Source organism: Cupressus sempervirens, chromosome 3 (assembly GCF_028749045.1).
Source record: "Cupressus sempervirens isolate cs-2001-9-10 chromosome 3, ASM2874904v1, whole genome shotgun sequence".
Taxonomy (NCBI): domain Eukaryota; kingdom Viridiplantae; phylum Streptophyta; class Pinopsida; order Cupressales; family Cupressaceae; genus Cupressus; species Cupressus sempervirens.
In genome coordinates, this window is record NC_143120.1 from 560,488,650 (window position 1) to 560,777,007 (window position 288,358).

General features: G+C 35.2%; 1 protein-coding gene and 2 pseudogenes across 2 annotated transcripts; 2 read left to right on the top strand and 1 right to left on the bottom strand.

The window, feature by feature from the left end:
- Positions 1-23,961: 23,961 nt before the first annotated feature.
- Positions 23,962-221,745, top strand: LOC149567653 (BRCA1-A complex subunit BRE-like protein). 2 transcript variants are annotated; one of them, XM_089820908.1, is made up of 13 exons: positions 23,962-24,098; positions 46,236-46,323; positions 46,487-46,676; positions 46,877-46,967; positions 111,111-111,146; positions 111,268-111,366; positions 149,377-149,507; positions 149,597-149,645; positions 163,786-163,875; positions 163,996-164,049; positions 164,844-164,909; positions 221,076-221,173; positions 221,272-221,745. In XM_089820908.1, the coding sequence occupies exons 1-13, from the start codon at positions 23,982-23,984 to the stop codon at positions 221,339-221,341; spliced, it is 1,179 nt and encodes a 392-aa protein (XP_089677034.1). In that variant the 5' UTR covers positions 23,962-23,981; the 3' UTR covers positions 221,342-221,745. The 2 variants fall into 2 exon arrangements, with proteins under 2 accessions (XP_089677034.1, XP_089677035.1); XM_089820909.1 differs by lacking the exons at positions 149,377-149,507; positions 149,597-149,645.
- A 28,526-nt stretch (positions 221,746-250,271) lies between these two features.
- LOC149567654 (putative anion transporter 3, chloroplastic) lies at positions 250,272-258,621 on the top strand (annotated as a pseudogene).
- A 2,064-nt stretch (positions 258,622-260,685) lies between these two features.
- LOC149567655 (septin and tuftelin-interacting protein 1 homolog 1 pseudogene) lies at positions 260,686-278,259 on the bottom strand (annotated as a pseudogene).
- Between the last annotated feature and the right edge of the window lie 10,099 nt (positions 278,260-288,358).

Here is a 288,358-nt window from a genome sequence, read left to right on the forward strand (position 1 = left end):
ATAGATGAATAGACTTTGAGAAATGGTGTCTACCTCAACAATTCATCAAATTATTATCCTCAAGGTAATGGTTTGGCTGAAAGCACCAATAAAAATTTGTTGAGGATAGTAAAAAGGACTTTAGAAGAGAATTAGCATGATTGGCAATTTAAGTTGAAATCAGTCATATGGCTTGAAAAAATTACTTTTAAAAAAATTCTTGGCAATTCACCTTATGCTATAGTATATGGAAAACAAGCCAAGCTACCTATTTCTATAGAGTTCCCTTCATTGGATCTAGCTGACAATTTAATGTTTTTTGAAGAGGATGATCCACTAAATCTGAGGTATGCTAAATTGCTAGAGCTCGAAGAAGAAAGGGGTAAGTCATTACAAAAAATGGAGTACCAATAGATTAAAACTAAGAAATTTTTTGATAAGAAGTGAGAGCTCAAAAAATTTAAGGAAATATAGTTCTAAAGTGGGATGTCTTGAAAAGCAGGCCAAGTCACCATAAAATGTTTGATCATATATGGGTTGAGCCATATCAAATTTTTGAATGTAAGGAGTAAAAATGCATTTTAGCTTGCTACTATTGAAAACATGAAAACCTAACCTTATACATACATACATACATACATATATACATGTATAAGTTTAGGTTTTCATGTTTTCAAAAGTATGTATGCCAACTAGTTTAGGTTTTTCCTAAGTGTCACCCAAGCACATGCATGTGTGTTTCCTTTCCTATCATATGATGTGACTACCAATATTTCTCTAAAACCCCAAGCTCTTCAGGGTCTCCACTAGGTCATTCACTTGACCAAATAGGGCTTCTACACACCCTATGAAGGTCTGAGGATCCTATCCAATAGATCCTACTCCTTCAATTGGTGCACATAAATTAGATAGTACAAGCTTACTCATTAACTCTCATCAACACACATAGCCACAATGCACGTTGGATCTTCCCATATGATAAAATGTACACCTAGGCATGCCTTAGGTCCCTCTCTAAGATTCCAAATCCAAAACAATGTCACAACCCTAATCAAGTTGCAATTCACAAGAGTAAATGCATTCAAATGCTTGGAAAAGGCTACTAGGATTAGCCATCCAAATGCACAAAAACCAAGATATCTTGCAAAACCCCTTAAAAAGCGCCCCAACAAACTACCATTTCCAATACCCTTTTTAATGATCTTGAAGATTTTGAAGGTCTTGGGTTCCCAATTTATCTGTACTATAAGAAATTAAGGTTTCAAGGGTTTACATGTTGTTTGTACAAAAACTTATTTTGCATTCCTTGGAGTACACACCAAAGATTCTCCTCGAGATTGGGTCTAGTCCACAGCACAAGAATCAACACATTCAATCCTCTCCATAACTCTTTCTCTGCTCTATGGTCACTAACCAAGTTGAAAAGACTTTCCTAGGGTATCACCTTAAAAAATAATGTTGTGCTTTCCATGGGCCCATATCTACTGTACATGGAGTACATGGAGCCTAGTTCTGAAACCCAAGAAATTGTACAATGCCAATGGTGGGAAATGGCCTAAGGACTCCATCTTGCACTCACACCTCTATTTAGACCAGCAAACTAGTGAATACCAAGATAATTATCCTAAGCACTCCAAACTCTATAAAATAACAAAAAAACTATGTATAGAACTACAAAACAATTACTACTAACACTTCCAACACAAAAGATACTGAATCTAATCCATACACATGCCAAGAACACTCAAAACCAAGATATTATTATTCATATCCTTATATCTAGGTTATACAATGTAATAACACAATTCTCCAACCCCATGCTTAGGTTGAGAATGACCTTATAAAGGCTTCCCATGAGAACTCCCAATTTCTTTAAGTAGTTGAAAAGTTGTTCGCATTGAAAGAAATTGTCAAAAAGTTGCCAATGACAACTTTTTTAAGTTTGAGCATTTTTTTCAATTTTGAGCCTTTGCTCCTCAAACTTGCTCCAATTGATACCAAACTATGAAAAAGGCATTATATGGTTACTAAACACCTAATAAGGTCCTTAAAAAACTTACTTGACCTTTTTAGCCACCAAAACCCAAAAATGCTCTATAAAACCAAATGAGCAATTTTTGAGCAACTAGGAGCAACATTACCATTTTGGGTTCTTCCAACCTATATCCACACATTAGGACCAATTTATTCCTCTTAGTGATCTAGTGATGGGGCTAGCATCACTACAAGCTAAAAACACCTAAGAATCCCTAGGTCTACCACTAGCCTACCTAGGTGCTCTTGCACTAGCATAGATTTCTTATTTTCCTTAGGTCTAGCTATTGTTTTAAGTGGTTGGTTCAAGTTGAACAAGTCTCATTCTCATAGCTATATACATAATCCATACATGTACCAATGAATTTGTTAACTAAATGCATGTAGTCATCACATCCATGCATACACATATAACTAGTTTTTGCAGCTGGTCAATGTCACATTTTAAAAGTTCATACTCATAAACATTAATGTCTACCCAACCCATACGCATACCCATGAGTCTACCAACCACACACATCCACCCAACGCATTCATTCATACATATATGACTGAGATACACAATTGTGAAAATTTTTCAACTCTCAAGGTTGTTACTTAAGTCTAATAATGCATGTCAATCAATCCAATAAGTTTTTAGGTCTCATTAGGCTAATTTTCATCCATTAAAAACCTAACCAACAACTTTAGGATTTGTGTCATGTTAGGTCTAGGTCCTAGAAGTGTAAAATTTTCAAACTTTGATGCCCAATGGATGTCAAAGACAACTAGTCAAATGTCTAGTAGGAAGATAGACATCATAGGTCACCAAAAATGTTACTTAATATTAAAAAATGTTAAAATTAAGTTCTAAAAAAGCTCAAATGGAAGTAAAGTACACATTTTTATTACTTTCAGCTCATGTCCAAATCGGCAAAATATTTTCATTCATATTGAAAGAATAGAATAAAATGCCCTTTATTTATTATGATAGATACAATTGGTATTTACAAAAAAAAACTAAATATTACGAAATATTGAAAGTAAAATCTCTCACACAACTGATCGTGAGAGTAGCCGCTAGTGTACTGATACATGTCTCTATTATATGAAAATAAATAACATGAAAGAAGATAATAGAGAAGGAAGGGTCATAGGGTGCCAGTTATTGCATGTAATGACTGGTTGCATTCCATTCATCCACTCCTTCTTGTTCACTGCCTCGTACCATGTTCCCTCCAAGTCTCTAGATCTTACATTTACAGAGGAAAAGTGTTGGATCCAGAAGATCTAAGCAATGACAATATTGCCTCACCTCACCTAAATATTCATACTTCTATCATGCTATGCATCTCCACACAATAGGAACATATACCAATAGTAAAAGAGGCAAACAATCATACCAAAGAATTTTGTATTACTAATGTGATTGTTTACTATGCAACGTCATGTAACTAATGAGTATGTGGATATAACCATAGGCTTCTACGAGGATTATTGAGTCTAACATACTTATTAGGGACAAGATTAATGGAGTTGATCATAATAATAAAAATGAAGAATAAAGAGGCATTCATTTATGAAACCTTTTACTGTTACATACAGATGTGCTTTAGCAAGCTAAATATTAGAAAAATAAAAATAAAAAAGGAACAAGATATTGTGATTTTAAACCTTTTGTTAAGCTATAGCAAGAGCTTCAAGGTCAAATGTGACTTTCAGAATCAATAAGTTAAAAAAACTACAATAAAAAATAGGAGATGCAAGTGTAAAGTAGCAATGAATACTATAGCCAAATGTATATCAATAAAAATTCAACAAAAAATAGTTCCTAGCATTCTAAAAGCCAAGTTCCAAGTGTAAGAGAAGTTGAAAATATTTTTGTGTAAAGGGATAGTTTTAAGCTAAATAGAGGAAAGAAAAACAAATAGTTACAACTTTACATCAGCAAAACAACGCAGGAGTTTCATTATAGCTAAAGCTTTAAGGAGAAATGTTCTCATCTAAAAACTACATTATTTGTCAGACAAAAGTTGTAGCTAATAAGAGGTAATCACAAAGTCCTATGTCATGAAAATTATTAAATGTTTATGAGGAAAATGTTGACTAGGGATTGAACTAGGAAAAAGGTATGTGGCCAATTAATCCATTACAGCCATTAGATTATCCTCACCATACATACAAGGAACTTCATGTTATCAAACTTATGATAGAGTTGGTGAAAGGAATAAATCCCTTTTATGGTTGTCAATAATGAAAGCAACTACGTAGAACCAGTGATAAGAAAATAAAGCAAAATAAGGATAGCTTGAAGAGAATATGAGAAGTAAGGGTTAAAACTTCATTAGTCACAAGCTCTAAAAATTAAGATTAACTAATGACAAATATTTATAAATTTGTCAATTTTTTTATAGGTGAATAGGAAAGTATATAGTTGTTCATCCCTTCAAAGTTCATTTGCCTGTTGTAGTCAAACACTAGATAATGCAAATGAACAAATGTCAAAATAAATGCATGGATATAGTAAAGGGAGATGTTGTAGCTATAATACAAATGCAAAAAATCTTTTATCAGGGCAAAGAGTCAAAAATTGACCATAATAAACTGAAAATGGAAAAGCCACATTTTGGTATACTCTAGTAGACATGGTAGTTCTTATTTCTCATGAAAACAAAATTGCACATTTTTAGCCATGAAATAGCAATAATTTTCAAAGAATTCCAAGTTAATTATTAACTTATAACAACAAACAACTCTAGCCATGGCACCCAAAAATCAAGTTCAAAATGTTTTAGGAAATCATAGAAAATAAACTCCAATGCATGAAGACCTTAGAATGGTGTGGAGTAATACTCAATATCAGACCCATCAAATGCATTCAACTAACTCCACATAGGGTCGATGCAATAGTGGATAGATGGAGTCATAAATGCTAGACCCTTGCTACAAATATAGGATACACCAATTAACCCCAATCATAGTGTTTGATGTAAGAAGACAAAGCCTTGTTTGCAATACTAATCACATAGTCTCGGCTTCAAGCTCCAAAAGTTGCAACATGCTAAATGCCCAAGATTCAGGTAATAAATACTTTATAAAAACTCCAGATGTCCTCCCATGGCAGCTAGGGTTTCTTCAAACCCTCATTTCTCTTCTTCTCCATTCAATGGCAAAGTGATCAATGAAAATAGTATGCTTGTCTTTATTTTGGCGATTGGTTATATGTTGGATTTTTGAAAGATTTCGGGTCTGCCTTTAGGGAAGGAAAATAAACAAAGATATTTTGTTAATTTAATAGTAGGTGACTTTACCTTTAATGACATACTATTTTATTAATAACAAAAATGTCTAGTGGTTTTTGGTTTTTTTTTTGTTTTTTTTTTATTTTATTTTATTTTATATTGTAATTATTATTTTCTAGTTGATGCTTTTGTAAGATTTAAAAATATGGTTGACTAGGGTTTAGAATAATGCAAATGAAAGAGCCCCTAAACCCATATTTAATACATACATTTGAATTCTAAGATGATGGAATGTATAATATGGAAATGCTAATAGTAAAATGAAGAAATGAAAGTACTTACCTCCAAAAAAGAACTTGCTAAAACCCCCCTTTATTTCTGACCTTGAGTTGCACTACTCCGATGGAAATTATGGTCATGGATCCTAAAAGTTCGGCGAAAAGGGTATCCAAATCTGCACTAATATTCATTGTCCCTCACCTGTATCTACAAAAAAAAAAAAGGTTTCATTGTTTGGATGAGGGACTTTCCTTGGTCGAACCCCGATTTCGAATCGACCTTAATAATTGAATTAAAATAAAGAATGCTAGCAAGTAGTAGAAGTAGATCTAACAACGAATCTATGATATTCAATAGATATGCAATTGTATTTGAAATGTAAACAAGTATATTGATATGAAATCTTGGACTCAATAATGTAAATCAAAACTATAAATGTAAATTAAAACCATAAATATAAATCAAAACCTCCATGATTGTATGCTTGAAATCCACCTTGAGGGAAGAATGAATAGATCTTGAAGATGAAAAAAGGATCTTGAAGGAAGATCAAACCACCATGATAGATAGATCTAGGATTTGAATGATGAATCTTGAATGCTTGAACCAAATCCCTTCAAAGGCTTAAATGCTTGAATCTTTAATCTTCAATGGAGAACTTGAATGCTTGAATGGGTGATTGCTTTCTCACTTGATTTTCTTAATTGAATTCAATGGAAGGCAGATCCTTGATCATGAAAAGTGGATGATCTCCTTAAGAAAAATGGATGTCAAAATTAGAAAGAAAGGTTTCCTTTTATACTAATCTAGGACACAAACTTCTAAAGTTGCTAACATAGGAGAATTAAATTCCAATTAAACCTTAACCCCTAGAAATAGACCTAGATTAAATGCAATTTAAGAGTTTACCATTTCGAAGCCCAAAACAATTGACCTAAAAGCAGGAAAACAAACTTTTGAACCTCTCCCCGCATCTGGAAAACTTTTTGATGAAAAGGGGGACTTGGGTCAAGGTTGAGGTTGACTTTGACTTAGGTAAGGGTCGAGGTCATCTTTGACCTAGGTTTGACCCAGGGGTTTAGGACCCCTAGAAAATGGGCCCTAAGTAGGCACAAAAGATGGGAAGGGGGTAAAATAGGGGACAACTTGATGAAGGCCCAAAAATCCCCCGAAGGAGGGCTAAACATTCTTAACATGGAAGTGATTCCATTTTAAGATAATACATGAAGCCCCCACTTTAGCGGGAGTATGGAAATCAAACATGCTCATAGTAAAGGAGAAGAAAGATCCAAGTGCATTCACAATGAGATAGAATAACACTCAGTTAAGGACACACGCCCCTAAGCCAAGGATCCTAACATAACATACACACACGAGAGTATGCAAACAAAGAAAAAACAAAAATAAAGATAAAGGACACAAAAAGAGGGGTTAGTACTAAAACAAACCCAAATCAACTAGTAAAGGAAATCTTACTAAGAAATGCTTCCTATACTAATATCATATCTGGCAAGCTATCATAAAAGCATAAATGATTACATTAGAAAGACAAGAGAAACACTATAAATAACATAGCTTCATGATCCAATCCTACTAGCATGAAAGTGAAGAGAGAGAGAGAGAGAGAGAGAGAGAGAGAGAGAGAGAGAGAGAGAGAGATTACCTCACCTAGTAAGATTCTCACCTTACCATGAATCAACACTCAGTTAAGGACACAAGCCCCCAATCCAAGGATCCTAACTCAACATACACTTACGAGGGTGAGAAAATAAAGAAAAAACAAAAAACAAAGCTAAAGGACACAAAAAGAGGGGTTAATACTAAAAAAAACCCAAATCAACTAGTGAAGGAAACCTTGCTAAGAAATGCTTCGAATACTAATATCATATTTGCCAAGCTATCATAAAAGCGTAAATGATTACATAAGAAACATAAGAGCAACACTATAAATGACATAGCTTCATGATCCAATAGAGAGTGATTACCTCGCTCAGTAAGATGCTCACCTTATAGTGAATCACCAAGGAGGAAGAGCCCAATAGGTAGCAAAACCCAATAGTTCAAACAAAAACTGTGCTTTGAAATTGTAATGCATCTTCTGAAAACTTTTGAAATACCCATAGATCCACCTTCTTGTATCACCATGGAATATAAAATGTGCATCCTTCAAGATTTAGCAACTTATGTTTGTTACCTTCTGTGGATTTAGCATATTGAAAAATTGAAAAATGGGTACCTCTTCAGGATTTAGCAACTTATGTGTGTTACCTTCAAAGGATTTAGCATATTGAAAATTGAAAAATGTGTCTCTTCAGGATTTAGCAACTTACATGTGTTACCTTCAGATGATTTAGCATAAAATAGAAAAACTATAGTATAAGGGAGACCCTATTATGCCCCCCTCCTTATTATGGTTATCTACTAGACATGATAAGGAAGAGAAAAAGGATACCTACTTCACAACATAAGGAGATATCTTGTTATCAACAATTTACACTATATTCTTAGCGAAGGGTATGGACCATTACATCGAAGAAAATAGATAATCATGAAAAGGATATGTCACTTATGGAAAGGATCCTCAAAGAGAAAGAGATCTTATCAACAAGACCCTCTCTGTAGAGTGCTTTAGATAAAATATCATATTTCAAAGAAAAATAGAAAAGGACTCGCGACTTAATCAACAAGCCTCCTGCAATCAAGAGGAAGTGGAATATTGGATAAATGGAATCAAACTCTAACCCTAAAACAAGGTAGGAGTTTATAAAGAACATAATTTGCAAAATAAAGAAGAGGCAATGACCTAGGACAACAACCTCTCATAGAAAAGGATAACCATAGTCAAAACACCAGTCATTATAATGAAATAATGTTGTAAGATAAACAAATGCTACTAAGCTAAGGAAAATAGATCCCTAGACAAAGAGAAAGAAGGAAGAACCTTTCCCCCTAGGTATGAAGACAAGGGATACCTTTCCAAAACAAATATTTTTAGAAAAGATATCTGGAATAATAAAAGAAAACTATGGATGATTATTAACATAATACAAAATCATAGGTATAAAATAAAAATAAGATAACCAATTAAGCTCAAAACAAAACATAATGGATCTTAGAGAACTGAAAGAAATACCTCTTGCCCCTCAGTGAAGAGACAAGAGGAGAAAATATCTATTTTATAGAAGAATAAGGGGTAAATTTATGAAGAAATCTCACGGGGGAAGTTTCTTTTCTCTCCCCTTTAATATCATTATGGATTAGATAAGAAGGGGAAGGTAATTTAAAGAATTCTTGCACATCTTCATCATAAACCATAGTTTGAGCCTCATCATAAGTGTGGGAAGAACAAGGAATAACAAATGGAGAATTGGGAATATGAATATTGGGAATGGGATTAGGAACTAGATTAGGAAGGATACAATTATGAAGAGTGTAGGAAGTAGTGAGAATGGAAGACACAACCAGAGGAACACTTAGAACCACAGTTGGAAGAGGGTTGGAATAGATGTAAGGAATACTATGGTAAGAAGGTTGTGAGGTAAGCAAAGGCACCGGTGGAACACTCACAAGAAGAGATAAAAAAAGATGCAACCACTATAGGAGGAGTGTAGGTAGGAATTCTAGGTAAAGGAATAGAAGGTTCCACGCTGGTGATAGGAGGAGTGAATCTTAAATCTTTGAACTTATTGAATTAAAGGTTTGACACCACAAAGGAGATTAACACCTTGATCACTATCACAAAGAACTTTCTTAAATACCTGTATAGGTTGAATAGAATTTTAAGGATATAACATTCTAGGTGCATCCATGTTGTAAATAGTGGAACATGAAGGTAACCATGCACACACCTTATGGTAAAGATCAATTGAAGAGATTGTAGAGGAAGATGAAATAGGAATAGTATTAATGGAGATCTCATTTGAATAGTTTTCATCCTCACTTCCATGTACATCATTAAGGGATCTATCTTTGTTTGTAATAAAAGCCTCATTAAAGTATTCAAAACAAAAATCATACATGTTGAACACAAAGTAACACTAAAAACATGAAAAATGTAAATATTTTTGTATTTTGAAAGAAATTTGGCAATAATTTTTTTTTGTATTTTTGAAACAAATCTAATTTTATAAATATGCAAGATCTAATAGAAGATGCAAATCTAACATCAAAAAGAAGAGTTGTCATAAATGGGATCATCAAAATGTAAGATATAAAAATATGGTTGACTGGGGTTTAGAGTAATGCAAATGAAACAAACCGTAAACCTATATTTTATACATACATTTGAATTGTAAGAGGATGGAATGTAAATCTGGAAATGCTAATATTTAATTGAAGAAATGAAAGTACTTACCTCTGAATAAGAACCTACTAAAAACCCCCCTTTATTTATGACCTTGACCTGCACTACTCCAACGAAAATTCTGTTCGCAGATCCTAAAAGTTTGGCTAAAAGGTTATCCAAATCTTCATGGATATTCATTTTCCCTCACCTATATCTACAAAAAAAAAAGTTTTTGTTGTTTGGATGAAGGGTTTGCCTTGGTTAAACCTCAATTTGGAATCAACCTTAATAATGGAGTTAAAATAAAGAATGTTAGCAAGTAGTAGAAGTAGATCTAACAACGAATCTATGATATTCAATAGACATGCAATTGTATTTGAAATGTAAACACATATATTGATGTGAAAGATTAGACTCAATAATGTAAATCAAAACCTCCATGATTGTATTCTTGAAATCCACCTTGAGGAAAAAATGAATAGATCTTGAAGATGAATAGAGGATCTTGAAGGAAGATCACACCGCCATGATGCATAGATCTAGGGTTTGAATGATGAATCTTAAATGCTTGAACCAAATCCCTTCAAAGGCTTGAATGCTTGAATCCTTGATCTTCAATGGAAAACTTGAATTCTTGAATGGGTGGTTGCTTGCTCAATTGATTTGCTTGCTTGAATTCAATGGAAAGCGGATGCTTGATCATGAAAAGTGGATGATCTTCTCATGAAAAATGGATGTGAAATGAGAGAGAAATGCTTCCTTTTATACTAATCTAGGACACAAACTTCTAGAGAGGCCAACATAGGAGAATTAAATTCCAATTAAGCATTAACCCCTAGAAATGGACCTAGATTAAATACAATTTAAGAGTTTACCATTCCAAAGCCTGAAACAGTCGACCCGAAAGCGGGAAAATAAACTTTTGAACCTCTCCCCACATTTGGAAAACTTTCCAATGAAAAGGTGGACCTGGGTCAAGGTCAATTTTGATATTGACCTAGGTCAGTGTCGAGGTTGTCTTTGACCTAGGTCTAGGTCAAGGTTGACCTTGACCTAAGGGTTTAGGACCCCTGGAAAATGAGCCAGAAGGGAAAAACAGTGCCCGTGAAGGCCCAAATAGAGCCCTAAACATGCATAAAAGATGGGAAGGGGGAAGAAAATAGGGGACAACTTGATGAAGGTCCAAAACACCCCTAAGGAGGGCTAAATGTTCTTAACATGGAAGTGCTTCCATTTTAAGGCAATACAACTTTATAAATCAACTAATTATATTTTATAATTTCTTTAAATGTACAAATATCTTATTAAGAGGGAGATAACTGAGTCATGAGTTGACTAAAGGTGTCAAATGGAGTTTTAATAATAAGTCTTTGTTATGATTAAGTCACTAGGTGTAGCAGTGTCGACCAATTATTGCCAAGTGTCAAGATTGATTTTTAGACTTTTAGTTGTAGTTTGAGTTTTAGTGATGACTATTGAGTCCTTTTGGGGGGTCTAAGAGTCAATTTTTACTAGTCATCATGGAGATATTATGAAGAGTTAGTTTGATATTGATGACACACTATTTGAAGTAGTTTGAGCACCTTTTTTTAGGGGATTTTGTTTCTACTCAACCCAAGATGGTTCCACGTCCTTAGGTAACATTTATTGAGAAGTTGAGGAGGAATTTTATATATTTTATCACTTGTACTTGACATTTATCTTGTAACAGAGAGAGACCTTTGTACTTATCATTTTGTTTTCAGTTTTGTTTCAAATTTAAAGGATGTATTTTCAAGACCTAGGAGAAATATATTGAGCGTTTTAAAATCCATCTCTGGTGTCATGTTTTGTATGAAGATTGGTGATCTATATTCTTCCTTGTGTTTCTTTTTGAAACCCGTTAGGATTTATCTCATTAAGCATCTTTCATGATTATTATTGTTTAATACAAGCCATGAGTTGTACTAACTTTTGCAAGTGTTAAATGTGATTAATTTCCTTTTAATACCTTCGATTGTTGGGTCTTCTTTGATAAATTCATGTGTAGATCAATGTATCAGTCCAAAAATTGCTAAAATTTTAACTTGTGTTTAAGGATATTATCTTCACCCAAACCATTTTGGCGTAGCACCATTTTTGTCTATGCACTTCTTAATTATTAGTCATTCTCATACCTTTTGTTCACAAGTTCTGTTGATACTTCTCTATTATTAAGTGATCCACCATATAAAAACTAATAGGAATTGACCTAAAATCTGGAGGTTTAGTCAAGTTATAGGTCACCCACACCTTTGATTGATCCCATGTTCTTCAAAAATTTTGAGTATATAGATACTTGAGATAGGGTGTAATTTTTGGAGTTAACGGTGCTTTCACTTGTATAGGATAGAAATATTATTGTAGTGAAAGCTACTCTCATGGATTTGTGTGGGAGAACATTTATATTCAACTTGTTCATTCCATTTCATTAGTCAAAAATATCAATTGTACATATCATTAAATGATTAATACAAAGGACATTTTGATATTACACTTTTCACATAACGAAACATGGTTTGTAGAAAATGTGAACTAAATATAGATATGAAATAGATATGCAGTTTGTGTGAGACCTTTGCGATGTTTAGGACTAAATTTAAGTGTGTATATAAATTTAGTAAAAGAAATAACAAGACCTTCAAAATATTTTGCAAGGGATGCAATGACTGTAGAAAATACAAATATCGATCGAACAAAAACCCCTAACACTCATACTTTCAAGGTAGATCTTTATGAATTTTTTAATATTTTATTTATCTTGTCATCAATTTTGTTTGTAGAATTTTTCTATTTTTGAAAATCTATTAAAGTAGAATTTTTTTTGTTTTGTTTATAGGATTAAAGAAAGAGGAGTTCAAAATAGAAGAGGAAGAAGGGTGTATTCTTCAGATAAGTGGAGAACATAGCAAGGAGGAGGAGGAAAAAAAAGGGTAATATCACTATATTGAATGCTCATGACATAAATTCCTAATACATTTTAAGATCACTATAAAACAAAGGTGAAAGAGGTGAAGGCGTCAATGGAAAATAGAGTGTTAACTATGACAATGTCAAACAACCTCAACTTCATGCTTGAACTCAAATCTGCTGAAACCTCTGGTTCAATAGAGAAAGGTACAAGAAATTTTTATTGAGATCTATTATGACTTGTGACAAATGTTTCTTTGACTGGTGTTTTGTGATTTTGTGTGAAGGTTTTAAAGGTTTCATTTTAGAAGATTGGGTCAATATGTCCTCTATTACTATTGAAAGTTTCACTCTCTTTAAGAGCTTAAGGGAATGAAATAAATTAATGTAATAATTCACATAATATATTAAAATAAAAAACTATTGGAAATATTCATGTATATTTTTGTTTTTATAATAATATTTTCAGATGAGCACTATAAACTTCATATCAATTTAGTATTTCTGCTTCTCAAAAGTTTCATATCAATCTTACAAAATATAAGGTGGAAATATTTGTGGAGTTCCTATCTTGAAAGAACATAATCAAAGAAAATGACTAGAACTTTATCCATTTATTCTTATTTTTAGACTAATTTTACAGATTGATAGTCAAAAGTCTTAACCTAACTTTTAATAATTATTTTTTTAAAAATAGCTAACTTATTCTTGAGTCTTACAAATAAAGTGATATGAATTTATTCTTTAAACTTACAAGCATAGGTAGACTTTGATCTCTAAACTATATCATTTTTTAATGGAGGGCCTCCATAAAATATTTGTAGCTACTCGATATGAGAGCACGAGCCTTACAACCAAGATCCAAGGACTAAGGCGTATCCATTCCACCAAATGCACTTGGGACATGACCCCTACCTCATCCTTTTTCAATTTCAGAGTTGCACACTAAGCGATACTTGATCCCTTGTGAGCTCTTTGAGAACCTTTCAACTTCACTGGTAGACCAACGACCCATTGACAAAATTGTATTGTTTTCACAAAATATTCAAATTTATATTAAAAAGTGATTGTGTTGTTAGAAATTTAATTTGGAGTATGTAATGATTAAATCCAACCAGTTTCTAGAAACCCTATACAAGCATTTCCTTTATAATTGTTTTTGTCTGAAATATTCTAGTGAAACAATAATTTAGGTCATATGAGGCTTTCAATGTGCATAATATAGGATTTGTTTTGCTTTTGATAAGTATAGATCAATAATTTTGATATGATATTCGTGTTAATGTCATAAAAGAAACCTTAAGTTCTTATACTAAAGGTTTCAAAAATTTGTGCTTTCTAAAATATACAATATTTTGATACATTATGCATTGTGTTCTAAGGCAGAATGCATCATTAGAGAATAATTTGTTGACATATAATAGCTATCCTACCTATTAATTGCTTTTGAATTTTTAATCTTAAAAGCACAAAAGGTCCCAACTTCCAATATTGAATTTCTACATAGCTTTATGTTGTATATGGACAATTATTCATCCACTTTGTAAAGTATTTGTGGCTTGTAAAGTATATGGACAATTATTCATCCACTTCAATTCTTATAGTTTCCTACCAATTAGATTTTAACAAATTATATTTAACTTTGATGCTTTGGGTCCTTGTTTCAAAGCGTCATTCATGATTTTAACTTCTTGTTTAAGCATAGGCATATTCTGACTAGTAATTTCCAAGCTCCAATCTAATATCTCCTTCTTCAATATCTAGGGGATCACTTGAATGACTATACCACACAAACCCTTTCATTCTTGATTCATCACTTTGGGTTGTGGAGATGATCTATATATAAATTTCTTATTCCCCCTTCTATCACAATTTTTCCATTTCTACATCCATTGATTCTTCATATTGTTTAGGATTAACTCATCCACCCATATTAGGGCTAGTTTCATCAACCATATCTTTCTTTCCAATACTATCCTCAAAATATTTTATTTTCCCTACCTCTCCAATCTCAATTTTGCAGGTCAAAATATCATATTTATTCAAAGAATCTTTCATATTGAATGTTGTCCATAACCCTAGAGCATCCTTCTCTCATACAATTTCTCAAATATATTTCTTCTCTCTTTGAGTCTTATTAATGAGTGTCTTTTGGTTCCACTTTCCATTTCCATAAATATTTTCCACATCCATAATATCTTTACTAATTGAAGGAATTTATGCAAGAATTTTGGTTTTACATTATCCACATAATTAATGAAAAAATCTTCTACCCCAATGAATCTTCCAAGGATTCACTAACCAATGCCAAAATATCACAATTCTAGTATTCTATTGGAAGTTTTAGTCAAACTCATTCACCAATGTTTAATGAGTAGTGGTTTGTTTATAAGAACCCATCTCTAATGATAATGAATGAAACAATTTAGGTGGTGCTTAGAGTGGTGCACCATGGGGACTAATTGAGAGGTCACCCATCCTAGGAATACTCCAACTCAAGTGTGCTTAACCACAAAGTTTCCTCTAAGGTTAAACCCACTTCTCTTGTAATCCCATTTGCAAAAGCGTCAACAAGTATTATGCCTCATGAACCATTCCTTATAAATCCCCTTAAACTTGACAATTGATATGTAGTAGATATTTTCCACCATAAGCCAAATTGTGATATTTCTACCAGGACTCAACTATGCATTTTTTGAGTTAAATTTAGTGACCTATGTTTCATGAGTAGGGGAAAGGACCTAATACTTAGACACATTCTAATGGATGCAATATCAATTATTGATTTAATTGTTGGTCCACAATCTAATAATTATACTAGGGGGGTGAGAAAATATTATGGTAATAACTTGAAACTTTTTCACTTAACTTGTCTTCTTATATGCATGCAACTGATATTCAACACAAAAGGTAGCATCACACAACACAAATTTATCTTATGAAAACCTGATTGGGGTGAAAATGTGATTGTAAGGTGATGTTTATTAAGCTTGCACCATTCCAAAGAGTGTCTGGTCAAGAGCTTATCCATGTCAAAATATTACAAAGACACTATTAAGTACCACCTAGTTAAGGGATTTATAGGAGACATGTTAGAGTCTTTACCCGGTTAAATGTAGCCTATTGAAATGAGGGCACAACAAAATGTGCCACCCTATAAAGGGATTTAGTGAAAAATATTTGTTAAAATCCACTCTCTTTGGGATTTACTGTTGTAAATGTACGTGAACAAAAAAATGGTTGATCTATGATAAATATTTTCTTAACTTACCTTGAGTTAGATCACCTATTTTATCATAGACCCATCTACAACTTTCTCTACACTTTCTCGACTCCACAACATAGACATTGTAGCTTTTGTTCTTTTCTCCTCTTAGATTTAGCACTTTGTGTGCTTGTCTAACTGACTTTTACATGTTAAAAAACTCTCACACTCTATCTTCACCTTTTCTTCTTTTCTTTTCAATGCACTTAATGTAGCTTAATGGAGTTCCAACTTTTTCTATACACAATCAACACTTATTCATACTAAAAAAGAATGCACTTTGCTTATTTTTTGTCATCCTCAAACTGTAACTTGCAAATTCAAAATTTGAATTCAACTACCTATGTCATGGTTTACTCCCCTCCATCCTACACCATTTTCATAGGTAATCTGTGGTAGGTGTACTTTCAATTTATGGAGAGTCATGAGTTATTTGTAACTCTAATCTTCTCACTATAAAATAATTCAAATTTGAATTCTCCCACTCATCTTCCCAGTGGGAATCAATGTGACATCTTCTCCACCATTCTTTGAGGTTAAACAACATCTTTACCTACTCAGTAACATGTCTAGCTATGGGTTTTATGCCCTTGTGTTTGACCTTGATGACTTCTCTTCACTCTGTTTGTGAGATTACTAGTTTCATCATCATGTCTTCTTGTCTTGCCTTCTTTATTACTACCAACTCTTACTTAGCTCATTTTATCTAAGTGTAATTGTGAAGATCACTTGTCTTCATCAATATTTCTTATGTTATACACTAGTTTGTTCTCCTGCAACTAGGATGAACTCATTTCCTTTCCTAGTTTTACCAGTTATTTTTCATACACCAGTTGACACTTTGATTCTATATTAACATCAATGACAACACTTTCTCTTACCTATCTCACTGGCAAGTTCCATCAATCTCATAACTTGACTTATTTTAACAGTTATGCCAACAATCTCATGCTTTGGCATTGATAACAACCCTAGATGACTTCAACCATAATTTTACTAACCATTTCATACATAGCGAATGAAACTTGTTATTACATTGTTTTCCTTCTTGGGAATCTCCCCCTAAGATAGGTGAATACTTGGGTTCTCTAGTACTGGTCTTCTTTGATCTCATTGTCATCTATTTCCTTTGTTTTGTGTAGCTCTGCTCACTTCTTCTTTTTCTTGTTGCGTCTTACTTCTCCTCTTAATATTCTTTGTTTTCTCCTTACTTTCTATAGGATCTCTTCTCTACTAGTCATTTCCTCCTTTTATTACTTCACTCTCCCCCTTTTATTACTTTTTTCTTTTTTAGTATTTCTCCCCCCTTTGACAACAATAACAAGGTGCATTTCTGACATTATGTCTTTGTGATTGCTCTCCCTATGGAGTAGCCCCATTTTAGCCATCAATTTAGTGTAAGTATAACCATTGAAGATATTGGATTGGTGCTTGCCATGGTTTCTCTATTCCAGGCATGATAGGGTTATAACCCCTAACCTTCCTGAGGTACATACTCCAACCTTACCTCCTTTTCTTGCACTTTCTCTCTAAGTAAATTATACTTGATTGCTATGTGCTTTGGTTTTTAGTGCATAACCATATTCTTTGACATGTTCATAGCTTATAACCACCAGTTCTTCCACCTTTTCCTAAATTCCTTCCAGTAGCTATTTGATCCAAACAATCTGACTGTAGTTTACCATTGTAGCTCTATACTAAGCCTCTGATGTTGATTGAGAGATAAAAAAATTCTTCTTACTAGTCCAGGCTATCAATATACCTGCAAGAAAGAATGCTCCTCTTGTTCTTTTTTGGTAATCTATGTTTCTTTCCCATTAAACATCAACAAAGACACTGAGTTCAAAAGTACTTTTGTAAGGATATCATAAACCATATTCCTTAGTACCCTTCATTTATCTAAAGATTCTCTTCGCAACAACTAGGTGTGCTTCCTTCTTATTGGTAGAAAATCTGGCCACAATTCTCATTGCATGTGTAATGTTAGGTATGTTGTGCACTGCATATTATAGTTTACCCATCATGGAGCAATAAAGGGTTTTGTTGACTTCTAGACTCTCATCATCTTTTGATAGCTTACAATTGTTCACACTTGGGGTTCCCAATGGTTTAGACTCCTCCAATCCAAAGGTTTTCAATTTCTTTCACATACTTATTCGACTAATGAAGATTCCTCCTTTTAGTTGAGAAATATGTAGTCCAATGGAAAACTCTATTTCACTAATCATGGACATCTTGAAAACTTTCTTCATCTCTTCTGCAAATTCTTTGCTCATTTTATCATCACCTCCAAAGATGATATTATCCACAAGTATTTTTGCATTCAATAACCCAAATCCAATTTCTTTCTTTATGTAAATGTTGTTGTTGTTTCTTGTTCTCACAAACCCAATTTTAATCAAGTATGAGTGAAGTCTTCCATACCATGCACAAGGGTGCCTATTTTAGTTCATACATAACTTTCTTCAACTTGCACAGTTTGTCCTTTCTATCTTCGGATTCAAACCCCTCAAGTTGTTTTATGTACATTGCGTCCTTTAGGACTCTATTTAGGAATGAAAACTTTACATCCATTTGATATATTTTAAATCTCTTGTATGCTACAAAGGATAGAAGTAATATGACTCCTTCCAATCTAGCCATAAGTGCAAAGGTCTCCTCATAGTCTATTCCCTCTTCCTATTGATATCCTTTGAAAACAAGTGTGATCTTGTTTCTTATTACTTCTCCATCTTCATTCATCTTATTTCCAAATACTCATTTTGTGCTAATGACATTCTTTTCCTTTGGTTGGGTAACTAAGGTCCATGTCTCATTATTTTTTCTTTGTTCGACTTCTTCCTTCATGGCCTTTATGCAGTCTCCATCTTTTAAGGCTTGTCCAAGCTCAACATGCGAGAGCAGACAAGTTATCTCTCTCAGATTTCTCTTCATCATTACTCCAACATCCTTATCTCCAATAATCTTATCTGTTGAGTAGTGCTTTCTTACATAATTAGCTAGCACCAATTCCTCTCCTAGTGAATCAGTTGTTAGTGCCTTGGGCTAAAAAACTTCTACCTATGCTTGTCCTTATGCAATCTCTACAAGTTCTACCTCTATTGGTGTAGTAAGTGGGGTATACACAAAGTACTTTTAATCATTCGGTTCTCTACTACTTTCTTCATCACTTTGTTATGAGAAATCATCAACCCTTACACTAGCAAACTCAACTATCTTATTTGTTTTGGTGTCCAAACACTGATAAGCCTTGCTTTTTGTGGAGTGTCCCAAGAAGACATCCTCATCACTTTTAGGCTTGATCTTCCCTTGGAACTCATCCCTCTTTACGTAGAATTTTCTTCCAAATGCTTTAAAGTAAATTATTGATAGTGAATAACCAAACCACAACTCATAGGGAATCTTATGTGTACCTTTTCTCCACATGCATTCTATTCAAGATATACATGTTATTCTCGTAGCTTCTCTCCAATAGATATGTGCAATGCTTTTTAGAATCATTAGAATCCTTCCATAATATATTATGGTTTTGTTCCTTCTCCTAGCAACACCATTGCACCAAGGTATCTTGCAGCTTTACATCTGCCTTTTTGATTCATGTTCTTTATAGTAGCTCACAAACTCTTATGAGGTAAACTCATCTCCCATGTCTGATCTTAAGAACTTTACCACTTTACTTGTCTCTCTCTCCACTCTGGATTTGAAAACTTTGAACATGTGAAAAACCTCTGATTTTTCCTTTAGATTAAAAAATACACATCATCCTAGAAAGATCGTCTATGAACAACATAAAGTTTCTATCACTTGATATACTCTTAGTCCTCATAGAGCCACAAAGATTAGAGTGCATCACTTCTAATACTTGTTTAGAACAAAATGATTTGCTAGAAAAACTAAAATTGGCTAACTTACCTAGTTGACAATCCTTACACAGGGCATTGTCCGATTTTGTGATTGGAGGCAAGCCTCTCACACATTTCTTTCTTCCCATCTTAAATTTTTTGTCAAAGTTTACATAGCATAGCCCTTTATGCCAAAGCCAACTATTTTTAGACTTATCTACAAAGAAACTATTCATGGTAGACTTGAGATAAAATATATTACCTTTGCTTTGCTCTCTTGTAGCCAACAATTCACTTGTCTTATCTAGAATCTTACGAGACCCTTTGTCAAAACTCAAACCTAGAACCCTTAGTGCTTAGTTGAGTTATGCTCAATAGGTTATAATTCAATTCTTCCACTAAATATACATCCTCACATTATGTGGAATCATTTAGGGGTATGGAACCCTTATCTATTACTTTTGTTGTAGTGATGCTTGATATTAGAGCTCTCTCCACTCATTCTTCTTTATTGGCACAAAAGCTATTTCCTCCTCCTCCTCATCAAAATAGGTTGACTCCCAATCAATCACACCTTCATTTGCAAGGTAGCAGTGCTTCTTGCCTTTGCTTTTGGAATTTGACCACTTCTTGTTGTTTTTCACATTTGTCTAGTTCATAACATCTTGTAGACATGTGTCCTACTCTGTTGTAGTTAAAACATTTGAAAGGGAATTTACCTTTATACTTACCTTTTCCTCAAGTTAGTCTTCTTGCTAGTAGAGCCTCCAACTCATCTTGTTCGACTTCTTCAACAAATATACTCTCAAGGTCTCTACTGGATCTGGAGGTGCTCTCCACCTCTTTTTGTCTTCTGGGTGCAAGAGAAGCTTTTAATGCAACCTCTCCCTTTTAAAGAACATTATTAAAATTACTCACCTCAAAAGCAGTTAATTTTTCTATCAGGGCATCTAGAGAAACTTCACCTTTCTCTAATGATCTTAGCTCATGAATGACTAAGACCCTTATAGCATATTGAGGTTGTAGCATCCTCAATATATTTCTCACTACATCATCCTCATCCAATCTCCCTCAACTCCTCTCATGTCAATCACTACATTTCTCCTTTTGCTATATTGTATAATATTTTCTCCTTCCTGCATCCTCATGTCTTCATATTTCCCTCTGAAGCTATCAACCTTTTCCTTTTGAACATGCTTGTCTCCTCCATAGGCATATTTTGTTTTTCACATATTTCTTATGTTGTTTCAAGGTCTTCTATATCAACATGCTCAACATTTGATAAACTACTTACCAATGCATAGGCTGAACATATTTGGTTTCAATGTGCTTCTAGTATGCATCTCCCACAGTTCTAAGATGTAGTTTCATCTTTCTACAACATAGGACATAATATTCCTTTGAGAAGTTCGATGCTTCCCTCTCCATCACTCTAACCTTTTCTTTGAGTTGTCAAACTCCTATCTTCAAAGGACCCCGGATTTGCTACCAATTGTTGGTCCACAATCTAATGATCATACTGAGAGCATCGGGGTGGGTGGGAGGGATAAGTATAATGCTCATAACTTGAAACTTTTTCACTTAACTTGTCTGCTAATATGTATGTCACTGACTCAATTGGTTAGCAAATGAACAACAAAATATTCAACACAAAAGATGCATCACATAACATAAATTTATCTTGTTGAAACTCGATTAGGGTGAAAATCACAGTTGTGAGGCGATGCTTACTAAGCTTACACCCTTTTAGAGTGTGCTTGGTCAAGACCTTATCCATATTAAAAGATTACAAAGAGATTGTCAAGTACCACCCGGTTAAGGAATTTACAAGAGACTTGTTAGAGTCTTTACACAACTAAATGCATCTCATTGAAAGGACATAGGGTGCAAATGAATGTGTCACCCTGTTAGGGGATTTAGTACAAAAGACTTGTTAAAATCCACCCTTGACAAGATTTACTGTTGTAAATGTAAGTGAACAACATAATGGTTGATCTATGATATATAGCTACTTAACTTAGCATGAGTTAGATCACTAGTTTTCTCATAGACTTATCTGCAGCTTGCTCTACACTTCCTCAGCTCTACAACTCAGACATTGTCACTTTTATGCATAACTCCTCTTGGCTTTAGCACTTTGTGTGTTTGCCTCATTGGCTTTCACAACTCTCGTACTCTATCTTCACCTTTTCTTCATTCCTTTTCATTGGTGATTGCACTTAGCCTAGCTCAATGGTGTTCTAATTTTCAATGCACAATCAACACTTGTTCATACTGAAAATGAATGACTATATGCTTTACTTACTTTTCTCATCCTCAAACCTTGAGTTGCAAACTCAATAGCCTCTATCATGCACTTATTCCCCTCTATTCTGTGTCATTTTCATAGGTAATGTGTGTCAGGTGTACTTTTCATTTATGGAGAGTCATAGATTATTTGTGAATCTAATATGCTCATTAGAAAAAATTCAAATTCAAATTCTCCCACCCATCTTCCCATTAAGAATGTGACTTCTTCTCCACCATTCTTCAAGGTGTCATAACATCTTTACCTACTCAGTGATGTGTCCAGTCATGGGTTTCATGCCTCTATGTTCGACCTTGATGATTTCCCTTCATTCTATTTGTGAGATTCCCAATCTCATCACTGTGCCTTTTTTGTCTTGTTTTCTTGCTTATTGCCAACTCTTACTTTGCTCAATTTGTTTAAGTACGATTGTGAAGACCACTTGTCTTCATCAGTCTTTCTTATGTTATACATCAATAGTCCTCCTATGATTGGGATGAACTCGTTTCCTTTCCTAGTTTCACCAGTTATCTTTCATACAACGGTTGACACTTTGATTCTGCATTGACATCAATGATAACACTTTCTCTTACTTGTTTGAGTGGTAAGTTCCACCAGTCTCATAACTTTACTCCTTTTAACAGTTATTTCAACATTACTATCTACATTTGCTGATATAATACCTACACTAGTTGGTTTACTATCATTTTTTAGACAACATGACACCAACAATTGGGACTTCAAAGTTATTACTGCGATGATGACTACTCATAATTGAATGAAATGTACCTCTAATTGTAAAAATCAACCAATTGTGTGGTGCCACGTCTGTTACAGAAGTATGAACATCCTTTTTGTCATGATCATTGGTCTCACATTTTTTGGGGGCTTTTTTGGACACTCTAGCAAAAACCATGTTGATGGGATATCATATTTGATGATGTGCTCTTGAAACCTAGTTATAAGTACCTAGGTGACTAAAAATTGAGAGTGATCTGAAATTTCCATGTGAGATTTTGAAAAGCTTGAAGCCAAAATTGCAAAGTTAGGGTGGTGAAGAGCCTATCTCTCAAAAAATAATATAACACTTTTAGGCTGGGGTCCCATGGGCACCTATTTGCTAAAAAATAGAGCGGGTGCCGCTGAGCTTTTTTAGGAACATTTAAAGGGGAGCGATCTTGTGAATTTTAGATATAAACCTGCTTAAAAAAATTAGCTCCTAAATTCAAGGAAGCAGGTGGTCCCATGAATTTGAAAATGAAATCAACTTGAACTTTTAAATTTATGATAATATAAATTGTTCTTTTTATATTTTTTGGCTAGATTATTTCACTTTGGAGGGAAAATGAAGGGTAGGTTCTTGCCAAGTGGCATAAATCTTCCCTAAGCCTATGAGGCTATTTCTAGCCCCACCCCATTTTCATTTGCTCAACTAAAAAGTAGGGGCTCCTAGTTAATAGGAAAAGATTCAAAATTAAGCTTTAGCCCTCCCAAAAAAAAAACATGGGACCTCCAACTCCTTAATTATAAAGCCCAAGCCCCCTCCATGGGCCCTGCTCCTTAGCACTCTTGCACCACCAAGGTTTAATATAATTTTGATAAATTTTTTATACTATGAAAAAACATTTAAAAAAATAGCGAGAAATGAATTTATATGGATATTTCTTTTCACGGAGCATCCAGTAGCCCAGTTACCCAAAATTACAGAAAACAGTAAAAGTACAAGACGGACGCCTTCGCACCCGTAGACTGTACATGTAGCTAGAAATGACTTATGCCTTTCGGCCAATTTCAAATCTAGACTAGGATTGCTAATAAACACAATTGAGGAAAAGGAGGGTAAATAAGATTGATCGAGGAAATGGCGAGCTTGAGTGTGGAGAGAGAGCCGGAAATGGGAAAGATTAAGGATCTTTTCCCTCCTCTTATTGCCGCTCAGATTGACTACCTCCTCCGCCATTCTCAATTGCCTATCAAGGTATTTTCAATTTCGCTCTTATCCTTCCAAACTATATGCAGTACTTTTCAGTTACGGCCAGACTTATTGTCAGATTTAGGTTGCTAAAAGTTTACTGTTTCTACCTTTGTAAGTTGAATGTGACCTGCAAACAGGGTGGATACTGGCCAGTATGAATTGATTAGATAAGTTGCTCTCCTACCTGCCGAATTGTTGGGAAAAAAGTCCCCGTAATAACAAATTTAGTAATTTAATTATGTTTAGTAATGTGAGAAAGTATGCAACAACAAGAGAGTACAAATATAAGAGATACTGGCAATATAACCTGGAGAAATCCATACTGGGTGAAAACTACAGAAATATGAGAATTGAACTCCTACAAATGCTCTACTGCCTTTGAAGGCCTTCATAAATACTCTTTCCCAACAGCAGTATTGTTCAACACCATACGACTCTAGAATTATCTTTGAAGCCCCCTGATCACACTAAACCTTCACCAAATTTATAATTCGAAACAATAATAGCTTATATCATCCAATTTTGCAAGAACATTAAGGAAAATCACTTTGCGTTGAGACGAAATAACCTGTCTCGGGGGCATAGATAGATAAACAGATAAATGAAATTTTGACGTGCACGAGGCTAAGCATCCCCTATGGGACAGGCTTCCCACTAATAAAAAAAAAGAAACAAGACGACGTCAATTCAAGTATAAAGGACACTTATAACTAAAACCAAGGAATTTGGATAATTTGAGCTTCCCAAAAACTACGGATTCTGTCTTTTTGTGGCACCTGGGATGAGTTCCACAGCAGTTGAAACTGTCTCTTTCAACTGCTTAGGCACAGGATGAGTTATATTTTGTTGATTCTGTTGAACAAGTTTGTATAAAGATACAATCTTTCCAGTCCATTATAGTGCATAGAAAAGCTTCTGGATAAAAAATCATAGGTGCTTATTCACATCAATGTTTCAAATCAACAATATGATACCATCAGGTTGAAGATAGCCAAAATTCCAAAATACTGGTGAAAATAAATTCCTACGCAGCTTTATTCCAGAATTTAAATGAGTTAATTTGCAGTTAAATTTCTTACCTGTGCACAGTTTTTGTCTGAATTCAACAACTTGAGTGTCTGGATCACTGTTTGTGCATTTGTTTCTGTTTTGTCCCGACACTATGATTTCTGCAACTCTGTTTCAGATAGTCTCTTGTTTAAATGTGTCATCGGAAGAGATAAAGTAAAAGAACAGTATGTGACTAAGCAAGCTGATTACACTAACTTTACTGACAAATTTTCAGATCAGTAAGGAATTTGTAGATATGCATAACAGATTACAAGATTGGACTCTTTATTCTGACCTAGAGAGACGTTATTGGTCAAGTTTGTATTGGATAACTTGTACCATTTGTAAGCTTAGAGGAGGAAAGTCCCCAGTGCCAGCTTAACAAAGTCAATTCATAAGGAGAAATGAGAACTGACCCTTGGAATGATGTTTCCAGGATGAAACAGCTAGAATCTTATATTGCTGTTCTTGTCCCAGTCCTTAGACCATTTAATTCAATTCTAGTGACTAGAATAGATACCAAGTGTGTTATTGTTCTCTCCTATAAGAAAAATCAAAATGTTAACGAGAAAATATCAGTGTGAAATCTTAATGTAACTATTTGGAATATGAACCGTGATGCAGTCTATAACAAAGTAGTAAAGGGATACAATTTTTCCAATAGAAGAAAGAGTATTTAACTTCCAATGGTAAAAAATAAAATTCTCACCACTTGAAATAGTGGAAAGCTCTCTTTAGTATCTTGATTCTTGACACATTTTCTGTAGTTTACATACGAGTGTTTTGTGAAGATAACACTAGAATCAATGCCTATTGGACAAAGACTCAAAGAGTATATTCAAAACTAACTCATGGTCAGATAGAAATAGCTGAATTTAAGTCAGCTGGCTTAGATTGTTGGATTTACGGGATCTTAGTCCATGTGCTTGCACACATTCGATACGATGCCACATATTGTTTCAATGGCATTTGTCAATATGAAACTTGACATTAACACTTCAAGGATGCCTTCTGGGCAGTTTTTAGGCACAAACTGTCAAATTCACACAATTTATTGCTGGATGAATTTTTTTTTCAGATCTAACAACCAGGGATGAAAGGGATTCAGTCTTGTTAAGAAGTGTGCTATCTATGGAGGAGAAGCAAATCTGTTGCTAACACCTGCCACTATTTCAAGTTGCAAGCTCCCTGGCAAAAAGAGGAATCGCAGCACCTGTAAACTTATTCACTCAATCTAGTACAGCAGGGTGGGATTGAAGAGGAAGAACATCTAGTCTTCATGTTGTGTCTTGCAAGGGAAGATAATTCTGCTCTTTGAGATCTTGATAGCTATGTGCATTTGTGTAGGTCATTTTGAAATTTGACAAGTAAAGCCTTACAAATGAAGGTATTTTTGAGCATTATTCAACAAATGTTGATAAAAATTAATAAATGAATGTAAATTTTGTTAACTTTCTATTTATTGTAATGTTTTAATTTCTTGGTATTTGTTTTGTTGAATAAAAGAAGGTTTTAATAGGGATCGCACACCCCTCCAGAGAACTACAATCCAATCAAATTACAAGGAACAACTCTATATAAACTAAAAAAGTAGTACAAGTTTTTCTCTTTCACATCACCAATTAAGTTCTATAGATTGCATAAACATCCAACTCTACATAGTGTGTCATGTCCCCACAAAATTTAGAAATCATTTAATTTAAGGGAAATCATCATTAAAATTAAATAAAGAAAGTACTTTAAGATACCAGTCTCTTAGAACAAAAGATAATTAACTTGTAATTAAGGGTCAAGAGTTGTGACTCTTCTAAAAGGGTAAAATAATGAAAGACATGACTCCTCCATCATATGGGAAGATATAAAAGGGATAAAGAATCATTTGAACTGAGAATTGAAAAAGGATTTAGGAAATAAAAAAGGAAATATGTGTTTGTTTTGTAATCAGAAAAGGAGGAATCACAAGTACCGATCTGATAAGAAGTGCAGATCTGATTGTGAAAGGTTGTGTCCCTTTCAAAGGGTGCTAAAGGTGAGAAGCCGTGTCTCTTGCCAAAGGGCACTTACGATGAAAAGCTGTGTCCTCTCCCTCACATTGGGAGATATAAACAGAAGGATCAATATGGAATGAAATGGGAAACTTATCTCTTCTATTAATCCATAAGGATCAATATTTAAGAAGAGAGAATAAGACATTAAATCAATCAGATTATGAGATAGATATCTGAATATAAGAAGCAGATCAGACTTCTATATAGCAAATAATAGACTTATATATTAATATGATGAATAATGATTTGGCTGACTACGATTGGTCTCTCATCTTTTAGGAAGTAGAATATTATATTTTTGAACTGATATATATATAATTGGCAGTTTCCAAGTAGGGAACATTACAGAGACTAAGTAAATTGCCCTTTACAAGTGAAATGAAAACCCTAATTGGGAATTTTAAGGTAAATTTAAATAAAGTCCCAATAAGTGACATTACAATATAGTGCCATCTAGTTTGATGAATCCTTTAAATCAACAAAATAGAACAAGTTAGAGCACCTGCATCTCACCCAGGTTGATTGAGTTACAGGTATCAAACATGATTAGCTTGTTGCCCCTACCCAACCAATAACCTGGTGCAAGACACATCCAAAAAATATGAAGCAACAAACAACACATGATTGGGCCAGGTCAAACCCCCAGACCCAATAACTATCTCATTATGCTTCTCATGCTAGTTTAGTATGGAACACTTTTTCATTAGTGGCTGCAGCTTCAGTTGGAGATTGAGTTCTGTCATATGTTAAGGAAATAGGATCAGTTGTAATACTTTTACTTCAATTTAATATACTCTTTGAATTTATTATGATGATCATGTTTCTATACATAAATCAAATCTCTGCAATATTGATTTAATACTGAATTATTATTTATGATTTAGACTGCTGCAACTTGAATATCACTGCTTGTAATTTATGTGTTATTCAAGTGCAGCAGTTGTCCAAGTATATATATATATATATATATAAATATGATAGTAGGGATGTGTCTGATGATATGAGCCATGTAAGGACATGTCCTTATTACCAATGCACTGATTCATAACTAATATTGTATGATGAAGGGCCACACCACCCGACCAACTCATAACCAAGAATACAACAATATGGAGACAAAGAGATGACAAAATGCTTCCCAAGCAATTTTATTATACTTGAAAATCTTTACAACATCCACAAGAGGATATCATAGATATGACTTCTTCAAAAAGAAGTTTGCAAATTCTTCAACGTGTGAGAACTCCCAAATAAGAGTCATCACACCAAGAGCTTCACCAAGAAGAACTTCCCAACTAAGAGCCTTCACCTCCAAAGCTTCCACCCAAGAACTTCTACTTTATCCAAGATCCAAGTGTAAACTGCCTCACATTCGGCGCTCTGTCCACAGACTCAGGAAAACTTACTCCTCACTTTCTCCTTCTCTCCAAGCTTCTACTAAGAAGAGATCACACCTTGAAGCCTTCACACCTTCCAGCTTTCCACCTTGAAGCTTGACCTTCCAAAGCTTTCACACCTTGAAGCCTTCACACCTTCCAACTTTCACACCTTGAAGCTTTACCTTCCCAAGCTTGATTAGAAATGCTCATATGCCTTGCTTATATAGGCACTTACCACCCAATGTATGATTTATTCACAACTTTTTAGAATTCCACCTACACAATATCCACAACCTTCTAAGATTCCACCTACACAATATCCATAACCTTCTAGAATTCCACCTACACACCTCGATAAATGGAATGACAACCATTTTTATTTTATTTTTCTATTTATGCCACCTATGCACCTCGAAAATAGAAATTCCTCATTTATTCTACTTTTCTCCCTTTTCCTTTATTTTATTTTTAAATTATTTTTCCTTCTATTTTCGTCACTTTCTCTCTCCTCCACATTTAAAAAAATAAAATAAAAATAAATTTTCCCATGCAAGATGCTTCTGCATCATTGTAAATGCTGTTTCATGCAATGTGCGATCAGTTTGATGATTGCCAATCACAATGCATATCACATAATAGTAATTGGGGTTTATATGTAACTTGATCTACATCATTAATTTGGTAATTGCTGTGATATAATTAATAACTATTTTTACACAGATTTACGACTCAATCATATTAATTATAACTCTCTTGATTAGTAATAACTTACTAATTATAAGATTGTATTAATAACTACATAACTCTGTGTGTGTGTGTGTGTGTAATAACCCCAACTGGCTATATCCTTAACAATTATCAATTTTCCTTTGCTAATCAATAGTCTAACATTTCGTCAAACATTTGGCAGTTTTTACTGTTATTGTTACAAATTTGATTAATCTGATTTTCGAAATTACACTAGAGAATGCAATTGGGCACTTACAATTTCAGATCAATTTAATACTAAGAAGTTTGTATGAATGCCAAAACTAATTCATAATTCTGCTGTACAAAATGTGCAATTATATAATTATGAAAGACAAAAGATTTGCTCTAGCTTTAATTCATTACCAACAATGTTTCAAACAAACAACAGCAGCAATAATATATTAAAATGCCAAGAACTTTGAAATATAGATTGGCTTTGACTTTTAATTTGAAGTTCAATAGCAGCCCCAATAATATATATCTCCGGCCATATAAATTGAATGCAGCTCTTGAAAATTGTAACACAACCCCTCAAAAATGCCACACAAACCCTCCTTAGGTGAACATGATCCTGTAATTGATAAACTGCTGCCCTATAGTGAAATGACAGCCCTCTAACACTTGGATTGATCTCTCCCAGCCATAGAAGCATAAAATCAATAATTCAACCTTCACTTCGTTCTTCAGAATCCAGTCTTCAGCACTTGTTCAACCAATTTCTCAATAATAGTAGATATAGTAGAGAAGCAATTACAATTTCTTTACCTTAGCAGCAAATTGCAAGATAAACTCAAAGTCTAACCCTTATACTTCAGCAAGAGCACAAAACCACAGACTCAGAATTGTCACAAAGACAACAAGCAAAGAGATAAACAAATAATCGGATGCTTTTCTCATCAAATGTTCTCATATTTATAATCTCCAAATCGCACAAAGTTTCTCAAATGAACTCCACTTAAGAAGCTTCCCACACACAACATTAAAATTTAATAAAGTGCCATTATAATCTAATTTGTTAATTGCTTTTGGCTCTGAAAATGACCTTTTCACTATAACTTAATATTCTGACATGTAAGGCCATTGTTTCTTGTTCCCATGATTTAAAACTTTTCTTCCCGGTTACAATGAGCTATGATATTGAGGTGTTCAACAAACAACAACAAAAATAACAACCTTAGTGAATTTAGATGAATAATAATAATAATTTGCTTGTCTTGCGAAAACAACTGAAAAGCATCAAAATCAAAATTCGATAACACCAAAGTGATCCTAATGATGAATGAACTTGATAGGGTGACCCACTCTCCCTCCGAGATTCTTGGAGCTCAAACCGGAAGCCCGAAATAAAAAATGAGAGCATCACCCAACTCCTCTAACTCAACTGAGCTCATTGGAACCAACAAATTGACTTACTATAAATAGTAAGTCCCTCAAATGGAGCCAAAACACACCATAGACTCCTGGGAAGCCTATAACCACACAATTGAGACCCTCAAATTCCACTGTCAACTCACGAGGGTCATAATGGTGAACTGACTTGGCCTATTGTAGGAACTTGCTAAAAATGGGGAAATTACAGTATATATGTGTTTGTGTATATGTATGTATATATGTGTATGGATGTATGCATGTTAATTCAAATTGTCTAATAATTATTAGTCAAGAGCAACAATGATTAACTAGTTGTCAAGGTCACTAATTAAACATAGTTGATCTCTGATCAAATCAATCCGACTAAAGCTACAACACTAACAACACCCTCCTGATAGCTAGTTCTTCTTTTCAGCCTTAAATAAGTGCAACTGCAAGATCATAGCCACCTCCTCCTTCTCCAGCCAATACCTCGTTGCCAGTTTTTCCTTTGTCAACATTGAACACTGTATCTATCCACCAACACTTGCATCTCGGGAACATCTTTCTTCAACATCCCAACTTGTTTGCCATTTTTGATCCCCTTTTATTATTGCATGCTTATTTATTTTGCATAGTCTCAAAATGGGTAGAGACATGTATGTCAATAATTTAGGGTGCTTGCTATCAATTAGAATGTCTTTTAAATTTTGATGGTGCCAAATCATTGACAACCTTTGATTGAAACTGTGTTCTTTTTTATCTTTTCAAAATCCTTTATCACCTTTTGACCTTTAGCCATGATTGACAACACAACAAAATCAGTTCCCATTTCACCATGACCGCCCACGTGCATAGTTTGTGCTAGTATGTCTTTAAAACAGATTAAAAAAGCATTTATCCAATGCTAGATGTCTTTATTTGTATCCAATATGACCACATTATTTCTTTTTAGTGCTTTACTCATGTAACATTTCCTATGTTTGTTAGTATCCTAAAGGAATTCATAACTTAATACTAATTCTATCTATATGAATTTTTTAGTTTCAACCTCCAACAGTGGGAGAGAAATAAACCACACATAGACCACCTTTTTTGCACGTGCGAGAGTTTGAGGGATTAGCCTATTTCCTGACCCTCGAAGGGTAATCAGTTGGTAAGGTCTCAATGGTATAGCCAGAGATGGTATTTTTACTCCGATGGGGGCATCGACAAAGATTATAGTTAGGGATTTACTATTTATAGTAAGTCAGTTGTAGATAGTTGATCTCATTGTTGGAGGCTTGTTGCTTTTGTAGTGTTACCTTGTTTAGGGGTTCGGCATCTATATTCAATATTTGCATAATATTGGAGCACTTACTATTTATAGTTAGTCTATTACTGGTCGGATGCTATTTGTGGCAGGGTGGTTTGATGATGTGCTTGCTTGGACATTTGGTGTTGGCTTGGTTATTTTATGGTTGAGATATTAACGGCTTAATGATAATTAAGTCTAACATAATTAATTATAAAGTTGGAACTTTATATTATAGCCAAGTCACTATGCACATTAAATAGTTTATTACATGGTCCCTACTTAAGGAAGGGAGAATATAATATTTTATGTCATTTCAATTGTTTGAAAAAGGCCTATGTTATGCAATGCCAAGCTAATTATTTTTAGTGTTCGTGTGAAGCTTCCCATTATTTATATGACGTGTGAAGCTGAAGCTTCACATTGTATGGGGTTTGAGCATATAAGCTCTCTTTGTGAAAAATGCAGGATCATTGTGAAGACATTACTTACCCCTTTTTCTATTGAATGCTAGGTAGGCATTTGGGGTTTCTAAGATCTTTCACACTCGGATTTGTGAATTCTGCAGTGTATTCAAGCACTTGGACTTGGTGGTTATCCTGTGATTTGTGCATAGAAGATTGACATTAATTAGACGTCATCACTGGTATTACACGTAACAAATACATGAATTCTACCTTGTGTGACTGGATGCTATTAGGTGCGTGGGTCACAATCTCTACCTTGCAAGTAGCAATAATCATTTTGGCTGCCATGTCTTCTTTAGAGGGTCTGATAATAATAAAAAATAGCTGGGATTACATAGGCTTGGATGACGTCCAAAAGCAAGGGCACATTTTGGCTACATTGCGCCTTCATGATCATTTCCCGAATCTGACATTGGAGTCCACTTATCATTTCAGAAGTTGCGATTCATACACAAATAAATCAGTAGATCGTGTGGGTGCGACTTCTGATTCCAAGTGCATTGCTCATTTTAATAAATGATATTGCATGTCCCGCATCGTAAATATTTCAAGTATAGGTTGAAGGTGATTTTTTGCATTGAAAGTTGTTTAATTTCCAAGCATTGTCTTTCATTTCCAATACTTGTTGATGATCCAAAAAATAAGCATATATCGTGATTCACATAATATTGCAAAAATTTCCTAAAAATATTCAATTACAAACAAACTTTTGCAGACACATCCAAAAAATCAGAATTCAGACATTTCATGCAAAGTGTTTGACAAAATGACAAACACCCAATATTGAAAACCTAAATCAAATTTGAGACAATATCCTAGTGTGGGATATTACAGTGGTATTAGAGCTTGCATTCAAAGTGCTTGACAAAATTTCAAAGATCCAAAATTGTGTTATAACCCTTGGGATCATTGTCTAATTACAGTTTTGAAGTTGTGGTAAAAAAACTGTTGGTGGTACTTTTATAAATCTACTGTGACCACAACTTTCAAAACCATGGATAGTTTGCAATTGACATTTTTTAAGGATCAATTGCAGAACAATAGTCCAACCACAACATGTGAGACAATCTCTCCTTTTTTAGAGAAGGCTTCCCCCCTCTTATTGGTACTGGAATAAAAAACTTAACTACTTATTTACACTAAGATGGATTAGGGTTGGACACTTATCCTACTCTGTTATCTTATAATAGAGGTTACTGTTACCATACAATCTTAAAGCAATAGTGTATTTCACTTACAAAGCATCTCTTGGAGCAATAATTCTGATAAACAAAAGATTAGACATAAGAATAACCTTTAGTGAACTAGCATTTTACGGAATCAAGAATCTCATGAGAGCTCAAAGTCTGTCCATGACTCCCTATAAGATTTGAGAGCAAGAATGAAACACATGAGGCAGGAAAGGTAACATGATAAAACCATACAAGGGAAGGGATGAGCAATGAAATGATTGTAGGCATAGAACACTTTCAAGACATATACATGAAGATAAAACTATGACATAGAATGAGCCAAAATGTAGGTTCTTGTTTTAGTTCAAGACTTTTCCACCAAACGTGAACACTCAGTCATGGAGCATCCTGTAGCATTATGAAGATTGACAAAGGATGGTGTAATGGAAGTCATGTCTTGTCAGAGATGTTTATTTTTCATCATTCATTTTGTAATTTTGTTATTGACAAATGACATGTGGCAGGGTAACAAGTTGTAATTGCATCTGATAATGTCACCTGCAAAACTATAACATGTAATCATATTGCAAGACATTAGGACTTGCAATGTTGAATAAGTCAAGTTAGGTTTTTGAATATTCAAAGTTTGTTCAGTTTCTCCCACCTCTCTCGCTTAGTCCCTCACCTATATAGGAGAGAGCCTCATTGCAACTTTCATATTTTGGCAATACAAGGAAACTTTTCTAAGTTGTATATGCACTCTAAGACTTTGTGCTTGGATGTAGATAAAATAGCTTTCAATAAAATAAGCAGGTTATTTTGGGACTTTGTGCCAATCCAAACTATGATGTGACAACATTTCTTGTATTGACTGTGAGTTTATGCTTTGTTCAAGAGATATTTGAATTCAATCTTTTAGACTTTGAGTTGCATATTGCTGGAATATCCCGAATGGATAATTTTCCCAATTTTTTTCTCAAATATAACAGACATTTAACGAAGAATTTGTGCAATAATAACCAGCAACATTAACCAATTAATAACCAGAAAAACACTCATTAAGGTACTCTAGAATTCATTATTGCATTACAAACTAGTAATTCAATAACATTAATAATATCAATCCAATCTTAAACGCAGTGCCAACATTTAGATTGGAAAGAAACTATAAAATGCACCTATAATCTCAGATGTGAATTCACTGCAGATGATGAATCAAGGCTATGTCCAATCCACCTAATAAGAACTTGAGGGTTTTCCGTCCTGAGATGTCGAATCCTGAATAGAAGCTGAAGCTTCCCTATTCTCACCAAGAGATATCTAAAGTCAAGTTCCAAAATCAAGCATGCCTAAATGAAACCATCTCTTCTTTTTCTTGTCTAATGCCATGACTCTTCGGTTTTCCCTCTCTTGTCTCCTTGTCTTCTTGCCATTTTGTCTCTTATTAATGCCCTAATATCAAATTGACCTTTTTATTAATTTGCATTAAGCTTTAATAAGCCAATTTAGATATTTCATACATTTAACTTTAATTTTTCTAATGTTCTAAAAAGGGGACATTACAATTCTCCCACCTTGAGATTGCTTGTCCTCAAACAATCATGATTTTTGTAATTATCCCAGGATCCCATATAAATTTGCTAGAAGCTCTACGACCCAATCTAAAAATAGTGAGATAACATTATTATAGAAGTAATTGGAAAATATTTGCTTGTTATTAACAGAGATCGAGAGGTCTATATATACAAAAGAAGAAAATGATGTTTCCTTAGGAAATAATCGTAAAAAACAGAAACATTCTATTCTAGCTAAAAGAAAGATAAAAAAGCTAACAGAGAACTACAACTAACTAAATATTAGAAACATTCTAATATTTACAATAGATTACCATTAACTAATAATAGATGTTTATCTATTATCGTAATACCCTCTTTTAATGGTTAATCTATCCACAACTCCAAGTTGTCCTTTGAATTTGACAAACTTATCAAGACTAAGAGGCTTGGTGAGATGTTTGCAGTTTGATCTGTGGTAGGGACATACTGCAAATCTATTATCTTGTCTTCAACCAATCGTCCTATGTAGTAACAGTGAACATCTACATGCTTGGTTCGTTCACGGAAGATTGGATTTGGGGCTAACTTGATAATGCCTTTTTTATCAACAAACAAAGTAGTCGGTCTTGCTAGTGACATCTGCATGTCTCCGAGCATCCAACGAAGTCAAACAACTTCACATCCTGCCTTAACAATCCCTCTGTATTCGGCCTCTATAGAGGAGAGAGAAACTGTCTATTGCTTCTTACTAGTCCATGTGACGACATCGTATCCCAAACTGAACACATATCTAGAAGTTGACTTTTTATCGTCAACAGGCCCAATTTGAATCTATGAACTCATTAAGTCTAGGATTAGAACTTCAAGAGTAAAGAAGTCCATAATCTGAAGTGCCCTTCACATAATGAAGCACACACTGTGCGGCCATCTAATGATCAGCCTTGGGAGCTGTCATAAAGCGTGAGATTGAGCTGATTGCGAAGTTGATGTCAGGCCTAGTAGCAGAGAGGTAGATGAGGCTGCCTACTAGTTGCCTATATGTAGTATCATTAACGGGAGGAGAATCAGACTTGGCTTATAACTTGAGGCCTTTCTCCATAGGTGTAGATGCAGGCTTGCAATATTGCATTCAAAATTTCTCTAATAGAGCCCTAGCATATTTGGACTGAGAGATGAATATACCAGAAGACTATTGCCAAATTTCAACACGTAGGCAATAATGCATGAGCCCAAGGTCAATCATATCAAAAGACTAGCATACATTCGGTTTGACTCCCTGAATCAAAGATTCCGACTGCTAGTGATGTTCAAATCATCTACGTAAATAGCTAGAAGGATAATGTCACTGTTAGTAGTCTTGATGTACAAATTTGAGTCTAAAGAACTCCTCTTGAAGCCTTGATCACTAAGGTACTTATCAATATTTATGTACCATGCTCGAGGGGCTTGCTTCAAGCGATAGAGAGCTTTCACAAATATGAGAACTTGATGGTCTCTACTAGCAACCTTGAAACCATGAGGTTGCATCATGTAGACCTCCTAATGGAGATCACCATTTAGGAAAGCACTCTTGACGTCCATTTGATGAACCTTCTAGCCAAATTGTGCTGCCATGGCTAGGACTAATCTGCTGGTGCTCATCTTTGCAGTAGAGGCAAAGTTCTCCTCAAAATCAATGCCCTAATAATGAGAAAAGCCCTACACAACTAAACAAGCTTTTTACTTATCCAAAGTACTATCAGATTTGTATTTGATTTTGTAAACCCATTTGCAGCCATTGGGTTTTTACCCTGGTGGAAGATCAAAAAGGACTCAAGTGTTATTCTTCAGCAGGTTCTGGTGTTCACTGTTTAGATGTCACGGCTTGTTCCCACTCTAGAATACTTTTAGCCTCGAAGAATGTTTGAGGTTTAAACACACTATGATTGTTGGCCATGAGAGTGAAGTTAACAGACTCTGTAGGTTTTCTCTTTTCCTGAGCAATTCTCCCATCAATGAGCTCATCATCACGAAGATCAACAAGTGTCTTGGCCCACCACTTAGGCCAGAGAGGAGAATGACCAACATTAGTATTAGGAGATGCTTGGTGATCATGTTCCTCATCAGAAAAATCTAGATCAAACTCAAGTGAAGCATCTATAAATCAAGGTGATCTTGTAAGAGAAGCTAGAGGTGTCTGTGCAAGGATCACTGGTTTAACTGGAGCTGTAGGAGCTACTGAAGCCCTCCTATAGGTGGACCCAATGGAAGCCTAACTCCCAAATCATGAAACTTCATAGGCTGGTCTATTGGATCAGGAACAAGAGAAATAAGCATGAATGGTCCTCGCTGCTCATCAAAGATTACATCACGACTGTACATGAGACGAGATGTCTCAATGTTGATCAAGCAGTAAGCTTTGTGAAGACTACTATATCCAACAAGCATGAGTTTTTGACTCTTGGCATCCAACTTGGTGCATGACGCATCAGGGTTCCAACAAAAGCAAGGGAGTCAAAACCGTTCAAGTGACTGGTTTTGGGATTGCAAGTTGACAAGGCCTCTTTTAAAGTTTTACCTTTGATTGCCACCTTGGGTGATCAGTTCAAAAGATAAATTGCAATGTTGACTGCTTCTACCCAAAACTTCTTCGGAATATGTCAATGTTCGAGCATGGATTGAGCCATCTCGGTGATTGTTTTGTTTTGATGTTCAACTACACTATTTTATTGTGCTATGTGGGGTGTGGTTAATTGGCGTTTAATGCTATGAGTATCCAAGAAGCTAGAGAATTCATTAGAACAAAATTCCCCCCATTGTCTGATCTAAGAGTAATAATATATTTCCTAGACTCTTTTTCACCTAAAGGTTTAAACTTTTGAAATACAAGAAATGCATTTGGTTTTTTGTTAAGAAAATACACCCATATTTTTCTGCTGAAATCATCAACAAACAATAGAAAATACTTGGATCCAAGAACAAAAGGAATGACCATAGTGCCGCAGGTATCGGCATGAACAAGCTGCAGTACCTGTGAAGCTCGCCATGAATCACCATGGTGAAAGGTGTGCGATGTTGCTTCCTAGCTTGACATGCATCACAAACTCCAAGCCATTGAGTCTGAATCTCTGGCAATCCAAGGACAAGCTCTTCCCGAGCAAGCTGAGAGAGATAATGCACATTAAAGTGCCCATATCACTAATGCCAAAGTGTGCTAACAGAAGACCGCAGAGCAGCCATAGCGAAGTCCCGAGAATCACCGGAATCATAATCCTCAAGACCCATTGCATCAGTAGACTAATTCGTCTGATCAATAATGGTATACTGATGTGAACTGAAGGTGACAACCCAGTGTGGAGAATGTCGCAATAGCTGACTGACTGAGAGTAGATTTAGTTCCATCCTTGGAATGTAGTACACATCGAGGAAAATGAGATTCCTCCCAACAGATTGAATCTGAATGTTGCCTTTGCCGACAATGGTGTACTCTTCTTCGCTTCCAAAAATAATAGAATTTGAATAAGGCTAGTAGTTAGTAAACCAATCTTTGCGGTGGGTGAAATGACGAGAGGCATTTGAATCAATGTACTAGGTAGACGACTTTACATGAGCTGTTGGTCTTTTAGCCATGAAGGCGTAAAAGGCAAATTTTGTCTTCTCTGTGTGTGCTCTGCACTGTTTGCTTTGGGCTGCAAACCTGATTGCTTAGATTGGGCAGCTAAGCGTTTCTGACATTCAACCTTCAAGTGACTAATCTTGTAGTAATAGTTGTATTGAATGTTCTTCCGGGAGCCTTCTCAAGCTGGAGCAGTGGACTTCTGCTGAGACTTGCCTATATCCTTTTGAAAGGATTTAGCAACAAAGGCTTTCTCTATGGGGTTGGAGCTGGAGCTGCTACCGAACTGTTGTTTCCATCGATCTTGCTGAAGCAGAAGTCTGTAGAGATCAGTGAACTTCAAATCAACACCAGAACACGTAATGTTGAGAGTCTCGATAAAATGCTTGTAGGACTTTGGTACACTGTGAAGAGTGATAACTGCAATGTCCTCTTCCTTCATCTTGCGACCGATGACAAGCAACTGATCACGAATTTCCTAAATTCTATTTAGATGAGCCTAGAGCAAGGTTTGCTCATCCATGATAATAAAAAACAAAGTGCTCGGCAATTGTCTTACAGGATGGAATCTGAGAGTAGATCATCAACCACAAATAATTTGAGAAGCATCACCGCTTCTCGATTATTCAGACCCCATGTATCCTGATCAGTACCAAGGGCAGTCAGACACTTCGTAACACCCAAAACAATTTGATCGGTATTCCAATATTCAATAATTGCTATGATTCGTTGCTTCTAAGTGCCATAATTTCGACCATTGAATTTTGAGTTGTTTTTGAGAAGAATGTTTGTCAGAGATGCCATGGTATGTTTTTAGAAAAAAAGTGAAAATTTGAAAAGGCACGTACTTCGAGGCAAAAAGGCGGATGACTCAAAAAATTTGAAGAGAAACCCAGAAGAGAGCTCATAAAACCCAGAAGGAATATGTTGTCGTTTTTTGGATCCGCTAGCTTGGAAAGCAAGACACGAAAAAAGAGGCACCCAAAAAAATGAACGACAACCAAGTTGAGCTCTCAAAAAACCCACCAAGAATCTAAGATCAGAAAAAACTTATGAACCCAAAAATTAGGATTTTCAAACAAAACCCTAGGCTAAGGCCACGGAGGCAAAGAAACTCGAAAGAAATGATGATTTTGATGGAAATTGAGGTGTCACAGGTTTTGCATAGACCTCAAGAAAACAACACCAAAAATGCTCAAGAAATTGCATAAAAAATCGCGAGTTGCAGGCCAAAATAATGTATTTTTTCAGACGTGATTTGCAAAGAAAATCGCGAGCAAACTTGTTGAGTAACAAATTCCAAATGCGATTGCTGAGGATGTGATTTGCAGGATTGTTCCAGTCCCTAGTTGAGGAATAAACACGATTTCATACCATAACCTCAGATCACGTGCTAAAAAGGAAAAAAGGGAGTTGCAGATCGAGATCGACTAGACAAGGCTTGATTTGCTGCTATGATTTGATGCCCTTGATACCGCGATTTGTAGTCTCTGATCTACAAAAAACCTAGCCACAACCAAGGTTTGAACAAAGGAATTTCTCTAAAAATAGAAACCCTAGATGGGTTTTGGAGAAAAAACCTTAGAAATAATTTTGGAAAAGCTTAACAAATAATTTCAAAAGAAATTATAAATTTCTCAAAGCAATTTGAAGTATTGGCTTTGATACCATATTACGGAAGTAATTGAAAAATGTTTGCTTATTATTAATAGAGTCTGAGAGGTCTATATATACAAAAGAATAAAACGGTGTTTCCTTAGGAAACGATAGTAAAGAATAGAAACATTCCACTCTAGCTAAAATAAAGCTAATAGATAATTACATCTAATTAAATATTAGAAACATTCTAATATTTACAATAGATTACAGATAGATTACCATTAACTAATAATAGACGTTTATCTATTATTGTAATACCTCACACTGTGAAGCAAAGGGTACAAGTGCAACTCAACTATCCATAGGATACATGGAGTCCATGTCAACCTAAAAATTAGTGCTACACCCATATGTTGCGCTACTCTAATTAAAACTGCTCCAGACTTAAAATTGTGTAGCAGTTCGTTATAAACCTCAAAACTAAAGCACTCATCCTATAAACTCTTGGATCCCAGACTGGTCCATCCATCCTGTTGGTTCCCAAAATTGCAGATTGGAATCCTGCGAGCCTTGCCTGCTCGATGCTGGGATATCCAACCGGTTAAGGCCAACTTGACGGGATTGATCAATGTGATTCAAATCCCCTGTGCTTCCGGCTCTGCAAAACTGAGGCGGGTGTACCTGATCCTAGACAACAACCTTAAATCCAAGATGCTTATAGCAAATAAACTAAAACACGAATGCAACAAAAGCTTTCAAAATGACAAGAATAATTGAAAACTTCAAACTTTGCTATTTGTGAATAAATGATTGTATAAATGTGATAATGTTTCAAATAAAGAATGAATGCAACAAATGAATATATTAATTCCTCAATGGAAAAAAATGAAATAGTTGCTAGCATATGGATCATGAATCAAGAGTAAAAGCAGTGCTTAATTTAACATGCAATCAAAGTCATTATTATAAGTCGAAGCGTACAACTTTTTAAAATTTAATATATTTAAACTATAAACAATTTTAATAATTCTGACGCGACGGATCAATTATATAAATGCAATTTAAACTAGTCTAAAATGCACTGTAACTCTTGTAGAGACAAATTAGACATAAATACGAAAATAATTAAATATTTCACAATATTTATGTTTATCTAACTTAAAATGCAATAATGACCTAGTCCACTTATCCGAATATTAAAATATTTATAGAAAATAATAAAAATCATTTATAAAGGACACAACTTAATAATCATTTAAAGCTGTATATAATTTGCCAAATAAATGCTTGATTTCTTGATGTATATTGGCAACCAATATGAATCTCCAGGTCTTCTTTAGATATATGTTCTAATCCTTAAAACCCTAGATAAAGTCTTCCACCTGTTAACACAAATTGGACTCCTGTTTGAAGCCCACAATCAGACAACAATTTGGTTGGTCTTTCACAACCTCAAAATTGCAAACCATTGAAGATTTTCCCTTCTGCAATCAGGATAATGGCTGAAACCTGCAACTCAAGCTCCAAACCCCATTTTCACCATAAACAAAGTCAACTTCATCCAAACATAATGAATCGATCCTTCTCATGGCTTTTTATAATTTCTTCAATAGGTTTGATAATGAAGCTTCTCAATCACATTTCACATAACTATAAACATATTTTCTTTTGTCTCTTTGGGAGTTGACTTGAGAAAACATTTAATGAGCCACTTAATAATATATTCGTTCAATGCACTTTATAATCATTGAATTTTATTTTATACTAAAGTCAAATAAAGTCATTAAATGCTCACTTTATAATTTGATTTTATAATATTAAATCCCCTTTAATTATAGTCACATGAAGTTAATATAATATTCCCTTAAAAATAATCAATTAATATCAACACATTATTTTACATTAATAACCATTATTTAATGTTTCTAGCTTCATCATTGGGTAACCCACTACTCCCACTATCAACCTAAACGCCTTGTTAAAAATGCTAAGGGTCCCTCTCTAACATTCATTGACATACTATAAATGGTAAGTCCCTCAAACCGGGACTATAAACCTCAAAATATCAATGCCTTGGAATAAATAAAAGATCTGTTGAGACAAACACTCACAATGACCACTTGCAGAGCTCCAAATTTTTTTCAAACTAGACCCTATAACCCACCATACTAGCTTACAAGGGTCAAAAAAATAGGCTAAGTTCTGAACTTTGGCCCTCATGAAAATGAGGACATTACATTTTGAGTCAATCGGTCATTTTAGTAACTTTCTGTTCTTTAAGTTCGTTAGTTTGTTTAGTATCTTTCTATTTGTCTTTAGTTCTTGATTGTTTCATTATGGAAAGATCTTCTTATATTTTCTTGAATAAGGAGTTTCCCTTTCCTTTATTTAATATTGAATATCAATTGATTATCATTTCATGGTATCAGAGTAGATGTTTGTTTTTGAGGAACTTTTCTAATAAAATTTGTAGTTTAATCACCCAATTTTTTTGTTTTTTAAATCATGGCCTTTTTTGGTGGATTTTTTGATAGATTAGAATTCGCAGTTTTTCTTGAACACTTCATGAGGAAATTTTGCTTGACTTCTTTTTTTTTAAATTTGAGGTTTTTATATTTTTCGGCAATTTTTGCAGATTTCTTTTGGTATATGCAAGGTTTTTTTGCAAATTTTTCATCTAAAAATCATGGGTCTTGTTTCAGGTGTGAAGGAAGGTTCTTTTGTTCATGCAATGGGTTTTTGCAGTGCTGTAGCACGGCGCAACAATGGTTTTTGTGACCAGTGGAGGGCTTTGCACGTTTTTTCCCCAAAATCCGTGATTTTTCTAATCATTTGACTTTTTTCCCACAAGTCATGGTTTTCTTTATCATCGCTTTGCATTGTTACTGATGCCTTTCTGAAAATTGTGGGCATTTACCATTTTTTCCTTTAAAACAGACATTTTGGATGATTTTTTCACAAAATGGTGGTTTCTTGCTGAGTGTTTTGGTTTGCATCTAGGGTTTCTAGGGTCAGCAGTGTTTCTACAAACGTACTAGAGTTTTTGATATTTTTTTCACTATATCGTGTGTGATAGGACATTACATAGAAGGTTTGATGATTTTTCCACAAAATCATAAAGCTGTTTTATAGCAACTTCTTTTGATGATTTTTTGGTAAAGCATGGTTTCAGAGTTTGAGAAGCTGATCTTGGCCTTTGGATAAGAGGAGGGATGACTTGGTTACCCGAAATCAGGTCAGAAGGCACTCAACTTGTTCTTGTTGTTGGTCATATCATGAAGTTTTGTAGAAATTGGTTGGCTGATCATAAGTCAAACTGGGGGTGGGGGTGGGGGGGGGGGAGTCTTAGTAGTAGGATCATGTCGCAAAGCAATTTGAAGAGGAGTCAAACTTCTATGCATATGTGGCCAAATGACTTGCATATTAGTCTTGTCTTCTGTATGGTAGATACTATTAGTAGAATGACCATTAAAGGTTGGTATTAAAGTAATATTGTAATATGTTAGTATAATGGTCATTTAAGTAACTTTCTTGTAAGTTTGTTTTTAGTAACTTTGTGTTCCTTCAGTTGTTTGGTTAGGTCAGTAACTTTTCTATTCTATATTAGTTCTAAATGGCTTTCGTCATAAAAAATCTTGTATTTCCTTATGTAAGGAGCACTCCTTTCCTTTGTTTAATATCTAAGTTACCAGATTCTCTCCTGGAGCTAGGAATTCCTGGTTCAATTCTTTCAAAAGTCTGGTCCTTGCCAGATTCTGTCAAAAGTCTGCTGTAGAGACCGAATTTTGCTAGAAATTCTCTAAGAGGAACCCTGGCAGAATTCATACGAATTTTGCTAGGAATTCTCTAAGAGGAACCCTGGCAGAATTCATACGACTTTGGTTTCCAGCAGAGGAACCCAGACAAAATTTCAGACTTTTGAGAGAATTTGGGCAAAAAGCACCCTTTTGTTTACTTTTTCAAAAGGTATTTTTTACCAAATTAGACTTGATTGCATGATCAGATTCAAATTACTAATCATATTTAATTTGAATTAAATGCTACTTGAGAAGAGGAATCCAGATGTAAAAAAGTGACATGCATCTATTATGGAATGTATGAAATACACCATATATCATGCATATAGCCTAACAGGTATAGCAAACTATGGATTGAACAAAATGTAAAGAGATCTTTAATGTGGATAATTCTGGATCCAAAGGCTGCTTTCTTGGCTTCATCTAGTCTGATCCAAAGCTGCTTTGTTTGAATCAGCCAGTATAATAGTTAATGTGTGAAGCTTACAATACGGCAATAGTCTCAACCTGTTAATGTTTAGCGTCAGAAGAAGCAAAACATGAATTAAATGTTATTCTGAAACCACTGCTGATTCCATAATGACAGAGATATAAGCATACATATATGTATATATATCAATGTACGTATACACATACATATGCTTACATCCCTGTAATAGTTCTTGGATTAACAGCAGAACTGAGATCATGTTATTGATTAATTGGCAGACTTCACAATGATCAGGCACTTATATTTATCATGCCTTGCATCGGGTATCGATACATATCGTGCTCTGTTATTATCGGGTGTTTATTCTTATCATGCCTTGATTTATTATCGGGTGTTTATCGTGCCTTGATTTGTTATTGGGCAAGTTTGGTTATTATAACTAACATGCCTCCAAAGAGGCATGTCTCTACGTGGCCCTTGGGCCACATAGACACATGACTCTTCGGAGTCATATCTTTCACCATTATATATGAGTGTAAACTGCCGCAGGGAAGGAATCGTTAACACGGCATTCAAGTACCCACAGTCTGCATCAAACATTGGAAACGTTACTGTCAGCTATCACAATAAATTTGTTACACAGCAATCCAGTATTATGATTACTGCTGAAAGGAGAAAGACAATCAAATACATTACTGAGATCGCTGCCAAAGATAAGTAAATATATTCTGCATCATTCAAGTAAGATATTCTCTGCAAGCATTCATTTGTAATTGTTTTTTCTATCAGAGATCCACTATTATTAACACAACCTTGGTCTTATACAGGGCTATAGTGTTACTTTTTGTGCGTCTACTTTGCAACAATAGAATCATGATGATTTATTTCATGGTTTTCGATGATATTTGGTCAATGGCGGCTGATTATTAATGTTGACATTATTTTTTTTGAACTGAAACATTTACGTGGTGGCATTTTTTGCTATGTTGCTTTAATATTAGCGTAGTGGTGTATGAGCTTTTTTTCTGCTGCATCTATGTACATATATATACGTATATTTAAAGACATATAGTCTTTTATGGACAAACCCAAAACAAATCCGAACCCAACCCAAAAAAAATTGAACAAGTTTCAAACCCGAATCCAAACTGGCAACTTAGTTTAATATTGAATATAGATCAGTTATCATTTCGAAACATATACCGAATAAAATAATGGTTTGATGAATGGTAGTGCTGAGATTATATATTGTAAGAGATGATTTGAAAAGAGAACCTTTTTGAAAGATAGCATTACTATCAAGTATTAGCAACCAAGTGTGTGTCCAGTGTGCATCTTATTGTTGAAGTACATTATGGCTTAAATTTCTTGATGAGTTTAAATTGGATGGGAATTTGGAGTATAAGTTTACAACAATTAAATGAACCTACATATGAAAACTTTTAATTTATCTTGTGAAAGCATACTGAGGTGGGTCTGGTGTTAAAGCATGGGAAAATATGATTTCGGACAAAGTGGTAGAATTGGTTCATGGTTTTTTCAGATAATAGGAGAGACACTCTTGTATTTGCATTGTTTTGTCTATTTTCAAAATTTCAGTTCAAATTCTATATATAAGTAACATGATTATTTGAGAGGAATGGGGAAATGCAGGTTGATCAAATTTACACTGGTACCAAAAATTCACGTTATGCAGATCGCTTCTCATTGCTTATACCATGTTGTCTTGATTATGTAAAATGTAAGTATAGAAAACTAACTTTGTTCGAATGCTTTTTTATGTGATAGTTGAGGTTCTGTATAAAATTTTACGACGATGCGGAGTTAATACTATAATTGCATCAGATTATAAACTCTATCTCTTTCTAAGCATCAACTTTGATGGTGCATTGGGAATGTTCCAGGGGATGTTGTCTATAACTGCCAGTACCCTATGGCTGCACCAGACATCATATTTGGACCTGATGATGAGCATTTTCAACCTCTTTTAGCTATAGCTGAAGGGCAGGAAACATCTCAGTCAATTTGCAGAATTTTTTGTGACTGGAAAATAAGAGATGCTTCAGGGCTTTTGCAGCTTCTCCTTGAATTAAGGTTAGCGTGCTGAATGAGATATATGCATTGGCATGATTATTACAAAAAGACACTTATGCGCTAGAAGCAACTTTTAATTGCTATATAATAAGACATTGTTCATATATCATCTAACTTCTGAGGTTTGCAACCCAGATAATATTTGTAAACCTTTTCTGGTCAAAAGCACACAACGCTATTGAATGCTGATATTCTTTCAGGCATTTATACATGGGTTATCAGAGGAAGCGTGTGGAGGATCTAGATGACCCAAGATTGAAATTTGAAATTAGCACCATCATCCCCAGGGAGGTAAGAGGTATCTTTCAGGACATTTTGTTGTTAAATACTGTACTGGGAAAAGGAATAAAAGTGGCAACATGCCAGCTCTTTTTTTAATCTGTCTGCTGCAACTCTATGCACTATTATTTTTATAGAATTTTCAAACAACAAAGTTTTTTCAAAATTAAATATTTGAGAACGTGCGTTTCCCTTCTAGCAACCTTAAGAGCTGTCTTTGCATTATCCTGAGTAGACAGTTTTGGCAAGTTAGAGATTTAAAATTTGATACTGTTACGTAATGCAGAAGGCAACATGGATGGTTATCAATTTGCTACCATGAACTAGAACAGATTCGTAAAATCTCAATATTGAATATTGAGCAAAAAGAGTATGAGGGTCGCTACATTGGATGATTAGCTTCTGTGAAATATGGTTTAAAAAGATATTGATGTGGCTTGCATTCCATAGTTGAAGGTGTTTTGACTAATATAGGCAATTGCATGACATAATTTTATCCTAAATGAAGATGGTTGGGCTAATAATATATATAACTATTACCTTATGATGACTAGCTTGCATTATTAATTGGATCGTGCATTTTCCTGGATGATTGAAAGCATGACAATGATTTTAATTGTAATTTCAGGTTGATTCTTCCAGTATTTTTCTTTTTAATACCATTAGCTTTGATATTTTGAATGATTTGTTGACCGATTTCTGTCATACAAAGTATTCACCTCTTGAGTGAGTATACACGGGCATACTTTGGGGAAGTGAAGAGCAAGATAATTGCTCTACTGTGTTGTTCAATGTGAGATTGGTGCATGCGCTTAAGACTTATAGAGTTATCTTTAGAAGTCTTTATTATTTCCAATGTCCGATTTATGGTTGACATAACAGCACAGAAGTGTGTGTTCTTGTCAGCTGACTCTGACAGATTAATTACTGTGAAAAAGTTCAAATTATTGAAATCAGATGAAAATTAGTCACTAAAAAATGTTAAAAACATGAACCAGAATATTATAGACATAAAATTGTCACACATCACACAACAAGGTACCCTGGGAAAACCCTCTAGAAGGAGGGAAAAACCCAGCCACTCAAAATTGATCCTCCTTTATCAAATTTTCCTCTCTGAGTACAAATTATAGACGAGATGCAGACTTGATTGAAAATGACCAATTAAACTTGGAACTTGGACTTATAAAGCACAGCAAATGTTTCTTGAAATCGAGTTCATACTAAGCTGTAATGTTCCCTTTTTGGAACATTAGAAATATTGAAGTCTTATTTTATACAATGTTAAATTGACTCTGAGACTTAGGCTCAAAATATTAAAAGGGTCAATTTAATGTTATATAAAGTACAAAGAGGTAGGAGGAGCAGGATGAAATGCCTTCAGGAAGTTGAAGAGCCATAGGGGAATAAGATGAATACCAGAGAGGAGCCGAAGAGTCTTGGTTTGTGTCTTAAAAGGGGAAAGAGGTTCTTTGTTGGGTATGCTTGATTTTATTATTCAGTTCAGTTTCCTCTCTTGTGAGATGTCTCCGAAAGCTTCAGCTTTGAGCTAGTTGGAGGACATAGGCTCTCGTGCTAGCAGATAGTGGATGCAAACCCATTGTCCAGGGAAACATCACTTCAGGTGTTTCATTCGTGCCTACAGGTTCTTATCGTATCCTTTTAATCTGACTTTTAAATCTGTATTTAGGATTGGTTTATGTGCACTGGTATTGTATTGTTGTTGTATAATACAATAATGTTTTAGTTGCTGGTTTTTAGTTTGTAATTCATGATTTTATGTTTTCCTTCTTGGCTGCTATTGTGAAATAACGAGTTATATTCAGCCTAAGAATCTTCTAGTCTTAGTATAGCATTGTGTTCCATTTTGCTTACATCCGTATTTGAATGTTGTATCTAAGAAAAGTGATTTAATTGGAATTTCTACTGTTTTTCGAATGTGCTGGAAATTATTTGCAAAGTTTATTTCTGAGTGTATTGTTTAAAGGAAAAATCAGCAAATATCTTGTTTGGGATCGTTACAGTGGTATCAAAGCTGGTTTTCCTGCTAGCCTGTGAAGTTTAATTCAGATACCATTTGAATGTAGAAGAATGACGTATTCCTCAAAGTCAAAAGCAACCAGACCTTTTGTGTCTACTAGAAGCTGGTATTGAATCATTCTCATGATTGGAAAGCATCTCTTGAATATTGTTGGTAACGAGAGAGGATACAATTCATGCTTATTACACCAAGGCTTCTCATAACCATTTTTTGGGCAAAATTTTAAATAGTGTTTTCTGTAGATAAGAGTTGCATCTGGAAATATTAGGGTAACAAGAGACCAACTTAATTTTTCTTTGAAAGGTTCCTTATTGATAGTTAGCGAAACTCTGCTCAAGCAACAAAATGTATACAAGCTTCTCTACGTGCCCACTTTTTTATTTTTTAGAAGCAACAATAGAAAAACTGACGGCATATGCATAGCATAACGGAGGTTGGTATACAGGAAATTTCCGCGGCATCAAAGACTCAAAGGACATTGCACCATCATTGTGATCAAAAGCTAAAGACAACAATTGCTTGTACTTAGTGAAAGTTTCGTGGTTGGAAGAATCGAAAGGAGTTCTCGTTCGGCGTCCGCATGTAGTGAAGATTCAGGCTCATATTCGTAGCTGAGAAATAAATCGTGAAATTAGTCTCTCATTATCAAGCCGTCACTATTTATTATGGAATAGAGTTAAGCACTTTCCAAAAATTATATTAACAGAAAGATTGATAGGGAATCATCATAACCGTATGTCTCATAGCAAGAAGACTTAATGAAGACGGAAGTAGTTGTGCAGGCCGTGAATGATTATGAATGCATGCGTTCAAATCCTCATCGGGTTCGAAATTTGATCTTCTAAGGAGCCAACCATTATTTAGGGTTGTCGGGAATAACATTCATTTGAACTCTTATGGGCCTTAATGATTTAATGGCGATCTTTCGTGTCACCTGAACAAGTTTTTCGCATTGATCCCAAGTTTTTGTTTGTTGCTACAGAGTGGGAAATTGCATATAGGTTCAATGCCAAACGACTGTAACTGACGAACTGCAGAAGAAAAAATAATAATAATAATACATCGTGTATGATAAATTCCAAATTAGCAAGATTTATCAATTGAAGTGTGTGCGTTACAGGGGAAGAAGAAAAACGTTACATTCCCCAGTTTAATTGCTCAGATGCGTTTTTCAAAACACCCAATCTATGAAGAAAACCTTTCCAGGAAGCCGTGAATTCCAATTAATTGTAGAAAGATCTATTATTTAGCTGGAAACTGACGATTCTAAAAGTCAATGTTAGTCACGATATTGTGGAATCGTTGTTTAAAACTCGGTGGGAACATTATTGAGCTGAAAGCTCAAAAGGGACAAGTGGCTATCTGTTACACTTGTGGGGAATCTAAGCAGAATTCAAAATTGTGAGCTGCTGAGTGTATTTCAGGAATTGGGATAAAGGTGAGACGTGTACATTCAAAGGGAGGTGCCGAAGTGAAACACGTCCTGCAGTATGGGACCTGATGATCATCGTGCATGGTTGAGCAGAGGTTGCAGAATACGATAGTGCTAACTCCTATTGGGGAGATGTAATAGTCACCTTACCCAATCACATTGCAGTAGTGGGATGGTTCTTGTGGCCCATGCACAGTCAGCAAGTGTGCCTGTTGTGGCGGCAACAACAAATGTGACAAGGCAACCACAGGCCCCTATAAGAAATAAATAAATAAATACGAATGCAATTCTACTTTGAGGGATTGACATAATTCCAGAAAGGAATAGCATAGGATGATCTTACTAGTGTAGGATGTTCTTACTGAGAGAGTTTTGTTTTACTGTCACCACAGTGATTAAGGACTTTAGTATTTTTTCTTTTTGATGCCGTGTGAGCTAACTGTGTACGAAGTAAGTCTATACTACACACATTCAGGGGTGTTTCATATTCATATGTGGGATGGGTATTAGGCTTGAACTAAACTTAAATCTCGATTATTTAATAGTATGATTGTTGAGCGGAATGGGATGGATGTCAAATTGCTATTTGTTTTTGGCCATGCTACTTTGCTATGGGAATATCTGAAGTCAGGCTTTAGAGATAGTAGCACAAATCTGGGAGTTAAATCCTTCATCATCTGTGTTGTCAGGCGAGACTTGGCTGGAAATTCATAGCTTGACCATTGGAAATCACTTGGTTTGTTCATACATGTGAAGAAGAACTATCAACTGCTGTTGCAGATATACACGCAGTAAGATTATATACTCCATAAGGTATCAACACTGCACGGAGACTAACTCTTCTGTCCATATCCAAAACTTAAGTAATGCAGTACTGAGCAAACAATAGTTTAAGGGTGAAGACTCAATTGAAATAGCAACATGACAAGGAAATAAGTTATGACAACCCTTGACATTGGCCATATAGAATAAAAGATCATACAACATGTTCAGAAGATTGGACAAAATTAAGCATCAAAGGCATACTGTTATTTTCAGTTTGGTATAGTAGTAGAATAACTCCACCTCAGTTGAAGTAACTCTCAAAATTGCAACTCGAAGATTGATACATTTGGAGCTTCTAGGAAGTAGAAGCTAAACGAAAGGAGGAAGAATAGAAGGCTGAAGTTGTTTCATCAGCAAGTATAGTCCCCCTATAGCAGGAAGTTATAATTGCAAGCTAGTAGTTTTACGAGTACACTCTATGAAAGGGAAAAATTAGATAAAATAACCAGTTAAGTTTTATTGAATTGTGTTAAATAGTAGAGGATTGTTATCAAAGACGCTAGTGAACAGACAGTGTATGAGATTGGATATTGCTGGCAGATGTGGGAGCCAAGATTACACAGCTTGCAAGTTACAAAGTTTCCACACCAAATTTGACAATCCCTCTAACATAATAAATTTGAGAATCTCGTGATTTAGTAGTAGTATTTGCTAAGCATAGAGTTCAGATAAAACCAAGGAAGGTACTATGAAGCTACAAGTATAGATAGGCCAGAATTCTGACTCAGACATAAGAGCAGAAATAGTCAGCATTTATGGAGAGTACAAAGGATTTCCTACCCAAATCCAGAATGATTTATCATTCAATGACTACTTGGATTCTTAGCTAGGGTAGCTAAATATGACTGATATGGAAAAATGAAAGTATTTGGAGTTGGCCCAGGATCTTTTTGCAAATGAACAACACACAGGAGTGTGCGAAGAAATTTAGATAGATCAGAATTATCTTTTGGATGATCTTGAAATAGAGGAGCAGACAACTTCCAGAGGTGGGCAACCTTCTCACGATCACATAGTAGATGTTACACAAGGTGCAGTTTTCTTTGTTGGTGACTTGGAGGTAGGCCTTGTCAAGCAGAATAATGAAGCAGATCGCACTCAAGGTAATAGCAGTTGGGCACGTTGGCATCATGAACCCTATATTCATGATACTCAGAATGTGAATTTAGAGGAACAATCGAGGATGACACTGCAAGACAATGAACAGTTTCAGCAAGGAGATAATGAAATACATGCCTTATAGAATCAATTAAAGGTTAGTGAAGACATGGTTGTGGCATCCTTGGTGCAGTATGACAGTACCCACGAGTTGGTTGAGGAGCTCTACAGGAAGGTTCCAAAGGAAGGGGAAGGTAACTGGCATGTGGCCGATTTACAGAAGGTCAAAACAACCCTCAAGACCATGAAATCAAATTACTTATATCTGTTGTCTGATAGGGATTATATTCTGAAGGTTGCTGAGATTTATGTAGCACAATCAAATAGGGAAAAGGATGAGATTGAGGATCTCAATAGGACATTTAAGAATGTTTGGGAAACACCGAGTGAAACTCAATTATCACTACAGGGAGCAAAAAATCAAATCAAGCTCATGGAACACTCCCTTGAACATGAGAATAGAATGAGGTAGGAGTTCTTCCAAGGAGTCATTGACGAACTTGAGAGCATTTAGTAGATGTATGACTTGGATAGCTATCCCAAGCGGTTAAGTAGCAAAACACAACCCTTTGTTTGAAGTTGTTGCTGATTGGACGTTTGACAGACCTCTTTTTGTGTTAAATGAAGAATCATCTCTTGTTTGCCATGAAGAGGAAGAGTTTGAATTCAAACCTTGGGATCCTGGCTCAAATTCTAGCAATGAATTCGGATCTCAGTAGGGGAATGATGAATCAACTTCTGTTGTTTATCATTTGATCAGTCCCAACATATTTTCTAATTTCATTTCATTCAGGAGTTGGGTGAATTTTCTTCATCAGCCTTTGAACAATTCTCGGTGGAGTAACTTTTTGAGGTTAGTGGGTAGATTTTCAGCATCTTTCATACTCATGGTACCCATGTGTTTGAGGGTTCTCCAAGTTTATGCCAACATTATGAACTTTGATGTCCATGGAATGATAGTTTCAGCTTTTGAGCAGTTCATTTCTTATATCATCCACTTAGGTTAGATCTTCACATTCTATTGGATTATACATGGGCCCTGGATATATTTCCATCTCATCATAGAAGCGAGGCAGCGTAACAGAGTTTGGGATCCAGGTGTTGACAGATTCTATCTATGGTTGGACAAGGATTTTATTGTGGTCATGATGTTGATCAATGTTGAACAGTATACATGTGCAGGTACTAAGTTTTTTAGAGAGTTATATGGGATCCAGGGATCTAGTTGCGAGATTCATTGCAGAGAGACATTTGGCTTTGCAGTATGACTGAAATTGTTTTTAGTTTGGAATACAGCGCTGCTTGTAGACTCGTATGGGATCTTGGTACTAATTGCTTGAGGACAAGCAATTTTAAGGAGGGGAGACTTGTAATGTTCCCTTTTTGGAACATTATAAATATTGAAGTCTTATTTTATACAATATTAAATTGACTCTGAGACTTACGCCCAAAATATTAAAAAGGTCGATTTAATGTTATATAAAGGACAAAGAGGTAGGAGGAACAGGACGAAATGCCTTCAGGAAGTTGAAGAGCCACAGGGGAATAAGACGAATACCAGAGAGGAGCTGAAGAGTCTTGGTTTGCGTCTTAAAAGGGGAAAGAGGTTCTTTGTTGGGTATGCTTGATTTGATTATTCAGTTCAGTTTCCTCTCTTCTGAGTCTTCGAAAGCTTCAACTTTTAACTAGTTGGAGGACGTAGCCCCTCGTGCTAGCAGACAGTGGACACAAACCCATTGTCCAGGGAAACATCACTTCAGGTGTTTCATTCGCACCTATAGGTTCTTATCCTATCATTCCAATCCAACTATTAAATTTGTATTTAGGATTGGTTTATGTGCACTGGTTATTGTATTGTTGTTGTATAATACAATAACGTTTTAGTTGCTGGTTTTTAGTTTTTAATTCATGATTTTATGTTCACCTTCTTGGATGCTATTGTGAAATAACAAGTTATATTCAGTGTAAGAATCTTCTAGTCCTCGTATAGCATTGTGTTCCATTTTGCTTACATCCGTATTTGAATGTTGTATCTAAGAAAAGTGATTTAATTGGAATTTCGACTGTTTTTTGAATGTGCTGGAAATGATCAGCAAGGTTTATTTCTGAGTGTATTGTTTAAAGGAAAAATCAGCAAATATCTTGTTTTGGATCATTCCATATGGATAACCTGATATATATATAGGGAAAAAACACAAAGAATAAGAAATAGAAAGGCCATAAGCCATTTTTCATCTAAGGTGCTCTTCCTGTGATTCTTTTTCATATAGCATAAAAATGAACCATTTTATACAGCTCTTCGTATGGAATTATACATTTCTGTAATTGCTGAACCTGCTCAAGCTTCCTCCACTTCATTTCAAAATTTAAGACTATCAAATAGTCTTTCTAATTGAAGGCAGAAGGTAAGTTGTCTAGCTTGAACTGACACCCTGCGTGGTGGATAATTGTTCAGCTTGGAGGTGAATCAGCTTCTTGAGCCACTATGACTTGAAGTGACACCCATACAACTCCTGCAACGAAAGGCACACGTTGTTACACCAGTGGTGTGGCAATAGATGGTCCATATCATCAACAGTGGGTCCAAGATGTGAGTTGGACTTTCATGTCACCCATAGAAGCTGAAGTTCGAATACCACAATTATTTTGTGTGACCATTCTTCAGCTGGACATAACATGTTAGACAAACAAACAATATAGAATTCATACTTACCTGATTAATTTAATTTAAATCAATATACTATATGATGAATAAAATTAACCGATAGAAAACGAAGACTCATAATTTCATATGCAGCTGTAATTTTAACACTCAGAAAATATGAAATTCCCTTAGTTTACCAGTCATTGAATCTTTCAGCATGATAGCAAGAAATGACTTATTCAATTATAAATTAAAAGAACGTTATGCAGAAAAATATCATGAAATCACTTAGCATGATGTTCATCACAGTTGTACCCATCAAGGAACTAAAACCAACTTATATCACAAACTCTCTCAACGTGATGTCATGGAATCTCTCAACACGACATCCGACTCTTTTCATAGAATCTCTCAACGTGATGTCATCGTGGAATCTCTCTACATGGCATTCACTATGGCTGTCCCATAAGTGCAAGAGTTAACAAGGCTGTCACAACAACTTATTTATCACACATGAATAAAAGAAATCACAAATAGGAAGAGAAATATGACAGCTGACACTCATTCCCGGCAAGAACCTCATTGTCAACAATATCCAAAGAACTTCACTTTGGGAAGTGGCTTGGTGAGTATGTCATCTGTGTAATGTCCCCTTCTCTGCGCTAGACCTAATGGCGCCTTGTTGGTCTATCTTTCCATCCGGATAGGCTAATGGCATTTATTTTGAGGATGCCAGCCAGTCATAGGAGTCTATTTGGTTTCATTGGGGGAGATATTTAAGTGGGAACTCCTAAGGTTAAGTCACTTTACTTTATTAAGTTGACTTATAAAGTATTTTATCATTTAAAGTCACTTTATGACAAAAACGACTTAAGTGACTAAAAGACAAAATAGGCTTTTATCCCACATTGCCTAGTTGTTCACATCTCCCCTCACATCGAGGTTATAAAAGAAAGTATTCGCATTGGGATTTATACCATGAGATATAATACGGATAAAATATAACAAGTTGCTTAAAGGTGACTGGTTAAATTTCGAGGACGAAACCCCTTGGGATAGTGGAGACATTGGATGCAGCCCCAGTAACTCCTGTACGTATGCAATCAGCTTCAAGTACGAAAAATCGGAGTATTGTTGGTTCAGTCCCTACTTCAGCAATTAGCCGTGGAGTATTATTGAGGTTTAGTGGTATTAGCTAAGATGGGAAAAGTGGGATCAGTGGTTCACATAATTGGAGAAAGAAGGAAAAAGAAGTGAGAGAAATTGGGCTTAGGCAGATTACAGACATAGGTCCGAATAAGGAGAACAACACATACAGGGTGTAGTGTGGGAATTGGAGTGTAGTTACACTGGAATCACGTCCTTACAGGTCAAAGCTAGTCGGGTCTGTCATTTAGCCTTTAACGTGGGAGTACCATCTTTGTTGTAAGAGTCTACGAGGGATGCTAGACAGTCTGTCCATAGTCATACATTTGCACTTATTCGAGAGTGGTGATGTTGGTGCTGCAAGGAGACTAGCGGAAGCCACCTATACATTTTACTCAATGCGGGTTATACTAGCATATCGAATGTGAGTATTATGGTGGAACTCAGATTGGAGTCAACAACAAGCCTGTGTATTGGAGGGTAAGACAAAGGGACCCGTATAGACAACATTACTAGCTGCAAACACATTCCAAGTCAAGGTTCTTGCTGCCTTTCATTCATGAATTGTATTCATGTACTCAATAAGACGATGGTTAAGACTTTCATATGAATGTATAGTTTTAAATTCTCTAATAGACAGACATGGGCTTGGTCTAGCTTGTTTAGAGAATGATACGACTCTAAATTACTCCCTTTCAAGTTGTCATATATATATATATATATATATTGGATTTCTTTCATGCTGTTGTATTATTGGAGCTTGGAATATTTCAGTGGTATCAGAGCTATAGTACCTACCAACTTGTGGGAAAAAAATATTACGTTGCAGGCTGGATTTAAAAGGAATAATGTCAGACAGGCACAAATGGGAAACCATATAGGTTTAGTCACATCTGTCCGGAACAGGGTGAACAAGTTGAACAAGTTCAACAGGGTGAACAAATACATGACACTCAAATGGCTCATAATGAGAATGAACAAGAACAGGAAGTGAGGGAAACCTTGAGGGTTATTAGAGATGGGCAAAATAATATCGCTACTGCACTTCAACAACTTACAAGTGCTATGTAACAGTTAGCTTTGCCTCACAAGATAGCACCGAGTCATCATAATGGAGGTGGTAGTGTGGCAAGATCACCCTGAGCTGCTAGGGCCCCACACAAAACACTGACATGCCTTTGATGCCTGTTTTTAATGCAGAGGAAGAGGTAGCACCACCCGCGGCACCAGGCTTACTGTTGGATAACGTTGTGGCTATGTACGATGAATGGGATTTGTTCCCTAATCAGTTTAAACAAAATATGACTTTTGTTCAATACATGAACTAGACAAGGGAGATAAAGAAACCACAGCAAGACAGGAGACCAAGAGCACAGAACAAGGACTTGAAGCATGCCATGAACAAACTATCTCTCCCCATTTTTGATGGTAGAAGTAAGACATCCGTGAGAGCTTGAATTCACAAGCTAGACACCTACCTAACACTTAAGACCTTGTCAGAGACAAAATCCATTAGATTCGCCACAATGCATTTAGAGGGAGCAACATATGATTGGTGGCATCACGGGCTGGTCACGTAGGATCATGGTCTCATTACGTCTTATGAGACTTTCAACTCTAAGCTGATCACCTGCTTTGATAGGAAAGACATTGAGGTCTATTACAAAGATTTGGTGTAGTTGTGATAGGGTGGATCTCTAGATGACTTCATTGACGAGTTTTAGTGGATTTCGGTTATGGTCTTGGATATGTCAGAACAATGTAAGGTAATGCTGTTTACTAAGGGTTTATAGGACAAATATAGAGGTTTGGTTAAGGTCCTTAAACCAAACACTTTGGATGATGCTATTAAGATTGCAAATGATTTAGACTCTACTTCATTCCAAAAGAACAAGAACCAACATAAGGTTACCCCTCCTGGGTTGGATTTTGAGGCACAAAATGAACTCAGGAGGAAGAAGCTATGCTTCACTTGTAGGAAGCCATGCACATCGAATCATAGATGTCTTGGCAAAGGCAAAATACATTATGTCGAGGTACTCTCAGAGGAAGATGAGTAGCAAGAAGGCGGCAATGTTGATTGCAACAGTGATGAAGAAAGTGGGGAGCGACCACCTAGAGAGAGAAAGAAGGAATCCACTCAGGGACAATCTCCTATTATAGCTTCCCTTTCCAACGATCCCATAGGACATCCCTTTCATTTGAAGGGAGGAGTTAGAGGACAATGTATTGTGTGTCTTTTAGATACAGGTGCATCACATAATTTCATAAGCACGCGCTGGGTTACAAAGAGAAAGTTACAGATTGATGACATACCTGAGTTTGAGGTTAAGAGTGGTAGGAGGTGAGAGATCGAGGTGCACAGGGAAAGTGTCACGACTTCCGATTCACTTTGATGACTTTCTTCTTGAAGCAGATTTTTATGTGGTCGATTTGGATGGATTGAATGCCATGTTGGGAAGATAGTGGTTGTAGACTATTGGTAGGTACACAGTTAATCATGATAAGTTGCAGCTGGAATTCTTACAAGATGGCCAAAAAGTAATCCTCAAGGCTATGCTAGATGGTGAACCTAGGTTGTTTTTAGCCCACAGGATGTAGGTTATAATGAGGCATGATGACATGGAGGGGGCTACACAATGTTTCATTTCCTCTAAGGCTACCTTAGACTCAGGGCAATAGTTTCATATTGACATTCAACCGGTGCTTGATAAGCACAAGAGGGTTTTTGAGGACATACTTGCGGGCATTCCCCTAGATAGAGGGTTTGAGCATATCATTGGGTTAGAGGGTGCCAAGCCCATCATCACTACACCTTATTGTCATCCTAGACACAATAAAGAGGAAATGGAAAGGACAATTAAGGAACTCTTAGACATGGGACGCATCAGACCTAGTGGAGTCCCTTTGCTTCGTCAGTTGTTTTGGTGAAGAAGGATGGCACTCTTCGCATGTGTATTGATTACTATGCTCTCAACAAGAGGACCATCAAGAACAGGTACCCTATTCATGGATGTTTTTGAGGGACTTGGAAACTTTTCAAAGTTGGGAGTATGGTGCAAGAGCACCAAGAAAATACATAAAATTACTCTATAGTATTCATAATTAAATTAAATTATGTTTCATTTGTAATGACATGAATCGTAAAGGTTAAAAAAGCCTATTGTAATGAGTTGTCCTAATATGGTCTTGAATTGGTTATTTGATAAAATTTGTATAAAATAACCATGAAGTAGTAAAATGGTGATAAAAGACATTATTATTCCATTCTAATATGTTTGGAATGTCCTTGTAAGTTATAAGGTCATTTGAGTCAAATATTGTAGAAGTTGTGAAATGCAACTTTTCAAGAGTTGTGAAAACACAAAATGCGAAGTTGGATGGTCATAAGAGGAAGTTGAGTAGTTATAACTTCCACATGAAGTTGTAAAGGCTATTAAAACCTTGTAATGGTCATTCATAGGCATGTTGTAAAGTTGAAGAAGGATTGGAAAGCATTGGAAGCATTTTGGTATCAAATCTTCATTGTTTCAATCTATTGTTTTGTTGTCTTGAAAGTTTTTCCTCTTGTTTTCAGGTTTTGTATGGCCATGTACGGCCTAAAAAAAAGTGTATTTATATTATGGTAGTTTCGTACATTGAATAAGCTTTCCATTGCTTTTGGTTTGTGATGATTCCATGCACTATTGAGGAAGTTATCAAAGTTATGGTCAAAACTGTTTGTAACTGCCCAATACTCTACTTTACGGTGACCAGTTTTGGCAACACAATCATAGCTTTTTATTGCATTGTTGGATCTTGCTATAAATTGGAGAAATGATATATAATTACCCATTCTACAATATGAACGGTGCAATTTGCCTGATTTTCAATATTTGAAGAGTTATTGATGTTTTTTTATGACTATATTTTCATGACCAGAATAGAGTTTATTTCACATGTGTTAATGCCTCTATCATGTCGAAGAAATTGTGTTGATCATTGAACTCTATGGTTGATTTGGGGGTTCTTTGTTGGATTTCCATGATGCTTTGCATCAGTTATAGAAAGCTCCATGAGATCTGCAAATGAGCTCAAGGATGTGCATGACTTGGTGCAAAAGGTCATTGAAAAATTGTTTTGATATTTGAAGATTGTGCACACAGAGTACTTTGTGCCCACTAATGGAAAGCTTGTGGACATTGAGATAATGAAATCAAAGTTCTTGGCATTTGTCAGTGAAGCCGTTGACCTGCTCAACTTCCAGGTGTCCAAGATCTAGGAGCTCTCAACAGTGGATGCGATCATAAGGAGAGAAGTGGAGAAATTCCAGTCAAAGGTGGCCATAATAGATGAGTTGACGGAGATGCATAACTACTGGATGGTCCGAGCCGACAATATCATCATTCCAGATGTCGAAGAGTTAGACAAAGTAACTGAATCCATTAAGCTTACAAAGCCAAATCAATGACTTCTAAAAAGGCATGATGATTTTGATGCTTTTCCAGACACCTACCATTCTCCTTCTCTTTCCTAATTTTAGCCATTCTTGGCATTTTGCCTGTCTTTGGAATGGACAATGATTCAAGCTTGTCCTATTTTTAGTCTTTCTGTTCAAAGATGCTCTACAAAGCAAATCATCCATGTAATCGGCCATTTTGAGAAGGCCTATAAATGTAACCTTTTATGAAGTCAATAAGATCGACAAAATTTACTTTGGGCAAACCCCTGTAGTTGGGACTACTGTGTGCGACTCTGAGTCCATTTTAAGCAATGCTGTTCAATTAGTTTAAAGTAGAGTATATGGAATGAATCCATTAATGTTGAAAGTTGAATGAATGTGAATGAACTTGATTTTGTTTGCTTTGTTCGATAAATTGTATGTCTTACATTCTTCAACATAAGCATGTCTTCTGTTTTCTCAGTTGTATGCCATAGTTCGTGTGTTTAGAGTAGTTAGTTGCATTAGGAAGCCAAAAATTGGTGTGCGGAGAAGTTGAGAGATGAACAATCTGGGTATTGTCAAAACATTAGCTAATTGTGTAGTCTGGGAATTACCTTTTTGGCCATCTTTTCCTTTCTTCTTGCTGTTGTAGCTGGTTTTGCATGTTTCTATTCATTGCATTGTACATCTAAATAGATTGCGTAGTGTGAGTTAGTCCCCTTGCATTTGCCTAGGTTGTTTGAAGTGTTTAACAACTTAGTTTTCGCCTCTTCTGCTCTCTGGTTAAGTGCATACCCCTAGAATCCAAAAGACAAAATTCATTGCATATCTTGCATTCATAAGGGAGATTTTACCTTTTGATTTAGAGGTCTTTGATAGATTACTACATTGACCCATTCTGTTGTTAACTTGTTCTTTTTTTTCCATAAACAATTGGGTAGTCTAAGAGTCAAGGTAAAAACCAAAATATCAAGGAAGACATATTGTTAACCAACACTTCTTTGACTTGAGAAGCAGATTTTTTGAAGGAGATTCTTAATGACTGGGATGAGATTGCAAAATTTGATCTAGATGCCTTGGTCTCATGTGATATTCTTCCATCATGTGGAATGTTCTTTAGATTTCAAGGTCTCATTGGCTACAAAGAGGAAACGTTGAGGAAGCTGATTTCAAAGTTGTAGGCAGCCCTTGGAGATTGTCAAGTAGTAGAAACAGGAGTCACTTGTGATTTGGAAGAAATGGGATGTTAGGTTCTTGCTGAATGTGGTAATCTCATTGTAGTTGAAAGAACAAGTTCAAAATATACAATTAGGATCAACGCTGATGTGGATTTTGAAGACTTTGGTTCTCACACGATGAACAAGTTTGTCTTGTATAAATCCTCGGCAAAGCACTTGTTAGATTCTCTGGCAACAAATTCCAAGGTTGTACAATCAGCATATGCAGACACAGTAAGGATAGAAGGCATATCAAAGACAATGGAGATTGCTGATCTTCTTATAGTGCATGATGTCATCATTAAGTTCAAGGCACTGAGAAACAATCTTTAAGATTGTTATTTTTTGTTTTTTATTTTTGTTGTAGGTCTAAGAGGATGCATTGCATAAAAGATGTAATTACATGTAATGTGAGTTACATGTGCATGAAAAGATGTAATGCGATTTGCATGTAACCTTATAATTTCGCTTTTAGTTAGACTAGGTCAAAGATAGTTGAGTTGCTCGTACTTTTTCCTCCATCTTTTTCTCAACTCCTTTGCCTATATAAAGGGGTGTCCCCCTTATTGTAAAATCATCTTTTATCATATATTGTATGCAAGAGTGCTTTGGAGAAATTGTGCCAGTAGAACTTTGTTTGTGTAGCACTATTTTGAGAGAAAAAGTGAATACAAAGGAGCTTTTGAGACTAGACTTTGATTAAGTGAGATTGTTACTTGTGTGAATTATAGGCTTTGTCTATAATTCGTTTAAGTTATCTTTCATTCATGTTATCTTGTGTTCTTGGTAATTGAATATAAAAGAGTTAAGAAACAATTGGAGCCAGAGCTTTGACTAGGAGCAATTGTGGAAATATATAGATAGAAGCTTTGTCTATAGTGATGGAGCCTAAAAATTTAAGTCTCCATTTGTGGAATGATATTTAAAATTGATGATATCAAAGGATTTATAAGCATGAACAAGATTGGTAAGGTAAGCATTACCAATATTAAAAGTACGAGGAGCCAAACTCACTGTTTGAATGAAGTGGAAATTACCTTCAATTTGCCCAACTTGTTGAAATACTATGAATATAAATTGAAATAATACTATTGGCAACGATGAGTGAAGCATCTGCAGCTTGCATAATGTTTACATAGAAATAGTGATGCATGGATACACTCAAAAAATGGAAAAATATTCTACAACATATAAAGGTCAGCATATTGGAGATATGGTTTACTTAGTCAATGAAATTTATGTTCTCTTCAAGGAAATATCTTGTCCTAAGGACTTCTGACCAAGTCCTAATCTAATGCTTGTTAGGACTCGATAAACATGGCATTTGCATTTTTATGATTGATAAGAAACTGGAACCTTTTACAATAAAAATTGATTATTAAAAGTAGTGTTGATCCTGTGAATAATGCATTACATTTGAGCTACAACTGACCTTGAATCCAATACGTTGTGAAGATAGCGATCTAGACGTTTTCTTAAGATAGTCATTCTATTAGTTCCAATTTCATCATGCACTTCCTAATCTCCAGAAATGTATAAAAGATCGGGAGGAAGAAAGAAACTCTATTGTGATTGAGGAAAAAGATAGATTAAAAGATTATTACTCTCTTCTGGAGCAGTTCAGGAAGAAACAGGGGCATCATATCTTAATCAATTTGTTGAGAGGTTTGTATAGTTTGAGACTAGAGTAAGAGACAAAAATCATTGTTGCTGAAGATTATTGTCCTAAGGACTGCAGACTAAGTATAATTAGACATTTCATTGTCTCTAGTTTTACCAATCCTAGGACGCCAGCTAGGAATGGGAATTGCTCTAGGAACATTTGTGGATAGGCAATTTCATATGCTTGGCATTTACATACAACAATCTATTGTGATACTTTCAGCAACTGTAGTTCTCTTGTTTATACCAAGCATTTTTCCAGAGCTTATATTCAAATTGTTGGGAGACTTCACCATCAATATAGCCATGACATTGCATACCTAGCCCGACACCTTGATAATTGCGATCAATTTAGTGTCTATACATGCACAAAAAAACATGGGTGAATCAGCATGTGCTTTGCAAAATGCCCGATAACGTTAAAAGGATTGGAGACATAGAATCCAAGTTGTCTTGGAGAAGGATGTGTTAGCAAGGAAAAACTGATGGATGTAGGGGCTCAGTAAATACAAAAACAAAAGTTTAGAGTTAATGGATAAAAACTAAGATGCCGTCATACCCTTTCAATTTTCGATACCATGAACTGGTCGAATTATAGTGTTTATTATCAATCTTTTTTTTCACCTGACGATGGTTAGTGTTTTATACAGGTTTGTAACGTGTCAGAGAGGAGTGGCTCGAGCATTATTTAGATGGTTGACCACCATGCTCGACAACGCAAGCATGGGCATTCAAAAGTACAACCTACAGAACCCTATTGAGCCTCTGCATGCATCCGCCAAAAAATTGGGAATGTGGCGGATTATTCTGGAACAATTTTAGTCACCCAATACCTTGAATGTAGATCTTGATCGACGTCTATGCATTTGAAAATTGGAGAGATTCGAAGGCCACGTAAATCATTGCCCGTGATTTTATTGCTGTTTGGAGTATATGAGGATAGTCGAGAAGTGTTGGTTTTAATCCCTTACAATAATACCAAATTATAAATTAGAAGCTCATGCTATGTAAACAAGTATTTAGTATTTGTTTTGAAGCGGTGTGTCATTTGGAAATAACCATATGACCCATTGGTCTCTATAAATAGGAGATTGAAAGCAAATGGACATTACAATTCATATTTATTCTAAAAATTTTACATATTATGATACACCTATGATGTAATATATTCTCCGATTAGCGAAGAAATGAATTATTGAACAAAGCCCATGGATTGAATTACCAAGCAAATTTATATAAGATCCGGATAAATTCGCAATAGATTGATCATCTATAAGGAGTGCCTTTATTGTGATTTTATTTCTGGCATTTTTATTTATTTAAAATTTTGGAGTTTTAAATTATTATTAAGTTGTGTCCTTTATAAATATTTTTATTTATTTTCTATAAATATTTTAAAATTCCGATAAGTGGACTGGGTCATTTTTGCATTTTAAACTTGATAAACATAGATATTGTGAAATATTTAATTGTTTCCGTATTTATGTCTAGTTTGTCTCCATATCGTAGGAGTTAAAGTGCATCCTAGACTAGTTTAAAATTGCATTCATATAATTGATCCATTACGTCTGAATTGTTAAAATTATTTATAGTTTAATACATTGAATTTTATAAAGTTGTACGTTTCAACTAATAATGTTGACTTTGATTGCCCATTTAATTAAGCACTGGTCTTTATATTGCTCTTGATTCATCATCCATATGCTAGCAATTGTTTTATTTCTTTCCTTTGAGGAATTAATATATTCATTTGTTGCATTAATCTATAATTATTCTTTATTTAAAACATTATCACATTTATACAATCATTCACTTTTATTCTTAACTCGTAATTTGCAAATTCGAAGTCTTCTATAATTCTTTTTGCTAGGAAAATTTTCAATATATTCACTTTCTAATCAATCTGCTGTAAGCGTCTTAGATTTAAGGTTATTGTCTAGGATCAGGTATACCCGCCTTGGTTTTGTAGAGCCAGAAGTGTAGGGAACTTGGACTGCATTGTTCAGTTCCATCAAGTTGGCCTTAACTGGTTGGATATCCCAGCATTGAGTAGGCATGGCTCGTAAGATTCCAATTTGTGGTTTTGGGAACCAACATGTAGCTTATATCTCTTTCTTAATTTGCAAAATAGTTAAGATATTTTTACTTTTGGAAGTCTTTGTGCCTTATTAGTAAAGCCTTTTCATATAGAAGTACGGACAGACTTATAGCCAAACCAACAAACTTTCAACTAGCCTTTGAGCTAGTATTGGTTTGTTGGTATCACCATTTCTAGCTTTAGATAGAAGTGTAGTTAGAGATTTCACCCTGCCCATTACTCACTCCACGAGTAAGTGGATTCTTTCTTGAAAGATAAGAAGAAAGAATATTGGTAATACCCCTTTTACAAAAATCTCTCGAATTCTTCCTTAGCTTGAGTTGATCCAAGGAACATTGAAAAGGGGGAGCCTTCCCTTTAAGGTAGGAGAGACTGTCTCAGACACTATGGTTGGTCATCCTATTTTGTGATTGAATTTTTACCCAAAACTGTCAGTTGCAAAATATCTACCCAACATGACTAAAAGACAAAATAGGCTTTATCCCACATTGCCTAGTTGTTTGCATCTCCCCTCACATCGAGGTTATAACAACAATTATCTGCATTGGGATTTATACCATGAGATATAATACGGATAAAATATAACAAGTTGCTTAAAGGTGACTGGTTAAATCTTGAGGATGAAACCCCTTGGGATAGTGGAGACGTTAGACGTAGCCCCAGTAACTCCTGTACGTATGCAATCAACTTCAGGTACAAAAATCAAAGTATTGTTTGTTCAATCCCTACTTCAACAATTAGCCGTGGAGTATTATTGAGGTTTAGTGGTATTAGCTAAGGTGGGAAAAGTGGGATCAGTGGTTCATGTTATTGGAGAAAGAAGGAAAAATGGGTGACAGAAATCGGGCTCAGGCAGATTACAGAGTGTTGCCATGATTTCAGTGCCCTATATTTTTCAAACTTCTAGGGTTAGGATTAAGTTAATGTGTTTTGTGTCTGTGTCTGTGTCTGGTCTAGGTTTCCATTAGGGTTTCCTCTCATCTTTATCTTTGAGTTGCCTAGGTGGGAATACAAGAATAATGTAATAGATTCAATCAGGTTAGGTGACTAGGATTTGGGAGGGTAAGTTTCTGCATACCCTAGATGTGTGAGAGAGAATCGGTTCTATTCATAAGAAACCCTAACTCTATGATCAAGTGTTCCATTAAAGGCATAATATAGGTAGAATGGAGAGATCACAGGCATATTTAGAGAAAAAGACGACAATGAACATCGAGGACTGAGGCTTAAAGACAATATGCAGATCGTAAGAATGAGCTACAAGAAGAATCATTTGAATTAGAATGCAAGAGAAGCAAATAAAGATGCAAAAATGGTGAAAAAAACCCGTCAAAGGTGGTCTAACGCTTGTTATAATGAAAATCGACGGCTTATATTTAATCTACACGTCTACGTGCAAAGTTGACAAGTCAAACGGCTAGGAGACTAAATCCAGATCATCGGATGAAGACCAAATCGATGGATGATGTTTTAAAGATTGAATTAAAAGTAGTTAATGATGAATCTCCTTAGTCGTCAGATCTTTAAAAATCCGCGCTTCTTGTTATGTCGCCGTGGAGAGTTGCACAAAGAATAACTAAAGCAACATAACGATGATTGGACATGTGGAACAAAGGGACCCACATTGCAAAGGAAATCAGCGAGTTAAGATCTTTAAATTATAGCCATGAAATCAAAAGAATATCCACGGTTGTCGCTATATCATTATAAAAAGTTGCTCTATCAATAATCATGGTGACATAGCGATGAGTTGACACTTGTCCGCGGGACCCAACTGAGGGTAAGATCGCCAGAAGAATCATCACCATAGATTAGACTTGAAATCAACGCTTGTTGTTATATCGCTATGGAAAGTTGCTCGACTTTTAATTTATGTGACATAACGACAAAATAATGCATGTTCCTGTGGGCCATTTCCTCTTGCAGCCGGTATGGTGTCAGACGAGGTGACAAGTGTCTTTGTTTGATTGGTTCTATACGAGACAGAGCCAGGGTTATGAAGAGATTCTTTTCACCATTGATCTTCGAATCAATCAATGGTCATCACTATATCGTTATAAAAAGTTTCTCAATTGTTAATCATGGTGACGTAGTGACAAAGCAACACATGTCTAGATGGGCCCATCGCATTCCATGAGGTACAGTCGAAACCTAACCCCGAAGTAAAACTAGGTCAATGTGAGATCCTCCAAGCAATGAAATTGTGCCACCTGTTTTCCATGTGGTACATAGCTAGAAAGTGAACCCACGAAGCAAAGTAAACAAAGGGTTAATGTCTTTTATTGCCACTATTAGATCAAAAGGAGATCAATGCCCATCGTTATGTCGCTATAAAAAGTTGCAAGGAATATAATCTTAGCGACATAATGACGTTTCAACACATATACCTAGGTGGACCCACGGAGAAAGTTATAAAGGGAAATGGTTGGGTTTTAATCATGATCGTTGGTTTAAGCTCAATGGCCAAAATACAAAATCTTTGTGACTGTTGAGATACAAATTATATGGATTTGGCGCCAATAGTAGAATATGAAGGAAATGATGAGTTTAACAGGGTTTTCTGAAGTCGCATGAAGATGAACAATTTCAAAGTGTTCTTAGAGGTGCCATGGGATCAGGTCATCAAAGGGAATGATGTCACGTGTCTATACCATGTTGAAGAGTAGATATTTTTCATGTATTAGTCATATTTTCTTTCTATTTTATGACTGTTGCTCTACCAGAACTGGGGGATGACAAAATACTATAAAATGTAATTTCTTTTGATAATACAAAGGTCAACAAACTTGATGGTGAATTGGTCTGTAATTCCATTTACCCTATTTGCTTGTCATGTTTTGTGGCCCATGCATAGAGTAGTTTTGCATTGATAGATAGTCATGTATGATTCTGTGAATAATCAGGTGAATTCCATTTCACTTTGATGTTTGCAATATAGTGCTTCCATTTACTTTCTTCATATATGGTTCTGTTTCTTCTCTTGTTAGTTTCATATCATATTAGATAGTTTCATTGGGAATGAAAGATAAATGTTTCTGAATCTATTAGTCATTGGTTGGATACCATTTCATTCAAGGCTAATAGTGAAAGTAATTCCATTTTCCCTCATGTGCATATCTTCTTCATTCCTCTTCTGCATTTAGATGGTTTAATCTGCATTTGGAATAGAAGTAAGATATAGAAATATCAAGATAATCTACTACAGTCATTCCATTGAGTGTGATATGTTATTCAAATCCATCTTGCCTAAATTATTTGTGCCTACAAACAATTTGGTTATCCTTTACTGCTCTCAGGTTAAAAGCTTATAAAAATAGATTCATTGCATATCATTGCAAATCATAGGAAGTTGTACCTAATAATTCAGAGGGCAGTGATAGAATACGTACACTGACCCATTTGTTGGTAAACATCCTTTTGTCTCTCCAAACATTGGGTATCAAAGAGTTAGATTATAAAATTTAATATGAGGACAAACTGTTAACCAACAATTTTTGGCGACTCTACTGGGGATTGGAATTGAAGCCTAGTGTTTGGTTTCTTATTCAAGATGAAGATTGGCGACTTTGTATGAAGGACCTGTTCCCTTTGGTCTAAGAAGGTCCAGTGTTACTCAATGGCCATGCCAAATTCAAAGAATGGGAAAAGGCCAAGGCCTAAGCCCACTCTCCAAGAACTTAATGAGATTAATGACAAGCTGCTGCAAGAGCTTCTACTTCTATATAAAGAAAGCATCTCCCATGCTGTCGAAAAGAATATTAGCATTAAAGATGATCATGTTTCTACATCCTTGTGGAAAAGTGTGTGCTCCAGATTCTACAAGCTGAAAGACATGCAAGGAGAGGAGCTGAGGTTGAGCCAAGCAAGGCTGAAGCTCATTCCTACTCTTGAAGAACTTCACACCACAATTGACAAGGTGCTTTGTGAACTTATTGAACAGTATAGAGAAAGCATCTCCTATGCTTCCCGAGAAAACATCAGCATACATGTGATTCGTTATCATGAACCACCTATCCTTCTGGCTGCTCAATGAAAACCTCCTCTTCAATAACACCATTTAGAAAGGTTGTTTCGACATCCGTTTGATGTAGCTTCCATCTTTTGACAGCAACAATAGTAATAATGGTTCTAATAGAAGTGTAATTGACAATAGGAGCAAAGGTCTCCTCATAATCTATACTTTCTTTCTGAGAAAATCCCCTTGCAACATATTTGGCCTTATACTTTTCAACACTTCCTTTTGTAGCATGTTTAATGTTAAATAGTCATTTTGAGGAGATAATGATTAACCTTTGCGACGAGGGATAATATCCCAAAGATTATTCTTTAAAATAGATTAATATTCTTCCAATATTGGATCCCTCCACACTTGCTGTCCTACAGCTGCATGGAAACATGAAGGTTCAGATTCAATAAAATGACACATCAAGGCAACATAACCGACAAACTTTTGAGGCCTTTTACTTTCTTGGAAGGTATCGTAGGGAGTTGAACCTCTTGCATAGTATGCCTTGCCAACAAAGTTCTCTTCTTTTCATTCAATCCATTACTCAAAGCAGCAAGAGAGACAATTTGATTGTTAGGAGAATCAGAATATTCTAAGGAGACTCCCTCTGAATGTCAAATCATGAGTTTGGAACTTCAAGATTCAAAGCTTGATAAAGGAGGTTCATGAATTTTGTCACAAATAACATTTTCTTCAAAAAACACATCCCTGATTTAATTCAGTCAGCTTTTGCCCTGGAATATAGATTCTATAAGCCTTAGAAGATTCACTATATCGAACAAAAATGTCCCTCTTCCCCGATGGACCAAGTTTAGATCTCTTATCTTTAGGAATGTGAATGTAAACTGTGCGACCAAAAGCTTTTAAATCACTTACATTGGGTTTAGTACCGGTGAAGGCTTCTTCTTGTGTCATTATTCAGAATCTAATGAGGGCATTGATTTTTAACATTTACTGCTGTCCTACATGATTTAACCCAAAGAAAAATCTGCAACCCTTGATCATGAATCATTGCTTTTGCAGCCTCAAACTATAGTCCTGGTTTTCCTTTGTGCAAAACCATTCTATTAAGGATTGTAGGGAACACAAAACTCCCTCTTAATCCTTGCTTCAACATAAAAGGATTGAAAATCACTAGAGGTATATTCAACTCCATTATCAGATCTAAGTATCTTAATTTTCTTATCTATAAGATTTTTAACTAAAGGCTTGAATTCCTTAAACCTAGATAATGCCTCATTAGATTCCTCGGATTTAAGAAAGTAGATCCAAGTCTTATGGGCGTAGTCATCAATGAAAGTTACATAGTACCAATAGCCACCTAAGGAGGTAGCAAACATAGGCCCACATAAATTAGAATGAGGCAGTTCTAGAATGTAGTTAGCCCTACTTTCACTAGCATGAAAAGCACTTTTAATATTTTTGCCTTAAGCACAACCTTTGCAAATACCTTCATGAACAAAACTAAGTTTAGGAAGACCTTCAACTACTTAATTTATGGTGAATAGAGATATGAAATTCAGATGAGCAAACCTTTTATGCCATAATTCATTATTGTTTGATGTATTGATGTAGGAGCATCACGGGTGTAAGGGCAATCCTGCATCACCCAAAAATATTTCTATTTCTAGTTTTCCAATTTTTGTGTTTTTAATAAGGGCTATTTTTGTATAGAATTGCTCTTTGTAGGAGCTTGCTAATTTTTGTAAGTTGGTATTATGTGCTCAGATTGTTCTAATATCATATATGGTGGTTCATCTTTGACATAACCACCTGTTGGATGAGTTTTATTGTTATATCATATGTATTGGTGTAGTTCTTGTAGATGTTTGGTATGAGTTTTGGCTATCCAAACTTCAAGCTCAGCGATGAAGGCCTAAATGGCTCCGAAACGAGGCGAAACCTCAACTCATGGAATATTGCACAATCATCTGCTATAGAGTGCTAGCCGAGGATTCCGAAATGGGGTTATAATAGCCCATCGGGTCAATGGTTTGCTAGTTATGGTCTCCATAAGTGGGCCCCTTGGAAAATGCAATTTGTATATTGTCTTGAGTTGATCTTATGTAATAAAGTGTAAGGTAATGATATAATATGAGGTTAGTCAACCTCAAGGGTTAGGGCTTAGTGTTTAGAACCTTCTCAGGCGGTTGAAATTGCTTATGTAAGGCCCATAGGTTGGTTATCTAGGGCACCTCTGGGTGATAGTCGTAGCTGTGTCTTGTAGAATGTTGTAAGGAAGGTGCCCATGTGGGTTTGCATATTGTAATTTTGTAATTCCCCATTTGTGGCAATAATAAGAAGCCCATATTTTGTTCTCTCAATTCGTGCTGTTCTCTTTTTCTGTTGTTTGTTGTGTTATTAAGGGGAGCACCCTTCATTAAGTGGTATTAGAGCGAGAGTTTATGAGTGTGTAAACAGATCACCGATTGGGAGGTAGTTTGCACGAGGACCGCGGTTTGGGCTAGGTGTATGGACAGATTGTTGATTGTGTGGCAGTTTGCAGTAGGGTTTCAGAGGCATAAAAAAAATGCCTCGACAAAGAGAGCGCGGTGGAAGAGTCGTAGGTGTTATGCTTGAGAGTTTTAGAGCCCTCCAAAGACGCTTGCAAGCACTGTAAGAGCAAATGTGTAGAGGAATAAATCTTGTCGTAAGAGGTGAAAGTGAGGAATCAGGATGAAGAAGGAAATGTTGAAGAACAGTTTTGAACTTAGAAGAAGAGAGGCTTTTTAGAGCCATTTCCAAGATTGGGAAAAGACTTAAGTTTGAGGTACCCACGTTTTCAGGAAATCTTAACCCTGAGGGGTTGATTGATTGGATCAATGAATTGGAGGACTACTTTGAGTATGAAGATATTGAAGATTCAGATAGGGGGTTAAATTTGAAAAGGCCAAATTGAAGGGTTATACGGAGATCTAGTGGCAGGAGACCCAATTGGAGCGAAATAAAAGAGGAAAGGAAATCACAAGATGGGACCAAATGATAGTCAAATTGAAATGACAATTCATTCCTGTGGATTATGAGCTTGATCTATTGAAGAAAATGCAAGGTTTGAAGCAAGCGAGAAGATTTGTTCAAGAGTATACTAAGGAGTTCTACCAGGTTTTCATTTTAATAGGCCATGCAGAAGGTGACAAGGAGAAAGTTGCCCATTATCTTAATGTGTTAAGGCCAATATTCAAGAGGAATTGAGTCTAGTCCAAATGAACAATATTCAAGAAGCATACCAGTTTGTCCTAAGAGTTGAGGAAAAGTTGAACAAAAAATTTGATAATAAATATAGTAGAAGAGGTCGCGGTGGAAGATCTGGTGCTTATGGAGGCCTAAATGACAATCAAAAGAACAAGGATGAGACCATTAGTAGCAGTTAGAACCAGAGGGGAAACAATTCCAATTGTTTCTGTGATCAAAATAATAGAGAATAGAGAGGAAGAGGAAGAGGACAAGTATCTGTTTTAGGAGGCTTTTGTGGAAAATGTTTTTGTTGTAGAGAAGGAGGGCATAGAGCATTTGAGTGTTCCTAGTGCCAAGGATCGATAGAAGAACTGAAGGCCAGGCCAGAGTAGCACATATTGATGAAGATGCCAAATAATCACATTCTAAAGATGTTGAAAGAGAAGTCCTAGTCAACATAAGAGTCTTACTGAATGGTGAGAATGAACCTAATCAAAGGAGGAGTTTGTTTTGCACTAGGTGCAAATGTGAAGAAGTGTTGTGATGTGATCATTGATGGTGGAAGTACTAACAACTTGGTGTCAGGAAAGATGGGCACAAAGTTAAAACTGAAGAGGCAGAAACACCCGTGTCCATATGTATTGCCTGGGTGCAAGTTGACCACAAGGTCATGGTCAATGAACAATGCTTAGGGAATTTCAAGACTAGGAGCTACTAGGATGAGGTGCTATGTGATATCATACCTATGGACATATGTCATATGTTGCTTGGTATGTGATAGCAGGTCGACAAGCATCCTATACATGATGGGCATGCAAATACCTACACTTTGACAAAGGATGGAGTGAAACATAATCTAAAACCATTGAAGGAGAAAGAAGAAAAGGTATGTAGTACTGCTAGGATATGTTTTGTTGATGGAAATGAGTTTCTCAAGGGTATGAAGCTTGAGCATATGTGTTTTGCTATAATCCCAAAAGATGAACTAAATAAGTTGAGGAGGTACGCGTAGAAGTTGTAGTCTTGTTATGAGAGTTTCTTGATATTGTGTAAGATAATGAAACTGATGGATTACCCCTAGTGCGGAAGATCAATCACCAGATGAACTTGATTCCAAGAGCCAAATTGCCAAAAAAGCCAGCACACAGAATGACACCGACAGAAAGTGAGGAGTTGAATAGACAAGTGCATGAGTTATTGCAGAAGGGGTTGATTCAGGAGAGCCTGAGTCCATGTGTTGTACCAACAGTATTAGCACCAAAGAAGAATGGAGAATGGAGGAGTGCATAGATTTGCGGGCTATCAACAATATCACAATCAAGTACAAATTTCCATTGGCAAGGATGGATGATATTATGGACTGTTTGAGTGGAGCTGTGTATTTCACAAAGATAGATCTGAGGAGTGGGTACCATCACATTTGCATTAGAGAAGGAGATTAGTGGAAGATTGCTATCAAGGAAAGGGGAAGATGCCTTTTGGGCTAATTAATGCACCAAGCAACTTCATGAGGCTCATGAATGAGGTACTGAAGGAGTTTCTGGGTAAGCTTGTTTTTATTTACCTAGATGATATTTTGATCTTTAGCAAGACGTTGCAGAAGCATTTGATGAACATTCGTAAGGTGTTTGATAAGTTGAGAGAGGAAACGTTCCTGACAAATTTGAAGAAGTGTAGTTTTGTGAAGAAGTTGGTGTACTTGGGATTTGTGGTATCAGTAGAAGGTTTGAAAATGGAGCTTGAGAAAAAGTGAAGGCTATCCTTGAATGACCTACTCCAAGTAGCGCAATAGAGGTAAGATCTTTTCATGGACTGACTAGTTTTTACGAAATGTTTATTGAAAGTTTTAGTATTATTTGTGAACCTTTGATTGAAACAATGAGTGGAGATAGGAAAGAATTTAAGTGGACTATAGGATCAGATAAGAGTTTTAATTTGTTGAAACAGAAAGTTACAGAGCAGCCTGTTTTAGCACTTCCAGATATTAATAAGGTATTTAAAGCAGGTTGTGATGCTACTAGTAGTGTTGCAATAGGAGCTGTTTTGAGCCAAGAAGGTAGACCTATTTCTTATTTCAGCGAGAAACTAAATGATGCCAAAAGAAAGTATTCTATTTGTGATCAAGAACTTTATGCTTTAGTTCAGGCATTGAAGAAGTGGAGACACTATCTTCTTCCTAAGGAGTTTGTTTTGTATACTGATCATCAAGCTTTGCAATATTTAAATAGTTGAGGAAAATTAAATCAAAGGCATTTGAAATGGGATGAGTTTTTGCAAAGTTATACATTTGTTTTGAAGCACAGGAGTGAGAAGTCTAATAGAGTTGCAAATGCTCTTAGTAGAAGACAAGTTTTGCTGAGAGAAATGCAGATTGAGGTGGTTAGGTTCAAAGAACTCAAGGATTTGTACCCGAAGGATCATGATTTTAGGGAAGCTCGGAAAGCTTGTATAAAACCTGTTACACTTAACAAGATGAAGTGGTTGAATTTCATAATCCAAGATAGTATGTTGTTCAAGGGAAGTCAGTTGTGCATTCTAGAAGTTCCATGAGAGAGAATCTCATTAAGAAGAAGCATAGTGGAGGATTGGCTGGACACTTTGGTAGAGATACCCATTGTTTTGGTTGCTAAGAATTATTATTAGCCACAATTACAACAAGATGTGAAAAAGTTTGTGTAGTGTTGCAGAGTATGTCATATGGCGAAAGGAGTAAAGAAAAATAAGGGGTTGTATCAACCATTACTTGTACCTGAGAAGCCATGGGAAGATGTCAGCATGGATTTTGTTCTTGGTTTACCAAGGACATACTGTGGGCATGATTCAAAATTTGTGATGGTTGACAGATTTTAAAAAATGACACATTTCATTCCTCGCAAGAAGACTAGTGATGTTCATGTGGCGGAGTTGTTTTTCAAATAAGTGGTGCGGCTACATGATTTGCCAAAGGGTAGTTTCTGATCGAGATACGGAGTTTGGTGGGTATTTTTGGCATACATTATGGAAGATATTGAAGACATATTTGAATTTTAGTTCATCCCATCATCCACAAACTAATGGACAAACATAAGTTGTGAAGCAAAGTTTGGGGAATTTTCTTAGATGCATGGTTGGAGATAAGCCAAAAGGTTGGGAACTGATTTTACCACATGTAGAATTTGCGTACAATAATTCTGTCAATAGGAGTATTAGTAAATCACCGTTCTGGATTGTATATGAGAGCAGTCCTATACATGGTTCTGAATTGAGGCAGTTGGATAAGGTGAAATGTGTAGTGCTGAAGCAAAAGATTTTGCTGCACATTTGAAGATTATGCATGAGGAGGTAAGGAAGTACATTACAAAGATGAATACACAGTATAAGGCTATGGTAGATGTGAAAAGGAGGTATGGTATAAGGAATTTTAGATTGGTGATGAAGTCATGGTTCATTTGAGGAAGGAGAGATTTCTAGTGGGTACATATAATAAGATGTAAATGAAGAAGTTTGGACCATGCAAGATAGTGAAAAAACATGAATTAGGAAGTGGTTATGAAATAAAGTTGCCTGTTGAACTGAATATTTCACCAGTATTCAACATTTCAGATTTGACAGAATATAATGAGGGAGGTGATGGAGATGAAGTTGTAGAAGCTCTGTGGCATATTCCAACATATACTTCAACTACACAAGAGATTGAGGAGATATTGGATAGTCATGAGGGAAGAAGCACAAGGAACAAAACATATGAAGAATATTTGGTCAAATGGAAAGGGAGGCCAGTGGAGGATTCACCATGGCCAACGCATGAGGAGGTTGATCATCTTGGTTTTCCTCTGACTACCTCAAACATGACAAGGTCACTTGTCAAATTACCCAGGGTGTTTGATTCAAGAGCATCCTAGGTGTAAGGGCAATCTTGCATCACCCAAAAATATTTCTATTTCAAATTTTTGTTTTTTTAATAAGGGCCATTCCTGTACAGAGTTGCTCTTTGTGGGAGCTTGCAAATTTTAGTAAGTTGGTATTATGTTCTCAGATTGTTCTAATCTCATATATGGAGGTTCATCTTTGACATATTAGATTGCTAGATGAGTTTTGTTGTTATATCGTATGTATTGGTGCAGTTATTGTAGATTTTTGGTATGAATTTTGACTATCCTAATTTCAGGTCCAGTGATGAAGGCCAAAATGGCTTTGAAACGAGGAGAAACCGTGGCTAATGGATGCTTGTGCAATATGTCATTGTAGATCACTAGTCGAGGATTGTAGAATGGGGTTATAATAGCCCATTGGGTCAACGGTTTACTAGTTATGGTCTCCAAACGTGGACCCATCCAAAAATGTAATTTGTAAATTGTCTTGAGTTGATCTTATGTAATAAAGTGTATTATAATAATATATCATGAGGTTGGTCAGCCTCAAGGGTTAGGGCTTAGTGTCTAGAACCTTCTTGGTCAGTAAAAGTGCCTATATAAGGAATGCCCGTAGGTTATCTAAGGTAATTCCTGGGTGATAGTTGCATCTTTGTCATGTAGACTATTGTAAGGAAGGTGCCCATGTGGGTTTGCATATTGTAATTCTATAGTTCTGCATTTAAAGTGATAATAAGAATCCCATATTTTGTTCTCTCAATTCATGTTCTCCGTTCCTCTTATTTGTTGTGGTATTAAGGGGAGCACCCTTCATGTATCATGAGCTAAAACAAGAACTTGATTTACGGAAAGTTTGTATAAAGTTTCATGATGAACTCCAATGACCTTGGCTGAATTAAAACTAGAATCTTTCTTCCATGCAAGCACTTTCCCTTTAACAAAGTGTCATGTCCCCACTCTAGCTCAGTCTAACAGAGACATGTGAGTCAGCTTATTATGGGGTCTTGTAGGCTGACAGGGTTGGATAGAGACCCAGTATGGTTATTCAGTGCTGGGGACTTGGTTTTTTGGTGGGTATTGATCAGTTGGGTGACGTTCCTTGTTTTTAGGAGGCAGTTCGTACATTTATGGGGTTCATTCCTACTTTTTAGGAGGTATGATCATGCCCAGGGCTGGGTTTCCATGAGATGACCCTTTGGGTTCAGTTTCAGAGGGATAGGGCTTGTTTCCTAAATTTTAGGAGCATCCCTAGATTTTAGGGATGAGACTGCCAGTGGATCCTTGATTTCCGACTTCAGTCACCGACAGGTGACAAGATGATTTTATGGTTTGTGATGTCAGTTGGGCAGTTTATGGCTATTTGGGTTATATTTTTAATATTTCCTAAGTTAGCGTTTAATATTTAAATAAGGCTAAGTTAATAGCCATTTTGGAGTAATAAGGGAATTTTGGCCTCATCTGGATGCATATCCCATGTTATGATAGCTCGTTGGAAAGGTCTTGAAATTCTCTAAATCTTCCTCTTTGGTCTCAGGGCAATTCGGTGAGCGGATTTATTACTATGGTGGAAAAGGTCATTTTCCAGTGACATGGTCACTTTAAAATAAGATTTAATTCATTTTTATAGCCAACGCCAATTGGGGGTCACTTTAGGGTTCGAATTGCTTTGCAAGGGGTTATAAGGAGATGGGCGCCATTTCTCAAGATTATGCATATTTTTCAAACACTTCTTTTCAGATTTGCTCTGCTTGAGCGATTTGCATTCTGGGACGCAAACCCCAGGGTAATTGCTGGCTGGGACGTAACCCTCAGCAGCATTGGGGATTGGTTTGTCAGTAGTTTCAACAATATTCAGGAGGAAGGTAGACGCCACTTCAGCTTGGGCCTACAGTTTGTTTTGTTGGGCATGTTCTTTGGCGTATGGGAGGTGAATTCTAGCAGCCGTACACTGCCATTTCTTGCAGCCATACTCTGTCATTGGCAGCACTTGGATACATAGAAAAATTGGTTACTCAGCAGCAGAATCTTGCATCTTATCAACCCGTTTTCATCAGCCAGTTGTGGCGTCATTGTTAGAGAAAATGCACTGGATCTTTTATTTGGCTCTTTAATTCAAAGATTTGCCTGGTATGATTTGTATCAACTCTGACTTTACTGCATATTGTTATTTATTTTCAGACTCTTTTCTTGCCATTTGTTACTTCTAATTTCTATGTGGAATAATCATCAAAAACACAAAAACAAACAAACTCTTCTGCATTTCCGTCTAGTTCTACAAGAAAACATTAATAAACAGGAAAAAACAAAAATAAAATAAATCTACAGCAGATTTGTAGTAGAGATCCATCAGGGATCTTCCACAAAGGTAACATTATGACCATTATCCTCTATATTTGAAATAGAGATTAAGCTTCTTTTGATACTTGGAACAAACAAAACATTACTGAGATTCAAAGGAATACCAAAGCTCAATGTTTTTGATGTTTTGTAGCTTAAGTCATATAAATCCCATGAGACGAAACATACGATATCTATATATATACATACATACATACATAGATATACATATATATGTGTGTATATATATATATATATATATTTATATATATGTATATATATAATTTATATATATTTATGCAATTACATAACCAATAATCATTATATTAATTACATAACAATGAATAGACATGTCCCTTCATGGGAAATGTCTCTCCTTGCCTCGTCCTTATATAAATGCAAGAGAGATCGTTGCCTTTGGAAAACACAAAATTATAAGCAGTACCACTACATTTGCACCGATCCTTCTTCCTTAACATGATATCGAGCCAGGCTACAAATGTAGGACGTGTTTTGGTATTACTATCGACGAGGAATTAAGAGAACATCAAATACACACATTATTGACAATTATGATGCGCCAAATACTGGATTGGACTTAATTATTTCCGAATATATTTCAATTAAATGTGCACTTGGAAGAGGTTGTTCGCACCCACATCCAATCATCCTTATTGAATATATTCATATTACAGTAGCATGGATCAATTCCCCTTTAACGTTATGGCCTAGAGATGTTATTTGTAGACACTAGGTTATCAAAATGTGCCCTCCTTACCCAACTGCAGTCCCCAAACTTGCTAACATAGTCATAAGAAATGGTTGCATGGCTTACCACTGCTAACAATAAACCATACAAATTATTGGCTAGCAAGGAAAAATTTGCAGATACATCGCAGCCCTTGCAAAGAAGTCTAATCAATAGAATCAGAGTACAACATATACGCCACATGAGATTAAGGCAGAATAAGAGACGAATAAGAGGGAGGAATTACAAAGCATTCGAACCAAAACTGGAAAGAGATCGCAGTAAATGCTGAAGATAGAACGTATTTATATAAGAGATCTTAGTTTATAATGAAGCGTGCAAGTAATATGATCGGAAAATATATAATAGGAGAGGAATGGTGTCCTTTGAAGGAGAATGGAATGACGTGGAGGAGATAATAAGACCAGTTATATAGGACAAAAGTCATGTAAGAGGAAGTCATTGGGCACACACATTATTGAACGCACACTGCCATTTGTAAATATAAAAAAAGAAAATATTCCTGAAGCGCGATCCGTGGATCTAAAAATGAAATGCGAAGGGAATGCAGAAACCGAGAAACAATTATAAAGAATCCCACCACCAATGAATAGAACAAATGAAAATATAGGGAGCCCTCGAAAGCAATAAAAGGCATTGGAAGACATAAAATGAAGATTGAAAAAGGAATAAGGGCTATAGCGATATCGTGGGAAATTTAATAGAATAGCAAATAACATCCGAAGAAATAAGACCTCGACAATGAATAAAATAAAATATAAGTAGTGTAAGGGAGGACGTGAGATAGAAGAAGGTAGCTAATAACCTTAAAGATTGTAGATTAAGTGCCGCCAACCTAAAGTGTGGGAAAAGATTGGGTTAAACCGAGCTTTAGCGGTTATAGGAGCAATAAATAAATAAATTTTTAAGGAACTAATATGAGAATAAAGAGATTAATTTTTGAAAACTTAACAATTATTTGATAGAAGATAAAAATATATCAAGCACATCTATTTATAGTTTTGTAATCTAGTATGTGAAGTAGAGTCTTGATGAGGAGTAGCTCTCTTACACTTGAGCTTAAAAGAAAATCAGTCCCAAACCCTAAGGGGATTCATCATTCTGGCAGCATCCTTTGACTACAAGACATGAGTAATTCCAGATTATTATATCTTGAGAACTATCTTTATTTATATTTTTTGTAGTTAATCTCTTATTTGTATCCATGTATATATTATAAGAGCTATTTGTTTTGATATTTTCCTTTCCTGTTGGGGATGTTCTTGTAGGAGAAAGAAGATTGATATCAGATTTAGAGGGAGTCTGACACTTCATCTTAGGTAACTTTGAATGAGGAGCTGAGAAGATTGATATGAGATTTAGAGTGAGTGTGATAGTTTATCATAAGCAATCTTGGATGAGAAGATCAACAAATTGATATTTGCTAATGAGTTCTTTGTGAGAGAAGTTCAAGGTGAAATCCCTTGTTCAACCCTCTATGAGCAAGTATGGTGGATCTACCCTTTGCGTTGTGGCATTGTGGAAAAACATCCTTCCCCAAGAGAAGTTTGAGGTGAAAGCCCTTGGTTCCACCCTTTATGTTGAGGCATGGTGGGTGTCATGCAAGTTACTACATGACTTTGTGGTTAATATAGCAAGGTGATGATCTTACAATTGTCTAACCTTCTATTATGATGGATATCTTATGATGTCTAAGTAGATCATGATAGATTATATCTTTCATGGCTGATTAATTTCCTTAAACAGACCATGAATATAATGTTCCTATGATAAGTATCATTGAGGATAGGTGTGCACATACCTTATGGACATATTGAGTATTTGGTGAATATCATGTGACTTGATATTCTGAGGCCATTACTCATGATATCATGAGATGATATCTAATTGTGAATATCTTCAGATCAAGGATATTCCTAAGCATGCTATTCTTGATATTATGCTAAGCTAATACCATATCCCGTGTATTTTCCCTAGCTAAGAGGAGTGTTGATTTTTTGTAGCTTTAGTCAGATAAATTCCCCCCCCCCCCCCCCCACACACACACACACACATAGTCACATAATCAATTTTCATTATATTAATCACATAATAATGAATAGACATATCCCACGAGGGGACATGTCTCTTCTTGCCTCATCCTCAATATAATTGCAAGAGAGTTAACTGCTATCGTTGAAGAGCTTTCTCTTTAATGCTTGACAAATTGGATAGGGAGTGATTGGGGCCTTGACTTTAGCAATAGGGTTTATATCCATCTAGCACTATTACTAGTTTTTTTCTTGCTCCATTCAATGCCACCTATAGATTAGTAGGGCCACTCAATGTCAGTCTGCATAGTGAGAAGACAACAAAAAGGTGGGACTCGCCTCCCCCTACCCTCCCTTGGAAATTTTTAGGACTATAGATAGTCAATTAATCCGATTTGGAAAACACAGAGTTACAGGCAATGCTTTCACATTTGCAGTGATCCTTCTTCCTTAACAAATTTGAAAGAAGTGTTACAAACATCTTTGACAAAGTAGGAAGCATTATCTTCAATGACGACTTGCAAATGAGTTTCCATTTCAACTAAATCTGAGAGATGTTCTCTATACCTTGAGATGTAGTGAGAGGCTCCATTGTCAATTAACTAGGTATTACTATCAGCTGCTGGATAAATGGTGATTTAAACTAGAATCCTTTAGAAGGGCCACCAGAATCTCTATTGAGAGAAGAATTATTGACATTTGAAACAACTACTTTGTCCTTTAACTTGGTAGTGCAGTCCCTTGCAAAATGTCCATACTTTTCACACATGAAGCATTTCACTCTAGAGAGGTCACTTTCCCTTTTAGAATCAAGAATTCATTCTAAATTCCTATCATTAAATTTCTTAAAATTTGTTTTCGTCCTTCTACTATAAGTATGAGCAACAAGAACTCTTCTTCATTGTGATATTTTTCTTATACTTCCTTTTGCTTCCAATCTACACTCCTCTTGGATGCAGTCATCCCTTAACCTATCGAATTTGGGTAGCTCATCTTTACCACTAATTCCTTGAATAAATTATTCCCTCAAGTGTCAAAGACCATTAATGAAAAGCATAACAAGTTCTTTATCATCAACGGAATCCCTAATGACACTAAGCCGATCTTTCAACTTAGAGATCTTTAACAAGAAAGATATAATGGATTCTCCTCTAATCATCTTAATGTGAAGAAGTTGATGCCTGAAAGCCAAAGCCCTGTTGGTGTTGTTGAACTCATACATGCTCTGAAGACAATCAAAGTTTTCCTTTGCAGAATTCAAGTTAGAGATAATTGGTACTAAGTGATCCTTGACTGAATCTATGAGAATCTTTTTTACCATAGCATTAACCTTTCACAATAGTCTTCACATAGTAGGCTCTTTCACAATAGTCTTCACATAGTTGAGAATATCATTTTCTTTAAAGCCCATCAAAACTCTAGACTTCTAGGATGTGAAATTGGATGCTCCATCCAATCTATCTTCACCCTTCAGACCAATCACCATTGGAGAAACTTGAAGAAGATAAGAAAAGGAAACACACTAGTGTAAAGCTAAGGCTGCAACAATTTGGTTGAAAATCTCTGCTTCAAACTTGGCTTTGATACCATGTTAAAAATATGAACCATAATATCCTAGACATAAAATTGACACACGTCACACAACAAGGTACCTTGGGAAAACCCTCTAGGAGGGAAAAACCCAACCACTCAAAATTGATCCTCTTTTATTAATTTTTTTTCTGAGTGCAGATCATAGACGGGATGCAGACCCAGAGAATTAGAAATATAAACACCATAAGCTGTTTTTCATCTAAGGTGCTTTCCCTGTGATTCTTTTCATATAGCTTAAAAGTGAACCATTTCATACAACTCTTTGAATAGAATATACATCTCTGTAATTGCTGAAGCTGTTTAAGATTTCCCCAGTTCAAATCAAAATTATTCATTGAATGTTTCTAAGACTATCAAATACTCTTAATTGAAGGCAAAAGGTAAATTGTCCAGCTTGAACTGACACACCATGTGACGGAGAATCATTTAGCTTAGAGTTGAATGGGCTCCTTGATCTGTTATGACTCAAATTAACACCCATAGAGCTCCTATAATGAAAGGCACAAGTCGTTACACCAGTTATATGGCAATAGGTGGTCCACATTGATGGAAATTTCAAGTCCCTAATACCATGCCAAAGCGAGAATCTTCATGTATGACGTCTAAATCCTCATTTTCAAACATGTTCTTGTCATGGTGAATCCTAAAAGCCAATTTGATTTAAGCACTTGGTAGTCAATTTTTGGATCTTACCCACTTCTTTTGTTGAAACAATATATATGCTTCCAAAACACTAAGGAAGTTGCTAGTACTAAATAGATCAATATATACAACAATTATATTCATCGTGAAAAAACACACAACACAATGATATGTTTTTCAGAACACATTTAGAAAAAAGATTATTCAGATTGTTAGAATGATTAGAATAGCTGGGGGGGGGGGGGTTGAATCAATTATCCTTAGGTCTAGATGTACCAATTGAACTCTTACTATCTTCAACCAACTTAATCAAACTTATAAATCTACTTGGCCAATATAGCAAAACATCAGTAATCCAACTTATTTATAACAACACTTAGCTCTTTGTTTTAGTGTTAGCCAAATTGCAGAAATATATAATAGTAAATAGCATGAAACATCAAAACATCATTGACACAAGTATGACACTAGGATTTAACGTGGAAATCCATTTTGGGAAAAACCACCAAGTTACATGCTACCACTTCTTCACACTTTTGAAGTGAGCTCGATTAAGAGCCAACCCTGTTAAAGGTTACAAAACACATTGTTAGTGGTGACCTTGTTAAAAAATTTAATGACCCTGTTAGGAGTGGTCTTGTTAGAGGTCTTTATAATGCCCCATCAGAATGTTAGCTAGACTAAAGGATTTACTACATGATTGTTAGGTCAACCTTGATTAAAGCATTTTTCTGCTACAATGGTTAGAAAGTAACAGCTAGGTTAATTTGATAAATTACAACTCACTTTGCATGTTCAGATCTCCATTTAGCTCATTTCTGGTTCATTGACTGGTGTTCATCACATTCTCCATCTCTGATTTGCTTGGCAATACCTCAAGCAATCTCGCTTTCACCAACTTCTCACTTTTCCTTTGCAACTCTTGTTCTTCACTTGTCTTCACAAATTTGCCAGCCAACTTTGTAAAGCATCTCCTATGCCTCCTAAAATAGACAAGTTTAATCTTTTATAGCTTAAACATAACTGTAGATCTTAAGGTTTCATTAGATTCATCAAAACTTTGCCGTAGATTGCTTAACAAACTTAATTCATGTATTACATATATCAGCTCATTAGTCCTCATCTTTAACACATTTTGATTGTTCTGTAAATTCAACTGTGTTGGCCTCAAATCTTGATTTTTTCTCAAATTGTTAATTTGTTGACACTCAGTCATCTTTATGTTCTTCACCTTGGTCATCACCGGGTAACTCGGTCACTACTGATTTGTCTCACTCAACTTATACTGGCTTGCTCAGACATTACTGTGCTTGGTCACTACATTTTTCAATTCATCTTGCTCAGTCATTAACCATCACTTCGCTAATACTTAAGCTCCTTAGTCTTCTGCTCGGTAATGCTTAACATCTTCATTGACCTAGTAACTTGTTGCTCGGTCAAACAACTGTTTTACTTAACTTTTTGACTTCTATCAATCATCTCTTCTACATTTCAACTTGTCTTTCTTCTTCACTTAATACTATGATCAAACAACATTTTATCTTGTCAAATACTAACTGATCAAGTGCCCTTTGTAGTTCCATCATACTTATTCCCATTTACTCAACTATTTTATTGGTTCATCTTGTTATATCTCTTTTCAAATCGTCTTCATTAATCAAATAATATAGCACTCTACACTATTAGTAAATGTCTTACTAGTAAGGTTTGATATCAATGACAACATAAGAATTGTTCCAATTGTAGTTCCAACAAGCTCCCTCTTTGACATTGATGACAAGACCTTTAGTTACCATGCAATGACAAAAGTGTTCACTTGACTTCCACTTTCAACTCACTCCTCTTTCTGTATCAAATCTTCATTAATATCCTTAGTTTCATTCAGATTCTCATCCATGTAGATCTCTAATATGCTCCCTCTTTGCACTTCTCCCTCTATAATACCAATTGAGATTCTTCATTGTAACTAGACAGACATCTCCCTCACACATCTTTAGATATTTGATTGTAACTTCACACACATCTCCCTCACACATATTTAGATATTTGATGGTAACTTGACACACATCTCCCTCTTTGACAACAATGCCAAAGACGTCATGCCAAAGGCAACCATGCCCCATAAGCAAATCCTTTTTCGCCATGGCAGGAAAGCAAGAACATCTATGATCTAGTACACCCATTCACTACATGTACGAACATGTTCCTGTGACATGTCCTAGCGCTACATGCGCAACATATTACGAGAAATATACACTTTCATAAATCAGATCGCTACATGTGTGGGCATGCAACATACTAGATGTAATTGAGGGTCAACTCAAACTTGCACAAAACAACCACAATCTTGCCAGTCATTCTATTGCATGAGCTGGCTTGCACTCTTGACAAGACCAAACACTTCATGGTGTCAAGCGAGGAAGTCAATGATCAAGTAAGTCTAATCACTACATGTGTTGGCATGTCTCAAACAAGATTCTATCACTACATGAGTGGGCTTACTAAAGTTTTTCACAACTTTGCAAATTCCAATTTCCACATGGGAGGGCATGTCTCAATACAAGATTTTATCACTCGATGGTGGGCTTACAAGACCTCAACCACCCTCAATACATTCCCAAACCCATTAGGCTTCCAAACTCGATTGTTACAATACAAGGTATGTTCCCATGTTGAAAACAATACAAGAAATCACAATATCACTAAGTTAGCATAATGCCATTCAAACAACTTATTGAAATTTGCATAAAGATCATGTAGCTTTTGATCACGTTTCATCATAACAAATTCTAATTAGCGAGTTACATAATGCACAGATTGGCATCCACACAAAATAATTATTTTTACAATTAAAGTAACTTTAACCAAAGAAATGGAATTCATCCTCATCATTTGGTATTCACATCATCGATTACTTTTAGTTTGGACATATAAGCATTTCAATCTAACTTTATCCCAACTTACAATAATCACATATATGATACACTCTCTGCAGTGTTCTCCCTTGCACATACTACTAGAGGTTCATAGAAGACATGATAGAAATGACACTAAACACATAAACATGGCCAACTATTTCAGACATTTGGAATAATCACTTTAAAATGGAAAAGAGAAAATCGAAGTGGGGGAAATTATCAAGCTCAACACTAACTTATAAAAATGTGCACAATTTCAATATTAAAGCAAGAGTTACAAGTGTCACAAATAGACAAATAAAAGAGTCTCGGTGACCAATCCAACATAAGAAAATCCAAAAATTCATTGTTTCCCACAACACATGGGAAAGTCCATCGAATAGCAGAAACAAGCCACCATTAAGAACAGTTTTACATCATAGTGTGACTAGCAATAGTCACATTTAGGGGAGCAATCATTATATGACACTGGGGTATTCAACATCCCAACAATGTTAGAGAGCATACCCTTACAGATAGAACAACGATTCAGTTACAATACATTCATTTTCCCAATTTGATCATTGATGCAATTATACACTTATTTTAGTTCATAAGCATTTATAGTTCTCATGTAATGCAATTTATTCCATAGTCCAAGGTATACTCATAGGACAAAATCCTAGCACATCTACAAGATCACCATATAATGCACAACTCCAAACCATAAGAGACTCGTATTTACCTAGTACAAGGCACTCTCCCCCACTTTCACAAGTGTATTTTATTCACTTAATTGATAAAGGTCAATTGGCTTGGTGGCTCTTGCACGAGATCCACATAGGGCACACAACAAAATGCAAACTTGGGGACATATGTCATGAACCCAAGTGATGTTACTATGATGAATTCACCACCAACTTATGAACAGCATGCCTTAACAATTCTTATGCAATTATAACATTGTCAACGTATAAAACCAACATAAGTTACTTGTAGTAATATCATCCTTGGTGCAATACTCACATAGTACAATGCATAATGCCCCATCTGGAACCAAATCAATAGACACCCAAGAAAAAGAAAGATATCCATCCATCACCTTGTCTCGAATGAAACACCAACATTTGGGTCACTCAAGGATCACGTTGAATACGAGATAAGAAAGGGTTAGGGTCGAGGAACTCTTCTCACCAGGGGATCTCCTTTGAACACTAGAGGGTGTCATAAGCACCAAGATGTCTACTAACTCACAATGCAAGCATAATGAGCACATAAACACCAAAGTTTCTAGTGTATGAACATGTGCTTTGACACTAGATGTAATGCCTTTCCAAGAAACCCTAAAAAGCAAAGGATTCAGTAAGCACAACAATTTTTTTTTTATACTCGACTATAACATAATGAACATAAGTGCATCCATAACCATAATGCACGGGCAAAGATATAGACATAAATGAAAGTAAAGCACAATCTTTACATGATTGTACACAAGCAGAAGACATAAAGAACTTCCGAGGGTTCCATGGAAAGCCTTTAAAAAAGAATATATAATCCTTGTTTGAGTCACAATGCAAGAACTTGGACAATGTGCACAAACCTCATAGTATAGGACTAGAATGACATCCACGGTCATGAATCAAAGAGACAAGTCGATCCTAAGCAAGATCCAAAGCTATGTTCATTTTAAGCCCAAATCAAAAAGTGAACTGAAACATATCAAACCGAATTATGAAGCGTAATGTCGATATACAAAAACGATCTTGAAAATGCAAGGAATCTAACTATCAAGTTCATTTTTACATGTAATGGTTGGTATACAAAAATGATCTCGAAAATACAAGGAATTTAACTATCAAGTTCATTTTTACACAAACCTAAGGGAACACCCCTTTGTTACAAATACATAGAATCATAATAATGTAAATGTGTAGGACCTCCAAGTTATTTGGGCAGAACTTGGAGACAAATGGGCAAAATTAGGGCTGTATTACATGGGCATAAGAATAATGCATGGATGCACAAGAATCTGTAGAATGCATAATTATGGAAATAAACTACTACAGACTCCAATGCGGCCTAATTATGAACTCCACACTGAGGAGAATTGGATACAATAATTCGAGATCGTACACACTTGATAGAATCAATAACAACATAATGCAGCTAATCTATCAAACATAACATGATATAATCGTAAATTACTGAAATTGAAGAGCAAAGGGAAAGGTGTCGTCCACATCACACTAAGCCTCCCAATAAAATCCATCACCTGTATGCTGGTCCCCAAACAATGGCTGGTCTCACCACTCAACCATGTGGGACCTTCAACCCACCCCACAGTGCCCGCAAAGGTAGTCACACAACCCAAACATGGACTCAAGCAATCAAATGCAAGTGCACACTCAACAATTAGTGCAATCAAATGCAGGTAATCAATATCACATGGAGAACACTCTATATGCGGACCAATGTCCGAAATGCAACACCAATGCAACACAACCACAAAATATCAGGGTACTACTCACTGCTACTAGGCCTAGGCATGAGATTACAAAGCATAGAATATCCATAGTTACAAGCCAATAAGTAACATCCAGGGACTCAAGTGCATCTACCACTCACACAGGTCACTCATGACATCCGAAGATTTAATGGTTTCCACTACCCAATTAATGGTTTCCACTCCTAAACATCTAACTTTGCAATGAAAGAGATGGAAACAATAATGGTTTGTTTATTCGGTCTACATCGAGGACAAGCATATCAAGCTTGTTGTAATGTCCCTTGTTATTTATCCTAGGAAAATATTAACTTTCTCCCTCAACCAAAAAATCATAATATTTGATCTTACTCATGGGCTTCTACTATCGGTAGGGATACTGTCCTTATGGCTTTGCAATTGAACACTCAATTCAGTTTAATATCAATGGCTATTACTGTTATCCAATATGATGTTTAATACACTAGTGGTGTTGTCTTTATAACAGCTTGTTATGTGTGAAGTAAACTTGGTGCTAGTGGTTAGTAGTTCTGATATTCTTAATCTCACACCAATTTGGATGCACGATACGCTTTCCCTCTTATAGCTTATGAGCAGAGATGGTTGTTGGAGAACTGTTCGATTAGTATATTGATCAATAAAATAATCTCCTGCCTCTCTTCTGATTGTTGCCCACATGAATGATCAATATTTATTCCTCTCAGCTCTTTGTCCGTATGTGATTCTTTATGTTAATATATACTCCATTCAGTTCTCTTTGTTACCCGTATTATGTCCGGTACTGTCTGTCTATCTAGCCTTAAATTTCTGAATCAACGTGACATATGGTATTCAGTTTGTTGACAGTCTGTGCAGGTCTCCATAGTGTTAGATATCGACCAATCTATTTTCCTCCTTCCTGATTCTATATTCTCCATTTACACGTTATCATACACAAGGATCTGAGATTCTTGTAGAATCTGATGGGTTGCCTATTCACCCATATGAATTAGATAAGATATTGATCCAATAATGTACGCGAATCATTATTCTATGCTGACTCTGTATATTTTATTCACTGACATCTTCCACCATGGGAATAATACGATCAGTATGTTTATTTCCCACCATATCTTTGTTGACCATCAAAAACTCTTTTTTTCCTCCTGATGTGTATAACTTACTATTGCCCAATTTTTCTCTACCAATATGAGTTTGTTCGCTGCAGGAGGAATGTGCTTTCATCTTCTTTATGATAAGTTAGGCGTATATTCATATAATATCATACATGCTGAATCAGCCTTACATTTGATGATTGACATCCCTTCAGAATATTCATTATGCTTCCTTATATATGTGTATGGATCAAAGGTCGTGACCATCCATATATTGGTTTGATTTATATTACAATATTTGATTAATATAATTTTAGTGAAAATATGTAATTAAGATAGTTACTAAATGCACCTAATCATGATTTATATGAATCATATTAATTATATATCTTTACAATTAAAATATATTTGTAATAATAATAATAGGTTTATTATTATATATACATATTTATTCAAGAATTCATCTATATTGTATTCAATGGATATAAGCTTATATTATATCAATTTGATAAAAAAGAGAGATAATATTATAATAATTATTTATTATTATTATTACTTATTATATTCAACATTAGAAATAGATATTATTATTAGATTTAACTTTGTCGAATGCAATTATAATTATATTATATTATATTAATTTATTTATTCCTTATATTAACTGGTATTGTTAAAATTGATCTTGGAAATGGGGATATTACACTTGTCCACTTACTCTACACCAAGGACATGGGTTTAAGTTGAAACCAACTCGCATTCTTTGTCTACACCAAGGACATAGGTATATGCACTCATCTACTTGGTCTACAGTAAGAATGCGGATAATATGATTTGTCTACTTGGCCTACACCAAGAATGTAGATGATAAACCAACATCAAGCAATCAAAGCAATAACAAGAAAACAATTCAATATTCAAATAAAATCTTCTAGGCACACAAATTGAGCAAATGCAATACAAGTACTAAGTATCATTGCAGCTTGATTGACCACTTGCTGAGAGCATGGATGGCAATGTGATCCAAGAACCATCTAGCTAGCGACACAAGGACAGCTATATAAGCCCAAAATACACAAAAGGCCCTCTATTCATTTCGTCTGCACAATTCTACCACAATCAAAAGATACTGTAACATACAAAAGTAAAAACATGCCAAACACAACAAAAATCTGGATATCACAGAAATCGAGGCACTCGCAAAATTCCCAAAATCAAACTCAAAATTTCATGAAGAAAATAAAACCTCTTGGTTCTTAGGGTCCTACTAGCCCAAAAATGCAATAAAATATGAAATTTTGACTTCATGGAAGAAAACGAACAGCATAATGAAGGTAATTTTCCATTTCAGAAAATATAAGAAACATACAAGCCCAATCAGGCATCAAATTCAATCAGAAAATCGATTCAAGGTGGCGATTTTTGACCCAATTTCATGTGTATGATGTTTTAAAAACTCATCTTCATCTATCCCAAGTCAAGGTGGTGGATTTGAACCCAACTGCATAAGTTTTTAAAAATATATGTTAATGACTTTTAAAAACGCATTCTCCACTAAGTTTTTAATCCAATAGACTAAGTGGTGATTTTAGATGGTATCACATATGTATTAAATACATGTCTTTTCCTCTAAATAGTTCATTTTCCTTCAAAGGGCATGAATGGAAACTTTCCTTGCCATTTCATGTAGTTACTCTCCAAAAAACATTTGAAGGGAGTATTTGAACTGGTTTTCATATGGTGGGGATTTTTGGTGGGTTTTCATGTTTTGAAATAGATGTGTTTACCCTTAAAAAATGTGTAATTTTCATTAAAGCTACAAGTGGCGATTTTCCTTGCCAATACATGCATTTTGTATATGCGTTTCCACTAAAGAATTGCGTTTTAAACTTTCAGTGCGTTTTTGAGGAAGTTTCTGGAATATTTTTACATGCGTTTGCTCTCCAAAGGTGTGTTTTAGTATCCATAACATTTTGGCATATGCATTTGCTCAAAAAAGACCCATTTTGATCTAATACAAGACATTTTTGGAGGTTTTTGATAAGTGGCAATTTTTGGAGAAAAAGCATGTTCTTAATACGTGTTTGGTAGAAAACAACCCATCTAGGGCACATTTTTGGTCAAAAACTTCACATTTCTTCATAGATCATCATTTCCAATCACTTCATGAAGCATTCTAGGGTAAGTATTTTGATTTCCAGCTTGTTCTTCATCATTTTGCAAGCTAATCTCTTACCCTAGGCGCTGTTTTTACATGCTCTTGCATATGTATTTGCTAGGTCAAAGTTTGTTCCACATTTTGGGCATTGTATCTCTCTAATTATCTCCACATGTCCGAATTTGAACCATGATGTTTGGAATTCAAAATCTATTTAAGTCTTTGGCATTGGACAAATCTAAAATCCTAAATCTCTTGGATTTATTTCAGATTTGCTCAAGATTTGGATAGACCTGGTTTTTCATTTTTGGTGGAGTTGAGGTAAAATTTCTTTATTATTTTCCTTAAGGCATTTATTTATATACTTGCTTTGTTTGTTCTTGCAATTCTTTGACATTTCCATTTTCAAATTTGCATCTCTTCTTATGTACATGAAGTTGTTCCTTCTATCATCTATCTCCTTCTTCAAGTTGCATGTGCAAGGTTTTCATATTACTTGCATATGCACTTGGGTGTAAATTTCCGTTCACAAAGGAAAGGCAAGTACATTTCTTCCCCACATGCGAATGCAAGTTAAAACCCCATCATCACGCACTCCATGTACCTCAATATGCCTGCCCTATGTTTGAAGTTTCTCCCACATTCTTGCCAGATAGAGTATCACTTTTTGCACTTATTAAACCGTGCTATGCTCAAAGTGTTACTCATTTTTTCCCCTTGTTCACTTAATTCCAAGCTTTCTAGTCGTATATGCAATTCATTTGAAAAAAACCCATTTTTGTCTGTTTTAGTCATGTTTGAGACATTTTGAGCTTGACCCATTTGTTCATGCTTCGTCCTTAACCATTCTATTCATTTTCTTTATCCATACTAATCCTAATCTCGTGTTTTTACATCAAAAAGTTATCATGGATTCCTCGCATGAAGATGTTCCCACATTATGGAATCTTCATGTGAGAGTGGTGCAGGCATACCATTTGTAATGTCAAGAGAACCTACTCCAACAAAGGGCAAAGTTGAAAAGAAAATACAGTATCAGAATGGTCACTGTCATGACTCTATTCAACTGACATATCTCGTATGAACACTGAAGATTTCTTTGCAAGAGTTGATGCTGAAGCTACCAAGAATATGATATGGATCTAGCAAAGTCATATTCATCTGTTGTCCACTTTCCCCTTGGAAGTTCATTAGTTAGAATTCATTCTTGCACGTGCAAGACACTTTGATGCATCCCCTAGAACGATTAGAGATCAAGATGGTTGTAACATACCATTTTTACTAAGCTGAAACTAGAGAACATATTCTAATATTATGACCAAATGACATAAAGTAGTTGAAATCCATTACATCATATAGAAAGGAAAACTATCAATTGAATTCATTATACAAAGATAAGTAATCAGAATTTAAGCAACGTCTATATACATTCCATATGGAAGATAACTAATATGACTTCCATAACCAACTTCTACAGTTACAATTTGGAAGAAACTAATAATTTAATTATATTTACAATCATGCACTTCAAAGTGATATAAAAGGTATGTACAAGTAAAAGATTTAGAATTCATACATGTAACCTAATAACTGTCGATGTGTTGTGCAAGCCTTGACATCTAGCGAAGAGGAGAAGCATTGATATAGGCTTAACCTCCCAACCATGGACCTTAACATATTCCCACACAATCTCTTATGAGAAAGATGCTCCCTACCTAGGATTTAGGCTTGGGGGCACCATAGTCCTACCATTCGAGCATTTCGGTGTTAATAGTGTCGGCTAAGCAGCAGATAAGGTTGAGGAACTCCTCCAACAATCTCCGCTCTGTCAGCTAGCACTCTGACCTCTAGTGATCAATTGTGGCAAGCACGCCTGTAATCTGCCTTGGCCAAGGATTTAGATGGGCAAATAAATAGCCCGATCACGACCGGTCGATTTGACAACTAGATATACTTTGGACAATTATGAGCTGACTTGGACTAAACATTTCTTTTTGAATGTTCCTGCACTTTAGTTACTGATTTACAGTTTGTTCTTGCAGGGCTACTTCTCCTCTACACCCATTTATACTTGATTTTGCTGGTCTAGGGTGCATCCTAGGGGATTGTTGGTAATTATGTGCTCTTATGAGTCAAAATTTATGTATACCAATTTGATTCTTATCTCAACTGATATAGGGTTAATACCAGTGTACACGTTAGATATATACTTTGTGAAAATTGAAGGAACCATCCTTATGCAAAACGTACAATATTATGCATTATACAATATTTGTTCAACATTCCTAATGGGACCTTTTCGGATCAAACTCTATAGTTTTGTACTAGCACTTGATATGCATGGATAAAAGAACTATTGTGTAGAAAGGAGAATAGTACTGATGTTGTTAGAATTCTTATTACATTTTGAGCCTTGGTTATGGCCAAGATACATAGCCAAGTTCGTGGTTACACATTATCATAATGTTCCTTCATTCTGTAGTGGAATTCAAAAAGAAAAGATGCATTTAAAAGGCATAGCATATGAAATATGAAATAAGACTTGCGAAAATGATTTCATGACCTGAAATGCAACTCAGAATCTGTTGACTTGATTTTATAACGCAACTCCATGCGGAATCATTGTTGCAAGTGTGGGTTATACTGTAGTTGAGGTATGGTAATATGATCCCAAAATGCTGCTCGAAGGAATTATAGAGAAAGAGAAGAGCTTTGGCTCAGAGCAATCACATGTGGAGAAGAAAATGAATTATCGTTTTTGGTCCTCAGCCGCGGGGAGAGTAAAATAAGGCCTTCCGTGGCTTCTTCGGTTACAAGAAAGCTCGATCAAGGCCAATAACCATGATGGAGTGTAAAATTTCTAGTCTCCATTTTTTGACATTTTTCCATCCTTTACACCATTTATGTCATGTCTATTAATCATTTACATTTCTATAGTTTTAGGGGTCCCTAAGTATCACAAGTGGCTGAATTTGTGCAAGCAAGAACATGTTGATAGTAGGTTCAAATGATGCTGATAACTTGCCAGATTGTGCTGACTCAACATGAAAGTTTAACGCTTTCAAATTAATCCATTAGTAGCCCGTGCACTCAATACCTTGGCATCATAAAAGGACTTCTTCGTCATAGTTTCACTAGAAGCTAATACCAACTATCTAAGCAGAAAACTCAAAACCCTTTTAAGAAAATGCACATATTTGATTTTTCTTGTTGTCATTTGTATTTTTGCCATTGGTCTTGAAATCTAGACAATAAGGTACTCAGGCTTGACATTTGCCAACTGGATCATAACCATATGTACTAGCCTTCTTGTTGGTTGTGTGACATGCATTTCATATTTCTACAATCGCAGAGACAGTGGCATATGTTCGTCAGAGGTAGCATATGAGGAATAGCTACATTTATACGTATTTCCCTAAACGAAGAGTGCGACAGTGGTAGATATAAAAAATGAGAACAAAAGTATATACATTTTGAAGCACAATACCATCATGAATACAATCATACCAATTCACCGGGATGTCACATTTGTATGGAGACATGCAATTATTAGGAAGGTGCTTCTGTGAATGATTTTACTATACCATCTTTTCCCTATGCTGTCGAGACATATACGTCACGACGAACTAAGGAGGATAAGTGACAATATTTTACCAGAATATATAGATGGCTGCTACAGTATACATAGACAATAGAAAAATAAATTCAATATAGGTTTAGGATTGAACATTGGGCAACTTCTTTTTCTTCATCCTATTTAATATGAAATGTCTTCTTCACCAGTATGCATCTACGGAAGGAATATTGGAGTGAGCTCGAATGAAATGATAGAGACAAGGATTGGATGTTTACAGTATGCAAGTGGGGCATTTTCTCATCCACGACAATGACCAATTAACTTGTTTTTGACACTACAAAGGAGTCACTGGAATCCACGTCACATTGTTGAAGAATATATTGTGATGATGTGAGAACACGAGTACAAAGTGATTGGAAGAATATTAGGGATTCTGAAATGAAGTTACAAGAGGTCAAATCATGCCCATGATCATGTCTCTGCCATCTATATGGTGCAACGATAACTTGGAGATAAAAGAAAACACACCTGTGGATTTTATCACCCTTCAAAATGATTATTCATAGACACAAAGGCATGAATATATTATGGGAAGAAGGATAACAGGCTACGAACTGAACCATATTACGTCCATGTATCAACCGCAGAGGAGCCACCGTTAAAGAACAAAAACTTTCAAAAAAGAGATAGGTATTGGGGAAACTTTTAAAGCATGTGAAGAATTGCCCTCATCATCTACTCCAGGTGTAATGTAAAAAATAATCAGAATAGGCACGTGATTTGATTTAACATGAATCGATGAAGAAAAGAAACCTCATCGCAGGAGTCAAAAGATTATTAGAAATAATTTCCAAAGAGAAAGTTAACAATCCTTATTTTTTAAGAAAAGAGGTAATAGAAAATTAATAAAATAGAAATGGTGCCATTATTATTTTAAAGAGGTATGACTTTTCATACTCTCTAAAGTAAGCAAGAAGCTTACGTTATGTAACAATAATTGGTTATATGTTATGAAGCAACATGTTTCTTAGAGGAAACCTTACACCTTTTCCAAGACATATTCAACATTCACATATTCTCAACAAAAAGCATTTTATATTTATTTGTATGGAGGAATAAGGGCTTAAATATGACTTGTAATATAGACTCAATTATTTTATTTTAATGATAAAATAAAGTCTTTTGTTTATCTCTATTTGACATGGAGATTTAAATTGCAGATGAATCGTCCTTTGTAATTTTTTTTTGGAATTTTGTATATAATTTAAATATCAGGTAAGTGGATACGGTCATTAGGCATCTTAAATGTGATCATCATAGATATAGTGAAATATATAATTGTTTCTGTATCTGTGTCTAGTTTGTCTCCCTACGAGGAGTTAAAATTCAATCTGGACTAATTTAAGCTTGCATAATATTTGGTTTGTCGCATCTTGATTATTAAATTGTTGACAGTTCAAGTGCATAAGAACTTTATAAAATTGCATGTGAAAATTCATTGAAGTTGACTCTATTGCCTGAATGAGCAGAGGCACTGGTCTTTCTATTATCGAAGTCAGAAAACCTATATATTCCTTCTACAAGCATCAGGTCCATTATTAAAACCTTATACAATTAATTCAATTCAAACACTTGGCATCTATTTTCATTTTAAATCGAGTTCAATGACCTTGCTAGTTGGAGAACTCCAAAGCTTGAATTCGTTTTAGAAAAGCTCTGAACCAAGTGATCAGATTCAATGAGAAGGTCTGCTTGTCTAGGTGTAGCGGAGCTTGAAGTGCAGGAGAATCAATGTGATTCTCGTTCGTTGGCCAGAACTGATTGCATAATCCTATCGAAGAAGTGGCAGGGTCTTGGGTTTCCAATTTGCAGTTTTGGGAACCAACACACCGGTTACAAGAACTTCTCATAATTTTCAAAAATTTATACGAAGCCATAATTTGGTTTATGTCAAATATATATATATATAAAGATTATTTTAAATTCTGCCTATAGTTGTACATACGCATATACATATTTATATGCGTGTGTAATTTTGGGAGAACGTATACTTCTTTTTATCATTAAATTGCCTGTGCACACATGCATATATGTATATATATACATGTAGGTGCAACTTATAGATGTTAGCAAATAACATGGTGTCATATATATATAAAGTTACAATTGTTGACCATTCAACTGTCTCAAATAGAAAAAAGGCAATAGTTTCTCTCAAGATATTAAATGTTTAATATTTCCTTTGTTTTTAAGAATTGATCAAGTAGCTCATGGCTCTCCAAGGTATACTCTGTTGCCTAGCTATTAAATCTTTCACCAAAGTAGTTAGAACCCATACTTGATGGTCTGATGATGGACTAAATTGGTGTCCGATTCCTTAAATCTTGTTTAGCAATGCTTCCCCCTTTCATTTGCTCCTACAACCATAAATGCATATTTCTTCAATAATATGTTCCTCTATTCAAATTGAAATATCAAGATAACACATTAACTAATAACTATCACAACAACTAACCACCACTAACATTTATCCTAAAATATAAGCGTTCATTTTTAGTCGAAATGACAATAATCAACTAACAAGTCATTTTCACATGAATCAATTTGATTAATCATAACTTTCATTTCACAAGATCATGATATCCGAGAGCTTTTAAGTAACCATTACAATGACTATAAGATTATTTTAAAAGATAAAAAAAATTGGGATGTATCAATGGTAATATTATTATTAGTCTTGATCTTGAGACTATTGATCATATTTTCCATGTTTGTCACAGTCTAGTTCTCTCAAATATCACAAGGCAAAACACTTTGGAGCGGTGGAACAAGCATACCTCCTATAGCACCAAGTTCGTCAATGTAACTGGTTGATTTCTAAGAGGCCAAATCTTTTTAGATGGCCAATAAAAGACGTGCGCCATTGTCATATCAAAGAAGATATTAATGACCATATCACATTGCTCAATCGCTTAACAGGGATCAAGGATTCAAACACCTTTGAACACTGGATGTATAAGTACATCTCTGTCATTGTCAGTTCAAAAAAGAATGTATTTTGGGCTAAACTAGTGAGTGATGCTATCTGTGAATAGGTGGTGAATGTGTTGTCTACAAGTGTGTTCAACATGAATTCCTACATGGTATATATATCTGCTGCCCTAGGTACTTTTTCACGTTTGTCAACTAAAAATGATAGGTCTATAGGGCACGTATGGGAGTACAATGATCAACTACCTCTGAAGCAAAGCTGCATACATTTCCGAAGGATTTAGAATGCCTTTTCTTGGGCATGACATGTGCTTGTTTGACAAAGAACTCCCAAACAAACGAGTTTCTAATGAGGCGTGGAACAAAGTAAATGAGTATGGTTGTATGTTTTAATAGTTTCTCGACTTCACAGATTTGTAAGTTGGATGTTTTAAGGGAGAGTCATACACTTCGCCAAGGTACCTATAGACAAAATTATACTCATGGAATTGGTAAGATAACTCATGGAGGTACAACTTATGAATCCAATTTGCACTGGCTAGGAGTAGAGATTTCATCACGCAACCCCTTGAAGATTGGTGGGTACTCATTGTATACCTTGCCAAAAGCAAAAAACATGGAGTTTAAACTTCAATGAATCACACTGAAGAGGTTCGCAGCTAGAAGTTGCTTTGACTGGAGAGGAGTGCATGAAAAGATGAAGAAGCAATTCCTACACATACATCGTCTAGAAGATCTTTGAATTGATGTATGCACTGAAGTGGATAAATGACACATGGACTAAACTCTGTTGACTGTAAAACAAATTGTGTATTTGAGCTGAGCAGCAATCCCTCCTAGATTTGAAGATGATCAAATTTTGGATCCTGACTATGTTCAACATAATGTGGAGAAATTGCCCATTCTTCCTCCTACATGGTCCTGCAAAGAAAGCACCACAATTTGTGATTGGTTTCAATCCATTCTTGCTAATACCAACACTTGGATGAAAAGACGGTCTCTCAAGTGTATCAAGATAAAGCTTGGTAAAGACTATGATACCGCTGGACCAATTGGGTTGAGATTTGAGATAAAAGGTAAAGGTAAAGATGGGACATCATCATCGACATTTGACTTCTTGTACAAAGTTTCCCCAAGTTTTGTCAAAGGAAGGAAGGACTCAAGAGTACTTGAGGTGGAGGGGATTGAAACTCAATCAATCCAAATTGAATTGAAACTCAATCAATCCAAATTGACTTAGGTGATGATGATACTAGGAAATCAAAGGAGCCCTCACCATTGGTTCCGTGTCCTCTTGAGGCTCTTGTAGCAACCTCTCTTCGAAATTCAGCAATGGCCTAAGATGAATCCCATGATTCACCATTGAGCTTGGCTATGGATGCATTCTCCACCGAGCATCCATCTCTTGAGGATCTTGTGACAAATACTTGAGCATTGCATGTGTCCTCGACTGGACTTGCATTGGAAACAATTGGAGAGCAGTATGACTACAAGAGTGTGTTTGATACATATTCCTTGTCAATTCCTTCTTCTACTACTCGGTCTATGACGTTTCTTGATATGACTTCAGCTTAGTTTGAGTGATTCATGATTGAAGTTACACATTCAAATTGAGGGCATTTTCTATAGTCACTATTGTCATGCAGGAAAATCCAGAGTTAACTATGGTGAATACTAATTTAGTCGAGACATCTTCGTTCAACCATCCTCCATAATTGAGCACCATCTCTTAAAAAAGAAAGAAAGAAGAAATCCTACCTGAGGAGCTTGACAGGGAAGTGTCCAGGCCAAGGTTTTCAAAAAATATAAAAGGTAAGACAGTTTCTAATGTTGTGGTTGATGAAAATCACTTCAAGTATTTTGAAGCAGTTGAACCAATTGTGGAGAAATCTATTGAAGACATGCAACCTCCTAATTATAAAATCACAATAGTTGAACTTGGTAAACAAACCATGCTGAGTTATGAATAGGATGCACATGAGGCAATCAACATCCTAGCTTGGGAGAATGATAAATTGTAGGATAAGAAGAGCAAACTCAAGGAAGAGAATGCACGTCTATTAGGAATTGTTGAAGAAATGAAGTCCTCAGGTAGTGAACCTATTTCAGATACATGTATGGAAATAACAAAGCGAAAGGCACATACCATTGATAAATGGGGCAGCACTATTGAAGAAGGGGGAATCTGAGTAGTTTGAGAAATGTACTGTAAGTTTAGGAAAGGAAGAGAGACCGATGCTAGATTAGATGATGTGTTAAAGTCACTCAATCATCAACGTAAGTTGTTGGAAGGGGGACCTTGGTGCTTGGAACAACATGATGGAGGTTGATTTAGATTTCTTGTGTGAATATGATGTCATCACGTCTGTTGAAATGTACCAATATGACATACATGTGATGGGAAACAAGAAGCACATTCTACAAAAGCTCATAGAAGATGCAAAGGCCCATTGAAATGTACCAATATGACATACATGTGATGGGAAACAAGAAGCATGTTCTACAAAAGCTCATAGAAGATGCAAAGGCAGCTGTGGCCAAGATAACTACCAAAGAACATATGATCAGGGAAGCTTTCAAAGGGTTATCATGCGAAATCATCACTGGAGACGATAAACTCAAGAAGAAATTCTCACAAAGTTCGTAGAGGCCATTTGCTTATAGCTCGAAGTAGATGACGTCAATATCAATGTGTTGGATACAATTGCAAGCTGGAAGTATTCATTGAAGAATTTGCAAAATCAAATGGAGTTTTGTAGAGAGATATTTGTAGCACCAAGCATAGTTAGGAAGTTGTAGACGAGTCCCTGCGGAAGTTTGGAGAGCTGGTTGATACCATGTGAATACTTTAGAGCAGATTTTCATATGCTTTCAGTGGAATAACAGTAGGAAAGGTAAATGTAAAGAGCATCTATGTTTTAAGTACAAGATAACATGCATCTTTACAACCAGCTCATGTAGTTAAGTTGGAATCACATTAGGCATGCAACTTTGAATAAAATCAAAGTAGTTGGCTAGAGATAAGTCAAGGTGGTTGAGGTTGTTCCACTTTTTCCTCCACCTTTCTCTTTGTTTTTCCTATATAAAAGAGAGAGCTCATTGTAAATGATCATCTTTTGCTTTATAGAAGAAGGTTGGGCTTGTAACTTGAAGGCTTTGTATTTATTGTTGCGAATCTCTGAAATGAATAAAGAAGCAAGTTTTTCCAAAACTTTGTGATATGAGGCTTGGAATCAATCTTTGTTTCTTACGTTGCATTGATTAATTCATCTTTCTTACTTCTCTCTCTGTGAAGCATTTGAGTATTTAGTGTTGTTCTTGAAAGACTTTGAGCTTTACTACACAAGATTGCTATAGTTTAATAGTGGCTACAAGTACTCGGATTCAAAGACTTGGAGCTTTACTTAGTATAGTATTTCTTATCAGAATAGTTCATCAAAGACTTTGAGCTTTGTTAGCTGTTCGCCCTTTTATTTCATTTAGGTTGCTTTAGGAGTCTTTGGGTTCTTGCAATCAACCATAGAAGTCAAGTTATAATTGCTGTCTTGGGGTTGTTCTTACGTCAACTATAAAGCCATCGATATTATCGTAGCAATAGATTCCTTTTGTTAGATTGTAAATTGTAGTTGTTAATGCAAGATCATTCTTGAAGGAAGAAGAATAGATCCAATGAACCACCCATTTGACAATTCTAGTTAGGTGTCTATTGTAGCCACCTACAGTAAGCATGGAGCATTCCCGATTGCTGAGAGGAGAGATTTATTTGATTACACTGTTGCCTAAAATTCCCATTTCGTAAGTTGTAGTTCTAGTAACTTACAAAATATTTAGCCAACAGTTTTTGATGACTGCTTTGGGGATTGAGCGCATTTAGAAGCCTCTTGCCTTTGTTTGAAGTTTTACGCCCTTGTTTTTGGTATTTGGAAACTACACGTTATCACACTGGCATGTTTTGAGCACATATATTCGAGGAGAGAGAAGGCAGAATGTTCATCAGGTTTTGATGGAGCATTCTGGGCCCAACAAGCTCATTTTGATTTACTCACTAAAATTCCTTCTTTTTCCCAAACTACAAGCTATCTACCTTCCAAGAAGAAAACTGTTGTACTTAGTGTAGATTCCCAATTTCCTTAAATCTCTAATTTCCATTACCCATAGTGTCCATACTCATTCCTAATATCATGGCTGCTCCTGCTGCTACTAGCCCATGGGGGACGGCTTTTGGTCCACTAAATCTTGCACCACCTCTACATGCTTTACCACAAGGTTCGCGTAAGAACTTTCCCAAGTTCTATGGAGATGGAAAGCAACACCCCAATGAACACATCAAGGCGTTTTACATAGCATGTGGTCTGCTCGGTGTGGAACATCAAGATGTTTTTGGAAGGCACTTTCTTGAGACTTTAGAAGGAATTGCAGCAGATTGGTTTTACAACTTAGTTACAGGTGCAATCACTGATTTAGATACTTGAAAGACTAAGTTTGAGGAACGTTTCAAGCTTGCTGAAGATGAGCATGCATTGCTCGCACAACTTGACTGGATGAAGAAAGAAGCACAAGAAGGCATGCGGGGATTCATTGTCAAATTCAATAAATTGGCCCATCAGATTCCTACTTCTTCACAACCTACTGCTGAAAAACACTCAGCCTCTAGAAGTTTGTCTCTTGCTGAGAAGAGGCACTCTGGATTTGGCGATTACCCAGACTTTGGCAACAGAGATTGAGGATGATCTTACCATGGCTGGTAAGATACGAAGGGATTGCTCAAAAGAAAATTCCAATGGTGTTTCCACCTCTAGAAGTATTGATTCTATGATGCAGAAATTGGCTAATGATGTGCTTTCTTTGAAAAAGAAAATATCTTAAAATTCATTCAAAGCTCCATGCAAGGATATTCCACAAAGATCATTTCCTAATGCTGCACATAACTATATAGTGAAGGATCAAGAAAGCTTCCTCCTTCGGAGAGGCTTGCACTTGAAGCTCCACCAAGAAATCAAGCTACGGGGTACTTCGAGAATGAACAATTCAGTACTTTCCCAGATAATTACTAGGAAGAAGATATCATTGTCCCATATGATAATGATGAGGTAGGTGGCGACTCTAACACTGGGTATGTCTACTATGAAGATCAAGATCCTGAAGATAGCTTTCCTCATGCATATGCAGTTATGACGTGTTCTCGAACACTACTTGGTAGACATCAAGAGGAAGTTGTGAAAGCAAAACTGGATGAGCAAACACCCATTACCCTTGCTAAAAGAGGAACGCCATTGCCCAATCTTCCAAAAGATGTAACAAATAACTAAGTAAGTACATCTGCTGTTCCTACTTCTTTTGGTATACCGAAGCCTAGTGTATCTAATGCAAAGCCTCAAGCTGAAACTTTTAGTTCTTTGGCCAATTCCTTTAAAGCATTTGAAATCATCGATCACGCTAAAAGAACTAGAATTCAGATGTCTAAGGTTGAATTCCTACAAGCTTATCCAGATTAGTTGTAATGGCTTAATCTGTTTGTCGAAGGGTCTCAACCTACACAAACGCAAATTGCTGTCACAAAACCTAAAGGTTTTCCCAATAACCTAGTTACTATTCCCTCTGGTGTTCCTAGAAAGATAGAACCTTTCTATATTTCCTTGATAATAAATGGATTGAAGTTGAGTAACTGTGTTATTGATTATGGTGCCTCTGATAATGTCATGCCATTTAAGGTAGCTGAAGCACTAGGTCTTAGTTTGACAAAGACTTTTGGAAATTGTTATTCCATGGAGAATAAGCAAGTTTCTCTTCAAGGGCAAATTAAGGATGCTCAATTTGCATTTGCATCCTTCCCTGAAAGAAAATCAAGATGATTGTTTTGGTTGCCGATGTTCCTGCTTCTTATGGCATGTTGCTTGGTCGTAACTTGTGTAAAGATGTGGGAGAACTCAACATTAATATGTTTGAAGCAAGAATACCTGTTAAGGATGTTATGCAAAAGCTACTTCCCGAAAGAGAAACCAAGTACACAGTCATTAAGTCAGAGGATCCTCATGCACAGATTCTTTTTGAATCAACTGGAATGGGAAACTATTTTCTTCTTCTTGATGAAATTTCAGAATTTGGTGAGGATTACCAATCGAATGATTCTTTTACATCTTATGTTTCTGATAGTGATAGATTTGTAGATGCAAGTGAAGATGTAGGGGGTGACGAAGTTCCAAAAATACCTTCTACCATAGTTGAAAAGGTTATATTTCCTACCATGAAGGATAAAGATGTTGCAAGTTCCTCTCAATCAGTTGATGAGGCTGTTGATTCTAATGATGTTTATATATTAGAGTTTGATGGCAGTTGTGTCAGCTGGTGCTGGGGTTGTTTTAATCTTATGACAGGGAGAAATGTGTCCTCATTCTTTCAAACTGCAGTTTGATAACACCAACAATACTGTAGAATATGAAGCATTGATACTTTGTATAATGCTGCACAAATTAATGGAATCCGTAATTTGCAAGCTCAAGGTTATGCTGAGCTCGTGGTATGTCAAGTTCGAAATCAATATCAAACAAAGAATGAGAGGCTTAAGCATTACAAAATATTGGTTTGGGATTATGTTGATGTGTTTGATGCTTACAACATTTCTATGGTCCAAAGAGAATTTAATGTCAATGCTGATTCTCTTGTTGTTTCGGCAACACTCTTAATTCCACATGAGAGTTTTGAACAAGATAGAACAGCACAAAATGGTTACTTTTTCAGGTTTGTCAGCTAAAAATTAATTTGATTTTTTCAGCAGCAAACAGCACAAAATGATCGAATATTATAAGTCAGCCAGCATTGAGACATAACCAGCAATATTCAGATGCCACATCGTACATGAAATGGATTATGAGATATGTTCACCATCGGGGCTCAAGAGATGTTGTAAATATGTTGTGCACAATATAAGGAAGCAACAATGTAATACACAGACCTGTAGGGATCGTGAATGGCATATGTGGAACCCATAAAATAAAGGCGCAAATAATGATTACATAAATGTGATAAAGGGAAGTATTTATTAGATGAGTAATAAAATAAAATCATAATAAAAGGAGACGATATGTCTCTTTATTTGGAGAGGCACAATTCTTAGAATAAAAGACATATAAATAGAAGATGAATAAAGTGTGACTTAAGATGTGGTAAAAGGAATATAATATTCAGATTTATATATCTGATTGCAGCAGTATGGGAGTGGACAGTATGAAACTATAAAGTATAAATAGAAAGGAAAAGTGAGCAGTGTATGTATGTGGTGATAGAAGTATGAAGAAGCAGAACAAAGGGTGAAAGAAAATCAGTGGTGGAATAAGGAAGTGCAGAGAATAGTATGAAGTTAGCCTGTTGAATTTATGAGAGCATAAAAGGATATATATATAGATTTCCTAAATCTGATATATATATATATATATATATATATATATATATATATCTATCTATCTATATATATATATATATATATCTATATATATATATATATATATATATATATGTATGTTTGTTTCAGAATTAGTAAAGAGTAAGCAATGTGAACAAAATTTATAATATAGTAACTTTGGGAAGATAAATATTTATTGAAGGGTCAAGAAGAGAAGATCTACACAGATATAAAGATCAGATAGAAGAAGAGTTGTGCTAAAGGTGTCCACCATCAGTTGTAGTAAGCAACATCATTGAGGTGAAGAAGAAGTTCAAGTACAGTGAGCTGAAGACAAGTAGAGAGAGTTGGTGCTTCCAATAGGTTCATGCCTTCAAAATGTGGGAGTTGGAGCTTCCAGTGAGTCACTGCTCATAAACATGGATGTCATAGCCTACAAACCACATTGTAAAAGAACAAAGTTTATATAACATTTATTGTCGTGGTTTTCTCCCAAGTTGGGTTTTCACGTAAATTATTGTGTTAATGTGTTCTTGTGCATTTCAGCACTTGAAGTCAATTGTTTGGATAAAAGTTTTAAATTGGCAAATTTGTTATTATATTGATTCACCCCCCCTCTTAGTATAACTGTGTGCTCTTCAGAGGGCAATTTGTAATGCCCTTTCCCTAGGTGCTAGGTAGTTGAGCAGGGATTGGCCTATCATTGGGTTCCTATAGGTGAGTGGAGTGAAAAGGGCACCCATACCAAGTCTTGTGGAGCTACAAAGGGGCTTTGTGAGCCATTCTAGACAGTTTGAGACAGTCTGCTAAATTTTAGGAGGGGGTCCAATTTTTAAGTGTTGACTAGGGGTTGACCGGGATGTAATAGGAGGGCCCTTTTGATCATTTTGGGAGTTTTGATTGTAGCTTCTATTTTTTAAGGTTGGACTGCTAGTTAACCTGTCAACCATCCAGAGACCTGTGGAGTATAGCAGGTGGACCTTACGAGCATTTCCTCTGGATCAAAGACCTATTTTTAAGGATGACCCCTCCTTTTTAGGAAGAGACTGCTAGTTGCGTAGCCACATCAAGTTATCACCTTTTGGATTGGTGACAACATTTTGTTTTCAGTTTGGGAGTTCAGGTGGTAATATGAGGAATAAATTTGGACTGTTAGTGTAATAACTTTAATAATTCCAATTACTCTATTAAAGTGCTCTTTAATAAAATATATTAATATTATAATAAATGGGACCACCACAGGCCATGTTGGCTAGGAGACATAAGTTGTTTTAAAAACAACTTAAAATAATAAAAGGGGAGAATAGGGAAAAGGTTTCATCAGCCTAGAGGAAATAGTTTCATTAAAAAATCAAATAAAGTATTTAGTAGAGATAAAATAAATGGGAAGGCAACCCTAAAATCAAATCAGGGTCTTGAGAGAATAAAATTACTTGGATGGTAGCCATTTCATCATTCTATGATCCATTTCTACAGTAGCTAGTTGGTTTTCAGCAGCAGATCAGATTTTCTAAGGACGGAACTCCTTGGATAATAGTGAACTGGATGTAAACCTGATTCATAGTTGAGGGAATCTACACAGGTTTCCTATTTGAGCTTCAGAGATTCATATGAAGTTTTGGAGTTATTGTCAGAGGTAAATCATACATTTTTTAACAGCAGGTTGAATTCATCATTTAGTTGCAGATTCAGGCCTATGTCATCATCATTCAGCAGCAAAACCAGCCTGCCGTACCATTAAATATAACATATTACAGCTGGATGTTAGGATTTGGAATCATAATCATACTTGTAGTGGTTTATATAGTGGCTGAAAGTGCATATTAGATTCTTGGCAGTGAATATGATGGCTGGAAATTGCATATCAAACCTGTGTAAGATAATATCAGTCTTTCTGTTGCAGATCATACTTCATATCATGCCTTAAAGTGGTCATTTACTATTCCCAAAGTAGTCTACAGCAGCCTACAACAGCTAGCTAACATATGGATGTGATACATGTTGATTATATGGCATTAAAACCTATGGATTGAATTGTTGCAATTTGATTTGTGACTGATAATAGGTCTGTAATCTCTCTTTTCAGTCTTAGCAGTAAACAGTAAACTCATATTTTCCCATATTATTTAGCTGTACATGTTTTGATTCATTGCATAGTCATTTCCTTTAATCATTTGTAATGTGTTGTCATAAACAAGCATCAAAGTGAACACAGCCAAACTCAGATCAAAATTACTGAACTCAGAAAAATCACCATTCCCGGGAGTCCAAAACATACATCAAACCAAACAAAATGGAAAAATTGGATTGGGTTTGCGTGGGGATCTTTCACAATTACTTATTGATGCTTAATCTATCTTGTGGTCTCGAGGATTTGCAAAACCTTGTGGAGTTTGGTGAGAGATGACAGCATTTGGATCCATGACTGTACCATGCATTGTATTATCTTCGTATAGGTTTTTCTCTTCTTTCTCCGGGTACTCGATGGACAATAACTTCACTATCTTATTCTTATCCTTTACGTTCTTGCTTTCCAAGATAAAACATAATATCACAATTTGACTTGCTGTGGAAAATATCTCCTGCTTATCAATTGATGAGCTCAAGGGGCTTTCTAATGAATGGTTCAAAATGAACAACACTTGCTGAATGTTTTGCAAATGGAGTCGCAAAAAGGGTTTAAGCTTGGAGGAAGCTCGGTGGTTAAGCATGCTTGTGCTAGAGTAGTACAGGGATGTGTGACCTCTTATTAAGTTCCAGTGCTTCACCTCTATCAGCATCACCTAGATGCAATGAGTGCTAAGTTTTCTACTTATTCTCATGAGAGATGGGTTCTTGTGAACCAGTACTCATGAAACATGGGTCAATGAGTTTGACCCAAAAACTACACAGTTGGATCTTGATAGCAACATCACAATTTGAGTTGCTGTGGAAAATGTCTCCTACTTATCAAAGCATAACATGTTTCCTCTTTCTTATGAATTTGTGGTGGATTTATTCTTCTTGTTTGAAGAGCCTATTGAGAAGTATGGTTCAGTTCTAGTTGCCATTTTGGTCATAATTTTTAGACTTTGTCTGACACAACTGAAAATAATAATGGTGATCTTGATCACCTTTGTTGGTTATTTTTAAGTTCAATGATTTAGCTTCCACTTCCCGAGCTGGTATGAAAACTTCACCAAACTCAATTGGTTTAAAGGGATGTAGAATGATGCTCTTAACCTTCCAATGAATAGATCTTGGCTTTGAATTCTTCATGCAATTTTCAAATGCTGCTGTTTCCTAGAACTTTGCATTTTGGCTAAAGAAGGTAGCATATTCAAGTTTCAACTACCCCAAATGTATAAGTAGAGTTGTGCTGTGTTGTAATTTATGATCTGTGTATTGGTCATTCTCTGTGTATGAGGCTGTTGAAAGGACCTGATTTGCATTTGGGGTCTGTTAGGACTAAAATGATAGCTCAATTTGGCTGGACCAATGAAAGACACCTTCACATCAAATTTTTATGTCAAGTTTGAGTGTTGGCCCTGCCATTCATCAGTGAAGTCCACCTTTATACAGTTGAAGATGCTTCTTCCATATCTGCTACTCAAGATACTGCAGCCTCTGAACTGGAAGAGAAGAAACTGGGATTTTGAAGAAATAATGGTGCGCCTTTTTGTGCATCAGATGGCATGTTTTATATTAGTTTCTTCTTGTTGTAGATAAAAGATATGCACAATGTTAACTATGGGGATGCAACATTTGTCAATGTTTCATTGAAATAGTTGTCACTTTCATTAGGAAACATATTTACATCCAATTTGAAATGATAATTTTATAATGCAGGAGGATAGATGATGGAATTCATCTCCGGATCACAAGATGTGCGAAAAAACTTGCTCTTATAAGTCAACAAATCAGCAACTAATAACTTCCCTCCATAGTGAGAATAATGTGTCTATGCACCTTATTGTTGCTTGTTTCAGGAAAATCACACTATTATTTTGGTCATGGTAATTTCAAAATTGTATAGAATAGTGGGCTACAACTTATATCACACCTGATTAGTATGTTTTTTCTCAGCACGAGTGTTCTTTTGTATTGCATACTTAGAGAAGCTGTTGAATCCTATGTTTATGATTAATTTCAATTCCTTTCATTTAAAATATAGCATTCATTTCCTTATCTCAAACTGAGATTTTCAACTATCTAGATAACTCCTATACATTATTTGAAATCAATTACAGGGTTATGAATCTCTCCTTTACATGGAGATATAAATTAGAATTATATAAAAATAATGCTAGGAAGACATGAATTATCATTTGATTATTCATACAACCTTAAGCATTCTTCTAGAATATGTTCATGCTTGCATCTTTACGTTTAGACCATTCTTATTATGTGTTATTATATGTGTAAATGAGCCTAGCTAATAATTCTACCTGTCTCTGGATTTGGGTTCAATGATGAAAGATAAGAAGTCAACTGTTGTTATAATGGCTGCAGGGAGTGGAGATCTGCTTGTTATCTGGAGCTGACAATGTAAGGCCTTGGATCCAATCAAATACTTGTCAGTTTAGTGATCTTGTTTCTGATGTTAATAATCATAGGAGGAGCTTATAACCATATCGGCTTTGTGTACTGTAACCATATGAATACACAGCTAGAAGAGGTAAAGTTTGCCGTGCGCCTCGTGGACCTTGACTTAAGCAAACAGGTCCCTGGATGTCTATTGAGACAACAACAGCAGATATTCTTACAGGTCAAATTTTTGTCAACACAACTTGTGATTATTATGGATATGTGGAGTCGGTTTTTGGTGTTTAGGTATCTGTGTGAATGAACAGGGTTGGTTTTCTGGCAAATATATCTGAAAGACATGATTTTGATAAATGACAGTTTAGTTGTTGGAACTTTGGATTAGAATTATAGTTTGCTATCACTATGTACCTTGGAAACATCTAAATTCTGATGCATTTTAGTTTTAAATAATATTAGCCTGTATAATCGTGGTTCAAAGATACAAGCTTGGGTGGAATTGAAAAAGTAATCTTAATTAATTTAGGAGAATACCAGAAAATAATTAACTTAGCTTTTAAGAATTGTATAGGAAACTCTGCTGGTCCTAACTCTAGCAAACACCAAATTGCCTTAATTTTCAGATGTTTGACATACTTTCAAACACTTTGCTTGAAACTTCTATCTTTCTGTCTTTTAATTTCAGATTGTTTTTACTTGCTTGAAATAGTTTTAAATAGGGTTTATATGGTAGCAAATGATTATTAAAAAATTCAGGCAGAAGAACTGGAATACAAATGCAATTCTCTTTGACCATTTGAATGTGTACATATGATTCCTACACGTAAAACGTACATCTACAATCAATAGACATTTTCACGAACACTTGGGATGAAATCTATTATGCTGATTATGAACAATTAAGATATGGCATTACTTCGGACACTTGGTGTGCACTCTTATTCCTCCACATTGAATTCAAACAAATTACAATGCCAAATATTATGCATGAAGTAAGAAAATAAAAAAACCATTGAAACCTGTAGCAGCTCTCCATTCATGATTCCTTGATAACTAGCTGTACCTAATAATGAAAGCACTCTCCAACAAATACATGCCTCTTGTCTTCAAAACACAGCCTTCACTAATGCTGCCCCAATTTATCAAATGTGGCCACTAAAAGCTCTAATGCTGCCCCTCCAAACACTTGCAAATGAAAGCCAACCTTATTGAAAGCTGTGGCTTCTTATGTTCCCCAACACAGCCCTTCTTGGAGCTTCAATCTGCAGTATATAAACACACCTCTGTCTGGCAAGCGGTTTCTGTGATGAAACACTAAAAATCCACCTCTCAAATTTGAACACAAATTAAAACACAATGATGGCAGTTGATGGTACCATCCTTTAGCACAATTGCACTTGATAGTTTCAATAGCTCAGACTGCAGAATAGCTGTAGAGATTCACAATTTCTCAAGCTCTTTCTTTTCAAACCCTTGTTTCAAAACCTTCACAATTTCATAAAATCAAATGCACAATAGGATCCCTTTTGTGTTCTCTTCAAGTTCTTTAATAATAATTCTCCATGAATCTTCACTAGCAAGATGATTTGGTTATCTTTTGTAATAATGAGTTGACTTTAATATATCATTAATAAAGCACACTTTTAATCAATTAGTATTAATTACTCATTATCATTAACATGGCCCCCATTTTATTATAAAGTTAATTTATAAATTATATAATATAACTCAAATAATTAAAAATCAATAAAGGCCATTAAAATATTATTTTTTCATTAAATACTCATTAACTTGACATACCGTCTGAATCAGGGAGTCAACCATTGCATCCTCTATCGATATGACTTTCTTACTAAAAATAGAAAGGACCCTTCTCGATCAACCTCAGACTTACTATAAAAAGTAAGTATAGCATACAAAGCCCAAACAAGTCCAATCTGAGCCAAAGGAAGACCAAGCTGGAACATACTGAATTTTGGAGAAGGAAAGAACCTCCATTAACGAAGCCTTTGTCTCACAATACCCTCTATCCACAATAATTAACCTATAAGGGACGAAATAGTAGGCTAATCCATCAAACTCTGATGCTTGTGAAAAATGGGAAAATTGTAGTCCGCCCTCCCTAAGGTTGTTCATCCTCAAGCAATCATGATCACAACAACATACCATTGCACTAATGGTCAAAATGAGAACATTGAAATGTCCTGAACTGCAATAGCGTTGTTGAAGCACCAAAATATTCACCACTGCACAAAAATGGAAAGTAATCCATTTGTTCAAACTCTGTGCATCGAGATTGTGCATCTGAAACAAACGATGTACATGATCAAAAGTAACACTACCAACAATCCATAGCATGTACACATTGCAATACTCCCCAATGAACCCATACTGGAATCTTGATGCATGCAGAGGACCCCATAGCACAATGAAGAGTGTCCAACCACATATGCCTCGATCCCGAATCCTCAAACAAAGCCAACCAAATAGAGCAAAATCGACTTCTGACCTCACTAATCCAATCTCAATGCCACCATGGTGCAAATGATGTAGCAACTCGATGGAACCCATTCATTTTGCAATGCTAACCTTGTCACCACTTGGGTCCCAAAGCAAACTAAACTTACATCCATCCAACATGAGGAAGTAAGGTTATATGAGCACATTAGGTAGACTAAACCTCCCTCTATAGTCTCCTAATCCCCCATAGGTGTTGGGCTAAACTATAGTACGAAAATAAGAACTCCTAAGGGTGTCTATATCACAACCATAATATACATCTTTTTCTAAACTTCCATGTATATGCTAACTTTGCATATAGTCTCCCACTAATTTGTAGTCATCAACCCCATCAATTGGAGATGACATATACCCATCCCATAAAGGATGGCATGATCCCATAGCCATCCATCAACTCATAATCAAGTCCTCTACCTGTGGATCAAAAAAGAAATGATGCGCACTCCTCACTGCGTAGCTACGGTAAAAGGCTCCAATCTCTACCAGTGGCTCGTCATTAACCACTCAAGTAGTAGAAGATGGCTTAAATATTTGACCTGAACAACTAATTGGGTAGATGTGTTGCTAAGCGTCTCGCCATACCCAATAGCATACTCTATTATGAAACAAGTGGAGGTACTTTGACTTAAGTGCCTCGAAGGCCCTCTAGATGAACCTTAAATCACCGAGTACCAGCCTCGACCCCACACTGTCTCTCTTCAAATTCGGCTCTCCAAAATAGGTACTCAACATATTTATGTGTTCAGTTAAAATGAGACAAGGTTGAATTAACCTTCTCTCCCAAAACCTTCTACTGGTCCCTCCATCTTTGAGGCTTAACAAACTATCAAACAAAATCAACTTCATGGGATGAAATAACAAGATTGTTTCTAGAGGGGTAAAAACCCAACATGATAATCATCTGCCCAACCAGATGATACTTAGCATGAAGAAGCCATGAATTGTCACAACTTATTGACAAGTCCATCTCTACCTCACAAGGACTCTCAAGAACTTGTCCTGCATCATCTGTCAATGTCATTAGTACTGGAGACACTAATAAAACATGAGGCTTTTGTATCTCTTAATCAAAGTACTCATTCCAACTGAATCCAATCCCCCTAAATCAGTAATAGATCTCACCACAACCTATGGGTATTAACTCAATCACCAAGTGCCTTTGTTAGAAGCTGAATTGAATCTGTTGCTAGTGAATATTGTCTATGTAATGTCCTCGTTATAAAATAAATAATAAAATTAAACTTTTGTAACGGGCCAATTGATTTAATGTATCTCGGACCCATTTTTATTTTTGTGTTCGAAGTTTGTGTTGCCGTCGGCTATCCTTGTACACCCTCATAATGGTTTCTCGACAGTTATTTAAGCACAGCTTGTAGGAAGTCATTTGGTATGCTTTTGGATTTTTTTCTCTGTACTGCGAACTCCTGTTTAGGGTTCTTTGTTGTTGGCCATTTTGGAAGTGAAAGACCTTCCCTATTTGGCTTATTGCGGTTTCGGTGGGATTCAACCCTCACCCTATTCCGTTATTACATGTAATACTTCACTCAGATCTGGCAAGTCAGAGCTCCAACTGTGGTAAATATTAATCAAAGATTGGTTAATCTTGGTTGGCTTATTCGCATCTAAAGTCTTTGGTTATATGAATGAATGTTCTTCCATAACACAATTGTATGCTCAGGAGTTTGTGAGACATTTTCCCTCTGTACCTTGACACACACACAAGAAAAACCACTTTGCATGATCTACTGATACCCCACTGTATGGATATTGTATTCACCCATCGTAAACAGTGCAATCTCCCACACCGTACAACCCTTCTTTCCTCACCATCGTATGACCTTCAACATCCTATGACTGCATGTCTACAAGCACCACACAGTATAGTTTCCTCCCCCTCTGACTGTACACCCACTCACTAGCATCGTACGACCTCTATCAACTACCGTACGACGTGCATAAGGACTTGTAGTGATTTCCGTACGGACACCCTCATCTACAGTACGACAACAAAGACTCTCCAGCGTACGAACATTCCACCTAACCGTACAAACTGATTTCCCTAGTCATCGTACGGGCATTACCATTAGAGCATCACCGTACCACCTCCCAAATGTCCATCATCACCATACGGACATTCAATCCATCGTATTTTATCAGAGTCTGAGCAAGGTGATAGGAACAAAACTTCATAGTTGTATCAGAGCACTTCAATCTTGCCAACTTGTGGACAGTGAATGAGAGTTTATAGTCGGAAGAGAAGGAGGACACATTCCGTTGATCGAATGGATGACGAATGGGAACTGAGCGCTGCTAAACTTGTGTCACTACTGAGTGAACTTGCCAGGAATCTGGTACAGATAACTGATATGTAGCGACTTATGGAAGAAACTCTCAAGAAGTTGGCGGAGAACAAAATATCCAGAGAACAAAATGGTCACAGCGCGGACTTGGTGTCGAGTAAATCAAATTCTCATCCAACACGCTCTCGACCTTCCATGTCGACTTTTCCACCACGGATGGAGGCACAACACGGAGGGAGACAACCAACCTTTGAAGAGATGAGAGAAGACTGGAAGAATGCAAACCTTGAAGAAGATATATCCTACGAAGACTATGCAGATCTGAGAATGAGATATTCGGGAGGCGAAAACAGAGGATACTTTAATGATGATCTTAGAAGGAAGTTGAGTAAGGTAAATTTGTCTCCATTTGATGGATCGAGTTCCATATCTGCGCAAGCATGGGTAATGAAAGCCGATACCTACTTTCAGCTGAATCCCATGCTAGAAGAAGAAGCAATCAAGTTTGCCGTGTTGCACTTGTAGGGAGTTGCGCATGAATGGTGGCACCACGACACCATCACATTAGGGCATGATCAAATAAATACTTATGCAGAATTCACAGAGATATTGATAGAACGATTTGATGTTAAAGATTCGGAACTCAATTTCAAAGATTTGGCACAACTGAGACAAATTGGATCGATTGATCAGTTCATTGCGGAATTTCAAAAACTCTTTGTTTTGGTCACGGACATTTCCGAAAGGAGTCGGTTAGTGCTCTTCATGGATGGACTAACAGAACTGCTGAAGGGTTGGGTAAAGGGGTTCAATCCTGCCACCCTATCGGAAGTAATCAATAAAGCACGGAGTATGTCATCACCATTGGCATCATCCTCTGGAAGTTACTCACATCCTAAACCGCCAACGTTTCCGAGGGACAAACCTCTGTCCAAGAAGCCGTCGTTGGATGAAGCTACAAGACAGGAACTCCGAAGGAAGAAATTGTAATTCAATTGCAAGGGACCTTGGGAGCCTAGCCATCGATGCCTTGGAAAGGGGGAAGATCCATTACATTGAGGTCGTGTCCAATGATGAGGACGAACAGGAAGAAATGCTGACTGAAGATAAACAACCGCACAATGACACCAACATCAGTTTGAACCGTACGGAGAGAATCGCTGCTTTGGTACAACGTGGAGGAACCATCGCATGGCTGGTAGCTCGACGTGCACAGTTTTTCATGTATAGGATACCCTTCAAGGACAAAGGGTTACAATTATGTTGGATAGCGGAGCTACTCTAAATTTCATAAACTCATCCTTGGTAAAACGAAGAAGTCTACCTACTGAGGTGCACGTAGGCTTTTAGGTCAAGGTTGCCGGATGGACTTTTCTGCCCTACACGCACCTTGTTCCTCAACTGAGCATCACAATGGCGAATCACACAATGACTGAGGACTTCTTCATAGTGGACCTGGCTGACATGGAAGTTATTTTTGGCTTATCGTGGATGGAGACCCTTGATGAAAACACTCAGAGTTTCAAACGGATGGACTTCAATTTTGTGGTTGACGGAAAGAAGGTTGTCCTCCAAGGAATGGCAAATGAAGGTTCAAAGGAAGTTTTTGCGCATTGGATGGAGGCAATCTTTCAGCACGATGACATAGCGTGGGTTGTGCATTGTCTAATCTCGGCGGAACTTATAAAGGGGCATCAAACACCTCTGTAGGATGATGAACTTAAGGATATTTTAAGTAGACATGATAAAGTTTTCATGGATATTCCTCCTGGCATACCACCTCATCGAGGTTTCGAACACACTATTGAATTGGAATCAGGAGCAAAGCCAGTCATAACCACGCTGTACTGCCACCCCAAGAAATTCAAGGATGAGATCGAAAGGACGATTCAGGAATTGCTAGAGAAAGGATGGATCCGTCCCAGTTCTAGCCCATTTGCATCATTTGTGGTGTTGGTCAAAAAGGACGAGACAATGCGCATGTGTGTGGACTACCGCGCGTTGAACAAAAAAAAGAAAGAATAGGTATCCCATTCCAAGGATAGATAAGTTGCTAGATGAACTGCATGGTGCGGTCTATTTTTCAAAAATAGATCTTCGTTCTGGATACCATTAGATCCACATGAGGGAAGATGTGGAGAAAACAGCTTTCCGTTGTCACTATGGACATTATGAGTTCTTGGTCATGCCATTCGGATTGACCAATGCACTTGCAACATTTCAATCTTGCATGAACCGCATCTTCAACAAACAATTGCGTAAGTATTTGTTGGTATTCTTTGATGATCTTATTTATAGCAGGACATTGGAGGAGCACCTGAAGCATCTGAATGAAGTTCTAAGTATCATGGAGGAATAGTCCCTGTTCGCCAAGCAGTCCAAATGTGAATTTGGTATGATAGAAATATTATACTTAGGGCATGTTGTCAGTAAATACGGGGTTCAAGTGCATCAGGAGAAAATTCAGGCTATCCTCGATTGGCCTTCCCCAAAATCACTCAAAGATTTGCGAGGATTCTTCGGACTGTGCAGTTACTATAGGAGGTTTGTTAAAGGATTCTCTCAGCTCAGCGCACCTCTAACGGATTTGACGAAGAAGGGGTCATTCAGTGGAATGAAAAGGCACAACTCACCTTTGATAAGCTGAAAGAGGCCATGAGCACTTGTCCTGTACTTGCACTACCTGACTTCACTCAGCCGTTCATTTTGGAGTGCGACGCATCTGGGGAAGGCATTGGAGCGATATTGATGCAAGAGAGACACCTGATCGCTTATGAGAGCAGGAAGCTTATGCCATCGTAACACCTATATTCCATTTACGACAAAGAAATGTTGGCCATCGTACATGCACTAACCAAGTTCCGACAGTATCTGGTAGGTGCCAAGTTTGTCGTCCGTACAGATCACAACAGTTTGAGATATTTTCTGGAGCAACATGACTTGAACGAACAACAACAAAAATGGGTAAGAAAAGTTCAAGCTTCTGATTTTGACATTAAGTATGTGAAAGGGAAGAACAATGTAGTTGCAGATGCCTTGTCTAGGAAACCCACCATCTGCTCACTAGACCAGATTTCAGCTGATTGGAAGGCACATCATTTAGTGGAATATTCCAAGAATACATTTGCCTGTGAAATAATGGATGGCCACACTCACGACAATCGGCACAGAGTGGTAGATGACATCATCTTCTATAAGAACTGGATATACCTGGTGCCAGAATCCAAATTGAAGCAAAAGATCTTGAAGGAAGTACACGACTCACCTTTGGCTGGACACCCAGGTTTCCTCAAAACTTACAGAAGTCTTCGGGAGAGGTTTTCATGGAAAGGACTCAAAGGGAACGTGTTGCAGTATGTAAGAGTGTACGGTCTGCCAACAGAACAAGTTCGAACATACTCTTCCTGCCTGGCTGCTACAACCTTTGCCAATTTCCGAACTTAAGTGGGAAAGTATATCAATGGATTTCATAACAGGGCTTCCCAAGGTGAACAAAAAGGATTGTATTTTCGTGGTGGTCGACAGATTGACAAAGTATGCACATTTCTTCGCCATCCTTTTCGACCTTCAGGCCATACAAGTTGCCAGTCTGTTCTTTAGAGAAGTTTTTCTTCTGCACGGGTTAGCCTGAAACATCGTCAGTGATCGGGATAGACGATTTGTCAGTATCTTCTGGACATAACTGTTTCGGATGGCAGGGACAGAACTATCGCCAAGTACGAGTTACCACCCGCAGACGGAAGGACAAACTGAGATTGTGACAAATGGCTCGAATGCTACCTTCGGAACTACGTTTCGGCACAACAGCATACGTGGGTAAAATGGATCCATCTGCGGGAATATTGCTACAATACCACGTACCACATGTCCATTAGAATGACACCATTCAAAGCTCTATACGGGTACGAACCCTTCTCCTTCATTGACACAGTTTTGGGTGACAATCGTGCACCAAGGGCGAGGGATTGGCTTCAGGAGGGACAGGACATACTGAGGTGCTTGAAAAAAAACCTACAACGGGCACAAAATCAATAGAAGATGTACGCCAATAGACACAGAATAGAGAGGACTTTTGAAGTGGGGGATTTGGTCTATCTCCGGCTCCAGCCATATCGACAGTCTTCACTAAAGGGAATAGGAAAGGAAAAATTGAAGCCTCGATTTTATGGTCCCTATTGTGTGGTCTGTCACATTGGTGAAGTAGTGTATGAATTGGAACTTTCGGAAGGGAGTTCCATTCATAATGTCTTCCATGTTTATTGCTCAAAGAAAGCAATAGGGCAAAATGTCACAGTTGCTACTGACCTTCTGCTACTCAATGAAGAAGGAAAACTCATTTTGGAACCTGCTGAGATCCTCGAAGTACGTGAAAAAACCCAACGGAATTGCACTGTGAAGGAATACTTGGTACGCTGATGACACCTGCCGTTGGATGACGCAATGTGGGAAGGCGAGCACATTCTCTAGCACCCTGCACTGCATTTGATTGAGGACAAGCAAACTTTGGGACGGGAGGACCGTAATGTCCCCGTTATAAAATAAATAATAAAATTAAACTTTTGTAACAGGCCGATTGATTTAATGTATTGTACCCATTTTTATTTTGTGTTCGAAGTTTGTGTCGTCGTCGGCTATCTTTGTACACCCTCGGAATGGTTTCCCAACGGGTATTTAAGCACGGCTTGTGGAAGTCTTTTGGTATGCTTTTGGATTTTTTTTCTCTATATTGCGAACTCTTGTTTAGGGTTCTCTGTTGTTCGCTATTTCGGAAGAGAAAGACCTTCCCTATTTGGCTTATTGCGGTTTTGGTGGGATTCAACCCTCACCCTATTTCGTTATTGCATGTAATACTTTGCTTGGATCTGGCAAGTCGGAGCTCCAACTGTGGCAAAAATTAATCGAAGATTGGTTCATCTTGGTTGGCTTATTCGCATCTAAAGTCTTTGGTTATATGAATGAATGTTCGTCCATAACACAATTGTATGCTCAGGAGTCTGTGAGATGTTTTCCCTTTGTACCTTGGCACACACACAAGAAAAACCCACTTTGCACGGTCTACTGATACCCCACCGTACGGATACTGTACTATACATAGTACAATCTCCCACACCATACGACCCTTCTTGCCTCACCATCATACGGCCTTCAACATCCTATGACTGCATGTTTGCAAGCACCACATAGTACGGTTTCCTACCCCTTTGACCATACACCCACCCACTAGCACCGTACGACTTCTATCAGCTACCGTACGATGTGCATAAGGACTTGTAGTGATTTCGTATGGACACCCTCATCTACAGTACAACAACAAAGACTCCACCGTACGAACATTCCACCTAATCGTACGAACTGATTTCCCTAGTCACCGTATGGGCATTACCATCAAAGCATCACCGTACCACCTCCCAAATGTCCATCACCACCGTATGGACATTCAATCCACTGTATTTTATCAAAGTTTGAGCAAGGTGATAGGAACGAAACTTCATAGTCTAGACTTAACTTCATGGTAACCTCATCCATCTGAAGTTGCGACTCTTCATGAGCCAACTGGGTTATCTCCAATATCTTTGAAGTTGCCTCAAGCTCATCAATGAGTTCAATGACCTCCTTCTCCTTTCCCATCAAAGCATTGTAACAAGTGCAACCCCACTCAAGAAGGTAATCTTTGTTAGCCAACAATTGCAGGTGATTATACCAATAAATTTTCAAAGTGAATGGAACTTTGTTAGGGAAAGACCTCTATCATTGTCGTCCTCTGACATAGGAGCACCCCAACCAAATATGGCTAACATCTCATAGGCAACGTCATAATGCTTAATGGTTTTAGCAATATGATTATTACTCACCTTCAATTCCCAATCACATGATGTCTCTGAACTCCCAGATTCCCATGTAAGTTCTCTGACGCACAATTTGCACTATGATAGGAAGTTGTATCTATCATGCTCTCTTCATGATAAAAAAACATCATGTACACTATCATCCCTGCACATGCACAACTGAGGTATCGTTGTTGGGTACCTCGAAGAATGACTTATTTGAAAAAGTAGAAGCTGCTGCAATATTGCACACTCCCACCGTCCATGTAGCTGTTAGTCATGATCGGGGGACCCATCATCAACAAATGAATTCTCTAATTCATTTCCTATAGTTTGATATGAAAGGTTAAACTCGCTACAATAGTAGTCTTCCTCATAAATAATATCACTAGTAGCTAAATCTAGAGTATGAATATGCTCTATCTTTAAACTCTCTGATATCTCATGCTGATGCAAACTCATTGCTACCTTGAAAATCAGTGTCATTATGGAAGGAATCACCACCATATAACTTGTTTCTAACACTGAAATCATGACTGTTAAATGTTGGAAACTCTATTCAACCATCTCCCACAAAGGCTGCTAACTCTTGCATAGACTCACCATTATGAGTGCTGTCATAAAAACCTGAGCTATTAGAGATCATATTGTCCATGCAATCCTTGAAAGTGAAGCTCCCATGATGTGAGTCAAAAATCAAGGTGTCATCAACAATATCCTTCACACACACCCTGTCATCAACGCCATCAATAGGCTCAGACATAGGACTGCTATCATAAAAAACATAACTTCATTATAGACTATTGATGTAGGGCTGCCATCTATGTTTGTTTATCACGTCAGCAACATTCCCATTGCCTGAAACCTCTATCTCACTGAATTTTATTTTCAAATTGTATTTACTTTCTTAAAATGGTTTTAATTGAAGTTTAAATAATAAATGCTAGCAAATGATTATTATGAAATTCATGCAATGAACTGAAATACAAATGCAATCCTTTTTGACCATTTGAATGCATACATATGATCTCTAGTTGTAAAATGTGCATCTACAACCAATAGACATTTTCACAAACACTTGGCATGAAAAGTATTATGCTGATTATGAATAGGTAAGATATGACATTACATTGAACACTTGGTGTGCATTCTTTTTCCTCCACATTGAATTCAAACAAATTACAGCATGAAGTACGAAATTAAAAAAATTATTGAACCTTGTAGTAGCTCTCTTGAATCGATGATTCCTTGATATCCAACTGTAACTAATAATGACAGTACTCTCCAACAAATACATGCCTCTTGTCTTCAGAAGATAGCCTTCACTAATGCTGCCCCAATTTATCAAATGTGGCCACTAAAAACTTAATGCTGCCCCTCAAAACATTATTCAAACAAATTACAGCATTGAAAGGTGACCTTCATTGAAAGCTCTGGCTATTGATGTTCCCTAATGCAGCCCTTCTTCAATCTGCAATCTCTAGTATGTAAGCATGTAATAACCCCATCCAGTTATAACTTCATAACAAACACCAAATTATTTTATTGTTCAATTGTTTGACATTTCGTAAAACACTTTGTAAGCAAGCTTTGATACCACTGTAATGAGCCCTGCTGACTCAAACAATCTGTGGCAAAGAAATGATTTCTTTTTTTCTGTTTGTGAGATTTTGCAATTTATGATACAACAATATAGCAGCAAAATAGAAGACATTACAATAATAATTTCAACTCAAATATTTGGATATTATATAGGGAATATACAACTGAAAATTCCAGATTTTAATATCAACTTAGAAACTGAGTATTTTCACAAAATACCAACAACCCAGTTGATAAAATATCCCCATTATCTAAATCAATGATACTTAGAAAAATCAAAAGTTACAATTTATGAACTTACAAGTAAGACATGCCTTGAAACCCTTTGAAATGAAGTCTAGCAGTAGCAAAATAATTCTCCAACAAACAAATGCAACTGCAGATATGTAAAACGTTGCTCCCAAAGTGCAGATAGAAAATAACACCTAGCAAAAAATATAAATGGGTGCTCAACCAATTCCAAATTAACCAACACCCAACCGCTTCTCAGCAATAGTAATAACATTATGAGAAGACGCCAAATTCCAAATTCCCAAAACCACAATATCTCCCAACCACAATGTGTACAACAATGGAGATAAAGACCAATTTTCAGAAAACTGATTCAGAATACCTCAGCTGTGAATTACAATGAACTTCACAAGAACAAACCCTTATAATTCAACAAGGTCACAGAAAAATCAGACTTTGGAAACATTACAAAGACGACAAAGCAAAATAAGCTAATCAAATAATCAGATGCTTTACTCATCAAATGGGCTCATATTTAAAATCTCCAAATGGCACAAAGTTTTCCAAATAAACTTCACTTAAGAAGCTTCTCGCACACAACATTAAAATGTAATAAAGTGCCATTATAAACTAATTTATTAATTGCTTTTGGCTCCGAAAATGACCTTTTCCACCATAACTTCAAATTCTGACACATAAGGCCACTATTTCTTTTTCCCATGATTTAAAACTTTTCATCCCGGTTCCAACGAGTTATGATATTGAGGTGACCAATAAACAACACCAACAAAAATAACAACTTTAGAGTATTTAGATGAATAATAATAATAATTCACTTGTCTTGCGAAAACAATTGAAGAAGCAACAAAATCGAAATTTGACAACACCAAAGTGATCCCGATGATGAAAGATAATAAATGAACCTAATGAGGGTCACTTATGATAAATAGACACTCCCTCCAAGATTCTTGGAGCTCAAACCGGAAGCTTGAAATAAAAACTAAGAGCATCACACAACTCTTCTAACTTAATTGAGGTCATCGGAACCAATAGATTGACTTACTATAAATAGTAAGCCCTTCAAATAGAGCCAAAACACACCATAGGCTGCTAGAAAGTTATAATCACACAACTGAGACTCTCAAATCCCACTGTCAACTCACAAGGGTTGCAATGGGAATTGACTTGGCCAATTGTAGGAACTTGCTAATAATGGGGACATTTCAAAATATACTCCTTGTCTGGCAAGTTGTTCCTATGATGAAACACTAAATCCAACTCTCAAATCCGAACACAAATTAAAACACGGAGATGGCATTGAATGATGCTATCCTCTAGCATCATTTCACTGGATAGTTTCACCAGTTAAATTGCACAACAACTGTGGAAATTCAGAATTTCTCAAGCTCTTTCTTCTGAAACCCTTGTTTCAAAACCTTCACTATTGCATACAAATTTAAAATCAAATGCACAATAGGCTCCCTTTCGTTTTCTTGCCAAGGTTGTTTTATAATAATTTTGCATGAATCTTCATTAGCAAGGCTCTTTAATGATTTTGATATTCTTTATAGCAGTGAGTTGACTATTATATATCATTAATAAAACACACTTATGCATAGTAATTACTCCTTATCCTCAACAAAGCGCCCATTTTATTATTAAGTTAATTTATAACTTTATAATATAATTCAAATAATTAATTTTCAGTAAAGGTCATTAAGATGTTGATTTCTCCTTAAATACTCATTAACTTGACAAACTGTCTGAACAAGGGAGTCAGTCATTGCATCCCATATCCATATGATTCCCTTACAAAAAATAGAAAGGGCCCTTCTTGGTCAACCTCGTACTTACTATTTATAGTAGGTATAGCATATGGAGCCCAAACGAAGTTTAATCCGAGCCAAACAAAGAGCAAGCTGGAACATACTGAATTATGGAGAAGGCAAGAACATCCCTTAACCAAGCCTTTGCCTCAGAAGACCCTCTATTCAGAGTAATTAGCTTGTGAGAGAGAAAATAGTAGGCTAATCCCTCAAACTGTAATGCTCGCGAAAAATGGGGACAGTACAAATTGTCTAAATTTCTATAAGAACCACCTATTTAAAGATCTACAAAGTGCTAGTTTAGTGTTGGTGAGAGATATCTTAATGGAGATGGAACTATTCATTATTTTACAAGACACAAGATTGAATCCACATATTGTTTAAAACTTTAGACTCTTTAGAGACACCTTTGAAAAAATTAGATTGTTGAGCTAAGTTTCATATGCAGAATCTGGGATGGAAGAATTAAATGCTGAAACCAAAAACTTTCTTCATTTTCTGTGATCAATTGAATTGAAGGGATATGGCCTTCAATTGTCTTAGTTTCACAATGGATACCTAGAAATAGGGAGGTTATGAGGAGATTTTCCTCACATTGGGTGATTTTTTTTGTTTAATTCTAAGAAAGGTCATATGTATTGAATTCTAAAAGAGGTTTCGTGGTCATTCAAAAATATTAAGACTTGATGCTCACCCATGGGCCTCTGTTGTCAATCCAAATTTTGAATCTCAAGGGAGGATCATGATGTGGATCTTATTCTCCAACTCACTATTGAAAATGTGGAATCTAGGTGCACATAAAAAAAAAGTGATACAATTGACAATTTCTTTTGCACAAGCAGGGCAACTAAGGACAATATTGAGGCATCTTACATCCATATATGTGTTATGATTGACATCTCACAACCTATATCTACCAAGTCTAATCTGCTTCCTTGAATGAGCTCTTCTTGTAGGAGTTCATTTTAGAGTGCTTACTGATTTTCTGCCATGTTTGGCCAAAGTGAGGCACATACATATCAACTTCCCTAACTAATAGTCTAATAGAACGAAGCTAGACTCAAAAGCCCTAGAGTGGTAGAATAAGCTACCCCTATTCTGATATTCAAAATTTCTCTTCCAAAATGGCTTTTCAAATGTTGACTTTTTAAAAAACAATTATCTAATGGTACAATGTAATGTCCCCATTGTTTGTAGGTTTTTGTAGTTGTCTTGGTCAGTTTGCCATTGCAACCCTTGTGAGGTAACTGTGTGATTTAAGGGTCTCAGTTGTGGGGTTATAGGCTTTCTTGCAATGTATAGTGTGTTTTGGCTATGTTTGAGGGACTTACTATTTATAGTAAGTCAAACTGTTGGTTCTAATAAGCTCAGTTGAGTAAGAGGAGTTGATTGATGCTCTTAGTTTTTATTTTATGCTTTTGATTTGGGCTCCAAGAATCTTGGAGGGAGTGTATATATAGTAAGTCAACCCCGTCAGATTCATTATTTTTCTTTCTTCATTAGGATCACTCTGGTGTCAAATTTCAATTCTGATGCTTCTTCAGTTGTTTTTGCAAGACGGGTGAATAATTAGTATTCATCTAAATATACTGAGGTTGCTATTTTTGTTGGTGTTGTATGTTGGTCACCTCAGTATCATTGCTTGTGGGAACCTAGATAAAAAGTTTTAAATCGTGGGCACAAGAAACAATGGCTTTGTGTTGGAATATTATGTTATGGTGGAAAAGGTCTTTTTTGGAGCCAAAAGCAATTAATAAATTATATTATAACTACATTTTATCATATTTTAATGTTGCGTGGAGGAAGCTTCTTAAGTAAAGTTCATTTGGGAAACTTGTGCCATTTGGAGATTGTAAATATGAGGCCATTTGATGGGAAATGCATGCGATTGAATGTTTATTTGCCTTTTTTGTCTTGGTGACATATTTCTGAGGTTTTGATTTATGTGCCCTTGCTGAAGTAGAAGGGTTATTATTTTGAGAATTATTATTGTCTTCCTGCAGCTATGTTCGCTGTAGTTGGAAGACGTTAATGGTGACTATTCACTTTTCTACTGTAGCATACTGGTTATTAGAAGTTGGAGTTCGTGGTCTTGGTGGAACTTAACAATGTTGCTGTGATTATATTGTACCCACGTTTAATAACTGGAAGGTGATTATGTTCACAATTGGGCTATTGTGCATCATTGGAGGCAGCGTTGAGGGCTGTATGTGCCTGGAGACCACCCTTATACGATCTACATCCATTTGCCATCAGCCTATAGGCAAGTGCGAGTGTTTTTGAGGGGCTCCAGCTACAAGTTTAAGGCTATGTTTCATAAATTCAGGCCTGTGGCTATCCTTCCTGGGCTGCATTTGGATTATGTAGGGCTTGCATTAATTATTTGGACCTGCATTTGGATTAGATGAAGGCTGTTATTTGCTTAGTGACCAATGTTGCTGTTCGATTACTTCCAGGTTCATTTGCTTATGTAAATTGGAATGAGGATAATAAACTTGCAGATTAGTTGCTTTCTTTTAGCAGTCAGTATTGTAGTTGGGAATTCTTATAATGTCCCCTCTTCTAGTTTAAGGAATTTAGTGCCGGAACCTGCATCAAATCATTAGTACAATATAGAAAAAATATATATTAAAATCCAAAAAACATGTTAGAAGTGTTGAACTAATTAAATACTTGTCTTAATATTACCCCACTGACCCCTCCTAATCCTTTGGAAATAACTCTTCGCAAATCACCTAACCCTCTAATGAGAATTTCTTCTCGATTTGGTAATCATCATATGAAGAGCATCTTTAGAAGCTTCTAGGGATCTCTGGTTATACACTTTATACACTACTTGGTTGAGATCCCACCTCTAACCAAGTCTCTTTATCTTTGACATATGCATATGACAGATCACTAAAATATATATTGTCTCTAAGAGATTCTCTACAGATCTCTCTCTGAGTTCTGATTTGGAATCTCAACATTCAACTAAGAAAGTTCTCTAGTCTCTGAGTTCTCTTTATGAGAAACTCAACATTTGTAATGAATGCCCTCTATCAAGATCTTACTTGGTCTCTATAAGAACTGTATAGTTCTCGTCCTATATATGGTTATCAAATTTGGTTTCTAATCTTCCATATTGGATAATTCACATTTGTCCCTGAATTACAAATAAATTAAACGCGCCTCAATATTATCACTATATTTATGGTCTCCACTTATTAAGAATTTTTATGTCTGCACTAAATCTCTGTGATAATCTTCACTGATTTAGTATTTCACTTTGTTGATCTTTATTATAAGTTTTATCCTGTTATCTATCTATCTATCTATATATATTCCCCCCTACATATGGTATTTAAGAGATAGCTATTTCTTATACTGCTAGTCTTTTGTTGTCGGAAGGAATAACTAATTTCCTCAATACCTTTTGTTGTATGTGATATATGTTATCTCCAAATCTCTCCATAGACTATTCTTGGTGCGATCATGTGTAAAACAATTTATCTTATTCTTGCCTTGAATGTCAATAGAGTCCACAGTTTACCTTTGGGCATTAATGATGTGTGTTGTTGAAATAATGCTCTTCGATGTGTATATGATTTTCTTGTAATTTCCTTCACGTCAGCCTTGATGTATCAGCGTTCTTGTAACTGTGAATAATGGTTTTGACTACCTAATGTATAATATGTTCCTCAGTGTTTATTTATCTTCCAAGTTTCATAAGATTTGATGATGTGGAATCGCTGAAGTTACAATAATTCTCTGTGGCTATGCATATTTATGCTAAGACTACTGCATTTTTCTTCTTGCTTTCTCCAACCATTCACGATGCTATTTTGTTCACATAGTCACTAGATTGGATATGTCTAATGTATCTCTCTTCCATTGGCCTTGGTGCCTTTGTGGAGTTCTTTTAGTCCCATTTGTATCTTGGTAATTGAATGCATTTATTTCTTGGTATTGATGTGGCTCTTGCGTGTGCTATCTTTCCTCACCACCGAATCCCCTTTTGTTGCTTATCAGACTATTGCATCTAATATAATTTATCTGATTGCCAAGTGAGAATTGGTTTCTTCCTACAGTGGATACCAATCATGCCATTTTCAGAGGTGATCGCATTTCTCTGTCTTATCTCCTCTGCTAAATCTTGTCGCTTACATGGAGGTAGTGGTCTTTGTATTTGTCTTGTTCAATGATTGGGAGTCATTTGGAATCGTGTTTCTTTTCCCACGTCTGAGATAGTTTAGATTGCATGTCATCCCTTGTTTGATTGTTCTTCTTCCACTTGTATTTTATTTGTGATAAATCTATATTCTAATTGGAGATTTCTCATTTGATTATTGTTTGATAATCTGCTTCCCCCATTTTCTGATATGGAGTATATATCCTGTTCTCCCAGATTTTCTTTTTTCTTATATATTGTTGAACTTGATTCTATGGATTCAGCGGTCACAACCTTTAGCGAATAATTAATCAAGCTTGTATTTTTATTTTAAAGATAATTCATTTTGTTATTAATATATTTCTAATATGAATTTATATTAATGTTTAGATTTATATAATTCCTGAAATAAATAAATAAATAAATATTTATATATAATCATATTTCAAATATATTTAAATAATATCAGGTATTAATAATACATAAATATCTTTTAATTATCATAGTCTCATAATTAAACAATTTATCATAAACATTGTCTCTTTTAATTTCAAGTGTTTATAGATTTATATTCTGGTTATTATGATTAAATTTCATTATTAGGGGGATATTACAAATTTATAAGTTGCATGTAGTTTGAACTCAGTTGTGTTGTGATCATAATTTTCTATTTCATTTCAGTATCTTCATTTCATGTTTAAATGCCAAACTATCATAGGCTTTAACACAGTAATATTAAAGTTCAAACTATTGAATAGTTAGGAAAATTGGAGTTAGACAAGTCCATAACTAGTTGGGGGTTATTACATACAGAGCTTCGTTATACACTGGAAATAACTTAACAAATGCAACTGCCATGAAAACTATAAACATGCTTATATAAACAACTATGCACTGGCACAACATATTATGTATTTTTTACATAATATGTTGTGCACACGTTTATCTGTCCACTTTCTCTCTGTGCTAACATAGTCAATCAACCTTAATCGCATCGGTCCCTATGGCAATACTTTAAATCCCATTGGTTCTAGCAAAAGACTGTCACCTAGTCAAGAGGGTATTGATGATAACTCAATGTTGATGTTTGATAACCAATGGATGTATATTTCAGAAACTAGTTCCTCAGGAGGTTAAAAAAATGACCTTCACTATGCCTCCCATCAACCTAAATTTATTCCGGAGATCCTTTTCCCTTATGTTGAAAAGATAAATTGTAGAGTCGACCATGACTCAAGATCCTTCCATGTATGCTTCCAACTTACAAATATGAAGAGCTATTCCAGTTTTCGGTTATTGTGATAGGTGTCCCGAGTGTCGTGTTATTAATGTAACAGATATTCACTTGTCAACTCAGTATAATGTTAAGGATTAAATCATTAATAACAAGTTAGGCATGTAACAGATACATAATATGTTGTGTGCACATTTATCTGTCCACTTTATCTCTGTGCTAGCATAGTCAATCAACCTTAATCATGTTGGTCCCTACCGGTAATACTTTAAATCCCATTGGTTCTAGCAGAAGACCGTCACCTAGTCAAGAGGTTATTGATGATAGTTCAGTGGCAATGTTTGATAACCAATGGATGTATATCTCGGAAACTGGTTCCTTAGGAGGTTAAAAAAATGACCTTCTATATGCCTCCCTTCAACCTTAATTACTTCTGAAGATCCTTTTCCCTTATGTTGAAAAGATAAATTGTAGAGTCCATCAGGACTAAAGATCTTTCCATGTATGCTTCCAACTTACAAATATGAAGAGCTATTCCAGTTTTTAGTTATTGTGATAGGTGTCCCTAGTGTCGTGTTAGCAAGATACACCCTCCTCTTCTAACTACTGGTGTTTTATCTTTTGTAACAATGATTTTTCCAGGCATTCATTGACACAGACTTGAGCCTTCTTAGTTATCGCATGGCTAACAATAGCGTTAAACGCAAGCTATGATGAAGATTTCCAATCCATAAAAGAGAACTCACAACTTGACATTGCCATTACATACTCGATGATCATAGCCGGTTGAAAAAATTGGTTTTCTCTGTGAACTTTAACCGTTAATCACAACAGCTCCCAGATTTCAATTGCACAATAGTTCAAGCACTAAAAACTCTGGTATTGTAACTGAGGACATTTCGTAACACTGCAAAAAAAAATCCTCAAAAGTCAGAAAAGTAATGTGGCCATCCTTGGAGCATCTCTCACCTCTAAAGATGATATCCTTCTAGAGAAAACTGCTCTATAGAAGTAACAACCTGTTGATGTCAGTCTTGTACCACTACATACCATATAGCAATTGAACACTTGATATGGGATATCAAACACTCAATTCCTCTCTTGAAAAGTTAATACTCATGAAGACATGAAAAAAACTCTAAAGTTCCTTACACCTGTGGATACTAACTCAGTTATCGATGTGATTTGCTGGTAATCACATAGGTGGCCTTACATTGTTCATTCAATGATGACTTGGATTTTGGGATGATGGTGATGATTCGGTATGAGTGCCAGATAATGTTGATGGTGGCGGTGATGGAGGGTTTAGTGCTAGATAATGTTGATTGCAGGAGGAGGAGGCAATAATGCTTCTAATGACTTTTACCTTCCTAACTTTCTTAGAATGGAATCTGACTACTCAACTACTTGCTATTTTACTCCTACTCCTATGAATGGAAAGATTAGCAAATGGACGGGGATTGAATCTAATGAAAGCTAACCAACGGCTTTACCTCCATAGATGCAATGATTCAAGGGAAAGTGACTAGATTACCATGCAAGGCTTCCTAACCAGCCGCTAGGATGCTAGAGGCCTAGTTTATAGATCCCTATCAAACATCCACTAATATCACCATGCAACTATCCATCTACTCTTACTCTTACTTAGCAACTTTCTCAAAATGAAATCTACTTTAACAGCTTCAACGGAAATATAATTCTAACTATTGGAAGTAGAAACCATGCAATAACATCAAATGTTCTTAATCACCATGCAAGTCACAACAATGATAAAGAGAGGCAATTTTGGTATTACTTGAGCAACAATTTTCTTCGACCCTTTACAAATGAGAGCAAATGGCCTTTTATAGAGGCCAAAATTACAACCAACGGTAGAGATAAAGAGGCAAAACCAACGATCTAGATTGGATCCTAGAAACCCTAATTAGGGTTGCCACCCCATCGGCCAATGAGAAGACGCCACCTCATCAATGGACCAATGAGAATAAGGAAAAGTGGCAACCATTGAGAAGGCACCAAAATGGTAGCCAATCAGAATCAGACACCTATCCTACCCAAGAAAAAGGAGAATTTGCCACTTGGGCTTACATCAAATGATCTTCTAATATAGTTCTACCCTCTTCTTTCATCTTTTTAGCCAATGTGATGAACTTGGCTAGCTTGTCATTGACTTCCTTCATGAGAGGGCAAGATGTATGTTTCATTTTGAGCAGAATTCATCATGTTGCTTGTTGCTTGCAATGTTTTCTCATGATCCTTTTCATATTCTTTTGTGTATCCGATAAATGCGTTGAGGGAGGCAAGGGTGCCCAAATGTTTCTTCTTGATGGAAACCTTCCCCAACTCATCCAAACTCGATCCAAATTCTGTCTCATTGATATTCTCCTCTTTGATATCTTCAAAATCAAGCTCAGCCCCAACATTGCTCATCATAGTTGAAATGGAAGTGTCAATGCCTAAGCTGTGCTGTGCAATCTCGTTCTGTACCTCTTTAAGTATTCTCAATCTGATAGTCAAGGCAACAGACCAAGAGTCCACCCTACTCAATCCTCCTTCATCAATCAATTTGGCTCTTTCCAAATATTTCTCCGGTAGCTCAATGAATGCTTGTAGCCTAGAAATGGCTAAGTCCGTGACTGGAAGGAAATCCTTCCATTCACCTTCAAATATTCTAAATTTGTCTCTAATAGCCACTAATGACCTGAATGCCAAGACAAAGGAAGGCAAGAAATTTCGTCCATCTTGGATTGTATCATGGATCCAATCCTTGACTTCACACAGCTGAGCCGGTATCTCTTCTATGTTGCTCCTACTATTTTGAGGAAGGGCTGCCTGGTGCAACTATTGGATAGGCTGACAATCTCTCCAATACTTGTTCTCGGCTTGCAACTTTACAATCCTTTCGTTTGCCTTCCTTAACCTTTTTTTAATTAAAGCAATGCCTTCCTTGATCTCCTCACATTCCATGCCGTCCGTGATTCTTCCCAAGTTATGTTCAACTATCCTCGTATTCCTGAGCTACAATCTCATCCAATGCCTTGTTAACCATTGGTATAGCAATTTGAACTTTGTGGTGACCATCATTATCGCTCCTGATTACCTTTGCCACTGTTTTTGTAGTTTGTTTTTTATTCTCGCTATCTCCCTTTTCTATTAATCCATGGATGTCTTCAACTGTTTGGACAGTCACTACCTCGCCTCTTGGCATAAGCATTTGCCTCAACCATAGTGGTGCAGCGCATCTCCCTAAATCTGGATTCGGTTCGACTAGCAAAGCATCGCCGATGGCCTCGGGTGCCTAGCTCATTTCCTCAATATCAATTGGCCGATCCTCTTCTTCACTAGTGACTCTCACATCCTCTCCATGTTGGTTCTCTGAGAGAGGAGAGTACTCAGTGCTGTCGTTGTATCCACTTGATTCTGTATCAGAGCTAACCTCTACCGTGGCCCTCTTGTCCACTCATATTATCTTTTTGGTTGGCATCTGCCCTCAATTATGCTCTCTCTTGATGGCGTTGCATTTTGTCTTTTTGTTGGAGGTTCCTGATGTTCTTTACTATTCTCAACCTCCAAATTTCTATTCTTGCTCTTAACTATTCTTTGTTGTTGGCTACTGCCCTCACTTTTCTATCCGACTAATTCTGCTGGACCTTCCTTTGGTTTCATCTTCTCATAAGTAAGGTGTATTCTTTGACTTTGTAACTTCGTTAACTTCCCATTGTACCACGACTTGGTGTGCAGATCAACTGTCCTTGTAACTGCTTCCAAGGAAGGATCCTAGTGATCATCCCAATCCACTGGGCTCAACTCCGTTCCATCCATTGTCATAATCTTCTCTTAGCACACTTTCATCATCTTCCTATTGATCGGGAATATCAAGGCTTCTCCACCTGATTGCCCTCATCATGTTCACTAACAATCTTGAGAAAGCTAGCTTTCTCATATGAAAGTCGTCCTAGGCATTGACCCAAAAATCTTCTATAGTAGGAACATGTTTGAATGTATTTCCATGAGATGCCTTGATAATACCATTAAGATCAAATCCTTGCCTTGCTCTATACCATGCCAGATGATACCATTCTAATTCTTTCTCTGCAATTGCAAAGGCGACAGGATTGGAACAACTATCTTGCCAATTCCAAATGAGAAGGTAATCCTTGTCTCATTTTTGAGTTTCATCATTTTGTCATAATGCTCAAGTTGCCTAACCAATTCCATCAAAACTACCTTGTTGGTTAGGTACCTTGGAAGTCTCTTGGGACATAATGTGCTTCCTGCTACTCTAATATATATGAGTTGTAGAAATTGAATGAACCAAATCCCATACTTCTTGACTTTTGCTTCTGCTTCTAATGAGAGCCTTTTAGCAGGTGTCCCTTGTAATATCCTTACTGTTTTCATGGCAAAGGCATCACAAAACATCTTATAATCTTTGGTGTTGTGCAAATGAAGCTATAGATAGCACTCATGCACCAAAAATTGCCCTGGCCGATTGCCAATTACTCCTAAGGCCTTAAGTCCAGGATTTTCATACAATCTTGCAATTAGATAGAAAAGATAGGACTTCATATAGAATTGCTTTTGATTTTGTATGGTCCTAAGTTGCAATTCTAAATTCTTGCTGATTATCCTGAAATGACTTGGCCGCCTGATCCATCATTACCACTGTCATGCCCTTGTGTTGGGGGATATTAAATGCTTCTTCAACCACTTGTTTGCCGATGTTGGCTAACACTCTCTTCCGTTCATCAAAAATGATGGACTTTGTAACAATATCAAATTGGGATGCACACTCCATTACCAATTCTGAACAAGGCAAGGTAGGGGGGAAGGCTGCCGCATGTACAATACCACTTTTGTAGATTATCTTTGCCATGGGGGATTGCCCTTCCTTCAATCTGTCCTTTAATTGGATCATGTTCACTGTGTTGATATTGGGGTTACTTATTCGCCTCACTTTTGAGAAGAAGGTGATCTTAGGCATCATGTCTTCCTTGTCTTTGTTGGTGTTTGTTCCCTTTGGCTTCTTGCTTGCACTAACATCTACCATCCTAAACATTTATTTTTGTCCCTTCATTCTAAATGATATGGACTACACTTATCGATCTCCAACCTTCTTTCTATCGATGGAATCTAGCTTATTTCTGCCTTGCCAAGTTCTATCTCTACACTAATCAATCTCCAACCTTCAACCTAGGGGTGGGACTACCACTTATTTCTGCCTCTTCCTTACCTTAGGATGGACTACACTTATATCTCCCAACTTCAACCTAGGGTGGTCTAGCTTATTTCTGCCTCTCCAAGTGGCTATCATGAAATCTACATTTACCTCTCCAAACTTCAACCTATCAATAGAATGATGAAGTGGTCTATGATGAATGCAAGTAGGATATAAGGGAAATGAACCAAGCAAGAACAAGGAGTATAATCCGCCTTTAAACCAATCTTCACCTCTAAAATAAGTAGAATTGCAAGTTAATTTTTTCTTTACCAATAACCGGGCCTTCTTCAAATTCGGATCAGATTTGGTAAATTTCAAGCGTCCTTGCAAATAATGATGCCCTAGCAAAAATCAGAATTTTAACTTCCTTGAAATCAGCCACATTTGCCAAAATCAAACCCTTGGATCACATGGCCTCTTCACCAACAAAATTGCCCAAATCTGGAAATTGAAATCGTAGCCTTTTGAAAGAAAATCAAACCTCATAAATTGTCCAAGCAAGAGAAAAATTTCAGATCTGCTCCTAAATCGCCTAGGGCAGAAATTTGCCAAAGATGGAAGAAGAAAAATGCCACCAAGCAAGGAAAAATCTGCCCAAAAAAATCGCTTAAATCTGCTATCTGCCCTTTTAGAGAAAAATCACTCAACACATGAGGAAGATAGAATGAGGAGATGAGAGAGCCCTCTTATACCAAAATTTTCATGTCCCTCTAAGCTGGCCAACTTGCCCTGGAGGAAAGCAAAATTAAATTAGCTCTTTATTAGTGGCCCAGATTTAAATGCCATGCTTTAATTACTCAGCTTAAAGTGCAATTAGCCCATTTAATTGTCAGTTGCGATAAAAAAATTGCAAAATAAAACAAGGAAAGCCTAGGAGATGCCAAAATTTTTATTTAACAACATTTTGGCAATTAAAATATCATTAAAATCAACTCTAGCAAGCCAAAATCAATTTTCAATTTTAATTAAGCAATTACTTTTGAACATTTAAAAATCTCCTAAGCAATATTTCAACTAATTTAATGAGATTTTTCAATTTTATCCATTTTTAATTTTGCAATGCAATTTTAATTTTAACCAAAATAAATCATTTTTCTAGCATCGAAGATCAATTTTCCAATTTTTGATTTCACTATGAAAAAATTTCTTTTTCACCGAAAAATTCAATGTTTTCCAAAAAAGTTAAATGTAAAAATTTCATATTGGAAATGTTCAAGTCTATACAATTATTTGCAATTTTCAAAATTCGACTGAGTTCAAATTTTTGCAAATTTATCCTGTCGAATATTGTTCTAACCATAAAAAATGTTGTCTTTGAAATTTGTTTGGCCCAAGGATAAAATTACATTTTGTAGAAAATCAAGTTTCGCATCGGGTGAAAAAGTAAATCCAACCACATCCCTCCTAGCGTGAAGGCGTCCAAAGTGTAAAATTTTCAAATCAAAAACTTTTGGACAACTCTGAAAAACTTGCTATGGCAATTGAAAAAATTCCAAAAATCCACAAAAATTGCCAAGGCTTGCCTGAAAAAAGGGGGTCCCCAAAATTTTTGGGACGATGGTGTGAAAACCTCACAACACAACCCTGACAACGGGTCTGCAAATTTGCATTTTCAGTGAAAATCTGATATTCTCTGCTACTCGTCTGCCTTTTTGAAGCAATTCTAATACCTCTTCCAAAAGTAATGTTTGTCTTCTTTCTTTCTTCCTCATTCCCATGTACACTTGCTTCATTTTTCCTTTTAAAATATATTTCTCTCTTTTTTGTCTTTATCAAGGAAATGAGAATCAGAATTGGCAAGGTCGAATTGAATCACGAATCGGCCATGAATTGACAAATTAGAAAAACCCTTGAAATTTAGAGATTTTATCAGTTTAAAACTTATTTCGTGCACCCTTTATTGAATTACAATTGTGCTCACAACTAGATGAATTACAAGGCTGGCATAAGGTTCAAAGGGCAAGTGTTTTGCAGATTTGTGACATTTCCACCCTAATTCACCCCAAGCATTTGTAAAATAAAATATTAAAGAATTAGAAAACAAGGTTGAAACATATTTTAGTAACTTAGCTTTTATCTTCTTATCATGCATGTGAAAGCATCCAAAAATCTAAATATTGTACCAGGGGTTTGAGTGTTTCTTCCTCACTTTTCCAAGTTTGAGGAGAATAACTTGCCCATTACATTTTGGCACATTTCCAATCTCGGACACAATGAGGTCTCTCTCCTAAATCTCGGGTGCCATCCTTTGCATGCATTCAATGAGTCCCTCCACGACCTCTACACTGGGATCTACATAGGATGAATAGAAGTGAAAATTAGGGTTAAGGAAGTACTAGATTCGTCAATGGTTTGGTGGAGCTAATTGGTCCACCTCCTCTCAATAATGTCCCATATGAGGTCAAATTTGAGGTTGCCCCCCTTGTGGTAATTTTTGATAGCCTCTTTGGCCCTATGCATGGCATCATAAAGATACCCCATAGGGGTTTTATCACCATCTACCAAGCGGAGAATTCTAATCAAGGGCTCTGTCACCTCCAATTGAAAAGCTGAAATAGATTATCATTTATCATTAGAGAGTAGAATTACAAATTAATAATGAAAGACTTGATTCTTGAAATACAAAAAATTTAAATATTCGAATTTGGAAGTCTCCATGTTACCTTCACAATTTCTGTAGTAGTTTGTGCAAATTGGTTGTCAAAGATGATGTATGTAACACTTTCTCCATCAGGCTTCTTTGAGTAACTTGAGCCCAGCCATTCTTGACTCGAAAATATTTTCTTTAAATTGCTCAAAGAAGTAATAATACTTTGCAATGTTAAGAAAACCATTGCAAACCTTATGACTGCCCTCTAAACAATTCCTTCCCTTGGGTGTGCTCTTTCATCAAGATGAGAAACTAACGGCGATTGTAGATGTACTTTGTTATCTTTCTTGCATCCTCTACAACTGGTCACACCCAATCCAATTTTCTAATGTCCTCCAAAAGAAGATTAAAGGCATGCATTGCACAAGGAGACCAAAATAGTGAACTATATTTTTCTTGGAGGATCCAACCATAGTTTGCAAACTCTTCGAGTACTTCTTGAGTTGTCGAGTACTCTCCATATTTTTTGCTGGACAATACTCACAAGTTTAGCTCTTGCATTTTTATAGACATAAAAAACCATGGGTAAAATTGTTGATGCAAGTAAAATGCTAGATAAAATGTGTTTTCCACATGCTGATTTTTCTTTAAAACCCTGCATTTTCTCTTTTGAGATGTCAATTTTTAATTTAATATATTTATAATTAAATTTAACAAGAAAACAAAATGTTTTTGTAAAAGAGATTTTTAAGTTTTAGTTCTTTCTAAGTTGTCGAGTTTTCGGTGAGATTTCTCCAAGTTTTTGCCGACTTGAAAATTTTGGGCTTGCCGAGAACTCTCTGAGTTTGAGTTTGTAAACTATAGATCGTACCCACTGCCATATATGCCACTGTATTTTTGGTTATGATTTGCATGACTTTATCAATCCTCACCCTCATTACAGCTTGCTCCAGCATTAGAATTGAAGTCTCAGCTGTCTTTGCTTGGTCAGAGATGTCCAAGGATTTCAAATAGGCCACTTAATCCTTGCAAGAAACCAAAAAATTGATGATGGTATGGTTTTTACCTTCCGTTTATCAATTTGAAAGTACGGTGCAACAAAGTTGTTTCCATTTTAATAATTGGTCTTCTACGACATCTTTTGTTGTAGAAACATCATTTTTGAGCAACCTACAAGCACAAAGTAAAATTAAGTACACAATTTTGCTTAAAAGAATTATATTCAACAAAAATAACTAAAATTGTAAAACATTTCTTGTTAGAATTCCTTCTCTAATAATTCAAGGGTGACCTTATACAATTAATTCTTTCAATTGGTTAATCTAACAATGATCTTGGTCAAGAAGTAATGTTTGCTGGCCAGTTTGCGAAGACAGGCAAGGAAATATGCAACAATTTAGGGAAATCATAAGTATAAAAAGCATATACCAAAGTTACATAGACCATTATCAAATCAAGAATGCAATTTGGGAACTCTTATTGTTAGTTCCTGCCTACGGTAGGAATACTTATGCTTTCGTTCGAGCGCATTAAATCAATTATTCTAGCCAATCAAAATTTATAATTAATTCATTTCTAAAGTTTGTTATTTTAAGTTGATCGTTTTATATATTTTTAAAATTAGTATAAAGCTATTTATTGGAGCTCTGATTGTGTCATATCCAAAATGGCAAGGTGAAAAATATTTTTTCCAGACAAAAAATCAAACGAAAAATCCTGCATTAAATGTGCATTAATAAACATTTAGCTTGCAATTCTGAGAACCGCCACAATTTCGCCACATTTCCATCCAGGTATTCATGAAATCTTTTCTTCTCATTAAAATCGTATCCACCGCCATATCTCTGCACTTCAATTAACACGTTTCTGCCCAAATCTGGAAACACAAACAAGGCTTGGGATGAATTCCATTCAGCCTTATCTCAACGTCATCCTCTCGATGTCATATCCTTCACTGCACTTTTAGATGGCCTTGTAATACCAAAAAATAAAAAGGTAATTTACGGTACCAAAAAAAATAGCAGCTTAATACAGTTGCTCCAAATATGTATGTAAACTTTGGCAAAGAGACAGAAATAGGAAATTGGCTCACCAGTATGCGAAAAACTCTACAATTGCCCAAGAGGACGGAGCCATCGATAGAGTACTGTTAAAATCATTCATCTTCAATTCAACGGCAACATCAACATCATCTTGGACAGGCTCGTCAATTTTCCGCGCCATCAAAGCTCGACCAGCCCGTGATTGTCCCTGGTCCTGTGCCCGCACTGGTTTGAAGCATAACAGAACCATAACAAAGATAAAAATCCCTAGAAATCTGATAGGCCCTTCATACGACATCGGATCCATGAGGAATTTTAAATTCTGACGAGCTTGCAGATAGTCACCTACTACCCCTAAAGGCACTCTCTACAATTTGAAGGCTATTGTTCAAGTTGGAAATGCCGCCAGATGTTGTGTTCGACATTGTTATTGATTCAGAAAAGAAGAGGGGATTCGAAAATATCAAGGTATACAGTTACCCTTTTATTTGGATTAACTCTTTGCTTTATGTTTTTTATGCTTTGTTTATACAAAGCAATTTTTTTCTATTACCTCAAATGTCATGATGGTCTCGTCAATCTGAACCCCGCCTTCACATAGATCCCAAACACAGAGGCAAAGGTTTTTGTCGACAAAATCCCCTTTGCATTCATGATCTTAATGCAGTACCACATTATATCAAAAAAATAATCCTCCCCCAACAAATCCACCACCAAATCCATGCAAAAGGGGTGTTCTTTTTTTCCTGAAGCTTCCAGCTTGCCCGAAAGACTCGAGAGCATCCATACCGGTGCAGAACAAAAATGAATGGCTGCCCCCTTAATTGCTTCCACATTTTGCATACAGACTACCAGGGCATTTGCAACTGCAACCTTCAAGAACCCCAGTCCACCGATATTCTAAATTTCCTGTCGAGTCTTCAGTCTATACTTTTCTACATGAAATTCATCTATCCATACCTCTTCTGCAAACTCTGTTTCTTTCTCCTCTCTACTTGTTTTTTTAAACTAATATAAGGCTGTATCTGTGTTGTGAATTAATTGACTTGCCACATTTAAAACACTATCCAAAACGTGTAGCATGGATAACACATGCACTTTTGGCAAGATGCCACAAGTTCTTCTAAACTAAACTATAGAATGGGAGATAGTAAGTATGGGTATATAATTAGTTGCAGGTTTTGAATTTCGGAGTTAAAATTTATTGAAACTTGTAGGCAATAATAAAATTGTCTTTTTAATATTTGTTAAAGTTTTAAGGAATAACTGCAATACATGCATTCAAGGAAATAGTTAAATAAGGAATGATAAATATTATATTATTCCCAATTGTAGACCTTGATGTTTCCAATAGGGCATACCATTTAGAGAGGCATTAAAGACTAATTAAAAAGGGTGATTTATGTTATGAAAGCTTTTTTAGCCTTACGCAAGCTTACCCGCTGCCTATTGTGGAGGAGCCATACCCTCTACAATCCATACAAACACATTTCCAAGCTTCTGTAAGCTTTGTGAAGGAAGGTTTGAGTCTTGAGGAGGGAGTTGATTCATTTTTTTGATGATATTTTGTTAATCTTATTACAGCTGTCACAGTAGGAAGAATAAACAATTATTTTAATTATTTTTGGACATTTAAATCAACAATGCAAGTAAAAAGGTGCAACGCTCAAAGAAATCCCACCTAGCCTTCATGGGTGGTCAATGCAGCAAAATGAGAGTCAATCTAGTCCAAGATAGCAGTTAGGAAGACAGGCAAAGCTGTCAGGACAGATCATCAGTGGTAAAAGAATTATTATACCTTCGACCTACACTACAGCCTATGAAAGAGTTGAGCTATTGGAAGGAACTGCCATAGGTTTTCAAGATAATTGGGCTTTGGATGGTCATTGATTCAGATGAGTAGAAGTTAAAAGATATATCAATTGATTTTAACTTTAAAGTTTAATATGGGTGCAATGACATATTAATTAGAAAACTCTTCAAAAGGTTGAGCATAAACTGTTTTGATGGAAGCCCTGTACATTGAAAACTGGCATAAATTTGGTATAGAAATCGTAGCAGTAACAAATTTTGTCCCACTGTGTTTTTTCATTTTTGTTTGTTTGTGAAATATTGCATTTGTCAATGAGTTCCTAATATGGTCTAGTAGCTGAGATGACTTATTATTAATTAATGCATCTTTGCATTTTTCAATCTAACTAAAAATTTAAATCCATTTGACCACATATTAGTTAATGTTGACATGGATTCTACTTCTCTCTCTATTCCTAACTCTTCCTATCTTCATCTTTACGGTATGTCATCTCCTCATCAAATCTCTCTTCCTCCTCTCTTGCTTACTCACCAAATATCTTATTTTATTCTTTTTCCCGCACCCCTCCAATTTAATAGATTCAAATTTATATTTAATAGTAAGTCACTCACATGAAGATTCACCATAGACCGTCTCATGTAATTATCAATGTTTGAATGGGAATATTGGTACTTCTACTTTGTTTAAACTAAAAATTCAAATGGCAGGAACTATGACGCTTGCGTCACTTGTTGCAAATAAGGGAATGCCCCTAAATTATTTATGAACTATGTAAATGGATTAAGAACTCTCTGATTAAACGAAAAAACCATGTAATTAATTAATTAGAGGTTTTGTCTTAGGTCTTTTACCGATAAAGTACAAATAAATTGTAAAACATTTTAAAATTAAAACAAGTTGGCTAACCTCCTACTCAAGTCTGTAGGAGTAGGTGCCTCATAGCTCTTTCCCGCCATAGTAATTCCCATCACAAAAGTCAACCAATAGGGACTTGGTGAAACATTGAAGGGGATGTTGTTGACATACCATAAATTGGCTTATTGAATTTCAACATGTTGACGCACAACGCTTTTCCGACAAGTAGCTACCAGTGATGGTTGTCCTTTAGATGTGTTTCTGTGCACAAAAAATTATCTATAGAGATGATTGTGGGACAAATAGTGGTGGTCTACTAGAACCAACAAATGTCGTGGCCGAAGGTATGGTAGATTTGTGGATACATGGGCTGCAAAGAGAGCCCACTATGCCCTCAAGTGCTACTTCTTCAATGTTGACTGGGATACATAGTCACAACCCACATTATTTCATTATGATCATAGTTTTAGCGAAATTTAAACTAATAGTGGGAATAAGAAAATAATAAATGATTCTTAAAAAGGACACAATGGGATAGTTTGAGATTCAGAAATGGCTTCTCTCATGGCTAATTTCTGCACTTCTTCTTTGCAGCTTTTTCTCTTCTTGGGCAGTGATAAAGGCATTCATCTCTCTTTATTTCTGCCATGGTCTTGTCACAATCCCTTGTATCATGCTTTGTGATCCCTCCAAGGTGGTATTTCAAATGAGATATGCCTCCACTAATTAGTTTTTCACATTTTAGGCATGTCACTTCAAAGCAATAATTCTAAGCCCTATCTCTAGCCCCTTTAGGACGCGTGCCTATGTATCTAGATGGACATGCGTCTACTAGGGAACTGTAAGACCCTACATTTGACCAAGCTATGGAGGTATTCCTATTTGCCATTTTAATGAAATATCAACCTATACATACAAATTGAAGGCAAAAATTAATATAGTATGTTCTAGTAAATAAATTTAGTAGACAAACTTAATTTAAAACTTTAAATAATTTTAAACATAGCTGAAACTTGAAAGAAGAGAAAGAAAAAAAAGTGTTAGGGTTTTAAATTCTTAAGAAAATATGAAGTTATTGAGAAAACAATGTTTTTTTTTGCAAATTTTGCTAAAAACATGTTATATCTTATTCATTACACTCTAAAACAATTTAGAGTACATTGGAAATGCTACTATAGAGTTTTTATGAACTTAGATACAACAAAGGAAAGACAAAATGATTTTCGGAAAGAAGGAAAAAGAATTTTGAAAACTTACTTATGAATCCAAATTTGTTGGAAAAATCTGTTCAAATAGGCTTCAAATCCACAACAAATTGCTCTATAAAGTTACAAATCACGTTCTTTCTCCTGCAAACCCTTTTTTCCTGTCCAAGCGGTATTGGCAATAAGAAAAATGTATTATGATCTTTTCTGAGCCATGGGGCCCTATAAGCGGGTTGTGGTTGATAAGCTCTTAGAATATCACAATATTTTATCAAAATATTGGCAATATTTAATGAACTTCACTGTGATATTTATGAGCTTCTCTCAATTTTTGGCACAAAAGTTACATATTTTGGTACCAAGGAAAACTTCTCACGGTAAGTAGACTAATCAGTGAGAGGTCTCGATATTTTGATCTATGATCTTGAGCCTTGACAATATATTCTGAATTTTTAATGCATACTGAGTATTGACAATGAGTTCTAATTTGTGAACACATATTATATGATAGGGTTCTATGATGAATGTATTCTTTATCTATATTTTCATACGAACATTTCATATTTCCTTATATATTTAAATTTTCCCTATAATTGTATTTATAGCCATCCTGTAATCTCCCTTTTTATGATTATTTAAACACTACATGAACTACTGAATTCCTTCTTTAACACAATAAGCAAGTAATGTAAATATATGAATTATTTATAATGATGAATACAGCAACAGTGAAATGTGAATACAAGGTAATGAACTATATGTGTGTGTGTGTGTGTATAGACATGTGCGCACACACACGCGCGCATATTTGTGAATACAAATATGATTAATAACAGACACACACGCATATTTGTGAATACAAAGATGATTAATAATTCCAAATGCTAATATGATGGAAGTACAATAATGAAATGGCAATGATAATGCAGTGATAAATGGATAATGATAGAATGTACATATGACTGATAATTCCAAATGCACTGTGAATCCTCTCAGTGTGATTAGATGATTTTGTAGTCCCAAGATGTGTCTATGTGTTAAGGTTGTTTCTGATGTTAAAATATTTTAGATGCATTCGAGCCTGTAAAGCCATCTCTTATCTTCAAATGGATTATATATGTGGTTATAGGTTTACACATAGTGTCTGATAGAGATATGTCGTCACTGATCCTCAATATTATATATGCAACTTTTCTCTATCTGACTCTGTCGATAGAGTCGTCTCAAATATAAGTACAGTATATGATCTTCTTATGGATGCCGTTTTCTGATATGCAATTATAATACTTGCACTAGGGGTTGTGAAAACAACCTTCGATGCTCTGTAAATGAGGGATTCCACAAAGTGAAGTATAAGTTTAATAACAAATATTCTTTAGTGATGCTTTGGAGAGCTGATCAGCTAAATATAAGTTTGAGTTGCATAGATGATGGAAAGATTCCAATCTTCACAACTAGTAATTGTAACCGATTATTATAAATAATCATATGCACTGCTGTTTAGACTTCTCGTCGATATATGCCAAGTATCAATGGAAAATGAATATAGTCAACACCAAGGATGGAATTTTAATTTTACTCATAATAATCACAAGTGATTATTATGTGTAATCATATGTGATTTGTCATAATAATCATTATTGTATCATCTCAGCCTGGAATACCATTGGCTAGGAAGTGCAATATTTCAAGCCCATGAGTGGGCAGTGACACCCTACCATGGGAAGCAATGATCTTGATGATGCTATTCTCATTGACTTCATGGTGTAGAGATATATGTATATGAAGATGATATTTACTGCACAGTGCCATGATACTTAATGCTGAATACCGTGATGCTCAATGCAGAATGCCATGATGTTAATGCAGGATGCTGTGGATGCATAATATGGGTGCACCTATGCGTGGTATGATGTTCCCTGTATGTGTCAATGTACATGGAACATTGTATCATGTATGGATGTATTCATAGAACAAGGATATGACTGTCTGTTAATGTATATGATTGGATTATCATGCATGTATGCATCTACGGGTACTAGTGTATTTGAGGTGAATCTAACTATTATGCAATTGCAGGGTATGTGAATGTACAAGACATGTTTAAAATTTCCTGCCACTATTTACATGTTTGTTATTTTGATTAAAATAATGGGATATGACACATCCCCTTTGCCATTCCCAAAATTGGCAAAAAAAATTGCATCCCGGTAACCCCACATCCCGTCTTGGAAACCTGGGGTAACTTTGAAAATACGTGTGCAAATCTGTAATTATGACTGTTCTTTTTACCCTTTGGCGATTGAAGTTTTTCACTAAAATGATGGTTAAACTGTAATGTCCCCATTTTAGCAGTTGACCAAGTGTGTGCGCGTTAGCCTTGTTCTACATGGTCCCGAGGGCTAACGAAGGGTTTAATGGGACCTTGGAGTGTTTTGGCCTAGTCATTTCCAGTTTGGGCCAAAACGAAGTTGATTTACTTAGTTTCAGGCATACTTACTATTTTTAGTAAGTCGGCAGGACACAGTGCAAGTCAATTTTGGTGATTGGATTCGATACTCCTCGGTGAGAGCTTTCCGATGAGCTATCACTCGCATTATTCGGAGTCCGATTGCTAATACATTTTAATGCCTAAAGTTTTATTAAAGTAACGTCTAATTTAATTGTAAAATATTAAAGTGTTACTTTAATATTTATTTTATGGTGATGTGTACTCAAGGGAGACATAAGGGGTATTTTAATATATGTTTTATATTACACATCTTTTATCCCACATTGCCCATAAGAGTTGAGGGGACCCGTGGGAATAGAATAAAAGGAAGCATTTGTGGCTTCATTAGACAGGTTGAATATGAGAAGAAATTGGTGTGTGAGTTGCAGCTTTGTTTTTGGCATTTGAGGACGTCTATCCTCTCTTGTAACATTCTAGACGTCATTCCCTTGGGGTTTGGCCTTTGGAATTCTTTCTTATTGGCTTCATTATCAGGCAGTTTAGTTGCATTTCCGGCTACAGGCAGATTTGATATTTTGCTCATATCTTCTTCACTACTTGTCCGACGCTTATGCCGCTTGGAGGGAATGGTATTATGAAGGTAGTGGACTGATTGGAGGACAAAGTATTGTAGCAGCAAGTTCATAAGCATGGGCTGGAGTATTATGACAATATTGCTGAAGTAATTAGTGAGTTGATAAATCTGCTATGTATTTGGTTTTATGAATTCTGAAAATAACATTTTATTAGCAGCAGTCATTTCCACTTTGCATATTATTGTAGTTCCTTTCTTGTTTATGTTGTATGATACCAATGCCATGCATGAAACACAACAAACAAATAAACGTTTGATTTCCGGAGTTATAAGGGGTTTTAAGAAGTTGAATGCAAACTGTTTGACATAATTCCTTTCAGCAATTTGGTTTAGTTTTTTGGGACATCCAGGGGTGCCCATTACATAAACTTCTAGGAGCCATCTGAAAAGTGTCACAGTATATGGAAGTTTTATGCTACCAAGCCTAGCTGCCTTGCATGATGTCAACAAGTTGTTTATGTTCTCTTGACAAGCTGCTTTCATCAATTCTTAAATCCTTCTGTAAGGATTAAACCATAGTACTTGAATGTAGAGATTTTGATGGCACCAGCAAAGCTAATGGAGCTTGGAATTGTTGAGAGTAAAAGGGGAACAATATTTATGAACTGTAATAAAATCTGAAATCTGCCATTGCCATGCTGAGCATTCTCAACACGAATCTTGATGTTGTCTCCCAATGGTGAAAGCTTTGAAATGTAGGTGAAGCATCACAGATAGTACCCTAAATTCTTTGCAAATTTGAAAACCACAACATTTCAACTATTTGTGTCCCCCAAACACTTGACCACTCCAATTTGGAACATCAAAAAGTACTGGCAGCTTTATAAAGCTCTGTCCCCTCTCATGTTCTTTTTTGGGGATTAGTTTCTTAATGTTTTTGCCTTGATTGGCAAAGGGAGCCTGACTGTGAACCTGGGAGGATTCGGCTTCTCGAAACTTGTGATTTGGGAGTATGAATTTCTAGTAATATGAGAATAAGAGTGAGCCCAGGAAGACTTTTCCACTTGAAACTTGTTGAAGTGATGTTATGGATGCTCCAATGGGATTTAAAACATTTACTTTTGGGTGGGGCATTAAAAGTGTTTGACATGTTTCTATTTCTCTTTATTGGAGAAATGCATGCTTAGAGGTGTCTTAATTCTATAGCTATTTTTACAAAGAGCATATCTGACGGTGGCATGTGAAGCCAAAGTGTGCACTATTGGAAACATTGCCATTTTTTTGACTTCGTAAAATTTTTCTTTTTGGTTCTGAGTTCCCAGGCATGTGCTTTGAATCCCTTGCCACACATATAAAGGTTATATTGTATTTTTTTATAATGTTCTCATTCATGTGCTAGTCATATAACATTGTCTGCAGTACTTGTCCTTTGCAATAATAGGTAAATATTTCTTTATTTTTGTCTCCAGTGTGGCAAGAAAGGTTTCCTTTTGCCACTAGGATGTCTCTTTGATGGGTTAACATTGTCTTTTACATGTCCAAAAGTATTCTTGTCTTTGTACACAGAATTTTGAGCTATGCTGTTATCTTCATTTAAGCTATAGAGACAGTTTTCTTGTTCTTTCAATTGTTTTACACAATTAAAAGTTGGCATCTTTCCTTTAATTTCCAAGATTACTGTTAAAAGAGGCACTACTTTGTTTTTACTTTTTTAGAAGTAAAAAACACCTTTTTACCTGATAAATTTGGTTGTTCTCATTGTTAGAGTTAACTTTGTTAATTGATAAATGCAGGTTATATTTCCTGTAAGGAAAAGACGACCTGCATTACCATCTGCTCCACATATCAAGTTGGTTTCTTCAACATCATTGAAGGATTTATTCGATGTTGAAGAGATGAAGCTTCCAATATGGGTGGATGGGATGTGGGTACATTTTGGGATTATTTGTTTGTTTTTTGATTTGGTTAAATATAATTTTTTCCAATACTAATATTGTGTTAATGCTGTTGCAGGTGCATGGCTGAGTATATTCCTACTTTGGAAGAAAACCTAAAAGCTCAGGCAGGAAAATCTTGTTGTCTTTTCTCAAATTCATTTTTAATCATAGATGGTTGACATGCATATGAATTGCCCATCTTTCTAAATAGTTAACTTTGTTTCCTGATTCTTCTTTCCCCATATTCTTTGTGATTGTTTGTTTTATAATGCATTATAGGAAAGACAACTTGAATATAGCTGCATGTTCACCAATTCTTTGGGATGGGATGGTCGAGGATGGAGCAACACATATACAGGAGGCCTTTTTTCAGGGGATAGTAGAAGATGACTATTAAAAAAGGGAAAAATTGAAAAAATAAGGAAATATCAAATATTTATATGATAACATTGATAAGGCATTCATCATATACTTTATTCAACCTTAATACATAATATTAGAACTGAACTGAACTAACAAAATAAATTGTTTCTATTCTTAATATTCTCATAAATTATACTAGCACTTGCACCAATGAGGTGCAATGGTTATGCCGATAGTTAGATATGTTGTGTGTTATATGTCATTGGGCAATGGGGAAGATTTCAAAGATTTGGAATTGCTTTTGTTGGGTATAATTATTTTGATGATAGCTGATTGAAGAGAACATGCAAGAGAAAATTGAATATATATGGCTGCAAGTTACAATTTACATTAACAAATTTATGTGTAATGTAGACTCGTTATAGGACATATTGCTTACACAACACTCAATAGGTTTGTTAGCTAGATTTGATTTTGTAACTTTGTATTGTATGACATATCTTCAAAACCTATAACACAAGGGTAAGAAAAATTATGGGGTGATAAGCTAACTTGTAAATTTTTGAGAGTACTGATTTGTTGAATAATGTGAGGGGGATTTAGGCGACGGCCTCATACCTTGATTTGTTAGAGAGAAAGTTGTTGCAATTAAGCCTCCTCTTGTTTCCTTTTAATGTGTATGGGTTGTTTTGCATTTTTGCATATCTCTCAAAGGAGAACATCAGTTGAATGCAAAGGTCATTTAATGACCTCACTTTGGACATAGTTGTGGACATTAGGTCTTGCCTCTCTATTTTTCCAATGTCGACTATTGCTTTCTGTAGTGTTAGTCCTTGAGATTTGTGTGTAGTTATAACCCATGCCATTGTGATGGGCATTTTCCTGTGATTGCCTAGTGTTATTGGAGGTATCGACACACCCTTGGGATTGGTTTGGTTATGGTGTCCTGGTGTAACTTTTGATTCTTGTTAAAACATACATTGGAACATCTGGTGGTTTTAAGCTAGAACTATAAACAATGTTTGTTACTTCGTCGAGAGATACATTAGAAGCTCTTCTTGTGTCCATATGTTTGTGGTCAGCATGATGCGCTGCTCTTTGCAAACTAATACATATTTTTCTAGCTATTCATTGCTAGATGCAATGTTTGCTATGTACTGAGTGTTTGTCACTATAATTATTGCAATTAGGCAATTTAACATTTCTAACTTTCTTTTGTTGTGCATGGTCTGACTAAATCATTGGTAGCAAATAGGTGCATTGCATTGTTGAGTTCTTCCATTTCGATTGATGTAACATGCTTGTGGGAGTCATCAAGAGTCGCCAATCTTCATGAGCTGGATTTGTATTTCGTATATTTTGTAATACGCGAGGAAATTGCACCCATTTTGTATTTTCACTTTTCTGGTGGAGCATTGTTTGCATGGTGACAACTATTGATAAATGTTCCCACAATGCCCTCACATGTGATTGTGATACATATATGGGCTTATCCACTGTGGGTGGTAATTGTAGGTCACCTACCAAGATTATGGAAATGCCACCAAAGCTTAGGTACTGACTATGTAGAAATGACTGGCGAAACCTACTGTCTATTTTCAGTGATAGCTTTGGCCCTATGAAATTCATTTCATCATTAAGAATGTATTAGATGTTCATCAATTCCTCTTGGAATGTTGCTAATGCTTGTCCTCGTAGTGGTTGTATTTCTTAAATAGGAATCTTGAGAGTTGAATGCACGATCATTGAATGTAGTGATTCTTGTTAGAGTCAATGTGAGGAATGATTTTATTTGATGTAATCACTTAGTGTTGAATTCATTTCTTCTGCATTATATTAAGTAGGATTTTGGTGTCCCAACTATTCCTTAAATGATCGTGTCGCCTCTTGCTTTGCCAGCAATGTATAACTTGGAAGGGAAACTTTGGACATCATGGCTGCATCATGACAACGTGTTTTACTTGCATTAATGAATTGTGTTGCAGCTTCTTGTAAGTGTTTGGGAATAGTGCTATAATCCCATTTGTAGGTGGTATCAAACCCACACTTGTTAGGCATGTCAAGTTCATCTAGGTTAATATTTTTTGAGGGTCCTATCTAGGAAAAATATTCCCATTCATTCATCTCTTTTGTGCCTCCCATGGTTGCATTATTGTCACTCTTCTCTTCTTCATTTGGTTCAACTTATTTTTGGGTGATGTGATTGACGTGACATAAACTATTTTCGGCTACATTCATGTGTTTCCAATTTGCATTTATTCAATCCTTGTCAAGTCCAATGTCACTTTTTATATGGCAAAGATATTTGTATATGAGTAGCTCACTCCAATAGAATATATCGTAATGCTATGAGTCCTTGTCTGGAATGGTGTAGAACTTTGGGTAAACATTGACCATGGCTTTTTCTATTCTCTCTTTCCATTTGCAATGTTTGCAATTTGTAGGATAAGAAAAAGATCTTTCAGATTCAAGTAGTGTTACCACCTCGAGTTCTAAAGGTCGTTCCATGTAGGCTTGTAAGTAGCTAACCTGGACATGGTTTTCATCTGTCGTCATTGTTATTTGGTGTAATAGTTTCATACCGATTGGGTGGATATTTTGCAACCGATAGTTTTGTGAAAATCCAATCGCAAAATAGGATGATCAGCCATAGTCTGTGAGATAGAGTCTCTCCTACCTTGAAGGGAAAGTTCCCCCTTCTCACCGTTCCTTGGATCAACTCAAGATAATTAAGAAGTTGAGAGATTTGTGAGGGGTGTTACCAATATTCTTTTCCTCTTAGCTTTCAAGAAAGAATTCAATTATTCGCTGAGTGAGTAATGAGCAAGATGAAATCTCTAACTACACTTCTATCTAATAGCTGGAAACAATGATAACGATAAACCAACACGAACTCAAAGGCTGATTGAAAGTGTATTGATTTGGCTCTAGGTGTTTTAATCTATTCTATAAGAAAATCCTCTACCATTGGGGTGCAAAGACTTCCAAAAGTATGCAAATTCTAACTATTTTTCGTGAATTTCAGATGGCAATACAAGCTACAGTCAAAGCTTCTAGTCTATGTATCACCACAATCGCTCCCAGTCAAAGCTTTGGCTCCGATTACTTCTTAACTCGCTATGCTCTATTATTGAACACACACAATAAGAACATGAATCAAAGACAGTAGGCACAAATTATAGTCAAAGCTTCTAATTTTCTCTATCACAATTGCTTCCAGTCAACACTTCGAATCCAATTGCTTCTTTTATTCACTTTTCTCTGAAATTGGCACTGCACAATCAAAGTTATGCTTGCACAAGTTTGGCAGAGCTTTCTTGCATACAACAAAGATGATTTTTACAATGAGGGGGGCACTCCTTATATAGGCAAAGGAGTTGAGAAAAAAGTGGACAAAAAAGTGGGAGCAACTCCAGCTTATTCATTCTTATAATTAATTAGGTTATGATCTTACAAAATTTGTAAATACTATGAAGTAAATGTGTATTACTATTTTCATTCTTAGATCTTTTTTTTCATGGGTAAGAGGCTGAAGCCAAGATTAATTATTGTGTGTTGTGATTAATTATTATTAATATTTATTAAGCCCGAGTAGATTCAAAGCCAAGACCTCTTAGATAAGAGGCTCACAATTTACCGTTGTGTTGTAGGCTCTTGCCTCATTCTTTGTTAGATCTTATTTAGAATAAAATATAAGAACTTATTATTTAATTAATGATTTTAGACATCTATTTATTTATTTTAGTTCTTTGAGCAATTTTAAGGGTGAAAGCTCTAATACTCCAATTAGAAATTAGATTTTTATTATTATTTGAATTCGTATTTAAATTTAAATTTAAATTATTTTATTAGTCCCTGCTTATATATAGGTGGGGAACTAATGTTTCCATTAGACCCCTCTCACTATTAATTTTTACAATAGAAAAATATGACATTCTAAAGTGAAAACGGTTTTATTTTCTAAATGTAATTTTATGCAGTAATTTCTAGTTTTCTATTGGTTCTTAGCATTTTTGTTAGGGTAAAATTATTTTTTTTACACAAAAAATAACAAAAAGTAAACTCTGGAATCTTCCTCACAGTTCTAGTATGTTGAAGAACCTCTTCCTTTTCCTCCATCAGCACTGCTAGAGGTTGTCACCATTTAAGAAAGCCTGTGGAAGGCAGACTGCGAATCTATAACAACTCAATGAAAACCTTCTACAGGTCTGAATTGCAGAACCCAGAGGTGCAAGACAGAATTTGACATATTCATTTTGCAGCTGGCCTTTCTCCTCCTATAAACCCCTATGGCTCTTTTCTTCCTATAAGCCCTTGCAGTGCTTCACCAACACTGTAGGACAAATATATAGAGTTTTTCCAGCCCAAAATAGCTCACTTGAGCCAGATTTGTTTGTTGCCTGCAAGGCATCTGAAGTCCAAATGCAGGCTCCTCCCACTGCTGATTGGTAGGTGGAAGCAATTCATTTGTTTGAGAAAAGCTATGAAGAAATAGAGCATGTTTTGGCTGCTAGCACTACAAAAATAGTATGATTCAGGGAGAATCCCAGTGTTTTTTATGCTCCCTCTGGACTGTAAAACTCACAACAATTCAATCAATAGACAGACGATAACAAATGCCAATTTTCAGGCCTTGAAGAGTGCTGGTGGCTGAAAGTTTTGAAGCTGCAGAATAGCTACATGGATAGATTTTTGCGGGCTTTGCCTGTTCTATGTTCCATAGTCAACAGGAGTCTGACAGTGCATTTGATGTGCTTTTGATGACTTTCGCAATGACAGAAAACCGCTTAATCCCTTTCATGATTGCAACATGTCATAAGAGAAAGTCAATTTGAGGCCCTCTTTGAAATCCAACAGAGAATTTCTTTCCTCTATAAAATATGCACAAAAGGGGGCACATGGGCTTTGTTGTGCAACAAAAACTTGGACTCTATGGCTCGAACCTGTGTTGCATATTTTAATCCAGGCTTGTTTTCTCCGCTATTGAGCTCCATTTCAAGGTTGTTTTTCCTTGTCCTTGCTTTCCCTGTATACTATGGTATGAATGGAAGATTGGATTGCAGACGTGTCTAGATACTAGATTTGAAATGAAGGGCACAGGTGCTAGTTCATTTCACATCTCATATATGGAAAAATTAAAGATAGGGTTCCTAGCTTCTTCTAGAAAAGCATTTATGATCACAGGTCAATTGATTTGTTTCAAAACCTTCACTGCGTTCCTAGCTCTTTTAGTTGTGTTTTCTAATGATTTAGATGTATATTTTATTTTTGTTTAAGCAAATGCTTTTATTGTAATGTACCCATTTTTGGCAAGCTTCTGTGGATGGTTGAGTCAGTTCATTATAGCAACCCTCGTGAATTGGCAGGGTGATTGGGGGTCTCGGTTGTGGATTTACTATTTTTAGTAAGTCTATTTTTGGTAGTGCAGTGGGTGGCTTTGGCAGTTGGTCGTCACCTGCAGTGGGTGTGGTAATTTATTGCATGAGGTCACATGTATTAATTAATTATAATAATATTTTACTATAATAATGTTATTAAAAGATATTCATTAAAAAGAGTTGAGATGTATTCATAAAGTTTCTGGAGTTCTTTTGAGGAAACTTTTGCCAATGAGGGATTTTAAATACGAGCTCATTTCATTAGAAAAAGCACCCGATTATCAACTGAATATTAGTGTCTTTGTAACTTTTATGAGTTATTGGTTTTTGTGCCCTTGCTGAGATATGGGTTTTGTAATATGGCCTGGAGACTGATTCTCCTTGATTCATTAGTTGTATTTGAGGTGTTGCAATTGTTTTCTTCCCTTCTATCTTTACTGTGGCTGGGAATATTGGATTGGCTTGAAGGTTTGTGGTCTCCTTACTGTTCTAACTGTATCTAAGGAGAGATTCATTATGTGGTTTGATTTGAAGAAAGATTATTTGTTAGAGATTGTCCTTGAAATTGTGAGGAAATCTATTGGGATTTTATTGTCACTTTGCATCTGCTAATAGAGATTCAACCTAGAGATTGAAAGGCTGTTGTCTCTGATCTGAGAGGTTGCGTTTGATACCACAAGGCTCCCGCAAAATTATTCTGAGGCTGGGACATTGATTTAAGAGGCATGACAATTTCTTACTGAGGCTGCAGTTTTGTCTACAGCCCATGATTCATCAAAAACAACTTGCAAAATATTTTACTGACTCATGTGCTTATCTGGAGGTTGGGCGTTAGCAAATAGAGGTTGCGGTTTATATATTAGGGGCTGCGATTTATAAATCTGGAGGCTGCTATCCACAGCTGGGTGTGCATTTCATTAGTGAAAGTACAACTTATATCCAGGACTTACGATCTTGTGTTGAGACCTACCGTTGCAAATAAGGCTTGCAATTTGCATTGTCAAGGACACCAACATTAAGGCACAGTCACACAAGTTGCATTACCAACTGCGATCTGCTCTGGAGGAGACCCATGAAACCTCTTGAAATAAGTCTAGGTTCCTGTGATATTAAATTAAGCAAGCATTTGCATTTTCCCTTTCCAACAGATGTATCTACTGGATTTGCAATATGCAAGTCTGTTAGCTGTGCAAGAAATATTATCTCATTCTCATTATTGCATTACAACAAGAAATATCAGTTGTATGCACTAATAAATTAGTCTAAAATTTTAAAAAAAAATACTTTAAAGTCAATGTTTTTAATTATTATTTTTAAATCTTTATAGATGTTTAAGCCTTTTTGAATGAGATATATTGCAGATATTTAGGAATCTTTTTGGGTTAAGTAATAAGTTTTAACTAAAATTAGTTTTTATAGCGACATTGATGACTTTATGTAAAACTTAAATGTATACAACAATAAAGTAGTCTAAAATTGAAAAACAAACAAACATAAAGTGAGAAAACAATTTTAAATCTACCTTTATAGATGTTTATGTCTTTTTGAAATAGATGTATCAAAGATACTTTTTAGGAATTTTTTGGGTTAAGTACTATGTTTTAACCAAATAAAGAAAAAATATTTTTTACCTATTGTAATATTTATATTGATAAATAAATTAAAAAAATTATATTTAGTGATTTACTATCTTAAAAAGTACAACAGATGGGCTGCAATGTTGTTCAAACTACATGGCTTTCTTGTATGGGGACAGCTTACAAAAGAAAACTTATCTTACTATTGATGTAATTGGCCAAAAAATTAATATGGAACCTCTAAATACAACATAAATCAAAGCTTCCAGAGAGGATCTGTATTGTACATAAGATAAGATGATGATATTAATGTCCAACAAGAGACCAACAAAGGGTCTAAGGGACTGGAAGATCATAACAGGGAAGAAAAGCAACTTAGGAAGAGCACCAAACAGTGTCTGAAAAAGAGCGAACAAGAAAGAAAATAAAGGGTACAACAACAAATGAGAGGAAGACTAGAAATCCTTTCTCAGTAAAATGATATCCAACACCGAAGGGTAAGGCCTAGGGTGACGAGGGGACTGGGTTTGTCTCTAAGTAACATTGGAGATAGGGTGTCATTGTCTAGTGAATCTACGGCGAGGTGTGACAAATTTGGTAAACCCGGAGACAAGAGTAGCAAGTGGTTGCTTCACGTCCCTGGATGGGGAAATGAGCAGGAAAAAGGCGGTGTAGCTAATTCAAGGCCTAGCTTCAAGGTCACGGAGTTGAGAAGTGTCTCGGATGTAAAGAGCTAAACACCTCTGGTCGAAATAACTGAAAGAGAATGAAAGGGATCTGCAGTCTCTGAATAAGCAGTGGAACTTGCCTCTGATCTCGTAGTATAAAGGGCATCAGAAGATGAAATGGATCTAAGTCTCCGTCTCTAACAAAGTGCAACGGTGGCAAGTCTAGTCATCTCTGGTCAAGTGGTGATCTGTCAAGCACCGAAGCTGGTGAGAACTGTAGTCTAAAAGACCCCAAAGAAATGTGGATGGCATGACTCCATTGTTTTCTCAAGTAGAAGGGGCACACAATGATCCGTTCACGAATCTCCACAAAGTGCTCAAAGTAGGTCATTTGTTGGCACAGACCCACCAGAGGATTAATCTAGGTTGTGGTGATGTAGTGTCTATAAATATCGATTCTAATGTGCCCATTCAATTCCTGTTGTGTGAGGAGGAGATGGGTAGGGGCACCAGTGAGAAGTGGTAAGGCAGGAGACACTCTATGTCAATCCCAATTGAGCTCAATAAGGTAGTGTCCTGGGTATATCGACAAGGAGCCCTGGTCACCAAATAAGGGTTAACAATATCAACGGAGGAACAATATGTGAGGTAGGAGTATTTGTGGTGACCATCTACGAAGTCGGCAAAGCTCCTGAGGCAATGAAGGAAGTAGATGAAATTGAAGATGGTGCTAAGCTTGAAAGGGTGAGCCTTGAACTTGGCCAAAATAATATTGTCGAGTGTACTGGTGACATATGTTAATCCGATAGAGGAGAAGGGTCTAGACCTGCTCGATTGAGGCCCATTCATAATCGAGAAGAAACAACCCCCAAACCACAAAGCCCTATAGAACTATTGGTCTAACCAAGGAGAATAAGATAGATAACTTGGACGCAGTGTCTTGAAAGTGATACTAGAAGCACTGTCTCTCAAGAAGGACGAGGGAACCCATCCCCTTGGCAACCCCCATAGTGGGACCAACAAGTGAAGAGCTTAGAACCTAGGAAGTAGGGGAGGCCATTTAGGATAATAAGAGCGGAAGACTCACAAAGTTGGAGATGGCGACCGTAACATGAAAGAGGCCCAAAGCAGTCTTGAGAGTATCGCTGAAAATCTATATGGGCTGGATCAGTCTTCCGAGTACAAGTCAAATCCGAAGTGCGGTCATGGGGAGGAGTCTGAAGATCTCTAGTCCATGCATTGAAGTCACCCAGAATGATGATCTCACCCAAGCTCAAAAACTTGGAGATGCATTCATACGAATTAGAGAAGGGATCTCCATCCACCGAACTATGTATGGCATACAGAGAAGTGGCTGGCAAGAAACAACAGACTGCTATAAAGATGTCTCTAAGACGGCAACCAGTATGGCTAATTTGGTTCCACATAAACCTAGCCGAGTTTTTAGAGTGAACCATCGCGGTAATGGTAATGAGGTTGTCTCTGATCAAACAAGGCACACCACCCAAACCTGGGATGACACTAGACACATGGACCTCTTATCTACAAACGGATAGCCATTGATGTCGTGAAAACCCCGGGACAGGGCAGATTAGACTCTCATGAGTTTTCGTTACAACAAAAATATCCACAATACTAACCGCATCCGAAAAAAACTAGGCAATGACCAAAGAGTGCCATTACCATTCGAAGAATTGATAAGAAGAGAACCAGAGGAAAGTTCATTTCCATGCAAGTGTTTGGCGAAACCTTCATTTGGCTAGAGGAGCCGGTCTTTGTTCCCATCCTCGTTAGGAGTGGAATCCCAAATAATAGCTCTGAGGTTTTAGCACTGCAAACTTCTTTGCCCATCTCACCTCAATAACCAAACCCCTAGAGTGTCTCGGCACAACAACTTGTGCTCTAGTAAGGTCCTCGTCGTAAAAGATCTTTGAAGGAAGAGGGAACAACTTCCTCTTTGATCTAAGAGCCTCTAACTTGCCAGAAAATGAGAGGAACCGCAGAAAAAGGGCACCATCTGGTACCACCCAATACTTGTCTAATGTGATATCTAAGATGCCTAGCTGATCTAGGAGAAAGGATTGTCTAGTTGTCGTAGGATAAGTAGGGGAAGTTGGGAGGCCTAGATGCTAAGCTCACGGGTGCGTCCCCAACGCTCCTCGGTAATTTGCCTCTAACGATCTTTTCCACACTCACGAGAGCAGCAGATTTAGTATTGGTACAAACGGATGCCCAAGATTTGGCTTTCTGCTCGGTCCCTGAAAGATCCCTGATGGATCTCTTCTGCTGATCTGCTGTAATTTTATTATTTTTAAATTTGTTTTCCCTGTTTAATAATATTTTCTTGCAGAGCTAGACAGAAGTTGCAGAAGGGTTTGAGTGTTTTATGTTTTTGATGATTTTGCAATGAATAATAACAGAAGTACAATAACCTGAACTAGTTCTGAAAATATATTTCAAATATAGCCAAAAGTAATTTTGCTTCAAGCAGATTTTTAAATATAAAACCTAGTTTCTAACTGGATGAAGATTTACAATAATATCCAGATGATTACAACCAAGGATAAATCTAACCTGAAGGTGTGAAGAAGAAATATGAACCCAGAAAGAAGATATGACTAGATTCCTGCTCTCCAATGCTGCACGTGGGAAAGAATATGGCTGCCAGGTGTTTCCGTACAGCTGCAAAGTGCCCACATGTGGATAGAATGCCCAAATCCCAGCTGAAACTTTGATTTAATACTGCGTTCCCAAGAAGAAACAATGCACAATCTCCAAGACGCCTTTGACATCAAAAAATCCAAACCACTATTTTGGGGGCTACGTCCCAAACAGGCAAAGCAAGTGGGGTTGGCGTCCCAAGCTCTGAAAGCTCAATCAGAGCCCAAATTGCAAATCCAAGATGTAATATGTCAATAATGAATTATAACTTTCTCTTTACCTCCTTATAACCCACCATACTTAGCTCGAACCCTAAAAATGTTTCCATGTGGCGTTAGGTTATAAAATAATATATTTCTCATTTTTAAAGCGGTCAAGTATCCAAAAATTGACTTTTTTCCCAATAGAAAGAAATCCGTTCACCGAAATGCTCTGAGTCAAAAGAGATATATTTAGAAAAGTTCAGGACCTTTCCAATGAGCTATTACACCGAGGGATACTCATCCAGATGAGGCCAAAAAACCCCTTATTACTCCAAAATGGCTATAACTTAGCCTTATTTAAATTATTAAAATGCTAACTTTGGAGAATATTTAGATATATTAAAATATTTCCCAAATAGCGAACTGATAGCCCAAAACACCTCTACGAGGTGAAATTGATCTTGTCACCTCCTGTGACTGATGCCGGATAATGTGAAATAACTAACAGTCTCATCCCTCAAAAATAGGGATACTCCTAAAAAATAGGTATGTCTCTAAATCTCTCGAAACTGAAACCATAGAATGATCTCGTAGAGACTCAAGAATGTAACCAATCTCCACCTCCTAAAATGTAGGAAACTCCTACAATTAAGGATCTACTCTCAACTGCTCTCCTATTGTCTGAAACTCCAGATCTGAACACTGTGTACCTTGACTGAGTCCCTAAACACCACCGTCAGCCTACAAGACTCTAATGATAGGCCAACTCTATCGTCTCTGATGTCTACTCTGGAAAGGGGACATGATAGTCTCAGACGGAAAAGAAGTGTGCTGACCACGAGTTCATTCTGTTGTTCTCTGAAAGTGTCGTGATCCCTAGTTGCCTTACGACTGTGTCAAAGTGGGTATTGATGTCTCTTGTTTCGGAAATGAGAGTGGTTGAGAAATTGCAGAGGGTTGACATGTTGGAATCTACCTAAACTTTCATAGCAGCGATGGTCTTTGATAGTGTTTGGACTGTATCCTCTGAACATTGGTTCTCAGCCTCCATTTTGATTAGTTCGTCGTAGAGCCTCTGGTATGTGAAGGATGGCACTGGAATAGCAGTAGAAGCTAGGACTGAAATAGGGCAAGGCATGACAAAAGACTCAGAGGTCCCCATGTCTAGGCTAGCAGTAGAAGACAATAGGAGGTTAGCAGAGGGAAGAGAAGCTGGAAAGTGCATTTGTCTAGATGCAAGTAGTAGCTTGGAGTAGTCTGAATCACTGCAAAGGAACGAAGAGACAATAATCTGTAATCTTTCTGTGCTCGTAAACAAGGGATATGGAGTAGAAATTTTGTTAGAGAAGAACCACCACCCTCGACGCAAACACTGAGTTACCCCTGAGTAAGGAAGGAGACCAGTGTGTGAACAAATCAAGGTTGAAAGGAGTCTGCAACTCCGAGCATGCCAAGAACAAGAGCGAATGCGTGAGGGTGCAATGACAGAGAAATAAAAACAGTCGCGCGCGACAAAAGGGTATCCACGCAAAGGCAAACACAACTCACACAACACTAGCATGTGGACAAGTAAAACCACGTGGAAGAGCTACAAAAATACAGGAAACAACGAAGTGAAACACCTGATATGTAAAATCTCATGGAAGAGCCACGAGAACACAGAAAATAGCAAAGTGAAACAACCACACATGACAGAGAAAGGAGGGAGGAGCAAAATGAAGACTTGGGAAGCAACTGAAAGAAAACCAAATTCAAACACGCGATTAGGACCCGCGGACACAAAGCCTAGGTGAAGGCTCTAATGGCGGACATGATCGTAGCAGAAATGACCAAAGTTGTGGGGGCTGATTGTGCGGAAGTTCCAGTAGGAATCATCGCAAGAGTTGCTGGCAGGAGTCATCCCAAGAGTAGATGAAGCATAGAAAATCCAATTAATAAAAGATGAACTACAAGTTCAACATTTGCAAATCGCTCAAATAGAGATATAAATAACAACAATGGGAATATAAAGGAACATTATGCACAAATCTAGAAATTGCATTTACCTCGAAGAAGAACCCACTTTAGGCTAAAAAAATCCTCTAATTCTGTAGAACAAAATACCCTTGTTTGACTAAGCAATAAATAAGTATAGAGGGTACAATGATTGATCAGGTACAGAACCAACCCCAAGAATGCCTAAAGATCTTTGAAATACCTCTAAAAACACTCCTTTGCTCATATAGACATTGCCTACATTTGCAGTGTACCTCAATGTCTCAAAAGTATTTACCATTTGTGTAACCTTCTTCTCCGTGTGATGTATATAAGCTATCCTTCAGCATACCATAGTACGAATACAAGTCAAATTCCAAACTGAAATATTATTTCAATTGTGTGCCAGCAGTATTTCTTGTAGCTATTTTTGAATAAAATGGCACTTTCAAATCACTTATGCTAGTGCTGTTCAGAATTGATTTTTGTAAGATAAATTTGCTGAATAGGATTATTAGAAACCCTTCTCAAGTTAAAAAAATGACCCAGCAATCACCCAGCAATCAATTAAATGGGTTTAAAAGCTTGCCGAAAAGACTTAAGTTGAATACTATGTGACTTTGACGATAACATTCTTAGAATCATAACTTCTGCTTGCAAACTCAAATTTGTTTTGAAATTGCTTAGAAATTTGAGAGGAACATGACTATGCAAAACTATCCGACCTTCATTCTTTACAACAGAGCTGCACATTTAGGACATGGCCCCAATGGTCTAAATGTTAGAATGAGAGCCAAATGATTTGATGTAAGGTTTTATCTTTCACACAATTCTGTTTTGTTTTGTCTTCAATGAGAAAATTAAAATGCTGACAACATGATATGACCCTGTATCACCACTTTATTCCATGGAATGAGGTGTCTCCTTCAGCATTCTTTAGTCATTATTTACTATCAATGCATCAAGGTCCAACACTGGTGGAATCTAGATTGTGCACATGTACACTTTGTATTGGTTCATTGTCTATGATATTTTCTCATTTGAACATCTTTTTTTCCAAATCAATCATATCTTCTGGATTAGAGGCAAATAGAGATTGTTAGAAGAAATTAACAACATATTCCAAATAGTCTTGTGTAAATTAATACTTGTAAATGTTTAGTATACTGCTAGAATAGGGAAACTGTTTGGAAAATGTGATGTAATTTTTTGAATCAAGGCATTTTTATTCTGTAGTCATAAAAACATTAAAGGTTATGATTCGTCTTCTCTTTATCCTCGAATGTTGTAGTTTTTAATTTACTGGAAATCCTGACTTCATATGCATGTATTTCCATTTTCTTTTTAGAGCTTTCAAGTTTCCCTTCATATCTCCTGTGAACCTTTCTATAACAAATCATATTCTTTTGAGCTATATTGATTCTGGAATGGTATGGAACAGTTGTCCGAAGCAATAACATCAGTCAATTTACGAAGAGCATTTATTGAAGCTTTAGTTCCACATTTTGGCAGGCCATTGGAGGCAGAGACGGTGGGATTTTCCCTGCATCTCTTGTTTCTTTTTGTTAGAAACACTATTTGATTTCTTGATGTTCCTTTATAGAACTTTGTTTAATCCAAAGTACTAAGTTCTTATTATATTGGAAATCAGGTGTTTTGCAGGAGAGTATCTGCCCTTGCTGCGACAGGACCCTTCACCTTTCTGGTATTGTAGATTTCATAATAGTATTTTTATCATGTTTTTCTTTCTAAAAGACAACAAACCATTTTCATTTAAACATATTTGTATGACTTGTATTGCAAGATACCTCATAAAAAAACAATAAAAATCAAGAGAAAATTTATTTATGAAGCTATGGGAAGTATACAAGTGTCCAAGTGTATGTTGTATGTACTCTATAGCTTTTTCAGTTTCATTTCCAATTGGAATACATGATTCAGTAATGTAACAGTTTTTTCTTTTTGAGATACCTCCACACAGCAAATATGAAGTAGAGCGGCTGATGATTATTTTAAAAATATTCTGTGTTAAGAGTCAACCAGATTCATGTATTTGATTCTAATAAGGGTTTGCATAGTTTCCTTGTTAATAATATCTTAGGTCCTATAGATATAATGTATTTGGCTGAATTACTAATTTCTTGAGTCTAATTTAGTATAAAATTTTATCATGCCAATTGAAAATTGGTACGATTAATTTTATAATGGATATAATAGCATCTAGGTATAGTTTATTGTTGAATCCATAAGTTTTTCATAAACTATGTCTATGTTTTCCCATCTCAATGATTTATCTAACATTCTTAACAACTTTGTGATTGGCATTATGATCGTTTTAAATAGCAACTAGAAGACATATACATGTGACCTTTGATTGAGTAGAAGTTTGGTTTTATTTTATTTTCCCCTTCTCCAAAATTCAGCTTCTATCTTAATAAAATTTTCTTAAGTTCCTTTTGTGCATTTTTTCTTGTTAATACATAAATTGGGATATTGCAGGTACATTTCATCTTACCAATCCAATTTCCTAAACAACAACCCACCTTGACATTTCAAAGTTCTCAGGTAATTACTTCTTGGCTTATGTCATTTGTTCTTCCTACTTTATAGTTATGATCAAATATTCAATTACTAAGATTTGTATGGTAGGTACTAATTTGAATGGGAATATGACACTCTCCTTTTAGGGCTAGCCTAAACATTTATGCATGGTGGGATCTAAAGGGCACACCCCCCATTTTAACCCCTTCTTTTTCTACTTGTTTTCATCACATCCTCGAGAGTATGGATTTTTTGATTATTCTGGTTACATTTAAGTTTTTAAAATCAACAAGACATCCTTGGCACATTGAGTAATTTATTAGTCCACTAAATGCATCTTTTAGATGTCTTGATGTTAACCACACCAAGTCTCCAACAACTTTTCAATAAATAGAAAAATATTTGCATAATTGAAAGAAAATATAAGGGCAAAATTTTTAATTAGTTATTTGTATGCTAATTGATAAAATAACAATCAGATATTGGTATTTACAATTTTGAATTTCCAACATTAATAGGAGTGGAAGTGGGTATAAAGACATGTGAATGTATGACATGCACATAAGAGTGCACAAAGGGTTCAATAAGAGTGGAGTTAGTGTTGTTTTTTCTTATTAATTAAATCATATTGATTTAATTATTAAGTCACTTATTATCTCTAGTTTACTTAAGCTAAACTTTAGGCATATAATAATTAATTCTTTTATTAATTATTATCATGCAACCTAGGTTTTACCTATTAGGGTCTTGATCTCCTCTTGTAAGGATTGATCTATTTATAACATTAATTCACTTTTGATTATAACAATTTATCTTTTTGCTCATTAAGAATGTTTGATCTATGGATCTAGGAATTCTAGCTTCCATAGCTTTTGCTTCTCTCTTTCTATGAGAGGTGTTTGCATGCAAGTGATTCTTGGGAGCTGTGGGGTTGATTATTCATCAACTTCAACATGGTATCAAACCTCCAGATCTTCATGCCCCTATTTTGTTTATGAGAAGTTTGGCTTGCCTTTTAGATCTCTTTTTTTTTTTTTTTCTTTCAGAGGGTTTCATTTTTAAGAATTTTTTTGTATTGAATTTGGGGGACACCATTTTTCTAGCCACTTTGAGCCCAAACGAACCTCACCGTTGAGCTCAGAGCAACTAAAAACCGTTATTTTCATATAAAATTTGTCCAATTTGGACACAGTTGGAATTTGAGGCAAAAAAATTTTGCTCCTCAATTGGGGACGTTTCTGGAGTCAACAATTTTGTGATTTTTTTGAACGAAAATCGAGATTTTTTGGCGCGAAAAATCTAGCTTCTTAGCACGTAAATTGAGATTTTTTGGAACGCAAATCAAGATTTTGGCACGTAAATCAAAATTTTTTGGCCTGCAAATTGAGATAGTTTTGATATGAAACTGTCACACTTTCTGATGCATTTTGGCATGGATCTCGAGGCGGTGATCTTTTTAAAATTTTGCCCTTCCAACTCTTTTTTGACCTACATGTGGCTTTTTGGTCATAACTTGCTCATTCGGATTTCGTTTTTCGCAAACGAGATATCGTCAAAAAGTAGGTTTTGAGCCCGTCATGATGGTGCAGTTTATTTGGACTTTTGATGTTGTTTGGTTGCCAGTTTATGTAGTCAAAGTTGATGGTTCTATTTTGCACTCCGAGAGACATTTGAGGCATTCTATTTTCTAGATTTTGCTCTAGGCACATCCCATTCAGTTTTTTGCTTTTTTGCATTCTGGTGGGTATCTTGGTTGTTTCAGGTCTGGAGATTGATTTCATTGCTTCAAATGATTCATCATGGGTTGTACTGTTTGTTATACTAGGCTTATGTTTCTTTTGATCTTTTTTGAAATCATGTTGTAGTATTTTTGCAAACCCACTGAGATAAAGCGACACTCTATTGCAATTCAAGATCTTGGAGATCTTTGTGTTTTGTCATACTCGCACTATAGTATAAAGTGCCTTAGGGGGTTTCATGTTGGCCATATTCGCTATCTTCCTTTGTCAAGTGAGTGTTCCTTCCACGACATTAGCCTCATGATGTGTCAATGACATGTGCCATTATAAGTGTTTGTACTTCTTTTGCACTCTTGATGTTCTTGGTTCTTCTTTTTGCAAGAGATATTGCATTCAGTTTCAGTGTTCATGTCTTACCTCTCAGCATTATAGGGGGTTATTTTGCTTCTATTTTTTTCTTGGTTTGATGGAGTGAGCTATGTATTGACTATTTTATCTTGTGTACTAAGCAATTGTAATGGCTGGATACCTATGCATTTCAGTGAGATAAATCATTTACCATATAGACATTCTTTCATTCCTTTCTTTTGGAGGCCATAAAGATACCTTCCATCTTCGATTGATCAACTCTTCAGACTTAGTCTTCTCTATCTGGTTATGTTCTATACAGTGAAGGTTCTTCAGATCAACAGTTTGGCAGTGTTTGCAACTTTGTGCTTTAGTGGTGTTCTTCACGATCATCCTTTTGTTCCTATCTTCTTGAACATTCTTTCCATCTCTTTTTGGAATAGGGTTTTCCCATGTGGTTTTCTTTATTTCTCCTCTTTTTTTAGAGATTTGGTTGTGCTTGGGTACTTGATCAAGCTTTTGTTGTCGGGACCCAAATTTACTTTCAGTAGTAGTTTCTAGAGTTTTAGCTACTCCCTAAGTTTATCTTAAGGGAGGGTGTTAGAGTAAATAAGTATTTTCTTATTAATTAAATCATATTAATTTAATTATTAAGTCACTTATTATCTCTAGTTTACTTAAGCTAAACTTTAGGCATATAACAACTAATTCTTTAATTAATTATTATCATGCAACCTAGGTTTTACCTATTAGGGTTTTGATCTCCTTTTATAAGGATTGATCTCTTTGTAACATTAATTCACTTTTGATTATAGCAATTTATCTTTTTGGTCATGAAGAATGTCTCATCTATGGATCTGGGAATTCCAGCTTCCATAGTTTTTGCTTCTCTCTTTCAGTGACAAGTGTTTGCATACACGTGATTCTTGGGAGCTGTGGGGTTGATCTTTCATCAACTTCAACAGTTAGTCCCAATAGGATTGTACCATTATGATCATTAATCCAGGATCATCATCCCGCTTCCTCATAGAATGGGACTATGCATAAAGAAGAGGTATCTAGTAATAGACTGATTAGTGGATATGAATTTTCTTGATTAAATAGGAAAAGAAGGATTGAAAATGAAAAGTAGTTTTTCCAAACATGCCCCCTTGGGATTGACCTCAAAAGAGGATTCATAATATGTAGGGAGATACGTGGAACCACAACAAATGAAGTAGGGAAGTATGGTAGAACATGTGTATGTAGAAAAAATATAATAAGGTGCGAGGAGTATCAATAAGGGAACAAGAACACAATTCAACAAGACTAGGAAAGAGAGTGATTGTCATTTTTAGTAGAACAATGGACTATGGAGAATAAATATAGCATATAAAGGGAACATAGAATGATAGAAGTGGGAAGTAGAACAAGTGTCATATCCTAATGACATGGCAAGAGAAAATAAAATTATGCCATATGGTTTGGAATATGAATGAGATAGATGTGTGCTAGAGATAATGGTAAGTGAAGAAAAAATATGTCCCATGATTTGGAATAGGAATAATAAGGTTGTATGTGAGAGATCATGGTAAGAGAAAAGAAAACCATATTGACATATGATCTGAAACAGGGACAAGAGCGTGAATGTATTATAGGGAGGCCATCTATTAGGCCACATGGAAAAATGAAGAGAAGACCATGGGAACATGCAATGTAGAATAGGAGTAAAAGTTTAATAAGATCATAGGCTAGGGAATATGGGATAAAAACGGGAAGGTTGTGTTAGCATATTTTCTAACTATACTATGCCAATAAGTAGGAAGAAATATAGGAATGACAATGAAGATATATTTAGGAACATGCAAGGTTACATATGGTTTAATCTTTAAGTGGGCTTGGGATACTATCTTCATAGGGTCAAAGAGCTTTTCCTTTTTATTCATATCTAACAATATTATTGAATTCTATAGCATAAGGCCTTTTAAGTATAGGATATGAGAAATGAAGTGTTTTATCATTGAAGTTAATTGGATTAGCACCATTAGAACACAAGAAGTCTTTTTTTGATGAGGGAGAAGAAGTGGAATGAGAAATGGAAATTGATCCTTAATATGTGTAATGTCTCCTATTTTTAGCATTTGGCAGGCAGTCAATGAGGCCAATCCATCATTGTGATCCTCGTGGTCTGGCAGGATAATTATAGGGTCCATAGCGATCAGCTTACTAGTTTTAGCAAGTCAGTGATGGATGTTTCCATTTTTGGCAGGCCTAGGCTCTATATTCAGTTGGTGATGATATTGGTACTTTCAGGAGTATATATTGAGTTTAAGTTTTATAAATTGTTTTTGCGCACCTAGTGGACGTGTTAAAATTTAATCATTATTTTACATGGAATATAATCCTTAGTTTTGAAAGCTATGCTTTAGTGAAAGGTGGGTTGAAGAAGCCTTTTAAGTGAAAAGTGTCCTTATGAAGCTTTTAGCTTAAGAGTTATTTGTTTGAAAATGTTAACTGAAAGCTTCTGATTGAAAAAGAACCCAAATTCTTCTGTAGAAAATAATTCATTCTATGATATGTTTGATAAAATTGGGTGATGAGGATTTGAGAATATTTCTTCAAGCTGAGAAGAAATATCTTTGATTTTGTTTGCACATTGAGCTGGGTGTGCATACCAGTGAATTTGTTTAAATGATGCTGAAGTATATCATTCAATTGCCTTATCTGCTGGGAACAAGCTGATTGGATGTTTTTTCTGTTATAGTATAGCTTCTGTCGTATCTGATAAATCCAATGCCAGTATGTGAAATGTATTTACACATACATATATGTATGTATATCTATACATATATGTGTGTGTGTTTCCAACTCCTTCACATACTGACATCACGGATCAGATTAAGCTATTTAATGCAGTATGATCAAGCTGAGATCAGGTTGTATATTTATATGCTTTGATTAGTTTATCTCATTCATCGAGCATTGATAATATGACAGTAATGTCATTGAATGTATCCATATTATCAATCGATCAATATTGCAATAATATTATTGTGGATGCTCAGAATACTATCGGGTTTACATTGTATATGAGCACCCAGAATTATCGGGCCTGCCTTGAGAATCGCCTAGACTTAGATAGGGCTTTTAGTAGTATAATGTTCTTATCATATTAATTTAGTTATGGTTTAATTATATTATTGTAGGGACATGACCCTACCATCATGTAGAGTCATGTCTTTACATAGATGTGACTTCCCTTTAATATATATATTGAATCGATGCAATGGAGAACACATCAATAACAAGGCAATATTACTATCTATTGCATCTGATATTTACCAGCGATCATCTCTTCTATATTTGCAGTTATCTCAAGTTGGAATTTATTAGTAATGTGCAATATAAAGTACAGATTGGAATTTGAGAGGAACACATACATTATATATATATATATATATATATATATATCTTTGCATTCATGCAATTGCAGAATTGTAATCAGAAAGTGTCTGATAACTGGTTTATAAATTAAAATTATAACTCTATCACAGATCTTATATTCCTTAACAAGGTGTCAGAGCGAGGTTCCTTTGAAGAAAGCTTTACTGCTTAAAGGAAGATCCTAAAGACAAATTGTTTCCCCTACCTGCTTGTGGTTGAGTACCAATATCACGATGGGAAATAATATTCATGGGCGTTGAAGTTGTCAATTGTTCAAAAAAAATAAAAAAACTCTCAGGAAATGACTGACCAATGGTATAGAGCAGGCTGTGAAATTTAATACTGAATAGTCTCTTCATTTTTCTGCATGGAAAAATTGATTGGTTGTGCATCCTCTTTAGAGCACTATTTAATCCAAAGGTTCATGTCATGAGGAAAGACATCTATACCTGTGATATCTCAAAATATTTTTGATTGAAGTGCAGAGCTTCCTGCATTATTTTGATATTAATATTGATGAAGCTTGTATCGGGAATATTGCTGTGGGAGTCTTAACACCTCTAGTCATTTGCACCAAGACCGATTTATTAAGAGTCCCTTCTCAGTGTAAATTTATATACGATCGCATGTAGATTTGAACGTTCGTTTGAACATATTGAGGGGAGCGATACCATGCACAATGAAACATTTTCTGAGACCTCATTAATTTGATAACTACATTACAGTGTATGGTATGAATGATAACAACGAAGGATAAGAAACCAGTTCATACTTAATTGCAGTACATGGAGGACCTCCTTACGCAAGTGGTTACCATCAAAGGAAATCAATCTTTGAAGATTGTTTCATTATGCACGCTGAATCAATTGGTAAAAGAAGGCTGTTTCAGTATTGGTTTCAAAAGTTCTAAAGAAACACATTTTTATTTCATAATACATATCCATTGCCAGAGACTCACAACATACTATTATCAGAACAAAATTAATACTGGGATCAAGGGAGCTCGGGTTGGTAACCTGTGGGAGTGGGTAACACAATATTTGTCATTGGTTGCTAGGAATATTTTACAGTTAACAAGAGAGTCACTGTTAACATTAGTGTGCATCAGGTGGTGAAAGGTTGATTGGAGTCTGGACGGCTCCTAGGAGTTCACTTGGACAGCTTCTGAAAGTTCAACAACCAGTAAACAAGATATTCACAGAATTGAAGGAAAGGGCATATACAAAGCATCGAGTCATCAACGATACATAACTATAAATCAACGATGATCTTATATGACTTGTCTGGTGTTTCGATTGTTATGTTTTAATACATATCAGAGAGAAATGTGCATTCATGGGATAATGACCACTAGAGAAATTCACAGAAATGTGGCAGCCAAAAGAGATGGTGACTTAAGTGATCTGATTACATAGCAAGGGCAATTCATGTTTCAGACAAACAGAAGAAGATAGACTTGGGCGTGTCTAATCTTAGATTAAAATTAATGATGAGTGCGATGGTCAAATAAAGTACGGAAGAGGGACCAGGAATCCCGTCAGAGACAAGAGGAACTGGGCGTGGAATACACAAGTTCACAATAGGAGAAAGTTAATTAATATATTTACACATCAGTATTCATGGTTTCTGGATTAACATTATACATATCCTATGTAGATTTCAGACAAAATCTCTCCACCCAAGGTAAGACACATGACATTAAATTCCTCTGTAGCTACGTACCAATGGAAGCAATAACAATATATCTTAAAAGAAGACTAAGTGAAAAAATAAAAATAAATAAAAGGACACAAATTCAGATTCATTCATTGCAGATAGAGGATGAGAGCTTAGAAAGCATGATCGGTTCTTTATTTTATATTGTTTGTTATGGCCAATTCAAATAGAAAGGAATACAATGTATATTAACTATATTAACTATACCAACCACTGCTTATTTAACATTGAGCGGAAGAACTGGACTGGACTATGTTGGGCATCATCCCCACTTCACAGCAAATTATAGACAAGAAGATTTATATATAGAATCAAATTGCTTTTTGAGGAAAACAACTTTTAATTCCTAGGAAACCTTTGTCTTCATTGTCTGAGGAACATATATTTGTCGAAGCAGACTTGGGTCATTTTGACAGAAATGACTATGGTCTAAACTAAAAATCTGCAATTTTAGCCCAGTACAAGAGTCATCCAAGTATGGTCGAATTTCAGAGTTGAACCTTCTGATAGCTCGGTGGGAGATCATGCTATTGGTGTATCTTGACATAAAGATAGAAGAGTAATGAGTTTAAACTTTAATCACAGATTTTAATGGAATTTGTTTCTCATCTATTGATACTCTCACCAGGAATCTGGAGGTCATAATGATTTAATGGCTTGGCCAAGAAAATGGTAATCTAATTGATCAAAGGAATTATAACCTACTATTTTTTAATGAATAAATAAATGAAGGGTGTATAACCGACACTCTAAAAGGTCTTGCAAGCCAAAAGAATGATGGATTTTATGATTCAAGCAAGTTACCCATGAGATATGTAGTCACACAATTATTTTTCAGGGACTTGAGATGTAAATTATTTATTTCATACTTAAGGTTCTCACTTGAATCACTTTAAGCCCAAAAGGTTTAGTTAAACAAGTGCATAGATTTGGTAATCTCGAAAGGGGGATGCTATGAGTTAATTCTACCCATATGAACTCGATGAAGAGAACAACAACAAGGATGAGGTGATAGTAGGAGATACTCAACTTGGGCTCAACCAAGAAGAAGAAAGGCACAGAGGAAGATAAGAAGGTGAAACATACCTGTACATGAAACTAAAAGGGTATGCATTTCTGTGGTGGGATCATTTATAGACTGATAAGTATCGAACATGCAAGGATTAAATAATGTCATGAAAGACACAAAGGAAGATAGGAAGGTGAAACAAGCCTGCACATGAAACTGAAAGGGCATGCATTCCTGTGGTGGGATCATTTGTAGACTGATAAGTATCGAGCACAAAAGGAGGAAAGATTGTCATGATTATCTCTGATTGGACTTGATAGTGATTGAAACTCTACAAATTGGAATGACTAGGAATTTTACATTGTGGGGGGAATAATAACCAATGTTTTGTTCCCATTTATACCATCTTTAGAGGAGAGAAGAGATATGAACCATCATTTGATTTGATGCATATTGACCTTCATTGGAGCAACATGTATCAAGGATGTTGGTGTACAGATAAGTATTTGTTATCTTTAAGTAAGACATTTATTTTGTAGTCTCTTAGAGTTATTTGCCTTGGTTTTTTCCTTTTTCTTTGAGGATGTTCTTGTAGGAAAAGAAGATTGCTACATTAGGCATGCTACCAAATATAGTGTAGAATCAATCAGGCTGAATAAAGTGAGGCTCTTGAAGTGAATAATATCCTTGATGATTGAGATTATGAATATCCTTCTACATAAAGAGAGAGTTTGAACTTCATCAGAGGCAACCTTGTATGAGGAGGTTTGAATGTCAATATCAGATTAAGAGGGAGAAGTTTGAGGTGAAAACCCTTGTTCCACCCTCTAAGAGCAGCTATGGTGAATCAACCATCTGACTTGGTTCATGGTGGATATCATGAGAGTTACTATTTTGCACATGTGGATTTGTGCCATGAAAGGTGATGATCTTTCATTGATGTATTTGTGAGGTTGCTATTGTAAGGTGACGACCTTAACAATAGATTGACTTGTAATCATAAGACTTCATTAAGTTGTTGTCTCAGAATGTGCTGGAAATTATGATAGCAAAAGTGTCATGATTGACTTCATTTCATTGTCGTCCTGGAGTGAGCCAGAAATCATGATGCTACTTGTGTTGTTAATTTCTTGAGTTCTTGATCCATTGTCATGATAGACTACATTAACTTGTTGTCCTGTACTGTGCCAAAAATCATGACAATAAGTGAATCATGATAGACTACCTTAGTCCCAAAGTAGGCCGGAGATCATGATTCTTCTTAAAACTATATATTGTTGTGATCAAGATTGATTATCTAATAGACTGTGTTCTTGTCCTGGAATGTGCCAGAAATCAGATAATCTATATTATTAAAAGGATATACTTGTTGATAAGCATTTTTGATGCAAACATGAATATGAGATTATTGAGAGAGAAATTGATCATATCCTCCTTTGCCAAGAGGGAGTGCTAAAGTATAGTTTGAGTCGGATCTGTTAAAGATGGTGGTAGTATGTAAAATGTATTTACACACACACACATATATATGTATGTGTTCTAATCTCCTTTACATACTGACATCACAGATCAGATTAAGCTATTTAATGCAGTATGATCAAGCCCAGATCCAGTTGCATATTTATATACTCTGATTCATAGTTCCAAGAATCACGGCGATTCATGCGATTCACGCGATTCGGCGATTCGATTCAAGCCAAATGATTTTTTGTGAATCGGTGAATCGAATCAGCGATAAAGGGTTTATGAAATAAGTTACTCACTAAATTTCAAGGGTTTTTTAAATTTTCCGATTCATGGCCGATTCGATTCCGATTCATGGCCGATTCACGATTTGATTCGGCCTTGCCGATTTCGATCCGATTCCGATTCTTGTTACTTTGCGAGTCTGATTATTTTATCTCATTCATCAAGCATTAATAATATGACATTAATGTCATTGAATGTATCCATATTATCGACCGATCCATATTGCAATAATATTATTGTGGATGCTCAGAATACTATTGGGTTTACATTTGAGAATTGCCTAGACTTAGGACCTTTACTAGTATAATGTTCTTGTCATATTATTGAGTTTAGTTATGGTTTATACTTTAATTATATTTATGTAGGAACATGACCCTACATAACATGTAGGGTCACTTCTTTACACAAATGTGACTATTCCCTTTTATATATATATATATTTATATATATTATTGAATCAATGCAATGGAGAACACATCAATAACAAGGCAATATTACTATCTATTTCATCTGCTATTTACCAGCAATCATCTCTTTTATATGTGCAGTCATCACAAGTTGGAAATTATTAGTAGTGTGCAATATAAAGTACAGATTGGAATTTGAGAAGAACACATACATTATATACATATCTTTGCATTCATACAATTGCAGAATTTTAATCAGAAAGTCTCTGATAACTGGTTTATAAATTAAAATTATAACTCTATCACAGATCTTATAGTCCTCAACATTTTCTGCAAGGGTTTTGATACAAGTTACCTCTTAGTGTTGGGAATTGCATAGATTTCTAGGCGGCTGTGTTATCGATAATTTATACTGTGTTTGGAGCTCGTAATACATACTGTCTTACATCTGAGATGTGAGAGATTTGTTCTGCTGAAAATTAATTATCACTGCTGCAAATTCATGAAAGGAAGGACAACTTCCTTAGGCATTCATATCTCTGCAAGAATACACAGTAATTGATGCCGTCTGGATGCATATGGAAGGGCTGTGATCTTAATTACAGTAGCAGCATTGATATTTTTCAGCTGCGATCAACATACTTGGAGCAGCATTGACAACACAAGGGCTGTGATTAGTTTTCTGGGACAGCATTGGGCATACATGATCTGCAACTCATTAATAAGGACCAATGTTTGTTTCATCTACCACCAAGGAATTCAATGTTGGAAATCTATAATTGCCAGGTTTTCTATTTAATAAGTTTGATTGCATGCCAAATGTTTGTTAAAATGTCTATTGGTTGTAGATGGGCATTTCACATGTAAAAATCGTATTTATGCCTTCAAATCATTAAAAAGGATTGCATTTGTGTTCCAATTCTTCACCTTGATTTATTAATAATCATTTGCAACTATTTAAGCTTCAGTTAAAACCATTTCAAGCAAGCAAATACACTCTAAAAAAAGAAGACACAGAGATAAAGGTTTCATTCAAAGTGTTTGAGTTTAGAATGAGCAGTTCATTGTAGTGGTATTAGAGCATTTTGTAAAGAACCAAACTGGCTCCCCAATTTGAATTTTGATACACAATCTATTATTTGCAATTATTTAAATGTTTTCTAATTTGTTTTGTATTTTCCATGTTGATATGTGATAAATTCAATAAGTTTGAAATGAGGATATAAACTCAGACTACAGCGGAATAGAATTTCTTTGCACTTTATTTTGAAAACCATATATCATAAATACATGTTTATTAATGGCATCTGGATTGCAGATTAAACTGCCAACCCGTGCCACCAAAATGCCTTCTCCTTAATGCCAAACTCAGCCGCAAGAAATGAATGCCTTGGCCATCCTCAAGAATGCAGAACATTGAGTGCAAATGACGTGCAAGGGGGACTTTTGCTGAGATGTGTCTTCCAAAATTCCTCAGTTGGGCTGCTAGCATGTATCGCAGGCCCCAACAGATGCTACATTGGCCTCCCAATAGTCATCCCAGCATAAAATGCAGGGATGAAGGCAATGTCTGATCCGATATGATGCTGCTGTTATTCCTTGTAACTTTGACAAGACAAGTGTTCCGTTTTTCAGATCAGTCTGATCTGGATGCATGAGTTCCCTTAAGTATTGGTCACTGAACATATTGTCCCCTCTAGACAGATCGGCATCTGCCTTGTGGCTTTTATAAGCCTTCTTATTTACTAGTGTGGTTAGTTAGTTACTAACCATTAGTAACTCTTGGAATGGGCACCAATCTTGAGGAAAAAAATCATGTTTTGAAGTAGGCCGACCTAGAGAGGGACATGTCCATTCAATGGACATGTATATTAAATGAACATGCCCTTTGAGTCAGGTATAAGGGAGGGCTAGATTGTAGATTAGAAGACACCGAAATCTATAAGTCTGCTCTTCTAGCAATCTGCCCAAATAGAATCGTCTATAAGGAGTGTAAACTTTTGCAGAAGATCCATGACCTCAATATGGTATGTAATTTCAATTAATTCTTCAGAACTGCAGAAATATTATTAGAGCACGCTGAGCCTAAATAAAGATGCAAGATCTTGGAAAAGACGGCCTCGCCCAAGGACAGATCTTTATACGTAAGGTGAAAATATCTGTAAAATGAAATAGCCATCAGAAGCAAGAAACAAAAAATGGAAGAGAAGGGAGTTAAGGAAAATGACATCACCGATAAGATCGGTGGTAACGTTTGGAAAGCCCGCAGACACTAGAAGAGGCCAAGAAGTGCATCTTAGATCTTCATAAGTAGGCGTGTCATGCCCTTCCTCAAATGATAGAAATATACAACCTTTCTAAGATTATCACCACTTGTTAATTACGCTCGGCTATCTCCTTCCAGTTCTGCAAGCACGGTGGTGTGACCAATTTGAAGCACCTGGAATCTAAGTTGTTGCCCTAAGTTTACAATAAGCACTCCCGTGAGCAAGCCAAGTCAGATGCATTAACCAAATGAGGGTTGTGTTCAGGCCTTCACATTTAAGAGCAGTTATGCTAGTTGCATGGGAAGTCTTCTTAGACATGTGAGAAAAGTGCAATATCAAATTAGTGTTTTATTGAAGCAGTCGTATGGCCTCATGAGTGATATGGCATTGTTTGTGTCACGGCTAGCATTTTTGATGACATGTCTTTATACATGAGATGTCTTGGAGTCACTAAGGATGTCTATAGATGTCGACAGTTCATATCGTTGAAGTTTTTTAGTTGTTTTATGAATTAATTCATAGTAAATACTGTTGATCTGGTGTTTGTAACCATCAAACTCTTCACCATCTGCATGAATCTCTTCGTTTTCAATGTCGCTTAGATGGATATAATGCATGTGCTCTTCCAACATGGAGGAACGAAGTAGAAAGGTTGCATAATAAACATAGTTCCAGAAGAATGGATGAGCGGAGCGTTAAAGACATCATTTGTCTAAACAACACCCCTGTCAGCGATCATAAATTTATTTAAGCCATGAAATATATAAAGTCCACGGCTTGGTTGGAGCTTTCCAAATATTGTGAAGTCTTCTGACTCATCGATGGAGCAGGATAACTCAGCAAAATAGAAGTTGGTACAACATTCTATAAATCGAATATGTGACATGGATAATAAATGCAGAGTTCAAGCATAAATAATTGAATCGATTATATAATCAACATAGGGAAGGGAGTTGTGATGTCTCAAATAAAAATTCTTTGAGGCGATACTATATCCACTTAATTAGCAATCGATAATATACAGATTATTGTCTCCTTTATGATGGTTGTACGATTAAGGAAAAGAAGGCGGTGAGCACTCAGTATAGATATTGCGCAGAGTAAAATCATCAATATGTATTGCTTCCCTATCTTTCTAGGAAGGAAATCAGTGTATTGACATTCAAATTATTTGTGAATGCTTCAATAGATCTCTACAGTCAACAATCTTATGAAGGATGAAAATTGATTCGTGTGTTATATTTTCTATATGGGCTCACCTTATGAAAGGAAATATTTGAAAACAAGGATGAAAGTATATGGAATTGTTTGTCAGTTCCTGGTAATTGCTTATGTGTTCTTCTAGAAGGGGATGGCAACAAGTTAGAAAGTTTTCTTGGCAGCTCATGACATGCATAGTCAGTTCAGTTAGAGATTGAAGATGGGAAAATTCATTCATTCATTCAAGAAAAGACCAAGGGTCAAGGGTCACTACAGGGGCACGTGTCTATGGCCACCAGAATAACCATGGCTTAATTGTTCAAACCAGGAAAGTTCACATTAAGTAAAGCATGACTACCCAATAAGGAAGCCTGCTCAAACATGTGTGTAGGTTAGAGAGGGATGATTCACCGGTACCATTTTATTTATAATTTAGAAGAGCGTGGATTGGAGGAATGGTTACCATCTTTACTCTTTATATTATATTATAGTAGAGGAGATTGAATATGGATTCGATCATGGAGAATTGAGAATCTCGCTATGGTATTGCTCAGTTTTCAGAGTATTTGAGAAGTATTAGTAAATAATATGAAAGAGAAATAAAGAGACGTGTGACATCTAAACCACCAACTTTGCATGCAAAGGAGAAAGTTGTGTCAAATCTAGTAGTGACTGCATAAGCATGAATTTCCTTCCATTGGGAAAGACTCTGAGGAAACTGCATGCAAGAAAAGACCTTGTTTAAATTACGAGCTATAATTTAAAAGGGAGAGCAAAATTATTCAATATGCATTTGTACCGGTTGAATACCTATTTGACTTGTAATAACATTTGGCAAAATCTGAAGAATCAATGTGCACAGTGGATTTGACTTTTTGTCCTACTTGTAGATTGCCTTTATACGGATTTCTTGAAAATGATAATATCTCCATTATCAATATTCGTTGTAGATAGATTTGAGATGATCATCGATAGGTGTAAAATTGTTTTTCAGTTCCTGTATATGGAGACATTTGGAAAATTTACAATAAGCTGAATGCCACTCTACTGAAAGGAAACTCCTATTCAGAATAAATTTGATCCACTATAAAAGGGAAGCTTGGAATAAGAACAAATGATTCTATCATCTTAGACAAACTCGATTATTTTGTTTGAGAGGGAGTTCATCAATGAAGATAACTCGTGGATAGAATCACTGATGAGATGCACATGGATAAAGATTACATCATGAGACTACAGATCATTTTACTCAAGGCATTTCTGATCTTCCCTCAACTCCAAGAGGGAGTGTTAATGATTGTGGACTTAGAAAAGATGCATTCTATATAACCTTATAACTATTCAGATTATTAGTATTGGTTCTCTTAAAAAAAAAGGAATAAAGTGACATCATGCTGTGACACTAAGATAATGGATATTAGCATGGTATGCCTTCCTGGCAAAAGGAGAAGCTAAATGATCTACAATGGTGAATCTTGACTTAGAGGGAGGAGACCATGCTTTATTTTTCGATTAAGATAGTTTAAAGATTTACAAGTATATCCAAGAGTTTGAGATAAAACAGCAGATCACACCCCCAATTACATATACAGTTACATAAATTTTGGGGGGTGATATCAAACTTAAAAAGATCAGAGCACTATTAGATTTTACATTTACATTCACTGATTACAGCTTTTTACATATTTATCATAACAAAAATTAAACTGAAGAAACAAACTAGCTCCAGCCATCATTATGGCTGTCATGATCAGGTTGAGCCAGATTAAGGTTCTGAATCACATCAGCAGTTGCCTCCTCCTAACTGGCTGAACTGTATCCTTGAAACACATTACTTACATTGTTCAAATCTGCTGCCTCTGAAGGAGCTAACAAACTCTGGTACTCAGCAATATAATTTTCTGAATGCACATTATCCTTATTGATCAGCAGGCTGCCTTCTCGCATAAGGATCATGAAATCACTCCTGGAGATATGTAACACCAAAGCAACTTGAGACATAATTTGAAAATGGGTGAGTTTAAAAATAAACTCAGTAAGTACCCTTCTCTCCTCCTGAAAGATTTCTTTGTTCCTGTCCTTCCAAAGAGTCCATAAAATCTCGGTTGAAAGAGCAAACCAAAAAGTGTCAAGTTTAGAATCAAATTTCTCTACATAACCAACAAGAATTTCACTCCAGGTGATACTACCTTCACCATAGACAAGGGGAGCCAAGAAAAATGGACCACAACTTGCGGGCATAAACACATTCGAAAAATAAATGTTCAAAAGACTCAATCACATTACACAAACTACAAGACATAGGGGATAGACCAATAGAAGAAAGAATTTGACCAACGACTAACTTTTTTAACAACAACAACCATTTAAAACAAATCTTTTTAGGGTCAGCTTCACCTTTCCAAAAAAATTAAAAAAAGAAAGACCAATCAGAGAATGGATTAATTTGCCCCCATCACTGGATCACTCTAGCAATGAGAGAAGAATTATTCTTCATGCACAGATACAACCCTTTAGTAGTGGTATCTTTCAACAGAACACCATCAGCCCATTTAGCTTTATCAAGAAAGACCTTTGAATTAATAATATCACAAGGGCTATTGAACTTAATCGCTTTCTTAATCAATGTGTAAGTCTTCTTTTGAGAATCAGGAATATTAAATCTGCCTTTTAACTCTTCCCACTCCCCTAACTGCCCACCCATCAAGATATCCTAAATCAATGAAATCCCCTTCAAGTTCCAAGCTTTGGCAGAACAACTCTAGTAAGGGCCAAAGCTTTATTATTATACGAAAGCCCCCACCAAATGCATCTATCCTTCACAAGAAAATAAGGAGGTCCTCCTATTGCTTCTCTTTCCTATACAAACTTCCTCACCTAGATCCAAGCCTTCCAAAAGGTCTTAAATTTTTTTGACCCGAACAATCTCATCTTAAACTCCCTTAAAATAATATCAATCACTGGAATATCCTTCCAATTTTTGCCTTTCCTAATGACTGATTTCAAAAGGTTATTTCTAATGAGGATTTTCCATGGTTCATTTCCCTATAGGGCTTTTAACACCCATTTGAATGCTAGAGCCATTCCTTGGGCTTTAAGATCCTTCAAACCCAAACCTCCCTGACTTCTTACATGACAACACCATTCCCACTCAACGCAATGTCTCTTCTTACTCCCTTTTCCATCTGACCAAAGAAAATCTCACAAAATTCTTTCTAACATATTCACATGGGGGTTAAGAAATATCCAAGCCGAGACATAAAAAATATGATGAGAGGAAAGAACTCTCAACTTGCAATCTAACAGCAAAAGACAAGGAATGGGTCTGCCATTTCAAGTGTTTCTTATTAATTTTTTCATACACCCATTCCCACATCTTATTGAGAATTGGATCAACTGAAAATGGTATACCCAAGTATCTAACAATCTGATTAGGGCCAGACCAATGCCAACCCTTGCTGACCAGCCAATCTGGTGGGTCAACAAACCAACCCAACACATTAGACTTTGAAGGTGAAATCTTGGACCCGGAGGCCATACAAAAGAAATTAATCCTTTTATAAGCATTCTCAAAATTCTCCTCTGAAAGCCCTAAGAACAAAGTATCATTTGCAAATTGAGCATTAAGCAAATCCTCCCCGTTAGGCAAGGGAATACTTTTTAGGGGTGGTCCCAACACCTTTGCCCTTAGAATATAAAGCAAAGCATCTGCTGCAATGACAAACAACAAAGGGGCAATCGGGCAACCTTTCCTAATCGACCTTTCTAGCACAATAGGTTCTGACATGCATCCATTCACATCAATGACAATACCATCCTTGAATAAAACATTTATCCAATTGTAATATGTTTCTGGAAAGCCAAATGCTTTAAGCATACCAATAACAAATCCCCACTCAATCCTGTCATAGGCTTCTCAAAATCTAACAGAATAATAGCTACATCTTGCCCATCATCTTTAGCCCAATTCATGGCCTCCCAACTAGTGATAAGATTCTCCAAAATATACCTCCCTTGGATAAAACCTGTTTGTGTCTAAGAAACGAACTTATTTAGCAACAAAGCAATTCTTCTCCCAAGCACTTTAGCAAGAATTTTATAGGACAGGTTTAATAAGGTAATAGGTCTCCAATTCTTAACCAGAGACTTCCCCCACTTTAGGCAGTAGCTTAATAACTCCTTTATTAATGGAACCCCCTAATGACCCCTTCTTAAAAGCTTCTTTATAAACTTCCAACAGCTCAAGGCAGATCCAACTTTTATTTTTCTTGTAGAACTCAGCTGGAAATCCATCCAAACCAGGAGACTTTCCATTAGGAAAGGTATGAATAGCAGCGTCAATTTCCCCCACCGAGATATCCTTACTAAGATTATTTTGCTCCTTCTCAAAAACTTTGAGAGGAATGAGCTTAAAGCATTATTCCATCACTATTCTGCTATTTGTAGTCATCTCTGAAGAGAATAAGTTACTGTAAAAACTATAGAAAGCATTTTGAATCTCCTCAGGGTCACTTGAAATTCTATCCCCTACAAGAATACCACTAATCAGCTCTCTTTTGTGCTTAGCTTTGATAATGTTAAAAAAGTACCCCGAACCTTTATCCCCTTCATTAATCCAATTCATCCTTGCTCTAATCCTCTGCCCTTGAATCTTGTACCTCTGTATACAACTCAAATGGTGCTTAATGCTAGCCAGTTGCATCCCTAGTTCCTCATTCTGTCCTATTCCTTGCAATTCTTTTTCTGCCTATATCAATTTGTTCTGCCACAAGGATTCCTCTTGGTTCCTATCCATGGCTAACTTTTTACCAATGACTTGAAGAAGATTTTTCCATGTCTCCACCTTCAAGTTCCAGAGATCAATAGGATCAAGCAAAGGGTTACTAATTCTAAGAATCTCTGTTACCATAACTATGACCTCAACATTATCAGGATCCTCGAGGAGCATAGAATTAAGCTTGAAAGAGCTATGAGTCCTCTTAGGAACTGGAGAATTTCCAAAAGCTTCTATCCTACAGCAAGTATGGATAGGTGAATGGTCAGAGAGAGATGCTGGAACAACTTGGACTAGAACATGACTATTTTGCTGCAGGAAGGAAATGGAGGAACCATCCCCATACACCCTATCCAGTCTACAATAAACCCTTCGCTTGCCTGCCTAATTATTGCACCAAGTGAACCAAATGTCTTGAAACTTGCCATACATATTTTCCATGGGATCCACCAAATTGAATTTTCTTTTGAATTAATATGAAAAATACATTTCATTACCTTTCCAACAATGAGACAAACCTCCAGATTTATCAATGCTGTGCTCCACCATGTTAAAATCCCCCACAGCTACCCATGGGATTTTAGGCAAGTGCACACAACACCACTCCCATAGCTCTACTCTTTCTCTATAATTATTTGAAGCATACACATTACAAATACCAAAAACACTTTCGCCTTGCTTGACAGTAACCCAAATTACCCTCTGATATACAGAACACCCATGGCTTACAATAGATCTTTCCCATTTAGGGTGAATAAGAATAGCCACACCATCCTTTCCTCTTTCATGATTGGAGTGGAAGCCTATAGACTTGTCCCAAACGAACTTCAAAGTAGAATAGGCTTGAAACCCAACCACCTTAATTTCTTGTAAACAAATAAAATCCTTATCCTTCAACTTATTGCACCATCTTCTAATAAGGTATTTCCTATCTGGCATTTCTAATCCCCGAACATTCTAGCTATGGATATGCAACATCATAATAATTTAGGGGGAGTTTTGGAACTCTTACATAACTTATTAAAAAAATCAAGAAGATTCCTCCTCCCTCTATCCCCTAAAGGACCAGAGCTTCTTTTTGCAGTCTTTCTCTTCTTCCTAACAACCTTCGTAAATTGACCCTCTGAATTAGCTACTTCCAGGGCTGAAGATCCAGGTGAGGAAGTGGGAGCCGAAAGCAAAGAAAACACCTCCTTATTTTCTTGTTGAATTTTAATTGCCCTCTCTTTAATGGATATGAGGGCTAACTGATGATCATTCTGAGTTGGCTGATCATTAATGACTTCTTGGGGGATTCCAAACTGACCTCTTGACAAGGGGGAAGCTACGGGTGCAGGAATAATATCCGAAACACCAACCCTAGCGGGTACCACATCAAACTCTTCTTCAAAAAGGGGGTTTGACAGCGACAAAAAACTATTGCTCATAGGAATGTCAATAGTATTAACAACCGGAGGCTGGAGACCCGGTATGGTAGCGGGGTCTTCCGACTGCATACCACCTAACTCCTTAGCTTGGTTAATAGAACCCACATCCTTATTGGGGACTTTGCTTGCATTATTTTTACCAGCGACTGGTAAACCAAAGGACTCCTTGTTATTGTACACATTAAATTTTTCTTTATGAGAAGGCTGAAGAGCCGGGCAATCCTTTTTAGTATGCCCATTATGCCTGCAATGAAAATAGGCATTTAAATTTCCCAACAAGGCAATCTCCCAACAAAACCTTTCTCTCTCAAAATCTAAAGAAATATTATCAGGAAAATCCACATCTGGAGCCAGTGCCAAAAGAACCCTAGCATTAAGGTGAGGTAAGGTAACCCTAGATTGCTCAACCTATAAAACAAAACCTAACGGCTTAAGAATTTGCAGAATGAATGGCCAAAATTCCACATTCAGGTTCTTAATTTCCACCCAATTTGGTGGAGCCCTAGCAACCACCTTATCAAAATTGCCCTTTAGAGACCACAGGTAGACACTGAACATTGACCTACCAACATTCCAGAACCTTTTTTCCAAAACTCTTTCTTGCATGTTGTAATTTTTCAGAAAAATAACAAACAAGCTCTTCTGAATCATTCTACAATATGTCACATAAATACCAAGCTTCTTACTCCAAATCGCTGCAAGCCAATCATCAAAAAACTTCCTAGCAGGCAAGGCCTCTTTATCCAAACAAACGAAGAAAATAGCAATGCTTTTAAGCCTAGACCTTTCATTCAAAATAGCAAACACCATGTCCTCATTAGGGGAAAGAGAAAGAACCTTACGACCGAGAGAAGGAGACTTACCATTCTCTCCTCCACTTCCACTAACGGTGGCACTGCTTCCGTCGGAGAATCCACCTCCATTGGTTGCGGCCCGTCGTCCTTCTCCTCCTCGCAACTCTGGTTCCACATTCTGTCTATGAATGACACCCTTAAACATCGCGGCTGCCGAGAAGGTCGAAGAACTTTCGGCCACCACTTGTTTGTAAGACAATTTTCCTTCAACATCGCTAGCTTTCCCGATTGCAGTTTTATTAATGCCCTTCTCAGTCGTACTCCTACTCACATCATCTTGCAAAGTGCTGGCCTCGCCTCCACCATGATTCGGCTCTCCCATGGCACGAGCGAACTAGGCCGAGGGCAAATATCGCACAACACAGCGAGGGCACTAAATAATGAAACAATAAAAGTCAATCCAAATGAAGGAAAAAAGCAGAGTAATAACAGCAAGCAAACAAACATTACCAGTGACATGGGGCACAACATGACTCACAAAACACAAACCAAACAGACTATGAGGTTGACATCATCCGAACACGCAGCAAGTTGCAAAGCCCATTCTGTCGTCCTCCCAATCATTCTTATCAGATCGTAGACTATGCTTTATTGATTCCCGAGTAGTAAAGAAATTGTAGTAGAGAATCATAAGTATCATCTTATAAGAAGGTTATATGTCAGAGAGAGTACCTAGAAGTTTGAGTTGACTCCCCAGGATCTAGGTTATGCAAACTCAGACTGAGTGTACCATGTTAAGATGGTGTATACAGTACAAAAGCTTTCATCAAGGTTATGATGGAAAGATAAGTATCTATTGTACTTCAGCTTCTCTTTTACCTTATGTCTATAATATCTTTCATTTGTATTTTTTATAAGAAGAGTATATGCCTTGATTTTGTTTTCTAAAGAATGTTCTTGTAGGAAAGAATTTTGGATTCAGAGAGAGTTTGACATCTCATCAAGGCAACCTTGAATAAGGAGCTCGGAAGATTTGATATCCAGTAGGAGTTTGGAAAATCTAAACATCATGGTGTGGAAACATTTCTCAGCAAATAGCCTTTCAACATCAATTTGCAGTAATAGAAAACAATCCTCCAGCACGAATTTGCAGTGATAGCAAATGTGAAATGTACCTTGCTTTAATGGTCACTAAAAAATAATACTAAACTGAGACAATTTATTGAAACCCTGTTTTGTAGTCTGAAATGTACTATAGAAAGATAAAGTGCTACGAATTTTATCGAACTAGATATGCAGGAAAAATAAGAATTAATTCACTAAATATGGTGGATAGAACCAATGATAGCAACAACAATTTTCAGGAAGTATCTGATTGTAATTTTGCATCTATCACAGGTCCTAATTCGATTAAACCAATTGAGGATAAATCTGAACTTATCGTGTACAACTAAAGCAATATTTAGAACCTGGATGGCCGCTTCCTTTGGTAATCAAATGCATGCGAAGGATGACTAATTCAGGTGTGTACCAAGCCACCTCTTACAACCCGAAATTAAGAATGCCGATGCTGCAGAATTAAAATTACCGTATGGACCTGTGCAAAGTTGCGATTGGGTTTGAGTCAGAATGAGTTCTGAAGACATCCCAGCTGCTCAAGTAAATCGCCCAAGTCGAGTTGCAGATCCCTAGACTTTTGCAGGAAATTAATACTGTTACCCTCACTTTTTAAACTGCAGATCTTGCCAGAGGAAGTTCGAATGAAGGCTGTTATAATCTCCCTTCACAGCCCGTGTGAATTCTGATGCCGCTGAGGTAATATCCCTGCCGTATGGTTTTCTGCGATGAAGATAATAAGAGCCAGTTTGCCTTGCTGTCGTCTTTGTATAACTTGCGCAATTTTATTATTTCCAGCTCGCGATACGAAAGTCTCTCTTGGTAGAGTTGATTCGCTCAGTTTTTTTGGAATGATATCGCAGATTTACATGGAATCTGGGGACGGATATGAGGAATTGGTATTCCGGAAATGCTTCCCCACTTTCCTTCAAATCTTCCAGTTCTGTACCCTCAACTTGAATTGGTCTTTTGCAGATTACAAGTATCCCACCTTAGAATTTCATGAAGTCGCCATCCTTCAAACACTCTGAATATGCAAGTAAGCTCAACATGAAATGGTTGAAGACCACTTCCAATGTGCAAGCCTTCGGAGGATATCTCACCACCTCAGTTATGCAGATCCAAGGGAGTTTCCGTTCCCAAAGATCTAATGGAAATTTGCAGACCAATGACTACAAATTGCCCCAATTGAAAGAGAAATCGAATCCACAAAACCGCTTGTTCAAATGGGTGCCCCATGTCCTCAATTTATTCACTTTGTTGAGAAGTTACCGGAAGTTTTCCGGAATGGTCTTTTATAATGCACTTTATTTTTAATCTTTATAAAATTAAATAAATAACTTTATAAAGTAAAAGTACAATCTCAATTTAATATTAGAACAAGTAGGCCCCACTTACTGAATTATTATTCTCCGAGAGCAAGAATGTAATCATCGGAAATAAAATGACTCTCTTTCCAAAATCATTTGCCTACGAGAGTCGATGATAGGCAAATCCCCGATAAAAGTTATGTCACTAGAAAGGGGACATGACAAAATGATCTTATGGTGTTTTAAATCAGTAGAGGACTACTAGCAAATCTTGAATAGATTCAAGATTGTGTTGTGAAGAGACATTTCGATGTCTATGAATCACAACTTGGATAAAAAGAGAATTTAATCATTCTCTAGAATTTATCCTTAAGTACTGGAAATTAGAAAGTAGGTATTCTTATCAAACCTCTCTGAGAGTGATCATCTTAGGAAAGATTTAGGTATGATTGAATTGTTTTGTGTTCTTATGATAATTTATATTATTGTCAGGATATTGACTATTATGGGGCTTCACCATTTATGTTTGTTATTTAAGAGGTGAGATCTCTGAAATAATGAACACTTGTTGTATAAAGACATTATAAGAGGTGACAATCTCTAAGATAATGTTTTGACCAATAGAGAACTACCGGCAGATTTTGGATGAATTTAGGATCATGTTGTGCCTATGCGTCACAACTTGGATAAAGGAAGAATTTAATTATTCTCCAGATTTTATCCTATGTAAGGCATTCTAGTAATGGAGTGCTAGTAGAATCTAGATCCTGGACAAAATCAAGATCATGTTGTGACAGTGACATTTCTAAAACTCTATACATCATAACTTGGGTAAAGGGAGAATTTAATTATTCTCTAGTCTTTATCTTGAGTATTGCATTCTATGCAATACTGTTATCACAAGTTTAGGTAATACTTCATATCACAAGCCTTGTCAAACACCTTGTGTTACAAGCCTAGGTGATTTGATAGTTTGTATTACGAATGATGCTTAATGACTTGGTCACAAGCTCTGGTGATAACTCATATTGCAAGATTTGTAATATGATGTGTTTTCAGGTATCATTTGTATAATGATACATCATGCTTGAAACTCAGAAAGGTATAGAGTGTATATCTATGCTTAGTCATCTCTAATGATGCTACTAGATATGTTTCTATCACTTATCAAGTTAAGAGGGAGTGTTAATTCCTTGTAACTTTGAGAAGACAAGTGTTCTGATTTTCATATCAGTTTGATCTAGATGCATGAGTTCCCTTAAGTATTAGTCACTAGAACATATTGTACCCTCTAGACAGATCGACATCTTCCTTGTGGCTTTTATAAGCTTTCTTATTTACTAGTGTGGTTAGTTAGTTACTAACCATTAGTAACTCTTGGAATGGGCACCAATCTTGAGGAAAAAAATCATGTTTTGAAGTAGGCCGACCTAGAGAGGGACATGTCCATTCAATGGACATGTATATTCAATGAACATGCCCCTTGAGTTGGTATAAGGGAGGGCTAGATTGCAGATTAGAAGACACACCGAGATCTATAAGTCTGCTCTTCTAGCAATCTGCCCAAATAGAATCATCTATAAGCAGTGTAAACTTTTGCAGAAGATCCATGACCTCAATAGCTGTTGTCCAATCTCCTCCTTAGATTCAACTACGGCTGCCAGTATGTAGACTTCTAGATGCAATTCGTCCAATAATGTAGTCTTTCAACAAGAAAACGTAACCTCCACAATTTAGGAATGGATAAAATCTTCAAGTCATAGTAGACACAGTAGGAGACTTTGACAATTGTTTACCTCGGCACAATTGTCCATGAAGATCTCATAAATTCTTCAAACCCTCAGCGAGACAATATGAGCAAGAAATATATATAATTCAAGATGATCTCCCATTCTCCAAAAAGCCATATTTATAATACAAATTTGAGCCACTTATGTTCACGCACACACCTTTCAATTAAAAGAAACTTTTCTAATATAAAGTCATAACACTTTATATTATAGAACACAATGATAATCAAGTGTGTACTAAATAATCATCAAAACCAACATTCCTCCAAATAAATTTAACTTCAATAATATTTCATTGAGAGATCAAATATCAAAGCCAGGCAATCACGCCACCTGAATTGCACACCCGAAAGTGTAAATGACCAAAAGTGACTTACTAAAAGTAGTAAGTCCAAAAATAGAAATATCCTGACAAAGACCCCCAAATCCAAACGTCAACTCATGACGGTTGTGATGATGCATTGACAAAACCATACTTTTGAAACCTGTTAAATCAGGGACATATCACATTTTCCTACTATCTTGTGTGGTAGGGAAAACATATTATTTTGGGCTTGTTATTTGAGTGACCAACACTCGCAGTATTTCTTAGTTATGAACAAATACAGTTGATCTAGTATGTAAACTGGTTTAATAACAGGGGTAATCTCAGAAAGAAAACAAATCCTCTAATGGAAAGTATAGAAAAACTTTGACAATATAGAAAAAGGATTGATGCGAGACTATCGGGTCCGGTGACGGTCAACAGGGTAGCTAGGTATATGGTTTCATAGTCTTCTATGAATGTAAAAAATGCATCCAAATGTTGAATGACTGATTTGCCCCATTCTCTGTGGAACTTTGTTACAAGATGTGAAAGCTTTGGGGAAAATTGGGTAGGCTCATAATCAAACTCGCTGAAATCCAATGGCCCGATGCCATCTGAAATCTAGGGCTTTATTTCAAATTATCGATACATTTGAAACACTATTTACCATTTCCTTCCGAGTCTTCTCCCTCAGCAAAGTCATTGATGATCTAGGTATCCCCTTTTCTTGAAGTACCATTCAAAATTTTACTGAAACACAATAGAGTCGCCATGTCCACATAGAGGAAATGAATTCTCGCTGAGAATTTGAGTTATTTTCTCTAGTAGAATACCTCTCATCAAAGATCAAATCTGCAAGAAAAGCTTAAAGAAAAATATACAATTCCTCCACAAGATCAAATCTCCAACAAGCAATTTAGAATTTATGAAACAAAATTATTAGAGATCAAAATCTTCAGGGAAGCTTATTAACTTTGAATTTCTAATATATCAAAATACTTTAATAAATCAAATAAAATTTTAACTCTTACTAGTCTAAAAACAAAAACTCTTAGGGTTTATTTTGCAACTCTCCCCAGAGAGTCGCCAATCTGTTGGTTCACAAAACTGTAGATTGGAATCCTATGAGCCTTGCCAACTTGATTCTGGGATATCCAACCGGTTATGGCCAGCATGATGGAAATAAACGATACAATCAAAGTTTCGTGCGCTTCTGGCTCTACAAGGCCAAGGCGGATGCACTTGATCTTGGACAACAACTTAGATCCAAGATGCTTAAAGTAGATTGATTAGAATTTGAATGGAACGTTCCTAAGTGGCAAGAATTGTAGAAAACTTTAAATTTGCATGAAATTGCTTAAATTATGAATTGAAAATAAACATGGACAATTATACGAATATGATAGCATTTTACATAAAAATAATAATTATGGATTAATGCAACAAATTTATATATTTATTCTTCAAAGGAAAGATATTAAATAATTGCTACCATATGGATTGCGAATCATGAATAACATAAAGACCAATGCTTAATTAAATGGGCAAATAGAATCAATATTATAAGTTGAAACATATAACTTTATAAAGTTGAATGTAATTAAACTTTAAACAAAATAATAATCTAGATGCTACAGATCAATTATACGAACACAATTTTAAACTAGTCTAGAATGCATATTTTAACTCCTGTTGTATGGAGACAAACTAGACATAAATACGGTAACAATTAAATATTTCACAATATCTATGCTAATCAAGTTCAAAATGCAATAACGATCCAATTCACTTGTCCAAATATTAAAATATTTATAAAAATTAATAAAATATTTATAAAGGACACAACTTAATATTATTTTAAACTCTAATGCAAATAAATAAAATAAATATGCTTACAGATTATGCTGGATATAAAAATTGCACTAGAGACACTCCTTATGGATGATGCGTCCAATGCAATTGGTTTCCAAAATAACATAGAAAAATCGTACTCAACCATCTAAATCCACGAGCTTTGTTCAAAGATTAATTCTTTTACCAATGAAAGAATACAATATATCAAATGCGCTTAGGATATGTAAAAATTTGTAAATGAATATGAGATTATATCTTGTTGAATCTTGCATCTTATATTTATAACGGAGAGTCATACACATACCTGTTCATTAAAAAAACTAATCTCAAAGTTTAAATGTAAGTTTGATTCATGATTTATGCTCCTTACATGATGACCAAACCCAAATTAAATAATTGGTTTGGGAGAAAACCGTAATCTCGCTTGATATCACATAGACTCCTTTTTCTCCTCCAAAATCTGAATTACAAATCTTCATGGTGTTACATATAATAATCGTGCTTTGTTATTTTATTCATCCTCCCATCCTTCGTGTGAATCCCTTCAAAATCAATATTTGATTAAATCTCCTGCTTCTCATCTGCCATAATATTTCTTTGCCCATCGATTCCCAGATAAAAACACATTTCATGGTTGCCATTTTATACATCTCCAAATTGGGAAACATACATGCACATCTTCCATATCCATTGATACTTCCTCTACTAGGCACCATCTTTATTAGATGTGTCAATCAATTAATCTAGTCCCTAGGACATTCTTTTTTAATGGACACTCAAATTCTCTTGGTGAAGCTCGTCATCCTCCCGCATATGTTCTCCAAACCTGCAGAAGAAACTAAAACAGCAACGATGCATCATGGCTTTCCATTTTGTGGAATCATTCACATTCTTGGAACAAGAGTATGTCCATCTCATGCATAGATTCTAGAGGCTTTCAGAGGCTTTCAGACGATAACTTCTTCCCAGATGTTAAACACAACAAATAATAAGTTTTTAAATTTCTGTAGCATATTAGATTTCTGCACCACTTTTGGCAGCATATATATTTGTCTCTCTCATGATGTTGTCTCCGCATATATGCTCTACTAGTATCAACCGACTCCACATTTTCCTTCTTTGGCAAGTGCAAAAAAAGAAATTGGGCATGAATCTTCCTTGACTTTAGGTAGCATTGACTTATTATCAGGCATAGTTGTTAGAAATTTCTACTTCATTGGTATTTCTACTTCACTGAGAAATGATGGTGATTTGGCATCTTGTCTTTTGTCAAAGGGTCATGATACTCCAAACGATGATATTTATGGTATTAGTCGAACTTCTGATATAATCAAGCCTTTGAGATCATTGTGTTCGAAATTACTGTAGAATTGACATCTTCTGGTGCTTGAATTGTGATATGTTGTATATCAACTTGAACATTCACATTGTACTTTTGTTTTTGTCTTTATCCCTACCATTCTTTAATATTATTCCCATTGTTGATTTTCTCTTTATTGTTCACACCTTTCATGGTATCACCCTAAACTGCATTCCCTTATTGTATAAATATGGTCTTCATTGCTACTTCTGTGATATCTCTATGATTTTTGTTTGGCACATTAACATATGTAAAGCAATAGTTTGGTTACAAATGATCTTAGCTGCATTTGAATCTTGATCAATTGAGAAATATTCAATCATTTCAAACTAAAATTGTCACCAAAATTAGTCTTCTTCAAATTGGGAGTTGCAAATGCCTCCGTTATCACTTCTTTTATAAATTTCTCTGTCCCATGAATTACCATAATAATCTTTTGACAATATTCAAATACGATGATATCAATGATGACTTCATCAAATCTCCAATATCATAAATGGAAGCCCTAATTTTTTGCAAAAAACAAGGGCTCCATTAGTGGCTCTTGTTGGGTACATATCCCCCTTGTGGGTATAATGAGAATCCAGCTATCTCTGGGAGAGCAGATCGAGCATTTATGCTTAACATGATGCAAGGTGAAGGCCCTAGGCCCCCAAAAATGAACATTGATCCTTTCCTTTGTCGAAAACATAATTCTAATCATGTAACACTCTGAATATCCTGAAGATGATATCATATCACTCCGTAGTAAAATCTGATCGGTTAGCAAATAGAAAACAATCAACAAAATGACATGTGCTTTTCTTTCATCACTTGTTTAGAATTTATCTTTACCCTATCAATAGGATCATTTGAAAAGAAATACATTTCACTATCATTTAAATCAAATATCTGATCTCTTGCTTCATTCATTTGGTCAGTATACATGGAAGAAAAATCCTCAAAAGAATTATAATGAAAACTTAAAAAGATTTCCCTAAGCATATTATTAACAAATATTATCATAGGGTCTTCAGGGATACATACCTTGGTATGTTGCTTATACTACATACCTATATCAAATGCATCATCCTTGTGGGCAATAATTACTACCTCTTTTTCATCAAAGCAATCTTTCGCATCTGATTTTTGTTTAGCTTTTGAGATATCCACATGTACACTGTATTGCTCACTATACAAAAAATCCCTTGTTTCATGCTTTTGATCAGTCATACAAGTAGCTAAATAGATTTTATCTGCTCATATATCTTCCAGCACACAATTTACTCGAGCTTTATACTCCAAATGCTGATTTTCTTCACAAAAAGATTTTGAAAATAGCTCACTTTCCAGAAATACAAGTTTTCTTTGATGAAGACTTTGAGTGGATATGACACTTGAAAAAATTTCAGAACTGTGTTTCAAGTTCAACACTCCTCTTTGTGCTTGCCTGATTTCATATCATCTTCATATATCTGATATAACTTGTGGTTATAGGATGGGCTGAAAAATATCTCACTTTCCAAATGCTTATCATGAGTTGTGTCAACTTCAAAGTTGTCATTAGGTATGTTATCTTCGTCATAGTACTGATATATTTGATTGCATAAAATATCTTCTTCAAACAATGGACTCAAGAATATAGAATGCTCGGGCATATCTCCATGAGATCCTTCATCCGAAATTTTCTCTTGTTCGTATGCTACATGCTGTTGCTACTTCATCTCCACAAGACACTCTCTCAGGATTCTCTAATGTTTCACTGCATAAAAGATCTGAAATGATTTTTAAATCCTTCTTGGATGCGTTTTCTTCTCTATGTATGTTCACATCATCTTTGAAATCTAAAAGTGTATAAGAGCTATATTCCTCAGTCCCTTCTGCTTGTCCATCATATATGGGATCTGAAAATTCTTTGAAATTGTATCCAAACAGATCCCTTTCGATATTTAAACCACCATGCTCAAACATGTCATCATTCTGAAAAATCTATGGCCCTTCTGGTTCATTTGTTTCCTCCTCATGCTAGTAATACGGATTTGACAAGATGAATGAATTTTTTTGTCCAGTGAATCTTTCATAGGACACATTTGTTGCCTCATTAATTTGGTTTTGGTAGAAAAATTTGACCACCTTTTTCAACATGCTTTTGATATTCCATGTCTAACAAGGCTGAAATCTCATCCATACTAACAAAATCCTCTTCCTCATTTCCATATTCTTCATAATCTAATTCCTTACTGGTCTCATTATGATCGGATTCTTCTTCAATGGGGTCCAAAATTTCTTCTATAGTTGAATCTGAAACATCACTTAATTGATACACATCTTCAATCTTGCATTTATTCTCTTCTGCCATCAATTCACTATCCATAAGTTTGAGAAAGACAAGAAATTGCTGATCAAATCAGAGACCTAGTTCTCGTATTCTATTGAAAAGATTAGAGGATGGAGGTATATATGCTGAAAGTATTTCTTGATAGGCATATTAACACCCTCATGAAGAATTGCACTACGGGTTCGCCTTCATGTCTTTCTGTATTGAAAAAGGCATCAAGTAGCGACATGTTAGGATACTCTTCCATGTTGCAGCTTTGGACTTCACATCGTTCATAATACGTGTCATCTTCCTCGCTTGCATCATGAAATTCATATAGGGACCATTGTTCAAACTCTTTCCAAGACGAGATACATTGTGGGGGTAACAATTCATATGTCTATCTTGGATTGTCCTTCAATGTTCTGACAAACAACTTCATCACCTGATCTTCTACATCAACCTCAGTGTCTTTTATGAATGTATAAAATGCATCCAAATGCTGAATGACTGATTCACCCCATCTTCGTGGAACTTTGGTACAGCATGTGAAAGCTTTGGGGATAACTGGGGAGGCTCATAATCAACTTGCGGAAATCCAATGGCCTGACGCCATTTGAAACAAAGAGCTTTCTTTAAAGTGATCGATACATTTGAAAGACTTCTACCATTTCCTTTTGAGTCTTCTCCCTCAGCAGAGTCATTGATGATCTAGGTACCCCCTTTTCTTGAAATACCAATCAAAATTTTACTGAAACACAATATAGTGACCACGTCCACATGAAGGAAATGAATTTTCGCCGAGAATCTAGGTTATTTTCTCTAGTAGAATACCTCTCACCAAAGATCAAATCTGCAACAAAAGCTTAAAGAAAAATATATAGTTCCTCCACAAGATCAAATCTCCAACAAGCAATTTAGAATTTACGAAACAAAATTATTAGAGATCAAAATCTTCGAGGAAACTTATTAACTTCGAATTTCTAATATATCAAAATACTTTAATAAGTCAAATAGAATTTTAACTCTTACTAGTCTGAAAATAGAAACTCTTAGGGTTTATTTTGCAACTCTCCCCAATAGAGTCGCCAATCTGTTGGTTCCCAAAACCGCAGATTGGAGTCTTACAAGCCTTGCCAACTCGATGTTGGGAGATCCAGCTGGTTATGGCCAACTTGACAGAATTGAATGATACAATCCAAGTTCCTTGCGCTTCTAGCTCTACGAGGCCAAGGCGTGTGCACCTAATCCTGGACAACAACTTAGATCCAAGATGCTTAAAGTAGATTGGTTAGAATTTGAATGAAACTTTCCTAAATGGCAAGAATTGTAGAAAACTTTAAATTTGCAATTATGAATTGAAAATAAAAATGCATGATTATATGAATATGATAGTGTTTTAAAAAAAAAAATATATATATATATATATATTGGATTAATGCAACAAATAAGAAAATCAAATTTTCAAAAAAAATAAAAATATTGGATTAATGCAACAAATAAAAAAATCAAATTTTCAAAGGAAAGATATGAAATAATTGCCAACATATGGATTGTGAATCATGAATAACATAAAGACCAGTGCTTAATTAAATGGGAAAATAGAGTCAAGACTCAATATTATAAGTTGAAACGTACAGCTTTATAAAGTTCAATGTAATTAAACTATAAACAAATTAATAATCCAGATGTGATGGATCAATTATACAAACACAATTTTAAACTAGTCTAGAATGCATTTTAACTCTTGTGATATGGAGACAAACTAGACATAAATACAGAAACAATTAAATATTTCACAATATCTATGTTTATCAAGATTAAAATGCAATAACGATACAATCCACTTGTCCTAATATTAAAATATTTATAAAGGACACAACTTAATAATATTTTAAACTCTAATGCAAATAAATAAAGTAAATATGCTTATAGATTATGCCGGAAATAAAAATTGCACTAAAGACACTCCTTACGGATGATCCATCCAATGCAATTGGTTTCCAAAATAGCATAAAAAAATTGTACTCAACCATCTAAATCCACAAGCTTTGTCAAAAGATTCATTCTTTTGCCAATGAAAGAATATTATATATGAAATGCGCTTCGGATATGTAAAAAACTGTATATAAATTTGACATTATATCTTGTTGGATTTTGCATCTTATATTTGTAGTAGATGGAGAGGCATACCTCAACTATCGTATAATCTCTAAGTTTAAATGTAAGATTGATTCATGATTTATCTTCCTTATACGATAATCAAACCCAAATTAAATAATTGGTTTGGGAGAAAACCTTAATCCTGCTTGATATTGCATAGACTCCTTATTCTCCTCCAAAATCCAAATTACAAATCTTCATGATGTCGCATATAGTAATCGTGTGTGAATCCCTTCGAAATCAATATTTGATTAAATCTCCCGCTTCTCATCTGTCATAATATTTCTTTGCTCATTGATTCCCAAATAAAAACACATATTTCATGGTTTTCATTTTACAAATTTCCAAATTGGGAAACATACATGCACATCTTCCGTATCCATGGATAGTTCCTCCGCTAGGCACCATCTTTATCAGATGTGTCAATCAGTTAATCCAGTCCTTGAGACATTCTTTTTTAATGGACAATCAAATTCTCTTGGTGAAGCTCGTCATCCTCCTGCATATGTTCTCCAAACCTGCAGAAGAAAATAAAACAACAATGATGCATCATGGTTTTCCATTTTGTGGAATCATTCACATTCTTGGAAACCCAGTATCTCCATCTCATGCATAGATTCTGAAGGCTTTCAGACGATAACTTCTTACCAAAAGTTAAACACAACAAATAATAAGATTTTTACTTTCTGTAGCAGATTAGACTTCTGTAACACATCTGGTGACATTTATATTTGTCTCTCTCATGATGTTGTCAACGCATATATGCTCTACTTGTATCAATCGACTCCACATTTTCCTTCTTTGGCAAGTACAGAAAAAGAAATTGAGCGTGAATCTTCCTTGACTTGAGATAACATTGACTTATAAGTAGCCATATTCGATAGAAATTTCTACTTCATTGGTATTTTTACTTCACTGGGAAATGATGGTGATTCAGCATCTTGTCTTTTGTCAAAGGGTCATGATACTCAAATCAATGACATCTTTGGTATCAACTAAACTTCTAATATAATCAAGCCTTTGAGATCATTGTGTTCGAAATTACTATAGAATTGATAGCATCTTCTGGTGCTTGAATTGTGATATATGTTGTATATTAACTTGAACCTTCACGTTGTACTTCTGCTTGTGTCTTTATCCCTGCCATTCTTTAATATTATTCCCATTGTTGATTTTCTCGTTATTGTTCACACTTTTCATGGTATCACCCTAAACTGCATGTCGTTACTGTATAAATATGGTCATTATTGCTACTTCTGTGATATCTTTGTGATTTTGTTTGGCACATTAACATATGTAAAGCAACTATTTGGTTATAAATGATCTTATTTGCAGTTGAATCTTGATCAATTGAGAAGTATTCCATCATTTCAAACTAAAATTGTCACCAAAATTAGTCTTCTTCAAGTTGGGAGTTGCAAATGCCTTTGTTATCACTTCTTTTAGAAATTTTTTTCTGTCCCATGAATGACCATAATAACCTTTTGACAATATTCAAATACGATGATATCAATGATGACTTTATCAAATTTCCAATATCATAAATGGAAGCCCTAATTTTTTTGCCAAAAAATAGGGCTTCATCAAACACCACCACTAGTTTGGTCTCTCTTGATGAGAGTGTTGTTTTTGGAGACAGAGGAGGATATGAGCACTGACATCTCTGTTTTTTTATCGTAGTTGTCATAGTGTTGATTCAGTCCAGGAGACAATACTCTTCTCAGGTAGGGAGGATGAGGGCATGGAGCTACCCAATGATGACACTTGTTATTTAAGTGTTGCAGAGGAACCGGGTGATTAGATTTATGCCCTAGTGTTGTTGATTCACGTGACGACATTGAGCCATGTATGCCACAACAAGCAATAGTACAGGGGTTTGAGTTGGACTATGTTGATGCTAGTAATGTGGGGACCTCTGATGTTTCATGCAATAATGATCCATCTTGCAATGAGCCTAGTATATCATATCAGATGTTTGGTGATGACTTAGAGTAGTTATTAGATGATGATTGGTCCCAGAATCATGATTTACAAAAAATTGCAAATGAGGGGGAAGTAGTGACGTGCGAGGAGTTTGAAATAACAAGTGTTTCTACTTTTTCAGAGGAGATATTGGTAGAAGTACCCAGTAGCACTACCTTGTTGGAGACATGTGTGAGGTTGTTAGTGCACATGATGTTAGTGATTATGTGTTGATTAGTCTGTATTCAATTTCCTACCACACTGCAATTAGTGAATTAGAGAGCTTACACAAGAGCCAGGGTATGCATAGACATCATGTGACCTAACAACCAAAGGTGAGCGATAGTGATATCTTTTCAGCTCTTGAGCATTATGATTCTATTTGTCAGATGTTAGTTGTATTTGATTGCGGTGCTCCTATGTTAGACAAGCACAATGGTAGTTGCTTTTCTCTAGCAGAGATTCATTCACTTCGAGAGGCTGTTAGGATCTTGAAGCATAATTATTTACAGTTGGTAGCTAACAGGGATTACCTTCTTGAGAGAGGTAGTGCTTGTTATGAGGCATTTTTAGGGAAAGAGTAGAAGGTGGTTGAGCTCACCCATGAGCTTAAGTCGACTTCTAAGGTGTTGGAGAGCACCCAATCGGCTCTCTAGGTGTTGCAATTGTTGTTAAGAGAGGCAATCATGGAGCTAGAGCGTGTATAGTCTTTGACAACCCCAAATCCAATTTAGCTACACGTAGTGGTGGTTGGTAGTGAGTTGACTTCCATGGATAGGGATGATGGGTGTGATGAGGATGCGGTTATATCCATCCTTGATATGAGTGTAGTGGTTAGAATGAGATGAATGCATTAATGGAGGACTGTAGAGGCTTTCCTGTTGTACCAGTATCCTAGTAGTTAGCACATTGAGAGATGACGAAGAATTGGTTATTGGGAGTTTTGATGTGATAGCAGTGGATTATTTAGAGAGTTGTGTGCCAGTTCCTGACACTACTCGTGCTTCTTCAAAAGACTTGGGCAGGGTATCATTTGATTTGGAGACAAGCTCTCATGGGGTTTTGTTTCTCTCTCCTTAGAAAAGCTATTACTTCATCTCATACAATTGATAGTGATAGACAATTGTTAGTGCCACAGTTTCAAGGGATCAATTGTGGATCGCAGGGGAGGAGGTTGATGCTTCTTCATATAATTTGTACTGTACAAAGTCATTTATGGAGTATCTGCTTGAGGGTTTGACATTGTAGGAGGGACCATGTAGACCTTCTGAGGGTACTATAGTGGTTCTTGCAGCATTCAGTATTTTTGGAAAGATTGTAGAGACTTTGGTTACAACACGTCCCTACAAGGACTTTGTGGTTGGATTTTTTGAGAGGGTTACTCAAGATCTTGCCCGACCAGTAGTTCAGAATTGGAGATTAGAGCCATCTCTTGATTCCCAATTTGGTACTAATGAGCTTCTAACATAGATTGGAGCATTTTTTTGCAATTACACAATGAGGAGTGCTCATTAGTTGTCTATTCACCCGTAGCCAGTGGACTTGGTTTCGTGTTGGTGTGGGTGAGCTCTAGTACTGTAGCCATTATTGTAAGCCCATTTGTCTTGGCAAACTCATAGCAACATTGTACATGAGAATGAATCAAATAAAGGAGTTACATGTTGCATACCATTTGTTTGACAAAATATCCATCTAATAGCATATATGATCAACATATTAGTTGTATGTCAATTGTTTGTCAAAATGTCAGTGAGCTATAGGTATGCATTCCATATCTAGTTTCCATGTAAATGCATTGAAAGTACCAAAAGAATTGCACTTGCATATTAGTTCATTGTAAGAGGCATTTATGGAGTCAGTTATTGCAAGTTTGCAGGGGGCAACTTCAAGGTCAGCATATCCATGATTGTTTTGCAGAGGATGGATATTCGAGTTTTGGTACAGTTATTTTTGGGAGTTCTTGTCCATGTTGCACTGATGGGTTTCATAACTTTCATCCTCAGAGAAGATTGGTAGGGTGTGCAAATATAGTTGATCTATCAGTTGATATCAGATATCTATACTTTATGGTTATGAATGGATGTGAGTTAGGTCTCTATTGGGATTTAGGTTGAGACAAGCTTAGCACTGTGAATTGGTTGAGTCGCCATCCTTGACATGGTGATAGTGTCAGATAGCTCTGTGGAAAGAGTTATTATCAAAAGATTTTGTAGATGATGTTAGGGACATCACACATACTTTTCTGTGGGATCTAGAAGGATCAATATCTGCCATTGGTTCTGATGATTGCTTGAGGACAAAGAATTGTGGGGAGGGAGGACTGTAATGTCCCCTATTTTTAGCAATTGGTAGGTATTCAGTGAAGCCAGTCCATCATTGTGATCCTTGTGGTCTGACATGATGTTTAGAGGGTCCATAGTGATCAGTTTATTATTTTTAGTAGGTCAGTGATGGTGGTTTCCATTTTTGGCAGGCCTATGTGCTATATTCAGTTGGTAATGATATTGGTACTTTCAGGAGTAAATATTGAGTTAAGTTTTATAAATTACTTTTGGATGCCTAGTGGAGTTATTAATCATTATTTGAAATTTCACATGGAAAATAATCCTAAGTCTTAAAAGAAATGCTTTTAGGTGAAAGGTGAGTTGAAGAAGCCTTATAAGTTAAAAGTGTCTTCATGAAGGTTTTAGCTTGGGAGTTATTTATTCAAAATTATTAATTGAAAGCATCTAATTGAAAAGTGTATTGATGAAGGCTTTTTAGTGAAAAGTGTGTGAGAGAAGCTACTTGTTTTTGGTGTCTTGAAGAAGTCACCTTTTATTATTATAAAAACAATGTTTTGTGAGAAAGCAATTCATCCTCTGATGTTTATGTTTGATAAAATTGGGTGATGAGGATTTGAGAATATTTCTTCGAGCTGAGAACAGTGTCTTTTATTTTGCTTGCACTTTGAGCTGGGTCTGCATATCTGTTAATTGTGTTTGAATGATGCTGATGTATATCATTCAATTGCCTTATCTGCTGGGAATAATCTGCACATTTTCAAGGTCTGATTGGATGTTTTTTCTGCAATGGTTTTGGTATAAATTACCCGAGTGTTGGGAATTGCATAGATTTCTAGGCGGCTATATTACTGATAATTCATACTATGTTTGGAGCTGGTAATACATATACTGTCTTAGATCTGAGATTTGAGTGATTTGTTCTGCTGAAGATTAATTATCACTGGGGAAAATTGGTGAAAGGAAGACTTAGGCATTCGTCTCTCCAAGAGTACAGAGTAATTAATGTCGGTTGGATGCATATGGAAGGGCTGCAATCTGAATTACAGTAGCAGTGTTGAAATTTTTCAGCTGCAATCAAGATGCTTAGAGCAGTGTTTACAACACAAGGGCTGGGATTAGTTTTCTCGGACAGTGTTGGTTATACATGGTCTTCAACTCGCTGATAAGGGCCAAAGTTTGTTTCATCTGCCACCAAGGAATTCAATTTTGGAAATCTATAATTGTCAGGTTCTCTATTCAATGAATTAGATTGCACGCCAAATGTTGGTAAAAATGTCTATTGGTTGTAGATGCTATTGGCTCTCTATTTAACATGTTGTTAGATGGGGTGGTGTGGTGTGGTTTGGCATTGGCAGTAAGGATGTTTGTGTAGGATAGAATGGCAGTTTATGTTTTGTTTTCCCTTTGTTTTGGTATGCTACTAGTGTGTGCGTGTGTGGGATGAAACTGAGATCCCAACTATTTTATCAAAAAATATTTTTTGAAGAATTTGTTCGTTTTCTAGAAAAAAATTGGGATTAGAAGAGGATGGGTAGTTAGAAGAAGAGAGATATCTTGAGGTGAAGAGGAATTAGTAATACATGTCTACTCAACATGAGGAGGTGGAGGAGAAGTTAGGTGAGCTTTCATTAAGAAGAATGTGTGATTTTGCAGTTTGATAATATTGAAAGGGATCTTCATCAGGGAGAATCATGTAAGATTTATAATTATGGATAAACTTTAATGACTGATGAAGAGTAAAAGGGATGATCATCATCACATGGATCCAAGGTCTACCTAGGAGAATATTGTAAGTATAACAAGGATGACGGGAAGGAAATTATATCACAAGGATCATAAATAATAACACTATGAGATACTTTAGAGCCATCAATATTTGTTTTATGTAAGGAATCCTCCATGTAAATGTTTGGGACCAGAACTTTTATCACAAGGATCATAAATAATAACACTATGAAATACTTTAGAGGCATCAATATTTGTTTTATGTAAGGAATCCTCCATGTAAATGTTTGGGACCAGAACCTTTATCTACCAGTGCACATGTATTTGGATCCTTTTTTAATACCTGTCCAATAACTTTATAAGGGAAAATATGGTGCTTTCAAAAAAAAAACTTGCTCAAGACTTGTAATTATTCCATCAAATGAAATTCTTAGAGATTCTTGGATAAGCTTTTGTTTTCTACTCTAGTGCCATTTGTATGAATTACTACATGATAATATTTGTTAGTAAAATTCTCTTGTAATTAATTAGTCATTATACCAATATTGTGCTTGAATTCATTAGGAAAGAATAGTAGAGGGAGTTCTATGTATGAGAAGTTCAGAAGGGAGAACATAGAAATTAACTAAGCTTTGCATATTGCATGTTTGAATTTGAAAATTGGAGGGGTCAAATGTTTTTGTAGTTCATTGAATTAAGTTGTCTTAAATTAGCAATTTTTCATGGGCAACCTATATTTAGTTAATTTCTTTTGATAAAGTTGACAATTCTAAAATATAGTAATTTATTTTGGTTCCCAAAAGAAAATGAGGAAGAAATTATAATTTCTCAATGTTCATAAAGGTGTATAAAAGAGGTTTGCGAAGGCAAAGTTCATAATTTGTGGACATTGTCATATTCTATTATATAATTACAAAGTCAATCTTGTTTTCTCCATCATTCACTATTTGGTTTCCATTCCTTTCCTTCTACAATCAAGTCAAAGCCAAAGTAATTTGATATGCCTTAAACAGAAAAATTGTCCACTTCCAGTTCTTTCTAATGAGTGATGTTTTGTGCTACAAAGGGCTCCAAAATGAACATTCAATGGATTGGATATTGTCACTTTTGTTAGTTGATAATTATTATATTTCTTAGTTAGTAGTTTGACAATTATTGTTTGTAGAACTAGCAATTTAAAATTTGAGATTTATATTAGTCAATAGTTTCATTAGTATACAAGAACTATTCCATTGAAAGGCTTGAATGAATTGTGGTCCCTACAAAGGCTTAGTGATTGAGGATATGTGGGAGCAACTCTCCTATTTTTACCTTGAACTATCATTTTGTTTGCCTTGGCATCTTTTTCTAGGTGCCAACTTGCCAAGTTTCTTCTAGCCATCTTGTAGTCTGTATAATATTGGGCTTCAACATGTCCAACACCCAATGTGAATATATGACCAAATATGTTGAAATTTGTGGCTGCAATAGAGATTTTATCTCTGATTTTATATGTTTGTTATGACCGTTATGGTCATCTTCAGCTGAAAGGGATATTCGTGATTATATTTATGCTAATATTATGCAAAGACATGTTTTATGTCATGCGAAGAGGCATGTGTATGGAAATGTGAGGTGCTGAATATGTGGAAATATGAAGAGTTTTAGTTTTGGGACTCAAAGACATTCATGTGAAAGATAGAGTCTTATTTTTTGGACTCAAAGAGACATTCGTGTGAAATATGAAGAATCTTATGCAATCTATTCATGTGATTGCTTGGTATATTGTAATTCAATTAAGTGAAAGCCTTGTACTTGAAACTTTTTTCTCTATCAATAAAATATATATTTTGCTGGTGTGGCTGGGTTTTTCCCTCTAGTTGGAGGATTTTCCAGGATAAATGTATTGAGTTTTGTGACGTTTATTAACTTCTTTGTTGTTGTTTATCTAATTTCTGGGTATAAAACTTAACATGGTATCAGAGCCTAATTAGATTTCAGCAATGAAGGAGTCTCTTCTGCATTTGCTATTTAAGGCATCATCTGTGTATTGATATTTTCTCAATATATATATATTGCAAAATTTATTCACATGTATGTTTTTAAGTTGTGTTCTTCATTTGGTATTGTATTGCATATGTGCATGCATGTAGGAGACATTCTTGTAACTCTCAGGCTGTAATAATGCCAGAGATCGACCTGTTATCTTTTCAAGCACTCTCTCTAGCTTCACCATTGTCTTCACTTGCAGTTCAGGGATGTAAAGGAAAAACCCATGCTCCCAGGGCTACAAGAGTCTAAAAAAAATTTCTCCAACCTTCTTGTATAGGAGTCAGAAAATGCTGATATGTAGTCTTTCAGGGAAGCGTGAAGGTTTCTCTAAATAAATTTGAGGCAACTATGAAAGTTCTAGGCAATGTACTGAGTTGGGATGTAGAACTTGTTGGACATTGATACTGTTCTCACTGTGAGCATATTGATATTTGCAAGCTCATTTGAGACAGAAACCTCAGTCAAATATCACTATTATTCTCATTGGGTGTTGCATTGCAGAGGTGTGTGCTATAGATAGTCATAAGTATTGATTGGTAATGTTTTTGCATGGCTCAAAGATGGCTTAGAGATGCTTTTGAGCTAAAGGGAAGAGTGATTAGTATTAGTCAGAATGGGCAGAGTTTTTCAGAAACAACTTCGTAAAAAGTGTCAAGTTGAAAAATCTATCTAAGGACCATTTGAGATGCTCTATATCAGAGGCCCTTTTGAGTGTGTTTCTGCCAATATTTTTTAGTCACTCCATGCTCTCAGCTGTCGAGTGCATTACTTTCAAGATGGTTCAATTTTTTTTTTTAACATCATTTCCTCTCATATTAAGAGAATCAGTAATCCTACTAGAGACACCTAATTCATAACAGCCAAGAGAGATTGAGTATGTGTTCAACAAATTGTCAGAACAAAATTTGCTGGAAGTCAATCCTTCAATAATGATCCATGTGGCAGTAAGAAGTCGGAAGCTCTCCATCTTGTATCCGCACATTATTGTGCTTTTTGTTGAATAGTCTTCCTAGTCATCTTTCTTTGCATGACTTTTTCTTATGGATGAATGCTATGTTCACATGATATAGTAGAAGGATCCGTGCTTTAATATCTCAAAAATGAGTCTGTGCAGGATAGATATACAAAAGTATTCGTAGAGGCATTTGTATTTTATTGGAGTGTTGGTGTTTACAGAAGTATTCATCTGTGCGAAAGTATTCGTGATTTATAGCAGAGTTCATGTTTTACAAAGTATTTGTGGTTGACTTACCTGTAGAAGGACAATTTGTGTTTTATATGTGCTATTTTCAACAAAGTCAAAATTGTGGCTGGTTGAAGCTATCTTGGGCATAGTAATGATATTACAGTGTGCTTCTTAGACCTAGAGATGAAAATATTCTTTGTCACTGCTGAAGAGAGAGAGAGACAGAGTAAGTCTGCTTGGCCAAAATAGGAGTTATTTTTGCTGTAATAGCTGACTCATAGAGTACTCTCTCAAACATTTGACTTACCAAACCCAGATAGTATGTATCCTGCATTGTTCAGTCTACCAGACTGTGTATGATTGCCTTGATTTAGAGCTTGCAGGTGTGAGATGTATTTCGACAGATAAGATTCACTACTTCGCTCATCATTGGTTTGTTTTTTTTTCATCATTTTTTAAATGTATCACTTTCTATCTGATTATATCTTGACAGACATGAGATGAATTTGATATGGAAGCAGTCCTTTAAGATGTCATGTGTATTGGCTCATCTCTATGGAGTTTTCTAATCCTCAGCCACTAATGTCATTGGCAAGAAGTCTTGGATTGTGGGTTTCTTACTTTAAGAATTGCCATGATCTCTTCAGATGAATTTTGAACTAAACTAGGAGTTTGATTCATTGTAAATGCATGGCATGATAATAGTAGAGAGTATGAGTCAAATTATTTGTTGTGATGCTTTAGATTTAATATCAATAGTTTTTATTTAATGCTACCTTGACTTTGTGCAAAGGCTTGAGATTAGATGGGCATGTCACATTGGAAGATGTTGGTTCTCATTATGAATGCAATGGGATGTTGAGAGATTATGCAACATTGTTTGTAGTCTTGGTACTCAATTGGTAACATATTATGAAAAGGGGAAGATCATATTTAGAGAGAAACTATTCAGCTTCAGGAGGAGATGTCCAACCCTTTGCATGTTGTGCAATAGTCAACTATCTTATTGTAATTATTAAAAGTTGTCCTTGTCGAGCGGGAGTCTCTTTTAAGAGAAAATCTCAATTATTGATGCATTCTTCTCTAAGAGAAGTTTGAGGTAAAAGCTCTTGTTCCACCCATTGTGAGTAGGTATGGTGGATCACCCTCTGCAAGTAGGCATGGTGGAAATGCATTCTTCTTAAAGAGAAGTTCGAGGTGATTGCCTCCATTCCACCCGCTGCGAGTAGGTATGGTGGTCCACCCTTTGTAAGTAGGCATGGTGGAAATACATTCTTCTCTTGGAGAAGTTTGAGGTGAAAGCCCTCATTCCACCTGCTACAAGTAGGTATGGTGGACCACCCTCTACAAGTAGGCATGGTGGAAATGCATTCTTCTCTCAGAGAAGTTTAAGGTGAAAGCCCTCGCTCCACCCTCTACAAGTAGGTACGGTGGACCTCCCTTGCAAGTAGGCATGGTGGAAATGTATCTTTTTTTAAAAGAAGTTTTGAGATAAGAGTCTTTGCTCTACCCTTTGAGAGCAGGCATGGTGAAAGTCATGTCTGTAACTCCATTCCACACGCTTATGAAGTAACTACGATGGATTATGTATGTTGAGATAACATATGTTATGTGAATTTATCATCTTTGGTTTCAGCTATGTGTGCATGCCTGACTAAAGATCTCTCTCTTGCTAAGAGGGAGTGTTGAAGTTTGTAGCTGCGATGGAGATTTTTATCTCTGATTTTATATGTTTGTTATGACCATTATGGTCATCTTCAGCTGAAAGAGATATTTTTTATTATATTTATGCTAATATTATGTAGAGACATATGTCATACGTCATGTGAAGAGGCATGTGTATGCAAATGTGAAGTGCTGAATATGGAGAAATATGAAGAGTTTATTTTTGGGACTCAAAGAGACATTCGTATGAAAGATGAAAAGTCTTATGCAATCTATTTATGTGATTTCTTGGTATATTGTAATTCAATTAAGTGGAAGCCTTGTACTCAGAGCTTTTTTCTCTATCAATAAAAGATATATTTTACTAGTGTGGTTGGGGATTTACCTCTAGTTGGAGGGTTTTCCCAAGATAAATGTATTGAGTTGTGTCTTGTTTATTCACTTCTTTGTTGCTGTTTATCTAATTTATGGGTATAAAAATTAACAAAACCTTCAATAAAGCATAGCAGTTGTACCTCTTCCCCATCTAGCATGGATGACTCATAAATGTAAGCGCTCGCAATTTGCTATTTATCTCATGCTTTAAAAAACAATTTTGTTCAATATTAATTGTATCTAGATTTGTATTTGGCTTGAAATTTCTCACCTTGTTCCATTACTTTTAGATGCATTTGCCAAGTCCATTTTTTTCTTTTGCTATCACTTACAAATCCTACACTTCTTGCCCTTTTTGTTTCATTGCAATATCCATGAGGTCAATAAGTTGTTTAATTTTTTCCCACAAACATCTTGACAAATCGTTTGAGAGAGATGGCACGAAAGCACTATACGCAAGCAAAGAATCATCAACCTTTTGACTCATCATATTCATGGCAACTCAAGTACTCATTTTCTTCTTGTTTCATGTAGTATCCCACTTGGAATATGAAACCCCAATTTTTCGCAAATAATGTTTTAGAAATATAACAAAGAATTTATGCAATTAAATCAGCAAGATTAACTAGCAATATGCTCATATAAAGATTCTATGAAATGTTATTGCATTATAAACCAGCAATACAATAACTTCATAGCACCAAAAACCAATATTACAATTAGATTGAAAACACTAAGAAAGAACCTATAACTCCAATGTGAACTCCGTCTCGAATTCACCTCCAATGTATAATCAGATTTGCATCCAATTCACTGAGTAGAGCTTGAAGGTTTCTATCCTCAGGTTCCGAACAGAATTTGATGCTTCCCAAATCTCAGGAAGAGATATCCAAGTCCAATCACTAATCCAAGCATGCTGAAATGAATGAAGTGACTCTTCAAATTCCTTTCCTTGTTTCCTTGTTTTCTAGGCAATTTGTCTCTTAACTCTTTTTATAATATTAAATTGACTTTTAATAATTCTGCATTAAGTTCTGCGTAAGTCAATTTTAATGTATATTTGAGTTTGTCTATTTGTTCTCTAATGTCTTAGAGAAGGGGACATTACAATCCTCCCTCCTTAAGAAATCAATTCTAGGACCCCATATCGTTCTACTAGCTTATCTACAACTCATACTGGTAATTGTGACATAAGATTGCAACCCATCTTTCAATAAGATCCCTAGATCTCATGTCTACTTGTAACCAACTGTACCTAACTATTGTGTTACTCTGATCTTATCTGCACCAAATCTCAATCTAGGTAATAAATTTCCAGAATTCACAAAGTGCAAAACATTCATCTTGTCAACTCTTGAATCTTATACCATCCTATCAACACATTCCTGGGAGTAGTAATAGTGGTCCATCCATACACTATCCTCCTGTGTCATCCAACTACACAAGTACATCACTCTACCACTGTTAGAAATACCCCCATTAAGCCACCTATGTCGCTTTTATAGGATATACTAACATTAAGAATGATATTGTAGGCCTCACTGTTCCTATGTATAGGAAAGAAATCCAATTCATGTGCATCTAACCTAGAGTCATGCCTCTGCAAATACCCATACAGTATCTCCTGTCATCCTGGCCAAATCTGAAAATGTAATGATAGACCAAATAGGGAACCACTAAAAGTTGGAGTAGGCATAAATATAAAATCACCAATCAATAAGTAAATTGCTTCCATGTTATAAGAACTCAGTGGTAAGTCTATAGTTGAGCTATAGGAACCTTCATTGCTCATCAAAGCTAACTCTAGACTTTCCAATCCACTACAAAAATTATCAATCAAATCATCCTCTTCATCAAAGAAATGATCATCACTAAATGAAATTCTAGAATTGGCATCACTTGAGCCATTCTCATCCTTATGCAGAAACGTTGTTACTTCTTGATAATGTGAAAGACATACAACAACTGTTGTAAAAATTAGAGTTTTTGTATGTGTCTTCTTGCTGGCCCTTTTGATTATTATTAGAATAATATGTCTCATTTGAATAAGGAAAGGTGGAAACAATATGCTCACTTTCATCTTCACAAATGATGTGGTTCCTTCAACCATTTGTATAATCTCCTTGGTTTTTGAATTAAGATCATCTGCATTGTGAGTGGCTCCCATAGAAATCTAATTTTCTGCCTTGTACAATGAATAATGTGCTATACTTAGTTGAAGATAAAGTTCATCTACCTCCCTTTCCTTGTCATCCCCAAACTTGATAGCAAGTTCTCCATCCACTAAGAGCTACAAGTGTTCTGATTTGATTCTTTCAAATGCCTCTTTGCTTGTTTGTGGTAGTATATTAGTGACTACATGAAAAACCCTGTTGCCTTCAACAATTTAAGTTTTCAACACAAGATCTTCAATGAATTTGTGAGAGTCATCTACCCTTCTTAACACTTGTAGAAGCTTCTCTTTCATAACTAATAGCCCGTTCATTAAATCTTGCAATAGTAAAGGTTTATGTTCAAATTCATCTAGGGAGTAAGGGTTGTGTTGGTTCCCAAAATCATAGATTGAAATCTTACGAGTCTTGCATACTCAATGCTAAGATTCCAACTACTTATAGCCAACTTGATAGGACTGATCAATTTGGTCCAAGTCCTTTGCGCATCTGGCTCTACATGGCCAAGACGGGTATGCTTGTTCCTAAGACGGCTCTTCTGGCCTTAGGCTTTTTATAGCAAACAATCTGATCATAAATGGAACCTGATACTCTTCCAAATGGCAAAAATAGCAAAAAATTAAGAAGACCTTTAGTATTCACAACTTGAACAATATGTATGAATACTTGTAATTTTATTTGCTGGAAGTATAAATCCTTGAAAATAATAGTTTGATAATTTGTAATAGATTCTTTGAAAGGAAGGTGTAGAAAGTAATTGCCAATTTCCAAGCTATGAATCAAATGATTGCAATGTGAAAAATGTAAAAACTAGCGCTTTACACTTATATGGGCAGTAGAGTCAATATCATGGAAGTTATTACATACAACTTTATAGGACAATATGCTTTAATCCTATCAACAATCTAATTATCAAAATGTAAATCAATTGTATATTGAATTCCGAGTTAGTCCGGATTGAGTTTTAACCATAGTAACAAGACTTGCCGCGAGTCGGGTGAGTCATCCGAGTTAGCAAGTCATGTTACCTCAGCCGGGTCAAAATGACCCATGACCCTGGCTCAGCAGGTCAACTAAGATGACTTGCCTGACTTGGCTCAAATTCTTACAAGTCGTGCTGAAATGGTTATATCAATTGAAATGCTTGAGTTCAAATATTTGTCCTACCTTTTCCCTTTAAAAATTGCTTCCTTATATCAATATTACAAAATAGTTTCTCTTTTCTCAAGATCGTCTCTATATTAAGAATGATTTGATCCCCGAAAACATGTCTTCTTTGTTTGTCTTGAGTATCTATATTTATATATATGCACAAAGGTGTTAAAACCGAATCTAAATCAACACTTCGCTTCAGATTTTCTAATCTGGTTGCAACTGTTGACTAATGTATTATAATACCAATGGCTTAACACATAACTCTCTGGGGCTGGCGGTCAATTTGTCTTTCCTTTTTGAGATGGCAATTAGTCATTTTAAAATGGAAGATTGGCCAAATAGTTACACAGGCTTGAGATGCTACAAATGGGTGCGTAATCATTCCTTGGTGCATTTGTTTCTGCAGTTTGATGTCCACATATGATGTCTACCGACAAGATTACTCATTGATATTTATTTATGATTCCTTTTGTTATATTCTCTCATGCTTGTAGCATTGCCCTTTTAAATGCAGATTTGACCAAAGAGATTTCTGATTAGATTAAAGTTTTTATTGCTAACTATATATCCTTTAACTCCATCGGCTGTAGCCTTTAGTTATGGATTTACTCTTCAATGTTTGGTGATTCGTTATTGTCGCGATGTTTCCATTATTATGCTCGATTGCTGTTGACCACACTGTAGAGTTTATAGTGTATTTTTTTTCCTTTTGGATAAATGTTAGGTGTACGTTCCAATCCCTTTCAATGTTTGATGCTTCATCCTTTCGTGATATGTCTTTTCTCAATAAACAAATCAACGTGTCTTGTTAATGGTCAAAAATTTTCTAGTTGATTTTCTTTTTCGTTGTATCCCTATGTCAAAGGCTTTGATCTTGATCTAGTTTTGTATATTTGTCCCTTTCTTCATAAGCTTGGGAAAATCCATGCAATGTTTTCTCTTTGATGAAATTGTGGGTCTCTCCAATATATATATATATATATATATATATATATATATATATATATATAAGTAAATTGTTCATTGTTTTGTTTGCCTTCATATCATGTTGAAGATAACAAATCTATGAAGACAAACTTATAGCATTATTTCTTACATAGTGAAAGCAAAGAATATGTTAGAGAAAATAATGACATTTTAAAGTTGGAGGATAATGATCTGTGTGAAATTCAAGACTTATTTTAACTTAGTTACCCAGTTCTCCCCTTGGCCTTTCAAACCAAGCAAATTTCAAACCAATTCTTGGTTCTGGTCCCAGTTCCCTTTTGGGTTCCACTTGGGTTTGAATGCAAGCAGGTTGGTTCCTTTAGGTCAAACCTAGGTCAAAAAAGGGCAGACCCTGGTAGACCAAGTGCGACCCAGGTATAATTCCATTGGGAATATTCTATAATTTAGTGCAGAAAACAATTATTGCAGAATTTGAATAAAGATTTTTAGCATTGAAAACAAAGTTTTCTGAAGCTCAAATATTTATAACATCAAATTAAACTAGCCCTCAAGATTTCTTCCAGTGAAATTTTTATATCCAATTGTTGATAATGGCCCTTGTCCGAATAATTAGAAGCTTTGTATAGTGATAAATAATATTTGAAACATTATACAACATCTTCAATAGGTGAAGGGAGTTGCAAGCTACTTATATAATTATTTTCAAGTAGGATATTAATTACAAGCAAACAAGCTCTTTGTACAATGAAAAAGTAGTAAGTGTTGGTCAACTTGGAAAGCAAGAATGTTATTAGTGTAGTTGATCCCAGTAATATTGACAATGCATGTGAAGTCGTGGACCAACTAATGTCTTTGATGAAGAAGAAGCAGATGAAGATTCAGATAATCCATTAGATAATTGAAATTTAATATAAAATTCTAATTGTTGAAAGTCTAAACAATGATACTTGAACTTGATATTATTTTAATATTTTGGTATTATTAATAGATATGATGCTAAGATTGCAAGTTCATAGTGTTTTTGTTGTTTTTATGATAATATGTTTTATTCTAATCTTAATTCATTTTTTTAGGCTGCATACATGTGTGTGTGTGTGTGTTTTTGTACTAATTAACCCAAACCCCATTTCAAGATTTTGATGTACCGAACCAGTTCTTCAAACCCAAACTTGAACCTAAACTCGAACAAGTGAGTTATCTTATTTATTATGAAAATGTGATCTAAGGATATGGAAAGACGCAGTGTTATATGAAATGGTCATTAAGTTTTGACCTTAAAACACATATGTAAATAAAAGTATTGTGTAGACTATAGAACAAAAGATGAGAGAGGATGCTCAAATGGAGGCCATAATTTGCGGAAATTAAGGTTCCATCAATAGCTCTTAGTGGGGACATGTGCCTCTTTTGGGCATAATGAGTATCCCAACTTTCTTTGGATGAAGAAAACCTACAAAAAGACAACAAAAACAACAATTGATTCATGTAATCATATCAAAAATATCAAATAAAAGGATATAAAAGAAAAGGAAGAAAGGAAAAAGAAAGCCCCCTAATGTTCTCATAAGAAGAATGGCTTTAAGTATTGTCCATGGACAAGAAACTCTTGCATGTCTCTGTCTGTATCCTGCAAAAAATAAAAATATTTGCAACTCTTCCTCAGAAGAGTTGCCTATCTGTTGGCTCTCAAAATAACAGATTGAAATCCTATGAGTCTTGACAATTAAATGCTAGGATTCCAACTAGTTATGACCAACTTTATTGGACTTATCTATCTTTATGCTGATCTGAAATCAAAAACTCTTAAGCAACTCGTCTCCAATAAAGTCACCAATCTGTTGATTCCCAAAGCCACAAATTGAAATCCTATGAGTTTTGCCAACTCAATGCTGGGATTCCAATTGGTTATGGCCAAGTTGAGAGGACTAATCAACCTGGTCCAGGTCCTTTGTGCTGATGGCTCTATAAGGCTAAGGCGGGCATGCCTATTTCTAAGACAACTCCTCTAGCCTTAGGCTTTTTATACTAGAAAATCTGATCACAAATGCAATCAAGTACTCTTCCACGTGGCAAGAAATTAAGAAGACCTTTAATATGCACAACTTGAACAATATGTATGAATACTCGTAATTGTAATTTCTGAAAGTATAAATGCTTGAAAATAACAGTTTGATAATTTGTAATAGTGAGTGAATTATTTCTTTGAAAGGAAGGTACAAAAAGTAATTGCCAATTTCCAAGCTATGAATCAAATGATTACAATGCGAAAAATGTAAAAACCAGTGCCTTATATTGGCAATAGAGTCAATATCATGAAAGTTATTATGTACAACTTTATAGGACAGTATGCTTTACTACTATCAACAATCTAATTATCAAAATGTGAAGGATCAATTGTATATGCAATTCCAAGTTAGTCCAGATTGAGCTTTAGCTTATGCGGGGGGAAGACCAATTAGACAGATAAGGAAACAACTAAATATTTCTCTATATCTTTGTTAATCAAACTTGAAATGCAGCAATCAAGTTACTTTACAATCAAATATTCAGAATTGCTCACCAATTTCCTGATGACTATAAAGGACAAAAGCTTGTTCATATACTGATTCCTTGCTTTATATAAATAAGAATATTGAATTCTTCCAAGTCATGCTGAAATGATTGTGTCAATTGAAACAGCAGAGTTTGAATATGTCCTGCCTTTTTCCTTAAAATATTGCTTCTGTATATCAATATTACAAAATATTCTCTTTTCTTAGAATCGTCTCTTTATTAAGAATGATTTGATCCCAAAAATTGTGTCTTCTTTGGTTGTCTTGAGTGTGTGTGTGTGTGTGTATATATATATATATATATATATATACATATATATATACATGCAAAAAGGTGTTAAAACCGAATCTAAATCAATACGCTACTTCAGATTTCCTAATCTGATTGCAACTATTGACTAACTTATTATATGATGCAGGAGCATCTTGCATGGGAAAATTTATAAATAAATTTTTTAAAAAAAATTGAGGAGAGAGAAAGTAACGAAAATAAAAAGAAAATAATAAAAAATAGAAAATGGAAAATAAGAGGAAAAGAGGAATTCCTATTTTTGAGGTGCATAGGTGGCGTAATAGGAAAAAAAATAAAAATGGTTGTCATTCCATTTATCGAGGTGTGTAGGTGGAATTTTAGAAGGTTGTGGATATTGTGTAGGTGGAATTCTAGAAGGTTGTGGATAAATCATGCATTGGGTGGTAAGTGCCTATTTAAGCAAGGCATATAAGCATTTCTAATCAAGCTTTGGAAGGAAAAGCTTCAAGGTGGAAAGCTCTTAAGGTGTAGATCTTCAAGTAGAAGTTCTTGAGTGGAAGCTGGAAGGAGTGAAGGCTTCAAGGTGTGATCTCTTCTTAGTAGAAGCTTGGAGAGGAGGAAGCTAAAGGGTGAATTTTCCTAAATTTGTGGACAAAGCGCCAAATGTGAGGCAGTTTATAGCAGGGTGGAGTTGTGAGTGTGTGGATAGAGCGCCGAATGTGAGGCAGTTTACACTTGGATCTTGGATAAAGTTGGAGAAGAGCTAGTGGCTACAGTTTAGAAACAAGAAGGCTGTTTGGTGGCTTGTGAGCACAAGTTGAGATCTTGGAGGTTTCTACCAGAGTGTGGATCTGGACTAGCTAGTGTTTTGGATCTTGAGAGATCTTGCAGAACTATTACTTGCTTTTTATTTGGCCGTAACCGGGAGAGAATATTGTAAGGATTTTCAAGTATAATAGAAGTGCGCTTTGTGAAGCATTTTTACATCTCTTGGTCTCCATATTGTTGTATTCTTGGTTATGAGTTGGTAAGGGTGGCGTGGCCCTTCATCATTATAATACCATCCGCTTAACACAACTTTCGGGGGTTGGCGGTTGATTTTTCTCTTTCCTTTTTGAGATACCAATTAGTCATTTTAAAAATGGAAGACTAACCAAATAGTACACGGGATTGGGATGCTACAAATGGGCACATATCCATTCCTTGATGCTTTTGTTTCTGCAGTTTGCACGATGGTTGCCGACAAGATTACTCACTGATATTTATTTATAGTTATTTTTGTCTGATTCTCTCATGCTCATAGCATTGCCTATTAAGTGCGGATTCCACCAAAGAATTTTCTGTTTGGATTCAAATTTTTGTTCCGAACTTCATATCCTTTAATCCCATTGGTTATCGCCTTCAGTTATTGATTCACTCTTCAATGTTAAGTGATTCTTTATTGTTTGCAATGTCTCCATTATTGTGTTCAATTTTCATTGACCACACTATAGAGTTTGTGTTTTTTCCTTTTAGATAAATGTTGGCTCTATGTTCCAATCCCATTCAACATTTTTTGCTTCATCCTTTCGTGGTTTGTTTTTTCTCAATAAGCAAATCAGCGTCTCTTTTTAATGGTCAAAAGTTTTCTGGTTGAGTTTCTTTTTGTTGAATCCCTATGTCAGAGGCTTCGATCTTGATCTAGTTCTGTATACTTGTCCCTCCCTTGATAAGCTCAGGCAAATTTATGCATTCTTTTCTTTTTGTTGGAATCGTGGTTTTCTCCACACACACACACACATAGATATATATATATATGGTTTTGTCTGCCTTATTCATATCATGCTGAAGATAATTAATCTATGAAGACACTGATTTATAGCGTTATTCCCGACATAGCCAAAACATAATATGTTAGAGAGAATAATGACATTTTCAAGTTGGAGAATAATGTTCTGTGTGAAATTCAAGACTTATTTATGATGAAAATGTGATCTAAGGATACAGAAAAATGTAGTGTTATATGAACTGGTCATTAAGTTTTTCCCTTAATACATATATGTAAATAAAAGTATAGTATAGATTATAGAACGAAAGATGTGATAGGATGCTCAAATGGAGGCCATAATTTGTGAAAATTAAGGCTCCAAAAGTTGTCAACTAGTTGAGCAATATCATCATCATACCTTATTGCTTCTATAGCTGGTGTCATGCACTCTTCATGAAGAGCACCATGTTCATATACGGATTCATCAAAGGTGTTCTCCTCTTCACTACTTTTGTCAATAGTAATCAACAAATTACCAATTAAGAGCTTAGAATTACCTCTCATTTGCAACAATGGGGATTCTTTCAAAATTTCATCCTTAGTTGATGGGAAGTCAACATCCAATTTCCTTCCTACATGCTTAAATTTAAATGTTTTTGTTTTAACTTGTGCCAACTTCCCACATTAGCATCATGAGGTTCCATTTATCCCATCTTAGCCATTCACATAGAGATGAGCGCAATCCCTATAGTGGCACTATGATAGTTAATGTCATTATGTGAATTTCTATTATTAAATTTACTTGAACCTTTAAATATCATTTTGAATGAAAATATATTTAAATAAAATTACATTAATAAAACACACACACACACACACATAGATATATAAAGAAAAGTTTGAGTATACAACATACCTTTATGATAAATTTACCACCTTTTAAAGTTGCCTTGCTTCTCACATTAAATATATGCCAAGAAGTATGTGATTATATCTCTTTTGTTACCTTGTTATATTTTCTCTTTTTGATACGCTTTTTTTTCTTATTCAATATTAATTTATAGATCTTGTTTTATTTGTCATTTATGTCCTTTGAAAAGTCACAACCCTTTATAATCACATTCCTTTCAAACGATCATGACACTTTAGAATTACGATCTTTTCAAAGAGTCACAATTATTCATAATTACAACCCTTTTGAAGAGAGTTACATCCTTTCATCATTGCAACCATTTGAAAAAGTCTCTTCCTTGTATTCTCATTCCTTCACTTCCATTAATCCCTCTTTTAACGTGTATCTTCTCCCCTTCCTCTTTTCTCTTTAAAATGAACTCTCCTCTTAAATCTTAATTTAAAGGAGACATCTCTTGAATTTTCATTAGATTTAGTTAGTTTATATTATATAATGTTTTTACTTAATTATTTTATTTTTATTATAATTTATTATGAAATCCTATTTAGAATGGTAACATGCTTTCTACAATATTCTCTATTATATTTAATTTAATTTCTTTATATATTTGTTGTAATTTTATTATTCTTTTCTTTTTAAATAATATAACAAATATTATTTTATTGATAATAGTTTATATATCTAATTATGATTTTTTATATTTTTGTGTGATTTTATCATCATTACTTATTTAGTAATGTTGTCTTAGCTAATTATTAATAAAATTCTATCTTAGAATGGGGACTTGATATGCTTGGTGTGAAATAGATTTTGAAATATATCAAAGTACTCCTAGCTCAGATATATTGTATCAACTTAGATGATGAATTTCACTTGAATAGTAATAAAAATGCAGATTGGGTATGTTCCATTGATGATCGTCGTTGTCCCTTGGTTTTGGAACTATTTCATGGCAAAGCAAATTACAACACATTGTTGCACTATCATCTTCAGAAGCTGAATATAAGGCAGCATATAGGGCAGGCCATGAAGTTGTTTGGTTACATCAAGTTCTCTATAATCTTCATGTGGATCAATACAAGCCAACATCGATTCTTTTTGACAATTAAAGAGGTCTGAAGATGGTTAAGAATCCAATTTATCATGCATACGCCAAACATATTGAAATTCGTCACCGCAACACAGTTTGTCTTCAATATTGTCCCACCGATGAACAAATTGCTGGCATAATAACCAAGCCGCATGGTCAATCAAGTTTTGTAATGTTTAGGGTTAGGTTAGGTCTTATTCCAAGTTTTTTCATCAAGGGAGGAGTGTGACTTATTTTTTAGAGAGCCATGTCCACATTCTCATCAGAAAAGCGCTCGTGTCTGTGATTTTTGTTTTCAAATTGTTATTATTAGGTTTGTCATAAATGGAGGGTGTTGGCATATTTATTAGAGTTAGGTTGTTAGTAGTATGTAAATGGGTATAACAGTTGTACGCTTATTGAGTTGTTAAAAACACTTCAATATACTTGGAAGATTTGTTACTCGAAATATGATTTGTTAATCTTATAAATATGTAACCCATTTTATTGAACAATATCGGATATAATAATTTTATGTACTTTCAAATCTTAGTTTCCAAATATTAGTGAATCAGTTACTGTTAGTTTTAACACTGCTAAATATATGAATTTTGAGAGTTTCTTATCAACGAAACTACCTTTTGGATCAGATAGCTTTGAGGCATATTTATATACGAATCGAATAACAAATGACCTGCTACCAATTGGCTTCGCATGCTCCTTAAATTCATTTAAATTCACGCTTTTTTAAAATAATGTGGGTGTTCAATTTGTTTGTATTCTTTGAGCATAAAATTTTGTCTACGTAAAATCTCATTTAAAGAAGAAAGTGGAATAAAACAAGAAACACAAAAGCTTATCGAGACATGAAGAAACCAATGAGAATATTGTTCTGGTTAAAAACATAGAATTATCTCTCGGATATCTTTGGTGATAACTTTGATTGGATTTTAGTTTGGAGCAACTTATTAACTAACTTAGCTTTCTCGAGGAAGTAAAAAGGTCGTATACTCGTTAGTAGCGAAAGAATATATTTGATGGACTCCAATAACAACAAAAAAATTGTTAGTCCACTGTTTAATCTCATTTCTTTGTATTTCGCAGCATTTTGATTCACAAGGAATACCAATTACATCTCGGTCTTATAGCGATTATCCATGGAGCCCGAGATGGGATGTATCTCAAATGACACAACGGATATAGTATGCTCTAACCAATGTTGACTTTATTGCTTGTCAATTGATACATTTTTGTTCTCCTCTCCTGAAGCTCATGAATTTTGTTGAAATGGCTTTTGCAGCGAGTTCGTTGTTGATGAATGCATAAATTTCAAGCAATATTGTAGTGATGCTCTGCAATTTCATCGCTAGCCATGGGATGGGAGAGAATACAATACTTGTTTTATCAACAAACCGTGTCCTTTAGCAGAATAAGGCGTCTAAATATATTTTGATTTGCTTCACTTAGCTCTTCTAAACATCATAGCATTTGAATGATGTGATTTAAAACGTCAATCTTGTAACCGTGCGATTCATCTGTTGTTGTTACTATTTTAATAGTTGTTTTATAAAGTGTATAAACTCGAGTATCAGAATGGAATTCACCATCGTCCTAGCAGATACCTTGGCTTATTTATTTAAGTTGACTAACTGTCACGTTTATAATATCTAGTCAATGTTAACCTTGCCGAAGATTGCATTTCAGGAAAGATGTCAAATGTTGTGAAACAAGATGACAACGCTTTTAGAAAATAAAATTGCAGATTTCAGATTAAGTTAGAAGTGTTCCTGAGTGAAATAGTAGGAGACCAAAAACCTTCAAAACATAACCATTAAATCTTCTATGCAATCAACCTAAAAATCCATAGAAGGACCACTCGACGGAAAGCTCGAAATTTGAAAAAGTCCAGAATTCTCAATATGATTACAATTATTTTCTTCATTTAGAACAACGAAACTAGATGTGAACAAGAGATGGGAAGCAGAACTTGCGCATCATTATCTGACAGCTAAGGTGATAAAGTTCACTTACTCGTCCTCACAAAGAGCCATGTGTTGTGAGAACACTCTCATAGTGGTTATAATATCCATCGAGTATAATATCATTATGCCTCACACAAACTGAACAATTCCAAAAGCAGTTATTGCCCATAATGCATAGAAAACTCAATTGTGTAAGTGTGTAAATGTGACGCCTCATTCAACATAATTGAAATGTAATCATATTCAGTCATTTAATCCTTTCCACACACAATAACACGCTTTTCACCTTTTATTATTTGACTTATTAACGATTATTATGTGGCATTGTAAAATAGTGTATTTTCAATCTGCATAGTTTCGTGTTCTTGTTTAGTCTAGTCATAGTATGGTTAGTGTTATTGTTCTAGTTTAGTCATAGTATCATTTATACGATTAAAATTAAATTATATAGGTAGGTAATTAGGATTGGGGTTAATTACTCGAGTTGATTTTATATATATATACAATCAATCTCAAGTAATAAATTGTGAAAAGTTACGAATTCTGGTCTCACAAAATATAAATACTAGAAGGTTTCTACATAATTTTGTTGTTTAGAGCCGTATTAGGAGATTATTCTTACAAAATAGTGTGTTTAAGTAGCTAATTTTTGGACCATATGTTTTAAAAAAGCAATAGTGGTAAGTTGTATATTTAAGAAAAGGTAGTGGTTTAGCAACTAAGTCTTGGATGTTTAATATATTTAACAAAACTTATATCTTAAAATATTTGTAATCCTAGAAAACAAGGTATGACTTAATTTTAATAACTAAATTAACTAAGTTCTTGAATGAAAGATCCTAACATGTTCCCAATAATTACTAGAATCTCAAAGGTCCAATATAGTAGTTAACCCATACAAACTTGGTCTTTAAATTTTTTATGTGGACCAAAACTAGGAGACCACAACTTGAAAATTAAGAGATTTTATCCCCAAAACCATCTAATATACTTGATCTTTGTAACATCTTTACTAGATGGAAATAAAAGCAATTCACCCCTCTACCAATAACTTTGGGGAGTATTCAAAATTGGGATACCAACAACTTGCATTTCATTGAGATTAAAAAAATAAATTAATGTCTCCTTCCAAAGAAAATACAAGTCAAAGAAGTGCTAGATAATATAATAACTTAAGACATCACAAGTCTAGCTCCATTTTTATAGAAATCACTAGCAAGCATAGAAGAACCTAGAGGAGGGCCACCCTTGGCTAGAAATAATTTTTCAAGTACTTTGATTTTCTATCTCAAACTAGTGGTCATCTGTACCACTTTTTAGAATGAGGTCAAATAGTGAGTCCACGAATATGTAAACTGTCAAAGCCTAAGTATTAAAGGGTGGATCGGTGGGTAAGCTAAATTGAGTTGTGATGGTTTGCCAATGTAAATTGAAAGAGATATTCATAAAATGGGTCTCCTTAATTTGTCCTCAATGAAAAAACAAATCCTTCAATTGCACAATGTCTTTTAACGTAATAATTCTGTCGTCCATAGTAACTGTTGGATGTTATTAATGCACTTACACCTCCCTATAACTTCTTCTTAGATAAACATATTTTTGACAATTAAACATGATATATAAATATTTTTTCGCCACAGTTGTACTCTAATTTATTTTGCAAGTAGAACTTTATACTTTATTTTTAAAAAAAGGATATTATTTTAAAAAGCCATGTTGCTTTTATGCAAAGGAAACTAATTAGAATGATTTCAAAAAAATAGATATTATTTCAAAAAGCCAAGTTGCTTTTATGCAAAGGAATCTAATTAGAATGATTTCAAAAAAAAATTGGACTAAAGAATGTAGGAGTTAGAATGATTAGATTATTTACTTCTTCATTGAAGAATACTAATATATTTGCCTTGGTATCTCTATATAAATTTGGTATTTCTACTATTTGTTGATTTTTTTGCTATTGAGTTGAATGTAATCATATAATAAATTTTAATTTTTTTAATCATATTTTTAGATTTTTCATACATAACATTGTAAGATGTTTTTGCTCTACCATTAACAATTGAATTTTGGGAGTCAATCATTTTTTGTCATATGGGTAGGAGGTGAGGTTTTGTTGACAATGTGGAAGAATTTTCTTGATTGTACTATTATCATGTTGTAATTTCATGCAGGTTTCTTGTTGAGAACTAATTCTAGTTTGGAAGCCTATGCAGTGCTTTATTAAGTAGTGTGCTTAATTTGTACGACCTTTTTAATTGTGGAAATTTTATTTATAGCATTCTTGTAAATTATAGTGCAACTTTAGAAGAAAAAAAAACTTATTTAAATCATGAATAGTACTTCTAGTAACCTATTTTACTCATTTTATAGTTGTTATTATGAGAAAGAAATTGAAATAAATTTCCAATTTTCATTTCAAAAAGTTGCTTTCAATATTATTGATGTTAAACAACAAGACATATCTATTTTGTAGTATGTTTTAAATGTTTTTAGGTGTAGGATCTACCTTTTGTACAACCATAAATCTTAAAATGTATAAATCATCAAAGGGCAACGACAAAACCCTTTGATCTATGCAAACAACATGGTTGTCCAATGAAAAATGTGAAGCAAGAGGGCATAAATGAAATAAACAAGAAAAGAAAGAAACTTAAAGAAGGACTTCTTCATAAGATCTTTATAGTGAATCTCTTTTCAAATTGCTACTATAGTGGTTTGAGAAATTGGCAAACACACAAGTTAGATAATAAGAAAACTCACATGTGATTAAAGAGAAAATGGATGGAGAAGACTGAATGTGTAGGCTACATGGGGGAAGATAAATGATTTAGTTTGAATCTGTCATAGAGGAGATGGATGGATGAGATTGCATAGGTTCAAAGCTACCCAAGATAGGGGAGAGAGTGTGGGAAGAGTCTAGAAGGAATAATATGTAATGTCCCCACTAATAGGTTGGGTTAGGGACAAGTAACACCTGCAAAATAAATGTTAGAATCACAATAATAATAAAACTAATTATATTATTCTACCCTCTAAGTTAACCACAATCTTAAGGACGTCTCTAGATCAGGCTTCTTAGCTCATATAACTACCTCGTCATCATCCCAAGAGCACACCCCTTAAGATTCTTCTTGGACGGGCATCCTCTATTCAAGGCCAATGACATATGCATGTTTGACAACATTAGAATATTCTGGCACATCAATTATCAGCCATGGCGGACAATGGAGATCTTAATATCTCCATGCTCCATGCTTCGATATCGATTCTCGGTCACGATGGACAATGTAGATCTTAATATCTCACACGCTTCATGCTTTGAACTACATTGTTTATCAGCAATGGTAGACAATGGAGATCTTAATATCTCCATGCTCCATGCTTCGAGTCTCATTAATATCCATGGTGTTAACCATATGAGCTAACACAATACTATTCACAAGTATGATTCATAAATATAAATAAATACATAAACATAATTAAACAAATATAATTCACAAATGTAGCTTTCTTACCTTCTTCTTTTCTAAGAGTCACAACCTTTCATAATACAAATCCTTTGGAAAGTCACAACACTTCATAGTTATAATCCTTTCAAAAAGTCACAACACTGCATACCTAAAATCATTTGGAAAAATCTCAATACTTTATAATCACAATATTTTTGAAGTCACAATTATTCATAATTACCCTTTCAAAGCTTCACATCTTTTCAATATCATTCATACCTTTTAAAAAAGTCACTTACTTATTTTCTTCATGATATTACTTTCCTCTTCCATTTTTCCTTTTTAGACTTCTCTCTTCTCCTCTTCTTTTTTCCCCCTCTCTAAAATAAACTATCCTCCCTTTTATAACTTAATTTTAAGGAGTTATGTGTATTTGTTAAATCTCTCTTGACTTTTCATTAGATTTAGTTAATTTATATTATTCTATGTTATATTATTTATTTACTTGCTTATTTGTGTTTATTATCATTTATTATGAAATTCTATTTAGAAAGTTAACATATTTTCTACAATATTGTCTCTTGTATTTAATTTTATTTCTTTATCTACTTTTTGAAAATTTATTATTTTTTAATTATTTAAAATTTCATACTAAATATTATTTCATTAATAATATAGATTAAATAATTATTATTTCCTAGTTTTATAAATATAACTTTATTATCATTATTTATTTAATAACATTTTATTATCTAACTATTATTAAAATTCTATCTTAAAATGGGGATATGACATAATAGTGCAAGAGGTTGGAAGGAATAAGGAGACAAGTGGCTAGCAAATGTGGATATGGATTAACTAATTAAAATTATTTTATTTTGTGAGCGAAGCATGAGTAGATGAGTATTTATGCAATTATTTGACCAAAACACAGAAGGACTAAAAGAAATTGTTATATAATTGAAAATATATATTTGATTATGATGTGTAAGAAGAATAAAGAAATGTGAATTAATTTATTATTATTTAATTAACAAGAGAAACTAAAAAATGAATTAAATAATAAAAAATATTTAATTTATATTCAAAGAAGAAAATAGTTAGGAAGGGCTTGTTTGGTTGCTGGCATAGGAATTGGGAATTAGAATTGAAAATGGGAATGAGAATTGTGATTTGTTATTCTCTCTATTTGTTTGGTTCACCAAATTGAAATTGGAAATAAAAATTGACCTCGTCTACAAATTAAGTAGACTTCTTTTTCAAAACCGACATCATCACTAAACATTTTTCTCCATAGAGTATGGCTCTATTAATAGTACAAGTAACATCATTATTAAAAGGAGGTCTTCATACTCAAAGTTGGTCTCCACACAAGCCAGTGATGGTGCTTTGTCTAACTTTTCTAAGTTGATCGAAAGTTGTTCATAATTTATTTTCTTCCCACCTAGTTTCTTTCTTGTATTATGCGAATTAACTTGTGCACATGAGCAGTGTTAATATGTGTTATGTATTGTGCTTAGGTTATATTCCCTTGACACATTGAATAATTTAGTCTAAGGAAAAAGTTTTGAAATAGACAAGTAGAATAATTCCATTAAAAAATTTATAAATTATTCATGCGTAGAGAAAAATTAAAGGCAACTTCTGATCGTGTAAAGAACAGCCAATTGTATAGACTATCTATACATAGACCCACATTCGAACACTGAGCCCCCTGCTTTAAATGTTCAAGAAGCAAAACAACCAGAAGAAAAGGAAATCTGCTTGAACCATCTTCCTATTACATTTGGCAGTTTTAAGCAGACTTAAAATTTTGATTAAATAGTCAAAAGAAATGAATGAGCTTAAGGGGCTTTCTAATGAATGGTTCATAAAGCACAACACTTGGTGAAAGTTTTGCAAATGGGGTTGCAAGCTTTGGGTTTAACCATGGAGGAAACTCCATAGTTAAGCGCACTTAGGTTGGAGTAGTACTTGGATGGGTGACCTCTCAGGAAGTCCTGACACTTCACCCCTGTGAGCATCATCTAGATCCAATGAGTGCTAAGTGTTCCATTTATTATCATGAGAGATGGATTCATGTTGAATCACTACTCATGAAACATGGGTCAATGAGTTTGACTCAAAATCACACAGTTAGTCATATCACAATTTGACTTGCTGTGGAAATTATCTTCTACTTATCAATTGATGAGCTTAAGGGGCTTTCTAATGAATGGTTCATAAGGCACAACACTTGGTGAAGGTTTTGCAAATGGGGTTGCAAGCTTTGGGTTTAACCATGGAGGAAACTTCGTAGTTAAGCTCACTCAGGCTAGAGTAGTACTGGGATGGGTGACCTCCTAGGAAGTCTCGACGCTTCACCCCTATGAGCGTCACCTAGATCCAATGAGTTCTAAGTGTTCCATTTATTATGATGAGAGATGGATTCATGTTGAATCACTACTCATTAAATATGGGTCAATGAGTTTGACTCAAAATCACACAGTTAAATCCTGATAGCCATATAACAAGTCAAAAGAAAAACGAGAATAGGAATAAACAGTTCCAATAACAGGTTTTCTTGGGAATGGACATTTGCTCATTTTGGGGCCAAAATGGAAATGCACATTCCTATTTTCAATTATGATTTGGCATCAGAGAATACAAAAAAAATTCTAATTTTCAATTCCTATTCCGATTGTATTCCAATAACCAAACAAGCCCTGAGGTATTCAAATAATTAAAAATTATTTAATTAATTATGAAAATGGGGATGATGAGGAAATATTGAATTGAGGAAGGGTCATTTTTTTGTGTTTACATTTTGATCCTTGCAAAACAATGTGATTTGCACATTGTTTGCAAGAAAAAGAAAAAGAAATAGAAGAATATACTATAATATGTACTAGAGAAGTAAGGTAAGAAGGAGAATGCCCCTTGAAAAATAAATTGAGAACAATTCTTTTAGAGGTTAATTTCACGAGAACATGATTAGGAAAGGGAAAAATTACTAGAATGGACAAAGTCTTGGGTTAGGATAAACTTAAGGAGGTCCATCAATGAGGAGTTGTAAAAGGTATGGAGAGGAGTCCAATGGTGTTACTTTCACATTCAACTTCATCTTCACATGGCACTTCAAAGAGACTAATTAGACATCTGAGTCATTGTGTAGAAAGAGTTGGGTACATGAGAAACTTGCGGATTACCAACCACTAGTGAGTTTTGATTCCCTTTTGGTCAAGCTTGAGTTATTTTGATCAAATTTTGCATGTTTTCCAAGTGAAAGTTGTGCAATTGTCTATTGTGGATTTAAAGAAAAATTGCTCATGTGTTGGGTGGTCATGTGCAATTAAAGTGCTTGTGCACCTCTTATGTGCTAAGAAATATGGTGAGAAATACAACATTAACATTAGTGTGTCAACTTACGAGAGAGAGAGAGAACTTTGGTGAAGCATCTACAGAGTCAATGACCACCCTTAAACATCACACACTAAGGGAAAAATCAAGCTTGGAAAAATAAGTTAACTTTGACAATTTAACACTTTTAGCCGAGGAAGCCTTAGGGTGTAATGTTTAAGTCGTTCGGTCAGAGGGTGGCTTATCTTTAGAGCTCCTCATGATATGCTTTTCTATAGGCATTTTATTGGTTATAGACCACAATGCATTATTCAAGTTGTGTATGAGATCCATTTTTGGTGATCTGTATTGATTTTGTATTGACTCCATTTTAATGTTTATGGATGGGCAGTTCAATGATGTTATTTATGCTTACTTCTAGATGTGTTATTATTCTATGATGCTACGGTTACATATATAGATGTAATGATCTCTATATGATGTATGATGCTACTAATGTGTTTATGTGTGGAGCATGTGATTCTTTAACTATTGTGATAACCTCATGCATGTATGATTTTATGATTCTTATTTGGTCTTAATGGTACAACTTATGATACAATACAATGAATTATGGTTATGATTTAATGATCAATTTGAAGGGTGTAACATTAATATTATTACTATAAATCATATATCTATGTGTTGTGATTCTTACATCTACATGTTATGATTCTCTAATTTGATTGTGGATGTAGTAATTTAAAATTGCATGATGCACTTGCTTTTGGTTTCCCATCGCCATGTGAAAAAATGTTGAAGAAGAGTGAGCGACAAGGAAAGACAGATAGGTTGGTTAGGGAAATGATTAGATTGAGGGGATGAGAAGAAATGACAAGCACAAAGAATGATGAACCATACACACAAAATATATTACACAACCTTTGATTTGCATGGGATATAAGATAATGATGAATGAGTGTGTCAACAAAGACACCAAGAATACGCTTTCCCAAAACTTCATTAAAAATCCCTCAAGCACAACATATGAAAAATTTGTTGTTGTACCACCCCTACTCCTCCAACGATATTTTTCTATCCTTAAGTATCATATGAACATGGAATTAAAAATATCAAGAAAGAGAAAAGAGTCATCGATCGAGGAAGTTAATGACCATCTATATCTTCCTGTCAAAGATGAGTGTACAAAAGGCTTAAGGCTAGATAGGCTAATGTTTGGATATAACACTTATTGATTGATGGGATGTTGATAAAATGATAAGGACCATGTTATAGGGTTTGATCTATTTTTAAATACATGAGAATATAAATAAGATAGATAAAATTGATTAGGAAATTAATTACATCATGCCACATGATAACTTGGTAACTCATCTTTGAATTATTGCAACACAATTCTTATTTTTGACCCAGAACAATATTTTCTTAAAAAGAACTTATTACGCATCTCAACAATGATGATGTAGATGGTTTCGGTATAGATTTATTGTGATAGATAGTGATAATGGTTTTTGATGTTAAATTGTGTGACTAATGATAATAGAACATCTTGTGTAATGTGACCTTCAAAGATCTCATACACAATATTAGGTCCAAGAGGTTCTTGTAGTTAGGAATAAAGCCTATTAGTGTTAGGATAAGGGATAAGTTGATTGACTTCTCTCTAAAGGATATGATGGGATGACACTAAATATCTAATGACTTATGTGTACATAAATTTCATTGTGGGTGGGATGGAAAACTTATTGTGGAGAAAATAGTCAATTTTTTGTGTAAGAACATATAGAATAATGATAGATGGAGATGCTTGACTCACAACATATGACACCTATTTCTTGCATTTTTACCATGAAAGTTTCTCAAGGCCTAATAAAATGGTTATTTTCAATGTATCATACAAAAGAGGGGGATGAATCAATTGCAAATTAAAACTTTATAAATTTCACAAATCCAATTCTAGAAAATTAATTATTTATCCACTTAACCAAACCATATGTAAACATTAATAAGAACACATGTGAATCATACACAATGAACTTTTATTTGGAAAATTCAAGATGTGAAGAGCATAGAAAAGCTAATTCTCTTGAATCAAAACACCATTTAAGGTGATTTTTAGAAAAGGTTTCTCATTGCGGGTGGGTACATTTCCCTATGAAAGAAAAATGAAAAAGAAATCCACCATTGAAGTGCATCTACCATAACAAACCCTTGGCTCACTGCCTCTAGTGTTGAACAACAAAATTGAATCCCTTCCCCCTCCCACCCCTCACCCCGCCACACCCCCCCCCCACACACACACACACACATTTTCTCTAATGTCAACCCAACTTCACGCTTTGACATAGCCTCACACAATATCTAGCAGATCCTCTTATTTAGATAGCTTGCATACAATCCAATCACAACCATCCTCTTATTTATATTGATCTTTAAGTCATGTAATTAATAAGTCAGCCATCCAAAACATGATTTTGAAATAGGTCTAGAGTAAACATTTCTATAGTGGGGAGGAATTAAAAAGAAGGCTTCTTGACCAAAACATATATTATCCAAATTTTGAAAATATTGGAACCCAAAAAGAAATAATACCATTATAAATTATGCCTCTTGATTGCACCAAATTGAAACAAAAAATAAATAAAAAAGGGTTAAATGATTGAGTGATATAGAACCTTTTACCAATACCATCTTTGGAATAAAAAAGAATTCTAGACCACTGCCAAACATCACTAAAAATCCTATTGAAAGACATTTTCCAAAGAAGTAGCTTTTTGAAGCACCAAACTCCAGACCAAAAGGTCCACAATACCACATTTGTAACATAATCAAAATGATTGAGCACAATCCAACCACCAAATAAGTTTTTTGTAATCAATAAAAAATATATTGAGCATTCCAACAATAAAAATAACATTAATAACTCTGCAACATCAACAACAACAAAAACCCATACATGTCATTGCAACATCAACAACTACACATTAAAAACTTTACAATATTAAAATAGCATCTACAACTTTTTCAACATTGACAATACCAACCCCCATACTAATCAACATCAAAAACTAACACATCAAAAACTTTATCGCAAACTCCCCCTTCATACTTTCAATAATATCTCCCTTTGATATTAGTGACAACATCCATCAATGAAAAACACAATCTTATTCCATAGTCCTAATCGATACATATTCTCTTCCTATTTGACATTAAGAAAAAATATGAGAAAGAATACACTCTTCTCCCCCTAAGGGGGATGCCCATACATTAGTCAAAACCAAGAATCTGTTGCAAATTTCTTGGACTAATATAGTGCAAAGATAGTCAACTTGAACTAGAAGGGGGTAACAATCCCAACTTTAGTCGGAGATACTCAAAAGTTCCTTTGCACAAAACTTTTGTAAAGATATCTTCAACATGTTTCATTGTGAGTATGCATACACAACTTTTACCCCCGTTGTCTTCACATTTTCCTTCAAGAAGTGATATCAGTATGGAACATCTCTCATGATAGTGTATTATACTAGATTTTTACAAATATTTTTTGTTTTGGTGATATCACAAATGATTGAGATTGGTTCATCAAACACTACACCAATATCCTTCAAAATTTGTTTAGTCCAAAGTACCTTTGTGGAAAACTATATTCATCTTTTGTAAAGGATAAAGACACATAATCTTATTTCTTATCGAACTAAGAAACTAATCAAAAGTCAAGAAAAATGGCTCCACTACTAGTACCTTTATTGTCATCAACATTTCTAACCCAGTATTAATTACTGCAAGTGCTTAGAGCAAAAAGTGATCCTTCATGATAACACAATTCATATTCCTCTATTCATTTTAAATATCAAAAAAATCGTCTTACTACAACATGTCATTCTCTTGGTTTTCATTAGAATCTAGCTATCCAAATAGACAACATACATGATATCTAGTCTAGCTATAGTCAGATATAGTAGTTCTCTAATCATTTAGATGTATTTACTTGTATATACCTGGGGAACTTACTTCATAAACTCACATTTGGTAGTCATAAGAGTAGACACCAGTTTAAATTTTTCTATTCTAAACAATGACTTCACTATTTTGATTCACTTACAATCTAAGGAAAAAATTCAATACACCAATCATGAACATCTTAACTTCATCGTGCATCTAATCAATAAATTCTTGCATATGTCATTATGTCCTCCAAATATTAAGTCATCCACAAAACATAACTACCAAGCCTTTTTCTTGTTGAAATTTGAAATAAAGATTATTGTCAAAAGAATTTTTGAATTTTTTTTATCTATTAAATACTTATCTATTCTTGCATACCAAGTTTTAGGAGCCACCTTTAACCTAAAAAGATTTTTTTTTCAATTTGTAAATAACATTCAGATTATTTGACAACTTCAATTCATCCAGTTATTCAATGTAAACCTCTTCTTTTAGCTCTTTGTTAAAAATATGTTGACTCCACATCCATATGATATATTTTAAAATCCTTGGATGCTACAAATGAAAAGAATAGTCTTGTTTGGGGTAAAAATGAAGCACTTAATGGGATGTAGGCCTCCACTCTACTCACTAAGCCATTCAAATAGGTATGTGAAGGGAAAGCGATAATTCCAAATGTGATTCCTCTTTATAACCCAAATTAGATCAGAAAGGACCTAAAGGAGAAAGGGTTACAATTCTAAATTTGAATTATAAGTAAGAATGCAATATAAGAAAATACACTCTTTGGCCTACATGTGATTTTGCATATGCAAAAATTGAATTAATTGATTACATAAGATATAGATCTTGGTGCTAAGTGTATACAATTAGCCCAATTAAGATATAGATCTAAGATAAACATATAAAAGGAAATAAAGTATGAAAGGCTCACCTTGAAATATGTAGTATAAGGTGTAATTTAGGTCAAAAAACATGGATCTAAGCTTATTTCCAAATACCTAACTACATTTTCCTAAATAAAATGTTGCAACAGATAAAACCTAGAAATTGTTCTTTTGAAAAACTAGAAAGGTCAAGGTCAACCTAATCAATTACATTCCTACAAGGTCACCATGTACTAGTGGCATTATAACATAGTTGAACCAACTTCTCCACAAAGCATTCATGGATCAATTTCTTGGTCTATGTGTGCAATTCCACTATCATGTTCCTACACATAGAAAGTAAAAGGTTTTTGTTTTAGTGGGTGAGGGATTATCGTGGTCAAGCCCTAGATTAAGGAATCCACCTTGAAATGATAAATGTAAATGTAAATGGCTTAAACAAAATAAATTTAAGTATTCAACTTTCTTGTAAAATAACCCTTGTCAATAAGGGTTTCACCTTCTTGTATGTTGTAGATATTCAATTTGGTATAAAGGATGTAGAATATCTTCACAATTTGCAATGGATCTATCATAACCATATCATGGAGCCTTAGATATAAACGTACATCAATGAAGAAGATAATTAATGCCTCAATGTATATCTCCTCCCTTGATGGCCAACATAATATTATATCTTGAGGAGGAAATGCCCACAAAGAATATTTTAAGTGCATGAAGAAGGCTTGCTTGCTTGAATGCTTTAACTCTTTGCCTTGCTAGTTTGATTCCTTGTGGATGTCTTGTGAGTGCTTAATGTGAAAATGAAGCCCCCAAGCCTTATAATATATGAGTTTTTGGGCAAGAAAATAATACATGCAAACTCGAGAGTGGGAATTAATTAATTATTTACCCCCAACACTTTTTAGGCTCTAAGTCACACAAACTTAGGGTTCAAGATCAACCTTGTCGACCTTGACCTAGTCAGGGTCGGCCTAGTAGTCCATGTCGAGATGGCTCAACCCGATGCCAGAGGAGAGGACAAATGATCCACAAAAAAATCAAGTAGATGCTAGAAGAACTAGGGAAGATAATGGAAGAAATAGGGAAATGGAAGCACTAATCACAGGTTCGTTTATGGTCCAAAAAGTCATTATGACATGAGTGATAAAAGATCATAAAAGGAAAGTGCATCCATTTTAAGATAGTACAATTCTAATGACTTCCATTAGAGAGACAAAAAATTATCAAAATCAATTCCCTCAACCTGAGTATACCCTTTATAAAAAAATATTCCCTTATTTCCCACAATTTGTCCATCTGCATCCATTGTATTCTAGAACACTCACTTTGTTTCAAGAACATTTTTGTCCTCTCATTTGGGTACAAGTTGTCAAATCTTATTTTTCCATATTTAATCTGACTCTTATTTGAATGCCTTCATTCAATTTTGATCACAAGAAGATGTTGAGATAATTGGCATTGGAAGATTAAAGGAAGGAAATTGGCAATACCTAACCATTTTGTATATTGGAAAGGCACATGATTATCGTATGGTTGTCCTTGATGAAAATTATAGTATACTTATCACTGATCGATGACAACTAAGTTGGTCAATTAAGAAGGTCATTGGTAAAATTATAGGCTAGTAAGAAAAGCGAAGACACACTAATGCATTTGAAGTCAATTTTTTACCTTTACTTTTTACCAAGGCCTTTTATGGCTTGTTGAATTCACTTTTTGGTTTTCTTGTGAGCTTGATTTGGTTAAAATTTTGACTAAATTTGGCTCATAAAAGAAAGAAAAGAAAAGGGTACAAGATATTTTCACTATTTGGGAGGTTTTTAGGACTATGTGCATGGAGAGTTGGCTAGTTGAGGTGAGTTTTTTTTTTAAGACATCAATGGGCCTCTCCTACACATTTACCTTTTACCTTGGCATTTGCCTAGAGGTTCTTCTATTAACATTTTGAGGAATGAGATTCCATTGCATTTTGCCCCATATAAATAGGCATGCGCTTGATTTGGTATTTGATGTAGGAATTTTGTCAATTTGGTAATAATCGTTTCCTTGTATTTCTATTTCAAAATAACCCCATAGACAATACTCTTATCTTGGGTGATTCATTTCAAGAGGTTTCTTGCAATGATTGATAAAGATTTGATTATTCCTAAGAGAAATCACTCCTCAATGAGGTTTCTTGCAACGATTGTTCAAATCTTCCCTAGCTGGCATTTCAGATTGAGTTAAAAATCAAGCATTTGGATTTGCTAGTTAAGTTTGAAAAACTAGTTATTAGGGTTTTGGAAATTGCATGTGCCATTTCTTGGTGAGTTTATGTGAGTTATCCAGATGCTTTATGGTATGATTATAGTTTCTTACCTTTGATAATGTAATTGAAACTAACTCCATTTTTAAAGGTTTTTAACTTATATTATACTTGTTATGTGATTAAGTGGACATGGTGTCAAACCCTCACTCTACTCAGTAGCTGGAATTTATGTTTTCTAAATTTATACTGAAATGCTTCTATTTGATTGTAAGCTTCAAGAAGTATATACTTATATCAAAGGGTAGATAATGTTTTCTTAATACATCGCCTCAATCTATTCGTATATATCAACAAGAACATTTTGAACTTGTAAATGTTGTCCAAATGAAATGGTTACTCAAATTCATATGAATATCTGCATCAACAGTATCATGAAGCTACATGACCACATGGATAATATACAATAATATATAACCACCCCCCTTTCAACAATGATCATTATAAGAAAACATTATGCCACACAATAAATGATTGTGTTTTCCCTTTTGTAGATCAAAGTATTTTAATGAAACAAGATATTGCATTCTAAAAGATAATCACCTCCCTTCAATCTATGCTCATTCTTAGAAATGAAACACTATGTACAATTAATGTTAACCATCCTCTCTTTTATTTGTGCTCATTCTAAGAAACCAAGATGTGACTTAAATTGTAAACTGACAAAATTTAATCTCTTAAAAACTTGAATTAATAATACGATGATTCATCATTAGATTATGATAAAACATAGTTAGATTATGATAATCATATTTGCATAAGTCCAAATAGATAATTTATTTTGAAAAGTTCAAGTGAGCAAAGTCTCATGGCAGTAAATAAAGTGATTAAGTGGATAGCTCATTTTTGGGCAACATTCTTGTTTATATGTTCCTCTCTTTCTTCATTATTCTTACAAACAAACTTTTATAGTCAAATAGAAGCCACTTGACAATGGATTCAACATATAATGACTTCTCCAATGATCATGAAGCCACTTTTAAATCTATGCAAATACCAACCACTCCCCTCCCCATTTCATAAAAAATGCCCATTCTCGATACATCTCTTCATTGTTGTCCTCTAGGATTCAGAGTCTTACACACTATTATTTCACTATCATCTACTATTTCCAATTTATATTTTGGTTCTCAATTAAGGGTGATAGAGTTTTTGGGTTTCCATGTCTTCTTCTCCACCTGTTGGAAACCACCACTTTTCCAATTCACCAAGTTGGGATACCCTTTCCACCTGGGATTTCTCTCACTCAATTTTCAACTACTTTAATAGGTACTCAAGGATTTTTCCACTTGAGGTTTCTCCAAAAATACCAAAGCCCTACTAGGTGGCCTTCATGTTGATGCAAGTAGGGGGTGTTAAACAAGTTCTCACAAACTCGTCAACTTGGCTTCTTCTAAGCATTACCAAACATATCACAATCAGACCCTTAGGACTCCCACAAGGCTAGAGACTAGGTGGCTGGCCTTTTCCTCATGCCACACTCACCTCTTCATAATATCTCTACCTATCTCTTCACAAACACCAAACAACTGCCCCTCTTGCCACGCAAAACCCCCACTCCCTTACACCCTCTAGGATCTATCACAAACTCCACACCCCAAATACTTCTAAGGGGCTTAACTAATCACAATCAATGTGATTTCAAACATTCATAAGGTTTCATGCACTTTAGCGGGTTCCATACACCAACTTAACAAACTGGCCTAATAAGGGGCTCTTCCTTGTAGCCCTTTTTTGGGGTTTTAGACCAAAACTAAAAAATTATTTAAAACAAAACCCTGAAATGATGGAGGATAAGAACACCCTATTAAACTTCAAAATCATAACTTCCCAACTCATCATTAAGGCACTCAAATATTAGGCCCTAGTTGAGGGATAATAGGCCTAATTAACATAACAAATTTCAAACTCACAAAAACTTCAAAGAACTTGAACAAATGAACTTGGTAACAAATTTACCTTATCAAATTCCTTCAAACTTGCAACTTTTGGGCTCCTAGCCATTGTGGAGATAGTTAATCCTTCAAACCATTGCTCCCATGAGGGTTTCATTGTCATTTATAGCAATTGTCACTAAATCTTCATTATCTCACCTACCCAACTCTTCCAATGGGTTATTCGACCTTATATGAGTGCATGTAAAGTCCCTAACACACATGCAGACTATAAATAAACTCTCTTTCCTACCCAATTTCATTAACTACCTAATTACTCCTAGTAACCCTTGTAATTAGCCCTTCAAATAAAGTTTTTGACCAATATATTGAAAATTTTGTTAACACCCTAGAAATATAACTTGCATTCAGGATACCCATTTGGGTGATTCATAAGATTTTGGATAGTAAAAGCGCAAACCTGTGTCACCCTTTTAGAAAGGAAAAGGCTAACAAAAGTATAATTGTTCACCTTCAATGACATAAATCTTGTATTATTATTTAGAATTTGAAAATGAAGTAAACTAATGAAATGTGTAGAAATGGCTGAATTTTAGGATTTAAATTTTTAATAATTATTTAGAAAAAGAAATGATATAATTTCCTATTTTTAAAGATAACATTTTAGTTGCTGAAAAACACACGAAATTAGAGGTCTAGTTCCCACCACAAAACTACATTATAATAAACTTATTTCCCTTTGATCTTAGATTATGTTATAGATAGCATATGTAGCTAGAATAATTAAAAATAAAAAAATTCTTTAGACCTATATTTTTTCTTTTATAATGATTGAAATTTCAACTTATTCAAATCAATAGTTTTCATCTCCCACTGTATTTTTCAAAATAAATCTTTTCCAACCAAAAGAAAAATTATAGATTCTTGAAGAGGACTCTCTCCTCTAGAACATCATATAATTTTTAAATTTTTTTGATATGATTTAATATTTTTTTCTTTCTCAAAATTTACATCTTCTCGAGTGTTAAAATGCATACTTGTAGATTTTTTAAATTATAATATACTATGTCTAAATAAAACACTATGAAATATATATGAGAGTGTTCTTGACTTTGAGTTCTATAAAATAGTTTTTATATGTTATTAAGAAATATCATTAAAAATAGCAAAAGTTATTGAAACATCAGTTTTTTAAAATAATTTTATTTCTTTAGTAATTGGATACTAACTACTACAAAACATGCATTTAATAGATATTTCCAATTGGAAAATTGTAAGACCATATATAACTCAGCTAGAATAAATTTATCAAGATCATATGTTTGAAAAATTTTGATTTTTAGATAGAAACACTCAAATTCAGACATTATGATAAGTTAGCCTGAAAGGTGACACAACTTCATACTTTCATCCTAGAGGTTTCATTTTCCAACCTTGTCTGTACAACAAGACCCCAAAAATTGAGGGTTTTGAGGGTTTGAAGGTCTTTCTTGGTTGTATGCTTTAAATGGTTTCAAAACAGGCTTTAATGAATTGGTAAAATCTTTTCCATTTAATAACCTTTGGACATTTCTCTTTCACCTACCCAAGCAACCTTGTCAATATCTTTCTCCTTACACATTTGCCAGCCACTTTTTTTTTCCAATACTTTCTAGCCGAATTCATGCTAAACCTGCCTAGGGCTTGCTGGAAAAATTCACAAACTTAGTTTCACTAACTTCAACCTTTTTCATCTTAAATAATGGTGATTCTACTCTTGTTCCACAAGATTTAATGAATCTCCAACTGTGGAAACAAGAGTTATGCTACATTTTGACAAAACTATCCAGTTACACAGCAAAACTGACAACACTTTACAAATTGGAATAATATGCACACAACTTTATGAAAAACAACTAAAACTTGTAAAAAAACAAAGATAACTACTATATCTAACTCCTATTTACATTAACAACCATTGGATGGCAGCACAGGCATCGTAATTTCAATAATAATGATTTTGCTAGTAGCATCACAACCATATGACACAACACATTACTCTTAAAGCCAAACCACCTTTCGAGTTCCCTACTGCAGTGCCCTCTGCATTCACCAGCCCTTAAAATAGTAAGGCCCTCCTACTTGAACATACACGTTGCATGCATAGGGTTAAGGGGTAGGTAGAAATGCTCCCCATGAACGCCCACCTATTCTCGAATCAAAGAAATCCCTCTTTGCTACTTGGGATAGTAGTAATGTCTAGCCGACATTAAGCTAAAGCTATTTAGATTACAAGCCTCGATTGTGCATTGATAAACATACTTTGTTAGCCTAACAAGGAGTTGGGGCTTTGGTTTTTGTGGGAAGGCTTAACTGAAAGGAACTAGCTGGACCAATGGGAGATGAAGGATGATGAGTTTAGAAGGATGGCTCACTCTTAAGGGGAGAGTTCAGAAAGCAGCTTCTTCCAAATGGAAGCCTCTATGCCTCTAAGTGATACATACAGTCACATGGTTGATCAATGAGGTCTGAAAGAGGAGAGCTTAAGAGACTACATAAACACTAGAACATATCACTATAAGGATTTTTTTGAAACTAGATGTACAAATGTGTAAGCTTTGGAAATTGTGGAAAAGGGCATTTTTAGAAATAAAGGGGAAACGAAGATGATTTGGGAAGGAATGTGCAAATTGGTTGACCTAATCTTGTGAGCATGATGTGTGTGTATATTTATAAATCTTGTATAATCTTGTAATTTTTTATTATTTTTTATTATATACAAGAAACTACTAATGCTTGCATGTTTACATTTTGTAAATTTATAGCCCAAATATTTTCCTATCAAGAAAGATCATGCCTGCCATATGAACCCATAACAAATTAACAAGATAATTACTAGATTGTGGTCTCAAATCTGAAGAAAAGTTTATAAATGTAATTGTCCTTGCAAAAAGTGTAAGGGCTTAAAGAATGGAAGAATTCTAATTGCAATAGCCCAGAGTTATTGTAGGAACAACATAGTCACGTTGAAGGGAGGTACAATTATTGTCGATTGGTGAACATGGATTTTCAATTGGAGGAACATGTAGGTGTGAATATCCTAGCCAAGGATAATGCTCACATGGAAGAAGATGATCCTACGATAGAGAACATAATTGAAGATGATGGTATTGGTGTAGTTGATAATGTGCTAGAGGACATGATTGAAGAAGATGATATTGGCACAACTAATCAAGATGATCATGATGTTGGTACTAGTGCATCGGATAATGATGATGAAGACGGTCTTGATATACCTATACTTGAGAAGGCATATGAGCCCCTATACCAAGGCTCCCAGAAAAATCTTCTCTTTGCTATAGTGTTGTTGGTGAACTTGAAGGTTATGAATAGTTTATCCAATGTGGCAATGTCACATATGTTAATGTATACCATTTTTGTCATATTCAATCTTAGCATATCATTAATATTCATTACATTAACAAATCATATCTATTTTTGTAGGTTGATAGATGAATTTTTGTTACCACCATCAAACATTCTGCCTTGTTTGTACCAAGAATTATCTACTATACATGCATGTCCTTATGATCACATTTTATATCATAAACAACGTGAATTTATAAAAAATGCCCTAATTATCATATTAGTGGATATCAGTCAGATCAAATAACAAAAAGGGTTCCTCACAAGGTTCTTTGGTACATTTTCATTATTCCACATTTTCAACAATTATTCAAGTGTACTAGCTTAGCAAAATTTATGGATTACCATGCACACAATAGAAGTCAAGATGACTTACGTGAATGCCTACAAATCGTTCTACATTTAAGAACATAGAAGGTAGGTGGCCAATATTTAAAGAAGAACCTCATAATTCATTGGCAACAAACAGTGTCAATCCATTTGGAGATATGATATCTATTTACTCAGTGTGGCCTATTTTTTTATCAATAATAACATTCCTCTTTGTATGTCCATAAAGAGGGAGCACATAATGTTGTCAATATTGTACCATATATTTTTGCATTTAATAGTTATCTAAAATAATTTTAAAAATACCACACCAAAATGGTCATAATAATTATGTAATGTTTCTATTCATTTAACTAGGTAAGTACCAAGTTAAATATGTAAATGTGTATATTAAGCCCTTTATTGATGAGTTGTTGAAGTTATGGAATGAGGTCACTATGTATGACATCTCTAGACTAATAGGACAAAGACAATTTCAATTCCATGCAATGTTTGTATGGAGAATACATGATGTCCTTGGGCTAACTCATTTTTGCATTATATTCAATTGTTTAGGTCACATATTTTTGGTATGTTATAGTGCTTATACATTATTGATATATGTTAAAGTTGTGCATGATAATTGTACATGATTTTTTAGGTCTTCAAAGAAAGGAAAAATTTGCATGTCTAATTTGTGGTCCGAAGATGAAATATCATCATTTAAGAAGTTTAGGAAAGTAGGTGTTCGATGAGTTTAGGCACTTTCTCCACAATAATCATAAGTATTGAATTATTGAAAAATATCTTTTCAATGAAAAAAAGAAACAACATCAAGGCCACAAAGAATGACACCTCATCTATGAAAGTTGGAATACAATAAACTAAATCAATTGAGGTAATGTCATTCCATCTGATGACTTTTATTTAAAATTTATATTTTGATATCATCTTTTATTTAGTAATGATGTAATTGATGCTCATGAAGGTTGTTAAGGCATTAATGACCAACTTCTTAAGAATAAAAAATTATCCTAGTCAATTTAGTAGGTTTTTGTACTGCAAGGATCTCCCAATCATGCATTTTTTTGATGCTATGCATATTGGAAAGAATGCAACAGAGACACTATGAAAAATATTGGATGGAAGGCATGACAAAGAAAAAATTTCCAAAATTTGTAACGACATTCATCAATTCAATCATGCACTGAAAAATCTCATCACAACAAATAGTAATGGAGACTACATAAATACAAGTTATGCCCTTTCTTGGCTATTAATGGAGTAGCAAAGTGATGCATTAAAAGAAGTCATTAAAAAAAATTCCACTGGATTTGTTGCAAATATAAGCAATCTTGTATCAAAGAAAGATAATTTTGGGATAGGGTTGAAAACACATGTGATTGACATACCTTCGTCAAGGTAAGTCATGTTCTCTATTTACAATATATTTGTAGAATTGCATGTACTTTGTATTGTATTATTTTATAATGTATTAAAAATATCTTTTTTAAATTATTGTAGTATGTCTTACCTCTATCTCTCCCACGCCAGTTTGACAATAGTGTTAAACAAGTTATTTATGATCTTGAAAAATACATGTTAGAAGTACATTATTTCTTAGATTTTTTTTATAGATATTATATTTATATCTTTCTTTACTTTTTATGTAATTTATTGTATATATAATTTTTCTAAAATTTTGTTTATATGTTCTTGCATGTTGAATCTCTTTTAGGTGGTTATTATTTTAAAAAATTGATTAAAAAGATATAAAATATTGGAAGAGAAAATTTTCTTAGCTTATGTGTAAAATGTAAAAGTGTCTACCTTCAAATTTTCTCAATGCTCAAGAACACTATCTCATACATCAAGTTGATGAGATTGAATTGTGTGGGTTTGTACAAAATAGGTCAATGTGGATGGTTGAGAGGCACTTGAAATATATGAAGGACTTGGTTTGATAAAGAGCACATCCTGAGGGTTTTATAGTAGAGGAATATATGGTATACCAAACCATAGTGTACATTAGTGAATATCTTCAACACATATCCACGTAGGTCAAATTTGGGATCCCAACTCTATTAACAAATTTGAAAGGGGGTACTTGATAGAGAAAAGTAGATTGATGAAGAAACTGAGAGGTAATTATAAGATGTTATTGTAGTTTATTAATTTTTATAAATTTTCAATATACATTTTTCCTAATTTGTCTATTTGTTTTCTTTACAGTTGGTCGTGAGTGAGATGCACTACATTTGTATATTGTAAACAATCTTTGATTAGATGATGGTATCGATTCAACAATCTCATTAAAATGGTTACTCATTAACATGTGATGGTGTTACATCATTGGTTAAAGAAGCTCATCGTAATAGAGATCCCAATGTTACGCCAGTGGTACTTGATCTAGCATATGGTTTAAGAAGTAAAAAGACACGTATAAGATTAGTAATCATGACCCATAATTTTAATATCAACTCATAGATCGATGCAAATAATCTGGACATGTTTGAATCATTACATATCAAATAACACAAAGCTATGTACTACCACGGCCATAAATTTTTCTTAAAAAGGTTAGACAAAATGAAGAAAACTTATGATTCTGGGATAATTATAGTCTTTGAGGTCTTTTAACTCATTCAAATTAGTTCTATTTTTCATCAAATGGTATATATAGGCTATAGTTGAATCAAAATGATCCTGATATGACTATTATTGAACATGATAGTGGATTTATAATGATTAATATAAGGTCATTTGAGGTAGTTAGAGATGAGCCCTATGTTCTTCCAAGCCAAATTGAGCAAATATTTTACTTTGGCATTCCACATAAACTATGTTGGTCATTTTTTATTAGACATGATCCAAGAGGAAGGTCAATAAAATATAATGTGATGAGAGAAAAAGATACCGAAGAATCAGAAGGCAAAGTAAATGATGATCACAAATGACTATTACACAATGAAGAAGAAGAAGATGATGATGATTATGGTGATGGTGATGATGATGGTGGTGGTGATGATGATGATGATGATGATCATGGCGATGAAGATGGTGATGATCAAGGTGATGAAGATGATGATGATGGGGATGAAGATGGTAATGGTGTTGGTTGTGATGATGATGATGACAACGATGATGATGAAGGGGACAAGTATGATGATGGTAATGATAGTCATGATGATGACATGGATGAAGAATATGATCAATGATATTATCAATTAAATGTATGTCGAGGTATGATCAATATCATGCATGAGGTATTGATTTATTCATAATTTTTTTAAAAACTTTTATGCTTTTATAATTAAGTTATTATGTATTGAAATCTAATGTCATGGAGTATATACAATGATTTTGCATAGGTACCACACATAAAATAGAGGTAAGGAATTACAAAATATACAATGATTTCAATGAATTCATCATGCAATTTTTGTCTTCTATGTAATTTGTAGCATATAGATCATGTAATTCTTGGCTAACTTAAGATAAATGATTTACATATGCAATAAATTTAACGCCTTTGACCAAGATCATGCATAGTGACATGGATCGAAATGTATAAGTCAATAGACCCTATAGATACAATTTATTATTTGCATGTCAACTCTTTACCATCCACATCAACTTTAGTCCTACTATGTCTCTCATTTGATGGATTGCAAGTATTACCAAATAGATATTTGTCTAAACTATCTTCCTCGAGTGAGGAAAATGTAAGAATAGAAGACAAAAGTGAGACATCTAGTAGGTTTAAAATAGGGAGATCAACCAAAGGTCAAAAGAATATTAAAAAAATCAATAAATGAATGCAACTTTTCCTTGCTAGAGGGGGAGTCATGTTCTTATGATAATGAAACCCAAGGCAATAGGAAGGTTCCCTGAAGGTACATACATCTTCAGAAAGAATGGATACCAAAAGAACTACCTCAAGTTAACACTAATTTTTTTGTTAATGAAAGGATATATCGCATAGATCCATCTTCATTACATGGTTTGGGCTTATTTTCCATGGATGGCATAAAAGTTAGTTATAATAAAATAATTGAATTAACGGAGTATGTAGGACCTTGTTACAATTACAATAATTGGATGCAGATTGTGCAATATAAAAAAGTATGTGTAGGTTTGCATTATCACTGAATTATATACAATGCAAAGAAAATGATCAAACTAAAAGGCTCACTATGTATATTGATGGAAGGCCAAAAGAAACAGAGAATATTGTAAGTTTTATAAATAGTTCTCGACTTGTGTCAACTAATAAGCGGTTGAATTGTATATTTGAGGCACGTGAGGGAAATTGTGTTTTTGTATGTGCGACAAAATCAATAAGTGCAGGGGAAGGACTTCTGATAGATTACAATTTGAATCATGTATATACAAAAAATCACAATCATGGGATTGGTAAGTTTAACATATTTTAAACCAATTGCCTCTAATTAATATTGACTCCAATATACAATCTACTATTCTATTAATAATTTTTTTTGGTAAGTCTATTACATTTATTTTGCTATTGATTGTTAAGAATTACTAATTTTTTACATAGGGTGACATGGATCCACCACAAGGCACAAGTGGGGATGTTTCTCACACACCTTCTTCAACAAAGGTAAACATTAATTAGTGTAATTATAAAAATTATATAGAAAAAAATGTCATATTATTATGTTTTTATTTATTTTTAAATGGCTTTGGAGTTATTTTGATAGAATTTTATTGATATTGATGTCACAACTTGATACTTATTGATAGGGAAAAGCAAAAATTATAGCAAATAAAATGCGATCTGAAATTGAAGTGACGTTTTTAGATGACACTTCATGGCTACTCAAATGATAAATAAATATAGTAAATAAATTATTACCCTTTTCCTAGAACAAAACAAAATTGAGGAGACAGAGGCATTCAAAGATGAATTGATATATAGTGTCAATTGTATGAAGGAAAGGAGTAATTAATCTTAAGCAGTAATAAAAGTTCAATATATGTTTATATTTTATATTATCTTGTGGATCATGATCTAAAATATGATGTATTCTTCTTACAAAAATTTTTGGCACCTGTGAAACACGGTCAACATGGTGAGGGTTGTAGTGCACAACTTTTATGTAAATAATCCTTAAAACTTTAATCATTCATTTAACCTCTGCATGCATTATTGACAATTCTTTGACACCTATGAAACGTGGTCAACATGGTGAGGGTTGTAGTGCAAAACTTTCATGTAAATAATCCTTAAACCTTTAATCATTCATTTAACCTTTGCATACATTATTGACTCAACTTGTGTTTGGGATGCCTCTAGTACCCCATTTGATCTTTATACATTAACAATGTCTTTTCTAACAATGTATTCTTCAACTCATGATGAAGTACAGATACCTCCTTCGATCACCACTCCAATACTATTGATTGCAATGTTGACAACAAGGGGCTTGCAGACATCATGTGTATCAACTGCAACTTATAAAAGCTTGTTTTACTATATTTTGTTATGTGCTAATCATGCGTTGATTTTTTACTTGGGTGCATTTTATACTCATGGACCTATTTTGTGCACTAATATATACACCTATAGCTGATACAAGAATAGAAACCACTACTACTAAAGCTTAACCATTTCTTGGATCAACCTATGTTACTGGTATTGGATTGTTTTTGGGGTCATTGTTGTTGAATAAGAAAACTATGTTTTCACTAAAAGTACCAAAGCTTCTAGGTGCTTTACAATTGTTATTATTTACATTGTAATTGTAGTTTACTAATACATAACTTGTTTTGGACTAATAATCCCATGATTTTTTTGTAGGAAATGATGTTTTTGATGATACTCATTTTGAAATGACATTGAAGCTATTTGGGACCACCATGCATAAAAGGTATGTAGCTTCATATCATTGGTACAATATTTTTCTTTTCTTCCATTTTTTGCACTATATTAAAGTAATATATCTAACAATTTTTTTTTTTCCAGAAAAGGTGGAATAAACAGAGTCGTGAATTAAAAAATCAGCTCATTACATCTTTACAGGTCCTCTTTGGAAAAAATATTTTTGATAGTGCCCTACTTCTTAAAAGAGCATCCAAGCTTATAAAGACTATGGGTGACTAACATAGAAGTGCTCTAAAGGATAACCCAAAGTACAAGCGCCCTCCTATGATTCCACCGATGGAGTGAAATAAAATAAAGAAGATGCCAAAGAGAAAAGGCTTCAAGGTAAAGGCATTGAATTAGAAGAGGAAAAAAGAAGGTATGTCATGATAGTATTAAGTAGAATGTAATTGTGCACTAATTAGTGATCTTTATAAATATATAATCTAACATGTTTAAAAAAATTTGTAGACTGCAGGACACATTAAAAGCTACAGAAGTGATAGTAAAAAAGGTTTGCCAACACAAACTTGGCTCTGGTGGCTATATGAAACTTCACTCTCAACGTATAAGTAGAAGCAATGAAATTCCATATCATTTTTTTATTTAAGTTTGTAAACAATTTTATCTAATCAAATCATACATGCAAAACTAATGATATTACGCAAAATATACAGGGCACAAAATTCAATGTAGAGCCCACAGATGAAGACAAAACAATTTCCTTGAAGGTAGGCTATAAAGTCTTGGTTGCACACCTACGTCAAGAATCTAAAAGCTATACTAAAGAATCTGGTGCACTAGATGAGACATGGGTAACTTGGTCAAATGAGAAGTAAATCAAATTGAATAGTTGAGAAATTTCATGGTTTTTGTTAATTTCCAACATAAATTGACTATTTATGTTTTATATATCAAACAATGATAACAATGCACATGACATTTCACTACAACCTTCAAATCCCATCATAGAACCTATGCATGATGAAGGCCATGATGTGCATCATAGTGATAGAGGTATTAATTTTCTATTGGAAATTAGTTATGTAATTATTAATAGAATTAAACATCTTCAATTGCAATTGGTTGTGTAACCTTTTTTTCAATATTTTAGAGCATCTTGAAACATCATGGTGAATGAGTGGAACATGTTTGAAGTGTTCAACATGTTTAGGTGGCGGCTGATCAAAATATTATTGTACATGATGTAGCATTGTTACGTAAAAAAAAATGCATGTTATGTTCTATTGGTTAATGAAATACTTGTAATAGTAAAAAATAAGTATGTGAATTTAATTCGTTTACTTGTTATTGTAGCAGAACCCCCTTTAGTGCAGCAACCTCGTGCTCCTCAAAGTAGGAGGAAGCATCACAATTTGACATTACAACCACAAGAGGAGGAGAATAAGGATCTACTCCTATCAGTCTTTTACTTAAGAAATCTAAGAAAAACAAAGAATAGAAATATTTTTTAAAAAATGCTCTTTGATAAACTTTGTTAGATAATGAAAGAATGTTGTTTTAAGTAATTACCTATGAATGTTGTGTATTACTATTGAATTTTATGTCATGTTAATGAATATTTTTATGTGTTAATGAATTCTTGATTAATGTTTAGTATTAATAAATTTTATATCATATTAATGAATGCTATGTGATTATATTGATTGAACGTTATAGTTCATAAATGGATGAATGAATGAATAAATTATGTAATTAGATGTTAATGAGGAATTTAGATTTATGTTAGGGGGACGGGGGTGAGGTCAAATGAGCTTCCACCTTCACATGGTTGGCTTTGTTAAGTAGAGAATATTAAAGTATTCTCAAAACCAAGTGAAGCTCAAACTAGCATACCTTCATTATTTAATTAATTTCATTCATTCTAGGTCTTTGCTCATAAGTGCATTTTGAATGTGTCATTGTTAGGCAACTATCAAATAATAGATTGGAATGACCATTACTCATCTTGCTTGGCATGTGATTCAACTTCATTTTGCATAAGTAATACTCTTCTTGAATGCATCAAATATGCATGGTTTATGAATTATTTGAAATATTATTAGTCTATTTCATTTTTCAAAACTTCCTTTGCTTCTAAAAACACTAACATTAATATCATTTTCTATTTCATATACAAATAAATTAGTGTATGGACACATTGACAAGGCTTGCATATAGGGGCTCTCTATGTTTAATATTGAACAATTAATTTGTGCTTAGTTATGATGCTTAAGTTATTTTATCTAAATTTGACTATAAATACTCTATTCACACTTATGCTATACTGAACTAATTTTATTAGAAAATTATATGCATGATGCAAACACCAATGTAATTTGATAGAGTTTTAGATTTGGGTAGATTAGTTTAGTAGCTATTTTGATGGTATGTTTAGAAAAAATATGGACATGAAATATTCTTTGTGAAATTCATCTTGTACTCATTTTACAATCATATCATTCCTTGACAAGACATCTGATTGCAAAATTCTATCAAAAAAATTAGGTTCTTTGTCTACGATTCCAAATTTAAACATGTGAAATTATATCTATCTAATCTTAATTCATGGTGTAGTTTAGTCGACATGAAAAAGTTATTTAATGCTTGGCCAATCTACTATAAAAGGTTACATGTTTTTAAAAACAACTGCCATCTAAAGAGAGAAAATAATGCATCTTTAAAACTTTTTCTTCATTTAAACGAGTGTGCATGTCATTAGAAAATAAATGAGGTTGGATCTAACTCTTTCATTTTCTAATTGATCTAACTAGGTTTTTATGTGGGATTATATCGTTATTTCCAAAATAAAATTAATCTAATTGATTTAACTGGCTTTATATGTGGGATTCTATTGTTATTTTCTAATGTATTATTGGTCTTGATTTGTATGTGGGATTTTATGGTCATTGGCAATCTTTCTCACCCCATGGGCTTCTCATCATTCAGTAGGGATGCTCCTTGCTATTCGTGCACAATTTGGTGATGCTGAAAGTGTAGCCTTACCCTGTATGAACACCACAATTCCAAGGTAAGACTTCAAAAAAATCACTTTACTGAATTAATTCAATTCCTTTTCATCATCATTCTAATGTTGTCTTCATCATATAAAATTTAAGTACTTTTACCCATGGTATTTAGTCAAAGTGTCCTACATCTTTGTTTTCACTATTCAATTGTAGATGCTCAAGATAAATTCAATATGTTAACTTTTTTCTTGTTATTCAAGGTGGTTTCCTAGTACAGAATGAGCTACAACGATAGGCCTCTCAATGGCTAGATTTCATTTGGGTAATGTGACAATCTTACTTGCTTCTCCAATACTAATGTCACAAGATGGATTTTATGGACCTTTCCTTACATTTAGTCCTAGGTTTTCTTTGGCTCTCAATATGGGTTTCAAATATTTGTAATGATCCTCAATTTCATCCTAGAATATTGAAATCATATCTTTTTCTTATTCTTGATGGAATTGAGCATTCTCCAATGTCTATTAAAAAGTCCACTATCCAGACTACTCAAAGAATGCCTCCTTTTCATCTATTATTTTCTAAGTTACCAACATGGGTGATAAAAGTTACAAATATTACAAATAATTAGGTAAGCTATATAGAAAAGTGTTGAATACAATTGGTTAATTGAGCGTTGTCTTTGATGTTACACAAATGTCATATCAATCATCAGACAGAATCTACTGAGCTCAGAAGGTAAGCATAGTAGTTTACGGAGTCTACCGAGCATTGTTGTTTATTACACTGTAAGGATAGCTTCTACCGAGGTAACTTGGTTAACGAAGGAAGTTTAGTACTTATCGAGCTCCCTCGGTGATCGAAGGAAACTGTGACAGAGTGTTTACCGAGCTGGGAAGGTAAGCGAAGAAAAGTTAGTGTTAACCAAGCTGGGAAGGTAACCGAAGAAAAGTTAGTGTTTACCGAGCTGAGAAGGTAAGCAAAGGAAAGTCAGTGTTTACCGAGTTCACTCAGTGTCCAAAGGGAATTTGGAAAAGACATTTTCTACCGAGCTCACTCGGTCAGCTATACTTAACGAGTTCTCCCGGCGATTGAAGGGATGTTACGGAGTTCCCTGTATTAACCGAGCTCAGTCGGTTAACACACGAATTATTTCCTGAACAATATTAACCAAGCAGTGTTGGCCAGTAAAGGGATTTGTTAGTTTGTAATTTTAATTATTTCTAGCCGACTAAGATATTCTGTAAGGTATATATGAAAGATCAAGTTGTGAATTCGTAAGATGAAAAGAGTTTGGATGTATAAGAGTGTGAATGTATGGCTATGAAATGAGCGAATATTGAACATATGAGTGAATGTTGAAGAAGTGTGATGAAGGATCAGATGCGTTGAAGGAGCTGCAAAGTTGTATGTGATCAGTAAGTATCCAGTCAAGCATAATAGAGATCTGCAATCAGTAAAGATAAGTTGCACATTATATCAGGTCACTTCATTGTTGCTTTCTAACCATTGTAACAGTGAACTCAAAATCTCTTAACAGAGTGGGTTTAACAGCCCTATTGTAAATCCTCTAACAAGGTGGCAGTTCAGTTGAATTGTTCTAAAGACCTCTAGCAAGGCCACTCCTAAAAGGGTGATAAATCCTCTAACAGGGTCACACCTAACAGTGTGTTTTGTAACCTTTAACAGGGTTGGCTCCTAACAGGGCTCACTTCAGAAGAGTGAAAAACAGTAACTAGTTGCATTGGTGGTTTTTCCCATATTCGGTTTCCACGTTAAATCTGGTGTCTCTAGTGTTTATGATTGCTGAATTGTTTTGGTTATCAATTCTTAATAATTATTAGTATTTGCTACATTATCAAGTTTCAGTAATCTGTAACTAAGATCAATATTTTAGACATCTAAGGGACTGTGAAATGTTTTTGTGGTAACTGATTCACCCCCTCCCCCTCTCAGTTACTCCATTCTCATTTCCAACAATTGGTATCAGAGCTTTTGGTGCTTGCAGGAAAGGATTTCAAGGTTCTAAACCAAAGATCAAGATGTCTTACAGAAGAGAAATTCTAAAACTTAATAGAGATAACTTCTCAGCATGGCAAGAATTGATGAAACTTCATCTGGCTACTGTTGGTGATACTGGACTGAAATACCTTGAAGAAAAATATGAAGAACTTTCTGGCACATTGTCAGTTAATGATATTGCTGAAAAGAAGACTCACAATAATATGATGATAGACATAGCATCTGCTCTCATCTATGAAGAATTTGATGACATTAAGGACTGCAAAACTCCCTTTGACATGTGGAACAAGCTAAAGGAGATCTATGGAGGGGATGATAATGTGAGAAGAGCAAAAGCAGAAAGTCTAAGAGGACAATTTGATCAAATGAAGATGAGAGAGGATGAAAACATTGCAAAGTATGTTGAAAGAGTTAAAGCATGTGTAAGTGCAATCAGGGTAGCTGAAGGTGAGATCAAAGGAGAAATAGTTGTAAGAAAAGTTCTCAGAACCTTGCTTCCCATTTATGCAATTAGAGTCTCTGCAATACAGGAAAGAAGGTGTGAAGCAAATCATAAGATAAATCTTGAGGCCATAGTTGGAAGACTAACTGCATTTGAACTAGATAACTTTGACAACTATGTTCCAGCCGCGAAAAATATTGAATTAGCATTGCAAGCCAAGCTCTCACTCAAAGAGAAAAGCAAAAAGAAGATAGAATCACAGTCAAAAAGTGAAAATGAATCAAGCCAAATTTCAGACAGTGATCTCGAAGTGATTGAAGCTCTACTAGCCAGGAAATATTCTAGAGGTAGAGGAAAATACAAAGGTAAATTTCCTCTAATCTATTTTTCTTGTGATGAAATTGGTCATATTGCAGCAAGGTGCCCAAACAAGCAAAACAATGATGAAAAGAAAGATCACAAATGGAATGGCAAGAAAGAATTTAAATCATCCAAGAACAAAGGTAAGAAATCATGTTTCATGGCTGAAAATTCTAACGATTTCGATAATAGTGAGGATGAAATTGTTTATATTGTTGTTAAAGATAACTCCGATAGTGATGACGAAGATAAAATTGCTCTTATCTCTCATGTAAGTAAGAATGATACATGGATTATAAACAGCGGTTGCTCACATCATATGACTGGTGATAAAACTAAGTTTGATCAATTTGAAGACTATGATGGTGGCAGTGTGAGGTTTGGTAATGATGAACCTCATTTCATAAAAGGAAGAGGAAGAATCTGTCTATCCAAAGAACTCATATGTAATAATGCCTACTGGGTTGAAGGTCTCAAACATAATTTGCTAAGTGTGGCATAGTTACTAAATATTGGATTCAACGTAGAGTTCATGCATGGAAAGGTGAGACTGTTGAATGAGCAAGGAAAACTGATAGGATCTGCCACTCAAACTAAAGGTAACTTGTTTTATCTAGAACTTGGTGAATGCTCATGTTTTATTGCTCAAATTGAAAAAAGTTGGTTATGGCATAAAAGGTTGTGTCATGTCAATTTTGATAATTTGGTAAAAATAAGCAAATTCAAGAAAGTAAGAGGCATTCCTAACATCAAGAAACCTGAGGTTGGTCTATGCAAGAATTGTCAGATTGGTAAAATGGGAAAAACTAATTTTTAAGGTAAAAAATATCAATCTGAAAATATATTAGAAATTGTGCATATTGATTTATGTGGACCCATTGGAATAGAAAGCTATACTGGAGAAAAGTTTTTCATTCTTTTTGTTGATGACTATTCAAGAATGATTACTGTCATGTATCTAAGGAATAAATCAAAAGCATTTGAGAAATTCAAATGGTATTTGGCAAGAGTTGAAAAAGAAACAGGGAAAAAGCTGAAATGTTTAAGGTCAGACAGAGGTGGTGAATTCATTTCACATGAATTCAGTAACTTCTGCATTGAAAGAGGTATTAAAAGACAGATTTCAGCACCAGGAACTCCAGAACAAAATGGAATAGTTGAAAGAAGAAACAGATCCATTATGGATTGTGCAAGAACCCTGATGATAGAAAAAAACATTGCTATCAAATACTAGAAGGAAGCCATCAGCACTGCAATTCATACCTTAAATCGAGTACAGTTGAAGAAGGATTCATTCAAGACTCCCTATGAATTATGGTATGGATACAAACCCAATGTAAGTTATTTGAAAATATTTGGAAGCAAATGTTATATTTTGAAAGAATCTAGAAAAGAAAAATTTGATGTAAAAGGTGATGAAGGAATATTTTTGGGGTATTCTTGCAAAAGCAAAGCATATAGATGTTTAAATCTATCCACTCACAAAGTCATAGAAAGTGCACATGTGAAAGTTGATGAGTTTGCAGACAAATTAGAAGAAGAATGCAAAAAGATACCTGAAGACTACAAGAGATTTGTTTACATTGAATCTGATACTATATCAAGTATACCGTTCACTCAAGAATCCTCAACTCCTGAATCTTCAGTAACCGAGTTGCAAATAGTTCAAACTGAGCCACAGCAACATTCAGACACTACCGAGCAAGTTTCTACTGAGTTTGAAGCAACCGAGCTAGAACATCCTGAATATGAAATTGAAGCACAAGCAGATATCAATGAAACTCATTCAAGAGGTAAAGAACCCGTATTAGCTAAATATGTCAAAAGACATCATACACCAGATCAGATCATTGGAGACAAATATGAAGGAACCCTGACAAGAAGTAAGTTGAAAACTACTTGTTTACTTGCTGATTTTGAACCTAGAAGTATTAAAGATGCATTGGAAAATGATAATTGGATTGAGGCAATGAATGAGGAAATAGAATAGATAGAGAAGAACAAGACATGGACTCTTGTACCTAGGCCTAAAGATAAAAATATAATTGGAACCAAGTGGGTATTCAGAAACAAGTTGACTTAAGATGGTAAGGTATCCAGAAACAAAGCTAGATTGGTATGCAAAGGATACTCTCAAGAAGAAGGCATAGATTATGGAGAAACTTTTTCTCTTGTTGCAAGATTGGAAGGAGTCTGAACCTTACTTGCATATGCTGCTCACAAAGGATTCAAAATTTATCAAATGGATGTCAAGTTAGCATTTCTCAATGGAATACTGGATGAAGAGGTTTACATTGAACAACCTGAAGGTTTTGTTGATCCAGAAAAAAGGAACATGGTCTGCAAATTACACAAGGCATTGTATGGTCTGAAACAAGCCCCTAGAGCATGGTATGAAAGATTGCATAACTATCTTATTCAGATTGGTTTTCAAAGAACTAATGATAATAGTAGCTTGTATATAAAGGAAGGATCAAATAATAAGATTGTCTTGGTAGAAATATTTGTAGATGATACTGTTTTCACAGGGAATGATGATCTTTGCAAAGAATTTTCAGAACAAATGTACAAGAAATTTGAAATGTCTATGTTTGGTGAAATAAAATTCTTTGTTGGTCTTCAAATTCAACAAAATAAGAATGGCATCTTTATTACTCAATCAAAATACATCAAGGAGATATTGAAAAAGTTTGGTATGGAGGACTACAAGCCTGTTGGAACTCCTATGTGTACTGGATTAAAACTTACCAAAGATGATGAATCCAAAGAAGTAGACCAAACATTGTATAGATCTATGATTGGAAAGTTACAGTATGTAGTTCATACCAGACTAGATATTGCTCTTGCAGTTGGTATTGTTGCAAGATTTTCAGCAAAACCAAGAGACACTCACCTAATGGCAATCAAAAGAATAATGAGATATTTGAAAAGAACTAAAGATTATGGACTATGGTACAAACTTGGAGGCAATTTGGATTTGAAAGTTTTTACTGATGCTGATTGGGCAGGGAATCTTGATGACAGAAAAAGCACAAGTGGAGGAGCATTCTTTCTTGGAAAGAGATTGGTTTCTTGGACAAGCAAAAAGCAGAATTGTACATCCCAATCTACAGCAGAGGCAGAGTATGTTGCTGCAGTAGTAAACTGTTCCAACATTGTTTGGTTTAAGCAGTTATTACAAGGAATGAAGATGAAAATCAAAGAACCAGTTGTTATATTCTGTGACAATACTAGTACAATCAACATATCCAAGAATCTAGTGATGCATTCCAAGACCAAGCACATAGCAATAAAATATTATTTTGTCAGAGAATTGGTGCAGGACAAGGAGATTAGACTGGAATATGTGCATACAAAGGAACAAATTGCTGACATATTCACAAAGCCATTACCTAAGAATACATTCTTGTATCTCAGAGGTAAGTTAGGGGTCACTCCCCTATCTGAAGTTCACTAAAATAAAGTTTTAAGGGATGCATCAACCTATGACAAGTTGAAAATCTATCAAGTTGATGCAGTAGAGTATTAAAGTCATTGCATATGAATTTGTACATAAGGTACACTGTAATCCAGTTGAGAAGTACTTTTGGCATACGAAAAAGGCTTTTACTGTGTTGTATTGTCTTTGGCATGTGTTGTCAAAGAGGGAGAGTAAAACTGTAATACCTATTCTGAAATTTGTAAGCATTTGTAAAGGGAGAATAAAACTGTCATATCTTTCTGTTATACAATTCCTTCACAGAGGGAGAAGCTTCTATCTAAGAGGGAGAAGTATTATGTTGACATATAGTGCTACACTAAGAGAAGGACTTGTTTTCAAATTTCATTCTGCTATGACATGTTGTGTTGCCATCAATGCCAAAGAGGGAGATTGTTGGATACAATTGGTTAATTGAGTGTTGTCTTTGATGTTACACAAATGTCATATCAGTCATCAGACAGAATCTACCGAGCTTAGAAGGTAAGCGAAGAAAAGTTAGTGTTAACCGAGCTGGGAAGGTAACCGAAGAAAAGTTAGTGTTTACCAAGCTGAGAAGGTAAGCAAAGGAAAGTCAATGTTTACCGAGTTCACTCGGTGTCCAAAGGGAATTTGGCAAAGACAGTTTCTACCGAGCTCACTTGGTCATCTATACTTACCGAGTTCTCCCGGTGATTGAAGAAATGTCACAGAGTTCGCTGTATTAACCGAGCTCATTCGGTTAACACAGGAATTATTTTCTAAACAATATTAACCAAGCAGTGTCAGCCAGTAAAGGGATTTGTTAGTTTGTAATTTTAATTATTTCTAGCTGACTAAGATAATCTGTAAGGTATATATGAAAGATCAAGTTGTGAATTCATAAGATGAAAAGAGTTTGGATGTATAAGAGTGCGAATGTATGGATATGGAATGAGCGAATATTGAACATATGAGTGAATGTTGAAGAAGTGTGATGAAGGATCAGATGCATTGAAGGAGCTGCAAAGTTGTATGTGATCAGTAAGGATCCAGTCAAGCATAACAGAGATCTGCAATTAGCAAAGATAAGTTGCACATTATATCAGGTCACTTCATTGTTGCTTTCTAACCATTGTAACAGTGAACTCAAAATCTCTTAACAGAGTGGGTTTAACAGCCCTATTGTAAATCCTCTAACAAGGTGACAGTTCAGTTGAATTGTTCTAAAGACCTCTAGCAAGGCCACTCCTAACAGGGTGATAAATCCTCTAACAGGGTCACACCTAACAGTGTGTTTTGTAACCTTTAACAGGGTTGGCTCCTAACAGGGCTCACTTCAGAAGAGTGAAAAATAGTAACTAGTTACATTGGTGGTTTTTCCCATATTGGGTTTTCACGTTAAATCTGGTGTCTCTAGTGTTCATGATTGCTGAATTGTTTTGGTTATCAGTTCTTAATAATTATTAGTATTTGCTGCATTATCAAGTTTCAGTAATCTGTAACTAAGATCAAGATTTTAGACATCTAAAGGACTGTGAAATATTTTTGTGGTAACTGATTCACCCCCTCCCCCTCTCAGTTACTCCATTCTCATTTCCAACAGAAAAGCATATCTTTACTTGAACATCACAAGTCCATCTTTTTTATGTGTAATGTTTTTATCTTCTGTTGTCTTTAGGATTATTTTGTTCTTCTCTCTTGGATGTTAATATATTTCAAAATTGTAAGCATTCTTCTAATCGCAATGCATACTCTTTTTTTAAAACAATTTTAATCAAGGAATATGTGAAACCAAAATCACAAGAGTCATGAATACAATTTTAGTTCATTCATATTGAAATTTTCACTACATTTGAATTCAAGCACATATATGATAAAGTCACTTTCATCTTTGCATATAGGTATTTAATGTAAATTTGAAGCAAGTTGCATGGTTTAGTGCTATTCCATGGGGGACAATGGTAGTTGTAGGGTATGGTGTTGGTGTTGTTTCAGACTTTTTGGTTTGATCTAGTAATTCATCGCTACGGTTCACAAAATCATGTAGGTTAGTTAAAGCTTATTTTGGTTATAGCTAAATTTATTATATAGTCAAGTTTTTCAAGTAAAAACCTTGAATTGTGATAACTTTAAATAATGCTTTTGTTGCCAAATTATGTCTCAGCTCCTAATACCATGTTTATCACCAGTCTACCACTTTTGCAATGGGTTTGGTTGATTTACACTATTTTACAAAAATAGATTAGCTGATTTGTTGGATTTCACAAAAAACATCAGCGAACATTTTATTGATTAGATTTCACAAAATTTTGAGTATTTATAAAACTCCATGCCTTCAAATCTTATGACTATTTTTAGTTTTTTGAAATGGAGAGCTCCATTAATTTTTTTATATATTTAAAAGTACTCCACAAGGTCATACCACCATATGACAAGCTCTAAGTTAAATTTGACGATTGATAATTTTTTATCCTCAATTAGCTTATTTCTTTTTAATTTTTAATTAATTACATTTTTTGATATTGTGCACAAGGCACACTTACAAACTTTTTGTTTCAATAAAAAACAATGTTACTTACATTTTTGTTACAAACATCTGCAGTTAACAATCATTTTTGGGTCCAAGAATAGCACTCCTTGGTCTAAATGTTGCTCAAAACCCAACCATTGCAGTAGTGTGGCTAATGATGACACCTAGTTTGAGTTCATTTAGCCAAGTTGGTTTTCTTCTAAATATGCATGTAGGTCTCTTGTCTTGATTGATATACCATTGTCTTCATTTTTTAACATATTATAGCTGGTACGATGGTTGGTCCCTTTTTTATTCTCAAGTTTCAAGGCAATGGATTGATTTCTTATTAATTAGATTCATTGATGACAACAATCTTATTCTTCATATCTATACTAGGTAGGTATCACAATTTCAATTGGGACATTTGTAGCCATTGTGAGCACAATTGGAACAAGGTATTTTGTTCAATGGTTAGGTTTATTCTAGTGTTTCTTGACACTTACTACCATTTTGCATTTTATTTCAACCATCTTCTAGAATATATATACCACTGGCAAAAAGGCATTTGACTGATTTGAGAAGGATACAAATTTTCATTGATAAAAAAATTTGTTAGTTTGCTTCCATCTACACTAAATACTAATAGAGTAATAGGCTAGCAAGCAAACATTCCCACATCCATCCAAATGAACTTCTTTTTGGGTATCCTAAAATAATGGGTTGACATCAAAAGGCCTGAGCTTCATCATATGATTTTACTCTGAAGCATTCTAATAAGTGTGTATTTACATGTTTATAGGCCCTGAGAGTAATTATATATTTGATCTCAGGAATCCTATAAAGTATGGCTCATATTTTTTTCCTAGACCTTCTCAGTTTTAAATCAAGGTAATACTCGCAAAAAGAGATGTATTCTTGTTCAGGTCATACTTGTAACAAGAGATGTATTCCTGATCATTAGATTATTGTGAATGTGAAAATCTAATCTTCTCTATAAGATGGTGTTTGCCTTTGAACATTTGTAATAAGTGAGAAATCAATTATGACATATTTATTATATTTTTCCACTAATGGTAGATGATTAAACTTTGTTATTTCAAGCACCCTTTGTGTCCAACAATGAGACAAAGATGAGAAACATTTTGTTAGTCCTCTAAATGTAGATGCAAAACATGACAAATTGCACAATGTGTAGTCTTCCTAATATTTGGACTATAAGTTCTCAAAGACACTTGCAAGTGATTTCAATGTTAGAGTACCTTCCACAACACTTTCTTGGATTCTATCCAATGCTCCCATAATATCCTCTATGTTGTCTAGTTTTTGTTTATGTCGTGCAGTCTCTTTCTATAGGCGCTCCTTCTCCTTCTAGTATATTTCTACATATTCTCTCTTGTGCCTTAAATTCTGATCAAACTTATGAATATCTACCTCTACCATATCTAAATTCAACTTCATATTGTGTTGTAACTCAGACATAGGAGTTTGATCCTTGATAGCTTTCATTTCACCATTTATCATTCAAGTTTTCAAGTTTTCTCTTCATTATATGTTTAGTTTATTAATTATTTCCTCTAGTTCGATTACGGTGCATCTCAAGTAGCTACTCCAATGATATAATCACCCATCTATCTCCAGATTGTGTTTTTTTACATAATCTAGATAGATACTGATAGTTCCAAAGCCATAAACCTAAAGACCAATAAACCTAAAGACCATCATGTATGCATCCTACTTCAGGGAAAATTTGGATGTCATGTTCTTGTTCATATATTTCAGTCACTTCCTTCAAACTCAACTAAGGTGCACCCATGGAATTATTCAAGTGAACCCTTGCCCATGGAAGATGAGGCTTGTTCTTGAGGATATGTTTTTTCTACTAAAGTGCCTCAAATTGGCACTACTTCGTCACCTTAAGATAGCTTACATTCTCTCTAGCCTTAGGTTGTTCCACAGTCATTGGTGTAGAAGGGAATTGAACAACTAGGGCCAAAGGCACACCTAACTATCCAAACACCTTGTTGAATAAACATAATGGAAGTAAACACATGAAGAACAACACCAAGGGGAGAGAGAGAGAGAGAGAGAGAGAGAGAGAGAGAGAGAGAGAGAGAGAGAGAGAGAGAGAGAGAGAGAGAGAGAGAGAGAGAGAGAGGAGAGGGAGAGAGAGAGAGAAACAATTCTATTGATTCATCAAATTATCAACATACATGCCCAATTGTAAGGTCTTCTAGGTTACAACTAGATACAAAATAAAACTTGAAGATCTATAATCTAGCTTCAAATTCACAATTCTAGAAACATGTACTCTGACTCTCTAAGTGCTACCTCTAAACTAAACTAAATATCACATCTTATACTTATCAAAATGGCTTACAAAATATTCTAGATCATTACATAATAGAGATGCTGACCTCAAAATGGTTTGCACTCATCCCAAGATAAGATCCTATAATTAAATCCATGAGCCAAATTAATACATAAGAAGGCTCAAACTAAGAACCTATCACATAAAAACTTGATCAAAGAAGGACCGAAGCATCAACAAACTGTTGGAATATTCAAATATGGAAAGAGTACTTATGAGAAGGGGGGGGGGGGGGGGGTTGAATCATAAGTATCAAACTTTAGCCATAAAATTTTAACTGAAAGCAAATTGCATGCATATCAAATAAACATGTAACCAAACACATGCATCAATAACTCATAACACAGGAATTTTGGTAACCCAAAAACCCTCTAGGAATAAGAAGGTAAAACTGGGGTGGGGATGATACCCACAAAAATTTACTGCAGCAATATTGTTCAACCACTTCTGATGGTTTGCCCTGTTAAAGGCTTTACACTGTGTTAATAGTGACCTAGTTAGAGGATTTGCAAACACTTAACATGAAGTGTCACCCGGTTAAAGGATTTTAATCACCTAATCAAAAGGTTCTTTCAAAATAGCTGTAAAGCTAACCTATCACCATAGGATTTTCATTCTAATACAATTGCTAGAGAGTATTAGATGAAATAAACCTGATAGACTATAATCCTTGATTGCTAAATACAGGCTCCTTTTCTGCCTTCTCCTGATCTTGATCCTGTGTGATCTGATAACTCTTGCTTCTGAAAATAGATTTGCTTATGCACCCTTGTATGTCCTCCAATATATTACATCACTCACTTTTATAGTGAAATTTTGTCTTCCTTATAAAGACTTCAAAGACTTAGGGTTTATTTTGGATCTACGATTCATATTGAATCTCAATTTCTCAATCAATACTTATCTTTTGTTGATTGGTTGCATGCCTTTTGCATTTTTCTTATTGGCTGCATGCAAATTGCATAGGAAAATTAAAAGATTCGATCTTATCATTCAATCCTTCGAGATTTACCTTCTGTCGGTTGCAAAAACTATTTGCATCATAATTTGTGCAATTCCAAACTTTTATGCTGTTCTACTGAGTTACTCGGCTCCTGAAGTATTTCTAATACTCGGCACATACTGTTTCCTAGATAGCTCGACACTTGAACAAAAATTGTATCACTCGGCACATGTTGCGCTCGGCACTTATTATCACTCAGCACCTGTTGTCACTTGGCACTTGTTATCACTCAGCACCTGTTGTCACTCGGACTTGTTATTACTCGGCACCTGTTGTCACTCAGCAACTTGTTATCACTCGGCACTTGTTCTTGATCTTGGTTAAGTGTATTGACACTTAGTTGTCAAATTTATTCTTTAAGCTAACAATCTCCCCCTTTGACATGAGTGAAAAAAAACACTTGATTAAGATCCATGTGACTCAGTAATTTATCCTTTATTCAAACTTTGCTCCCAAAATTTGCTATCTCCCCCAAAATTTCACAAAATTTGCTATCTCTGCTATCTCCCCCTATTATTATACTTATCATTTCATTCCTGTACTCAACTTTTATTACTTATTCTCCCCCTTTTTGACACTTATGTCAATGGTCTTTACAGTGAAATGCCATACTTGGCCAAAAATGAGCTGTTTACTTCAAGGAGTACCTTCAGAGCTGCATCCCAATTTGCTAATGCAACATCCAATGTCTTATGCTGGATGGCAATCTCTGCTGCTAGGTGTACAAGTCCATGAAATGAAGAAAGGTTGGGATCTTTCCTGAGGACTGTCTCTGCATTCATCTGCTCCTTGTGAAGTAACTCCAAATGAGGAGTAATTGATGATTGAATTTGTATCAATTTGGCTTTTGTGGTTGCCTCCTCTGCTACTAAAAACAGCTAGCTCTCTTTGTGTGTGAAGCAATTGGACAAAATGCTTCTCACTCTGAGCTGGATCTATGGGGAGTTGCATGCTAGAAGTTTTCAGATTTTTTTCCAATCTCAGTATTTTCTGGCTAGTGTCTTGTGTGAATGTGGAAAAATCACACAACTTGTTGTATAGGGAAAAAATGTTTCCTAGTACAATTTAACTGTTATAACTTTCTTTGCCAGTTCTTCTTGTGATAGTGCTATATCACCGGATATTTTACTATTTACTTTACCTTGGAACTTCTTTTTTGACCATTCAAGCAATCTGGCATTTGTTTCCTGGTCTTCATTAGTCACTTGGTCAACTATATCAGATAGTTGTTCCATGATTGGTCTTGACTCATCTGGAGATTGTAAGCAAAAAGCTTCTGTAAATATGTCTTTAATTTCATTTAATGTAGCTTATGCTTGTATTCCTTTCTTAGTGCTTCTTGTCTCCTTCTTTTGTCTAATGCACTCTGAATTTCATTAATCTTTTCTTCAGTAAGAGTGCTAGATTCATAATATGGGATATTTATTTCTTCATCAAGCTCAGGAACTCCATAGTGAAGTCTCCTGACTGCCTTTGATGAGCTCGAGCCTGGTGTCCTAATTTGTAATTGCAATCCATCTGTGCTCGGCTGCTAAAGAGTTTGTGTAGGAGTACCAAATTTTGGTAATGCAACCAATGTTTGTATTGCAGTCTCCTCCTTTTTTTGTGTCTCTTTTTCTTCAGCTTGAATATCCCTTTTATGAATGCTAGGTGGGGCTGAACTTGTTGATTGTTCAAATGTTTCTTTTATTTTCCCCTGTTGCTGTACTCGACACTTGGAGTGTATCAGTGATTATACTTGGTGGAGGTGGTGGTGGAAGGAATAGAATACCAGTAGTTTGTGTGGTCAAAGGTGGCACTTGTGCTTTTACCTTGACTTCTGGATTCTGTAATTCATCAACACTGACCACTACAGGATTTGAACTTAATTTTGCTACTAGTGATGATTGGTCAAGGATTTCCAAATCCTTTGCAGTTAATAGATTGATGTTTAGATTTGAAATGTCTGTAACATCCTTTATTTTTATGAAATCTGCAGGTGTGATGGTGGCATGAGGAGGACTAGGAGGAGATGCTTGTATGTCTTGCATACTTTGATCTTGTGGCTCAACTGTATCTTTATCTTCCTCTTTCTCCTCATTGTGTGCCTCTTCTTCCTTTTCTTCTTTACTCCCCTTCTCCACTAGTTTCTTCTCTTTTGTTTCTGATTCTTTCTTTTCCTTTGTCTTAGCAATTGCTTCTGCCTTATATTCTTCATTATATACATCTTCAATTTTCTTGTAAACTATTTTCCACAATCTTGTGGATTTGGTAACTACCTCTTCAATTTTATTCTGCAATATACTAAATGCTCTATACTTGGGAGTGAATCTGTTATTATGCCTTTTTACGGCATTTATTATTTGATCTTTAGTCAGATCAGGCAACAATCTTGCTAATGTAGACTCCCTTATTTCTTTTTCCATTTGTAAACAAAAATGCCATTTATCCTCTACAATTTTATACAATTCTCTCGGCATAGATTCATCTAATTCTAGAGGTGTGTGCTTATACTCAGCCATCATAGCATACACAGATTCCTCTAGTTTATTTTGCTCTTCTTTGGTGAGCTTAGAAAAATTTAGGTTCTTTAGACCTTTTAAATCATTATTTCTAATTTTTGAACATAATTTATCAACAGCAGTCCGAGGTTTGTGTCTTACCACTTGAAATTGACTATTGTCCTCTAACTCTGTTTTCTCCTCATCTGTTTCAGGTTGGGGAATAAAATTCCTTTTCTTTGTCTTAGCAGCAGTCTTCTTTGAGTCTTTCTTCCTTCCTTTTGCCTCTTCTTGGGCTTTTTGTGTTGTAGCCCTTGTGGTAGGTCTCTTTGATGCAGGGGCAGCCCACTTTCCTTCCTTTTGATTTAGGAGCAGAGGGAGTTGTGGCCTTTCTCTTAACTGGTGCTTCCTTGGTTTCTTCTACCTTAGCACTTTCCTCTTTGTCTTCTCCTAACCCTTGAGTCTGACTTTGACGTTTATCTCCTTCTTCTTCAATGTCTTCTCCTTCTTCTTCTGTTGTTCCTTCTTCTTCTTCCACGCCAAACTTTCTTTTGATTTGTCTCACCATTTTCTCTTTCTTCTTTACTGTTGAAGCAGTCTTCAAATCTATTATTACCTTTGATTTGACAACATCATAGGTTCCAAAAATTTGTGCATTTTTATCAACTTCTTCTGCAAGTAGAGCTGTTATTGCTGTAGAGGCTTGATCAACATCAAGTTCATAACCTAGTGGCCTAAGCCATCTTATTCTAGGTATAACTGCTTGTATGTAAGTATAATCTATATCTACAAGAAAACAAATGTCTTTTTCATATTTCTCAGTCAATGAGACTGGAATTCTCATTCTTTGTTTCATGGACTTTTTGAAGTTCTCAAAATAACCTGTCATTTGGGCATCAAAATTTTCACCCATTTGTTCAATGTATCATTAATTTGTTCAACAATTGTCTTATCCGGATTCATTTTACTTTCCCCATAGAAGGAAATTCTTTCATCAGATAGAAGAACATACACATCAAAACTGATCCAAATTTGCATTGAGCTCCCTTGCTTTTCCTTATAGCTCCCAGATTTTCATTAATCTGTTGAAACATGAGCTCTGCCAAATCATAAGTGTGATCTCTTTTTGATTATCTTGTATGCAACATCAACTGCTCTACAAGGTACACTATTCAACCTGCTTGATTGATAGAATTTGTGTGAAATAATTCTCACAACAAAATCTAGTAGGGGATCTGTGACTGTGTCGATAGTCATTCCTCTATTGTTCCATTTGGCACCTATATTTTTCTCTATTATTTCCCTTTTATCACTTCGCAGTGTCTTTGGCCGATCTAGGGTTCGAATACCAGTAACCCTATGAACAATTTTCTTGGTAAATTTTACTGGGCCCTGACTCTAACCAAAATCTCCATCATGTATTTGGCTCAAATTATCCATACCCATTCTATTTGAAAACAGTCGAAAATGCTAGTGTTTTGGTCAATCCTTTTCTTTCTACTATTGAAAACCCATTTTTCAGTACTTTGTTTTCACACAGTTTATTATATGCATTATGAATTTCTAAGTCTCCTATGGCACCAATTTTGCAATCGTAACATCTGCGAACATCTTGTACCATAACAACCTTATCCGAAATAACTAATAATGCTCCTGCAAGATCATTCTTGTATGCTACTTCTGGAATGGGCTTAAATTCAGGGTGTTTTACTTCCTTACTAACCAACTGAACTTCATGACTCTCTAAACCCTTGGTGGTTCCTGACCCAGATGCCATTGTTTGCCAAACTAGGGTTTATAATTCAAACAAGTTTATAAGTCCTACGTAGCTCGGCACTTAAGTAAAATACCTTAAATCGATGAAATTTGTCTTGAATCGCTGTTGAAATCTTTTACGAATGGCTTCTGAGTTGTTCTTGATCTTCTCCGCTCCTTTTTCGGCTTTGCTTCTTGTTCGAATGGTGGGAAAATGATCAGAAATAGGATTTATGTACCCTTCAAAATAGAGTAATAAATGCTTAGTACGCTGCCAACTGTCTACTCGGCTCTTGAAAGGTTTCCTCATAACTCGGCTCCATTATGTTTTACTTTACTCGGCTCCTATTGATATTTCATAGCTCAGCATCAACAATCTCAGTCATTGTTAGCAACTCAGCTCCTGAAGACAATTTTGACATATTTTCACAAAGTTCTCAATTTTGACTTAGCATCTTTATTTATGCTGATTTCATTTTTGCAGCTCTCTTATACGTCTTGGGACTGATTTATGATGTAACTTGGTTTATCAATCCCTCACACTTATTCTTTACTTAATTTGATGAAGTGTGATCACTTGACCTATTAGGTGAAGTGATCTCTGTATTTGATGTGCTAGACTCATCTTTCTTCCTCCATGTCTTATTCATTTCACTTCTGATATGTCCAACATCTATCTTTGCCTTTCCATTGTGGAACTTAGAACTTGATGCCTTTGACCTTGTTGGGCAATTTCTGCTGACATGACCAGTTTTTAAGCAACTGAAACATGTGGTTTGACTCAACCATCTTTTGTAGTTCCCTCTAAAATATGTTCTTATGCAATTCTGTGGGATATGTCCATATTCTTGACAATAGTGACAGCTGTTCCTGGTGTTGTAATCCCAAAATTCATGGTTTGATGTCTTTGTTGGTTGATTTACTGTCCACAAAAGTTTTGATCTGCATTCAAATGCCCTATGTCCATATTTTTTGCAATTATAACAATGTCCATCAAATCTTTGAGTCCTTGTAACATTGGATTTGCAATTTTGTGTCATATGTCCTGCACACATTAGTTGTATGTCCCTTCTTATTACAGAAATGACAAGTGGGTTTTGAATTCTTACCTTTATCACTTCTTTGTTCAGCACTCTTTGATTATTCTCCAACTTCAGTGTTATTGTATCCTAGTCCTGATGTATCATGGGTAGATTTTGGTGATTTCAGCAACTGTTCAAAATATTTGATTGCTTCACTTGTTTTGTTGAGATTCTCTGCTAACTCTTTTTCTCTGTTCAATTCATTCTACATTTGTTCATTTTGCATCTTCAAGGTAGAGATCTCAATATCCTTTACATTGAGTTCATGATGAAGGTTCATCATTTGCGCAAGTGTATCCATCTGCATGTTTGAGATCCTTGTCAGTTCAGTACATTTTTCTTCAAGTCTGTTTGCAAGATTCCTTTTGTCATTTTCCATCATGACCTTATCATCAACTGCTCTTTTCTTTTGTTCAGTAATTTCACATATCATTATAGCCTGTAATTCATGTTCCATCTTGAGAGTTCTTATTTCTTTTGCTTGAATTTTATTTTTCTCCATCAGTTCTGCTATTGCTGCATCAAACTCTTTAGTGTCTCCACTGGAAAATATGTTGGTGGTGTCAATCTCCTTGTAGTGTATATCATTTTCAGCTATGGCTAGATCCTTCCTCTTTTTTAATGAGTTTCTCAATTTGTTTCTGAATTCCTCCAAGCTATGCAGAGCAAGTTGTACATCTATCACCTGATTTTCAATGATCTTTCCAAGTTTGAAAGCTTCCATCTTTAGATCTTTTCCCTCCAAGTTGTTAGGCTATTTCTTGTGAGAACCTGGCAGGCTCTGATACCAATTGTTGGAATATTCAAATATGGAAAGAGTACTTATGAGGGGGGGGGGGGGGGGGGGGGTGAATCATAAGTATCAAACTTTAGCCAATAAAATTTTAACTGAAAGTAAATTGCACGCATATCAAATAAACATGTAACAAAACACATGCATCAATAACTCATAACACAGGAATTTTGGTAACCCAAAAACCCTCCAGGAATAAGAAGGTAAAACTGGGGTGGGGATGATACCCACAAAAATTTACAGCAATATTGTTCAACCACTTTTGATGGTTTTCCCTGTTAAAGGCTTTACACTGTGTTAATAGTGACCTGGTTAGAGGATTTGCAAACACTTAACATGAAGTGTCACCCGATTAAAGGATTTTAATCACCTAATCAAAAGGTTCTTTCAAAATAGATGTAAAGCTAACCTATCATCATAGGATTTTCATTCTAATACAATTGCTAGAGAGTATTAGATGCAATAAACCTGATAGATTACAATCCTTGATTGCTGAATACAGGCTCCTTTTTCGCCTTCTCCTGATCTTGATCCTTTGTGATCTAATAACTCTTACTTCTGAAAATAGATTTGCTTATGCACCCTTGTATGTCCTCCAATATATTACATCACTCACTTTTACAGTGAAATTTTGTCTTTCTTATAAAGACTTCAAAGACTTAGGGTTTGTTTTGGATCTACGATTCATATTGAATCTCAATTTCTCGCTCAATACTTATCTTTTGCTGATTGGTTGCATGCCTTTTGCATTTTTCTTATTGGCCACATGCAAATTGCATAGGAAAATTAAAAGATTCGATCTTATCATTCAATCCTTCGAGATTTACCTTATGTTGGCTGTAAAAACTGTTTGCATCATAATTTGTGCAATTCCAAACTTTTATGCTGTTCTACTGAGTTACTCGGCTCCTGAAGTATTTCTAATACTTGGCACATACTGTTTCCTGGATAGCTCGGCACTTGAACAAAAACTGTATCACTCGGCACATGTTGCGCTCGGCACTTATTATCACTCAGCACCTGTTGTCACTCGGCACTTGTTATCACTCAGTACCTGTTGTCACTCGGCACTTGTTATCACTTGGCACCTATTGTCACTCGGCACTTGTTATCACTCGGCACCTGTTGTCACTCGACACTTGTTCTTGATCTTGGTTAAGTGTATTGACACTCAGTTGTCAAATTTATTCTTTAAGCTACCACAAACAAAAGGCTCACTAGGCACATGAAGGAACACTTGGTCATTACTAGACAACTTAGTTCATTTTGAAGGAACTCAATCAACACTTGAACAACTTGGTTCACACTGAAGTAACTCGGGACACTTGAACAACTCGGTTCACATTGAAGAATGAACAAAAGAGTAGGATAACAAGACAACCCATGATTCTCCATCAGACAACCAGGGTTAAAAGAAATGATTGTTTTGAATCATGCAAGTGTCACAAATTGAGCTGAATCCAATTCAAATTGAGAAATCCATGTAACATCTTCAACTTGTCTATTCTTCCACTTCACCAAATACTCATAGTAATATTTTCCTCTTGTGCTCTTACCAAGTCTATGATCCAATACCTATTCAACCTCTTCAATCTACCTCTTAGGATAATCCTTTGGTATAACAACTTTATCATCTGACTCATGATACTTATACAAATCAACAACATTGAATATAGGATATACATCCATTTCATTATATAGCTCAACTTCATAAACATTACCACTGTCAAACTTTTTCAAGATCTTACAAGGTCTAAACTTCTTCATCTTTAGCTTACTATATGTTCTAATAGGAAATCTATCTTTCTTCAAATGATCCATCACCTCATCACCAACTTCAAAAATATGATGTCTTTTATACTTATTAGTATTATCCTGATACTTATAATTACTTTTTTCCAACTTCAACTTCACTTCCTCATGCAAAGACTTCATAAAACTAGAAAATTCTTACCCTTTAATACTTTTCTTCTCCAATATTATCGAGCCCCCATCTCCGGGGGACCCATGGCTTTTATGTCTTCTTGCTCAGCAAGGAACAAAGGCGGACCCCTTTCTTTCGGTTGCCCCATTATCCTTATTCTATATTTGCCATGGATGGTTAGACAAGAAACAAGGACCCCATTCTTTATTCACGTGCTCTTGCCGTGGGTAGGGGGAATGGTTGGTGGGGGATGGACAAGAACCCCAGGACCCCAAGGACAAGGGGCAAGGGACCCTACAATTCTATGGGCCCCAGGGAACCCATTATTATTAGAATGAGTTCTTGCTTGTTGGCGGGGGCCCAGTTCGGATGTTCTCTTCACCAACATCCCTCAAATATGATATTCCTCTAGGTTGTATTCCAGTAACAATCTCAAAAGGTGTTTTTCCTGTACTGCTATTCACATAATTATTATATGCAAAGTCATCTTGTGCCAATACTAGCTCCCAATTACTTGGCTTATCTCCAACTAAACATCTCAACAAATTACCCAAGCTTCTATTCACAACCTTTGTCTATCCATCTATCTATGAATGAAATGTAGAACTAAATCTCAATTCAGTATCCATCTTCTTCCACAAAGTCCTTCAAAAATAACCAACAAACTTACTATCTCTTCACCAACAACATCCCTCAAATCTAATATTCCTCTAGGTTGTATTTCAGTAACAATCTCAAAAGGTGTTTTCCCTATACTCCTATTCACATAATGATTATATGCAAAGTCAACTTGAGCCAATACTAGCTCCCAATTACTTGGCTTATCTCCAACTAAATATCTTAACAAATTATCCAAGCTTCTATTCACAACCTTTGTCTGTCCATCTATCTATGGATGAAATGTAGAACTAAATCTCAATTCAGTATCCATCTTCTTCCATAAAGTCCTCCAAAAATAACCAACAAACTTACTGTCTCTATTAGAAATAATACTTTTTGGTAACCCATGCAATCTAACAATCTCTTTGAAGAAAATATCAACAACATGCACAACATCTAATGTCTTCTTACATTGTATGAAATGCACCATCTTGGGAAATCTATCCACAATAACAAATATGGAATCATACCCTCTTGTTGCCTTAGGTAATCCAAGAACAAAAATCCATACTGATGTTACTCCAAGGTTTTTTAGGTACAATAATAGGTGTATACAAACCAACATTCTGACTTACTCCATTTGCAATTTGACAAAATCTGCAACTCCTTACAAACTTTTGAAGATCTTTATAAATTTGTGGCCAATAGTACTTGTCTTTCAGGAAACTCAATGTCTTATCAATTCCAAAATGTCCAATCAATCCACCACAATGCTTTTTCTTAATCAAATTAACTCTCATAGAACTTCTTGGTATACACAATTGAATTCTTTTAAATAACATACCTTCTTGAATGAAATACTCATCATACTTACTCATGCAATCTGATAGATTTGGTGCTCTACACTCTCTCCACGCCTCAAAAAAATTAGGGTCAGTATCATACAATTCCTTAATTTCATCAAAACCAAGAACTTCAATCTTCATCTCAGTCAACAAAGAACATCTTTTATTCAATGCATAAACAACTCGATCAATGACTCCACTTTTATGCTTGATTACAAATGTGAAACTCTACAAGTATTCAACCCACTTCATATGTCTCTAATTCAATGTATACTAACTCTTCAAGTACTATAAAGCTTTATGATCAATATACAACACACACTCTTTAGGAATCAAATAATTTCTCCACTTCTTCAAGGCTTGAACAATAGCATAAAACTCTTGATCATACACAAAATACTTCCTTTTAGCATCATTCAACTTCTCAGTAAAGAAAACAACAAGTCTACCTCTTTGACTCAAGACAACTTCTATTACATTGCCACTTGCATCACATTCAACTTGAAATACCTTATTGAAATCAAGAAAATCCAATACAGGTAACTCAACAACCTTTTGTTTCAAAGTTTGAAAACACTTATCAACTCCATGTGTCCACTTGAAATCCTTTTTATCTCCTCTCATTATCTAGTCATAGCATTACACACAGAACTAAAATTCTTTATAAACTTCCTGTAGAAAATAACCAAAACATGAAATGATCTTACCTCACCCACATTCTCAGGTGTAGGCCATTCCAAAATTGGTTTAACCTTCTCAGGATCCATTCTCAAACCATCACTTGAAATAAAAAATAAAAAATAACTAATCTCCTCTTGCATAAAAGAACACTTTTTCAAGTTAATCATCAATTTCTCCTCTTTTAATCTTTGCAATACTTGTCTAACATGCTCAATATCTTCTTCCTTAGTCTTACTAAATATCTGAATATCATCCAAATACACAATCACAAACTTACTCAAAAATCTCTTGAGAACTTCATCATCAACCTCATGAAAGTACTAGGTGCATTAATCAAACCAAAAGGCATTACCAACCATTCATACAAACCATCTTTTTTCTTGAAATCAGTCTTCCATTTATCACCTTCTCTAAATTTGATCTAATGATAACCAGTCTTCAAATCAATCTTCGTAAAATACTTTTCTCTACTCAAAAAATCCATTATGTCATTCATCCTCAGCATAAGAACCTAAATTTTAATATGATCTTGTTGATAGCTCTGGAATAGTACACATCCTCCATTCTCCATTCTTATTTGGTTCTAATACAATAGGTACAATACATGGACTCAAAATTTCTCTAATCAAACCTTTCTGCAACAATTCATGCACTTGTCTATTAAGTTAGTTCTTCATTCTATGTAGGTATAAATCTATATGGTGCTTTATTTGGAAAACTAGCTCCAGGAACCAAATCCATACAATGAATTATACTTCTTACTAGTGGTAAACTATTAGGTATATCTTTTGCAACAATTTCTTTATACTCCTAAAATATTTCAATTTCTACTAGCACTTGATCAATACTACTAGCTTCTATTGTCACTCAATTACTACTAACCTATTTCACTCAATTATTACTATTTTATATCACTCGATTATGACTGGTACAACTTGGTCTTCTAGGAATTATGGAAAAATAAATTTGATTCTTCTTCATTTCCTTTTCAAATTGCTTCCCATTGACCACACAAACTTGAACAATAGTACAATTAACCTCATCTAGACTTTCAATCTAAGGCAACAATACATTTTTTCTCTCCCAAAGAGTACATTGATTCAATCTTCTATCATATATAGCATATCTATCATATTGTCAAGATCTACCCAACAGAATACGACAACAATCCATAGGCATAACATCACACAAAACTTTATCAAAGTAATTTCCAATCTTGAACTTCACAACACATTGTTCACTTACCAATATCTTATACTCATCCATGATCCATGAAACATGATAGGGTTTAGGATTCTTTGGCCTCTACAACTACAACTTTGTAACCAGTTCTTTTGATGCCAAATTTTTTGAACATCCACTACCAATGATCACCTTGTAGCATTTTCCATCCATCTTACATCTTGTCTTGAAAAGACATCTCCTTAGGATAGGTTCCTCATCAATTCCTTTATTAGAAAAAGTTCTTGTCATCATTAGATTTTCTCCAACCTCAAGTCCACTTGGTGAACCCTCATGATCTCCTTGAATCATATCATTTTTGTTATTTTGTTCATTCTCACTAGATGATCTACACTCAAATGATCTATGCCCTTCTTTACCACATCTGAAACAATTACCATGAAAACCACCTCTAGAATAATAATTGTCTCTTCCTTGGTAAGAATTGCCATATTTTCATTCGGCAAGGAGGGAATTGAATAGGTAGGGCTAATGACAAACCTAACTATCTGACCACCTTGTTGAGTAAACACGACAGAAGAAAACACAAAGATAACAACAAAAAGGAGGGGGGAGAGAGAGAGAGAGAGAGAGAGAGAGAGAGAGAGAGAGAGAGAGAGAGAACAAAACACTTTTATTGTTTCATCAAGTTATCAACATACATGCCTAGCTATATGGCCTTATGATTTATGGCCATATATAAAGTACAATTTCAAGATCTACAATCTAGATTCAATTTCAAATTGTTTCTCATTGACCATATAGACTCAAATAGTAGTACAATTAACCTCATCTAAACTTTCAATCAAATGCAACAACACTTATTTTCTTCCATCATGAATAACATCTCTATCATATTGCCAAGGTCTACCCAAAAAATATGACAACAATCCATAGGCATAACATCACATAGAACTTCATCAAATTAATGACCAATCTTGAACTTCACAATGCATTGTTCACTTACCAATATCTTATGCTTATCCTTGATCCATAAAACACAATAAGGTTTAGGACACTTCAGTCTCTAAAACTACAACTTTGTAACTAACTCCTATGATGCCAATTTTTTTGAACTTCCACTATCAATGATCGCCTTGTAGCATTTTCAGCCATCTTACATCTTTTCTTGAAAAGACTTCTCCTTAAGATAGGTTCCTCATCAATTTTCTTCTTATATAAAGTTCTTCTCACCATCATATTTTCTCCAGCCTCAAGTCCACTTGGTGAATAGCATTTACATTACCTTGTCTCCTTGAATCATAACATTTGTGTTACCTTTTTCATTCTCACCAAGGATCTACACTCAAAGGATCTATGGCCCTCTTTACCACATATGAAACAATTACCATGAAAACCATCTCTAGAATAAGAATTACCTCTTCCTTAGTAAGAACTAGTACCTCCTTGGTAAGAATTACCACCTTGTCATTTGCTCTTGCCTTTGTCATCGTTCTTCCATTCATATTTTCCCTAATCTTGTGCAAAATTGTCAGATATGCCACCTTCTCCATAAGATCTACCTCTACCTTTCTAGAATCTATGACATCTACCTTTGTCTTTGTTCACGCTTCTTTTTCAAGATCTCCTTAGCTTTCAAGGTGTATTGGTATGCTTCTTTCACACTTTCCAATTTCACAAAACTTATTTCATCTTGAATTCTAGATCTCAATCCATTGAAATATCTTGTAACTTTCTCAACCTCATCATCCACATGTCCAAATCTGATGTCCAATCTATAAACTTTCTTTGTATACTAATTCATAGTCATGTCCCTTTGTCTCAATTTTTGCATCTTTCTCAACAAGCTAGCTTGGTGATCAGCAGAAAGGAACTTCTTTACTTTGTTCACCATTTTCAGCCAAGTCCTAATTTTCTCCTTTCCTTTTTCTCTTAGTTTGAAAATGCTCCCACCATAGTGGGGCATGATCTTTCAACCTAGTGACTATAGTTTTCACCTTCCTATTATCATGAGTATTTTCAAACTCAAATAACTTCTCCATATTAGAGATCCAATCCAACACGTCATTTGTGTCCAACTTTCCATCATAAGGAACAAATTCTATAACAAGCTTTCAATGTGCCCTAGACAATACTCTGAACAATATTTTCTCATCTTGATCTTTCTCGGGTTCTGGATTAGGGTTTTTTATTATTGCTTCATCATCACTCACATCATCAAGATAGGCTCATCTCCTCTGGGTTGTCTCTACAACAGTTAATGTGGCTGCAAATTGTCTCAACAAGTCCATGATAGCAATGTCAACATTCCTCTACCTCAAACCATTTTTACAAATAGGTCCCTACATGATTGTAACCATCTACAATTTATAGGTTGAATCTACAGATCTATAACCCTACAACTGAATTTAACTTAGGATTCTACATGATACAATCTCCACAAGGATGGACTTGAAGCTCCGATACCACCTAGTGGAAGGAGGGAATTAAACAACTAGGGCCAAAAACACACTTCCCAAATATCTTATTGAGTAAAAACAATAGAAGCAAACACATAAAAAATAACACCAAGGAGAGAGAGAACAAAACACTTTTATTGATTCATCATGTTATCATCACATATGCTCAGTTGTAAGGCCTTCTAGGTTACGACCAGATACAAAATACAACTTGAAGATCTATAATCCAGCTTCAAATTCACAATTCCAGAAGTATCTACTTTGACTTTCTAAGTCCTACCTCTAAACTAAACCAAATATCACTTCTTATACTTGCCAAAATGACTTACAAAAAATTCTAGATCATTACATAATAGAAAGGTCAACCTCAAAATATTCTACACTCATCCTAAGACAAGATCCTATTATTAAATTCATGATCCAAGCTAAATACATAAGTTGGCTCAAACTAAGAACTAGTCATAGACAAACTTAGTCAAAGAAGGACCCAAGAATCAATAAACAATATGTTCACTCAGCACATGAAGGGACACTTGTTCAGTACTAGACAACTCAATTCATACCAAAGGAGCTTGATCAACACTTAAACAACTTGGTTCATATTGAAGTAACTTGGTTGACACTTGAACAACTCAGTTCACACCAAAGTAACTTGGTTGACACTTGAACAACTCGATTCACACTAAAGAATGAATAAAAGATTAGGATTACAAGGCAACCCAGGATTACAACTTAATTCATCATTTCAAGGGCTACATTTAGTTGACTTATTATCCTCTCATTAGAAATAATCTTAGGGAAAAATAGTCCTTTCTGCCCTAAAATCCATTGTGTTACTTCATTAAAATCAAGATTTGAACAAAGCCAATGATACAAAAGTTGTTGTCACTTTGGAAAAAATACTACCTCTAACATTGCAACCATATAATAAATGGGAATAATAGATGCCCAATCCATAACCTATTTAAATTGGTCTAGTTGCTGATTAGATGGGTTGATTACAAATTCTAATAGAATTTTCATCAAATTAGGTACAATAAAATGAACAATCACCTATTCCCAGCTAGCAGGATCAAATATAGTTTTCCAAGGTGATAAAATTGAATATGCAAATGCGTCACTTGCATGTCAAGAATGAAGCATGTTCCCAACTTATAAAATATGGTTAGATCTAAAGGCTCCATACATTGGCCCAGTAATGGAAGCCAATGATGTAACCATGCATGTATTGACATAGTCTCCTTGCAAGGATCCCATGTATCTAATGTTGTTGTTCATTTGGACATCACTATATGATCCAGAATGTTATGAAGTACTAAAGCCGATAGTAACTTCTCCCATGTCTCCAAAAAAAGTAGCATAGGTTCAAGGTCCCTTGGCTCCTAGGAATTCGTAGTAGCTATTCTCACTACAGGAAGAATAACTTTAGTGAAGAGTTGAGTGTAAGGAGTTGAAGAAGCAAGTTTTGCTTATGTGTAAATGCCATAATAATGAGACTCATTCCCTTGCAGAAGCCTCTTCCACAATGACATTACCTCTAACCATGTGAAGAATGTTGAAGTGGTTCCCAACCTTGAAACACTCTTATAAGAAATGGCAAAGCAAATGCTGATGTAATACATGATAAATTGTAGAACTTGTAGTCCTCCTATTATTTGGACTGCAGATTCTCAAAGACACTTGCAAGTGATTCCAATGTCATAGTAACTATTGTAACACTTTCCTGGATTCTATCTAGTGCTTCCATAATATCCTCTATGTTTTCTAGTTGCTGTTTTTGCCATGCAGTCTCTTTCTGAAGCCGCTCCTTCTCCTTTTGGTATATTGCCATAGACTCTCTCTCGTGCCTTAAATTCTTATCAAACTTCTAAATATCTACCTCTACCATATCTGAAATCAACTTCACATTGTGTTTTAACTCCAACATAGGTGTTTGATCCTCGATAGCTTTCATTTTAGCATTCAATTTTCAATTTTTCTCTTCATTATGTGTTTGGTTTATCAATGATTTCCTCTAGTTGAATTACAATGCATCTCAACTAGCTGCTCCAATGATGCAATAACTCATCTATCTCTAGACTATGAAAACACTTGTTGTTTGATAGAATCTAGATAGATACTAATAGTTCCAAAGTCATAAACCTGAAGAATGTCATGTGTGCATCCCACTTTAGGGAGAAATTGGATGTCATGTTATTGTGCATATGTTTTAATCACTTCCTTTAAACTCAACTAAGGTGCACCCATGGAATTATTCAGGTGAATCCCACTGCCCATGGAAGCTGAGGCTTGTTGTTGAGCATATGTTTTTGCCTCTTATTGCTCCCCAAGTGCCTTAAATTGGCATTTCTCTATCACCCTAACATAGTTTACATTCTCTCTAGCTCCAGGTTATTCCATAGACATACATGGAATGGCTTCTCATGGATTGGGTATTTAGAATGCAAAGTATCACCTGGAGATAAATATCCAGACTAATCATCAACCAGGATGTTATTGGTGATTAGTCTGGATATTTAGCTTTAGGTGTTTTTTTTAGACCTTTTATATTCATTAAAATTTCAACCAAACTTGGTTGAATCCAATCCAAGCTTGGTCAAACTTTTGACCAACCATAGTTGAACTTTTGACCAACTCACCAACAAGGGTACCATCGTGGGTTTGGCCAACATTGGTTGAAGTTTTGATGACCACATATGGAAAAATATAAATGTTGATTTGTAAACATTAACCAAGGCTGGTCAAAATTTTGACCATCCTTTGTCAAAAATGTAACCAAATGATTGACTAGGATACCATCATGGGTTTGGCATCATAGTTGGATGAGCCATTCTTTTCGACCAAAAATTGTCAAATTTTCAACAACCACAATGACGAAATGTAGATGTCAATTTTGTACAAGACTTCCATGGAAATTAATTTTGACCTAAACAAGGATTTTTCAAAATCTCAATGGGCAAAATATCAACAAGGCCATTTGTGGATCATTTTGACCAATTTGGATAGACAAATTGACCAATTTTTGTCAAAAATAGAGGCAAATTCTACTAGTGACACTTTTCATGATCATTGATCATTAAGTGATGACTAGTGGTTATATGATAGAGTGTGAACAATTTAGATAAGGGTCAAGGAAGATATACATTGGATAATGTGAATCCACTAGTGAAGACTAAGAAAACGTATATGTATTACCTTGGGATATGTACTATGGTTAGACTATTCTGAGTGGTGGACATGTAAATTAAAGTTGAAGGTTGACCAAGTTGAATATAATTATTGAGATTTGTAAAATATAAGAGAAAATAGAGAAGAAAATAAGAATTTCAAATGAAGGTTCAAGATTAAGAGGGAAAAACATCACAATTAAACATAAAGGATCTATAACAAACATATTGCTTTAAATGGGAATATTGCAAAGAGAAGTAGGAATCGATGAAGGAAGATGATTGGTGTAAGCTAGAAGAAGAGAATGAGCTAGAAAGTGTGATCAAGATACTAAGAAGAGAACTGCATAGTGAAACATAATTAGATCAAAGAACCTAAGGGATCTGGTAATCAAGGAATTCCATATACAAATTAAAGGTTTAGTTTTTTTTAATAGTTATAATTGGTAAATCCCTCGATTAGGTGAACCCTAATAGTTTATAAGTTGTAAATCCCCTAGCAAGGTGAACCCCCAAAATGCATACTTGTATTCTCTTAACTAAGCAATTTAGTTATTGTATTATAGTGAAGATTTGTGAGTAACATCTAACCCATCATAGTTTTTCCTTCTAACCAATGGACTGCACAAGACCAAAATCATTATTTCATAATTAATATGTATGTGATGAATTAGTTCTATTATGCTTGATTTTTTGATATTGGTTATATGTTTAGTACTTTGAAAGTAGCATTTTAGTTTAATAGGACAACAGTTAAAGTTTGGAATCAATTGGTTGTACTGATTCACCATATGCCCCTAGTACCTCTAACTCCTCACATTTGGTATCAGAGTACTAGTCCTCTTGATATTAAGATAATATATTTTAGGGAAGGATTTATAATCATAAAGAGGTACAAGTATGAAAAAGAGATTGAGGGGAAATTCAACATGTTTAATGAGCTACAAGGAAATATCTTACAATAAGAAAAATATCTTACTATGCAAAAAAATGAAAGTTAAGAATACATTGAACATATGGAGCAATTGTTAAAAGGTGTTATGTCAAAGAATATGAAAAAAAATATTTATGAATTGATGGAGAAAAATGAAAAGCTAAAAGAAAAAGTCAAAAACATGAAAAGGGAATTGGAAAGTTAGTCAATTAGAACATGTGAATACCTAGAAGGAAAAATAGCTACCAAAAATGTTGGAAAACATGTTGGAGATGGAAAAAAGAATGTTAAAAATGCACTAGATGAAAAGGAGGAACTATTCTTTAGTACATTATAAGATAATGTCATCATGCATAAATACCTTTATGCAAAAATTGTGGAGGATCAAGATATTACAATTTAGAACCTAAGGATGAAATGAGAAAATGAGAAATTAAAGAAAGAACTACAAATAGAGAAAGAGGAAAATAATAAGATGGAATAATATAGTGAGAGTTTGTGAAAATTGGATGAACATTTGAAGAGACAAAAAAATCCAAATGATACAACCAGTCTTGGATACAATGGTCAAAAGTTAGAAATAATCAAAGAAACATCAAAAGGAAAACACAAGAAGAATCAAAATAGTCCAAAGGTAACCACAATCAAATTTGGCATGAGGCCTAGCAAACCCACTTTCTTAATTTGCAAAATGATTGGTTATACAATAAATGTGTGTAGAAGAAAACTTGTCAGTAAGTTAAATTCATTTGAGGGTCATTGTTATAGCTAGCTCAAGTATGTACATACTACTTATGAGTGTAAATCTAAGTCTAATGGTAAATTTTGTTATTATTCTTACAAATGCAATATGTAAGGGCACAAAGCCAAGGAATGCAAATCTAAGGCTTCTAAGTCACCATGTCTACTAGTGAACATTAAAATAATGGAATGATAGTTCAATCTTATATGCTTAGTGTGTGGAAAGTTAGGACATGTGGTAGAAAATTGTAAATTTAGAGAACAAGGAAATCATTCTAGATATTATTAGCTAGTACTATTCTTTCATGGCAATAAGGTTCGACATATTGCAAAAGATTATAAGTTTGTAAACCAGTCTCTTAGTAGGTTACATAAAGGAAAGATGAAGAACCATGTAAGTCTTGATGATATCAAAAATGAAATGAAAATAACTTGGATAAAGATGGAATAAAATAGGAATAAGAAAATTCATCTACTAAAACTTCATCATCACTAGGTGAAGTGAACTCATCATCAAACTAAGCAGAGCATTTCTTTGGGGGGGAGGGGGGGCACATTAAAGAATCCAATCTACCAGTTTTGACAAAGGAAGGATGAAAAGGCAAGGTTTGTTAACAAATATCACCTTGAAATTTTAAAGGTCTAATTAATCATATGTTGAGAAATCAGAAAGATCTTAAGTCATATCAAGTTGTGCCTAGATATATCTATTAGAGAATGTAGAAATTAGTGAGTTTTTGTGAATTGATTACAAGACACTATTTTAACCATTAGTAAAGGTTGTTTGAATTATTAGGGGAAATAATGTTTTTCTTTCAATGATAAATCTAGTGGTAAAGTGATTCATTTCACACCTTTACCTTCATTGGTTTACTCTAAGAGTAAATTTGGGCATTACCTAATGATTTTGCAAGAAAAGTTTTAAGAATCGAGCAAACAAAATAAGATTGAGTGTATGGTGATCCCTAACTAATCATTTTGTAATGAAACAACTTGCACAATGGAAGAGGATAGTATGAAATATTCTAAAAATTCTTGATATTATCTAAGGGCCTATTTGGTTCATGGATATCAACAGGAATTAGAATTGTGAATTCTAAAAAAATTGTAATTCACTCTTTGGGTCAACGAAATAAAAATTAGAATACGAAAAAATTAGAATTCTATATCCTCATTTATCCCCCAATTTGAGGATTCGGTCTTCCTTCCAAATAGTTGGTATTGCTCAAATACCCATTTTAATTCCAATTTTGGAAAAATAAACATTCCAAATTAATGAAAAAGAAACTTTTTTCATGTCCGCAATTTTTTGGCGCTCACTTTTGGTCTACTAAAATATATTGCCATTGTCATTTTTCTCTCCATTTTCTTTGCTTCACGCTGCACCCTTTCATTGATTTGTGTGGAATGAAAACATGTTGTTAAATTGGATTGCATTGAAATTTGTTTACCTTATCAAGGAAGCTATTGGGTTTCGATGAAGACATCAGAGGCTTTGAAAGTTTTCTCGTCATTGCATTCTGAGATTGCTCTTGAATGGATTTGAACAGTTCCATAACATTATGTTATGATTTAGTAGGAGAACGAGTTACATCTGTAGACTTTTGCCTTCTTTTTCTTTTCCTTTAGGATATTTTAGAAATTTCTTCTTCTACTAGTTGCGGATTTTCCTCAGAGCCATTATCAAAGTTGCCCTTGAGTTTTCTTTTTCATTTCTTATTTTTCATTCTCCTACTCTTCATTGATTCTACAACAACAATGACATTAGGGCCCATTTTTTTAACCAAACAGGTGTGGAATTACAAATTCTAAATATCAAATATTTTTTGGCTTGAACCAAATGGTCTCAAAATAAAATCCAAAAACCATAATCTGGACTTCAAGTTCCAGAATCCCAAATCAAAGATTTGGAATGCTAATTCTCAGATCATATTCCTCCAACCAAACAGACCCTAAGAATAATAGACCATGTTTAGGGGGCAACCTCCAAATATCTCCAATAAGAACACACTTTACCATATGATCCTAAAAAAAGACTCACATCCTCCTATATATACCTAATTATGCTTAAGATGAAAAGACACACCCCTATATAACACTTAGGCCAATTTACCTAACTAAATAATAATAGCATGATTTAATAAAGGGTTAAGATAGCCACAAGTTAACTATACATAACCCTACATGCACCAATATTAAGGGCATATCATGCCCTCTCTCTTCAAAGAAGCATTATCATCAATTATAATCAAGTGTGTATTATTTTGAATGAACTCCTGATCCTCTCATGTGGCCATTTCAACTATTAAATTCTTCCATTAGATGAGATAATGGGTGAGGGTTCTATTCCTCAGCTTCTTTGTGCATGTTTGAAGAATACACTCTGGCTCCAAAATTATTCTTCCTTCTCCATCAAGCTCTAGTAGTATTGTTGGAGTAGAAATATTCTACCCAATTACCTTCTTCAAACAAGAAACATGAAAAATTTGATGCATTTTTGTTGTTGGTGGCAACTTTAGCTTGTAGGAAATACTACTAATCTTTTGCATGATTTGGTATGGCCCATAATATCTTGGAGACAATATTTTTTTTTTTTTTATGTTTCTTCATTGGGTTTTTTTTACAAGGTTGAAATCTCAAGAATACCTAATCCCCAACTTCAAAATTTATTTCACTACAATGTTGGTCTACCTATTGTTTCATTAAATTTTATGCCATAGCTAAATTCTCCTTAAGTCCTAAAATTACCTGTTGTTGATGAAGCAAGTGGTCCTCTACTACCTGAACTCTTGGTCACAACTTTAATGATGATGTGATGGAAGGAGGATGATATCCACAAAGTGCCAAAATTGATTTTTTTTTAATGAGCTATGAAAAAAAGTGTTTTACCACCAGTCTTCAAGGGGTAGCCAGTCTACCCATTAAGATTGTTTCTTTAAACAACATAGATATCCTTCCAAACATTTATTAACAACCTTAGTTTTCCCATCCGATTGAGGATGGTATGAAGAACTATGAGCTAATTAAGTACCCAAACATGAGAATAAATCTTTCCAAAAGTGACTAGTAAAGATAGGATCACAATCACTAATAATAACCTTAGGTGTACCATGTAGCTTTTGGATATTCTCCAAGAAATTTTTTTCCATTGTACTTGTTGTAAAATTTAGATGTGATAATGAAATGGAATATGCATATTTAGTGAGGTGATCAACTACTACCATGATGACATTATGACCTCTAGATTTGGGAAGCCATGTGATGAAGTCCATGGATACCTCTTCCCAACGTTGGGTAGGAATAGATAAAGGTTGCAAGAGACTTAGTGGCTTCATTGTCTCCCCCTTATTTCTTTGACAAACCAAACATTCAACCACAAAATTTTGATCACCCTTTATCCCTTCCCAAAGAAAATCTTGCTTAACCTAATGATATATCTTCAAAAATCTTGAATGACCACCAACTGGGGACTCATGTAGCTTTGTGAGAATCTTTTGTTTAAGAGTGGAATTCTTGCATAGATGCAAACACTCTTTATACAAAAGAATATCGCTCTTCAGACAAAACTTATATGAAGTACTAGGATCAATTTTTAATTGTTAGATGAGATTACTTGTTGCAATATCATTTTTCTACTCTTCTTTGTCTTATACCACCAAATTTTCTTGTAATATTGAAAGGACACACAATAAGGCTTCATCTTTCTCATCCTTCTTATAAAGTGCATCGACCATAATATTTTCCTTCTATTTCTTATATACCATCTCAAAGTCATATCCAACATCTTAGTGACCCATTTTTGTTGCTCTTTAGAGGATAGTCTTTGTTCCAAAAAATATTTTAGGCTATCATGATCTATCTTAATCTTGAAGTGTTGATCCATTAAATAAGGCCTCCATTGTTTAACTATGTGAAGGATTGCTAGCATTTCCTTCTCATAAATAGGTTTGATCTAATTTTTACCTTTTAATTAATGATTCTCAAAAGCAATTGGTCGACCTTCTTGCATGAGAACCACTCCTATCATATTTCTAGAAGCATCAAATTCCACAATCAAATCCATGGTGAAGTCTAGAGTGGCAAGCACTAGAGTTGTACACATATCCTCCTTCAATTAATCAAACGCTACATTAGTGGATTCATAATAATGAAAAGAATCCTTCTTCAATAGAGTGGTGAGGGGTGCTTCTATGTGACCATAATTCTTCACAAACTTCTATAGTAACCTTTCAATCCCAAGAAGCCCCTTAGCTTCTTAATGGTTTTTGGAATGTCATTTCATGATATCCTTAATTTAGTTAGAGTTGGATGGCACTCCATGATACCTTTACTCCATGAAAAACTATGTGTCCCAAACACTTCACCTCCTTAAGACCAAAATGACACTTGGATGGCTTAGAATAGAGTTGATGATCTTCGAGTAATTGTAATGCTTGATCTACATGCTGCAAATTTTCTTCCCAAGTCTTTCTCTAAATCAATATATCATCAAAGAACACTAATACAAACTTTATCGAGAACTCAAAAATGGAATTCATAAAACTTTGGAATATAGATGGTGCATTGGTAAGATCAAAAGGCATCACCAAAAATTCATAATGAGCCTCATGAGTTTGAAATTTTTTCTTACTAATATCTTCCTCCTTAATCTGAACTTGGTGATAACTAGATCTAAGATCTAGTTTGGTAAGATACATAGCTCTATCTAATTTATCTAACAAATAATCAATGATTGGAATATGGAACTTAGCTTTAATGGTGTACTTGTTAAGCACTTTATAATTTGGACACATGTGCCAAGTTTCATCCATCTTGTGCACCATCACCATAAGCGAAGAGTAAGAACTTTGGCCATTCCTAATAATTCCTTCCTCTAGAATTTCCTCAACAATTTTTTCTATCTCACTTTTTTGTATGTGTAGGCACCTATAAGGTTTGATGTTTGGTTGTTGGCTCCCTAGAACTAGTTGTATGGCATGATCATGATCCCTTGTAGGAGGAAGTCCTCTAGGCACATCACTAAGAATCACCAAATGACGATCAACTATTTCTTGTAAATATGGATGAGTAAGAGCATCAGATTGAGAGACTTCTAATGAACATAGATGGGCCACAAATCCATTCACTCCTTTCTTAAGCACTTTTTGTATTTGATGAGAGATAGCCATTTGTGGGATTTTTCCCTTAGCCCCCTTAGCTCCACTACTTTTCCTTCAAATTGAAATCTCATGAATAGTTCTTGGAAGTTCATCTCAATTGTTCCCATGTAGTAAGCCATTGTACTCCTAGAACAATATTTGTTGCAGCCATGGATATCACATACATTGGGGTATCAAGTTGTTAATCTCCCATGGATAATTTAATGCTATGACACTTCCTTGAACAACTAATTATACCCCCATCTACAATGAAAATTGAAACTCTAGGGCTGTACATATAAAATAATTTAGAAGAGTTGCTAACTTTTGTTGATGAAATTATGAGTGCTATCTAAGTTGATCAACACTATTACTTTATGCTTCTTTAATAAATCCACTACCTTGAGAGTTTGTGGTGTACTAAAATCTCAAAAGTGCATGACAAGAAATGATTGGTTGAGAATCATGTGATTCCTCACTTGACTCCCTATCCTCCACTAATATGGGTTCCTCCTCTTCTTCCTCACTTGGTCCTTCAATATAGAACAATTACTTTTCACTACATTTATGTCGAATTTATTTTCTATCACAATTGAAACACAACCCTTTTTCTCTTTTCTACTAATTTTTTTGTGGAGTCAACCTAGTTGGTTGAGGAAGAAAAGGTGTTGAATATCCTTTCTTTCTTGTCACATTAGCCCCTTGCTTTCTAGGAATCAAATACTTCCCCTCTACCCTGCATGTCAATATAAAAGACTCATTTATTGAGCTAGGACTAAACATGTGTACCTCATGTTGAATGTGATCCTTGAGACCACCCAAGAAGAAATCATTCGAATTCTCCTCTATAATTGTATCCACTCTTAAGGATAATTTTTTGAATTTTTGAATATAATTCTTAATTGATCTTGTTTGTTGAAGTTTAGCAAGCTGGCTGAAGAAGTTGTCTAGCACACTATTACTATATTGTGCTTGGAGTTATTTTGTAAAAATTAACCATGATACATAGTGAGACCCTTTTTCCTCCAATGAGTACAAAGCCAATGATACAAAATAAATTGATCTAGTTCTTCTAGATATGACCTTTTGTCCATATTGAATTTGACATGCTTCAAAACAAAATTCCATTTGGTTTATCCATGTTAGAGAGTCCTTACCATCACACTTGCACATATCCACCTTTGGAAAAAAAATCCTAAATCCCATAGGAGTAGTAAAATTTATGTCATTATTAGCTGACTTGAAGGTTTCACCTTGGTTGCTTGAGAACCTTTCTTGGTTCATTCATATAGGTGCTTAACATGCTTCATATATTTGATATATCTCCTTGTAGGTCACACATACCCCTCTTGACCTCTTCCTTAAACATAATTGTTTCCTCATTGGGATTACTATCTTTTGTTGTTTCACAATCTGTATCATCGGATTTCCCCAATGTGGTAGCATTCTTTTTGCCTCTTGTTTCAAACCCTGTCATGATGGAAACTAATATTTTTGAAATCAATCACACAAATTAAATGTACATTAGCTAAAAAATTTACTATAATTTACTAGGGCCAAGATACAAAAAGAATCCAAAAACTTAGCTAATTTGTTGCCTTGAGAGAAAATTTTCCAAATTTTGCAATAACTCTCTCATTTTTGCTTCAATTTCTTCAAGCTTTGGAATGTAGGCTCCTCTACTATGTATTCAAAAGTTTTAGACAAATTATACTCCAATTTGGCAAGACATGACAGATATGCAAATCTCAATAAATTATGTAGAAATCATAATTCTAAAATAATTTTCTCAAATCTAATCCAATTCCTTTAAAATATGGATTTTAGCTTCTTTACTATGTTCTTCAAAAACCTTTAAAAATATTTTTAAAAATCACTAAAATCTAAAAGTTATGCTCTTCCTAAAATTGCCTCCAATGGTGAGAAAATATCTTGCCTCTACAGTGTCAGGATCATGCTTTGATACCACTTGTAATGAAATAACTTGCACAATGGAAGAGGATAATATGAAATATTCTGCAAATACTTGATAATAACTAAGAATAATAATATGCCATGTCAAGGGGGCACCCTCCAAATATC

Coding starts and splice junctions, on each gene's coding strand:
- LOC149567653 (XM_089820908.1), top strand. CDS start 23,982: ATGGCGAGCTTGAGTGTGGAGAGAGAGCCGGAAATGGGAAAGATTAAG. Junction 111,367..149,376: donor AACAGCAGATATTCTTACAG/GTCAAATTTTTG, acceptor TGATAAATGCAG/GTTATATTTCCTGTAAGGAA. Junction 149,508..149,596: donor CCAATATGGGTGGATGGGAT/GTGGGTACATTT, acceptor ATGCTGTTGCAG/GTGCATGGCTGAGTATATTC.